At 39.6% G+C, this 288,358-nt stretch overlaps 2 long non-coding RNA genes across 2 annotated transcripts; one reads left to right on the top strand and one right to left on the bottom strand.

Moving 5' to 3' along the window:
- Window positions 1-116,391: 116,391 nt before the first annotated feature.
- On the bottom strand, window positions 116,392-218,872 carry LOC141942151 (uncharacterized). Its single transcript, XR_012628541.1, has 4 exons — window positions 218,728-218,872; window positions 160,542-160,631; window positions 152,761-153,072; window positions 116,392-117,065 (listed from the first exon to the last, which is right to left on the bottom strand). It is a non-coding gene; the product is annotated as an uncharacterized LOC141942151 (long non-coding RNA).
- On the top strand, window positions 186,456-188,061 carry LOC141942152 (uncharacterized). Its single transcript, XR_012628542.1, has 3 exons — window positions 186,456-186,599; window positions 187,379-187,452; window positions 187,760-188,061. It is a non-coding gene; the product is annotated as an uncharacterized LOC141942152 (long non-coding RNA).
- Window positions 218,873-288,358: the final 69,486 nt, after the last annotated feature.

Below are 288,358 nucleotides of genomic sequence, written 5' to 3'. Positions count from 1 at the left end.
CTCGGTATCCTTTTGGGTCTTTGAAATACCCCCTCTTGAGGTAGTCAATGCCCAAGATACAAGGGGCTTCTGGGCCAGTTACAATGGGATGTTTTTCCCACTTATCCCCGGTCAAGCTAACCTCGGCCTCCAGTACTGACAGTTCTTGACATCCGCCTGTCACTCCTGAGATCCAGATAGGTTCTGCCCCTCTATAACTTGATGGCATTAATGTACACTGTGCCCCGGTATCGATTAAAGCCTGGTACTTCTGTGGATTTGATGTGCCAGGCCATCGAATCCACACTGTCCAATACACCCGATCATCCCTTTCCTCCTCCTGGCTGGAGGCAGGGGCCCTCTATTCCTGTTCTTGGTCAGAGTATTCACTGTCTGACCCTTGCTGTGCCAGGCCGGAAACTCCTTCATCAGGGCCAAGGGAGGTGATCTCAGTCTTCCTGTATCTGGGAGATCGCTGATTACTTTCTTGCGGTTTCACGCCAGCTACATTAACAACCTTCTTGGATGTCTTCTTCTTGGCAGGTGTCTTTCCTCGCAATTCATGTACACGAGCTTCCAATTTGAAGGTGGGTTGACCATCCCACTTCCTCATGTCCTCCCCCTGGTCACGCAGGAAGAACCAAAGTTCGCCACGTGTCATGCGCCTAGGTTTCCCTTTCCCTCTGACTGGGGTGGAAGAGAACCAATTTCTTGGGGTGCTCCTGACATCTAAGGCACTCGCCCATAAAGATGAGGAGGTACCAAGACTCTCTTCAAAGTTCTGAAGCCAGGAAGAGACTGCCTCCACAGTTGGCGTACATCTTAGTCCTTCTCCCATATCCATTTCTGGATAGTACATCGCAGCCAAGCCCGCAGAATACGAGGATGGTGCACCTTTAATCACCTTCCTCCACATGGCCCGTGTGCACAGGACATCCTCTGGATTTTTAGGGGCTTCATCATTATCTGGATCACTATAGATGACTTCCAGCACTGCTAGTTCTCTCAGGTACTGGACACCTTCATCCGCAGTAGCCCACTTCCTTGGGGAGTTGTCCGTAAGATCTTCCTTGAAAGGATATCTTGCTTTAACACTTGAAAGGAGCCGTTTCCACAGACTGCAAATTCCTGTTTCTTTTCCAATTCCCCTTTCAATTCCTCGATCTCTAGCAAGGGAACCCAGCTGTTGGGCTTCCTTACCTTCCAGCTGCTGAGCATCAGCCCCATTATCCCAGCATTGAAGCAGCCAGGCAGCAACCCGCTCACCCGGCTGGCGACTATAGTCTTTCCGCAGATCTCGCAGTTCTGATGATGTCAGGGACCGGGTAGTTTCTGCCTCCGGTTTGAGTTCTGTTATTCCCTCTTCTGACCCCTTTGCTGAAGGACCCGCTTCTTCCTCCTCTTTTTCGTCCCTTATTAATCGAGGGTATGGACCTGTTGTTCTCCTTGTCCACTGTTTCTTTTTTACTACTGGGGCAATCTCTGCTGTTATTGTTTTTGTTTGAGTTCCCGTTTCCACCACAGTCCTTTGAGAGCACTGAACTGCAGCTCGATAAGCATAGGCCAGGCCCCAGTACAGCGCTAGGAGTTGCTGATTTTCATCGGGATGGACAAGGCACCCTTCTATCAGGTGTTGTGTCAGTTTTGCGGGGTTGCTTGCCTGTTCAGGGGTAAGATCCCAGGCTACAGGAGGTGATAACCGTCCTAGGAATCTGCCCAAATCCTTCCACTCCCCCTGCCACCCAGGGACAGGCCGCCTCAGGGCACATTTTGGTATTCTCTCACCCAAAATTTGCTTGCTCTTACACCAAAAACCTAACGAGCTCCACACAGCCCACAATAGGCGAATAGCATTAATGAACAGTATCAAAGAGCTAACATAAGGATTAATAAGTACTTCGGGAGCTTGCAGAATAAAACCACTCATGATGTTCCCAATTTCTTCCAGCATGTTCCCGAGCTTAGCAAAATAAAGATAAGCAGAGCAATAAACAAACCCGTGACCAGCACAAGAGCTTGTCGCTTACTAACTGCTATATAGCTATAGCACAATTAATATAAAACTGCCGTTGTCCCGCCCCACGTTGGGCGCCAAAATAGGCTGTGGTGGTTTGACCTTGGCTAAATGCCAGGTACCCACCAAGTCGCTCTATCACTTCCCCCCCTTTCCCCTTTTTTTCTCAATAGGGCAAAGAAGGGAAAGAAAATAAGATAGGAAAACAAAACAACCCTTGTGGGTAAAACAACAGCAGTTTTAATATAAGCAAAGCGAAGCAAAGGTCCGTGCGCGGAAGCAAAAAAAAAGAAAACAGATTTATTCTCTACTTCCCATTAACAGGCGATGTCGGGCCTTCTCAGGAAGCAGGGCTCCAATACGCGTAGTGGTTGCCTCAGAGGACCAAGGGTGACCCCACCCCCTTCCTCCTTTCTCCCAGCTTTATACTGAGCAGATGTCATATGGTATGGAATATCCCTTTGGTCAGTTCGGGTCAGCTGTCCTGGTTGTGTCCCCTCCCAAGATCTTGCCCACCCCGTCCCACTGTGGGGGGGGAAATGTCAGAAAGAGCCTTGGTGCTGTGTAAGCACTACTCAGCAGTAGCCACAACACCAGTGTGCTATCAACACCCTGCCAGCTCCCAGCATAAAACACAGCACCATGAGGGCTGCTACAGGGGAAAACAAATTCTGGCTCAGCCAGACCCGATACACTAGTACATGCGATGATTCTATGGTCATAGTTGTATCCACCCATATATCTTTTCAATTCCTTTAAAAATACCCAGTGGTCACAGTTACAAATTCAAAAGATTCATTTTCTGGAGGGGCACAACCAAGTCAGACCATTTCTGAGAGGCTTCCCCTCTGACAAGGGAAAACACTGCCCTTCAAGCAGCTTTTGTGCAGCAATGGTCCTGTAGATCTGGGGCAGTGACAGGAGCTGTGGGTTATCAGGGGCTCAGAAGTCTGAAGCCCAACACTGTGCACCCCCATGGATGTAGCCAAAACAATAACCAGTTGGGAGGTCTGGAGGGCTGCCTGGTTCCCCAGGAGCCTGGACAGGCTGTGCAGAGCACTTTCCTGCTCTCAGCTGTCTGTTCTCCATTGCCCCATGCAAGGTCCCCATGCACTGGACCAACAGTGCATTGCCTTCACATGGCGGCAACAGTCAGGAGTGAAGCTGTTTGTGCTGGATTTCTCTCTTTACTTGTAAAAAAAAATAAATAAAATACACCCATTGTACAAGCTCTTACAGTTTGAGCCAGAGTAAAATAGCAAAAAAAGTTGAGGGAGAGGGGAGTGAGTTAGACTAGACATCCTGACCTTGCAACAGCCACAGCACTTTGGTTGAGCTTTGATACTGTTTTCCAAGGGCTTTCTTCTGAACCTTCAATTGTTAAAAATTGGCCAGTCCACAGAAGAAAGGATTACAGCTCAGTTTTTGTTCCAACTTTCTGCTCTTAGTGACAAAAGAGCTGGGGGGGTTGTTTTAAAGGTAATCCCTGAGTACTTATCTTTGGCCTTCAGATAGCACAGGCTGTTGCTGAGCAAGCAACCAGCTACAATGGGTAAAACATATTCATTAGGAGTACTTGACAGGCTGCAGTTTAGCTCTGACCTCGTGATTAAAAGTAGAAAGGAAAGGATTTGTGTGGGGGGTGAAGTTTTAATCTCCACCCAGGAGTTGCATGACTAAATCCTGTTAGAAAGAAAAGGATCTGAGCACATGGGTTTCATACATCATTTTGACCATGTCCCCATTAAGCAATTCGTGTGAATGATGTCAAACCACAATGCTGGTAAATTTAAAACAAAATAATGTGCTCCACACTACATTTCACACAAATTTGTGTTCAGAGGTTTTATTTTTGGTTTGAAATGGCTTAGATATAATTTTAGAAGGATCTAGGTTTATTGAGGATTAATAATTCAAATTCTTCTCTCCTATATTTAACCTTCTTTATCATTGAATTTTAAAATATTGTAGTGAAATGCCATGTCACCAGTTGTGAGGGCAAAAGCAGATGCTACAGGTGCTGTATATTTAGCCCCTAATAAAAGGGGATTTTTTTCTTCAGTTTTTTGGTGGGGTTTTTTTGTTTGTTTGGGTTTTGGTTTTTTTGTGGGTTTTTTTTGGTTGGTTTTTTTTTGTTTTTTTTTTTTTTTTTGGTAAGAGAGAAGTCAAGACAATGCAGGAAATTCTGCTACTGAAAAGTCAATAAACAATCTGAGCCATGCAGGATGCTGATGCCTTTGTCCCAAGACATGACTTTCGTCTTGTTCAAGAGTGTTTTAATTCTATAGCTAAAATGAAAACCTGAGTCCTCTTCTTATAGCTACATCTTTTCCAGATTTTTCTATTAGTAATAGTAGCAGTGTAATGCTAGGAAATCTGCTACATAGTTACCTTATGACCTTAATTGTGAACAGTTAATGATGGAATTTTGGGGTTTCCCCATTTCGCTTTGGGTTTTTTTTTTTTTTTTTTTTTTTTTCCCCCTTTATGTAGCAAAGTGTTGTTATAATGAGTTTAATTAAGTGAAAATGGATGTTGGCTTACAATGTTACCAAAGGTTGCTATGCACCAATAAATCATAATTAAATGCATTTAGTGTAATAGTAGGAGTCATTCACAGTCAAGTTGCTTGTAACAAATGCTAATTGTTTCCTTAAATGACAAGCTCTACCAGTTATAAAGAAAACAAACCAAAAGCCCAGTTTTGCTAACCAACAGGATGTTTACATTACAAAGAATATCAGTGTTTTATTCATGAGCAGTTATTCAATATGGTAAAGAGGTACTATCTGGGGTGCCTAGAGGGGTTTGAATGTCCCTTATTTTGTTGAAAAATGGTTGCTGGTTGTTTTGGCTAAGGCAGTGATGTCTGGTGAAATGTAGAGGAAGAAGCCCCAGGGAAAGATTCATGTCTTAAATGTGTAAGACAAAGCACTTTGAATATGGACTGCATGAACTCTGCTCATTATGAGGTAAGAACTAAAACTTTCACGGCTCAGATGTGTAATTTAGAAGCATGCACTGAGCACATGCATGTAAAACAATGGGATTATTCAGATGAGTAAGTACGACATTGTTGCAACTTCCATGAACCATAATTTAAAAAGCAACCAACATTTTGCTGTGTGCTGTTTGTGCAACAGTCTGTGCTTACACACATGCTTTTAAATAATGCTTTTGTACACATCAAAATGTTTATACAGAAGAACTGCCTGTCCATTCTGTCTGTAAATGTGAAGAAGCCTTTTGGGGGAGAATATACTTGTGTGTTTGGAGATCATGTACCATATACTGGGGCATTGCAGTAGTTAGTGCAATGAAGGACAATAACCCCTGCATGCCCAGTTGTTTTGTTTTGGTTTGGTTTTTTTCTGTGGAAGATGCTATGCCATAAGTCCTTCCCCCTCACCACCACCCCTATGCACACATGGTTTTCTGAAGCCTGAAGGACTGACTGATCATTAGAGCCAAAATGAAAGATGCAATTCTGCTTTCACAGCAGTCGGTCAGAACAGCATCAGCATCTCCGATGGCATTGATTTAAACTTAGACTTCAGGGACCTACGTTAACAGAGGAGAAATGCTGCATGTGCAAGTGTTGCAGGGAAAAGAAATAAATAAATGAGAATTCAATATTGTAACGTTTGGGTTCTTTTGAGTCCTATTTACACACAAGGTGAAAGAAAGACTTCAGTGTGGAACTGTGGATGTCATTATTAAACCAAACATGTAAAATTAGAAATATTTTATTTATTTCTCCATTTGTTGGTCTCAATTCTTCCAGTCTTCACAATAAACAATTCTGGGAGAGAGGGATTAGAAGCAGCTGCAGGCCTCCATGTGATCTGAAGGGCACAGTAGGAGTATAAGGAATTTAAATACCATTCATTTTCTTTTCCTTTGCTCCTCTTCCCCCCGCCTTCCCCATGCCATTCCGCATGGGAAACAATCAGTCATTCAGAGACATGGACAATGACCCCCTACCTTTCGAAGTCCGTATCCAAAAATCCTTTGGCAAAGCAGACCTGGACTCCAGCTAGCTCAGCGCTGCTGGAAGTCACATTCTGCACTGTTAGATGCTGGGATTCATGAATCGCAGGCTTGCACTGTACACCAAGTGCCTTCAATCAGTTGTCAGAAACACTGGCTGACCACTGCCTGAGCACTCTACATACTTCCACTTTTGTTTTAACGCCTTTTCAGTTTTCACAGTGAGGCTGTGGAACCTCACTGGAATCCAGTTCCTTTCTGATTAAAATATCTTTTCTTTAAACACAGCTTTGCACCAGGGATGTCAGCCTGGGGGGCGCAGCATGGCCAGGATACACTTCTGGTGATCGATACAACTTCACTTCCTTGATGATTATCCCAAATAAATCTCACTGGTATTTTCAGCTATGATGTAGATGCCCTTTACATCCATATAAATCTTCAGAGCAAGGAGAAAATTAGCCAACTCCAGACATTGATCTTGTGAGGTAAACTGTACCTAGGTAGCAGGGGCTCCATTGATAAACAATGAAGCAATGCAGATAACTTACCAGCTTACTTTTAATCAATGCAGCTTCTCACAATGTATTATTCCAGCAATGGGTCTAAATCACTGTGCACTATAAGAGTTGTTTTCAAAACCTTTTAATCTAATTGGAAAATCTTCCTTTCTACTGGTAATAAACACTCACTAAACTGTCTGCACCTAATTGAGCTGTAGTAATTTATGTGAGCTCCCCACTGCTTTTTCTCTCTTTAATCAGACAGACTGCTTTATGTCTTTAACTAATGAAACCTAAGACTTCGCCAAGTAGATTTGATCAAATGTCACTACTGAATAAATCTTCATTAACACTGACATGTCCCACATCCTCCCCATGTCTCACTTCATCATTAACTCAGAGCAACATCATCATAGAAAGGTGATAGCCGCTACTTTATTTACATATATAATCAAGCAGTAGTCATCAATGTCATACCGAATAAGAACATGAAAAGACAATTTATTGGAACTTTTTGTCAGGGCTTAATAATAGTAACTGCAGTGATGCCTTTTTCCTAGAAAGGACATCTCAGTACCCTAGACATGCTAGAAATGCCACCAGCTGCCATGTATGTTCATAGAAAGTTTTCCCTGTTGTAATAGCTATTTAGACCGATCCTTCCCCTGTATAAATAAATATTCCTCCTCACCTAGCAGTGCCTTTCAGAGGTACTCAAGCTAGCCTAGGTAGCAGGAACTGTACAACTGCTTACAACAGGGAGTATCAATGATCCAGATGTATGTTACTTAACACAAAGTCTTTGATGGTATTGTTGGATACTAACTTGAGCAGTTACTGTTGTTACTTGAGTAAAAGTTGGTACTCCCATGTCTGCTCAGGGAGACAATGAGAGAATTCTCCAGATTAGGCCAATATTGACCAGAATTAAAATTATGGGGGCAAGAGAAGCAAATCAGCCCTCTGTGATGCAAAACAAAAACTTGATGGTGCAAGAAATATTTATTTGAACCAATGAAAAGTAAATGTTAAATGTTGCAACAGAAATAGTGGCAAACAAAGGTAATGGGGCATCTAAAATGACAAAAAGAAGAAAACTTATGTTTTGATTTTTTCTTATTGACATACATGACTTTTTTACACATAAAAAATCAGAGGTGCCAAAGGAAATGCTCAGAATACCAGTTGTAGGTATTTCAATGTTCTCTCAGCATTAATTTCCCTTAAAGTTGATTATGTACTGCCTTTCACTGGAAAGTCAGTGGGAATGAACCCTTTAGAAAGTCTTTGTGTTGCTCATCAAACATTTAGTAAGTGATAAAAGACAAAAATTAGGAGTGTAAATACTGGTATTTTTGTGGGTATTGGCATGAGTGCTGAAAGATGAGTTGGGAAATGCATATTTAAATGGATTGTGGGGCAGGGGCTGTGACGACAAAGACTTTAAGGTGGTAAACTGGACAAGAAGCAGCCAAGGAACGGTTCATGGTAGCCAGTGATAACGTCAGATAAGTTGAAAAAGGAGGTCATTTTGGCAGTGGAGTTTGTTTGGTGTCTGGCAGGAAAAAGATATTGACAGACATGCATGTACCCACCTGCACATGCTTAGTTTTGCAGAAAAAAATAAAATGTGCTGTGATTTTGAAGACTGAATAGAGCCATATCTGACCTGGCTTGGCATTTTTCTTGAAAACCTTCCTGAGCATTGGTTTTGCAGAGTGCATGCATTGATTGAATTGTACCTGCTAAAGTCTCCAATATTTTCTGTCTGCAGCAGCTACTGGTAATAACTATCTTAACTTTATATATATGAGCATGTGTGAGCACGTAGCGTGTCTTTCATAAACACCATGTGTGAGTGCCCTTCTAAGAAGTCCTGTGGTTCCTTCTACGATCAACATTTTTTACCTGAATGGAGTGACAAAAACTGAGTCAAGGTGAGGAAAGAGGAGGCAGGACTAGGATGGATAAACCAATACTTTTATACCATGAGATGGAGAGTAAAGGAAAACTTGAGATTTAAGAGAGGGAGAGAGTGGATTTAGATTTTCTTTAGGCCTTTGTCCACTATTTGCAACTTTTATAACTATTCATCAAAGGATAACTTTTCATAAGGTTAATATTAGCTTCTGAAATATATTTAACAATCATTGGTTGGCCTCCCATCCTAGACAAATACATAAAATAAATGTAAGTATAGATGAAATTGGAGAATAGCTGGAGCCTGGCCAGAATTTTGTTTGCCAAGGGAAGATTTTAGCTAGAGATTGTTCTGTTCACTTGCATTCCTGAGGGTTTTTTATTGGGTAGTTCTAATACTGGAAGATAAAAGGAAAATTCATAGGAGATGATTCGTATTATGAGGATTATTTAGGTTCTGTGTTTCTTTAATCATGAGAAATAATATCAATTCTGTTGTACAAAACCACTCTGACTGTGGAAGGAGCATAGTCTAAAAAGTGAAGATGAAAGTACATTTGCTGAGTACACTTGGAAAGGCAGGAATAGGTAGAGATTTTAAAGAGAGATACCTGCTAGCCTGTGGTTAATAATATTAATTTGTTAGACTGGATGTAACACCTACATCTATCAAGCATATTCCAAAAGTGCATTATTTTAACATTATTTTTGCCTTGATGAAGATAGAGTGACTTGGGTTATTGAAAGCACTGTTGACCACTGTTAGATTTTTAGTCTTGTATGCTGCATGTCTCAATAGCTAATGTTTCATGTTGGCAAGAAAAGATATTGGTGGATCCTCTAATCAGTGCTGAGTAAAAATAGCTATGCAGTCTGTCAAAGAAAAATAAAAAGAACTGCTGAGCTATTTTATAGCAACTGTAGAAGTTCTAAAGCTTTGGAAGGCTCCATGACTGGAAAATACATGGTATAGATATACACATGCTTATGTGTGCATGTATATATGAGAGAAGATACATAACTGTGTAATGATTCATGTTATAGCCCTGTTTTACACTTATTCCACTATAAGAAAGGAAATTATCTTGCCTTCAGATACCTGGTATACACATACATGCCAGTTAAAAAAAAAAAAGCATATATGTAGTTTCTGAGAAACAGACATCACAGAATTCCATTCATGCATAATTCATCTTTCTGGGCTATTATCTCATTTTTAAAGAGGGCATCCAGCATATTCATTAAAAATTGCATATGATCCATTTGGGCCAATCGCCTGCCAGTTACTGCTTTTCCTTGTTTTCCTTTCTTCTGGTTTAGCCTACTGAATGTGAAAAACATGCTCTGATCAACTTGAGTGTGCATGCAAACAGAATCAGAGAGTAGAACATGTTTTACAGCTTACACTGTGCTACTGGAAACCTGGAACCTGTAGGTCAATGGCACTGTTTTATTTCTTTTTCAATGATAGAAGAGAGAAAAGGATGAACTACAAGATGATCACAAAGCATTTTTCCACTGCTGTGCCTTGATATACTATTCTCTGTAATATAAATGCTATAATAAATCATACTTTCTGTTTGTGTTATGTCTTGGGGTCAGTGTTCAGCACACTCTGTGGAACAGGCTTTTTTTATTTTGTTTCAATGAAAGCCTGTGAATATGCTCCAGCCAGATTATCTGATTGTTTGTTCTGCTCAGCTAAGCAAACCATGCAAGTGTGCCCTAACTAAATTATCTGCTGCAAGTCTATACTGGTGTCATTCCAGTAGAGTCTCTCCCATCTGTTTCATTTTATTCCCTTTCTTGTATCTTTTTCCCACTCATTGGCCGTTAAAAGTGGTTGAAGACAAAAATAATCATAAAAAGAAGCTTTATACGGTTTCTCCCAGCAAGCATCTCTGATATAAATGCCAAAACACTTTAAATTCAAAGAATAGAGTTTCCTGAGCTAAAGTGAATTTATTAAAACAGGCAGCATTCTTGGCCTTCAAGTAGTCTCAATTCAAATTAATAGAAGGAAAAGATTACTAATTTTAGACACACACGTCTGTCAGCTATATTCCCTAATTTTAAAGAACTGGCCATGAGATATTACCAAAGCTCTGGTTTTGATCAAGAATAATTTTAACAAGTAGTTCACTTCCTTAATTGGACTTATTTAAATCTCAGCCACTAGGAATAAACTGTGGGCAGATTTCTTGGAAAGAGGTGAATGGTGAGACTGTGAAGACTGGAAAGAAGCATAAACCAATTTTAAAAAGAATTTTACAGCTATAAGAACTTATTTAACATATTCTATTTTTCTTGAGTTTCTGAACTACTCTGAGAATCCTATGATAAATCTTTTTGGGGACTAAGTAAGAGAAGGGATTCCCAACTGGCCTGTGAGACTGATGGCTTGAAAAGCTACAACTGAGCAGTCGTCAGACAGTCATCTCAAAGAGCAGAGCTTAGCAAGAAGTATTCTGACAAGTATGAAAGAACACTTCTCTTTGATAAGGCATATCATCAACCCAACAAGATACAGATAGGTAGCTGAAAATTTGCAGGACTTTTTTGCATCACATTCCAGAGTTTTATTTTTCCCATTGTCATGTCATGCATTCAGCTCAACACTTTGTATTTTGTTTTCCATGATGGTGTGAAAAAAAGCAAACTCAGTTTCAAAGGATTCAAGATTATGAGATGCTTGTTTTCCCAGTCGAAACAGTCTCATTGGCTAAGAGTCTTCCTTGCCAATGAATCTTTAAAACAAGTCTTGCTGAATCAGGGAACACCGTTATTTAAAACCTTCCCTCAATTGCAAAACCACTGAGGAAATCAGTGGATAAGAGGATACCTGCCTGGAGTTATAGATGTGTCTGTCTGATTAAGAAGAAATACCAATCCCGTTTCAAGGACTTTAAAAAAAATATTGAATTAAAAGTTTTAACACATAGAATCATTACTGCTTTAGGTGGAGGTTTGTATTGTTTTCTGATGCTGTGTTCTATACTTGCTCTCTTAGCCCTAGATATTAAACTTCTGCAAGGAAGACACTTGCCATAGCCTGTTTTATATTTGTTATTACTATGGGAAGAGTGTATCTCTTTTCACTTTGCTTTCCCCAGTAAAGTGTATATTATGCCCAACACAATGCCGTTAAACTCTAAGCAGAAAATATGACTGTTTATGTTTCACACTAATGTAATTACAGAGGGTGATAGGACATCTCCCTGCAAAATCTAGCTTTTGAAAATCTAGCTTTTTTTTTTTCCTAGATCAATAAGCTGGAAAAAATATTTACTGTACCAATTTAAACTTAAAGTTATAAATACTATTTGACATCTAAAATGAATTCTTGTTACAATTTCAAAGCTAATTAATTTGCTTACAATGTCATTTTTTCCCTATTGCCTCATACTCCTACACTTTTGTTGCAGAAGGTGAGCAAGCCCTCCTGTAATTAATAAGCATTAGCAATATCTTACAGTGGGAGAAAGAAGACCAGCTGCCAAATTTTCAGTGGGATAACTACACTTCAGAGCACTTCAGCCCATAGTTGATGTGTGTTTTCTAAGGAAACTTCATCTGTGTAGGTAAATATGAAATCAACATTTAAATTGAGTGAAAGATTGAGTAGAAATGATGACATGATTGACAGATGTAAAAGAATTTTCATTGTGAATATTATTGGTGTTAAAGGGATCTTCCATTTGCCAGAGAAAAGTCATAATAAGCTGAAAATGACAGGCGAGGTAGTCTGAAAGGTAGCACCTATCTGTCACAGTGAGAGTGGCACAAAATACTAAAGGGGTAGTCTACTGACTGCATAAATGAGGTATTCTCTGTCCCTGGTCTTTCAGGTGAAAGCTCCAGGTGCAATATGTCTCACATGTGTCTAAATTTGGCTGAGATGAATCTTGTCCAAATGCCTTCTGTGAAATATGGTTCAGTCATGCTCGGGCAACTGGAGTTAGAACTGAGCTGGTGGACAAATTCTGAAGCCCAACTGAGACTCCAAGGCTACTACTGAAGGAAGACCATCAGGTCTGCATGACCTTAAACTCTGTGAAGTGCCAGAGTGTGAGATCACACACCCTAAAGTGCTCCCTTTGCTTTTTATAAAGTGTTTAAGAAAATCACTGTCTTTTGTATCTACAAATCAATCGAGACCTGTCCAGATTTACCATACTCATAGATGTTGATGTCCTCTGTATATAAGTATAGTTAAGAAGGAAGAAACTTAGTACCAAAGTAAATTATATATATCATAAAAATTATAGAAGGGAACATAAATATAAAATTGAGAAAATTTACTAGGTAAGTGGAAGGCTTCAATTTTTATGATCCAACATTATATATCATTATAATTCTATCCAGCTGTTCATTCCTTCAAACTTGGTTAAAGTCCTATATTTAAAGATTTATGGACTAGTTTCGTTACAAATATAGTATATAATTATCTGTGACTTACAGGCAGACTATGACAAAACTGAATCACTGTCATTTGTGCCTTGGAAATAAAAGGTCATGCTATATTTATATTTGCTTGAGTTTATGGTATCCTGAGCACATGAATTTGATAAAGCATGGTGCAGTAATTTTTTTTGCGAAAATCACAGAATACCCTGAAACCAAATGTCAGTGATCAGCTGTTCTTTGGGAATTGCAAGAATTTGCAATCAGCTATTTTTTTTTTTTTTCTCTGAGTCTCTGTGTGTCAACTTTGTGTCAGTTCCTGGGGATACCTAGGTGTCATAAAAGGATAGATCTGTATTATTATTTACAGACTTCACAAATAAACTAAAAATATAGACGTCATTGGGGTTTTTTCCTACATAAAATGTAGCTGAGTTGTAAAACATGTGAAGTGAGGAAGATGTTTTTGTTCCATATAAATTCCCACAACAAAAAACATAATGGATCCTGCTCCACAGCTCAGATTAAGAAGTTGACAGCACGGGAAATGTAAGGGCTGATCCTCTCATATGTTGAGTTGCTGCCTTCTGACTTTCTTTTCTTTTTCCTTAGGGTTTTATATTTTGTCACACCGGTAGTTTTCTCTTGAGTTACTCTTGCAACTCACACATGCTCTCTTACCTACACATTAGTGCAATATCAACAGCTCAACAGCTTTTTACAGTAAAGGTGGGTTACACTGCAGATGTTAGAAAACTGGGCCCTGGGTACCCAGTAGCTGAACAGCACAAGACTCAATGAACCCCAGTGTGGGAGTGTCAGCTCTGCGCAGCTGTGGGAGATTCAATATGTTAAGAGTCAAATCATGTGTTACTGGTAAATGATTAAGAGGCAGGTCGGCATTGGCCTGTCAGCCCTGCACAGCTGTGGGAGATTCAATACTTAAGAGCCAAATTGACATCAGCTGGGCAGCTTGGTGGGAGAGTGCAGTGAGAGAGGTCGGTTTTTAGGGAGCTTGGTGAGAGAGCTTAGCGAGAGAGGTCAGCTTTGGGGAGCTTGGTGAGTCAGAGAGTGCAGCTCAGTTAGACAGCTCAGCCAGAGAGCACAGCTCAGTGAGAGAGCTCAGCGAGAGAGCTCCATGAAGGTGGATCTGCGTAGACCTGGAGAGGCAGCAAGGCTTGGAGGAGAAGCAGGCCTTGGAAGAGAGATACCAGGTTGTGCTAGTGTGAAGAAGATGGCAGCACCAGGACTGCCTGTGTGGTATGGAACTGTTTGTGGGATAAGAGTATTGATGACTGTCTAGCTGCTGATTTGCTTATTATGAAGTAAGAGCTTGGATGAGAGCAAAAGTATGTATTATTGTATAAGTATGTATTAATGTAAGAAGAGAGAAAAAGAGATATTAAAGAAAATAAATAGCCCCTGCCCTGCAGAAAGAAAGAAGAACATTGTGATGTGTGAATTATTTTGGCCGCTATAACTTAATACAACTTAGTACAATTTTAAGCAAGTTATTAAAATTCAATACACTCCAGGGTACAGCCAGCGCTGAAGAAGATGATGAAAATAACTAGTCTGTCACATAAGGAAGCCTGCTTTGGGGGCTCTCAATATTTTTAATTTGGTAGAGGGGTCTTTTCTGGTCAGAGTGCCAAAGAGGAAACCAGGTCATGCCAGTCATGCTTTTGCACTGTACCTTGAGCCTTTTGAAATGTTGAAAAGTTTTCAGCTGGTCAGTTTTTATCTTGAATTGAATTCATGCCATGGAGTACATCCAGGCAGTTCTCATTCTCTTGCTCCTTTCTTTCCCCACCTCCAGTCTCAAGATATCCTCAATCACTCACTGACTCTCAGCTTATGCATTAGGGCCTGAAATACTGAACTGTAACTGGAGAGATAAAAAAAGCAAACCCCTGTCATTTACCAGCTTGGCAGGCCTCCCGGCCAGCCTTGCACAGACTGCTCTTCCTGCCTGTGCTTTGAGTGTGCCTCATGCAGTAATGGCATCAGGGCACCCTTGGCATGGCTTTGCTTGGCTACTGCAAAGAAATGCTTTTACTGACACTCTGTGATGTGAATCAGAATGACACTGTCCTACTTAAGGACTGGCATGGTTGGCCACTGTTTCACTGAGCCTCTAATCATTCCTCCACATCCTTTCTTTTCACTCTACCATGGTTTCTTGTCCCTTAGCACCAGAGGTTGGGCCAGCCACCCCCAGTTGTAGGTTTACTCTCTTTCCAGGAATATGTAGGCACATAAATATGGCAGTTTCTGGCATACACATGTTTATCATCTTCCTTACCAAACAGATTTATTAGTGGCCACTGTCATTGCCACCTTGAAATTTGCCCTCTCTTGGCATTTCCCCCCCTACTTCTTCATAATTTCCTGCTGCCAGTCATTACTGCTGTCACAGACATAGCAGCTGAAAAAAGCATGAGCCTAAATCTTGACATCTTTGTTAGTAGAGAGGATAACTAGCAATAGCACCAGCTGCAGAAAGCTATAGCTCCTTCACTGCTTTTTGGAGACATATCCCACTGTTCTGGAAACAACAGGAATCAAGTTTTCCACTTCAGGAACCATATGCAGCTGCATTCTTGCTTGTGGGACCACTGCCAGGCTCCAGCCTATGCTGCCTCTCAGCACAGCTTGCTTACAAAAGTCATTCAGGAGGTTGGTACCCACACACACATAGACCGAAGACAGACAACCCTTGCAGTACCAATACATAAATACCATTCCAATGGTGTTGTAGGGATTTTTTTTCTGAAGTTTCTTCCAAGGCTGTCACTGACCATAGAAGGCTGGTCCATGGACCCTGCTGCTGAGGAGCTGCCCACAAAGAGCCCCTCAGTGCACCAAGGGCAACATCACACATTGTGCTGGCTAAGTGGATGGCAAGATGCAGTGCAGTACAGCATGTGACATAAACAGCATGTCCCATGTGATTATGTGATCTTGCCAGATCTGAGTGTCATTTGTAACCAAAAAGTAACCCAGCATTACTCATGACCTGCATTAATGATAAAGGACTGACATTAAAATTGTATAATACTTGCTTCTTTTCCTTTTTCTACCAAACTTGTTTAATACCTCTTATCTCACAAAATCAATGAATTTTACAGGATTAATGGGTGGAACCCTTAGGTAGTGTAAATTACGATCCTTCAGCTGAAGCAAAAAAGCTACTTTGCTTTTCTGCATGTGATCTAATCCATTTTAAGGCATTGCATTTACTTCAGATGAAAGCACATAGCACTCACCAGACTTAGGACTGATCTCTTCATGTAAGGCCACTTTAAAAGGCCCTTATAAAAAAACAAAGTGGTGTTCTTGTTCCTTGTAATTATTGTGTTTTAAGTGTAAGATCTCACAAGCTGTGAAATTTTGCTATCACAGATATGTACGTGAAAGCGTGATTACTTAATGCGTACTGCCACGGAGGGATTCCTCCCATTATTGCAGAATATGATGGTGTGAGTGAAATGAGAGGATGACTCTGATGTAGAAGAGGAATGGGCATAGCTTGGGCAGTAAACCTTGGTTCTTGAAAATAATTGTCAACTGGGTTGATTTTTGTCTTTGGTGAGTAATGGCTTCAGTGCCTTGGCTGGTTTCCTAAAACCATTCAGCAGGCATCCTGGGAAGTGTCTCTTTAATCCAAGTCTTTTCATCTGCAGACTGCCTCGGGATAAGTCAGTTGGTTGCTGGTTTGGGGCCCTCCATAAAAGTGTTCGGTGTAGGGAGGCTTTGTGCAAGACAGATGGCTCTTATTACAGATCTTTGTATTACAAATCGAGGGTAACTGATCACATGACAGGGGGGGTCTTGCTCTCCCTTTCTCCTTCCAGGCAGGTATCTTTCATATGGGGTGAGCTCTCAGGCTCTTTCTGCAGCCAAAAGCATGGAAAAGTTACAGGAAATGTGCTGCCCCTTTGGGGTATCCGTGATACAGTCTGACCCAGTATTTTGGTCAGGAGCACAGGATAGTAGCTTTTCTCCATATCATTGCATTTCTTTTTTTTACTACTGGATGTTCAATTAAAGTTAGAGAGACAAGTTGCAGGTTTGATGCCAATGTGCCGTGGTTCAGCTCATGACTGTGGCTCTGCAGCATGAAATATTGCTGATAGTCTCAGAATCAATACATCCCTTGGATAACATGGCTTTCCAGATTTTAATCGAGTTGGACAGTCTCAGTGTCTCTCTGTCTCTCCTTTCTGGTACCGATCGTGGCACATTTAGCCCCAGCAGATGGGAAATATGCTCACCACTTGTGGCTGATGCATGGTTATAAAACATTATGGAAAAGGGCTAGGAGGCATAATGATAAAGATCAAATTGTGATTTTGTCCTGTTTGCCATCTTCTGCATGGACAAAGCATGTAGAATAATTTATGAAGCAGAGAGTAAAGGCTGTTGCCAGGTGTGTTCTCATAGTTCAGGTGATACACTGGGAGCTAACATATAGCATTACTATATACTCAATATATGCAAATACATTAGTCTTTTTGTGTTTGTTGTGAACGGTTTTTGCCACTCCTTTGTATGCAAGTTCAGACTAGGACACCAACTCTGTCCCTTACAAGTTTCAAGAATTTCAGAGCTGAGCTGAAATGTACAGCTTGGTCCTGTCTGTAGCTGGTAATCTTGCCTACAGCAGAGGGTATCAAGTTTTCTCTTTTATGATATTCTTTTCCTTAAACCCTAGGCAATATATGCAACAATGTAAGCTTTAGAAAGTCATTCTCCTGTTTTGCCTGATCCCTAATTACTTCAACTTACAGTAAAATGTCAGTCTATCTAATTATCTGGTTACTCCTCTCCTGGGTCCAATATAGCCTGCAGGTGTGCACAGTAATGTGGTTTGCAGGTCTCTCTGACCTAGTGCACCTTCCATTTAATAGACTGGCCTTTTGCAAAGTTGGTCAAACCTCTTATGTCTTCAAGACACTGTTATTAATTTGAACTCCATCAGACAAGGCTAGATCTGAAACTTTAGCAGACTACAGGGAATCGTGAGAGTAAGGCTAGAGAATCTTATTTAGACCTAGAAAGAGTGTGTCCAAGTAACTACGTAAATCTTAGGCTTTTGGGCTTTTTTTTCAAAATATCTGGGCAATCTTATTCTGAATTCTCTGTTTTAATTGATTCTGTGGAATTAATGTGCCAAAGAGAACCTACTGCTTTTTTACTCCTGTTGTAGCAATCTTGTATACCTGTAAGGGGTTTTTTGATACATTTGGCTTTTATTCTCTTGTTCTTTTAGAGTCTTCTTTTTTTCAAAAAAACCTTGCTCCTAAACCAACAGCTCTACACTTGTCCTTGTTGTAATACCTCTCAGTAATAAATGCAGTAACTGCATTTAAACCAGCTAAAAATTCATCAGGCCCTAGCAAGTTCCTAAGCCTGTTCAGCTTAAGCTTAAGGTGCAGCTCTTTATAATGAATCAAATGAATCAAATGTCTCCCCAATTTTATATTTGCACAGTGAATTCCTTGGAAGGCTATTATTATGTGCAGGAAGAGGTATCCTGTGAAGATCCAATAGTTGATATATACTCATGTACTAACAACAATTAGTTTGCACAAGCATGCTGAAGAGCCAGGACCTATGGTGAATGAACACAGCTCAAGCATGTTGAAATGTCTGAGGATTCAAAAGTGCTGTGTTAAACTTGAAAGGACAGGAAAATATCTGTGCACTTCCTAATTTTGACCAGAAGAGGAAGTGGAAGTACCGTCATGAGAAATACTGTTCCTACAATAGTTTTTCAGCTGGCTGAGAGTACAGCACAGCTTGTTGTGCATTTCTATACCCCCAAAATTTAGTGAGGCATTATGTACCAAGCTTTTCTAAGCCTCCAAAGCATGGATAATTTCTTATATACCATTCCTAATAATATAGAGAACCAATCTGAAAGAGGAAAGAAGACCACAAAAGCTAATAAGTGAAGGAGATCATAAAAGCTAATGAATTTTTGTCCTCTTCAAAATCTTTTGTTGTAGGAGACAAAACATTTACCTGATCAATTCAAGTGAGTATGCTTAACATTTAATAATCCAATTTAAACAATCAGGGAATTGGTTGCCCAGTTCTCAGTAAATGTCTGTATGATTTTTGGTCCCTATAGGGACTTCTGAAATTCTCAATCCTAATCAGATAATTAATATCTAACATATTACTCTTCTAGACTGTGTCAGAAAATATTTTGTTCCTGTACAAAATACTACACACCCTAGATTTTTAAACAAAACATTTTTTTTAATCAGAATTTCATCATAAACTCCAGATTTCTTTTAATTGGAAAAACTGAAAAAAATAATATCCTAAAGCATTTTTATAGACAGCATTTCATCAAGCTGAGATTTAATTTTTTTTCCTGCATATATTATTGTAGTCTCCAGTCCAACTTTATGATCAGCCCTACTCCTTTTGGAAAGCCAAAGAATGTGGGAAAACTACAAGCATAAAATCAGAGGCTGTCTGAATATTAGTATTTCTTGTCTAATACTGATAGTGCATCATGCAGCAGTGTAATGCTAGGAATTATATAATAGGTTTGAAAGTCAGGGCAGAGATGTTTTATAAGAGGTGAATCCCATATGACAAGGGTAACCATTTCACTTTAAGCATTTTTGCTGCATTTGAAATGAATAGCTACTTACTTAGCGAAAGGAATAATACATTATTTATTCTCTAACATGATGCCACTGCCTGTGCAATGAAAACCTCCAACCAAATTGACAAGAGGAGCTGGAACAGTGGGGTGGGCACAGGCTAAGAGTGTCATATTCATTACAGATTTAGACGGTAAGATAACACCTTCCCAATGAGAAAAGCTGCTGAGAAACCCTGGCCTTTATTAATGGGCCTCATGAGTCAATCTGCAGCAGTGATGTATCATGCTCATTTAGGGAAATGATGTGATGTGAAAATGCATTATTTTAAAGAGCAAGAGAGTGGATTGAAACAAGTATACACCATAAGGAAGCTCAAATCTCTCATGATGTATGCTGATTTTCGGGTGGTCCCCATTTGCACGGCTGTTTAAGCAAGCACTCTAAATGGAAATGCACTTGACATTTTTGTGACTAGCTGTAATCAAACAGCATTAGAATTCAGCTGATCTCACAGAAGATGATTAAACAAATTTCTTGTTCATTCCCAGTTCCTTTTAATGGGAAAATGGAGGGAGAAGACATGTTGATGAAAATTATCCCAGATGGAAAACCATGTCTTAAAATGAGCCTGGAGAAGAATGCCAATTTACACCCCACCCCCCACCCCCCCTTTCCTAATGCAAGAATCTCATCACTGTATTAAGTTAATAACCACAGGAGCCAACATTCACCTATGATTCTTACAGAATAAGTATTCAGTGAAAAGCCTTGGGATTTAGCCTTACATTGACAGTGTGCTGGGTGCTAGAGGAGGGGAAAGTGACCACTGGTTTTCAGAGTGGCTGTATTCACACTTTTCATATAATAGACGTAAACTCTGAAACTTGGTGGCACAGTTACTTGCTCTGTCAGTCCATAACATTTAAAACACTGTGTGCCTTTCATCTTCCACAAAACTTGTTATTGCAGTATATGAATAACTTCTATATGGAGTCCAGTATCTGCTATAAAACACTAACTGGACTTCACAAAACCTCCAGACTTTCTAAAGGTTAAAAGTCCTGGCCTTGGGCTACAGCAATGTTTGGGTCTCTTGTACAGTACTTTGGGAGATCTGTTTCTTTTTCTGGGCATTCATTTACCTCAGTGAATGTTTTTTGCTGTTGTTAATACCACTGGGATCCGAGAGGGTGAATGTCATCCTCGTTATGCTAGGAAGGCAGTATGACAGAAGGAGGTTTTGCAGGATTTTCTGAAGGCAGAGTCAGTGTGCAACAAGTCTCCTCTGGGGCTGTGGCTGTATCATCCCTGCAGCTGGCAATACCTGGCTCCCCACTCTGCTGCTACGGGAGCACTGTCCCAGAGGGCGGCAGCTGCTTTGGCAGCTCACAGGGCAAAATTCAGACTGCAGCGTAGCGAGGCTGATCTGGTCATTGTCATGATGTCTAGGACCAAGACTTATTTCTAGATTGGTTGATGGCTGGGAGTTGTGTGCACATGTGTGTGTTTTGGGGGGTTGGAGCAAGGATTTGACATGCTCACAGGTGTTGAAAACCAGAGAAGCCACACAAGGGCAATGGAAACTGTTAGCGAATTAGCTCTGGATGGGAACACATAAGGGCACAGTAACAAGAACAGATGCACATTTATTTAAGAGAAATAACCCCCACCCTTTGGATACCAGCAAAGGCCTTTGGAGCAAGGACTGAAAAAGGAGACTGGGATTTGAGCTGGGATTTGTAGGACCGACGAGAAGCTGGACAAGTCAGAGGGCCAGAGGATAGCTGGTGGTGGGGGCTGTAGTCCTATCAAAGCACCAGGAGAGTGGGGCTGAGCGCAGCCCTGAGGGGTTATAAATAGGTGTGCTACAGGCCCACCCAGGGCTTGCACCCTGGTGAGAGCTATCACAGCTTCATTTGCAGGGGGTCTTGGTGCTTGGGGTCCCTGCAGGGCAGCTGGGAGGGCAGAAGCAGTTGCCTCAGGAACAGTGGGGCTGGGAGGAAGGTGGGATGGGACAGGACGCCCCTTAGGGGATGGCAGGCACTTGCCAGGCCGAATCTATGAACACCCCCATCCAAAACCAGATGAGGTGGTGAGGTGTGAGGTGCCCCACACCCCTGCAGGCACCACAGAGGGGAGTATGGCCTCACTTCTGCCCGGGTGATAGTGGGGCAGCAGTCCCGCTCACATGAGCCTCTGGCTGCATCCCTGTTGCTCTATTGCTGCTAGAAATGTCTGAAATAACACTTTTCTCTGGCTGAACACAGAGGTCAGTTGTTCATAAAGATGATCTGAGCGGGAGAAATAGGTCTTTCACCTGTAGCCTCCACAGCACAGTTTTCACAGGCCTTCAGGAGATCTCTGAGGTAACCAAATATTTGTCCCCACTCCCCCAAAGGCTCCCACAGAAAGAAAATTACTTTGAAATCTGCTCTGTGAGCAGGTGAATGGGCAGTTGGCACAGCTAGTTTCAGTGCTTGCGGTGAGGAGGAAAGTGTTTTGGGAGGATAGCTCTTTGTGTAGCTACGGCCAGAAAAGACTCTTTCTCACAAAAATAAGAAAACAACTTGTTAGTTGGTCAGAGATCTCCCAGGCCTGGTGTTTGTAAAGTTTAATTCTACCCAGTGCTAGACAAGACCAGTTTCCTGTCACAAAACCAAATACCTTGCCTTGGTGAGAGACCCGGAGTCATCTTCCCACAGACTCACAAAAAAAAAGCCCTTGCTTATGTACATGACATGCTGGGCTATCCCAGCTCAGGGACAGAAGATCATGCCTTCCTCGAAGGCAAGTCACCATCAGTCAGGTTCCCTGTGGTGTTTTGCTGAGATTACTACTAGTGCCGGACCACCTCGTGGTTCCCCAAAGGACTGAGTGAAAGCTATTTATTTATGCAACAGATGCAGCTATACCTGCCTGGACAATATTGATATAATGATCTTAAATTATTTTTTTAAATGCTAGTCCTGCCTACTACCCTATTACCAGCACTGGTTACTTCATCAAATCCTGCTGTTTCTTTGCCACCTCCGATTGCTGGCTGATTTGGTTGGAGCTGTTCTGGCTTCCAACAGTTTTCTTCAGTTCATGGGAAAATATGGTGTACTTTTAAAAAATCTTTCTTTTAGCATTTCATTTTATTGTTGCTGTTCTTTAAAGATAAATTAGTATTTTATGGTAAATTATGAAATGTCTATTATTCACCTCAGCTCCCAGAGCAGCTCCAGAAATGTCACTGTATTCTCTCAGGATGGATGTGCTGTAGCAGTAATCGTTTGCATTTATATAGCACTTGTCATCTCGGAAACTCTAAGCACTTAGCAAACTTTCACTAATTTTATATATATTCATTGCAGCTATAGAATTTATGCTGGAAGATCCTCATCAAAAGTTCCACTGAAATCAGCTGACTGTCTCATGGTCACAAGAGTCAGCTCTGATTACAGTTTTGGGGACCCTGATATCCAAACATGTACAGCTCCTCTGTGAAGCAAGTACTGAATATGTCATCACTCTTCATGTTGCTTTTGGGAAAACCAAGTTGCACCATGTTCATGGAGCAAATCTCAATTTACAGTATCACAGAATCACAGAATCATTTAGGTTGGAAAGGACCTTGAAGATCATCTAGTTCAACCGTTAACCTAGCACTGACAGATCCCAACTACACCATATCCCTCAGCGCTATGTCGACCCTACTCTTAAGTTCCAGGGACGGGGACTCAACCACTGCCCTGGGCAGCCCATTCCAACGCCTAACAACCCGTTCTGTAAAGAAATGTTTCCTAATATCTAGTCTAAACCTTCCCTGGCGCAACTTGAGGCCATTACCTCTTGTCCTGTCACTTGTTACTTGGTTAAAGAGACTCATCCCCAGCTCTCTGCAACCTCATTTCAGGTAGTTGTAGAGGGCGATGAGGTCTCCCCTCAGCCTCCTCCTCTCCAGACTAAACAACCCCAGTTCCCTCAGCCGCTCCTCGTAAGACATGTGCTCCAGACCCTTCACCAGCTTCGTTGCCCTTCTCTGGACACGCTCGAGTAATTCAATGTCCTTTTTGTAGTGAGGGGCCCAAAACTGAACACAGTCATCGAGGTGCGGCCTCACCAGTGCCGAGTACAGGGGCAAGATCACTTCCCTGTCCCTGCTGGCCATGCTATTTCTGATACAAGCCAGGATGCCATTGGCCTTCTTGGCCACCTGGGCACACTGCTGGCTCATGTTCACATTTTTATTCACAAATTTACACAGTGCCTATGTCAGAACAGGGACCAGAATTTTTCATCTTTACTCTTCAGACTGTTTCTCCAGCTGCTCAAATTCTTTGTGCTTTATTTGGATAAGGCATTTAGAAAAACATGCATTTACTTAATCTGATTTCTGTATTTTTCTCATGTTTGGAGGATCACATCCTAGTGTTCTTCTCTACTCTCCTGATGAGTCTGCACATGTCTCCTCAACTTTGTTAGGACTAAATGAATGTCAGTGAAAGCAGACAGTGGTCCTTTGTGATTATTAGTAGACACATTACCTTCCCAAATGATTAGAATGAGTCCATCAGGCAGTTACATGGCTGGGCAAGTTTGTGTTATATACGCAGCAGAAAACAATCCTTCCATTGGAGCTGTTCTGGTCTAGACTGCTTAGACAGTGTGGGGTCTGTAATGATTAAATGGTTCCAATGAAAAAGCTTGCAGTGTATGCAATACTAGTTTTGACTAGTCTGACTTCATTTTGGGTAGGAAACAACTGCTAAATAAGGTTAACATGGAAGAAGATGAGTAAGTGTATGTTTTATATCAAACCTTTTAGCAGAGGCAGAGACCTTTTCTGTGGTTTTAGAACCTAGACAATTGTCTGTATATTGAATGTCAGTGTTTTGAAGTTGATATATATTTAAAAAAATATATTCAAGCTGATATTTGAAAAAATGAAATGTTATGTCAATGTTGACTGATCCTTTTCTCCCTGGTCAGTGTAGTCCTGTTACCACCCTGAGAAGAGCTGAGGAAGTTTGGTTTTTTATCTTCTATATCTTTTATACCTGCTGTGTTTAAGAGTATTATCTACCCTTATCTGCTTTCCACTTCTCTCTTTTTTGTTACAAAGCTATTTTTCTAAAGATTTTTTTCTGAAAAACAACTTTCTTGTCCAAGAAGTGCCACTTGATATAAAATCTAAGATACAACAGAACAACTTCCTCAGTAACAGCCCTTTTTTGTTTATGACAGAGGAGCATAACTATGCTGTGTCCTGTAGCATACAATGTCACTCTCTACCTTTAAGTATCTACTCTTTGTAATCTCTGTGAAGAAACCTAATAGTGTGCATACCTTCTTTATCAATGTGACTTCATTTGAATCTTAGGCCTCTCCTGGTTTATTCTTTTTCTTTCATTTGCTATGATTTTACACAGAGAAGTCCAGTAAGTCTTACTAATGAACCTATTGTTCCAAGATAGGTGGTTGTCTCTCTCAAAGTACTGCTGTTACTACAGCACTGTATATTTCCTTCACTTTTGAGGTTCAGTGTATGCATTAGTATTAGAAGACCTGAATTGCTTTGGCAAATAGTCTCAGAGCCTAGAGATTTTGAGAGAAAAGTGTTACCATGCTTTGCAGAAACTGTACTTGTGTTTGTATTGTTTAGCGTACCATGGAAGATTTGAGTTCCCTTAATGAGAAAGGGCTAAGTTCCCTTTAACATGAGGCAAAGGGGCAATAGCATGCATTTGGGAAGTTACCACAAAGCAACTGAGGTAAAGCAATTTATTTCCATGTGGTATTATTTTGCATAACAAAGCCTTCAAAAAGTACTGCAAAAAGGCAAAGAAAAGGCATAGGTGATTATGATAGCTGTTATAGCAGTGTCTCCTCTGAAATGGTTTTAGAAATGCAGATAGATTAAAACTTCTCTTCAAAATTCATTGTTTATTTCTTCTTCAAAGAGATTGACCACTTTTCCTAATTAAAAACTGGTTCTTCTATGTAGATATGCAAATTTTCCCCTCTCTTTTGGGCTAGAAACTTCAAGGAAATATAGCTTTAAGTGTGGGACAAAACTCCAGTTTGCACGCTTCAGTGCAGAATGTCTCTTTCACGGACTTTGCATTCTGTATCAATCTGCATATTTGAAAACATACATGACAAATTTCTCCATACCTCCTTTATGTTGCTTTTTACTGAGTCTCAACTGAGACCAGATACAACAGTAATGAACTCATTTCGGGTGAGTTTTTCCAGTAATGAACTCATTTGGGGTGAGTTTTCCCTGGCTGCTTTTCTCAAAGCATACTACAGCACTCTCCCTTTCAGTAGCCCTGTAGACTTGTCCCTGGTACTTCACTGAAGATGCAACTGTAATTCTTTTTCAGCGAGGGTTCTTGAACTTCATGACACCAAGCAGAGTTTTGAGAAATGTCAATTTAATGATGATAACAGTGAATGAAAAAATATGCAGCTCTTGAGGGTCTTTTCAGGAGAGAAGGATGTACTTGGCTACCTACTGGGGAGACTTGGGGGGAAAAAGAAGCAAATAAAATGGTTTTCAAAATCCATGTTGTACACTTGCACACACATGGAAAGCCTGAGGTCATTGGTAGTCCTCATGGATGAGTTGTGCTACACTATGCCCTTTCATATAGTACATTGGGAAAGACATGAGGATCATTTCCCTATGGAAATTCCCTGACCATGCAAAGTCATTGTGAAAGATAAAATGCACATATCCAGAGAGGACTGGAAAACTCATGAATCTGTCCAGTTGTATAAATCACCAATGCTCTAAAGAAACCAGTGGCATTGCAGTAGTTGCCACAAGGTGGAAGAACGACTATGAAATCTTTCTCCTTGATATTTCCTCTTGAAACCTGGCGTGATTCTGTACTGAATGGAAGCTGCTGTTATTTAATGGTTTAGATGCAAGGGGCAGGTGAAAAACTGTGCCCCTCAGGTTTGTTCCTCTAGTGGCTGAGGATTTTGGTGAGGCACAATAGGGAAGGGTGTTCTGCTGCTGACTGTGTGACATCTATTATTCAGGAAAGGGAGGGTGTTGGCATCTAGGTTTTTTTCTGAACCTCTTCTGTATAGTATAGTCTCTTCCATAAAATAGGTGTTGCATGGAGTATCAAGATGAATGTCAATTACCTCCCCTGTGAAGGGTATCAGTGCGAGGAGCAGCAGGTTGCATTAGCAAGGCCATAAGTCTCCTGTGAAGCAACTTTGCTGGCGTCATCACACTCCATTGAGGGAAACGAAATAGGGACTGTTTGCAGAAGTGTTGAACTTGCAAAAAAGTTTCCCAGATTGTTAGTGTTTGCCAACAAATCTGTCTTGTTTTTGTAATTTAGTAACAGCTGCTGTCTTCATTATCACTTCTCTTATTGAAGGCCTTTATCTGAGTGATACTGCATAACAATTTGCTATACAGCTCTAAAAAATATCTGTGCAAAGCAGAGCTCTGGATGGTAGTGGTTCATGTCAATTTTGAAACAGAAATAGCACTTTTAATTAAAGCAGACTTATGAAGATTGCAGTACATACTAAATATCTACTAAAGACATATTTTCTATTCAGGATAAATCACTGTTCTGTTGCCAGTGTTTGAAATATCCTGATAGAGGGTGCTGGTGCTTTATTTTAACATCTAAAAATGGGTCAGCTTCACTTTCCTTTGTTTTTAAATCTCACTGGATTTTTTGTGTTCATAATAAACCTTTAGGAAAAGGTTGGATTTTGCCCTTGTTTTGTAATGAAATGTGTTAGGATCAAGTCCTGCAACACTGTCTTAAAAAAAAAAAAAAGATCATGTTTGATGGGCTACTCTTTTTAGGGAGCTGTTACAACTCAGTGTTTCTGTTAGGAAATTAAATGTCCTGTAAATGTCATAGTCTGTGACTGGAGGGATCAGCACGTGAAGGAAGAAACAGAGAGACGTAGAACATGAAGACATGCTGGTCTTAATATCCTTGGCCTCTAGTTTGAGAAGACAAAAAGGAAGAACAGAATAGCCCTGTGGAAACGCCTAGCCGGTTTTCTTTTTTCATTGCAGGGAAAAATGGAAGTGAAAATTACTACCGACTGCCTAAAAAAAAAAAAAAAAAGGTAGTGCCTGTTGGTTTCTTGCACTGGTTTGGAGGACAACTAACAGTGCTGTCTCTGAGGGGCTTCCAGGTAGAATTGGATTTGTGTACTTGGCCCCATCTGGAGCAATCATGAATGCAAGGGAGCCACTGAGGTGGCCCAGTTCATTAGGGAGGGTACGACCAGTTTGTTTTTGCTGAATGTAGCCAAATGCTGAAGTTAGTAGGAAGATCGTGATCCTTTCTCATTCCAGTTCTCCCCTGCCAGTTTCCCCTCCATATTTACCTATGGTAACATAACAAGAAAAGTAAGGATTTGATGATAGACCTGTAGGTGGCTACTGTGGCCAGTCACTTCAGCAAGACAAGCTATATAAAGAAGACTTTCTTGAGCATGGTTTAGGACGGTGAATTGAACTCCCCCACGAACTAGTACCAGTACAAACCAAAGCACCTTCTGTGCTAAGTGAAAAGTGCACATTTGACCTTGTCTTTCCTAACATATAGTGGTCTGTGTATGTGTCTAATAAAAAAAAGCAAAACAAAACACTCCACTGCACATACTTCCACCCCTGGAGAGGGGCATGAGGACATGAACACATGACAGGCATTAGTCATGTCGCTTCATGAACTGCTGGAAAACACTCAGGTGCTCCAGTGGTGAGTACAAACATAAGACCTTAACAGAAGAGAATGGAATAAGAAAATTGTCAGTTGTTTTCCATTCTCATTTTTCCTGGGCCTAAAATATAGATAATCCATGAAAGTTTGTTCCTGAGGAAACATACAAACCATTTACAAACATGATAAAAGGTTTTTCTATCCCTAGAACTGAACATTTGCTTGTCACTGTCCCTGCTGCAATGAGTTGTGGCATAGATGTGCCACAATGCTTGAGAAGTGTGATTATGAGGGTAACAGGTCTCCTACCATCTTGCATGATCTTGCTGATGTACCCCACCAGGACTCATGTGAAGCTAGTTCATTTTCACACCTGAATCTCCTGAGGTCATCACAGCCTGCATTTTGACTGCAATGTGAGGAGGGGTATTAAGATTTGGAACTTTGAGTGCAGGAGTGTAAAAGTCTTCTGCTGCTCTGAAAATGCCTCTGCTACTAGAGAGGATTTTTCATTAGCTGTCAGCAGCATGGCCTTTTGTCTTTGTGGTAAAAGATTGAGGAGAAAGGGACCAATTTAATATATAAGCAGTTGTGATGCCCTCTGGCACAGGTGATCAGCATTATTATGAAAGCTGTAGTATTATCTTGGAGCTAGTGACAAGTGAATACTGTATCTTGTTTGGTTGCAGAGTCACTGTAAAAAAGTAAAACACAATATTTTTCTCAAAGTGAAAACTTTGAAAATGTAGTTTCAGCATGATCTGAAGTTATTTGTTTGTTCCTGAATCAATAGCTGGTTCCTATTCAGCTTAACAGGAAACCACAGAACATTTTGCTCTGTAGGTGAGCTTTTTCTCCTCTACAATCAGAAGATCAGTTACTTCTCCAGTATCTGTAATGTCAAAGATCTGGAATGGATACTTTGGTTTATCACTGGTGATTAGGCAGTTCTGAACGGAACTCAATTTCCTCTGCCAAATGAAGTGGTGCAAAGTAATAATGGGCTTTGGATGCAAAGGCTAGTTCTGTGATAATTCATAATTTATATGAAGTGTTACAAATACTCCTGAACTGAAAAATCTAAGTGCAAGCTCCTTGTCTGTTTTGATAGGGTATTTGCTCATGTTTGATACTCTTGTGGAAATGTTTTGGATATGTATGCCACCCTTAATTGTTTGGCTTCACTACTTTGCACTACTGTTATCACATTTCAGTGACATTATCTCTCATGCACCTTTAGCTCCTATGCTGTTTAATGCAACATTCTGCCTGTATTTTTACTAGATATTTTTAAAAGCAAGAGATTATACTAGGCTCCACCCTGTTCCAAAACCCCTTTCTTGTAAATGAATATCTCTTGCAGCTGCTGATTAAAGACAGCTACAGTATCAACTGAAAAAAGCCCCTGAATTTAGTAAGATAAATCCCAGCCTTAGAGAGACTTAACTAGTACAGCAAGCTCTAGAAACCATAAGCATAAGCTTAACAAAGGAAATCACTAATAGTGGTCTTTGCTATATCTTAACAGAACATGGAACTCCTGGAAATGTAAGACATACAGTCCTGTAGAATTCAGATGTTGTCCCAAAAGCTGAATAAATCACTTGAGTAGGAACCATTTTTAGATCAACAAAAGTAACAGGTTGGTGTTTGGGTTTTTTTTTTTTTTTGTGGTGTGGTTTGGTTTCATTTATTTATTTATTTATTTATTTTAAAAGCACCAAAGACTTTTGGCAGCAACACTCCCTGGTTTGGGAAACGGAAATTATTCATGGACTTGGAACCATTATCATCTCTTCAGATGCTTAGTGTCCCAAAAAGGTCATTTCAGCATTTGCAAATAGTGACTAGTGAGGATTAGGGAGAGTATTCTATCTGAATCCTTTTATAAATCACCAAGATGTTCTCTTGTATAGACAAGGAAGGAGAGGTGGTGGGGTGGTGCTGTATGTCAGGGACTGTTACGATTGCTTTAAGTACAAGTGTAGTGAAGACAGGGTGGAGTGTCTTTGCGTTAGAATCAGGGGGAAGGCCAACAGTGCAGATGTTGTAGTAAGAGTCTACTATAGGCCACCCACCCAGGACAGAGAGGTGGATGAAATATTCTATAGGCATTGAGGTGAAGTCTCATGATCGCTTGCCCTTGTTCTTGTGGGAGACTTTAACTTCCCAGACATCTGCTGGGAATACAACACAGCAGAGTGGGAGCAGTCCCGGAGATTCCTGGAATGTGTGACAGATAACTTCCTGACACAGCTGGTGAGTGAACTGAACAGAGAAGGTGCCCTGCTGGATCTCCTCTTTGTGAACAGAGAAGGATTGGTGGATGATGTGGCAGTTGGAGGCCAACTAGGGCACAGCGATCATGAAATAATAGAGTTCTCTATTCTTAGGGAGGCCAGGAGAGGGGGAAGCAGAATGGCCATCCTGGACTTCCAAAGGGCTGACTTTGTCTTGTTTGGGCACCTGCTTGACAGGATCTCCTGAAGGGTATAGGGGTCCAGGAAGGCTGGGCACTCTTTAAGAAGAAAGTCTTAATGGCTCAGGAGCAGGCGGTCCCCAGGTGCTGTAAGAGAAGCTGGCGACAGAGAAGACCACCCTGGCTAAACATGGAGCTTTGGCTGCAACTCAGGGAGAAAAGGAGAGTTTATGGCCTTTGGAAGAAGGGGCTAGCCACTCACAGTGATTACAAAGATGCTGTGAGGCTATGCAGGGTGGACATCAGGAGGTCTAAAGCCCAGCTGGAAATTACTCTGGCTTCAGCAATCAAGGACAACAAGAAATGTTTCTATAAGTATGTGAGCAGCAAAAGAAAGACCAGGGAGAGCCTTCATCCCCTGCTAGACGCAGGAAGAAACATGGTAACAAGTGAGGAGGAAAAGGCTGAGGTGCTTAATGCCTTCTTTGCCTCAGTCTTCAATAGCAAGACTAGTTCTACTGAGGGAATCCAGCCTCCTCAGCCAGAAGACAGAGACTGGGAGAACGACCCCCCCACAATCCAGGAGGAGATAGTCAGTGACCTACTGCATCACATAGACATACACAAGTCTATGGGACTGGATGGGATACACCCGAGGGTGCTGAAGAAGCTGGCTGGGGTGCTCACCAAGCCACTTTCCATCATTTACCAGCAGTCCTGGCTGACTGGGGAGGTCCTGACAGATTGGAAATTGGGCAATGTGACACCCATATATAAGAAGGGTCGGAAGGATGATCCAGGAAATTACAGAACTGTCAGCTTGACTTCGGTGACCGGGAAGCTGATGGAGCAGCTCATCCTGTGTACCATCATACAACACATGCGGGACAACCAGATGATCAAGCCCAGTCAGCATGGGTTTATGAAAGGCAGGTCCTGCTTGTCAAACCTGATCTCCTTCTATGACAGGGCGACCTGCTTGTTGGATGAAGGAAAGGCTGTGGATGTTGTCTACCTTGACTTTAGTAAGGCCTTTGACACCGTTTCCCACCACATTCTCCTGGTGAAACTGGCTGCTCGTGGCTTGGATGGGCACACGCTTCACTGGGTAAAAAACTGTCTGGATGGCCGGGCCCAAAGAGTTGTGGTGAACGGAGTCAAATCTGGTTAGCGGCCGGTCACGAGTGGTGTCCCCCAGGGCTCGGTTTTGGGGCCGCTCCTGTTTAACATCTTTATTGATGATCTAGACGAGGGGATCGAGTGCACCCTCAGTAAGTTTGCAGATGACACCAAGTTGGGTGGGAGTGTTGATCTGCTCGAGGGTAGGGAGGCTCTGCAGAGGGATCTGGATGGGCTAAGGTCAACTGTAGGAGTTTCAATAAGGCCAAATGCCGGGTGCTGCACTCCGGCCACAACAACCCCCAGCAGCGCTACAGGCTTGGGGAGGAGTGGCTGGAGAGTTGCCAGTCAGAGAGGGACCTGGGGGTGTTGATTGACAGCCGGCTGAACATGAGCCAGCAGTGTGCCCAGGTGGCCAAGAAGGCCAATGGCATCCTGGCTTGTATCAGAAATAGCGTGGCCAGCAGAGACAGGGAAGTGATCTTACCCCTGTACTCGGCACTGGTGAGGCCGCACCTCGATTACTGTGTTCAGTTTTGGGCCCCTCACTACAAAAAGGACATTGAATTACTCGAGCGTGTCCAAAGAAGGGCAACGAAGCTGGTGAAGGGCCCGGAGCACATGTCTTACGAGGAGCGGCTGAGGGAACTGGGGTTGTTTAGTCTAGAGAGGAGGAGGCTGAGGGGAGACCTCATCGCCCTCTACAACTACCTGAAAGGAGGTTGCAGAGAGCTGGGGATGAGTCTCTTTAACCAAGTAACAAGTGACAGGACAAGAGGTAATGGCCTCAAGTTGCGCCAGGGAAGGTTTAGACTGGATATTAGGAAGCATTTCTTTACAGAACGGGTTGTTAGGTGTTGGAATGGGCTGCCCAGGGAGGTGGTGGAGTCCCCATCCCTGGAGGTGTTTAAGAGTCGGGTCGACTTAGCACTGAGGGATATGGTGTAGTTGGGAACTGTTAATGTTGGGTTGATGGTTGGACTGGATGATCTTCAAGGTCTTTTCCAACCTAGACAATTCTGTGATTCTGTGATTATAATGTGAAAGTTGCTCCTCCAAAATTACGATGGGGACATGAAGTGGGAATTATGATGGGAGCATGGCTTCTGTGTGAAGCCAGCAGAAATGCACTGTGCAAACTTGGAAACTCCAGGAAAAAATCCTACATGGGCACAGGCTATCTAACAAATGATGGTGAGGTTCTTCATATGCCAGGTGTTCTTGCCAATGCATGAAGAAGGGATAGAGGTTAGTTCCTGGTTTTGATATAGGTTTCAGATACAGGGAAGGATGTGGATTAATATCTTGAAAAGACATATTATCATACAAAATAGATGAAAATGAAATCACAAAAATGTTTGTTCCTTTCTGCTAGTGGCTCCTGTCTTGGATTTAGGCAACTGGACAAGGAAGAAGGAAAGAGGAAGTAGACCACACATCCTGAAGTTCCTCCAGCACTTAGGTACCGGTCAACAAAGCCTCCAAATATAGTATTGTGGGCATTTTTTATACAAATCCTTGTATGATTATCTCAAACGTGGTTTTAGGTGACTTCACGGGAACCTTGTATTAAGGCACTCTGGTGCTTAGTTGGATAGGGCTAGGATACATTGAAATATCACCACCCAGTCAGTGCAGTCCAAAGACGTTGGCTTCAGTAGAGCCAACAGAAGGGATCACATTCCCTTAGGTATTCAGTATATCTCAGCTGGCTCAACAGTATTTGTTTGTGGCTGGAGCAAGGGCATTCACTGTCCTTGGATTGGAGTCTTTGTTGTGGAGAGCCCTGCCAGATACACTAAGCACTTTAAATATCTGAGCAGATGCCTCCTGGAAGCTCTGCCACCAGTGTCAGTTGGGAATCTTATTCCTTACCTTATGAAATCTTGACTTAGTTTATTTACTGTCTCTGAGAAATTTTGTATCTCCCTGACATTCAGCTGCTGAGTTGCTGCATTTCATAAAGATTTGCTTTTTCCTTCACCAGTTTAACTTCATGATAATGCCATTTCACAGAATATTGATACAGCTCTGCCTTCACTTTCCTCCTGCTCTTTTTCTGTCAAACACCCCCATTCTCTCCTTTAAGTCTCTCTTCAGGTACCAGTTTTTCCACATTCCTGCTTTGCCCTGTCTCATTAGGTATCTCTCACACTTTGCACTTTTCAGGCCATCATTACTCACTTCAAAGACATTACCAAGTCCTGAGAAATGTATAATAGAGGGAAATTTATAGAGAAGGAGAGGGAAATAGGACCTTTGGCTGGCTCTCTGCTTTTTTATTAACAAATACCCTTTGGTAATGAAGACTTCAAGGGGGCTTCATTAGGGTTTAAGAAGAGAACAGCATGAAAGTTAATTACCTGGAGCCAAGAATCTGTATTTTCCCTTCAGCAGTCCAGTACTATGCTTTAAAGGCAATCAATGGAAAGTTGTCTGGCAAACATTCAATCTTTCCTTGAAATGTTCAGTGTAATTAGAGCCTCTCCTGTCTGTCATAAGAAGACAAATTGTTTGTGGACCGTTAGCAGTTGAGTACTGTGGTATGCCTTCAACCTTTATCATAATTATATTACCAATATTCATGGAAATTTCCCAAACTGAGAAATGGGAACTTATTACTAAGCTAATTGCTTGGTAATGAATTGCCACTGTTCATGGAGAAATACACTATTTATTTTTTTCCCTTTCATTTTCTTTAGGCCCCTTAGTATTCACAATGCAATTACAAACCAACTTAGAAGCTTTCTGTAAGAAGTCATCTATCCCAGGGTTGTGGCTAATGTTTGTTTCTAACTGGGGATATGAACCACTGTGGAGAAAGGAAAAAAAAAAAAAAAAAAGGACAATCCAACTTGTCCAAAATTAACTAGTTGGAGAGACACAAAGATGTCATTAGTTTCACGGAAGCTACTGTCAGCTGCTTATGGGAAAAACGATTTTGGAGTTTTTCTTTGCTGATACTCAATGCTTTAAAGCCATAATGACTTTGCATGTTTCTCTTGCCTGATAAACGTAAGTCATAATGTGAATGATAGAATGCAAAGACATACTCTAGCCTCAGTCCAGCAAGAATGCTAGCAGATATGCATATGTGTGTGGGATGGAGATGTGGTGGAAGAGTTGATTTGGGTTTAGGGAGCAGTAATAAATGCTTAATCATTTTTGGAGTGTCTCAGTAGTAATAATCCTTGTCACTGCAAGCCTTTGAAAAAAGATAAAGAAGTTTGACTCAGTTAATCGTATTGAATAGGAAAATAAGTGGATGGATGAGTCAATTCTGTTTGCTTTGTCACTTTCAAAGCGGCCGCTGTTTTATAACATTCAGTCATAACATAGGGTGTTTTCGTGGAGTTACAAGAACAATTTTTAATACAGAAGGCTGACCATGTTCAGAGTGAGCTGAGATGAAGTAAATTGTCTGTAAAGCATTTAGCATGCTAAGGGAAAATGAAAGGCCGAGCTGACCAGGAAGTTTTGGATGAGGTGCCAAACATGCAACCTGCAATTCAGCTGCCTCCTTTCAAGGGGGGGGGGGGGGGGGGCGGGCACTGAATGCTATTTAAAAAGCGCAGGTTTCAAGAGGCTGCAGCTCTTTATGCCAGCTGAGGATCTAACCTAAAATATCCAGCTGCACTGTGATATTTTATTCTATAAAGCATTAAACAGGGAGTAATATGAATGCCTTCCTATTTAGTACATTAGATCAAGTAGACTGGGACATAGGATTTGGTATGTTTGGTTTTGATTACCTTCTGTAGTGTTGTCTTGTATGCTAAATTTCGTACTGATGGTGTGCAATACCTTATAGAATGGAACAGGGCATGCCTGTTGCCTACCTTAAAGAAAAAGGTGTGTGTTTCTGTGCATTACTGCTAAGTAACTGATCTGCATCACATGTTTCTTATCACAACATACCTACTTATTATTAGTCTCTTGTTCCTGTTTGGAGCACATCTCTGATACAGTGGTTCTTCTCAGTTTGGAATAAGGACCATTTCACTGTTCTACTCTCTGGGCTGATTTACATCCAGTATTTTATTTTGTGTGCCAGGTACTGTTCAGAGCAAACATGTTTAAGTTCTGTTGTACTGAAATGCAGCTTTTCGATCGGTTTCCCAGTCATGGCAACTTCTCTCTTCATAAAGCTTTCCACATAAATGTGCTTTGCTCCTTCTCTTACCCTGTTCTGTGTCCTGTTGCAGTATGCTGTCCCTGGCTTCTCTCTCATTGTTTCCCTCAGTGGGCAGTGTTCCTTGATGAAAACATCTTTTTTTTTCTTCCCTGCTGCTTTTTGACCACTTCTTTTCCATTATATTCTCCACGGTTTTGCTTGCTTTTTTTCATTTTCTGTCTGGCTAACCTATATTGACCTTCTTGGACATTAAAGATGCTTAAAAGCAGTTTGAGAAACATATTCAGAGCTCTTAATTTTCTAAATGATGTTGTCAGCTTTCTTTTCTGCATTCAGACAATTCCTATCCCCTGTGGAGGCTGAAAGCATGGAACTGCCTTGGTTTTCTTTTTTTAAGTTTTTTTTTTGAATGTGACTTGCAAACTGATTAGATAGTATTGCAGAGAAATCCATGCATGAGTATAAGGTAAAGCCATGACAGATCCCTGTGCAAGGGGTACACAAAATGATTGCCACTGCTCAGGGCCACTTCACACAGGCCGTGGTAGGAAACTGAATACCTCCCAGACTTTGGTCAGGGTCTTCAGCCAACTTTCATGTCATAACCTGACTTGGGGTAGGATTTCTGTTGCTGGGATGTGGTGCTGAGATGTGTGTTGGCTTTCTGGGCTTTCTCAGTGAACCTGATCCAGAACACCCAAAGCAGAAATAGTTTGTTGATCATGGGGAGAGAAATAGTGTTAGAACTGGCAGTAGAGCACAGTAATCCTTTGCCTGCAGCTCTGTGGCTAGCCTTCCAACACTGCTGCTTCCCATGTCACTGACTTGTCCTTTGCTGTGCCTTGGTGCTGTGGTGGCTGTTGTAACTCAAGGCAGCCTATTGGTATTTGGAGTGTGAATTGAGGGATTCACAGACCCACGCTGTCTACATCCTAACCAGGAAGGACTAGGAATACTTTTGCATTTTAAGGAAAAAGCTAGGGCATTAAGATTATATCCTTCATAAGAAAGCAGTCTAAGAAATTATCCTTTACAGAGAAGAGCAGGCATGATTTACCTTGGTATAAAACAAATCCCCTGCACCAGGGGGTGGGTTTGGATTTGTGCAATGTACGAAGGCTGTGTAGTGGAGGAACATGATAGAGTCTTGCTGCCAGGAGACATAGATGTCTTGCCTAGATCGCTGGAGAATATCAGACAAACTACCTACTCAGTAACAAAAACACAGGTGCTGTGTGTGGCAGCTTTCTTCCCATTCTGGCTACGGCAGTAACTAGTGTGGGCAAACCAACCAACTCTAGGTCATACAAGTCAAATCAGCGTGTAAGTATGTGTTTACAAAAGGAACAACACTAGCAAGCTGCACATAAGCAGCTCAGGTGCTTCAAACTGATTTTGTGAAGTAATCTGGATGACAGATTTTTAGATACTGGTACAATGAAAGAGTGTAGACATTGTCCCTGTTTGCATTTAAAAGTTTGGTCTTTTTATGAATAATATATAGTTACCTTCTTCATATTCTGCTTTTTCTGTGTACTCAGATTATCTGGGATGTTTCCTCAGTCTTTGCTTTTAAAAAATATTGTGACATTGAACAAAGCCTGATCTGTGCAGGACTGCAGCCATAGCTTGTGCCTAGAGTCTGTTTCGCATGTATCTGTAGTTATAATTGTGTGCTCCTTGTTGCTTACTAGACTGGTTTTTTGGACAATCGCTGCCCATTGATACTAAATAGGAATGCTCAGACTGACCTGCCTTGTTACTAAGTGCCAAGGAAAGGGGTATGTGTAAAAGGACTTCTGTAGCTCCAAGCAGGAGCTAACACTTGCATCAGTAACACATCACTGCACATTTTTTTTCTTGAGGGCCAGCTTGATGGATGTCTTCCAACAGCACCAGTTTTATAAGACCTGACTGTGGCTTAGAAAGAACAAGGCTGGAGCCCTTAACATTTTGCTCAATAGCAAACATTTGAGGACTTTATAAAATGACGTGGATAACTCTGGTCAGAAGAAATATGTGAAATATCAGTATCACAAATCGTTGCTTTGAGAGACAGTGATTATGACAAAAACTCATTTGTACTTGAAATACTGTAGCAAGATCAGCTGACATTTGATGACCATGGCATACGAACAAATGTATGTCTAGGGACTAATGTATAGTATAAGTTCTTCCCATTACATGTTTGATCTCATCTAAATCTATTTGTAAAGATCTTTTAGGAAATATTTCCTTTACTAAAATCTGCTATGCTCTTCTGCTAGGAGTCAATGAAAAGGTAATTGATGTCCTGTGCAGAGTGATGATCACAGAGCACAGCTGAATGCCATGTGATGTCATTTGTCTTGCAGTCTGAAACAGCTGACACAGAGCACAGAAGAGGTGAGCTACATGGAAGGCATTGGGCCTGAGTGAAGCTAGTGGCTGGTTCTGAAGTGGATCCCTTGTTCGTTTTCTCACTCATGGGAAGACTTAGATTGAGATTTTTAGAAGTGTCCAGGTAATCCTGTCACTGCATTTATGTTAACTATGATGGATGTCTGTGTCCAAGACATAATGGTTGCACAGATCCTTTGTACCTCTCTAACCCTAACTCTCAAATAAAAATCGTGGGTTTGGGAAGTTTCATTTCATAAACACTGCCAGGGTGGCAGAGAGCAACTAAAGTCCCTGTAGTAGTTCTGCTGCTGATCATTGTGCTGTATCTGCCTCATTCTGAGTGTATCCAACTTGTTTATCTGTTTTCCATCTCGCACCCAGATATCTGGTGCAGTTTTGAAGTATGAAAAGCATCTGTGATTTTTGAACTTGTGGGATGGTTTGAATATTTGAGTGTTCTTTCTATAGTTTTCAGTGCCATTAAAACATTTATGGACTTTAACAGGACAAATTTACCTGCATTAATAATCTGTAGGTATTGGCAGCAAAGACAAGTTAACTGGTTTATCCCAAATTAGCCAGATTTTGTTTTGACATGACATGTTAGAGGCAGCATATCAATACCAAGTCTTGACATCTGTCACGACCCAGACTGGAAGCCCAGAGAATCGCAACGGTTCTGTGATCCCCTCGGGTTAAATTAAGGTGAAACAACACCAAAGACCGGTTAAAATGTTTTACTTGTGGTAGAGAACAATTTAAACTTGGAAAAGGATAGTAAGTAATGTTTCTTATAAATCTATAGGAAAGGAGAGGAGAGGAGAAAGAGTCAAAGAAATCCAGATCACCACCCCTAGATCCAGCATTGTCTCAGGTCTGATAATTCTGGGTGGTGGGTGCACCCACAGCAAAATTTCTGTTGCCCTTTTAAATTCATCTTATTAGCTGATTAGCATACTAGACGAGGAGGGGCAGGTATTCCACAAATTCATTTCCATGAGAGACAAGGAAAAAGGTGGAACATGGGTTCTAGTTGACTGTGTGGTCCTTGCCCAGCTTTGTTTTTTTCACCTGTTGCTAGAGATCTTATCAGTCATCCCAGAAATGATCACCAGAATAATCAGTTCTTGTTACCACTTAAATGGCGAAGGCCATTAGTCATTAGCAAGGCAAGCATGGTGTCTGGCTTGCACATAGGGTTTTGCTCAGTCTGTGTCTCCCCCTTTGAGGCTTATCTAAGAAGTTTGACAATGCAACTACAAAGGAGTGGGGGGTGCATCCTTCAATACACTCCCGCTTCCTTGGGTGACATTCCTTAGACTAATCCAAAATCCACAGCTTGTCCCTGAGGTTTTCTGTGTCGGTGAATGCTTGAGGCATTTCTTCCTTCAGTTCCTTACAACATCCTAAGGTATACTTTTAAAAATGTTTTGACATGTGACTGAATTTGGTCCATCAGCGGTAACTCATGATTCATATTGTCCTTTTGATCATGTTATTCAGAGGCTTGCTGTATGATTATTGTATCAGCAATAGCGTGGCCAGCAGGGACAGGGAAGTGATCTTGCCCCTGTACTCGGCACTGGTGAGGCCGCACCTCGATTACTGTGTTCAGTTTTGGGCCCCTCACTACAAAAAGGACATTGAATTACTTGAGTGTGTCCAGAGAAGGGCAACGAAGCTGGTGAAGGGTCTGGAGCACATGTCGTACGAGGAGCGGCTGAGGGAACTGGGGTTGTTTAGTCTGGAGAAGAGGAGGCTGAGGGGAGACCTCATCGCCCTCTACAACTACCTGAAAGGAGGTTGCAGAGAGCTGGGGATGAGTCTCTTTAACCAAGTAACAAGTGACAGGACAAGAGGGAATGGCCTCAAGTTGCACCAGGGAAGGTTTAGACTGGGTATTAGGAAGCATTTCTTTACAGAACGGGTTGTTAGGCGTTGGAATGGGCTGCCCAGGGAGGTGGTGGAGTCCCCATCCCTGGAGGTGTTTAAGAGTCGGGTCGACTTAGCACTGAGGGATATGGTGTAGTTGGGAACTGTTAATGTTGGGTTGATGGTTGGACTGGATGATCTTCAAGGTCTTTTCCAACCTAGACAATTCTGTGATTATATCTTAAAACCTGTCCTGTTTTCTGTTAAACAGGACTTGCAAGATGTTATTGGCATTAGCATTAGTTTTGGAGTTTTCCTTGAAAACGTCACATCTGGTGAGAAGTGCCTTGCTGTTGAAACACCAAGATCAATAAATAGCCTATTGATTATCAGGCAATCAATGATATGCAGACACTTACAATTTTTTTGTGGGCTGATAAGAGTTAAAGGCTTAACTTTTTATTCCCTTTAAAACAGCCTATTCAAAAGTAAGGCATGCTGACCATTTAAACTTTGTCATAGTAGTGCCACATCCACCACCAGCCCTGAGGGGTAAGTTAATAGCTTTTATTTATAATACATAGCTGCTCATCAGCAACCAAACTTGAAATTTCATGTGGGAAAGCATACACATTCTAGGTAACAGTTAGTCTTTAAAACTATATTTGTAGGGGTAGATATTTTTTTTAATGCAAAATTAGGTAAAATAGTTGAATATCTAGTAGTGGTTCAACCACTAAAATGCAACAAGTAGACTTACACCCTGTATGAAGGTTGATTGATGGATCTTTCCTCCCTGTCTACACATGATTTGCAGATAAGATGTTTCTTCTCTATGACCTCCCATGTTTCTTGCTAGGCTGAAAATTCTTTGGGAAAGATCTTTATCTTGTCTGTCTAGCCTCAGTTAATGATTATTCTCATTTCTAAAGGTGGTGCTTTGTTTTTAATACTGTGTTCTGAGAGCCTGAAGAGACATACCTAAGAGACATAATTAAAATGTTTAGCTACAGTATGTTTTGGTTTAGATTAACTAGCCTTTTGCATGTAATACACTACAAATGAAGAATAGTACTTTTTGGATCCTCTGTTTTCCCTCTCTCTCTCCTTCCTCCCCTCATCAGCAAGGAAAAGTTTCCAGCCTGTGTATCTTGAACTATCCCTTGTGGTGCCTTTGTAAGCAGCATCTTAAAGGTTACTCCTAGAGCCTAGCTAAATGTTACCAGCTCTTTAGGGAGAGTGACACTAATGTGGAGCGGAAATCTTTTAAATCTTTTAAGTCTGGTAAACCTTCTGATAATAAATAAGAAATACTTTGCCTCTAATATTTCATTTTATTATTTAAAGTGCACCTGCTCACCTGTGCTTTACAAGCAAAACTAAACTTTAACAGCATCTCATTACTATTATAAGCCTTTTGGGAACATCAAGTTTCAGGCAAAATTATTTACATCAGTCTATGGATGAGATTTCAAAATCACAGAGGGTGAATGGCTCAGGAGAATGGTATAAGAGGGTCCACCTCTGGTTTGTTGGTTTGAATCAGGAGCAGGTGAAAGTTTGTAATCTTGAATGGATACCTAAATTTACAAATTGTAATTTAGAAACTTGGAGTTGTAGAAGCAAGCCTGTGATGACAGGCAGTATTGCTAACCTTGATTGGTGGGGTGGTGATCTGCATCACCTGGGCAGGTATTTTCCTAAGGACACCTGGGCAGATGAAGGAATTGAGGCCATCTGAGCTGAACATCCCTAGAAGGCAGGATTTCACACCTGAAGGGGCTGGCTTGGTGAGTACCACAGGGTGAGCAGTTGTCCTGCTTGGGTAGCGTACGTAATGCAGGATGGTGTGTATTGCGCACCCTCTGAGGAGGCTGCAAGCGTTGCACAAAGAATCCTGCAGCTAGTGAAATTTCTCTTGCAATGTTTCAAATTTATGTAGGATTTTCAAGGAATATAAGCATGTGTTGTGCTCTTGCAAGTCCTTTCAGATTGGAATTGCTCTAAGTAGTTACCTCATAAAATGCTCTTTTTCTCTAATGGCTTTTGTTTCTGGCTAATTGGGTGAACTTCATTTACAACACATGTAGCTGTAAATAGTACAAATTTTCAATGAATGTAGCCATGATTTTTTGAGGGTGTGAGTGTTAGCATTATCTTTCTGGCTATGAAATTCTGCTGCTCCCTAAGCATTTAGGCACGTAAATACTATCAGATGTATTTTATTTCAACAAGATTACAAAGTTGCATCACTAACAAGAGAAACAATATTTAAAGAGCAAATGCAAACATATCACAAATGCTAAATCAGTGTAACTTTAACGTCTGTTTGTTAGATTGCTTATCATAAAGTTGACTTTTCAATATGTTTGTGGCTAATCCTTGTAATTTTATTGCTGCAACTGGGAAAATCATCCCATGACTTCCCACCTGTGTAAGTAGAAGCTTCTGGATTTCTGAACCTAGGTGTTGAGTCGCTTGTGTCCTGAAATATTCCAGTTTACTAGGGTTAAATAACTAGTGTTTGGTTAGAGATTTTGGCAACTCAGATTGTTGTGTTTGTGTGTATGTATACCTCTGTATGTATGTGTATGAGTGTATGCTCTGAATTTTTGTTAGTCTGGATAATAATTTAGATTATCTGAGATGCTTGAAGAGCCTCACTGGGTGATTTCCCTTCAGAGCTAAACACTGTTTATTTCCTACCTTTTATCATTGGTGAGATGTATAATCTGGGAGGCAATAATGGAATTTGGGAATATCAATGCATGGCTCTAGACAGTGAGAAAAGACTGCACTGTGAATGGAACATTTATGGTGTAACTAGATGGGCCTCAGGAGAACTGGAGCATGCAGCTCTCATTGCCGTGCTCTTGTAGGCCCTTTTGATAGTCCTGACCATAACTGCTGCTCATGCGCAGAACTCAATGGTGGCTACCTCTGACATCATCTCTCACTAATGGGATGTAACTAGTGACCTTGACAGGAGGCTTGCAATATCAGCTTTTTCTTTCCTAGGTAAAAATTTTAGGAGCACTGAGCTGCCCCTCTGAGCTTTCTTTGATTAGATAACCAGTGTCAGTTTGCTCTCTGAAGGTCAACAGAGCATTGCCCTCTTACCTCCATCTCTCCTTTCCCAGTTATTGAGGACCTGGTGCATACCACAGCAGAAAAAACTTGCCGTGCTTCTAAAAGGATATTTCTAGGAGAGGGATTTGTACATCACCAATAGGACTATGATGATAAAATCTGGTAAAATATGCAAGGAGTTCTCTATACATCCTGTCATCCTCTTTCTCCCATCAACTCTGATTTTGGCAAATTCCCATTTCCTTCTATTTCAGAAAAACTTCCATCCTCATATGGAAAAATTGTTGTGTGAGGAAAAATAACCACTGAGTGTAGCAGATATAAACTAATAACTGCTCTCTGAGAATGATTTTTGGATCTTCTGTGACACTACTGCATTATATTGAATAGGTACTGTAAGTGATTAGTGACACCACTGGGTAGGTGTGCCCCTCAGGAAGCAGGAGAATATTCCTTGCTTAAATATCACAATTATTGTCCCTTTGTATACTGACTAGTTTTTAGAGAACCTAGCAGAGTTTGCTGTGGCCTTGTTGAAACTAGCACGGGTTTTTCAGCCGGCTGTCTCCACTTGTATACATACAATACCTTTGGAGCATGTCTGGCATGCACAAATCTATTTTCCAATGTGAAAAGCATATTTTACTAGTACTCCACATGAAGGAGAGTGTTATATGTGAGCCCATGGGTTTGAAAATAAAGGACATGGACAGAAAAAAAAAGTTAGTGCCATTTGAATTTGTATGCTCTCTTCAGTGTCAGTTCTGGATTTTTCACCACATGGAAGATCTTGCCTAGAGTTCAAACTGAATTGCACCAAAATGCAGTAAAAATGTAAGTGAAAACTTTACAGCCATGGGAATCACAAAGTGAACGCTGCTACTAAGCAAACTGAATTTCTAAAGCTGAGTGCCAAATTAATCTCTGACTAAAGACTTCTGAATCTACCTAAGACAACTCATATATGTTACACTAGTAAAGCAAATTATTTTAAATAAATCTGAACTGTCAGACTCGTGGGTTTCTAACATGAGAGAATAAAAAAAGAAAGAGGTTATTTTTCCCCATCTTTATGAAAGCGTTTTTTCTTTCTTTTTTTTTTTTTTTAAATGGCATCTCTGTATTTGTCTTATTCACTTTTCCCCTGCTAATACTTTAGAGACAGTTGAATGCTCAAGAGGGAAATTATTTGTTGTAGGCTTTGAAATACTGTACATTCATTCACTGCAAATATATTATCATTAAGTCTACAATGGCTATTTTTTATCTAGGAATTGTCTGTATCGATTTTCAAAGAGCCTATTGTATGTAAAAAAAGTTTTTATATTCTGTTTTTTTCTTCAGCTATACACTCAATCAAATGCTGTACAGAACTCTACATTAAAAGTTTTGGGTGGAATGTTTTAATCATGTGAAAAGCTACAGCAGAGTTGGTCCAATCGAGGGTAGCAATCTTGTTTCTAACTGACTTTTGAGATATTTTCTTTTATTACTAAAAAAATAGGAAATGTCTTAGAAGTGTCTTAGAAATTTCTTAGAAAAATTCCTGGTGTTTTGAAGACAAAGAATGGCTATGGGACATGGCTGAAACTCTTAGGAGTTCTACCTCCCTCTGATTAACTAGTCAGTCAAGAGATTTATTTTTTTTATTCATATTGATTTGATATCTATTTTTTCCTGATGCTTGCCTTGCAGTGACAATGCAACAGAATCTTGACCAAATCAGCATGATGTTTTAAAAGATCATTAGGGAAAAAAAGCTGGAATAAAAGTATGATAAAGATTTTTTTTTTTAGTCAAAGCAAATGTTCTTTTGTTTACGTTCCCCTATCTCTGGCTTAGTCTGATGGTTTGTACTGAAATGAAGAAATTAACTCAACAGTCAGAATCCAATATAACTGTTAAGCAGATATTCTTTATTAGCAGCGCTGGGGTCGTCCTGGGGATTCTCCACCAGAAGGGCTCCCCTGAACTAGCAAGGGACATCAGTTTACATACACACAAATAATGCATATTCATTAGACTTCCTGGAAAGGGGTGTCTTATGATAATGAGTTCCCGGAATTCATTTACATAGTCCGAGCATGCGTAGTGAAAATAGGATGAGGGTCTTTGGTGGTCGAGGGAAGAAGCACGTGATTCTCTTCATGGTATCCGCTCTTTCCAGAGCATGTGTTGTAAAGTAAAGTCCAGGTGTCTTCTTCCTAAATCAGCGAGATCATCCTCCCTAGATTGTATCTCTGTGTCCTTTTGTTCGAGTTCCCCTTATCTTAGTTTGCCCAAGTGCCCACTGAAGGCTTGGAGTCTGCTATCAGTGAGTTACATAGGGAGCGTTTTACTTTTGTCTGGACAGACAAAGAGGCCTAGGGAAAACAGCTGAGGAGTCCTTGGGAAACAAACACATGCAAAACTTTCATGCATCACAGTTTAGACTTAATCAGAAATTCATCTGTGTGAGCCCTTTCAGTACCAAAACATAGCTGTGGTCATGTCTTCCAATCCTATATGCTGCATTACCATTTAGGAGTGGAGTGATTTCTCTGATCATCGTAGTGAGCTGGCAACACTTCAATCTGAGGCAGAAAGCTTTTGCAATCTCAACTGCAGACCAAGTCTTCTTTTGCTAGATCCTTATGGAAAATTTCTGTGGACTTCCATTGTAGGAATTTGAGTGCCTGTTACTTCAAAGATGTTTGCAGCATCTGAGCATTGTCTCCCAATCAAGAGAATGATTTTTCTTTTTTTCCTGCAGAATTTTATACTTTAAGTTCAGTGGAATTCTTTGCGCTTCTGTTTTATGGCTGCTGGATGTTTCCATAATGGTGATAGTGGGCACTAGAGAATAGAACTCTGATGCACCATTGTTTTGAAAGCATGCTGGCTGCATAGCATCTGTTCTAATTTGCTGGTAGTCCCGAGCCTGTCCAGAGACACTAATCCTTTACCAATTAGGTTTCATGGGGATGAGATGAGAGTTTGTGGTCAGATATATAAATTAAAATTATGATGTCTGGTAAAGGTCAGTGCCACAAAAACCCCAAGGGAGTGTTGTTTATGGCTCCAAAGCAGTTTAAATACTGTAACTTAACTGGTATGATTCACAGAGGGTCCTCAGAAGGAAAGAAAAAAAAGCAAGAGGTGCTAAATTAAATGAGGTGTGACCATCTGTTTTTATACTGGTACAGAAAGTGGGATTAAGTTATGTTATACATTTGTGTGACTGGTAAGGAACAGCATTTCAAATCTGGTATTGGAAATTATGTTGGAGCTGCTGTGAAAAGATGAAAAAATTGTGATTTGAGATAAAGAGGCTACTCTCACAATCAGTCTAATCACACATCCTGGTTCTTGAAGCCTTACTCATTGCCTTTTGAGAGTCACTGTTAATAGCTGCACTCAGAATGGGGAGAAAAAAGTCCATGTTTTGGGCCTACCACTGCATTTCATCTTTTTAAACAGTTTGGTGAACCTGGTGTGGAAGGTTGTGCAGTGGTTTGTCTTGTACAGCATCCAGCAGTGTCCCTTCTTAGCAATACACATGGCAAAGAAAATAATACTTTGTAGCATACCACACATCACCTTATGAAAAAAAATGTAGCAAGATGTGCCTTATTTCTTTAGCTATATTTTGAGAATTAATGCAAATAGAGTAACTGCATACTTGACCAATTTCTTTGCAAAAATGAGCTACTTGGCATGAATATTATTATGAGTGTACTTTTTTTTAAGTGAATGAAAATGATCAAAAATGATGTTTAGATGTCTGGTACATTTGCTGATTAACACTCTGACAAAAGTGCCATCCTGGGAAGATGCACCATGTTAATGATGATTTATACAAGAGGAGTAAGATTATTTAATACTGTTCCATTTAAAAAAACAAAACAAAACCAAAACAACCCCACCCACAAAAAAACCCTAAAAAAAATATCATGCTCTAAAATTTCTAATTGCTCTTGAAATTGATGACTAAGAAGGTCTGTGAAACAATAAATAGATATTAACATCATCTGTTTTAATATCAGACATATAACACTGAAAGTAAGTAGTATGTCACAATAGATACGAGGTTTTCTACATGATCATATAGTATGCTAGCTATTGTGTGGAGATACAGTGAAGAAGGCAAGCTTATCTAGCTTGATGTCGAGAGCTGAGGCAGGCTTGTTTTTTCCACATCCCACTGTCCAATATTCTGCAGTTGTTCTGAATTTGGAATTTCCTTTGAGGTTCCTAAATAAGATTGCTAGATAAACCCAAAGGAAACCATTAATCTTTGAAAGAGGCTTTTTTTGTCTTTTCTTGGAATAAATTGTGTAGTCACATATGTCTCTGTCAGATATGGATCAAGTCAAAATTTGCTGAATCTGTTAATGACAATTCCGAGATTTTTCCATTTTTTAAAAATCTGGCTTGAGTGAGAAGTGCAATATAATTATATTTAACATAATTATTGTTATGATAAGGGCTCATTCTTTAAGAATCTTGAACTATTCCCTTATCTATACTATCAAAGGAACGACATTCTCTAAAAATGTGCATACATTGGCTGAATAGGATGAGGGACAACACACACTGCTTTGAAAGAGAGATTAAACTTAACAAAGGATTATTTCATAGAGAGCAGACATGAAAGAAGCAGTGGGGATTTTGATACCTTTTACATTTGTGGTTGGTAAGAATGTTTACACAATGACATCAGCTGAAAAATGCATCTCTCCAGCAGAAATTATTTGCCTCATGCAAACACTAAAAGTATTTGGGGGAAATTCTACTGTAGCCCTCCACTCTGAGTTGGCTGGATGTTATCTTTTCCTGTGCTTCTGCTTGTGGTCTTTAATGTGCCTCTCCAGTGCACTCTGCAAAGAGGTAAAATCTGCCTAAGCAGAAGAGACCAGCAACTCCACTGCAGTCCATCAGTCTTTAGAGGAAACATAAGTTTTCTGTGAATGTCTCTCAGAGCTCTGTTAAGAGTCTCTGAATCATAGGGGTTGTGACATGATGGTGATATACTCCCATTGATCGCTTGACTGTGGCTCAAGGGGAAGGCAATCCTTCTTACTTCGACCTTTGCCCATGCTCTCTGAAAGGGGGACAGCATGGAGGGAGAGTGCATTTGAGATTCCCTACTCTTTCCCTCCTGCTGACAGCATGAGTGGGGATCAGGCTTGAATTAAGTTCCATGGGTCTCCACAAATGTACAACTGTTTCTTGAATGCAACCCTAATTGCAAACGCGACAGTCTGTCATGACTGTGTCCAGTGCTTTCCCCTTTTGTCAGTGTTGTGACATTGGGTTGGGTTTGCTATCTGCTTCCTGCAGTCAGAACTGCTGCAGCTGACAAATGGGAAGGCTTGGGACAGTTTCACCCTTGTATTCATCTACCCAGAGGTATAAGGAAATCCGAGGAGAACGTGCTGTGTTGGTGCCCTATAGTAGTGAGACAACTGCCTGAAAGAAATGTACCAATAAATTTAGTGTTGTCTGGTCTAAACCTTTCTCCTCTGTAGAGAAAGAGGAGGAAAAACCAAAAGACTGCGATCTTAATAAATGACCTTTACTCTAGGCAGGTGGCTTGGTGGTTAGAGTGGTCCTGGTAACAGTAGGCACAAAAAGCAGTGTTAGAAGATGAGAACAGTGAAGTGTTTATTCTCTTTCCTTGGTCAAAGCAGGTTATGCCACACAAAACAGCCAGTTGTCCTTCAGCTTAGACCTAGGGTAGTACAGAAAATTAAGCCCAAACTTCACAGCAGTGTAAGGAGATGTTCAGGTCCTGAGAGGGAAGAAGTGAGAGATTAAATTTAGGGGTACTGCTATCTTGTGTAAGCCTAATAATGAATTTATGGGGGAGGCATAAACTGGTAGTGTCTGGGATTTATGCCATATTTTCAGTTAGTGTTTCAGAGGCTCAGAGCTCTTTCAAACTTTATTTTGGGGGACAGAAACAGCACATATTGCCCCATCTTCCACTTCTGGCTATGGAAGAAGGAAAAAAGAGTTTTATTTGGTCATGCTTACACCTCTCTATCAGGTCATCCTCTGCAAATATAGTTCTTCTCTAATTCATAATGTGACCTGCCTGGAGCTGAGTGATCTGAGAAGTGGGAGAAGCACTCAAATATTCTGAGACTACCTTTATTCTGCTTTTCTTTTCGGACTTATACCAAGCACTCTGAGCACTGTGCTTTGAGGCTAAGTTGTCTCTTCCAGCTCCGATTACTCTCATTTTTATTATATGCAAACATATCTTCTTTCAGTTGCCAGGTGAATTCCCCACTATAAATCAAAATTCCTTGGTGGCAGGGCTTTCCAATCCATCTGTGGCAATACTGGGGGTTTGGGGTTTATTTGTTTGTTTATAAGTTTTTCTTTCTGAGGAGCGAACTGATATTCCTTGAGGTACAGAGGACAGGCAGCAAATAATGGCTTTGTTTGGAAGCTGCAACATGTTCCTGGTTGCAGCTGTGTTGCATTTTAGAAAGGAAATGGTAATCTGTAGGTAATAGTGCTGTCTGCTCTTCTCCCTTGGCAAAGCCAGGTAAGGGCACTGGAGGTGTTAGAGGACACATGGTTAATGAAAAAGCCTTGTGTTTGAAATTTATTAACTGTCTACACTTTTTTTATAAAATCAATAGTTACGTTTTTTTTTTTTTTCATTTGTTGCAAACTCTGAAACAAGGAACCACAGTATGTGTGGGGAAATGCAGTTAAAAACAAATTATTTGCATGTGGAAGAAGCCAGATTCTTACTTTTCATTGATGACTTCTTTGTTTTTATTTAAAATTTTCTAGTACAAGCTCTTATATAGAATTTCCCATGTGACTTCATAAACTAGTAACTTTTTAATATATATTTAATTTGGTACTTATAAAACTAACTTCATGTTAGTCCCTACTTTCCTGTTACAGAACTCAAACACTGAATGCAGACAAACTTCCAATTTCCCTTCTAGTTGCCTTTGGAAGATTAAATCCCTTGTAATATCATGAGGAAAGGAGGGGTTAGCACTGGAACAAAGTGGCAAAAAAAAAATCCTCAGAAAGCGATGTAGTAACATAAAAAAAATGTTTCAGTGATGTAGTTGCATGTAATCTGGATGATGCTGTTACAGCCTTGGGTATGTACATTTCAGTCTGTCAAAGTTTCCTGGGAACCAGCAAAGATCCCTGTGCTAGAAATGCAGCACAGTCAGAACAACTCTAGGTATGTCTTCTACTTCTCAATTTTATCCACTTCTTGATTACCTCTTCCCAGCAGACATAGAATTGTCTGAATTAATGATGCCTTGGACTTCTAAGCTAATTTCCTTGTATCTTTTGCCTGGTACCATGTATGCCATACAAAATCAGATTTGCAAGACTTATTTCCTTCTCTTTACAAGGAGATGAGGTCCTGGTTTTAAGGAATGGGCCAGAGACTGATACGTTCATAAGCAACCCTCCTACTTTTCCTCAGCAGGTGAGGTGTACTGTGAGGATGGAAAGAAAGGTAGGAGCCATCTCTGAAGACAGGACAGCTGGGCAGTATTTTTGGCAGGAGGTAGGTAAGGCAGATAAGTTGATTAAAAATCCTGTTTTCTTACTGTGTTTAAGGGCCCTTCTACGGGTCCTGGCTTACAGGAGCTTGTAACACCTGTCTGGTCAGGCTTGCAAAGGTGCTAAAGTATTGCTACAATATTTGCCTGTATAGGATGTAACACAGCAGTCCTGGTATGAAATGTACATTTTGTATGTTATTGCTTACGCTGAGCATCTGAAACAAGGATAGGGTAGCTAGAAAAGATGCAGACAGAGTCATTCTTCCTTTCATTCTTCCTGTCTGTTCTTCCTGATCCTTTTAGATAACCAGTGCAGATTAACGACAGATCATAATAGGGTGCTTAATCAGCTTTTATTGTTTTCACTTGCTTTTCACTTAAATTTGGTCCATCCCAGCCATTAAAATAATGATTTGTCTGGTTTAAAAATAGTAACTTCTAAAACATCTTGACTTTTTAACTGCTTCTTGTTATTATGGTTGTTCAATCTTTCCTGTGGACAGGGAAAACTATGAGCTAGTGGAAAATGCTGTGGTTCCCTGCCATGTGATTCCAGGGTTTTATATTCTATATTGTTTTGCATATTATTTTAATGTATATACACACACATATATAAAAATACATGAAAGTTGCAGGACTTGGCCTAATGGTGAATTGGTTCTCTAATTAGGAAATAAGACCAACTGAGGATGGGTGAATCCATGTCTAAAGGGACATACTGGACTTTGGTGTGATCTCTTTTCTTTTTAGCAAGTTCAATAAGTATACACACAGACATATATATATATATATATATATAAAGCACCTTTTATAATCACAGAAAGCTGGTTAAACTTTTTCTCTACATTTTTCCTCTCTGTAAGAATAACATGCAGTAACTGCTTGGCATCATATTTCTCAGGTGATTTCTACCTCCAGAAAATGATTTATTAACTAGAGTTCAGCTTCTTTTTGCTTTTGTTGCTGTTGACAAAAGGCATGTTTAAGCATGTTAAATTGGCTTAATGCAGTGGACAAAAATGATGGCTAAGAGTAGCAGAACTTGCTGCCAACACATATTTCTTCTTTGTACCATTTATAAGGAATAGTTAATCTGACCTCAAAGAAAAGAAACATATGCTCCACCAGATAAGGTGCTAGAGATGGATGAATCTGTCTGCTATGGAGCATTTGTTGGAATAAGAGAGAGAACATAAAAAAAAAAATGGAGCATGAGGGAAGGAAGATTTAGGCAGCCAAGTTCCAGAAGGAAAAATGTGAAGTAAATCTGGGAAGTGACAAAAATAGTGGAATGAAAGAGGAGCGGGTGGATTAATAGGAGGGAAGGTAAAGAGGCAGGTCTGTTGGCAGTCAGCACTCCCTCTAGGGCTTCACTTCTTTTGCCCTTGATAGTAGTTCTGGATTGTGGCTTGAGCAGCATGAGTCTTCTCAAGAATCAGGCTAAAACCCAGTAGTGCTACTTGAGGGGAACAGTTTTGTAATTGCAAACACTAATAGACCACTCCATCAATAGGATCTCCTGACCTCAATAGTACATACAGGTACAAACACATTTTTCGACCGAGTTATTAATTTTCATTTCAGTCCAGTGCTAAACACACAGAAAGAGAGAAAAATTATCTGTCTGACTAGAAGCTTTGAGATAAAGTGTAGATTTTTACAAAGGAGGAAATTAAAAATGAGGCATAAACAGAAAAGAAAGAGGACAAAATCAATCTGAAACACAAATCTGGGTGTCTGTATAGAGGCAGCATTTCATATCCAGGCTGCTGGCTTCAGTTTCCTTAAAAAGCAGTGGTAAAGATAAAGGAGCAAGATGATAGTGATGGACCTGATGTCAGCATTGGAACCTGATCTGAATTTCAGTTTTTTTCAAGCAAACTGCCTCTAATCTCTGTCATGTATTTTTGGTATTTCTCATGTGTCCTACAATGGACCAGGGGGAGTGGTGATATTTGGATTTCATATACATGAGCAAGGTTTTTCCTTTTGTCTCTGCATTTTAACTATTTTCCCTGCTTTTACTATGAGAGAATCACTGTGAACATTTGATATTTTCAATTCATTCTATTCTGACTGGGTAAGGTTTTTCTCCAAATGGTAAATTTTGGTTAGCAATAGCTTGTGAATATGATTTTTTTAAATTATTTTAAAATGTTAAAACTGAGTTTTGGTGATTGATCTTGTTAATAAATTTATTTGCAAAAATCGTTGCCAAAAAATAACTTAAAATGAATGTAGGGCTGAAGCCGAATGTACAAACTTGCATTTGTACTTATTTGAAAATTCAGATTAATATCTGTAGCTTCATCGTGTTGTTCAGCTTCTGAGTGAAAGATGTGGCCACACATGATCACTCAGTCATCTGTATAAGAGATATGAACGTAACAGTGCATGTAAGTGACTTTTGCTCCATATCACAGCATATGACACTCACTAACAGTGGTGGTGGGCATCTCCCCAGAGTGCTGAGGGCTGGACAGCCACCCTGTTCTCCATGGCAGGACTGCATTGGGAAGGGACCACATGGGAACATGCAAACATCTCTTGGCTGTTCACATCTCTTCTAATGGTTGTGGCTTTAATTCTGAAGGCCCTTAATGCAGTCTGTAAGGTACTGGCCTGTTTCAAATTTGCACTGGTCTTTTGTTTTCCTGCCTTCTTTTCCCAGTAATTCTGCTAAATATGTAGTATCTTTTGGGAGCTAACATTTCACCCCTTCCACAAATACCAAAGGTAAGAAATCAGCAAATTGAGTGTAATCACAAATTTACTTTTGAAGTAGTGTGCAAGTAGTACTGAAGTCAGCAGTGCTGTTCAGATGGTTAAACTTTTAAGTACTTCACCAGTGGTAGTAAGTAAAGCCAATAAAATGGGCTTTTTTGTCTACCTAGAAAGAGAGCTGGGTAACTTCCACGAAATGGAATCAAGACCTTGTTTTTGAAGTGGGCTAGTGAATGTCTTCTGGACAGGAATGTGTTAGTGAAGAGGAGGGAGCTGAAATGGTCAGATCTCTAGCCTACCCTGGCTGACTGTGGGTCATCTGCAAATTATGGTCAGTCTGATATTAACAACAAAATCAATTAAAGCAAAAGAGCAACAAGGCCATAAAAAGAATTTGTTGATATCAGCAATGAGCTTGGGTCAATTCCTGAGGCTAAGCCAGAATTAAATGTTTTCATGTTTAATAGATTTTCTCTTTTCTTGTTTTCTATTGGAAATGCTACCATGGCACATAGTTGGCAGCTGTGATGAGACTATGGTTAAACAAACTGACATTTAAGGAGAAGAAAAATTGCCCTGGAAGAAAGATACAAACAGTCAGACTCACTGATGGGCAGGTGTCACTATAAGACCTCTTACTCAATGATTGACATCAGCAGCTGAACTGCCCAAAGCCAATTGATAAGTGAGAAGGACTAGATAGCAGTGCCTGCCTGCCAGTACTGGGCTGCCCAGTCAGGACAATTCAGGCTGACTGCATGTTTCAGCACTGTCTAGGGAGGAAAAGGGAGAGACATGATTTTTGCTGACACTAAAATTTAACTTTCATCTATTTTGGTATTACCTGAAAAAAATAAGTTGGTAATTAAGGCATTAGAAAAATCAGGAAACTCTCATTGTTAAGACTGGTACTTGATATAATAGGAATTTGTAGAATAGGTAATGGCACTCAAACAGTATTTCTTGCAAATTCAAATTTGCATTTAGCTATGAAAATAGCAACAAAAGCTACAACATGTAATGTGCCAGAATTTCAGGCTGATCTTACTTAGCTAAAACTTTTTCTTTTGGTGGTTATTGGCAGGCACAATGCTTGTTAAATTGCAAATGTATGTCCTGCATTATGTCTGCAGACAATTACTCTGGCATCCCAGTGACAGTATTTCCCGTGTCAGAAAGATGCTTGTTTAAAACCAGGGACTGAATTTAGTAAAATCTGTGTCAATATGTAAAATGTAGCTTAGCTCGAGTGGAAACCGATGTGAATATTCCACTATTTTATTTTTCAATTGTAACACCACACAACCACACAACTTTTTATATACAGAATCACAGAACCACAGAATCATTCAGGTTGGAAAAGACCCTTGAGATCATCGAGTCCAACCCTCAGCCCTACTCTACAAAGTTCTCCCCTACACCATATCCCCCAACATCTCATCTAAACAACCCTTAAACACATCCAGGGATGGTGACTCCACCACCTCCCTGGGCAGCCTATTCCACTGTCTGACCACTCTTTCTGTGAAAAATTTTTTCCTAATGTCCAGTCTGAACCTCCCCTGTTGGAGTTTAAAGCCATTCCCTCTTGTTCTGTCACTAATTACCTGTGAGAAGAGACCAGCACCAACCTCTCTACAATGTCCTTTCAGGTAGTTGTAGAGAGTGATGAGGTGTGATGAGGTCTCCCCTCAGCCTTCTCTTCCTCAAACTGGACAGTCCCAGCTCCTTCAATCGCTCCTCATAGGATTTGTTCTCCAGGTCCTTCACCAGCTTCGTTGCCCTCCTCTGCACTCGCTCCAGCACCTTGATATCTCTCTCGTATTGAGGTGCCCAAAACTGGACACAATACTCAAGGTGTGGCCTCACTAGTGCAGAGTACAGGGGGACTATCACCTCCCTACTTTTGCTCGTCACACTATTTTTAATACAAGCCAGGATGCCGTTGGCTTTCTTGGCCACCTGGGCACACTACTAGCTCATGTTCAGCTGCTGGTCAGTTAGAACCCCCAGATCCTTCTCTTCCACACAGCTCTCCAGCCACACCTCCCCAAGCCTGTAGCGATGCATGGGGTGGTTGTGGCCCAAGTGCAGGACCTGGCACTTGGCCTTGTTGAAGCTCACCCCGTTAACGTTGGCCCATCGATCCAATCTATCCAAGTCTCTCCGTAGAGCCTCCTTATCTTCATGAAGATTGACATTCCTGATTAACTTGGTGTCATCTGCGAACTTACTGATGATACACTCTATGTCCTTATCAAGATCATCAATAAAGATGTTGAACAGAAATGGTCCCAACACCGAGCCCTGAGGAACACCACTTGTGACCGGCGACCAGCTGGATTTAGCTCCACTGACCACCACTCTCTGGGACCGTCCATCCAGCCAGTGCTAGATCCAGCAGACCATACGCTCATCCAGGCAATGAGCAGCCAGTTTTTCTATGAGAATTCTATGGGGAACTGTGTCAAATTCTTTTCGAAAATCCAGGTAGACAATATCCACAGCTTTTCCCTTGTCCAATAGTCGGGTCATCTTGTCATAGGAGATCAGGTTTTGCTGTTTGGGTTATGGAATAGATGGAAAAATGAAGAAGAAAATAAAAGCAGTAAGGTGTTCTAAATTGACTTGGCATCGGTAACTCAAAGTGGTTGTGCCTTTTCTTTGCTAGATTTATCTATATAGTCATTTTAGATTTGTTAAATCATGACTGAGAAAAATCATGCCCTAGTGGCAGAAGTGTCATTGGCTGAGATACTATTAACTGAAGCTCCTGTGACTCGTAAGATCTTTAGTCACAGCGTCTGACTGTAGGAAGAGACTTTTTACGAGGTAAATCGTCTTGCTTTGTATAGCTTCTTCACCAGCTTTGCAGTGAAGAAGCAATGGGGTTGGTTGTCTCCAATAGTGAGAGAGCTGCATCCCAAATGTCTCTCTACTCCCCCAGCCAATATTAATGTATGTATTGCAGATATGTATGGGTGTATACTTATTTTCATAATTATGCATAGTCTTGAATTAAAATTATTTTATTATTTTCAATGGAAAGATAAACAAATTACTTTTTCTCTGCTTTCTGATTTCAGAAAATGAGAACACATCTGATGCACATGTCTTAGACCAGTCCTTAGGGACGTGAATCTTCCCTTTGAGGAAGGGCTCAGTTTGCTTGCACAGTTTTTCAGCAGGAGTAGAAGAGAAAGGTGGATTTCTAAAGCAGCACAGAGACCTGTCCGCCTTGCTTTGTCACTCCCTTCACTATGGAAGGTCTACCTAAACCTCTGGTAGACCTTCAGTAGATTACTTGGTTACTAATTTGTCCCCAGTCTGTGTTTTTTTTTCTGCTCTGCATCTTTGTTTTAGATTTTTGCAGGCAATACAACCTTTCTTAAACCCCACCCCCACAAACATGGCAATTCTGATGAGGACTACCTTTTCTGAAGCCTGTCTTTTTTCCTTCTTTTCTCTTTTTGTGCCGCCCCCCCCCCCATTTGTTTTTTTTTTTTTTTTTTTTTCTCCCCTCCCTGCTCCCTCAGTTTCCCAGCTGGCAGACCTGGCATGGTGACATGGTGTGTCAGATTGCATCAGTCACATTGTCCTCCATGACATCCTGGCTCAGAAGGAGATGTGACTGATGAGAGGTGATGGTGTTACATCACAACTGAGGCCTCAGCTGGAGAAGTCTGAGCAATTCTCTCAACCATCATTAAAAGGGACACAGGATAGAGAAGCAGAGTGCTGCCTTACATCCCTCCCTTGCTCCCCAGTCCCTTTCACACTGCCTGTTTTGCTAGCTGTGTCACCCAAGTTGGTCTGGATCAAGAGTTGTAGCTGAAGAATTTTTGAAGGCATGTAGGAAGGAGCTCTGTGACATCTGTATTGGTGACATAAATTTATCTGTGGGCAACTGTAGTTGCTCTGAATCTGATGAACCTTGTCACCATGCTCTTAACATTGTCCTAGCTAATTACAGCCATCATGTTGCGAGCTATTCCTTACAATCAGGGAAATGAATTAAAAAGCTCACCAGCTTCCCTCAGGTGCTGTCAGAGGTCCGCAGCTTGCTAATGTCACTAAATAGCAACAGGCAGCTCCGGCTTGTTCCTGCGTAAAAGAAGCAGAAGTATGTGTTGCAGAACTAGAAAAATGAAGGTCTGAAACAATGATAGCCCTTGTTAACCTTCTAATTGTAGCTAAAATACATAGCTGAGATTTCCTTGCTGTCTGCAATATATCTGTCTGCTCACCTGCAGCAGCTGTAGGAAGTACTCTCCCTACTGTATATCACAGATACATTTTCTATAAAAGGGTGCCAGGATTGCTCTGAGCAGTGTCAGGCAGGATGGGTTTTACCACTTGGATGAGTTTCACCTTTTCAGAAGAGTGGTTGCTTTCCAAACTATGTTTTTCAGCTGCTTTTCTGACTGACAGCAATGCAGTGCTCATTGGTGAGCTGCCCAGGTTGAAATAAACGTTATTCTGCAGATCATCTAATAAAGCTGTGGATTTTTTTTCTAGTATATCACTGGTAAATAAGATAATTTTGAGCATGGAAAGGCAACATAGTACTTGTTAGGAGAAACTGGATGAATCGTTATTTTTCTATTCCTGAATCATCACTCCCCACCTTCAACTCCAAACACAGCATTTAACTTGGGTTTTCCTTTAGCTTGACATCTCTTTTTCCTTCTCCTCTTTTCAGCTCTATTATTTATGCCTGTAAAATAAAATACTTCCCATTTTTCTGCTTCTTCCTTTGTTCTGATGCTTTTCTGGGCCACGTTTTTTTTGTTTTCGTGCTCACGTTTTTTCAGTCTAAAATGTCTTAGTTTTTTTTTTCCTCTTTTCTCTCACACTTTTTTTTTTAACCTTCTTGTAATTAGCTCACACTTTTTTTTTAACCTTCTTGTAATTAGTTCTTCCTTTCTTATGACCATTTCATTCTTCCTTGACTTCAGTGCCGTCTTTTTCTGTCTATAACTCTGCTCCTTCCCCCTCCCCCACCTTTCCTGCCCAGTATTTATATAGAAATTTGGAATAATTTAGTTAGGAAGGGCCCTCTGTAGGTTGTCTGGTGCTGTCCCCCAGAGTGAAAGGCACTGTAGAGTTCTGTGAAGTATCATTTTATTCCTTTGTTTCTGCTTTTGTACATGTGTATTTACAAGCCCGTGGTATATCCAGGAGCAGTCTGCAGTCTTGAGAGTTTGCCTGTCTTCAGTCTCCTTCCATCCCTGTCCTGGTGCCTTTTCAGACCCTCCTAGCCATCCTCTTTATGTTGTCCCAAAAACATTTCTCCCAGTCTTGCAGCAGCTTTCCCAGGTCCTTGGTCCTTTTCCCTGTGCACATTAATTGTTGAGCTGGTGAGAAACTTGAAATAGCCTGAATCCCAGAGCTTTCTGCCAAACCCTTTCCCCCACCCCCCAACCTTCTTCAGCCTTCTCTAGTTACGGTTTTTCTCTGTATTCTGGAAGGAGTTGAGCTGTCTACTTTTCCCCATATTTCCCAAATACCTCCCCATTTATGAAAAGAAAGTCAGTCTTTGCTTCTGCCTCTCTGCCTTAGCTCTTGGTGACACCCACTAGGCTGACTAAACTACTGTGAGGATAGATTTATTGAATTTATTGAATTACATTGTCAAATTACTACAGCAGGCACAGCTGATAAAGACTTCATAGCTCAGAAGCTCTTGTAAACAGTACTTGCTGTGATGAGCGTTGCTGGTTTTGACAGTTTTTCTTAGACCAACCCTGGGATGCACTTGAGCATTAGCAGGTTTCACGTAGGAATCTGCCTGGTATGACTGGGTTTGTTGTGCCTGCACGGTCAAGCAAGCTAAAGCAACGCTTTAACGCTCTTAAAAGGCTTTTAAGAAACCAAAGGGGCAAGTTCCATATGCTGTCTGATGTTGCTCTTTCCTCATCTCTTCCCCAGGTGCCATTTCTCATTTTTCCAGAACTCTGACAATTTCTTTTCCCAGGAAAACATGCCTTGGAGCTTACTGGCCACTGCAGAGTCTCAGGCTTAACAGAGCAGAGCAGTGGCAGACCAGTGTACTCCAGCACTAATTTTTTCTTTTGTCCTGCTTTTCCATATCCACACATATTTATGAGCCCGTGTTACAGATACTGGCAGGCTCCACTGTTGAGAGCCGTACTGTCTATGTTCTCTTCTCTGTGAAGTACTCTGGGGAGATGGATGAGAATGGGGCACGGGGCGGTGCTGGGGCTTGCTGGGGAGGAAATCTGGTAGGGCTGTGCAGTGGGCAAGCAGGCCGGAGAGCAAGGGTCCATACACGGGGGTATCAGTCTCTCTCTCCAGTCTGCAGTTTCTGTTTTCTGCTTGACTGCACTCACCGTCTTCCTACTGCCCCTCGGGGAATTGCCCTCTTATTACCACAATTACAATCTGTACACATTTCATTAAACTAATATCGCTTCGCACAGGCTTTCTCAACCGAAGTGCACAGCTGGAGGCCCATTTCTTTTCCTCAGCTTAAACACTTTGACAGGTTAAGAAAGCTATTATGGCTGAATAACAGGTGTTGCAAAACAATGTGCATTTGATGTTTAAATGAGAGAGCTTCTTTATTGACTGCCTTTATTGCAGCGAAGACTCTCCTTTTTCAAGATGACTGGATTTTTATTGGTTTTACTGCTTTTTAAAGTGTATTCTGTTGTTTCAGAATAGGTCCGGAGTGACTGTCTGCAGTTATTTGTTATTCTGATGTCTTTTTGTATTTGCACTTTTTTGCCTTCTTATCCAGGTGAAGGATAACAGTGCTAAACAGAAAATTTTTACTTTGTCTCTGCCTCACGCCAGTTCTAAATGTTTCTTGTTTCTGGGCAGCTCCCGGTGGAGCTATAAACCATTCTGCTCCATTACTTTGTCTTTGTTTATTATTTCTAACCAGACTTGATTCACTTCCCACCTATCTGTATAGCAGCCTATATATACACAAAATATATATAGTAGTTTATGTATTTAAGTTATAGCTGGACTTTAGAATGGTTTGCAGAGATTTTCAGAACATTGTAGGAGACTTGGGCATACACTGTTTGTTGGCTTCCAGTGGCACAAGTCAATCACATTTCTTTGGGAATCTCAGCGTTTGTGTTTAGTCTGTGATGTTATGCAATATGATTAATATAGTGTATTCACAGATGATCTAACAAGTAGCATGGCCCTGTAAAAGGAGTCTGTGAGAATCAAGAATTCAATGCAATGTGACATTTAATTAAACACAACCAATATATTAAAACTGAAAGAAATATTAAAAAGATAAAATGAGGAAAAGTTAGATTTCTTGACTTTAAAAATCAAAGCTCTCTCTAAGAAAAATAAATTAATTCCTGAGTAATCTCCCCATTATCATCATCCCTCCCTTCACCCCCCAACTGGCACTCAGGCTGAATTTTAGTAAAGCTTTCCGCAGGCAGGAGGGCACTTTCTCTCCCACTCCCACAAGTAGATTTTGCCTAATACAAGCAGTTTTAAGAAAGACCAGAACAGAAGAAAATATGACTGTGTGTACTAGTAGAGTAAGGACATTGTGGTTATGGCCTCGTATTTCTTTTCTGTCCTACTACCTGTTTTGTCTTCCAAAATTGCAAAAGAGGAAATTAATAATGTGACATTTTAGCAGCCAGAAGTTCAGAGGGGCTAAAACCTTATGTTGGGAAGGAGAAGAAAAATCTGTTCAAGCCAGCTTCATTCATATGAAATCTTCTCCCTGTCTGTAATTCCTACCACAAATTAGGTGCTGTTGCAAGGTCTGGCACACTGAGAAGGGAGGGAAAGCAGCTGTCTGTTTTGGGGGAACTGGGTGCAGTACTGGGGAAATCTCAGAGGAGGTCTAGCTAGCTGGCCTTATTACACCATTTTTTCTTGCATGACTGATGTGAATGGCGTATGAATTATGTGCAACACCAAACTGCAAGTAGAAGGAAAATTGTGTGTAGATGAAGAAGAAGGTGGGAAAGCAACTAGCTGTCACCACCACTATATATTTTTCACAGTAGGCAATAAATTACTTCTGTGATCCTCTGGAAAATTACCTGTAATAGAGGAATTAGCTGTTTCTCATTATTATGTAGATATTGGGTATATTTAAATTTCTGACAATGCTGAAGAAAAGCGAAATGCTAATTAGTACATAATTTTTCTATAAATGACTCTGTCCACAATGGAAGAAGTCTGTCAGGATGTTGTCAAGAGAGAATCGTGCTGTTTCTTTTGTTGCCTCTTTTTTCTCCCACGTTTCACAAGTCAGCTCCTGAATGTTAACGGTTCCAGCTGTTGCTAGCCTGTATGTTCAAAAACTTGTATCTCAATGCATGTGTAGTTGTCTTCAGTGCACCTAACCCAGTCCTTACAGTGTACATTAAAAAAAAGGAGAATTTTTGGACACATAATGGAATCATGCTCCATTTGGAGTAACTTCTTTGAACACACTAGAGCTTATCTAGATTCATAATGATGTGAGTGAGGCTAGGTTATGTTTCTTCTTCTCCCCTACTTCTAAATAAAATCAAAACAATCTTTTCTTCTGATCTGAAGTCATATTTACTATTTAGCTGTTCTTGCTTTCTGAAAATACAAAATTCCTCTCAGTTACTATTGGTGGATGAACCACCATGGTGATCTGCAGTTACTGGCTCCTCCTTCCATTTATTCTATATTTGAAAGAGCAGGAGCTAGGATCAAGAGACAGGCAGGAGGCTAATGAGTTTCCAGATACTCCTTCCTCTCTCAAACTGTCTTGTCTGTGCAATGTAACTTCAAGACAAGCAGAGGAGATGCTCAGGCCAGGAGCCCAGAGCAGAGGAGTGGCTTGCTTTGTGGACATGGCTCTTCAAGGGAAGGATGTCTGAATTCATATGGGAAGGAGAGTTGGATGAAGATGAGACAGTGAGGGTGGAGATGATGGCTATATGGTGGTCGAGGGGCAGCAATATATGGGAAGGACAGAAGGTAGCATATGTATGTGTGTGTGTGTTGGTATTGCAAACTTGTCGTGGTGTGAGCCCAGAGGCAAACTGAGCATCAAACAGCCCCTTCCCCCTCAGGAATGCGAAGGAGAAAATGAAGCAAAAGGCTCAGGATAAGGACAGGGAGGGATGACTCACCCATTATAGTCACAGGCAAAAGACTTCTTAGGGGAAGAAAAAAAAGAACATAAATTTAATTCAGACACTAACAGCAACAACACTTAACAGACAGAACAGTGAGAAGCATGACCACAACTTAAAGACACCTTCCCCCCACCCCTCCCTTCTTCCTGGGCTCAGTTTTGCTCCCAATTTCTCTACCTCCTCCCCATCAGATGCACAGGGGGCAGGGATGGAGGTTATGGTCAGTCTACCACTCCTTCCTCCTCAGGGGGAGGACTCCTTGCACTCTTCCTCTGTTCCAGTGTGGTGTCCCTCTCACAGGAGACAGTCCTTCACAAACTTTCTCCAACGTGAATCCTTCCCACAGGCCGCAGCCCTTCCAGAGCTACTCTGGCATGGATCTATCCCATGTGTTGCAATCCTTCCAGCGCTGAACTACCACAGCAGGGGCTTCTTCCCTCAGAGTCTCAGCCTTTGGGTGCAGCCACCTGCTCCATTGTGGGGTTTTCCACAGACTGCAGGTGGACATCTGCTCCACTGGTGACCTCCATGGGTGGCAAGGCGGGCGGCCCTGCCCTCTCACCACAGGCTTCAGGGGGGTTTCTGCTCTGGCACACCTTCCCCTCTTCCTCCTTCTTTCTTCCACTGACCTTGGTGCTCACACAGATTTTCTTGAAACTCCTCCTCACAACTCCCACTCTTCCTCCCAGATTCCCCTTCTTAAATATTTTATCACAGAGGCACAGCCACCATCACTAACTGGCTCAGCCTTGGCCAGAGACAAGTCCGACTTGGAGCCGGAGTAGCTTCAAGAAGCTTCTCACAAGGGCCACTGCTGTAGCTCCTTCCCATGCTACCAAAAACCCTAGCCACACACTCAAGCCCAGCATAAAACTGCAAAGAGAAAGAAGGGTAGAGTGACCAAAAATTAGGAGGCTGACTCTGGCTGTCCAAAAAGGCAAAGAAATAGATATTAGAATTAAAGTAGCAGCTAATTAAAAAAAAGAATAGGGGGAGGGGAAGGATATGTTGTTCCATATAGGAAATGAATGACATACAAAGGGAGATGACTAGAGCAAATTGAATGAAGGCAATAAATTAGGAAAGGTATGTTGTTATTTGGCTTTCATTTGTATTTATTTCTCATGGCTGACTGGAAAGAGCAAATTATAGTAGAAAACATGAGTGGAATGCTAGAAACAAAATGTTGATAAGAAAATCTAAATACTGTAAATATAGGTACTTGTAAATAAAATAGAAAAGATCAAAGTATCTCAGTAGGAGCTTGGGAAAGAGTTAACAGTAGGAAGGAAAAGAAATGGTAATTCCAAAGTCAGCGTTTTAAAATGTCTTTTTTTGATTTTGTTTTTTTGGTTTTTTTTTTTTTTTTAATACTTATGCATCTATTTTTCTTCAACATTCCCCACATTCCCCATCACCATTTTTGATTCTGCCACAGGTCTCACAGATCTCTTGACCACTAGAGTTTCTTTTCCCCCTTCAAAACACTTTCCAAATTGGATTACAGCCACCTGCACTTTCACTTATCTCCAGCATCTTCTGGGAGGTCCGGAAATCATAGAATTATAAAATCATAGAAGGGTTTGGGTTGGAAGGGATCTGAAAGGTCATCTAGTTCCCTGCTGAAGTGCTTCTCAGTGTAAAGGAACCTTCTCTGTGGTTTACATTTCATATACTTATTCCCTTTGTTAACCTTATTTTCTTTGATCCTGTCACTCCCATATGTTACAACAGGTGCCTTTTTGGCTTTTGCTGTTTTCTATGAGAAAGTGAATTGCAGTCAGGTGGTGCAGGTGGTGCATACCATCTTTGCCTCTTTAAAGAGCTTGTTCCACAAGTTGGCTGTGCCTTCAGTGATCCACACGTACTTGCCCTGTTTTTTGGTTTGGATTGTTTCTGTCGGGAGAGAGAAACCTCTGTGACTTGTGAAGGTCTGGAAGCAGGTTGCTCATCTTGTGGCTGGCACGATAACAGGACTGTGAGGGCAAGTGGGCTTCAGGCTACTTGCAGTTGACATAGGCAGGGGGTGGATGCAATGAAGCAGAAAACATTTCTGTGCCAGGGGACAGAGTGTCAGAATTTCTCCTACAAACAATACAAGGCTATTTGCAGGTACAGCCATATTTAAACTTCAGGTAACACACAAAGGGACAGAGGTTATGTTTTTGACCTGACTCAGTTAATTTCACAGCAAATATGGTGTCTTCTGTTCAGGCTGATACATAAATTGTAAAAAAGTAGAAACTGTCACTTGAGGATGGCGTAACTCTGTATCCTGGTGTAAATAAGGTGCACAGCTGATGTATAGGAAAAAAGAATCAGGCTTTAAGCTCACAGAGCTGAGAAGAGGAAATCCATGGATTCAGCAGTGGGATTTTATGTGTCCGCACCCAGTGATAGGTCCCCCCAGAAGTATGGGTTTTTATCATTAGAATGCTGTCCAAAACAAGGGTTTGCTCACAGCCTCAGCGTCTACCACACAGGAACTAAATGTCTTGGGATCCTTCATATACATTCCAGTCAAGGCTTGGAAAAAAAAAGTGTTGCTCATAAAAAGAATCTCCTACGGGCCTTCAACCTTATTAAGCTTGTGTATGGAATTATAAATTTATAAGCATCATAAAATTATAATGGAAAATCAGTAAAAATACTACTTAAAACTGTTTTTCACCTTGCTTGCAAAATTCTTTCCATAAAAGACAGAAAACATGGTTCTGTGGGGCTTTGCTAGGGATGTAGATCCTTCATGTAGCTGTAGACTGAGATCAGGATAATTGGAGTAGAGAAGTGAATACTGACTGAGAAGTCTGGTAAAGGGTTTATGTATTCTTTACCCTCTAATTTCAAATAAAATTCAACAGCAATCGAAAGCTGGTAATGTTTGATACCTGATGTGAAATGAAGTAGTGGATTCAGTTCAGTATCTGGTTGTACAATATAAATACAAAATGCAGATGGACTGAGGGGATCCAAAGCCTTGTAGACGTCTGCTCTGGATCTCAGGTGGCTGTCAATTTATACATTTGACCTGGTCAAATGTGAGAGTGCTCCTCCAAAAGGGAAACTGAAGGTGTTTAAATGTGTTTTATTCAGATGTATGTAACTTTTTGTGGTGGTTTAGGTCTTGCCGGGGTCTGAGACCACGCGGCCGCTGCCCCTCCCCCACAAAGGGAGTGAAATACAAAGCCCCGAGACTGAGATAAGGAGAGGTTTAATACAAGAGAGCAACAGCAACACAACAAACAACAGCAATAACAATAACAGTAACAGTAATAACAATGAACAGAGCAAGCTATCTACCGATACGGCAGTGAGAGCAGAGAGATGGCATAACACACGCACTCACTGATTCTCCTGCGCTCCCGCACTTGGGCACCAGTATGTGATGTCAGCATGGTATGGAATAACCCAGCTAGAGCTTCCCCCCAATGCTGGGGGAACTTAACCCTATCCTAGCTAAACCAGGACACTTTTATATGTTTCCTGGGAACAGAAGAATACTTAAGGTTTAGTAGTTTATGTAACAGGAATATATATGTTGCATACAGCCATGGACACTAGTTTAGAATAGCTTCTTAAACAGTAGAAGGCAGAGAGCTGTGGAGGAAAAGTGTTTCACAAATCAGGCTCTAAAATCTTTAATGATGAATGAAATGTACGAATATCATCATCTGACATCTTTTGATTACATTCCTTAGAGCATACTTATAATGCAGATGTTTCTTGCTGTTAATATAAAGATATGTGCAGGTAAGTGTCAGTATATTTCTGTGTGGACAAGCAAAATCCAAGTTTGGTTTTTTTGGAGCTGATCTCAGGCATATTGCCTTTTTGTTTTAGATGAGATTTACTGCTCAGAAGCTGTAAGGGAAGATCCTCTTGGAGCACAGATAGTTTGTGTAAGTTTGGAAATTTCCTGCTAAAGACCCTTTAAATTAAACTTAACCATGCTGGGAGAAGAACAATACCAGAACTGTAGTCACTGACTCTCATCTTCTTCCTTTGTGAATCAGCATCCCAGCAGTGCATAGTGATTCTTTTGGATTCGTTATTGTCTTTTGCCTCAGTCTAGTTTCAAAATGTGCATTGTCCCGCATGCTAAGCATCCTTCTCAGTTAAAAGAGAAGCAGAAATGCTGCCTGCTGTTAGAACTCAAGAAAAAAATATTTCAGGCTTCAGGTAACAGTTCTGAAGAAATTCTGAAGAATGGAAATTCTTTAAATTGTCTAAAATATTCACTGGGATAGAATTTAGGATTTTGGCTGTAGATGATTGTCAGGAGGAAATAAAAGTACTGTGAAAGTCACCTGCTTTTTCTAACACTACTTGACATTTATGAAAAGACAAATGAGCTTTGTCGTGAAAATACTGAACTGTACTTTGGTTATCGACTTTTTGGCTCTCCCACAAACTTCCAGTGGAACTTTATAAATGGCTTTAATTTTTTTTATTTTTTTATTTTTTTTTTGTGCTTTATTAATCTCTGCTGGCTTCTGTTCACACTGTAAAATGGGGGAAATGTTACTTCTATCACACTTGCATATCTCTTGAGCTACAAGCTTTTAAAACAGGCAATTTTCTTTCAATTTGTTTCTGCAGCAGATTGGGGACTACATATAAGTTGGATTTTTGGCACTGAAACAATGATTAAATATTTTCTTATATTTCTATAGTTAAACAGACCAATAACATCTTCTGAACATGACCAAATGCAAAGATATGTACATGTCAGGAAAGGAATAAGTTAGAGGAATCTGCAGTTTTAATACAAGCTTAAATAAAAATAAAAGACTATACATTAAATGGTATGGAAAATGTCAAGCTCACTGCCTTTCATTATTGTGAGACTAAACACCCCGATGGTAAATTACACATGATAAATTTGTCAGGAAATTAAAACACTGAATAGTGGACATCAAAGTGCTATCAGAAGATTCTTCTGTCCAGTGGGAACATTGGCACTAACAAAAGGATACCTGTGATAATATATAATTTTAATTGGACTGTGTCATGACAGGCTGACCAGATGCTAATAAAAAAGCCTAGGAAAAAAATAATATGAAAGGAAGGCAAGGTAATGACTATATCTATATATCTTCCCATTTCCTTTAAACTATCTGACAGTTTTTAATCTCTTTAAAATGTTTTCTGTTCTAGATTTTCTATTTTTTTTAGGATGCAACATTGCAGTATCTTCTATGATCAGTACAGGGTCCTCTGATAGGAACCGGGTAAAGATGGAGAAAGAGAATAGTGCTCCAATTGAAGAGGAGGTGGAAAGGGACTGCCATAGGATTTCTCCTTGAGGAATCTCCTGTTAAACCTTCAGTGTCATAGGCAACTGTGCAAAAGGGTGCACAAAAGGTCAATGCAAAGGCATGAGTTAAAATCTCTATGTGGAAGTCACAGACAGTCTTAAACAAACAAGCAAACAAAACCAACCCCCCTGTATAACCACTTCTGGGCTCTGATGGCCTTTACATCATAGACAAGGGACCTGAGGTGTAAGCACCAGCCTCAGCTGTTAGTTCAAACCTGCATGCAGAATTCCCTGGGGCTGAGTCCCACACCTCAAGGACTGGGAAGCCTAATCTTGTAGGAAGGTTTGGTGAGAAATCTTTTCAGAGCTCCTACTCTTGTTGCCATTCCCATCCAGCAACCACAAGCCCCTTCCACCTTGTTTCTCTTTTGTAGACTGTTCAGCCTACTCACAGATGAGACCTAAAGTCTATCTGATCCTCTCCTTGAGTCAAACCTGAATTCAGAACAGATTTTCTTCTGTTCTGCCTTTTGTGAACATCCATCGCTCTTGATGCGCATCACTCGGTCAGAAACTGTACAAGAACAAAAAACCCAATTCTGTCTTTTTCTGCTTTCATACAGTGTAAACTAATAACTTCAGCAAAAACCTGTGTCTGTGGAGAACTGTTTGGACTATAATCACTTTACTGTACACTCTGTCCTGCAAGATGCTGCAATTCATATCCTGTTCACCAAAACGCATGTGCCTGTTGATTCAAAAGCTTGTGCCTCATTGTTTGTTACATTGGACCTGGTTCAAGTTTTGTGTCTATAAGTTGAGCATAACTACTTAAAAAGGAGCCCTGCTTTATCAGTCCTTGTGTGAGTGATGTCTGTTGGTTCTGGTGAGGGTACCTGGTTTGCTTCCAGATTAGGGAAATGAACATGTACATTACTGTATTGAGATCTTGTTGAACTGAAATAATTAAAAAAAAAAAAAAATCAGATGTTCTGGAGCCCCAGGAAATGGATTAGAGGCTGTAATAAGGTACAAAGAAATTTTCTAGTATTTGGGTTTTTTTTCCAGAACAAAATATGTGTAATTTTGGTGGTTGCAATATTTTTAATTGATGTGTTTATTTTGTTTTGAGGCTCGACATTAGGCAAACATAACTTGAGGCACTTAAAACATCATACCGCAGTGTGGAGTAATTGAAACAAGGAAAGCCAAACAACAGCAATAATAATAAAACTTAAATTATTGATGGAAAGTCATTAAAAAAATCTTCAGATACACTTCTGTGTTGATTAACATGAGACCCTTTCTGAAGCAATATCAGAAGTAACTTTGAGAATTTGACCCTAGGGCTTGAAAATATGTTTGTTACAAGGTCAGCTTCTTCTTTCAAAAGTGCGTGCATTATTGTGTAGTATTTAGAAAAAATCAGTGCTAAAACCAAGGGAAAACAAAAGCATAGTTTCAGACTCTAGCACCACAGAGAAGGGACGCAGGAGGTGTGGGAGTCTTCTGCCTTGTACTCTGGTAAAATGGACCCTATTCTGTGAGAGAATATCTTATCTTTCTCATCAAGCTCCCAGCTGCCTGGGACCATCTTCTCTTGGCTCCTTGTAAGCTTCCTCCAGTGAGGATGACATCACCTCTCGGAGGACTCATGTCTCACAGTCAAACTCTGTATATGTGTATATATGCGTAAACATATATATACTTTTAATTCTTCAAAGCTGCAAAAGAAGCTCTTCCCCCTTCCCCGCTCCTTGCCAGCCTCTAACATTAATCTTTGAGATTTCTGATAACCTTATCAATACTGTGCTGTTAGCTACTGTTGTTTCTAGCTTTTAACACTGGTCTGTCATGCAGGAGTAACCTATTGAACACAGTTGCTGTTGGCTTTTCTGTTGCAGGGGCAAGGACATCTGGTTTATTGAGTGATCTGATCTTTTCAGAGATTCAAGGGAAAAAAAAAACAAATAGGGCACTCAGCCCAGTGGAATTCTAGAGAAGCTTATGGTGTGCCTACGGTCACCTATAGCCACTTCAGGTTTGTCTGTGGGTTGCAGGTTGGATGTGAGTGTTATGCTGTGAACAAATGCTGAGGACGTGGCCCTGGGTTTCTATGCTTCCACTTAATTCAAATAATTATTAATTACTTGGGCTTTATCTCAAAACAAAAAAGGAGTCTTTTCACCAAATATAAAACACTGCAAAAAGCATCCTTAGAATTGTTCAATGTAATGAAAAAAGCAAACCGGAGTGGCACAGCAGTGTTTGCTCTTGGTGAAGTTGGTGGGAGAGGTATGGAGTGAGAGGGCTGCGCATGACCAACTGTGGTGTTTCTGCCTTCCCCTCAATCAGCACGTGGCAGGTTACCCTAAGCAGCCGTGAGCCCTCTGTCACAGCAATTATTTTAAAATGACTGTTTCACTTGGACCAGACACTGCAGCACGAGTGCAGGTCCCTTGTTGGTGCCGCATTCAATTAAAAGGACATAAATGAGGCACTCGGGGGGGCTTGCGGTGCCCTGTCCTATCTCATCACTCAACAGAGAAACCTTGGGGGTTGATGCACCGCTCAGCCCCACTGACAGGCAGCCCGAATACATTGCCCATCCCGGGGTGGCTCAGCACCCCATCCCCATGCCAGGGCGCCGTATGGCAGCGCTGCGAGGGGCGGCTGCAGCGGGGCTGGCAGCTGGCCGGAGCGCAGGGGGGCAGGCGGCGCCGGCCCGGCCACAGTTGGGGTAGCAGTGAGGTATGACTGCCGTGATGGGCTTGCAGATGTCATTTTCCACACTACCAGTTACAGCGTGTGACAGACACCTAGCGCTGTTGCACAGCCGGGCACGGCTTTAGGATCTGACGCAACAGCCCAATGACTTGTCTAAAATTGGTTCTTCTGCAGAAAACCATGTGTTGAGGATGGTGCATGTATGTGCATGTGGGGAATGAGCCTTCCAACATTTCTGCTTATCCTTTCTCATTTCTTGTCTTTTCTTTTTTTCCCTGCCAATTACATCCCACTTATTCAAAACTCATCTCAGAAAGTAGCGGTGTGAGCCAAGATGCCTCCTGCTGATACACACAGTGGGCTAATGCTGATGAGCTGAGCTCTCTCCTGTGCTTGTTGTTTCAGATTGGTGTAGAAAATTTAGAAGTGACTGGTTAACATCGTGTCAAGTTAGGGGGAATTATGATGACTTAGATGGGGTGAACGTGACAGTTATTTTAGAATCTATGTTCTTTGTCAGCAAACTGAAATTCAGACCAGAAATATACATGAGTAACTCTTTAAAAGTTTGTGATAAGGAGTGAAAGGAGAGGGAAAAAACTAATAGTGAACATTTATGAGAACAAGTTTCTTAGCCTTCTAAACTTTGAAGAGTTTAAAATTGGGTTAAGATGTGAATTTTTGACTCTACTTCAAGTCATTGTGTTGACTGGTATGATTGCGATGACATCCATTATTGTTATATGGGAGATTAATCAGATTGAATTCTGGAAAATCTTGCTTGGAAAGGTTTTCTTTTTTTCTTTCAAAACTACAAAAGAACCCCAACCAACCAACCTGTAAAAACAAAACGAAAAGCACTGCTTCCTGATTTTAACAGAAAGAACAGAGATATTTCAAGAGATGTGCTGTTCTTTTTTTTTTTTTTTTTTTTTTTTTTTTTGTATTTGGTGAATTAGAATGATAACTATGGTCACTTTTAGGAAGGTAAAATGGACATATTGTCATTTATTACTAGAACTGTCAACTGAGATTTAGACTGTATTTCAGGATTTCGAACCTCTGCCAGTAACTTGCCAATATTAACTCTACTGGTAGCACTGTGCATTGTAGTATCTTCCTACCAGATGTGCATATTTTGTTGTCTTTACCTTATTTTGGAACACTCTTAGCTTTAATTAACTTACTATAAAGTTATTTGAGATCCACAAATGAAAACATTTTGGAAGCATTTTAAAAGGCTGTACAGTACCTGGTCGATCACATAAAAAATGACCATGAAGAGACAATTCTTCAATACTCAGCCAGTGTTCAGCAGAATTTACTGTGTTGATCTTAAATGATTTTTAATTAAATGAGTTTGCAAGTTCCACTGTACATATAGTGCACAATAAAAGCAGTGATGCTTTTTTTAAAAGAAAATCTTATTGGGAAAATATGTAAGATAAAGTATGATGAGCATCTGAAAATCTGTTCTGGTAAGCTATTCTTCAAGAGAAAAATTCAGAAAACTTAGCTTGCTTGGGAATTCATTTTTTGGAAAAGAAAAGTATTTTTTCATGTTTTATAACATGAAAATACAAACCAGTTATTAGTGTGGGGGGGGTGGATTTAGTGGTTTGGAGTTTTTTTTAAATGGACCAGGTTTTTTTACTCCCAGTGGTACTAGAACATGGAAAGCACCTTTGGCCACAGTGATTAAAGCCAAGGAATTCCAGGTTAGAATAAAAATGAATGTATGTTTGGATCACTTTGTTTCCTAAAACTTTCTTGCTCTCTCTGTAGATATCTATCTTTTTGCTGTCTCCTACCACCTACTGCATTGCAAATTGCTCTCAGCCTAAAAATGAACTGTCTTGGAAGCAAGAATATGGGACTCAATTCTTCTGTGGGCAAAACTGTAAACCCAGTTATAGCTTGCTGAAGTCCTGTTTGGTTAACTTAGCGAGAGAATAGGCTTTGACTAGGTCATTTGCACAGACAAAGATTTTTCACTGTAAAATATTTGAAAGCACCTTAGCAGAAGAGATCTCAATGGGTTTCTCAGGCTCTTTTTTATTTTTCTTCCTCTCCCTGAGAGGAAGATAAGGGTTGCTGATGTGGACATGACTGATGACACTAAAATTAGAAGTTGGCTCTGCTTTGCAGTTTTGTAACAGTTCTCATTATTCTTTTTAGGTGGGTTTTTGGTGGGGCAAGAACAGGGCGAGAACATTGACATCTAACAAACCAAGAGTTTTTTACTTTGGATGTACTCTGTGTGTCTGCTTCGGATGGGAACTGACACTAGCTCTACCACTTTTATCTCTTACTGTGCAGACTATAGCAGAAAGCTGCTGGCGCATCATCCATGTTGTAGGCAGACTGACAAAACTACTGCCTTCAGCCCATGAGTTAATGAGAGAGAGCAGACTGGAAGGTTAAGTCCACTGTCTTCTCAGTCTGGTGGCTTATGCACTGAATGTCTCTCCTCTCAGGAAGAGTTTTTAGCTTTTCTTTACTATGAGATAAGGATTTCCTTAGAAGAAAAGCCCTGATTTCTTGCTGGAGAAACATTTAGTATCTATAGTGAAGGAAAACCACCATGAAGCATTTGAAGTTTAGGACAGGAGCATACTCATTTCAAGTAAGTGGTGATGATACAGTACAGCACTGAGTCTAAATGAGAGCTCTGTTTTGTTGCCTTTATGGTATTCTTTAAAAAAGGAAATCCTTAATAGTGTTACATTACTCACATTGCATCCTTCCAAATTATCCAATTCAAAAGACATTTAGCACTACATCATTTGATAGTGATGATGCAGAACATTCCTGATGTAAAATTGACAGTGTAATACACTTGAAGGGCATATATTGGTATTACATTATGAAAACCCTGAATTTCACAATGTGGTGTTATCACTGCTGTGGAAACCACTGGCTGCTGTGCCCGCTTCTCTGAGGAGCAGAGAAACCTTGCCCTTGGGTAAAGCAAATGCAAATGTGGAAAGAAGAAGGAAAAAAATTTCCAAACAAAACATCCCCAAAGCCCAACATATTTGTTCAGTTATTCTATTTTGGGCATGGGCATACTTCATATATTTTAACTGTTTGTGATTATTTCTGTAATTGGCTGCCTATAATGGCTGCTTCACCAGTATCTGCTGAAATGATGCACGAGTGCAAAACCAAATTCTGGAGTGAACTGTCCTTGACTTGCAGACTGTTGACCCTGAAGCTTCCTGGCTTACTTTTCTTCCTGTTGATATAATCATGTCATCTGGGAGAAAAGTAGGGGTGGCCAAAATGCATCCTAGGGATAAAAAGCCTAAGCTTGAGTGATACTGAACCCTTGCAACTTCCTGCAAAACCTGCAGCACCTTCCCCAATGACTCATCATTTTGCAACATCAGACATCAAATGTGGGTATGTTCGCTGCCCTCTACAGAGAGAACTCAATAACCTTATAACGTGATAGGCACGAGGCTGCAGACTCCATTGTCTGTCTGCCCTCTAAAGAAATCCCCTGTATTGGTCAGCAGTCAAACCAAGAACAAACGGGAGGCTTTCAGAAGTAGTGAAGTAATAAGAGACCCTAAATAATAGGAGTAGTGCAATACAGACAGCTTTTTTATCTCTCTGGTAAATGTTGAAATGCCAGCTTCACTCTTTCAGTGTTTGTATGAAACATTGAAGACAATTTCAACATCAATTTTGTCTCTATTCTTTACAAACACAAGTGCTTCTCTTCTCTCCACCTCTCTACTCATCATCCATCCATCCATTCATCCACAGATACACAGTCTCCCTGCACCCACCTTTCCCATTTACACACCCTTCTGTTCATTCAATGCTCTGTTTTAACCCATCACACAATCAATAAGTATAACAAATGATATGTAGAGCAGAGGCATTTTGGATATCCCACAGTACTTCAGAGTACATGCACTAGATGAATTTTTCATGTATTTTCAAAGTTTTTTTCTCAGCTGTCAGGATGAGATGTATGGGTTCGTGGTATTCCCTGTTGCCCTGATGTGAATGCTGTAGCTGGGGAGTGGTAGGTGAGGAGCTCTGGTTAATAATCTGGGTTGTTGTCTTTGAAGAAAACTTAAATTCAAAAGAGAGCTGGGTACTCTTAGACAGAGTTGAACATAACACAGTGAAATACATGGTCTGTATTACAACAATACCATACTCCAGCCCTAAAATACCAAGGAGGTTCTTCACACCAGTTTTACAGCTGGGAGAATTGAGGAATGTAAAGTTACAGTGGCATTTCCTCCCTTTTGAGGAGATGAAGGTCAAATAATAGCTCGCCCACAAAGTAAGAACATAAGTATGTCATGTGAAAATACTGTGTAGAAGTCAGATGGGGTGCACTATGGAGAATTTTGGCTTTTTTTTTTTTTCTGGAGAAAATGATTCTTTAAAAAGTGTGACTATGGTAAAAACTCAATGTATAGGTTGGTAAAATTTTATACCTCACAGAATGGGAAGCTGTGCAGAGTACATTACCTACTGCAATATATATTACTGCTACATACTACAATAGATTGAAAAATGGAAAATTGATATTCTGACATAGTTTCATGTCAAGGAATTAGAAATGGAGATTTTGTCCCCTTGCTATCTTGTCATAGGGAACGAGACATTCTAGGCACAAAACTTAGTGTGTGATAGATGTAGTCATTCTGCCTCTGTAGGCAAACACAGTGATATGTATCTCTGCAGCAATGTAGTTGTGCATACCTCTGAGCAAAACACAGTGGGAAGTGAACTGAGTACAAAGTACCAAAGGCAGATTACCATGAGCTCAGCAAATACAGTATGTATCTAGTCAAGAAATAAATATTCAAGAAGTGGCAGAGATGATCAATATGGATGACCAGGGAAATACAGGAGGAAATCAAGGCCAGGAGAAATGCAGCCAAGACATCTATAATTTATTTTTTTTTTAAATGTTTTGCCAAGAAAATCCCACTGAGAGCTAACATCTCATTTCCAAGAAATCCCTTAGGATAAATCAGAAGTGTTAGCTCTGAAAGAGAAGGTATAGGAGGCAAAATAAAAAAGGTAAGGAAATGATCAAGAAAGCTGAGATCGAAAATGAAAGGAAAATTACACAGGATGTGAATATGAATAATAAATGGTTATACAAATGTAAAGTATAAGGAGCAAGAGGTTGATGAGAGAGACTGCAGGCCCTGTGGGGGAATACTGAAAGGAAACATGACAGAAGATGTAGATATTTCTATGAAACAGAATGACTTCTTAAAATCAATGTTCACTAGGCAGATTGGCAGGGAGGGTTGGAGGAGTGAATCAGAAACATGATTTTAAGTGGCTTACTGGGTAGTTAGGAAGATAACTTCTTCCACAGAACTTCAAACTTTCAAGTAGTAGCAAGTGATGACAACAGAGGAAGTTGTAAAACTTACTGAAAGATTTTGGCTTTATCTTGCTTCTAAGTAGAAACAGTAATGAACAAAACTCCAGTTCTGGGAAACCTCTTTACATCAGGAAGACCTAAAAGCCTGGTGAAGAGCAGGGTAGGGGTATTATAATCGGATTCCAATGTACCATTTAGGACAAGCTGATTTATTTTTTAAATATATTTCATTTTAAAAACAGTTTTGGAGCTGGGCTGAAAGAATACTGGATCTGTGGAATACTGGCATTGGGGATAGAGAGATTTGATCTGAGCCTTAGAGCAAAACTGTCAGTATTTGCAATGTTTCTCCTACAACCAGAGTAGCCCAGAATTCTAGATGTTTTCTTATTGATCCTATAGTATCGATAAGACCTCAATAAATCTTGTGCAAATGTCAGCTGGGTCTCAAGTTATTAAAGAACAGTAGAAAACAGATGAAATTGTGGAATTTAGAGGGTATTTAAGACTTTAGAAGGTTTTTGAGTGTGATGCAAGCCTTGCATTCAGGAAGCTGAAGTTAGGCACTTAAAATTAAACATCTAAGTTGGTTATTTCAGCACTGACGTTGGCTAAATTTCAGATTTATGTTCCACAAATACAAGATCCAGTAGCTAATTAGACTTGCTGGTTGTACAGCATTAAAGTAAATGAAGACACGTTATTTAAGTGCCTTAATATAGAAGCAGAAGTCAAATTCTAGGCAGACTGTAAAAACCAGACTGGTCCAGATACTTACAGTACAAGACAAAATAGCTGGTGTTGGTGGACTTTGTCCGTTATTAAGTTTTCCAGTTGCTAATAGTTTCTAAGGTTGATTAGAACACAGATGGTTAATTTTCTGAAGGGTTTTGAAAGATAAAATCTTAGTCTTGTTCTACATAAAAAAATTTCTGCACACAGAAAACTGGAGCAGTGGATGTGGTCAAGTGTATATTTACAGTTTATTTAAAATGTTCAATTGCAGGCAGAACAGTTTCAATTTTGACTTTCTTTTCCATTACATGTACATGTATACAGAAACTTAAGTGAAAATTCATTTTAAAAAAATTGGTCTTTTTCTTGTAAATTAGTAATTTTACAGTACTCTGTGGTTACACATATCCTGTTTTCCGTCCTGTTCCATTCCTGTTTTTCCCATAAATTTTTGACTGTTGTCTTGATTTTTATGAAGCATTTTAACATTGATGTAATAACAGACTTCTGTAGAGTGTGGTTTAGTCAAAATATATCCACTTGGTTCTCACAGATTTCTCTTTAATCCCTAAAGCCTTGACCCTCTCATGTGACAGACTACTGATTTGCTATAGAATTTGAACTCTTGAAAACCTTCAATTCTTGGGAGAGATATTGGCCAAGCAGGTAATTTAACTGCCAACATTGTGATCATAATGGTGACCCACTGAGACTAATAGATTGATTATCTGCTAATTCAAGATAAATAAGATTTCTTTTAGCTCTAATGGTGATATCAGAGCTTAAAGAAAAAGTGACTTTTTTTTTTCTATTTTCTTTGGAGAGTATGTGTGTCTATGTGTAGGAGTAGGAAAAAGAGAGATTCCTCTAGTCCCAATCAGTTATCAGTTGAATGTGAATTCACTGTGATGTAATGCTTATAGCTAGCAAAGAATTAAAGGATAAATGGGAAAATGGCATATGTGCACATGTAACCTTGAATTAGAAAAGATTCAAGCCACTAATTAAAATAAAGTTAGGGAGAAGCTGGACAGATACAGACTGGTCAGGGTGTCAGTGCAGGTTAATGAAAGGGAGGTTGTGCTTCACATATCCAATTAACTTCTCAGAGAAGGAGAGATGGTCAATGAGACTTGACAGGGGTAAAGAAAAAGATATAATGTATTATGACTTCAGGAAGGCTTTGTGACACGGTACCACCCAAAAGGCAAGTACATTTCATTAACCAGTATGGGATTGATGGTGGAATTAGTCACTCGATACAAAAGGGCTTGGGAGCTTGGATTGCAGTGAGTAACAAACTGCTATTCACTGGTTAACAAGAAGTGATGAATGAACAACTGCAGAATTGGTGTCCAGACTGGGTCAGCTTTCAGTACAAGAGAGAGAACTATAAGCAGAGTAGACAATGAAGCATTAACACTTGTAGTAAACAATAATCTCAGTTTAGATAATTCTCATCAGAGCCAAAGGGCCCAGGCTAAATTAGAGACTAATTAAGAAGTAGATTATTTCGCTAACATATTGAATTATAAACTAATGGAACTTGTGTGTTTAAAAAAAAAAAAAAGATAAATAAAAGAGACATTTTCTGTAAATGAACTCAAACTACAAGTCATGCTGGATCTGAAAGTTGTGTTAAAAGACGATAACATCTTAGCTGGAATATTAGAGGTGTTCAGCCCCAATACACATACGTCTTAATGATTATGTACCTTGAAATAGTGAGAGCAGATTTAAAAGGTTGCACAGCATTTGGATTCCTGTGCTCCAGGAAATACTGAATAACATGAAGTGTGAAACTAGGTCATTGCTTTTTTTTTTTTTTGACATTAGCTTAGGGTATAAGGAGGCACAAAAATTATGCTTGTCATTGGACACTGATATGCAGCTATTGGGAAGGTGTAAGGTGGTTGTGTCTGCATGGGTGAGTGCAGAACCCCTTGTCTGAGAAAAAGAGAGGGTGTTGAAAAATATCATGCAGATTGGTATTACTCTAAAAAATTACATGGATTATCAGTCAAAATGCATTGGAAAATACGTGTGAACTAAGGCTTATCTCCCTTCTCTGCAGATTGGATGCTTATGTTCATCTGATGGCTTTCTTTACCAGTGCAGCAGCTTTGTGCAGAAGCTGTATCCTGGACAGAGAGCAGGCCCAAGATTTTTGTCTCTTTGCCCTGTTGTGATATTGAGATTATGCTACCAAGAATTTAAGGGTGAGAATTTTTCCATTCACAATTGATTTATCTGTGCTCCTTACTGGAAGACAGTGATAAAATTCCCTTTGACTTCAATGGGAGAAAAGGAGTCAGTACTGTATACTTCTGAAAATCCCACACTAGTGCCTTTCCCCTTGCCTTTAGCCATATATATATGCAAAATCTGTTGACTGATTTCAGTGAGAGTTATGCATAAGTAATAAAGGGCAAAACTGGCTACAAACCATATAGATGTGAGGCAGACCCCGGGGGGGGGGGGGGGGGGGAAACCACACCTCAGTATGATGTTCCTCTGTGAGTCTTTTGTTAAAAACACCAATACGTCCAGCTTCCAAAGAGGTTAATAACTATAGATAATGAGATGTATACAAGGTAGTATTTCTGCACTATGTCTATACTGCTGTGAAAGCTGCACCCCTAAATGAAACCCTTCAGCTTAACAAAGTTTTCCTTTCATTTTTGCACGGTAAAAACATATTCCAGTGAATCATGCTTAGCTTGGCTGGAGGGTGGGCACATTAGTATTGATCTTTAGATAGCCAGAGAAGCCTGTTTTGAGGTTTTGCAAAGTACTTAAGATGATTATCTGTTCTACTGCAGAGTAAGTTGCCCTACAGTGTGACCTCTCAGTTTGAGAAGCTTGCTATTGTGTCTTAATTGACTTGTGCTCTGGAGATTTGAGAAAATGAAATAAAAGAAAGTATTCTCCTCAGAAAAAGTATCATTTATTGCATGGCTTGGATGCAGAATTTCCAGATGTAGCAAAGTCCAGCAAGAGCCTGCTACCAGCAGGTGTCTCACAGTGCCTAAAAGCAAAGCTTGAAGCATTTTAATTGAGTCCTACAGAGACTGGTAGGCTTCTGTTTCTCAGTTCAGTGAAGACATCTTGTTTCTTAAGTGATATTTTTCCTTTCTGTAGTCAAGTAATTATTAGGCTTGTTGCTCTCTCTCTCTTTGTCATTTTCTCTCCTGTTCCTGAGTGCTCCTAGTTTCTCATTCAGATCAATGCTGGTGGACTGCTGCTGCATACCAGGCTTGAATAGCTGCAGGAACTAGAGTCCCTATTTCCTACTGTGCTGGCTATTTCTCCCATCTGTGCCTTGTGCTCACAGCTAGCTCTCTAGCAAGACCTAAAACATGTCCCAAGCCCTGAATATTCAACTCTGCCTCCGTTTTTGGAAGCAAGTGTTTTGTGCTTAAAACATTCAGGAGAACACAAATTAATACCTGGGGCAAAATTATAGGCATGATTCATCTGTTGAATGGACTCTCAGAGACAGATGCTTTTGTTCAAAATCTGAAGCATGTCGAGAATGTCTGGAAACATTACCTGAGAGCTTGGTTAATAGAATGCAAGACCAAATGGTGTTAGAACTTTTAGGTACTTAGGTATCATTACTAATATATTCAAGCCCCCAAACCTGTTGATTACCCTTCAGAAATTGGTTTGCTGCAAGACTGGAATCATTGGCTTTTTGTTCTTGTGGTGGTTTGACCTTGGCTAAATGCCAGGTACCCACCAAGTTGCTCTATCACTTCCCCCCCCTTCCCCTTTTTTTCTCAACAGGGCAAAGAGGGGAAAGAAAATAAGATAGAAAAAAAACCCCAATCCTTTTGGGTAAAACAAAAGCAGTTTTAATATAAGCAAAGCGAAGCAAAGGTCCGTGCGCGGAAGCAAAAAAAAAGAAAACAGATTTATTCTCTACTTCCAAATAACAGGCGATGTCAGGCCTTCTCAGGAAGCAGGGCTCTGATACGCGTAGTGGTTGCCTCGGAGGACCAAGGGTGACCCCACCCCCTTCCTCCTTTTTCCCAGCTTTATACTGAGCAGACGTCATATGGTATGGAATATCCCTTTGGTCAGTTCAGGTCAGCTGTCCTGGTTGTGTCCCCTCCCAAGATCTTGCCCACCCCGTCCCACTGTGGGGGGGGGGGGGAGGGAAATGTTGGAAAGAGCCTTGGTGCTGTGTAAGCACTACTCAGCAGTGGCCGCAACACCAGTGTGCTATCAACACCCTGCCAGCTCCCAACATAAAACACAGCACCATGAGGGTAGCTACAGGGGAAAACCAATTCCGGCTCAGCCAGACGCAGTACAGTTCTGTAAAATAGCATATCACCAGTTGTACCACAAAATTTTGCAGCGTTGGGGTTGTTTTAGCAGAAGTGATATATTGTCCAAAGAAATAGATTTATAATAAATACTGTTTTGTCTATAGTATTATCGGGGTGGAAAAACATTTACATTGTTTATTTCAGAATCAGATTCTTATCCTCAGTCGCAGTACCATATGTCAAAAATAGCTTCTGCCTTCTGTGGTGCTGATGTGGTCATAAACGGCTGTAAACTGGAATATCTTTGCTTTAGGTACAGTGTGTTAAGTGATTAAAACTAAACATAACTTTACAAATATTAACATTAGAAAAATCTTAAATAGAGTTTTTTCCCCCCCTTGCAATGATAACTAATGAAATTTATATCAGAATTGATATATATCGATATATTGATCATATCAATGATATCAATAACTAATGATTTTAAAATTAATTAGGGAAGAAGCATATTACCCCAAATAAATGCTTCTACTTCTGGTTAGATTAATACAGTGTGAGATCTGAAAAAACTCAGAACGCTCTATCTATCAAGAACACAATTTTTTAATTTAAAGTAAATATGAAGGCATTTAAACTACTTATGGAGGAATCATGGTTTTCTTACCTGGCCCAAATCTTCTGTGCTGATGCTTTTTTTTTTTTTTTTTTGTCTTTTAGAGCCTTCTGGAAATTTCCAATGGCTGGCACATAGTCTTAGAGAAGACTAGAACTTGGATGAGGCATGAAAGTACAAATAATAATGCACATGCTACTTTTTATTTTAAGTAATCTGCTAGAGCTAAGAAAGCTGATAAATTAATTAGCACTCCTGATTTTTGCTGACTATACTATTTATCAGGAATATTGCTGGAGTTACAGCTGAAAATTGCTAATTATAGCTTCTATTTGCTTTTGTAATTTATGTTTTGCTATAGACATACCCTTTTTCTTTCTTTCTTCCTTTTTCCCCTCTCCCAAAATATTCAGTCTGTTCTTGATTTTTATCAGTGTTTATGATATAAAGATTTAATTTGGGTTATAAAGTAATTGTATCCTCTGAGTTTTTCAAAATCTGCTTTTACCAATACTAAGGTCATTGCTTAGGTAAGAGAAGGTTCCTACAAGTGTATTTGGGTTTTGTGGAAAAGAAAATGATGCATACAGTCTTTCTTCAACATGTTTTGGTGTTTGGAGGCATTTCCAAAATTGAACTACAAATAAGATTCTTGAGCAAGTGATTATTAACTTTTTCAGTCTTCACACTTGATCACTATTTAAATCTGGTTGGCTAAAGGTTTAACTGATTAAGGGTCCTTTTCATATTTTATTTTTTTTCCCCATATTCAATAAAACTCCAGGTACATGAAATCTCCTGAGGAAGTTTGTTCTCAAGGCAGCAGTCTCTTGGGACCAAGAGATTAAGGAAGTTTCAGGTGTTTGGATGTTTACATGGATAACAAGAATAATGAGAACTACACTTCAGACTAATCGAAATGCTTGATGTGATGTTGAACATCATGTCTAATGCTTAAAATGAGATAAGGATGCACAAGATACGTTGGCTTGTGCAAGCCATCTACTGAGATATCTGACCTTGTATGGCGCGCCTTTGCTTTGAATGCTGTCTGTGCCAAAGCCAGATGGACTGGGCTGTAGGTCTTTGTCTACAGCACTGCACCTTAGCATCTGCCCATTTGCTAGGACAAATCCGTGTTTCATGGTTTAGATCAGCTTGACTTTCCAGGGTGAAAGATGCCTCCAGAAGTGGTATGCTAATAATAAATGTGATTAATACTGTCAAGAATGCAAACAAACCTAGAAAAATGGCATCCTGTACTGTGCAGAAAACCCTTTCCATCATCACTAAGTCAGATGTTCTGAAGCCTTCTGAACTGGACACTGGTCAAGTTATGTATTTTCTTCTACTGATTAGAGAACAAAGGCAATGTAGCTACAACTTGCAGTCTTCTCAGTGGTAATGGTGTCACAGGAGTCATGATGGGGGTTAGAGTGGTCAGAGTGTGTTGGAAAAGATCAGAGCTTGTCAAGAAAAGCTCATTAACATAGTAGAAATCTATTTTAGGTTCCTTTTTAACACAACTGAATTGTGGCTTCAGTGTCTGTGTCCTAGGACCCTTCTGCAAATAGTTCAGCCCTAATTCTTCCACATGGCACTCCCTCAGATTGTTATCCTTGGCCTGATTATAGAGAGGAAGAAATCACATTTGCATCTAAAGAGTGCTATCATCTCGTTTTTTTCACCTCTCTTATATTCTTTTCATAAACATCCTTCTGAGCAGTTGGTTATCAGTAAGAAAACCCATCTTGTTTTTTCTGAATCTCTGTGCATATCCCAGCCTGTGTTTGTGTTCTCATTTTTTTCTATTCAGAAACAGTCTCTGCTTACTGTACATCTGTTGCAAAACAAAAGATGACAAAGTGGGTTATATATCAGTTTGATTTATAGATAAAGACTTAAACGATAACATGGTAAAGCAGAAAAAACCTGCAAAAAAACCTGGCAGATGAGATGCATTAAATGAAAGAGTGGCTATAAACAGCTCAGATGACATGTGTGTGTACCAGCGTTGTCATCAGCATGCATGAATTTCAGTGGAGAGGATGCTATAATAAGATGTGTGCAAGCTGATGACTTAAAGAATTTTTCTTTCTTTTTTTTTCCTCCAACTAAGGAGACATTTGCCAGGAGTCTATGAAGTAAAATCTGTAGTAAATCATAAGAATTTTTTTCTTTTCATGTCTGTATGATACAAGCAGGAACATGACAAGATGCCTCCCCCCCTGCTGCTGTCGGTAAAAGAGTCTTTGTTTGGTGCTCACATTATGGGTATGAGACTGAAGTTTGGAGGGGCCCTGTTCATCTTTTCTCTTCCACTTCTCTTTGACATTGTGAAGCTGCTGATCAAGACAAGCACTTCCACCTCTCCCCATCACACCTGAAGACATGATGTCTTTTCTTATTAAGCGGTGGGAGAGGCTCATGTGGATCAGTGTCTCACTACTCCTCTGTGAAATGTTGCCTCTGGATATTAGATGAGCAGTGAGTCTTAACTGATGGGGTTAGAAACGAGGTTAGTGAAAGCTGTTGTAGTGCAATTCAGGTATTGGAAGGCTGCCATAATATCCCACCAAAGCCTTCTCTTCTCCAGCCTGGACAAGTCTGCTTTCACCAGCATTTCCTCACGGTGCAAGTGCTTCAACCCCTGGAACCATCTTGCTGCTCTTCTGCCGAACGTGTTCCAGTTGTATGTAAGTTCATTATCTTCTGGGAACCTGGTGAAGATCTCCACAACAGTGTTCTCAAGCGTGCAGTTAGGTGGGCTGACTGCACAAATCTGAGCTGAGATGGTCACCATCTGAGTAAAGCCACACCAGTTCTTCACAGTTACTTAATTTTTGCACAGGCATTGTTGGCACGACTTTGGATCAGACTTAACGCTGGTGTGTATTTTGGGAAAAAGCAAGTGGTCCATTTTCAGCAAAAGCTTTGCAAGTACTGAGTATTGATTTTCCTGCACCTCTGTTAAACAAGTGCTACCTTTCCTTTGCAGATGAAGAAACGTAGACAGCTGCAGGGGCAGTGCGAATCAGAGCTGGAGTAACAGCTTGGCTGTTCAGTAACCCTACTCCTGTGATCATACTTGTAAACTTCTCTCTCTTCAAAGTCAATTTGCTACACATTCACAGCATTCTTAATTGCCGAAGCCTAACTATGCAGTAGACTTTCATGTCTAAAGAAAGCAGTGAGGTGCCTTGTATCTGTAATTCAGATATTTTGAACTTTTGGCCTTACTTCATTGCCAGCAAATCCTGAAGGCATGTAATTTCCTAGCCATTTTCTCAGCATATTGAGGACAACCCCTGTTCTCATGGTGGCAGGCAGCTCTGTGCTTACATCTGAAGGGTGTAAAAAAACAGTTTTTCTTTTTACTGCATCACCTATGGTGTAGTCCAGAAGATATTCTCTGGCTCTGCCTGTCAGGAGGCATACTTGCATATTGAGGAGCATGCACTGTGTAACCACTGGGATACCTGCTGTATTCTGCTGGAGCATGGCTGGAGCACTCATTTAGGATGTGACAGACTGTCTAAAAGCCTTGAACACCCAGTCCTGGAGCAGTGATTTGAACCCAGGTCTCTCAGCAGTAAGAAAATCTTAGCTCCTAAAAAGACAAAGACATTTTCAGGAAGGCTTTTCTTAATTTCTTCTGGAGAAGCTCTTTCACTGTGTATGATATCTAACATAGGCAGATCTCCAACATCTGGAAAAATGGAGGGCAAAAATAATCTAGAGAATCATAGGTAATTCAGGCACCAGTGAGTGTACTGGTGCTTTATTCCTCCAAGCTGACTCTGCAATGGATGGCACAGGCCCAGCAAGACTTTTTAGCTTCATCTGAAGAGCAGACAACCCAGATCTGGGCTTGCTCTATGTAAAATCTCTCTGTTTCCTCCTGCGTGTGACAGCGATCTAGTTTCTGGAAGGCAGTGCATGTGCACAGGAGCTGCCTCTGCCGTGCCTTGAGTTAGGTCCAGAGTTCTACACTGACTTGGGTCAATGCCAGCAAGCAGTTTAGCTATGCTCACTCAGTGCCTGGGCTGGCTGTAGTGGAGCTGGGCCTGCCCTCTCTGCATTCATGATGTTCTTAGTAACCAGGAGGGAGAGTGCTTGGGTAAAGGTGAGTTGCCTGGGTATTAATTAGGCCAGGGGGAAAGGGAGGGAATGATCCTGTAGTACTGCTGTTTAGAGCACTCATCTGGAAGAAAACTGGATGTCTCCCTTCCAATGAATGTGGAAGTACTTCCTACAAGGATGGGTAGGAAGAGCCACTAACACTTTTTGGCTGCAGGAACTCACTTTTGATGCAAAGGGCTGAACTCTGCGAGCAACCATATAGCTGGGAATTTCTTTTGGAAGTAAAATCAGAATCTGAGTTAGGCATCATCCCTCTCCTCAGCATTTCCTAATGTTAGTTCAAAGCAATCTACCATCTTTCCCGCTACCTGAATCCCGCTCTCAGGTATTTCTCCCTTTTCCATTCCTTCTCCCACGTGTTGTAATAAGTAGCCTCAGGACATAGCATCCAAAGTCATCAAAACCTTTGCCATCACATTGCTGAGTCTGTTTCCTATGTAGTTTGTATAGCTTCACTGATGCGAAGTTTGGTTACAGTACCTGTGAGACCTTATCAAACTTGGGCATTTCTTCTGTAAGGTCCTAAGCAGAATGTCTAAAAATAACAACGTGCTGGTGATCCTCTGTTTATGCAGTCTAATCAGCCAAGGGGGAAATGGCTTATGATCTGATAGAAATTTCTGTGTTTACCATTGCAAAACCACCTGTATGGTGAGAAAGAAAGCTTCCTTTTCATCTGCCTAGATTTCCTCTATAGCTATGAATGTATAGCTGATTGTTTTTTTTTTTTTTTTGGTGTGTGTCTAGCTGTGGCAGGTATATGTCCCAGATGGGATTCAAGTCCTATTATGCTGTGCTGTATGTAACTACATAGTATAAGAAAGTCCCTGATCTAAACAGCTTAGTTTAAGAGATAAGGAAAAGGCATGGATGGTGAAAGGAAATAGGAACAGAAGCAAATTATTTATTGAGAAATACAGGCTTTAGTTGGTTCCCCTGCCTTCTTCACTTACAGACACACTACTTATAGAAAGATGGAGGGAATTTGAAGTGAATCCTCTCATTGGGAGTTTTGGGCCTGTCATATCAGCAAAAGCTGAGATATTGTCTCCCTTCATCCCTGAAATAATCATGCTAGAAATGGAAGCAGTGGTACTGATGGCAACACTTGTACTGGAGTTTGAAGGGAGAATATTTGAAATGACTAGAATATTTTATTTTTAAAGGGAAGAGTAAACATGAAAATTCTTTCTTTTTATGTTCTATGAGTTTTAGCAGAGAGAGGGAATTTAATTGCATCTCCTGTACTCTATTCTTTGGTAGTTCTCCATTAATGACACTTCATTGTCTTTGTGTTTCTCAGAATTACCACAAAAAAAAACTTCTATTATTTGAAAATATCTTTTTATTATCTGTTATTTCATATAGAATGTTATTTAAAAGTAGTTAGAAAATATGACTCTGGAATATATTAAGAAAAAAGAACAGGAAAAGTAGAAGTGTCATTCAGCATTTTTAAGGAAATAATATACTATTCATTTTTCCTTCTATTTTACTCTCTGAAGCACACTAATCATCCTAAACAGTGAAGAAATGTCTTCTAGTTTTCCTACAGATCCTTTTGAATAGGTTTTTGGGTTTTGATTTGGTGGGGGTTTTTTTAGTTACTTGTCACTGATTCTGCAGAGCACTTACAAGTATTGTTTCTCAAATATAGGTGCTCAGGACTGCTGGCTCAAAAATTAACAGTAATTCTCATACAAACATGTGCAAAACCCACCTCCAACAGCAACCACCAGCAAAAATAGAAGATTCGGGCAAATCACAACAGTTCTGTCCAGTGTTAGAAAATGTAAAATAACTGGCTTAAAGATTCTTTAATCTTTGTCTTCCCTCTGCAGACTTCTGTGGCTGTTCTCTGGCCACAGGGATCAGAGGGTAACTCAAGTTGGAAAGGACCTCAGGAGATCTGCAGTCTAACCTCCTGCTTAAAGCAGGGTTATCTGTAGGGTCAGGCCAGGCGGCTCAGAGATTTATCCTCTTGGGTTTTGAAAACCTGCAAAGTTGGGGATGGCGCAGCCTGCCTTGGCAACTTGTGCCACTGCTTGAATGTCCTCAGGAAGAAAATTTATTTCTTTCTAACCAGTCCAACCTTCTCTATGCTCAGTTTAAATTCTGTTGTCCAATATGACGCACCTTGGTGTGACAAGAATCATAGTTTTGGTGGCAGAAGGGCTGGGAATTAATTAACTTACCGTGTGCTTTTTTTTTTCTTTCATTTGCTTCCCTGTGCAACACTTTCTTCATCTATAAAATGGGAGTAATGAACCCACCTGTCTTAGCAAAAAACAAACAAAAAAAAATGCAGATGGGTGTCAGGAAAAACACCAGCTTTAGCCTAAGGTTGATTCTCTGCTTATGGCTACACTGAATGAACTGTGATTACTCACCGAGATAATTCTGCAGCCCTAGGGAAAGGAAGAGGAGGAGGACAGGAAAGAGGGAAAAGTATAGTGCTCTCTTGCTTTATTTGCAAAACAAAGTCAACAGAGCACTAATTAGTGTTGAGGGTTATTTTATATTGCATGTCAGAGATACCTTCACTGTACTTCGCATATACTTTCAGTAATTAAATCCTGCAGAGAAAGATATTGCCTAAATGTCCCTTCTCTTGCAGGGTGATCATGATGAACTTTAGCAGCTATCAGGTAAAGTCGTATACAGCAATGACAACCTCATTTTAAGGGAAACTCTGCAGATTTCCACGTGTCTCTTGTTAAGGAAGCGATTGGAGTTGTATGTCTCAAGGATGAAGAATTTTAAGAGTGCAAAGATTTGCCACCAGCCCAGTGTAATTACACAACATAGGCAGGACTAGAATGAAACAGTAAATTAAGGAAATTAAGAAAAAAATATCTGTTTCTTTCAGCTGGTTTTGGAGAAAATGATGTGAAGTATTGTAATATTTTTGTGTTTCAAGTCTGCATGGCTTTTGAATCTGTGTCAGAAGGTTGGGTTTTTTTACAGCCCACTGCTGCTTCTCCTTCTCTAAATGTTTGAAAATGACCTAATATAAGGGAAAAAGGTGACACAAATAGCATAACTGCTCTGTCATACTACAGACAGATATGTTTATTTGCATTTGTATTTTACAAATATGTGTTTAATAGAATACTGTGAGGTATTTATTATGAACTCTGCAGTGTTACCAATAGCTAAGAAACATGCTTATGACTTTCTTTAATTTCCTATTCTGTGACTTGTCCCAGAAAAATCAGCAAATCTAATCCTAGCAGGTAGAATTAGGCACATGCATGGGCCTTTTCAGAATCAGGTCCTGTAAGGGGAAAGTGCAGCACGACTGGCTCCAGAGTTGAGAGTACTGGAGTCTCCTATGGGGTCTTTGTGCTGAATCTCAGCTTCCTAATACAGCTAGTTGAGCCTTTTTTTCCTTTTTGGTCTAGCCACCCCACCCTTGCCACTCCCCACCCCAGCTAGCCTGTCCAGCTGTCCCTATGTCTGTCAGCACAAGCTGCTGGAGCTGTCTCTGCCTGCTCCCAGAGCTGGCTGGCTGTGGAGTCAGGCAACCTTGAAAGGCAATTCCTAGGGAAAGGAAGAGGAGGAGAGTGACTGCTTGAGGATAAGCCAGGAAAATACCCCTTGAAGAAAAAAGAATATATGTATATGCACAGTTAGCTTTTGTTTCAACTGAAGAAACTTTTTTTTTCCAAAATGTGAAATATTTTGTGGGAAGGAAATTAACTTTTCTGAGTTAGCTGTGTGTTAGTTACCCAAAGTAAAAATTAATAAATACTAATTACATCCACTTTCTGCAAAGTCTTTGGTGAATCTTGGAGACTTTCAAGTGTTGACCAGCAAGTTTTGCTGTAGAAAAAGCATGGCCATGTCTTGCACAGGATATACAATGATTAGTTTGAAAGATGGTATGGTCCATGGAAAGGGGAGAGATGTATACCACAGCACTGATCTGTGTCTGAAGGGCACTGAATCTTCCTGTCTCACCTTGATAAGTACTCTGTGTCTCACTTGACTATAAAATGGAAATAGTAGTCACTTAATGTCCCTGTTCACACAGGACATGTGTGAAGTAACATTCATTATACCACATGAAGTTCCATCAGTTATTAGAACTTGGCATTCGGCTGAAGTAGGGGGAAAAAAAACAACCCAAAGGCTCTTTCAGTGTGTGTTCTCCACATAGGAGGCATTTCAGTGGAGAGTAAAAGAGATGAAGGATGCCTAGGGCTTGTGATCTGTGAACTGATATGAATGGTCTGTTAGTTCAGAAGAATTTGAAGGGACCTGGTGGCTCTTTGGGAAGCTGCCTTTCATTACAGAAGCCACATTTATTGTTAGATTTCTTTAGTTATGTACTCAGCATGTGCACAATGAAACAAACATTCTTGACCAGCTAGAGTTAATTTTGTGTAAATTTTAGGTGGACTTATATTCCTGCCAGTTTCCAAGCCCTCTGGTTAGAAAAATGTAGTGGTCCTTGTCTAAATCCTTTCAACTGTAAACAAATGGGATACAATCTTCTTAGCTCAAGCTTTGAGCCAAAGGGTATGAAATAAGGGGGAAGGGACTTCAGCTGTCTTAACATGGACTGGAACATGATAAAGAATTCAAGACTTAATACATGATTAAGAGAAGTTAAATTAATTTTCCACAGGAATGTGTATACTTCTTCACATGATAAAGAAAATGTAAAGAAATGTAACCATGCTTATATCTAACAGTCTCCAATCACTAAAACTCTGCCAAGCTTCCAGTATGAGTTAATATATGTAAATTTTAGTCCAGCGTGGTATTTTTGAGTTTGAATGCTTGAGAATTTATTGGGCAAGAGGAACTCATTGGACCTTATAACAAGTGTATCCTGTTGTACTTCAGATCAAGAAGATTTAGAGACAGAGGCATCGTTATTAGGTAAAAATAAAAATAAATGGACAATTGAGCTCATGGACAAATTGTTTCTAGAGCACTCATCACAAAAAAAGAATGTGTCTTTTGTTCCCAAAAAGTTACTGCACTTTATGGTCTATTTCATTACATCATAAATGTTATAATGACCAGCTGTGTCAAGACAGTAAAGGTATGTGACTTGTAGCTACGGTACTTATTTCAGATGGAACAGGAGGAAGGAGGGGTTTGTCTCCAGCCTTAGATAGCATTGGCTTCATACAAGCCAAATATTTGATGTCTTAGAATTTTTTTGCCAACTAATTCCTCTTTTCCAATTGATTCATAGTTTATTCATAGAAATAGAGTCAGTAAACAGGTAGCCTTGTTTATAATAGAGACAATTTTTTGCACATTGCTAATATTTCTGCATTTAAAGTAATGTGTACTGTATTTATTGCTAATGCTTCCATAGAGAAACAGTGCTGCTTTATGGCTGCCTGTTCATTTAAAGCATGCTTTAATACAATACATAGAACAAAATTATATCCCTGTGTCCTGGTTTCAGCTGGGATAGAGTTAATTTCCTTCCTAGTAGCTGGTACAGTGTTGTGTTTTGGATTTAGTGTGAGAATAACGTTAAGAACACACTGATGTTTTAGTTGTTGCTTAGTCCTTATCCTAAATTAAGGATTTTTCAGTTTGCCATGCTCTGCCAGTGAGCAGGTGCACATGAAGCTGGGAGGGAGCCTGGCCAGGACAGCTGAACCAAACTAGCCAAAGGGATATTCCATACCATAGAACGTCATGCTCCGTATATAAACTGGGGGGAGTTGGCTGGGGGCGCTGATCGCTGCTCAGGGACTGGCTGGGCATCAGTCAGTGGGTGGTAAGCAATTGTATTGCATATCACTTGTTTTTTCTTGGGTTCTTTTTGCTATATTCATTTCATTACTACTATTATTGTTATATTTTATTTTAGTCATTAAACAGTTCTTATCTCAACCCACAAATTTCACTTTATTTTTCTGATTCCCTCCCATCCCACTGGGGAGGGTGGAGGGGTGAGCGAGTGGCTGCATGGTGCTTAGTTGCCAGCTGGGGTTAAACCAGGACACCTTGGTTGTTGAGCTTTTCTCTTAGTTTTTCCATGTGGAGGATTGTGTCCATTGTCATAGTGTTTTGGGGATCTACAGACGGAAGTTCTGTACGCATGTGAAAAATGTAAATTATGATTTCCTAACTCCGACTTTTCATTGACATTTTTGTTCCAGGTTGCAGTATGCAAGATACAATTGCATCTTTTTGCCTGTTTAAGGTGATTCAATCTTGTTGCACTTTGCTGGCTTTGACTACATATTACATAAGCATCTAACAGGGCAGCTTACTTCTGATGCCAAAATCCCACCAGTGAAGAGATAAGATAAAGTACAGAAGCACGAGTTAGAACGCTTCAGTCTGTTTCTCTGTCTGCATGACACTGGATAAAGTCTCTGAAAGGATAAAATCACTTCAGATATTAGCTCTACAGTAAAGAGGAAAAAATAAAAGGCAAAATATCTTTGAGGGAGTAGAAATCCTGACCCAGCCTCATTTTGGATTCCTGTGCTGGGAGTAGAAGACATGATGAGGAGACAAAAGTGAACTTATGAAGGTGACGACAAAAGTTGGTCAATTAACTGCAATTTTTACATAGAGAAGATGTTACAAAATTAACCTGAAAAACAGCTGTAGGGTGAAGAAAAATTCTTTGCAAGTGAGGGCATGGGGAAAGGCAAAGATGTGGAGAACACAGGGAAAGACATCTATGGAAGCAATACTCTCCTTTATCAGCTTTTCTTCACTTCTGAAGAGTGGAGATTAGTTAGCATCCTTGTTTTGTATAGCTGAGGACACCTTGGGCAGGGCCTTTTATTACTGTTGTGGTTTGACCTTGGCTAAATGCCAGGTACCCACCAAGTCGCTCTATCACTTCCCCCCCCTTCCCCTTTATTTTCTCAACAGGGCAAAGAGGGGAAAGAAAATAAGATAGAAAAAACCCCTAACCCTTGTGGGTAAAACAAAAGCAGTTTTAATATAAGCAAAGTGAAGCAAAGGTCCGCGCGCAGAAGCAAAAAAAAAGAAATCAGATTTATTCTCTACTTCCCATGAACAGGCGATGTCGGGCCTTCTCAGGAAGCAGGGCTCTGATACGCGTAGTGGTTGCCTCAGAGGACCAAGGGTGACCCCACCCCCTTCCTCCTTTCTCCCAGCTTTATACTGAGCAGACATCATATGGTATGGAATATCCCTTTGGTCAGTTCAGGTCAGCTGTCCTGGTTGTGTCCCCTCCCAAGATCTTGCCCACCCCGTCCCACTGTGGGGGGGGGAAATGTTGGAAAGAGCCTTGGTGCTGTGTAAGCACTACTCAGCAGTAGCCACAACACCAGTGTGCTATCAACACCCTGCCAGCTCCCAGCATAAAACACAGCACCATGAGGGCTGCTACAGGGGAAAACCAATTCCGGCTCAGCCAGACCCAGTACAATTACCTTCAAGTTCAGTTACTGTTCATGGTAAATGATGGCCTTATTTGTTCTCTAGTTAATATGTAGTGCCAAGATATTTTCCATCATGAAGGCATATTCTGGATGAATCATTGTGTGGTTATTTTTGTAAAGAGTTTAGTTTTTAGTGGGATTCATACCTGTAAGTTTATCTCACTTGGAATTCCCTTAACAGGAAGATGCTCAACTGCTTTGTAGGTGCTTTTTTGCCACTGTTCAGCCTTTCTTAATTGTCCTTCTAAGATGTACTTATTCTGTTTTCTTTTTTACATAATTTGAAACATTTAAAAACTTTTGGTAACTTCTGAAATGCAGGATTGGGATTGTCTTGTTTCATCTCAGTAAAATAATATTTAATACTTGGAATTGAAAAAGATGTGAATATAATATCTGTGACATGGAAACAGCAAAATCTGAATCTAAAGCTGTGACAGTGTTATTAATGAGCTATGTTATATTTTCTCTTACATCTAGGGCATGAAATAGATATGATATTCTTCTCCCATTTGTTATTACTCTTCAACAAACTAGCTATTCCCTCTGTTTCAGCTTGGCACAGAGATTAAAAAGGTATGATGCAATCCATGTTTCAGTTGTTCATTAGCTGAAAAAAACATGAATATTCATGGTTTCCTCTTTTCTATAACAAAATAGATATGGAAGTAGTTGCTGTACCAGGGTTTATGTTTAATAAAAATGAAGTCAATGAGGGAATAGCATTAGCCAAAAATATATTGAAAATATAACTGTTAGGTCTATTTTACCTTAAAAGCTTGATAACAAGAGTGAGCTGATGAGGCATCTCTGGCAGTTATTCAAGGTTGTCTGTAGAAATAGTTCGGTTCCTTCTGAAGAACAAGAAGTGAAATGTACTGGAAAGTAATGACATTGTTTATTTTCCTGTGATACTCATGACAAAGCAAACATTTCTTTTGAAGTGATAAATGGTAAAATTAACTTTTCATCAGAAAAGAGAAAGCTGAGTTCTATTTGCATTTTTGGTACTGGAAACCCAATTACTTTGTGTTAAAAGCAAAAAAAGTCTAAAAAAAGTTGAAATGTTGCCTCTCATTTTTCTAATGAGCAAAATGAAAAAGCAAAGCAGACCTTTACTGAGAACATTTGGTTTATCAATCTCATGAAAAGAGAAGTGTTTCAGAAGAAAATTATCAAGCAGTTCAAATAAGAAGTTTGGATAATGATGTGTGAAGCGGTTGAAAGAAACTGGAAGCCTTAAGGACAGACAGGCTGTTCCTGAATCTCCGCTGAAAACTTAGACTCAAACTTTTTGTAGCTGTTGTTATACTTGTGGTTTCTACTGGGATTTGATTAAGAGGTGTTGATAATACAGTAACATATGCTGCTTTTCCTTACAATTCCCATCCAGTTTTGCAGATCTAAGGAGTGTTAGTTTGTCTGCAGAAAACTAATGTTTGATGAGACCACCGATGGGGGTGTGGGAGGAAGAGAAGAACATTTTCAACTGAAAGAAGAGAAAGCAAATATTTTGGAATGTTCTGTCCAATAAATAGTACTTTTGCTTCCACCTGCTCTTATTGACTTGACTTAAGAATCTGGCATGGCTCTAAGACAGGACCCAGGGCCAAGTTCCTATGCCACTAATGAGGGGTGTAACCTAAAGTATACCCTCTGAACTGGTGAAGGTGATATGAATTTCTACTATCAGAGGAAGGAACTTGTTCTAGAATGATCTGTTTTGACATGTAAAGCCACTGTTTTAAATATATATTGTTTATATCCTTGAAGTTCTTTAATAAAAGAAGTGGGTGTTTATTTAAATTTCAGTAGGTCTGAACCCTGAATCATTCGCACTGTAAGATACACAACCTGTTACCTGCATGGTCTGATTTTTACCGGACTTTTAGTTCTTGCTTCCTTCTGTATATTCTTCTTGGTTAATATGGTTTTGCTGAGAAAGAAAATCAATTTATTATTATTTTAGTGTTTTCCATGGAGGATTTATGCAGTATTGTATACAGCACACAATACAGTCTATGGAAAAAGAATCAAATTACAGTAGTTCTTGTTTCCTAGGCACTGTTACATCTCCCAAATAAATGAATAACATGGCAGAGCAGAGTCTTGCTAATCTGTACTCAGGGGAGAAACTGCAGATTTGATTAGTGAGATTTGAAGATTGCCTACCTGTGGATAGTGTTGTGTTGGGTGGCAGCAAAGAATTTTTCAACTCAGAAGCTTTTTCTGATGTGAAATGACCTTTTCTCAACATTACTGGGCAGAAACCTTTCTCTATCTGCTCTTGGACTGCTCACCTGGGAGCCTGTTAGTGCTTTCACACTAATTATGAAACTGCCAGGGTCTCCTGCCTGCTACTCCGGCATCATCATTGGCCCCCCAAAGAAAAAACACCTGCCTTCCCAAAACCATACCAGTGGCCGTATGAGGATGAGGGAGTGTTGTGAAATATTGTGTTCCCTCTTGAAGTGGGAAGCAGCCTCCCTGGAAATGTGGTAGTACAGCTGGGAAACTGCTGTGTGACCAAATGCCTGTGTTTGGGGCAGGTTTGAAGAAGCTCAGTTTGTGCACACTGGGGGCTTCTGTCTTCATGTGTGGCATCCCCTGTTCTTCTGTATCAGTGTGTGGTAACTGCTTGAGTAATGCAACATCACTGAAGCAAAAGCAGTAATCTTACCTGATGGTAGTGCCTGCAGCCATCAAACCTTGTATTTGTGCCTCAAGAACGAAGCACAGTTGGACTTAGTCACAATTAATTAGAATTACAGCAAGGGTTCTTCACCTGTGATAGTAGTACTTGACTACATTGAGTTCAACTGGGAGGTGAAGTATTGAGCATTGTTATCAAGCTTGATTTTAATGCACATTCCAAACTGTCAGCCTTTAGGAAGGTGATAGATGGAGAAAAATGATAGGTGTTGGTAAGGGCTACTCAGATTATCTGTAAAAGAAATGAAATTACGATTGCATATGAAACCATTGCCAAAAACATCACTATCCTTTTCACTCATCCAGTGAAAGTGAACTTTGTCTTTTTAGAAACAGGAAACATGAATCTTCCATCCCATGGGAAAAAAAAAAGATCCCGCCGGCAGCTAGACCAGCTGCATACTGCTAATTTTGGGTTTTGTTAATGATTATGAAATGTAACAAAGACAACAAAGAGAAAATAGCTTTTTCATTTATAAAAGGATGGGTTTTTTCTTACCATGTACTTATATACTGATATACTTGCAGCTGTGATATGTTTGCAAAATTGCCAGTTTGCAAGAAACAAAGCAGAATGAATAGCATGCTTAGATACTGCAATGCTGAGAATCAACAACTTGCTTATAAAAGATGTACCTAGGAAAGGATTTCATTTTTACTAGCAGCAGCATTTGAAGAGCTGTCTACATTTAATAAAAATTGCAATTTAGTTAAACTAAGGTTAGGTAGCTGGTATGCTGTGGCCTCTGTCTGTTGCTATGAGCTGTTTCCCCATGCCCTCTTACCCGTTATACTCTGTGAGTCTCTTCTTACACTTGTGTCAAACTGCTTGGGACAAGCAGCACAGTTTCTGTGTGTCTGTAATATAGCTTGCAGGGGGTGCTGGTCCAGCACTATAGTTTCTTGGTTATAAACTGTAATTTGAGTGGTATTATCACTGTTGAATTATGACAGTTGTAAACTTGTGTAACATGCTTCCCTCCTGCCTGTAGTAAAGACTAGGCTAAAATGACTTAAATAAACTTAACAGATGTTTTCAAGTTAGGCTGCTAGTCAGTAATAGTCTTACAGTGTACTGCATATATCTATAGAAGGATATATGATAGTTCATCCTAAATCGCATGCATCACAAACCAGCAAATTTCAAATGATTAATGGGATCTGCACCCAATAACATTGCAGCAGTCATCATAGGAAAAAATTTGGTGTACTTTGGGGAAAGAGTGGGCAGAGATCTTAATTTATCCCAGAGAAAATCAACAGGGTCCTTTTGGTTTTAGGAGAAATATTCATTAGGATAAAATAGCAGAAATAAATTCTAGAAGATATTACGCTTCCAGTAGCTCTTTTTAAATTCTTTGTTAATAAAAATAGGGAATTCCCATTTTTTTATTAACAATGTCTTGAAAGAGATGCACCCATGTAACAGCACAGGAGCTGTGGGGAGGCTGAATCACATACTCCGGTTTTATGGTTTGGGGGTTTTTTTGAGCACAATGTAGGGGTTTGTAATTCTGCTATTAACCCAGCCTAAATGGTACCCTGTACTGAAACTTTTACATTTTTATTAGAAATTGTCATGACCCAGAATGTTACCTAGTACACTAAAACCACCTCAGATGTACAATGAGATTTTTAGGAGTTTGATCTCTATTTCTTGGCATGTTTACATTTTCCTACATTTCTCAGGTACAAAGACATCTGTGTAACCAGCCATGCATACTTCTAATTTTTTTAATGTATACAAAAAGTAGAATTGTTCCCAGTCCTATTGGTTTTGAAGAGATAGAGGTTAACATGACTCAGGCACACATAGAATTTACAATTGCAAAATAAAGAAGAAAATGTGTTCTCTTCCAGTGTTTTGTGGACATGGGTAAAAGCTGAGTAGAAACCTTATTTAAATTGAGCTATAATATTTTATTGCTCTAGAAATTTCTACTCTTTAATCCAGTCTTAGATGCCATTTTTTGAAATAAAGGCTTTTACGGTCAAATTTGTGGTTTGTGTACATCAATCTGGCTTAATCATTTGAAAAACAATCCTTTAAAATAACCATGTAATTAGACTTTTACAACTATGGGTGTTAGTGATTATCAGCAAATTGCATTGACTTCAGTAGGCCATCAGTTCAAATAATTGTTTTCAAAGGAAATTAAGTGTTTAAACTCTCTAAAAGGATTTTTTTTTTCTTTAAAAGTTATTCTCAAGCTTGTTATAGTTAACCCAGGTGAAAAGCAAACTAGTTTAATCACAAAAATTAGATCAGCCCAAAGTTGTGCAGCCAGTCTGAAGTATCCCCTTTGGTGCTACATTGGTCCGGTTACTTGGGCCATCTTAACCTTCTTTGTTTTGCAAGAAGTTGTATATTTTTAAGAAGTTGTCTGTCCTGAATATTCAGTAGAAATATGGGAAGCCACTGGAAGCCCACCCCCACTATGAATACCTTGTAAAATGAGTAGGTTATCAGTTGAATGAATGCATACCCCAAGCCCTGTCCTATGCACCCAGCTGAACCAGACAGTTTGAGTTCAGGTTACCGTTAAGCTCAGCAGATGTTTCTACATAATGAGGAGGTGGTTGAAGGGAGTAGGATATTTATAGCTGCATGAGAGTCTGGATTGACTCTCTAATGGAGGCAAAACTTGCAGGGGTCTGTTTGTAAACTACTGGTTTTACCTTGACTGGAAGGCGGACACATTGCCCAGCTGCCAAGTAACATCACTATATTTGACAAAGATGATCCCATACAGAAAATGCAGAGGCACAGCTGTGCTTGGGATGATAATGAGAGCTGAGCAATGACAATGATTTCTAACCTGGGTGGTGTTTGTTTAAAGCAGCAGCCTGACAAGGAAAGGCTGAGCTCCAGTATGAGCATTTCAACAGACAGCTTGCTCTGCCCTTACTTCTTTATCTTCTCTCTTGAGAGTTTAAACTTGCAGGGACTTTGTACTTGAATTCATTTCTCCTTTTGGAACTTTGGTGTTTTCTGCCACAGTTGCTGGGAGCTCCTTGAGATTTCCTGGCCCCTTTTGTCACAACTCTGCATGCAGGCTGGCACTTGCCTGCTCTACATGGTATTCTTCGGCAGAATTACAAAAACTTGGAGCATAAGTCTCAGAGCTCAGTGGTATAGATAGTGTAGAAATTAATTTTTTAAGCAGCCATCAGTCGTTTAGACAAATATAAAGACTGAACCAGCATATGTCCCTAAAGGCTGAATATTTCTTGACTAATCTGGCTAAGAAAATACTTACAAAAATTGTAGACATAATGCAGAGGACATACAGATAGTTATAATCTGTGTGGGTCTGGAAAATACATTTAATGCAGTGTCATGTTCTGGACAGGATTATTCATAAAGCATGTATGAAATTTGTGTTTCTTAAGGATCAAAATCTCACTGGGTGATTGATATCACAGCTCAGTGCTGAAAGATTAGGATTATCCCTAGCAAAGGTAGTATCAAAGTCTTGGAGACTAGCGCTGCTCATGTTCATGTCATCCACAAATATCTTGGAGAAAGACTTACTGGTGTTGTGCTGAATTTTGACATGGAGTGTGCTTTCAATCCCACTCTGGCATAGACCTTCAGGAAGGTTGGTCTGTGAATTCTGCTGGCATTTTAGGTGAAACTACAGGAATCTGTGACGTTTTGATGTATAGCTCTGAGGTCAGCTGGCAAGCCAACACTGACAATGAGAAAGTCCTAGAAGGATCAGCATGAAAGCTGTTGGGGTGTCAGGAGAAGATGTGTTACCTGCTGAAGACTGCATTCTGTCACCTGGGGAAACACTGCAGACCAAAAAGTGGTCCAAGGAGAAAGTGGCCAAGTAATGTCACAGAATGATATGATGGGTACCTGATGAGCCTGTGTGCACTGAAGAGTGGTCTGATGGATAAAAACCAGCATGTGATTGCTCTTGTGTGTCAAGAGGAGGAGATCCTGACTGTCGGGCCACTTAGGAGACTTGCTGGAAGTCATGCCCCGGTCCTGAGCACACCAGAGAGGTCATGAGGAGAGAGGTGTCCTACCCCCGCTACTGGAAACAATCCTAGGATGTCCCAGGTGGGAGCCTAGCACCTGAAAAAATCTATCTGCTCATTTTGCTGGGTAATTATGTATATGGACTGATAACTCTGTGCATGCACTGAACTATAGAAGAGCACAGGAATGTTTTATGTTCTTTAATCTGTCCTGATAAAAGCTATTTTAAACCCTAATTTAGCCCATGATAGCTAACTTTACAGGCTCTATGTCAACAGAAGATGTCAAAGTGCTGGATTTGAATGAATAGGTTAATGGCATAAACAGATAAACTTGTCTTTAGTTTTAAATCAGTCAGGTATAAGGTCATATGGCATCAGTCTAAGAACAGACATCACTACATGTATGCACATGCACATAACGAGGAGATGTTCCAGGTATCACCACCATATGAAGAGGACAATTTCAAGGTGTGAAGCAGAGTTGATGTTGTGGTGAGGCCAAAACTGAAAGACAACCGGGGGCATTAATATGTACAAAGCTCAACAGAAATATGTATCCTCTTTTACAAAGGCCTGCACTTGTCCATCTTTCCATTCTGATTTCTGTTTGTTACTCCTCAAATTTGAGGCAACAGAAGTAATATACTGAACAGACACTTTCTCTCACTCTTTTTAAATTTCCTGCCACTTAGTTAGGTTTCTGAGACTCAGGCTTTACTTCCCGTAATTTGGGATAATTTAAGCTGAACTTCCAGGCTGAAACCCCTTTACCTGTGGTAAGAGTGGGGATCCCCTCTTTTTTCAATGGGAAAAACAAATACTTTGATTGCCTTGCAAATACAACAAAGGTAGCAGCGGGCATAATTTACCATCATCTGAACTCTACCAAATTTCATATATCCATATCAGAAATAGTCAGATGATACTACTGCGAGTTTGTGTTGCTCTTCCTCATCACTTGGTGAACCCGAAACTGTCTTGTAGTGGACGAGCAAGTACTCTTGCCTTCTGATGTTAGCTGTCATTTGTTATCCATTTATCTTATCTTTCTGGAGTTTCCCTGTTGTTTGCAGCTTTTATTTTCTTCTGACATCTTTTCCCACAGAACTGTTTCTGTAACATGCTCTTGCTGCATCTTGTGCCTGTCATAAATGTGAACATGAATGCTCAGGCTCTTAATGATGGCTTTGGGCTGTAACTATTTAATAATAAAAAGCTTTATGTGTTATTAGCGCTCTTATAGTGTGGTGCTGGGAATGGCATAGATTAAATGAGAACATTTTCCATTGAAGTTGTATTCCCAGAACAGGTGTCTTGTAACAACCAGTTGTGTCCTGTGACTCTTCATGACTTTGTTCCAGCCTAAGGACTTGGCAGTCACATAACAAAAGTGAGATGGGCCTTTTGGAAGCTTTAGCTACAATATTAGGAGAAATAGGTAAGATTTCCATTGCACTTCTTAAAATGTTTTTTAAATAAGCAAATGATGCAAAAAAATTTAGGATGAATTATTTATTCTAAAGCTGGCAGTTGATATTTTGTTAAGCATAAGTTTCTGTTCTATACCGTACCTGGAAGGAAGCTACTGTCTTTTTTCCTGCAAATCTGCAGTGTGAGATTTAGGTAAGATTACCTTGTAAAGATCTGCTTCTGCAATGGTTTATGAAACAATGATTCAAGCTTTTATATCTCTGGATTAATTTCTTATTGTCTTCTACAGAGGAGGAAAAATCCCTTCTTTTTATAGCTCATTCATTTTTACATTTCCTTCTGTGTCATACCCTTCTCTATTAACACAAAGACTCTTTTTATTTTACATGCCTGTAAAAAGCAGCAGGCCTCTCTCTTAATCAGTGTTGTCTAGGTTCATTGCTGGAGGGCCTAGGTCATTAGTAATAAAGGTCGTTACTTGATGTTTCCAACACACAGAGACTCTCAGATGATCCCTCCCTCCCTCATTTAATCTCCCAGTGACTAGAAACAGTCTTGGCCTCATGGTATTAAAGTTATTTTATTTTCTTAAGGAATAAACTGGTGAACTCCTGGAAACAAAAGCTCTGTAATTGTGGTGGTGTGTGCACAATAGATGTGAGGGTATGACAAGCACACAAGACCTGAAAGCTGAGACATGGGGGGAGAGAAACAAGCACCTGCGATCATATTCACTGCAGGTTCCTCCAAGGGGCTGAATCAAATGCTGAAGGAAAATTCCACGGAGCCCTAAGGTTGCCATGTTATGCCTGCCCTCATTACCTTACATCTTAGCCTCCTCTGATTCCTAGCATCCTAATTGAAAAGACACTTTGTAGTAAAAAGCTGTGTTTGAATCACTTTGAAAGCCAAGCTCCTCTGGTATTTTTCCCGGCAAATGTTTTCCTCGGATCTTTGAGCTTATTAAACAAAACGATCTTCTGAAGCTTCTTGGAGTGCGGGCATAACTCTGCTGCCCCTGAATAAGGGCAAAAATAGCAAATTCTAAATTCAGTGTTTTGTCCAGGGTTTTAATCAGCCTGGCTTCTGAATGTTAACTCATCTCTCATGTTTTCCGTCCCCTTCTTATTTCAGCTTCTATTATCATCCCCTCTGTCTCCAGAATTAAACAAATGACATGTAATTAGTGGAGGAGTTGGTCTGGGTTTTGGTTGCTTGTTTGTTTTGTGGTTGTTTATTTTTTTTTTTTACACTAAGAACAATGTATTAAAAAAAAAAAAAAAAGAAAAAACAACTTGGTGCTTTTTTTGTACAGAGATGGGAATTTTGGAAAACAAAATTCAGCTTTCAGATGCCCCCTCTGGAGGGAAAAAGGTATTTAAAGTAGATCTGGATGAAGCCCCATTCTTCCAATTTCCATTCAGTAAGAGCAAGATGAGAGAAGAGAATACAAATCTAATTCTGTTTTTTTTATCCTCATCCCCCTGCTGCTTCTGTTTTGCAGTGCACAGACAAGTGTGTGTCCGTAGTTCACTGGTAAATTGCAGATTCTCTCCTGAAGTGTGTGCCATCTGAGTTCTTCCTGAGAGTTATTAAAATACTTTTGAGGAGGGATTTTGGGAGGTGACAAGTTAGATGTGTTTAACTTGAGCCAAGGGTCAGATTTAAAGGGCAAAGGGTGATTTAAGGCAAGCTCTAATAACTCCTAAAGTCTACATTCATTAAACTTTTGGACAAATTTTAAACTTATTTGGCCACCTGTGTCACTGCTGGGTATTGTCCTGCTTTTCAAATTACTTCCTTTCCTGAGAGGAACACAGTTAAAGAGGAGTCTTGCATAAGCTGGTCCCACTCCCTTTTATTCCAGCCACCACTTTCCTCAGTGCTGGACCATTGCTGCCAGCCTATAACACTTTTCTCCTTCTGGGCCATCAGGGCAGGCCCCATCCTGCAATTCCACATCTGCTCTTATAATCCAGTCTTAGAAAATCTGTAACTGAACAATGCTCCTTAGAAAAGTAACAAAAGGAATTGTCAGTTAAGCATGTGAAAGGAAGATAAACGTCAACTCTAATGACTTCCAAGAAAATAAATGTTTTGTCAATTTAAAGCCCCCTTGCTTCTCCCATGGCTAGCTTTTAAAGTATTGCTTCATAAACTGAATTCTTGGGCGACACAAGCAGTTTCTAAAGACGAGTGATAAATCATAAACAGTTACACTTTGGTGAAAGCTTTCTTTCTTTATTAAGAAACATAGTGGTATTAACAATTGCTTCGTTATTGCTTAGTACATTCAGAGACTGGCATTTAATAAGACTTTGTAGTGATGTTTTCCACATGTATACTTAGGGACCTTGAAAAAGCTTATAAATGGAAAGCCTTGCTGTGCTGCACTGAGGTAGTTTGGTGTCCTCATTGTGCAGATGGGTCAGCTGTGGCAGAGAGATAATAAATGACCTTTTCTGTTTCATATGACAATTCTGTTTGTCAATTTACAGGTCTTTGCTCTCCCAGATTTCAGTATTTCATTTAATCTTTAATATGCCATTTTTATAGACGGGCAAAGTTAAGTGCTCAGTGGAACATGAGTCTTGGAAAACTCTGTATCAGTGCAGCAGAAAGCACGTTATTTTAAAATGATCTGATCCACACAATGTGAGACTACTCTGCAGTGACTTGAAGCTAGAGGAACAAAGCAAAGTGAATTAAGTTAAGTGCTTCTTATGGGGATCATTTTTTTTGCATGCCTGAACTTGATATGGGAGATTAACCATTCTCACTGGGAATTGCAGAGGATATGAATTTTAAGAAGTAGATTTCTGAAGACTCTTCAAAACAAAGCAAGAAGTCAGTTTCTTTGTCCCAAAACACAGAGATGCTCATTCATTGCAATGTTACTCTGTTCTGTGGCATGTAATTTCATTTGAATGGAAGCACGTAGTGTAGAATAGCCCTGTGGTATTCACTTTTTAAAATATAATCATTTGAAGAATTAGTATCATTTGAATGATTTCTTATTGGCTTATGTTACCACTTCCTTTTCTGTGCAATTAGATTTTGTCTTGTCTTATGGAATGCTTTATTTGCTTCATATACTTGGGTTCGTTAATATGTCATAAATTTAAAGTGTAAAACTATATGGATATTAAAAACAGAATATATTTTTATCAGCTGCAGGCATCCAACTGCCACCAAGCCAGGAAAACGAATAGAATATCAATACTGAAAACATATTTCATAAACAAGAATCCAACATTTATTTGTAAAATTATTTATAGCAGAATAATCCTAATTTTATTTTAAAATTATGAATTAATGTGCATGAATAAGAGAATAATAAAAAAACTTATATATATTGAAAATAGAGATATTTCTAATTATACATGGTTTTAATGATTCAGTAGATGCACTTTTTTAAAAAAATAATACTTGGAGGTTTTTAGTCACAATTAAAACCAAACTGGCTTTAACAATCCCATGAAAATCTAGATCTATTAGAAGAAAAATAAATTACTTAAGCAGAGTGTGAGCTGCTGCCCTTAGGTGAATCTGTAGGTGTAATAAAGTGAAGTTCAGAGGAGGAAGCTGAAGAGGATAGAATAATGTGGGTTATTAGAGAAAAGTTTCCTTTGACAGGAGCAGCCTCTATGCACAGGGGTCAACGAGAAGCCCACCAGCCTGTGTGCTGGATTCAGTAAAGCTGTAGTAAGAGAAAAATCCTGCACTAGCAGGATGATCTAACTCTAATGTCTTTTTTTCAACACTGCATGATGCTCACAGAAAGGTAATTAACTCAAAAACAACAGGGAACTTGTAGTAAGTGATACCTGGAAAGATTAGTATTTAGAGTGACGCAGGAAGTGTTTGCTGTGGGTGTAAAATTGGCTGCTCAGGCAAAGCTTTTAACAAGCATTAGTGCCTGTTAAATCATATAATCATTTACCTCTGGTGGCTTAGGAAAAAGTTGTATCCTTACACAAAAAGGTAAAAGTCAATTGATGCAAATTAGACTGTAGCACTGGTGAGAACGGGGTGTGGGTGTGTTGTTTTTCAGAAAGCCATGGGATCTTTTGCCTTTGAAATGCAACTGGTTTGTGTTGCAATACCTCATTAAAGCTGGCTGCTGCAGGAGAGTTCCCTGCCTTTACTTAGAGGGTCGTAGGGTTTCTTCTGATACCCCTTCTGGTTTTTGTGGCTGAAAAGGTCAACAAATGTGCCCAAATCACACTTACATTGCCTAACCCAGTGAGTTGAAAGATATCACTAACGTGCTGCTGTTGAGTTCATGAGGCTGGTTGGGTGCAAAGTTTTCTGTGTTGCAGGAAAGATGGAGATTCTTGACCTAAGAGATATTTAAGGATTTAACTCTGCCCCATTTTCCTGGCTGATAACTGCTTGTTGCATGCCTATCAGATCAGAAAAAATATACAAGTGTACATTGTTGTGGACCATTATCATCATAACCATAGTATTACCATGCAGCTTATCAGGCACTGTGATGCAGGCTCTCAGATCATTTTGGGCATCGAAGTTCCACCGAAACAAAATAAGACCATTCATCCAAGTTCCTCAGCAAGGCTGATTCTTTGTGAAAACAGTTGGTAGTAAACTAGGGTTTTGTAGTATACAACCCTTCATGACTGATCATGGCCTTAAAACAGATTTTCACTGGAACTTGCATTTATCCAAACTTAGAAACTACCAGTATTGCTGCCAGCTGCTGAGTAAGGTTAAAATGAACATCAGGACTTAGAACGGAAATAACCATGTAATCCAACTGGATTTTTGGGTAGGCTTTAGGAGCTGATCCAGAACTCCCTGTTCACATTGGTAGACTTCGATTCACATCTGTTACCAGGGGAGGAACAAATGTAGAATGTGAAATATTTTTCTCCTCCTTCCTCTGCTTTCCCCCTGCACTTACAGTTTTGCCCTTATTAGGTTATTGATCTACCATATGACTGCTCTACCATTAGCAAGCACTGGCTCTCTTCAGAGCTAATGAGTAGGGAGGACTTAGAAAGAGAAGTGAAGCAATGAAGATCACGTTAACGAAATCCGCCTTCAGAGCTGTTACAGACTTCAACCAGAATGTCAATAAAATGGGGTTCAGGACTCTGGAGTGTAAGAAGCTGTAAAAATGCGATATTTCTATTTTCTTTGGGAGGTACCGTTACATTCTTAATTGCTCTGTCTGAATACACAGTTTAGGAAATATTCCATTGTGATGACAATAGGGAATAGCCTATGTAATTTCTCACAACCTTTTATTGTGACTGGCTTGTTTTGCTTTTTTCCTTCTAAACCATGTGTCCTTTTTCTAGAATTTCAGCAAATGTTGGGAAATACTAAATTTCACTCCATCTCGAACATGTAGGTAGAGACTTTTCTTTGTTTTCTTTTTAAATTTCTCCAAATTGAAACAGAGGAGAATATGGCGTTATGAAATAGACCTAAGATGCAGCTTACATTAATGTAGGTTAATCAAGAGGGGCAGAAGAACAGCACATTTTATAAATAGGTATTTATTTATATTAAATTTGATTAAATTAATTTTTTATTTAAATCATTACTATCTGTAAGTTGCACCATTTCTACGTGTAGATGACTATGATATCCTACAGAATACATCATCTAGTGAAATATCTTGATAAATTACTAGTGTCTGCCAACTGAGGATGGATGGCATGATTAAAGCCAGCATTTAATTGGGAAAACTCAATGTCTGCAAACAAACCAAACTTAACATAAGCCCTAGGTCATCAAAATTTTGGTCCCTTATCCTTGGACTTATTTCTGTTTTGTTATTACAAAAGCCAGATAACCAAAATTTTAAAAACTCTATGAAGAAAAGACCAAAACTTTTAAGTCTACTTTTAAGTCTCTTTGAATCTGTTGAAGCTGTGTGGGGCATAGAGGGGAGCAAGATTGTTGGCGTATTGGTGGGGACATCTCATGGGCTCAAGTGTCACTCTCAGCAGGTGACAACTGAGCAGGGTTTGGTGGATCACAGTTCTAGACGTGAGTGCTTACAGGAATATTTGGGCTGAATGGATCAAACTGTCATTGTTGTACCTATTACTGTTGCACACCTCAGTAGTCTGGTAACACAGTTGAGTTGTCCTCAATAGGGTATTTGCAAATATTTGACTTCAGCAACTTAGAATTTTGTAATTTATTGCAGCTTTGTTGTTTGTATGTTGATGTATGAAGCCATCATTGGTGGCCAAGCTAGTAGTATTCTAACAGCTTTCTCTTAGGATCAGGGTTTATCTGGCCAGTTAGGACTGAAAATAACAGAGGTGATCGAAATTTAAGTAAAGCTTCAGAATCTTGGTGCTCCAGTAAAATGTCATTCTCTCTCCCACATGCCACCTCTCAATTTAAAATAAATAAATATATAAAATCCACTAGCTGGCAGGAGGTGGAAGCCAGCTCTGTGTTAGATATATAAATTGGAAAATAGAAACACATGTTTCTTGAAAATTCAACAAGTAGCAGATGTGTTCAGCACCAGTAGGTTTTCTGGCTGGTTTTCATCTCTCCCTTTTTTTTTTGTACAGGATTTAGGACTAGGTATAGTGAAAGGCATTTTCCTGGTAGATTTGAGACTATACTGTGGTTGCTCGCTATCTCAGTTACTGGCAACCCAAGGTTTGTGCTCTGATTAGGTGAGATATGAACTCTCTTTTTGCTCTATTTATTATTTCCAAGTTATCTCTCCTATACTATTAAAGGTTTGCTTTCAGTACATCTAACTAAAAGGGCAGTAGTATAGGGTTTAACAACAGAATTTTCCTAAAAGATTTTGGAGCAGGTACAGAAAGGCAACTCACACAGTCATCAGATTCAAGAACTGTATTTGAAACCAATGAAGAATATAACTTAAACCAAGGTTTTATCCACTTTGAATTTCTGGAGGAATCATAAATCACATTGCTTGTATCCAGACTACAATAAGAATCTGGTACTAATGTTCAGCCCAGGTTCCAGTAGGGCAAGAGTTTAGCACAAACCATAGCATAATAAATGGTATTTATTTAAAAGAACATTCAGATTTTCTGAAACAGGCCCTGGACTTGGTAAAATTCAAATGGTTATGTCAGAATGAAATCAATTAGAAATGCAGGCATGAGCCATACTCTGTCTTTTTTTATTTTTGGCAGAGAGGGAAGCAGAGGGAAGAAAGGAGCTGTTTGTTAGTTTATTCAATCAAGCAGTTTGAGTGGTTTCAGGAGAGTTTTGAATGGCAGCCAGCACTTTGCAAATTATTATTATTATTATTCTGATGTTAGTTACTTCTGAAGTGAATGCTATCAGGCTTCTATTATACAATATGTACACTGTTTTATTTCAGATCACAGCAGTGCGCTACTTGAGAATGTAATCTTTTGGGAGATGCTTTTGCTTTGAGAGTAAAGCTGCATATGGCTACAACATTTATTTCATACAGTAAGTGTTTGTGTGTCTGTATGCTGTGCAAAATGGCTTTCCATATTAAAATGACAGATTTGACCCTCTGTGTTTATGCCATAAACAAAGCAAGTCTGATACAGAAAACACTATTTGTCTAGTCAAACTCAAGTGTAGTTTAACATTGTGGGAGTAGCTCTGCATATTCTGTAACAAGAATTATTTCTGATTTCGGTGGTATAAAAAGAAAGGACGGAGGAACAGGAAGCCATTCTAAGATGTTGAGACAGACCAAGATAGGCTCCCTGAATGTAGCCAGCTTGGCTTTGGCTACCTGTAGAAGTGGATGGCTCTTCCCCGGGTTCACATGTCAGTCCTGTCAAGCCATGTTGGCATGGGGACTGTAAGTGTTATGAAGGAGAGAGCTGGAAATGGTAGGAAGAAACCTGAAAACAATAGAGGGAAAGACAGGAAACCAAATTTAAAAAATAATAAAAAAAAACAGCTGAGGAGAAGCGTTATTTGGAATATCTACTGATTTTACATAATGTCTAGTAGGGACTTCCCATGGAAAATGTGCAAAACTGTGGTATTCAATGAATCCAATGATGGGCAAAATAAAGTGGCAGATATATAGAGATCCACTCCTAAATGTTGTAGTAACTTGTGTTAGACAAATACCTAGATAAATAGGCAAGAAATAGAGATGATATGGGAATCTGAAGGAAAAAAGTAAGATTCAATGCCAGAATGAAGTGTACTTTGTGTTAAATGCCTGTAAAGGATATGACATTCAGGACAGTTGGCAGCTGAATAATCTAACAGAGCAGGGAGTACTGAGAGCACACATTTCAGTCATAGATATGACTGAGATATGCTTAAAGTACCTTTTATAACATTTGTCTGCTTTTTCTTTTTTCTTGACAAAACATTTTTCCTTTTGAAGAGGTGGAAATGTTCATGAAAAAGTTTCATTTCCCTCAAGAATATAACTTTAGAAGTACACAAAAACTCTCTTGTTTCTAGGAGTTTTTTCCCTCTCCTATTTGAATATCAAACTGAACGGGAGTAGGGAAAAAAGAAAAAAACAAACCCAAAAGCAATGGAAATGTTTTGTTTACTCAAAATCCTCCACAGAAAAATACGAGTGAAAATAAGTTTTGGTTTAGTTAAAAATTTTTGGTTTGGTTTCAAATTTGTACTAGTTTTTTCAGTCTTCCTTTGAGTAAATCTTTTCAGCTTACTTCTCTAGGAAAAAAAAAATCATAGCGAGTTTTTCTTTTACTGGATATAGTATGCCTGTCACAAAACATGTAGTAGTGTTCTTGAAGGAAAAAACAGGAGTAAGGAACAATTAAATTAATAATTACCCATGTAGGCAGTAACCAAAAGGATCTCTGAAGTCAGGATGACCAAGAGATATATAGATTATATATATAGATATGTATATATACTTGCATTTGGTAATAAGAAGTAACAGATTTTAGATGTTAAGCATTAGGCTGTGCTTCTGCATTCAGTTATGTTTTCCAGCTGCTTAAAGGAATCATAACTTATTTACGCAGTGGTAGTGCACGGGAGCATGAGTCATGGACCATGGTCAGACTGTGCTGGGTTAAATATAGGTAGAAAAAAAAGATGACTCAACCACTTTTCTTAGACAGATTTTTTAATTATTTATACACATTGGTGGTTTTCTTAGAGAGTCAGAACTGTAATGTGGTAATTTCTGGGATCAGTTGACTGGAAACAAAGCCACATGGGCAGATTGCTGTGTCTTTGTAGCCTTTGACTGAATTGGACTGAACTCTGCACAGGTGTAAGCAATTGCAGGATCTGGCTTTTGCAGTTAGAACTAAAAATACCTAGTCTGAATGATACAGAGATTATTGTTAATCTATTTATGAATGAATATTTAGAGATACCTACAGCAATAGAAAGGGGGAATTGTTTCATGGGACAGTAAAACTGAAGACTTTCCAAATGTGGATAGACTAGCACTCTGAATTTAGATTAGGATGCAAATCTATTTTTAAACATTCAGAGCTGTGAGCATGCAGTAAGAGACTATAACACTAAGTATGCAGAGATGCTGTAATGCAGGAGGGGCTGAAGTGACTGCACAGTCTCTAAACAGCAAATGTATGGTTTAATTTTTCAGTGCCCTCAGTGCTCCACTTTCAGTCAGCATCACGAAGAGTTTCTCCCAATGCAAACACTGGTTCCAGAGTTAAAAAGCAAGGGGGTCAACAGACAACCTCACTGTTTTCCTAAATGACAAAATAAAATAGTGCAGTAACAACAATCATTGGAAAAGCAGAAAAGTTTTGGCAGTTCTGGCTGATCTGTAAACTGTTTAGAGAGGTTGGTGAAAATGGAATAAGATGTAAAAAGGGCTTAAGTATTTATAATGACAACAGCTTTTACTAAGTGAGAATGCAGCATGAAGACAGCCTTTCCTTCTAGATGATAAGTAATGGGGAATGAGGGTTAGCAGTGGCACAGAGGCAGTCACTGACCGAAACAGGGTTTGCACTCATGGAGACAGTGTTCTCCCAACATAACCTGTGGGAGAACAAGCTTCTCCATCTGGCTTGTCCACCTGGAACTATGTGGCAGCTCAGAGGGAATAGCAGTTGCTATTGCTGCAACTGTGATGGCACCCAAAGTCGTTGTCTTGTCACTGCTACCTGTACTCACATTGTTCTTGTGTAAGGCTGACAAAGTCTTCATCTGTCTTTCAAGTTAGTATTTTTACTAATAGTGCTGAATAATTATAGCCATCTCTAAATGACTGATTTGCTAGGAGATATCTGTAAAAATGGGTTTTCCATTGTCTACCTGGGCTCTTTAGGGTGCCTGATCCACTCAAACCTGACCTCCTGTTTGAAGAGCTGGTTTGAAACAGGCTCTCTGCCAGAAGCTCTGTCACATGGGTTGCCTCAGTTTGCAGAACTGTCCCCATTTCACCTGTGGGAAATCTTCTCTGTACCCACAAGTTTATTGCAGACCTATGAACCCCAATTCAGCATCTGTTTCCTCTAATCTTCAGAAGATTTCCAGTCCTTCTCCCTCACTATTTCTTGAAAGCCTAAAGGAAGAGAAGAGTCTTGGCGTTTGGTAATAGAGCACATGTTAGATGCTTCTCTTTATTCCTTTCAGAAGGAGTTCAAGGACCAAGGGTTGCAAAGACTGATAGGTATGGTATAAACACAGATGACAGGCAAGGAGAAAGCATCAGTTACAAAGGGCTGTGGGGTTTTTCATATTGTCACTGAATGTAAGAAACTTCATATTATTTATTAGCTTCCCTCCTCCCTTTTTGTCTTCTCTTTCTGAGGGAAAATACTATGATCTGATAATTTTAAGAAGCTGTTGCTTTTGGAAAGGATGCTAAGAAAACTCCCATGGGCTATATTCTCATAGCAAGGGAGTAGCATGTGCTAGGTGAAAGTCTGACCCTAAAATAAAGGGCAATTTCATTTTCTTAAGTTTAAAAAGTATTTTTCCAGTGAAAGTCTACAGATTCAAAATGAAATAAATGTTACCTCTGGCAGTCTTGCAGTTCACCTTGGATACATATGTGCACTCAGTCTTGCTTATCATTTTCTCTCCTGCCCTCCCTCTCTCCCTCCCTCCCTTTCTCCCTCCCTCTCTCCCTCCTCTCCAGCCTTCCTTTGTTGTTGACTTCAGGCCTTGCAGTTCACCAGCCGTGTTCCCTTTCAAGGACACTGCAACACAATAAAGATATTGAGCAATGTTTCTATAGGGCATATATTTTTATGGAAGAGCAAAGCTCATAAGAAATGCATAGAAACAATTGTTAAGTTCAGAGAAAGCTGATCTGACTAATTTACAGGGCCTGAAATGTTTGAATATTGGAGGGGAATCAATCAAACAGGATTTTCTGCCAGCAGCACACTGCTTTGCCAACTCTGGTACCCAGGTGCAGGTGCCTCTTTCCAAGCTCCTGACCATTAGAGGCTGAATTACCAGAGTGGTGAGAGATATAATCTGCAGACAGTGGAGTTACAGCTGTAACACTGACAAAACTATCCTGCCAGCTAATGCAGGAAACTGTCTGGACATTTTCATAACAAGAAACTTTTTTCAGCTATCTCCTTAAAAGGTGGATTGAAGGAACTAAATCGGTAGTTAGAAGAAATTAAAAAGTAAGGGAAGGTTACTGAAATAAAGAAAAAAAGACATGTTCCTCCAGGTATGTTCTAGTTCTGCAAAAGCTGAGATATTCTCCATCAATTTTTTTCTCAGGTACAGAGGCAGTATGGAAGGTATGCTAATGAGCCTCTGTGTGTGTGAGAAACCCCACAAAGAGAAAGAGCCTTTTGTTTTAACTAATTTTCATTACTTTAGTTAATTTTTGAAAAAATTTCGTTTAAGACTCCCAAATGAGGATCCTTGAGGAAAAAAGGGCACACCACCATGCTCGTGTCTTCTGGCTTGCCTATACCTCTTGGCTTTCAAATTTTGTTTCTTTAAGAAAATGGACTTGTTAAAAAAATATAAATCAAATTACCTTTAGCAATTAAGTTCCTTATCATAGACATCATGGACTTCATGTTTTGATGGTGATGCTTGTGATGGAGGAAGATGTGGATGGCACTGGATTCTGTGGCAGAAGGGAAGAGTGCAGGAGATTACTCCCCAGTTCAGTTGATTTTTACCTGATGATTTACAAGGTATGTAAATGAGGAGACAACCACAGAAGGTACATTTAATGGCATCTTAATGCATCATGGAATTTACGACAGGGCATGAATAGCTTGTGCACTCAACTGTTGGAAGCAGATGCTGCTATAATTCTACTTAATACTTAGAAGCTAAGTAAAGCATATTGTTTTTTGTACAAATGTTTATGAAACATTAATAACATGCACCATTCAATGCTGAACATATAATGTGAGATCCTCTGTTATAAATATTTATGAGGGTGACATTTTGGTTCATTATATAAATTGATTTCAAGTAACACTTCTGAGATTCTCCATTGTTTTTTCCCATCTTAGTCATACTGGTATCCTAAAAAGAAAGGTAGACTGGAAAGGAGTCAGTCATATCAATATCTAATATAAAAGCTGATTTCAGTTAGGAAAAGATTTACACTTGCTTGTGCAGGAGAACAGGATATTTAGTAGTTTGAAACCAAGACTTTTCACTCATAATGCAAGTTTGTTGCTACTGTTATGAGAGGAATTAGTGAGCTTCAGTAAATCTGATGGCATGTATATATCGATTCTAGGTTATCTTGTTATGGTCCTTGGCTTCCATAAAATGAACTCTGTCAAAATATGCAGTTTTCTACAGATAATTAAAATGTTTGAATTAGTTGTTGACCATTATAGGTTCTGGGGTTTTTTTCAAAAGGTGCAGTATATCTGCAACAAAAGCCTTTGTCCTCTTTTCTGTAAAAAATTTGATTTACTGATTGCAAAAATTATAGTCTTTCTTTATCTTTTAACTAAAATGACAAGGCTTTCAATCATGTTATTTTCACTAGGGTGACAGCCTTTCAATCCACACCTCTCTGACATTTTTGACAATGATACTTAGCAGCCAACAAAATGTTATGGTAATTTTTCCAGTGTAAATGAGAGATTCAAGCTGTGCAAACTATTTTTTTTTTATTCTTTTGTTTTCCCCAGTTCTAAATCTTTCTTAATTGCTAAATATCCCTTACTATTTAGGGTCTGGTATTTCATAATAGCTTGAAATGGACAGAAATTGTAGCCACATTTTTATTTTATACAAAGAATTTACTCAAAAAATTTTTACACTAAATCTTAAACGTCTTTAAGAACATCAGAAGTGATTCAATGAAGTTTGATGTAGCAGAACGTACGCTATTTATCAGCTTCAAATGAACCACAACAAAAAATCTGAGGTTTGAATGAGCATCTTAGTACAAAGCCTTTGGAAGACATCTCCAGAGATCCCTAAAACACTCAGTCAAGGTGAAAAGTCTAGTGGAGCTTGTTGCACAGAGATCTGTCAGGATCCATTCTAAACATTGTAAATCTTAATGATTTAAACTGTTTGAAAATTGGACTTTTCTCTCCTTGCAAAAGTCTGAACTTCTTGTGAAAAATCAAACTCCATTTTTTGGTATTAATCGTTAGTATTTGTATTCAGGACTGCTGTCACAATATCTCAGAGGATTCTTATTTTAGTGTCTCATGCCTCCATTTATCTATATTGTTTATGCCCCCCCAGCCAATTTACATGTTCCAGAAGGCATCACAGTCTTTTCTTAAAGCATCTAGCACCTACTGAAGACTGAAGGTATGGGGTAATTTATCTCTAACTGCTGTGACATGTGACATGTCTGAATCAAAATATTTTAATTTCCCAGATATTGTTTTGACAGAAAAATGTGCAAAGCAGACACTTAAATTTAGTGGAACTGACAATTTCCTTTCAAACAGTTTGTTTTTGTGGAAAAGCACATAGGTGCTGCTGCTTGCAACATCCCTGCTAAGCTCCTGGTTGGAAAGGGGGAGTCTCAGACTGCGTTTCTAGTGGTAGTAAATGATAATTTTCCATGAAGAATTAACTCACAAAGGAAACGAAGCCTGGCTCATCTTCCTGTGAGGGTAGAGGTGAAGCTACTAACATACAGAGTTTTTCTTGTCTGCTTAGTTCAATGGAAATACCACTAAAATTGAGAGTCATAACTCAGCACTATGTTATGTAAGTTCTCTGCCTTCATTAGGGAATCTATACAGTGTTGGTGAAAGTGAATACGGACTTAGCAATACTATATAATGAAATTGTATTTCAGAAATGACTGACTTTTGCACTTTTAATTCAGTGTTCCTGAAAGAGAATGAAATTTCTAAGTGTGTTGCAGAATTTCCAAAAGACAAAATTAGGCACATTTCAAATACAGAGGAGGGAAACTTTAAAACAAAGCAGCTGAGTCATGTTTTATACATTTGCCCAACAAGTATTTAAATGGCAGTTTCTTTACTCTTTCTTATGATTTAATATTAAATTATTTGTTTTCCAATAGGAGTGTGAAAGTGCCATAAACACAAATAATTCCATATTAGTTATATATAACAGAAGTTATGATATAGCACTCACAAAGGATTTGAGAGGTTAGGGAAATTGACCTAATATATTTTCCTTCTTTGATTGTAAAGATCTCATTCTCTAATGTCATGAAGCTCAGCTCTGATATGAGGTGCTTTTGAACCACTTTTTGAATCAGTCTACCTCTGTTGAAATCTGACTGAATTTTTTTTCTTTTTACTTTTTTCCCCCTTGTTCTTTATTCTCCTCTTCTTCCTCTTTCTCTTCTTGCTTCCTGGTGGGGGTTGGGAAGAGGGACAAGACAATGTAGTTAGTTAGTTTACTGTAGCCATAATAATGTGAGAGCTCAATTAAATTTAATTAAACAGGTTTAATGACCAAAATGTTAATGCTGTACCAGTTTATTATTAAGTTCAAGCCTTAATGTGATTACTTTTACTAATTAATTCAAGGCTGCTACAAGCCTTCAGTCTGCTTGAATATGCAGTCGATGGGGCAAATTATCTTGATTATAAGTCTCCTTGAAAATAAAAAATATCTACTAATATTTGTGGACCTGGCACTGAGTTTCAATAGTGTACTTGAATCAGGATATGACTCATTCCCACAAAAAGAGTTTGAATGATCCAGCAAGGAGGAGGAAAGCATTGTGTAAGTCCTGGCTGCATGGCATGCTCTTTATGGTGTGTGTATGTGTAATGAGAGAAATTCAATTATTCGGCGATGTAGTCAGTTTACCATTCTACAGAGTCCAAAACAAAGAACTCAAAATTATAAGAAAGGAGTAATAAATCCCAAAGCAACATTCACTCTCAAATAATTATTGTTCTCATTAACTCTTATTGAGTTCTGCAAATGGTATTAACATGCTGATATGCTAATGCTGTGAATATATTCCATTAGCAGGATATACCTGCTAAGAAAATTAACACATTCTTGCTTCTAGGTAGACCATTGTAATTTCTGTTACTTTCCTGTTAAATTCTTTAAAAAAAAAAAAAAAAGGAAAAAGAAAAAGAAAACAAAAAAGAAAAGAAAAAGGTGCAATTAAATATTTATTAATTATTTAATATATAAATGATTTGTAAGGAATTATTTGAAAAGGCCCACACTTTTTTATAACACTGTGGGTGTCTTGTTTCTATTTTACTTGCCTGGTTCAAGTAAAAGTCAGGCTGCATTTCTTGGTTTTGGAGACATTTGGAAATCAGAGTTCTGTATTTGCTGAGAGAGTCCCAAGAGCTGTAGAGGTAACGCGTGAGAGACATGTTCAGGGTGCTCTATCACACTCCTTGCAGCATTTTCACATGGGATGTCCAAGGACCAGAGGAGAAGGGCTGATCCAGGAAGATACAGGCCAGGAGAGGTATCGCAGCATTTGCAGTCCTAAAGGATAGATCACCTTATAATCAGAAACAGACAAAAAGCTCCCTTTGATGGCTATAGATTGGGTTTGATTCTGGTTGTCCAGCTTCTATGTGGTTCTGGCTCATCAATGACAGTTAAGTAAACTCACACTTCTAACAGTGTTATTTATGTTCTAGCACCATGATTTTTCTTTTACTACTACATCTGTTAAGTTTTTTATTATAGGTGCACATCATAGAGGGTAGGTAGCAACTAATTCGAACCACTTTTCTATGCGTTGTGTATATGCTGGTTCTCTACTGATTTATTTGAAAACTCAGAATTAAAGCACAGACTTGTAGTCTGCAGTTAAACATAATTTTTTAATATTTGTATTAGTTTAGACTGCATTAATGTCTGATGCTATCAAAAGCCTAAATCCTTCACAAGAAGAAAACAATTAGATAGTAATGGCTATTATGCCAGTTTGTTTTTAGCTAAGCACTTAAGTGTTCGGAATATTATCTAATATTAAACTAGATTTAGGAGCCTTTTCTTGATCACCAAATATGCCTTTGAAATACTCTTAAAAGCTAGAAAATATATACTTTAGTGTTACCAAGACATCCCTCTCCACCCCCAGTCATTTGAGGTCTTAAATGGACTACAGGTTTCCTCTTGTCTGCTGTGCAGAGTTGAGTATAATCTTCTGATGTAGTAGACCTACAAAATTGAGTTAGAAATCTTCCAAGAACAGGCTGGAAGCTTTTTATATATCTGAAGGTTTTCTGTTTCTGATCAGATAAAGAAAGTTAATGCGGCAACAACCCCTGAGGTAAAATAATACAGCTTTGACTTCCAAAGCTATACTTTAAACTGTAGCATTTAGATTTAAAAGATTCTGGTCTTATGGTGTTTCTGTAGTCCTAACCCAAACCAGAAAGTCATGCATTTGCTCTTACATGTAAACTAACAAATTGCTTGAGACAGGAAAATTATTCAACCCATATTATACATGCAGAAAAATTTATAATTCAAGTAGATCTTGTTCTGGGCAAGATTTCAACCAGTTATTTACCAGATTACATTTGACTTGTTCACAATATAAGTGGACTGAAAAAAAGGTATGTCCACATTCCTGACATATTTTCTTGGGCTTGCGGGATCTGTCAGAGAGCACTTTTTGCTGCTGATTTTTCTGGCAGGCAGAATTTAACTGTTATTAACCTTGGGTAACAGAACTTTGGATCACCTTGGTCTCTTGTTTGAAATGATATATCTTACTTTTTTCTCTGTCTTGGTATTGCTATGTCAGAATTGCTTTACTGAGAGCACTACATTATTTGTAAATAACCCAGCAAATATGATTTGGCATGCTGAAGTTTCTACTGGTTTCCTCTCTCTTCCCTGTTTTCTGTAACTGATAGACAAAATGAATCAACTAGTTACTACGTGGATTTTTTTCTAAATTCTCTGAAGATTTATGCATAACTTGAGTAGAGTTTGCCAACATTTTTCAAGTTTCAGTTATCTACAATAATATTCAAGATGTACATTGTACTGTGAGGTTAGAGAACACTTTCAGAAAGATAGGAAAAAGAGGAAAAGGTGCTTTTTCTCTTGAATTTTTATTTGCAGCACCAAAGCGAGTGCCAACACATCCTCTTTCAGCTATTCCAATTCAGATCCAAATGCTTAGGACAGCGAGTGAATCCAAACTCTTCCAAGGGCTATGAATTTTAGTGCAAATGTGAATTATATGTAATGGAGTTGGCTCCAAGGGAGCTGTAAAAAATCTCTCTTATGAGACAATGCCAGTGCTGATCTGTCTTTGACTATAACTTCAATAACAGACTACAGTCTACTAGCTTCAATCAAATAGTGATCTTATATCTCGGAAAGCAAGAGCATATTGTCAGCTTGAGGCAAGAGGTTTTAGCTGTTCACTTGCCATTAGGAGGAGATATATAACTAAACCAAAAGCACCTCGAGTTTGAATATACTTCTGAAAATAATCTCAGAATATTGAAAATATGTCACTTTTTTCAGATGCCTTTCTCTGATCAGTTGATATTTCCATTTGTAATGTCACACATGGAAGGGAGAAGTTGACTGTGCCATTTGTAAAGAAACAGATAGATTACAAATGTTCAGCTTTCATATTTCTTTAGATAAATGCACAGAATATAAAAATGTCTTTGGCAGATAAAAGTAAGAGCTGGTGCATGAAATTTTAAACCAAATGTGACCTATGAGATCATCTGGTTTGATTATCTGCTTGATACCGTCCAGAAAAACTCATGCAGTAATTTGGACTTTTGAAATAGTTTTGCAATAAAGATAGAAAGTGGTCTTACAAACAATGGATTTGACGGCATCTAGCTAACTGCACATGCCACATGCTAAAGTTCATAGAGTTTAAGAGCAAAAGGGACCCGTGAGGCTGTGTGGGTCAATTTGAGTTTGTTCAGGTAGCCAGTTATGTTTTTCATGCAGCTACCTTGAGTGTCTAAAATGTATTGGTATTTTGCTAAAGATTGTCTTCCAGAAAGGTATCAGATCTTGATCTGAATTTGTCATTTTTGTCATCGCTTCCTCTGGTAATTTGTTTCAGTGATTGATCCTCTCTCAATAAAAGCCTGTGCATAATTTCCAGTAGGGTACTGGGATGCAGGTAGGAATGGGAATGACTCAGACTTTTGGTTTGAAGCTTCTCCCTTCTGTTGAATGTAATTCAAGGTTCATTAGGCCAAAGAAGAGCAATGTCTACAATCTGCTGGGTAACCATGGTCTGTAACCGTTGAGGCTTGGGATAAAAGGACTTCTATTCCTGTTCTAACATCTGAGTGATTTTTTGGTTTTGTCCCATGCTGTGTAATAATAGGTAGCAAGTGTTAGAGGATGAACTGGAATTGAGGAGTCTCCACATTAAAGTTTAATTTAGTCTGCATAGTCCTATTCAGTCTTGCTCTCACTCAAGTCTCCTAACTTGATTATATTTTTTTATATATATGTATAAAATATACGTATAATAGATACACACAAATGCATGTGCACACATATATATTTATATATGTTTTTAAGAAAGGGTTGAGAGGTTTCAGGAAGAGGAGGTGACTGCATCTTGTCCAGCCTCCTGAGAAATGTATTCATTGAGAAATATTCATTGGGGAAGCCACAATTCCTCTAGCACCTGAAAAATTTTAACATCAAAACCAAAGATGTCTAGGGATTTTACAGGCTTAGATGATCAGTGATAGGGGAATCTGAGAAACAGTTTTAGAATTAGGGCACCACAGTGGGCATTAGGTTGGATTTATGCAACTGTCTCCTTAATGTAGCTGTAGGCTCTTTCTGAATAAAGTTATATAGCTATGGGTGGGGAATTTAAGTGCAAAATTCTTGTGATTGTTAGTAATAAAAAAGAGGAAGGAATAAGGCATGTTTCAGGGCATACCTATGAGCTAAGAGGCTTTGAAAGAACTCTGAGACCTATTTAGAATTATCTACTGTCACAATTTATATCTGCAGACTGGATTATTACATGTATATATGTAGTGAGATTTCTTTATATGCATTTGTGTGTAGTTGTCTGATATGAACACACAAATTTTTGCTGGATGCATGAGCAGGTACAGAAACAATTCCAAGCCAGTACCAGGAAATTGTTTTTCTTAAAAATTGACCCCCACATATTTCAATTTTAATGCAGTGAGGACCTAATTCAAACTTATGTCTGTCAATGGGAAGATTCTCACTGGCTTAAATGGGCTTTTAATGAGACTCCCAAATGCCTGGGGAAAAAGTGCTTTAATTTGGTAAAGAAATTTCATCATCAAGGACTCACTTAACCACAGGAATTTTATCTTCACTCAGACTCATTACATTGTTCTGTCATTAATAATCACAGTGCAAAGTAATTGAATTTGTGATGGTATTACATGGGTCTGTGTTAGTGCAAAACGTTGAGTGTAAGACTTTTTCTCTTGGTTTGATCTGGAACCCATCACAAGACACAGTGAGCAGTTTTATTGTGCTATTTGTCAGAGAGTGATGAATTGCTCTTAACAGGTGAACTGTGCCATACTGAAAATGAATGTGGGGAGGAGCAAGTGCACATCTCAGATTACATGCTCTGTTATGTAAATTACAGGTGGTAGGTGGCAAGAGTCCTACAAAATGGATGGGTTGGCTAAAATCATGCTAGTACTTTTTAATGCATACCAGAAAGAATCATGTGTAAAACTGGAAGCTCTATGTTTCCAGGTATGCTTGTGATATGTGCTTTCTCTTAAAGAAATAAATCTGATTGAAAATATCTGAATTTAAAGGATTACCTCCTACCTTCAGTTTGGTGGAGAGGAGGAGGAAATATATTGTTTTCTTGCCTAGTTTTTTATTCTCATTAGCAAACTGGAAAGTTTTCTTCCCTGTATAAGCAATCTGAATCAATTTCACACTAAACAGGCTTTACAGATCCAAGCAATGTTCTAAAACTGTGTATATTAAATACCTATATATATGTGTGTGTGTACCTGAATGTATTTATTATTGAATTGGTGACCTTTTAAAAAGCAGAATCTTTCAAAACGTTCTGAAGATGTTCTGAAAAGACTATGCAAGGTTTTATGTAGGTAGAATAATAGTAGTCTCTTTAAGAGCCATCTACTTTGTCTCTTTTACTATTATTTCTTCTACCACTACTGTATTTACTTTTATTTACTTAAAAGCTGACTTACTGGATAGCTTCATGTGATGTGCATCTCACTATTTTGTGGGCCTCAGGAGGGTTTGGCAGCTCAGAGGTCTTATTTCAACTTGTTTCAGTTGAGCACTTGTAATACGAGACATTCAATCTTAAATAGTAGATAGCAACAGTGAGTAGCTGCCGACTCAATTAAAGAAATAATGAAAGCTCTGGGAAATAAGAGATCAAAAGTTTCTTAAAATGAAAAAAGGTTAGTACATGGTTAGTGAAACTAGCAGCTTATTCTAGCTGCTTGGATATATAAACCCCCTGAGTTTTATAATTTGTATTTATATTTTTCCAGACGAGTAATTAAATTTCTGAGGCTTTATGCATAAAGCTAATAAAATTATCACACAGCATATTTGAAGGCCTTTCAAGCTATCCATTATTATGCTGAGTAAGATTATGCCACAGTAAACAGCCACTGCTGACGACCTCTGGTTGTCCAGCAGCTATGAATATGACTGTATTCAGATTGGAGGCAGACCTGAGGAAGTGGCAGCATCTGCACGTGAAAGACATTGCCTTTACATTCTGTGCAAAGTGTAACTCATATAACTTTCATTAGGAACACGCTTCACCATCAAGCTTGCAATATTGTTCAAATGCAGTAGTAAACCCGTGCAGCGATTAGTTAGCTAAATTCTGCTGTTGTTTTACTGTTGTAAATTGAAATAATTTCAGCATAAAACATGTGAGTATTCTTGATTTATGATGAATGAAGTATATAATGGAGGAAAATGATATTTCCCTTAGATAAATTCAGTAAGCAAATATAATGGTAAAAGTAATTCAGCTATTTCGGTACTGATTAATCCACACATACAGGAAAATAAGCATTATAGCTTGCAGATTGTTCTCTGGCTTCATTCAGAGAGTCAAGCAGTCAATAAACAGAGTTGTCTAATTTGGATTCTGTACAAAGTATCAGAGGCAACACCAAATGATTTGTTCAGTTGGAGCAGAGAACATTGGATGCAAATGTTGGTCTTTTCCTACTTTTCTGTCTTTCCGTTATGTTGCTATATGTCTCACTGTAAATGAAACAAATATTACTGAAAACATTTGGTGACTTCTTCCTTCAGAATCTTCTACAAAAGTGAAATTGAGTGCCAGAAGAAAAGGTGGGCAATGTTATTTTCCTCCTGAAATTATTTTTATCTGGGGAATATCGGTGAAGAAACTTTTATGTGTCTCCATGCAGAATTTAATCATTTTGACTGAAAAAATGTAATAGTAAATATGAAGTGGTAGAATATGTCATTTCTTTCAAGCAATTATGATACAGCCCACAAAGTAATAACAGTATTTTGAACTTTTGCAAAACTTACTTTCCTGGGTTCTCAGTCAGGGAAATGTACACAATGAAAATGGATCTCTATAGGTCTCAGTGCCAGAACAGGAGGGGGCCGTCTAGATTATGCCTTGAGAACGATGGACGCTGACTCAGTTCAATTTAATTTTATAATGGAAGAAACCTAACCAGAGTAGAAAAGCAGGCATCTAGCTGGGAAGCTGAGAGTTGAAGTTTTACATGGGGAGAGGATAGCTCAAAATAATGACCTTTCTGCTTGTAGGTCATGGTGCAGTTCTTGATCACTGGGTGGCTTGCTGCTTTTTGACAGTCTGTCATTAGGGGTTCTTGCAGTCCTGGTTGAAATAGCTCTATTATAGATGATCTTTGGCCTGTCAATGACTTCTGTTTTATGATAAAGTAGGCTAATGAAAATTTTTTTTTAAAAAAGAGAAAATAAATAAGAACTTCTGTGATAGCTGAGATACTCTTGTATATAACTGGGAGGGAGTAAAATTCAGCTTTTACTGAAAACAATGGTGGCATTAATGTAAAATCTTATTGATAAATTTAAAGATCCAGAAATCTTGATAGGGTTTCATATTCTAACTTGAAAATACACAGCATAGCAACACCTGTTACAAATGGTGAAGAAATAATATTCAGGAGTTCTTCCGCCCAAGAAGCATGTCCTAATTCAAGATCTTGGTGTGCAGTTATTAGTAAACTTCATCCTTATATTTGAATGAAAAAATGTGTATGTTAACCTTGGTTCAGAATTTAAAAAATGAGTGCTGAGAAGAAAAGAGGAAAGAAACTGTTGGTCTGTGGATAGCAAGTAGTGCTGGCATATTGTGGAGGTGATAATATTCTTAGCAGACTGTACTTACCTTTGGTTTTCTCAGTAAACTCTGATACCTTTGTATTACCAGGTAAATCCCGCTTAGGATTGCAGCTGCTTTAAAAAAATACCCTTTTTCAGTAATCGCCTGCCAGCTGGGATGGAATTTGATCCTTTTCTTATATCTGGAGACCTTACTTTCTGTTTGTTTTTTTAGAACTCAGTTGTAGTTCTTGTGAGTTTATGTAGATAAGGCATGAGTTTGTCACACAAGCGTGAATGAAGGAATCTTCATGGACTCCACCATTTTGTCTCCTCTTACTGGGCATCAGCACCGTTGACAGAGACCCCTCATCTTTTCCCTCCACTCAGAAATGTTCCCTGTTTGTATCACCTCAACAAGAGGGGGCCGAGAGCACTTGGGATGCTTGGGCAGAGTTGTAGCTGCTTTGAAGTGCACCTTTGACTGAGGTAACTTCTCAAGCATCTTTAAAAAATGTGACAAAGTAGCCTGAGGAAATGGTAGTACTTAGGGCAGCAAATTTCTGCTTTTGTTAATAGAGAAAGAAAATACTACTGGTTTTACTTGGTTTTACAGATATTTCTTTTTTTTTTTTTTTTTTTTTTTTTTTTGAGGATCCTACTTTAATGCCTCAGAAAGGGCAGAAACAGTTTTTTGGGCTCAAACCACAGCCCATGGTGATTCTCCTTCTGCTTCTCAGGAACAAACAGAGAGAAAGGTGGAAGAAACTGCTTTTGCCCACAGTCAGTTCCCTGTCAGCAGTGTGCAGGGGATCCTGCAGGCAGGGGAACACCTTTGACTCCCCGTGAAGACAATGGCAACAACATTTGCACTGTGTCTCTGTGAAATCAGGAAGGGTAAGAGTTAGAGATGCAGCACTAATATAAGGAATTGTAGGGTAGGTAAGTTAAGCTTGTCTGGAGGGAAAGAAATTAGCATAAAAAAAGAAGCTATATACTTCAGCTGTTTTGGGGGTACATTTTGTCAGTGCTCAACCAAAAAATTTGAGTGAAGGTCAGGTTTAAGCAGTAGAGACATCTGAAAGAAGCAGCAGAATTTGAGATGCTAAAAAACAATGAGGAGGAAAAAAGCTAGTCCAGCCATTGCAAGATTGTGTTGCATTATTAATGTAGAGACTCCATGTTGCCTACTCTGAGTATCATGTGCCAAATTGAAACAGTTGTGTAAGTATAGCCAGCTGCTGTGCTGGCCAGCAGTTTGTTGGATGACTCTGCTTAAGTTTCATTAGCTTATACTAAGGAGGAAAAAGGGAGGGATTTATATGATATGTATGCTAGTGTGTCTTAATGTGCAAAGATTAATCCAGTTGGCAGGGCCATGATGGTACAGTGGAACAGTTGTTTTCTTCTATTTTAAATGTTTTTAGAAGTGCACAGGTGGGTTTATCTAAGGAAAATAAATCTCTATGTTTTCTTTGATTTTGTTTGGATGGCTATGAGATTGAGACTTTGATGACAAACTCCTAGTTTTAGCTTTTGCTCTCTGTCCAAATTGTTCAAATGTGGGGTCTTTTTTTTTTTTTTCTTCTTTTATCCCAGGTTTTCCAAATGTTAAAAAAAAAAAAAAAAGTGTTTCTGTTAGAAAAACCCTTTGAAAGGGTGACCACTTCTCTTAGAATTGGCTAATCTTTTCCATAGTGCTTCAGCAAACACATGATGAGAGATTGTGTCTTTTGTTTCAAAAGTGCCTCATTCACTATGACAGAAGATAAACAACTAAAACTTGCAGAAGAAGGAGTACAGCATTATTGCTGATTCACAACAGCTAGGGCAGCAGTGAGAGCCAAGGAATTTTTGCTAAAGCCAGTAAAGAAACAATTTGCCAAGTGATGTTGGCTCATTTTGTGTTCAGGCTGCTGAGCACAGGTGCCTCTGGAAAGGTGCACGGTGCCCTTTATTTGACCTTCTCTTGATGTTAGAGAAATCTGCTTGGTTTTCCTTTATCTTTAAACTGCTGCTTGCAGTGAAAAATCTAGAACAAAAATTTAGGAAGTGAATTAAAAAAAAACAAAAAACAAAGAAAAGCTGAACGGAACCTAATTTCATTTCTTCATCTCTTTGGTTTATTTTGAGCTCCTAAAAAAACCTCCTTCCTTTCAGGATGAGTCTATGCAATATTATTATTTTCCTGTTGGTAGTGTAGGGGGAAGTGTCCTTTTTAATAGGACAATCTGTCCTTGCTGGAAAGGAAGATAATAAGCAGAACTGTATATGAATGACTGAAGAGGGGAAAAAAAATATGAAAGTAAAATGGCAGATTTTCTTATGATTTTTATTTTTTTACCCCTGAAACTGTTTGTTTATTTCAGCTTTAAAGAGCACAGCATTTTGACAGCCAGGAGCTAATTTGCAACTTTTCCCCTGAATTCTAGTTTCAAATGAATTTCCTCTGCCCCACCCCTTCCAATGAAATGAAATAAATCTCAAGCTGACAAGTTTTACTATGTGCAGCCACTACAGCTCCTCTCTGATTTCATGGATTTTGGACAAAAAGACAAAAAAATGGCATAAAGTAGAAATACTGGTATATACCAGAATGCTCCATGTCAGGGACTTTCAGGAAAGTTTTGCTGGGTTTCTGCCCCAGGATCTGTCCTAGTCAGAGTCATGGATTTGTTGTACAGTCACAACAGTTAAATATTTTTCAAATAAAACTTTCAATAGAGAAAAGTATAAACAGACTAGGCTGTAGCCTAAACAAACCTTTATTTTCTTTAGACTGAAGTTGAAGTTAAGGATACATAGGCAAAAATAAGCTAGGCTTGGATTACACAATTTTTCTTCCAAAAGAAAACATTAAGTAGAAAAGACCATTGTTCTTCCTATCCATTGGGTAAAATTACACGAAAGTTTTGTTATAATTTGTTCCCTTTAGTACCCTTTAGCATGTTCTATTAGTTAAAACTGCACTGTTATTAACATTATTTTGCTCATTTCTTTTACTATGAGTTACTTATGAAAGTAAACATTTTACAAAGTCTAATTTTTTGCTTAGAAACAAATGTTAAGTAATGATAAATCAAACTTTACATATCCCTGCATGAAAACAGTTTCAGTTTGTTTGGCTTTGCACTTTACAGGTGCTTTGTCATGGAAATATGGACAATATCTCAGCTAGATTTTGTTGTCACATTTTTTGCTTTGTGTGGGTTTTGGGATGAACATCACTGGTTAATGACTAAAGCAACATAGTGTTAATTAAGAAATCCATTCTTTCTCCTGGCTGCACAGCTGACTTTCCTAGAGATATCTGGAGAATTGTTTAGTCTCTGTTTGCTTTAGTTTCCTCTTTGTTGGTTTCTGGCCATTCCCTAGATACATGACAAAAAGTGGGAGAGGGAAGCCCTGAACCAAAGGACTATGACATCCAATAGAAACAGAGAGGAGATATCATGGTTCTGCTTTCTAATATCGTAAAGGTTTAGTTTTCATTCCAATGTGGGACCAATAAAAAAAAAAAATCAGAAACAGTTTAATAAAAAAAAAAAGTGGGAGAGGAAAGCTATGGTTGCCCAAACAATTCTAAAGTGTTATTTCACATAGTCAGTAAAAGATTTTATGTAAAGATATCTAAAATCAAAATATTATAATACTTGAATGGAAAACACCATACTAATGATTGTCAGAAAATAAGAAGTATTTCTGTTACCTCTGTTGCTGCTATATCTTGCCTTACCCAGTCAGCCTTTGGAAGCAGCGATACCTTTGTGAAGCAAACTGAAAATACAGGATTGACATTCCAGATGAGTATTTTCTCAGATTTTTTAGAGGGCAGCCTTCCGTAATGGGTATCATTAGCAGAGAACCTCTTCCTGTCACACTTTTATTTCTAATCTCAGAGAGTTCAGGGCTGGTTTATAAACTGAAACATGAAATCTTACAAGATAGCTTGCATAATTGTGAAAGGTCTTCATGCTAGTCATATATGAAGTGAATTCTCTCTTGAATAAATAGACACCGCTCTTACAACTGATTTGAATTTTATAAGTATTTTTAAAAGAAAAAATAAGCTGCTTCTTGCAGAAAATTGAGTGCTAAATTTGAAATGTCATTTAAAATTTCAGACCACTGTGATCTGACTGATAACATTTCCTGAGTTATTTTGTTTTGTATTATTTTGTATATCTTGCTCAGGAAATACATATATGTGCCATCTGCCATATTCTATATACACAAATCAATTTCTGGATGACTGTATACACAAATGGGCATTTTCTCACCTTGTAAGTATCTGGGTAACAAAATGATGTGGTGTCCATGTGAGTGGACTGTAGGTATCAGCACTCAGTTTAAATTGTACCTGCCTACGTCAGACTAGCACAAGAGCTAGGGCGACAGGACACAGTAGTGTTGCATCTGTCTTGACCTGTCCTTTTGCACAAGAATTAGTTTCAGTTCACTTATTCTTACACTTTGATCTGAGCTGTTTGAACACTTGACAACTGATGAGTTTGGGGGCAATGTCTGGAGGGGTTGTGGACCTCTGCAGTATCATTGTTCCTTACTTTTGCTCACCAGAAATACAAATTTCCCCAGGATGTTTGTTAGTTTTTATGTAAAGTGATAGATTGTAAGGTTGTTTCATTTTGTAGTGTTTTATACATGGTTTTATGTATGTCATTGAAAGGCAAGGAGTAAGGATATTCAGAACCAGATGAAGAGTGTTCCTGCCTGGTAGACCACCAGTTCAACAGCACAAAACACAGGTGCCCAGTGTTTTCTGCAAGTTCTTTCGGTACAGTTAGACCTTATTATCAGTCTGGGGACTCGAACTGCTGTACTTAAGATTTTACTGCTTTGAGCAGAAAATTTTCTTTAAGCCTCACACTAACAGTTTTCATTATGGTGGTGGGATTTGTAGGATATTGCTGTCAGCAGGGAGCATGTATTCAGTTAGCTTTCAGTTGGACTTCTCCATGTCTAACGATTCATTAAAGCTTATCCCCCTTGGATATCGTTCTCCAGCAGTTTAGCGCTACCCAGAATGGCTTTCATCTCCTGTGCCATGCTTCCTGGGATTGCTGCTTGCTGCTTCAGTTCTTTTATAGGCTCTTTGCAGTATGCCCCAGTTCTGGTTGCATGGGTTTCCATCTCATCGACCTTCCTTAATAGCTGCTCATATTTGTTACCCAGTCCAGCTGCAGTGAATGTCGGATGGGTTTTCATTGCTTTTTCCAACAAGGCAGTGCTTGTTGAGATTGTGGGCTAAGGGATCTGCTGAAACACACCACTTTTGGTTACAGATGACCACTCAGCAGGCCAGGTGCTGGGCGTGCACCACTTGGTATGTAGGGAAAGAAACCCTGCTACCATTTTGTTTCGATGTTTTTCAAGTCTCTAGTGTACGTGTCACTCACTGGCAAGTTTGCTTTGTGTTGCCTTTGTGCTATTAAAACAGCAGCAATAGCCACTTGGAGTTCCACTGAAGTGCAACCACTTCTGCCGACAATCCCCTGCAATTCCCCTTTAAATTACCGTCCTCCTGCTGTGATTTACTTGCTGCCATCAGACTTTTATACAAAGACTGGTACAATATAAGATTTTTTTAATGTCACCCTGTGGAATTATTCTGGAGGAAAACCAGTGTTTGTGAGACTTTAATCACTGAATTGTGAGACACCTTTTAAGCAGGTATGGTCCAGTGGTCCCAGTTGTCAGCTTTTTGGTGTTAATGTTAAACTGAAACAACTTTATTGAAATTAATTGAGTGATTTTGGATTTCCAAGAGTGTCATTGGGACCAAGTTATTCTTCACTAGATTCAGCACTATTATTCATGAATATTTGTTTTAATACGAGATCTAAGTCAGTCCTTCATAAAAAGTTTGAGGAATTTATGGACAGGTATAATCTGTGCCCTTCAGTTAGGCTCTGATGAAAGAGAAAAGAATTCATCTTAGACCAGTTCTTCTGGATCTGTTCCAAAAATGTGAAACTTTTTTCCTTTAGACTGTGATCTTGCAGTTGGTGGGATTCTGCTCTAGTTGGTAGTAGCTCTGTCATTTCTCTTACTATAAAAATAGACAAAACCAAAACCCAAGACCTGTAGTTTATTTTAATAAGAGGTGTAATTATAAAAAAAATAATTAACATGTACCTAAGAGCTTTCCCATGCTGTACAGCTCAAGGGCTGTTTATTATATTATTCCTAAATGATTATTTTGCCTTACAGTGCCTAACAGAAGTGAATTTTATTCTTGGAAAATACCAAAATTTCTCAAGAGTAGGCTTCTGTTTTGAAAAATGAAATTACAGAATATAGCTGCTTTTGGTCTTTATTATCGGTAACTCAAAAGAAGAAGGTGAGGAAAATTATAAAATAACTCCTCTTCATTTTCACCAGGCTGTATTTGGATCTTGCCAAGTTAGACATGAATGTTTATCGGTATCATTTGGTACTTGCTCTGGATCCAATAAAAGGAGACTTTTTTTTGACCTCTTTTTATGGCATTTCATTCTGTCATGACCTCTGTTCTCTGTTGGGATCTCACATTCCCAATACACCGAGTTTTGCTCCCTGAGAACTGGCTCCCCTGAGTACTCCCATGTCACTGCCATGTCCCACTTTGGTTCAGAAGGGGGATCTCCCTGCCACCTCCTCTGTGGTGAGCTCTGTCAGGAGGGAAAACGAGGGCCAGCAAACCCCCAGATCCAAGTTTTCTATTTGAAATAGATGCAAACATGGAAATAGTGGGGTCAGTATATTCATCTACTGGACACAGCCATTAATAATGAGAAAATGTGTAAATTATTATCTGCCTCAATTTCAGTATCTGGATAAAAAATGCAGTATTTTAAGAGAATTTGTTTTGTCAAGAGATGGTACTACAAAATAAAAGCACATTTCAGCATTGTCAATGCAACTAATGTACCTTTCACATACTTTAGGACTGAAACTGTCAAGTATGATGCTAGAAGCTTATTACAACAATTTTCCCTTGTGTGCGTTGTAGCTTGAACAATTATTTGTATAAAATGCTTCTTAAAACACTTAGAATGTTGTGTATATGATTATCACCTGCAAAGGTTTGGTGTCTTCTTTTAAAAGAATATGTGTTTTAATGACCACAAGATACATTACTGTTTGTGAAACCTAGACTAAAAGAGGAAAGGTGCAGAAATTATTTATGGAGGAAAAAAAAGATTGTTTACTTCCACCTGATAGAGTTATTGTTTTATAACCAGTTTCTAATAACATATTCAGGTAATTTTTTTCCTGAATTTTGACAGTACAAGTTTGAGAAAGCAGATATCTCAGGTTTGTTCAAATATTATGGTTTTGTTGCTTTTGGGAGTTATTCTAGTAAGATTATGGAGTTAGTTGTATTTGTTTTCAAATCCAAGTTTTCCTCCTAGTTTTTCAATAATATTTGAAATACCTTATTGTTAGAATTGAAGAAAAGCTTAAAAAATTATTTGCAACCAGTCAGGCACAGTTTTATATACCAAGATTTAGGATTCCAGGGGAATAGAATTTGGGGGGGGAATTTAACCTAGATTTGCAAATGAGTTCTGCAGAAAACACAGATTTAGAAAAGGCAAAGTGCATAATTTTGGCCATTTTGGAATGATATGTCTAAGATGTTTCAAAATCACTTTTTAATTGCCAAAATGTAACTTCAGTAGTGTTAAAAGCCTGAATATGAAACCGAATATTTGGGTTCAGACTGAACAAAGTATTTAAATGAAATCCATATTAAAAAAAATTGCATTTTTGGCCACTGGTTCAACAGTTCTGTTTGCAACTCCTTTTTATTCCTTTATGCCAATATTCATAGCTATTTGTTTTCATTCTTATTAATTCTTTTAAAAAATACTTTGAGCAAATGGTAGAAGCAGGCAGGTGTCATCCACTAGATGCATAGATGACTGTTTAATTCTCCATCTTGGAAAGCTTGTTAAGCTTAAAAAATAAATAAATTAAAAAGTAGTTTGAAATGTTAAGAAACTAAATTAAATTATTCAGCTGAAATCAGTTAGGAGGGAAAAGAGCTGTGTATATCACCATTATCATTAAAACCAAACCCAAGCCCCTTCATTATATCAGTCATGTATCTTTTTGAGAACTTAAAGAATCACTGAGAACATCCCCTAGGACATAATCTGGTCAGCAATGGGGAAAGGGATAAGACATGTATGCTGTGAAGCCTGCTGCTTCAGTTCAGTTTGCAGCTTGGCATTCCTTTGTTTGTCTCCTAATAAATCTAAGAGAAGGTAATAATGTCCAATGCTATAGCTGCACATCAGTAAATTGTAATTGTTTTAGTTTTTACGAGTTGTCTGTCAGAAAATATTGCAGGGAAGTCTGAATGATCTCTAATTTATAAGTAAACTTCTATTAAGTAAAGAGTTTATGGATATGCAACAGATGATTACAGCAGTGGAGAATCAGTATCTTACTGCTTCTAATGCTGAAGGAGCTATTAGCCATGATAGTCTGAGTGTGTGTCTCTGTGTGTTTTGGAAGTTGTGGAACATGCACATCTATGGCAGCAGCTCCCTCTGTCACAGCTTCCTTGCAGGCGATAGATGCCATATACTTATTTCCTGCTGCTAAAATGAGGACAGGTCATCTGCCTTTCTGTCGGTTTATTTAGTGTAAAGGATGTTTCCTGGTGCACTGAATTTAGGAGCAGTAAGATCTTGCTAACACTGCTCATGGTAAAACTTGCACTTATTTCAATAAGTGGGATAAGACTGTTGAAATATAACCTGTGATAAAACTTAGTATTAGCATCCCAGCACTTAAATGACAAAAGTCTTATATAAATATCACAACAGATTTTTATTTTTTAAAAAGAAAAGCATATAGCTTCAATTTCTACAATTTGTTCAATTACTACAATAAAACTGAGTGATAGAAGCAACTCCTTTTCCTCCAGGAGTATAAAAAAGGAGTGAGCAGAGTAGGTTTCTTCAAGGATTAGGTTAATACCTTTAGGAATTGATTCCCAGATTGGCATCCTAAAGGGAATGAAGGCATTTCTCTAACATCCTTAAAGCAGGTACCTAAGCTCTGGAGAGGTGAAATTTCTTGAGTACCTGTATGGTTAGTATTTCCTAGTAGCTAGTTCTAGGTAACTGCCTGTCTTCTATGCACATATTTTGGGTGATCTTTCATGCACTGTAACAGATTCTTAACCCTAGAAATCAGGGTTTTTTTCAGTCTTGAGCTTCTCTGTTGTGCCATCTCACTAGAAACCTCCCAAATCCTTCACTGGCACCAGTCCATATGCAGAGGAAAATATCTCTCTCCCCATCATCTGTACAATGCATGCATAGTTTCTCTGTCTGTCTCTTACAAGCTCATATACAAATTAAATTTTAATTATGAGTCTGTATCAGGCATCAAATCAAAATGCTAGCTACTAAACCACAGACAACAGCAATAATCCCCCCTGCTCGACAATCCCTAGTCCCTTGCGAACAATTTGGCCATTTATTACTCTACTAGTCTAAACAATTGTACTGTAATAGCTGAAGCGAAACATTGCCACATAACTCAAGATGCTTGCTTTCTCTAGTGTCTTCAAGGCATTCAGCTCAAGGTGATGTAAAAAAATTCTAGCTGGACTACAGAAATATGAAAAATGTAAGAGCACTTGCTGCGTGCTCTGTGAGGTGCTGATCATAAATTAGACTTCACAGTATTATGTTGTATAAAGTAGCCATTAACACAGAAAGCAGTTATTGTCCCGAAAGCTAGGCCAAATTGGTTTATTATTATTTTTTAATACACACTTGGTATAGAATTTTTTTGGGGGTATGAAATTTCATCCTGATCCTTAAAAATTCGTTTTTCCTCCCCACACCTCTCACCACTATGTTTTCCTCCTGAAACTCTGGGGATAAATCCAGAGGAGTTGTGGTAAGGAGAGACTGTCTGAAAATTACCAATGCTGAGATGTGGTTGAACTGGAGAAACACAGGTTTGCTGGACCAGGATCTGATCTTTGTTAGGATGACAGGAAAAAGGAGTAGCTGCTGATTTTGGTGGAGCTATTCTGCTTTCACTGATGTACAGAGGAAGAAGAATAAAGATTAGTCACACCCCTAGGATCTTCGTTCCTATGGTACTACTTGTTGTATTTCCAGATTTTCCTCTGGATAAATATACAATGACTGGTGGAGATAAAGTGGTTCAGAGCCACTTGAGGACTGATGTGCTGAATGTATCTCACCGATGGAGAAAAAACCCTCAAAGAAAGTTTAGAGAAGCAGGATCCAGTAAAAACTGGGCAGGGGAAGGAACTAGCAAAACCCTTTCATCCTTCATTTCTTCACCTTCTTTCTTCACCGTCCTGCCAAGCCAGGGATCTTCATAGTCTGTCCCTTTTGTTTTCAGGAAACACACCCTTGTACCAGTGCAAATGTTACTGCTGAGTCTGTAAAGGCAGGTTTAAAGCCTTGTGCAACAATGCTGCCCTGAAGTTGAGGGCTGTTCAAACAAATGGAGGAGAGAAAAACACTGCAAAAGGCAGACTTGCCCATAGATTCAAATGCAACAGCACTTTCTGGGTGCTTACTCAGTTAATACTGCTCTGGTCACAGTCAGCCCTCCAACAGCCTCAGCAAAAGAGAGTCATCCGCTACTCCAAATCTACCCATAAGCACGTACAGTGCATTCTCTCCTTTTCCACTCCTACCCTCAGCTATTTTGTGTCTCAAGGACCAGGCAAGTCAGGAGCCATGGTATTTTGGTCTAGACCTACCCATAAAAGCATCAAATGAGTTAGGTTTTAATCTGCTGCTGCTGACTCTCAGCCCTGTCATATTGCTTTTATTCATGGTGTGTTTCCCAAACAATAACAAAGTACTCCTTGGAGAGTAGGTTCAAGAAGTAACTAATGCTCAGATTCATTAGAAAGTGTGTTTGTGAAACCTTTGTAGGAGCAAGCTTCAGTTTTTTCCATAACTCTTGACTAGCATTTTTTGTCTCAATTTTATTTTTCACAAAAGCATCCTGTGGGTAAAATTTATGACTTAATTTGAAATTCTATTGTGCTCTGTCATTATCAGTCCATTCCCCCACTTTTCCAGTTTCTGTGTTTCTGATAGATTTATGGGAAAAAAAGGCTTTTGCAATGAGGATTTCACTCCTCTCTGTTTATTCTCCACTAATGCAAAAAATACGAACATAATAACCACTCCATTCTTCTATAAGATGTCTGGTTTATTTAATGGATTTTGTCATCGATATAATTTCATAACTTCTTGTAATTCCCCAGATGTATTTCCAGCATGTAGTTAATGTCAGACTGGGAAATATTCCCTTAACAGTTTCCATGATTGAAAAGTTGATTTATTTATCACAACACTCAAGTTCTACAGAAATTAACATTTCTCTCTTTTTTACTTTTTGCTACTGAAATCACAGAAACATACTTAATTTTTAAAAAAGAGGAAAAAGAAACAAGCAGAGCACCAGCCAGGGCCCCATGAGGAAGAACAGGGCTCCATGATGAACTAGGCCACTTAGAATAGGCTTTTTCAAGAGACTTGTGAAAAAATGTTGTAATAGGAGCCTTGAATTGACCTTATTTTCCTGTTGGTTACTGTGCTTTCCAGATTAAAAGCTGTTTTCTTTTATTGAAATCGAAGTGCCAAACATTGAACTTGCTTTGTAAGACATACATCAAGAGAGAAAATATTTCAGTGCAATGACATGACCTGACATTTTAAAGCAGATAATAAATGACACCCTGTCAATGCCACCAATTTATTATTCCCTCTCTTGTACCTCTGTGTCGCAGTGGGATACCACATTCTTTTTAATCATGGGCCTGCATTAAACAAATTTTTACCAGAAAAGAATATAAAATGCCCCTAGTTGTTTCCCACACACTGACCTCCCAGCCATCCCACTGTAAGGTATAAAGACAAAGGCTGTGTTAAATTTTTCAGTATTTTATTCAATTTCTGATCCAATTACATGAGCTCTTCCATCACTAACATGAATGTATATGCTATAATGTCAGCTGCTGCGCATTAATCAGGCTTTTTTTTATTCAGTGGACACTGGTGCTAAATCATCTCACTGAAAAAAAGTGGGACAAGAAAGAGATGCAAATGAATAAGGAGGAAACTCCTTTTTGTGCAATTACAGCAGGAAATCATTAAAGGTGGGTGGCCTTCCAATCAAGCCCCCAAAGACCTGGAAATGTACCAAGTTGTTTTACATCTTTCATTTTCATGTAATTAAAAAAGGAGAGATACTTCTTCCCATGGCTTCACTTTTCACTACTTCTTATAAGCCTGCATCAACCACTTTAACTGTGGTCAGGGTGCTGGTCTTATATAATTCTTGTAATGAATATGCCAGTAAGCTGAAAATGTTTGGGGTTATTAAGGTTGGTTCTGGAATGGTGACAGAAAGAAGGTTTCTACTGGGATATATGTCTCTCATTGGAGTTTGGAGTGTCATCTTGGTTACTGTGAAATTGTATGGGTGAATGAGAGTTAGTCTTTCAGATGGGAAACACACAATAGCTTCTAAATTTGATATTTCAATTATTTCATTGAACAGGGAGACTAAGAACCCCCATGTGATTTCTGCCCCTTAAGGGCCCTGGTCTCCAATTCGGGTCAGAGTTTAAGATTATGCTCATGATTAGCACTGATAGGCAGAAGCACCCTAGAAACTAGAGGACTGGAGGATTTTCCCGAGTCTTCAGAGTCAGGACTAGGGGTGTCTTATACGGAGGAAACCAAAAGGTTCAAGAGCACAAAGTCATATTGAGTTGTGCAGACCCTTGAACTTGCAGCCTGGTATCACAAGAGGTGAATGTGTTTTCTCAGGTTTTGGTATGGTTCTCAGGTATCTGGAAGGCCAGGGTTAGCTTGAACAACTCCTAGCTTCAGGAAAATAAATGTTGTTAGATTTTGCATGACTTGGTGGCTGTCTTGTCTTTCCCCTTTGACGGTCCATGGATTGAAATTAACTAATTTTAGAGTTACATTTGTGGTGGTTAGGAAATCTTCTGTATAGAGCATCTTCTCAAGAAATCTTTTAACACAAAAAGTTATACCAAATTTCAGGACTAGTAAGTTTTCTTGTCATTTTGCTTTTGGTTTGGTTTGGTTAGGTTTGGTTTGATTTCCCCCCGCCCCCCCTGATATTTATTTAGCATTAGGTCTGTGATAGGAAGGAATCCACTTTGCATTGCATAATGTATGAATCTTATAACTGTCGGATGCATATTTGAAATCTTTTCCATAATAATTGGAAAAAATTATATGGATGTGACATACAGCAGAAAATAAGTGGGGGGACTTGACCTGTTTTTCAGCCTTTGAAGTGCTTGTGTTTATATTTTTTATTTTTTGAAATACTCAAGGAAGTCTGTAGTTATTAAAGCCAATAGACACCTGACTTCACTGAAACCAATACTAGGTTTTTAAGAAACAAGACCATTTGCACTTTTATGTTTAAATAGTGGAGTCTTATTCTTTTATGGATCAGACACTTTCCATGGTTAAAAGTATCATGGCTTTTAAAATGCAGTTTATGATTTCTGTTATTTCTTCTGCATGATGCAAACACCTTAACTGTCACAATAAATACAGACACTTTAAATTTATGGTGTATTCGATTTCAATCAGCTGTGTCAAACAACAGCTCTGTATTACATTGCAGCATAAATAAGTATATATGCAATATGGTAGTTTATACTTAGACTACAAATTATAGGCATACATTTAAAATAAAATAAAATCTAAAATCAAGCAATAGGAATGATAGGCAGAGTTATGAATTTATTTTTTTATTTTTTTTTTTTTTTAGCTAAAGGTGAAATCCAGGGTTATTAACTCCAGGGTGGCTTTTACCTCAGAGATAGCATGGCCCATTTTCACCAGAATTTCAAAGACCTTCATACAGTCTTTCATTGTTATCTTGTCTTGATGACATGCAGTGGCAGCATCTCATGAGAGAGGTAACTGCAAACCTCCTGCAAACTTGTTGCAACACTCAAGTTACAACATGTAAAAGCTTCTTGCAGCATGTAAGAAGCTGCCAGGACATAACTATATATTTTTAAGTAGTGGTCAAAGTTATTGCAAAGTTCTCATGCTGTCAGGCAGCTGTGCCAGAGCGCTCAGTGCGGGGTTTGCTGGCTATCCCCAGGCTCGCAGAGACAGGAATGGGGCAGTTGAGTGCAAGCAGCAGCTCGAAGCAGGGATTTACAATGACCTTCTCAAAGCAATGATAGTTTTTTCTATTGTTCAGTGTATAACAACTGTATATTATTGTCTTTTAATATCTTAGTAATATAAAAACAAGCATACATGTTCCTTAATACCCTTCCCTTAAACCCCTCTTTTGTCTTATATGAGTAGACAGGTACACCTGTATGCATGTACAAACATGCACCTACTACAAAAATTTCTTGTTGAGATCCCCACCAGCTTAACAGTATTGGAGCCACCATGTTGTCAATGTATTAGAAATATCTTGGAATGTATTAACTAAGACAACTGTGATTACAGCTTGGTTGTTTTTTTATTCAGAGGAAAAAACTGAATTTTTCTTCAGTGGTACCTCCAGGCATGGTTCCTAGCACATTCTGTGAATTAAGCATCATTGCAAGAGGGCATTTTTTTCCCGGCTTCTTCTGAAATGGATGGTATTTCTGAAGGAGCAAAAAAAGTGTGTGACTCAGATTTCACACTATTTTTGTATATCGTCTCCCCATCAATGCTGTAGTCTGCTGTCAATGGATATATCACTTGGAGTTCTTGTCCTGCATTGTAACATCTTCTGGGAGAGCAGAGGGGATATTAGTTTCCAATTCTTTAAAATTAAGGCTATTTTGCTCAGGTTCTGGTCAAATATCTCCTGATATATTTTGTTCTAATTGCACCCTATTTTAATAGGCAGTTTCAGTTAGTTCCCAAAACCTCCTGTCAGGAACTGCTGACAATATTACTTTACGCTACTAAATGACTTGAGTGTTCTGGTTGATCTGATGTAGTGTTTGTACTTAGCTTGTAAAATGCTATAGATCACTTGGATGAAAGGCACTATCTCATCCAAAACAGGTATTATTACAATATCATTACTTGCTCCAGAGTGCTTTTTTCCTCTCATTCATGGCAAAATTTGGCTGAGGTGTGTCCCACAGATCCCAGCACTGGTACTTGATGGGGTAGTCAGTCAGCATTGTTTCCTGCTTTCTTAACACTGGCTCTGAAAAATGGGACAAATATACCTTGATCACCTTCAAGCTGGCATGTTTGTGTGGCAACAACCAAGCGGGAGGTTGCAAGGATGGAGTGCAGCATCAGATAGATGTAATCTGTTGGAAGTGACCATGGGTGACTTGCTGGTTTAGACTGCTTAAAGAGAATGAGTATTTAACAGTTGAATTATCTGTGTCACTCATTCCTTCAGCTTCGTTGGTTTAGAAGAAATACTAGCAGATGATGGCAGTGTGGTGTATTAATGAGAGGTATACTGAGTGAAAGGGTTAAAAGACTCTACAGTTATGTTGCAAAAATAACACAAAGATAGATATAAAAAAGAATGAGTTGTCTTATAAAGAAATAACGTTTCTCTAACTCTGTCATCCTTAGTGTATTAGGGAGTAATATCTATGATACAGATGTAATACGGTATATGAGTTTCCACATTTGGCTAAGCCTTCTACACAAGTAAATGTCCCTAGTGCAGCTTAGCCTGGCCTGCTAAGGATAAGAATGAGTGACTGAAATAAATCACTTTTTCTTCTCTCTGAGTAACAGCTTTTTGGCAGCCTCAGTAAGAGTCCAGTCAGAAATGTATGCGGTTTGGACCTTCTCAACACAAAACTGAAATTAACAGATTAGATGAGATTTAGGACAGGACAGTTAAAATGCAGATAAACTAATGTGCAATTATGTCTGGAATAACAAACAGATGTGGTTACAGTTCACTGTGGTGAGGGTAAAAGAAGAGGGCTGGGAAAAACAGTGAAAACTTACATAATATATGTAGTATTTTGTGGTAATAAAATTTTTCTGCGCTTTTTCAGAGAGAGCTTTTCTGTCTTCTGTAGGCTTTGACTCAAGCATTATTTAATCACAAGGGGGCAAGAACCATACCCCTATAACATAATTATCTTTACTAAAAAGCGTAAGGAGGACTTGGTTAATAATGGTGGCAGAATTAGGAGTAGAAGCTTCAAGAACAATAAAGGAAAGGGAAAGATTGTGGGTGGTTCTTTTTTTTTTTTTTAATAATTGGTGAAACTGAATGGCAACTCAAAATAGAAATTGTTACAAACAGAAGAAAATTTCCTGAAGACAGTGATTTCAGGCAAGATACTGTGATCTGGTTGGCACTGGTGTCAATCTAGGATCATTTTGTTGAAGCCCGGAGTTACCCTGACTGGTAATGGGAAGCAAAATCTGTCCTCAGGAGACTTATTCTGCAGAATAGCCAGGACAGTAAAACCAGCTGCATAGTGAGAACTCAGCATTTTTGTTACGGGAAACTTCTAAAACAGCTGAGGTAAAATCCCATTGATCTTAGCACTAAGTCAAAAGTCTGAACTCACTTCAGGACCATGATTTTGATGTCCTATCAAACCTCACCTTTTTAGTGAACTTTGCATATGTTCTGTTTAACAATCCCGTTTTGTGCTTTTTTGTCTTTGCATTTAGTCCTTATCAGCTTCCAACACTACTTCACATGCAGGTTTATCAAGTTTCCCAAAGCTTTGTCATTGGAAATCGTTGCAGACCTACAGCTTCCAATTTGTCTGCATTCATGTTTTGGTATCCTATTAAAACAAACCTAGTTTCTGCCGCAGCAGAAACCTCATAAAAGCAGTCAAAACTTCCAGAAGATAGGCTGAAATCAATGATTACAACAGAAGAAAGTCAGTAGTGTTTATATGATTAATAGCACCACATTAAATACGGTAACCTAGATAGGGAAATGAGAAGGCCAGATAATTTGAGTATTACAAGCAGCACATCAAGTCCTTGAAGTCCAGAGAGGGTACATTCAGGGACCCATTTTATCCTGTCAGGCCTGTAGACATCGGAAATCTTTTTTGTCAACTTTGGTGGCATTCATACTGGTTTAAAATTGTGTAAGGGAAAAATTCAGGGTCTGGTTTCTAGAGATTAAAGGGAAAATATTACAGTAGTCTCCTGTGCCATTTCTGAATGCAGGTCTACCATGTACACTGCTCCAGATATCTGCAACTGAGCTCACACACATACAACTTGGGAGGGTGGGAGGTCACCCTTTCTGCAAAGCCTCTTACTGAGGGGATCTCGTTAATCCATATAGGCTGGTTCAAACTAATTAGGATGGATATGGACACTGTAAAGAGAAGAATAGACTGCCTGTCCTTGAGAAATCTCCAGGGACATGGGAGTGGAGAGATAGCTGCACAATTGCTGACTCTGAGGAAGGATCTGAAACAGACTGCACAGAGTGTTGTTTCCAGCACCTTCTGGCATACCTGATGAAAAGCAATGGCTCTCAACTTTTAAAGGTGAACTGCAAGAGCAAAGCAAAAATTGAACCTAATTAAGCACCAGTTTCTGTGCTGAGCTCTTCCTTTGAAAAAGCACTGTGGGACAGTCAGAAGAGAAAAATACGATAAGACCCTTATTTGAAAATTTATTTTTATATCCATGGACCTTTCTTGGGCTCTGTCTGCTTCCCTAACGGGTCATCATTCAACAATATAAATAGTCTTCTTGGGTTGTTTTGTTTTGTTTTTTTTTTTTTTTTTTTTTTTTTAATTGCAGTGAGTATGAACTGTAATCTTTTTATTTTTTTCACTTAGGAAGAGAAAAGGAGGCTCAGCAGTTTATCTAACCAAGTTTATCTTGCTCTGCATTCTTCTGAGCAAGGCAGAGTTTGACACAAGATTTTCAAAAAGAAAGGATAATTTCATGAACCTTGCATAATTCTCTGAGAGGAGAGATGTTTTCTATAGTTCCTGAGTTCTCATTAGCCACTTCTTGATGATGTGGTCTCAGAAAGAAAACTAAAAAACCCCTAATACCCCAAAGCCACAACTCACCCCCAATATAAAAGAAAATATAGGGAAAATGCACTCTGTAGATCCCTCTTTTTCTGTTGTTGTTGGTTTTTTTGGTTTTGTTTTTCCTTTTTTTTTTCCTCCAGGAATAACTGAATGGTTGAGGCTAGAGGGGACCTCTGGAGGTCATCTGGTCTTACCCTCCTGCTAAAGAAGGGCCACCTAGAGCCACCTGGAGCTGGCTGCTCAGGACTAGCCATTGTCCAGATGGCTTTTGAATATCTCCAAAGATGGAGACTCCACAACTTCCATGGGCAACCTGTGCCAGGTCACCCTCACAGTGAAAAAGTGTTTCCTGATCTTCAGAGAGAACCTCTGAGAGGTGGAGGATACCCCATCCCTGGAAACATTCAAACATCCCGTGTTTAATTTTGTGCCCAATTGCCTCTTGTTCTGTCAATTCAAGAGAATGTAATAGTCTACAGTGAACCAAGCAGATGGAAGCCAGTTTTTGTATTTTGTTCTAGTGACAAACAGAATTGTGTAGCACAAGACCGTCCCTGGCAATATCTTTGGTTCATTTAAGGGAAAGACAGATGTGAGTCTGGCAGTCCATGATGAAGCATCCTCAGCACTATCAGCCACTTGTGGATGCAGTTTGTCACTGAACATGTCTTTCATTCCAAAGATGTGAAATATTACCTTCAGTCAACTCAAAAAGCATTTTTCTTCTGGAATTTAGCCTTCAAACCCACAAATCTCAGCAGCAAGCACCACACAAATCTTTAAAATTGGGCAGTGGGTAGGACCTGTTGCTTTTAATTCCCTTCTAACCATTGCTGAGCTGCTGTTCTTTAAATTGCTGCTCTAGCACTTAACTTCCCAGCTCAGCATTACCCCTTGTTGGGTGTTATTTTCCCTTTTTAAATTTTTTTATTTCTTCTGTTTTTCCTTCTTCTTTTTTGTTTCTTCTCACTTGAGTAGTAGAAGATGGTAGATGTGTCACACTGATGCAGCACTGACAGCCCTGGTGATATCATGGCCTTGTTACAGAGGGCTGCCACCAGTTTCTGGCCCTAGCCCTAGTGATCTTGTGGCTGTCTCACAGCGGGCAGAACATGGTGGTTGTGTCACAGGGGCTGGTGACATAGCTGGCCCAGAACAGATATGTCCTGACTGTCAGGGAGATGTGGGATGGACAGTCTTGGCCTAAGGGTGGGAGAGTCCTGTGCAGGAAAGCAGGGGCTGCTCACGGCGATGGAGGGTTTTGACAGCCTCAGCTCTGGACAGGAACGCGACCAGACCATGGCATGCTCCTGTCCTCACTCTCCTCCATCGCTCAGCCAGAAAGTGTTGCAGCTTTGTACAAGGACGTTGACCTAAGTATAGGAAAACACACATAGTCCCAGTCTGTAACATGTCATAGTCCTACAGGCAGCTGGAATGTCCCCACAACTGTGAACAAAGGAAGTTCCATACTACCCACCTTCTCTGTAGCCTGTCATGGTCTCATAAAACAAACAAATAAAAACTCTCAACGGGAAAAAGAAGAGTGTATAACTCAAATAAAATTTTTATTTTTAAGTTTTTCACCTTTATGTAAAGAGTAGCCTGGCTTTCTAAGATTGTACAGTAGTATATTAAATATTCTGGGTGGTTCAGCACTTTTCTGAAGATCAGGGCCTTCTGCTGTGTTGCCAGTGAGAAACATAAATTGACTGGTCACCTTTGGACATCTTAGTTGAAGCCTGAAGGACTTTTAAAAATGGTTATAATTCAAAATTAATTTTCTTCTTTTATAGTTTTGTTCTTACTTACTTCAGCATTTCCCTTAAGAAGGACTTCAAAGAACATCAGCAAAGCTGCATGAGGGATCATGCAGATCACCACTGGAGGTTACAGGTATAAATTTCCTCTGAACCACCTTCACATCCACTGTACTTTGTGCATCTCCACTGCTCTAATCTCAGTATTCTTGGTGAAAACCAGAAGTTGCTATCCTGACCCCCAGCTGATATAATGTTCACAGCTCGATTAAACTCACTGTCACTATATCAGCCTATGTTGTTTGGGCTGTAAGGACTTGCGAGTGAGTTATCCAGTGATACTCTCAACAGTCAGCAAGCAGAATCTGTAGGATCTAATTATCACATGAGTACAGATAATTTGATCAATGCTGTACCACCATGTAGTAGTAGTCAATGAAGCCAGTGTACCATGGATCAGCACAAACCAAAAGAACTGAAAGAACTGAAGAAGGCTAGTTTTGCAGAAATAACACTTTTCATGTGCAAAGCAGCACATGTTGTCTAACAAAAACTCAGTGACAAGGAGTGGAAGAACATTAGACATACACATTTTAAATCTAGATAAGAATAAGAATGTAGAAAATATGACTTGATATGAGATTTTTCTTCAAAATCTGATAAGTAATTCAGTGTTTTACATAAGCAAATTCTTAAATATTATGCAAAATGCCACTGCTCTTCACAGCTAAAGTGTTGATGAAAAGCAAACACAACAGTGTGATTTGAAGTCTGAAGTGCAAACAGATGTTGCTTTTGAATGAACTTCCATTGCTTAACCACTGGCTCTAGTTATTGCCGTCTAAAGAGGAAGATGAAGCAACTTTGCATGCTGTGGATGCCGGCTGTCGATTTGCAGCATGCAAATGAAATTGTAGCTAATCCTTAAAAGGCAGTGCCTCTAAACGCAGTGGGTGGGCTCAATTTTTAAATGCAGTTTGGCTGCAATTTGGAACCACCTTTTTTTTTTCCTTAGCTAGGAGACTATGCCAACTCCCCATGTTAAAAACAGAAAACATAAGGTGGATAGATACTTTAACACAGCTCGCTGTTGTACTGTGATTTCCTGATCAAAATGTCCCAGAAACACATTTCTTGCCCCATACTTGTTTCCTTATTATCAAGCAGAACCCTGTGCTTGCAGAGCTCTCGTACATGCCTGCAGCTGGGCAGGGCAGTGTGGCAGTGGGACAAGCCCTGATTCAGAGAGTGTAGAAATACATGGTGAGAAGATGGAGTGGCTTGGGTGCTGCTGAAATGCCCAAATCTTTGTTTAGAATAGTTGCTTCCTGAAGATTATTACAGGTGTATCTAAAACTCTAAACTATGCCAAGATGTGCAAGCTTTCAAAGATGGCTTTAAGCTGACTTTGCCCTTATTTTACTGCCTGTTTGCTGTGTCAGCAGATCTTGGATGCAACCAGTCATCTGGCCTAAAGTACTTATTTGTAATTAGGTGTCAAAAAATAAAGTGATAACAGGAATCTAACAATTCCAGTGGGTCTGTCTACCTGAAATGCAAATCTCTCTCCATTTGAGTAATTAAGCTATGAAATTTAGAGTGCTCAAAGCCTTTTATGTTTTGAAGTAATTAGCAATATGGGGAAAGATACTGCTTTCTGCAAGTACCAACAGCTGATTTGTAATAAAACCAATGTGTTTGGTTTTCTGTTATTAACTAAGTTGTATTATTCATTGTTTACCAGTATTTTGCCAGCTGCCAGCATTTGTAAAAATGTTTGTACAGCCCAAATGCACTGCAAAGATGAGCACAAACTGTTTGAGTAATTAATTACTGTTTACATGACTGTAGTATGTAGGAGTTGATCCTCATCATACAACAGAGCCCTATCATGCAAGGAGCTCTACAAACCAAACCAAAATTGTTTCAAATTTGATAGCAGGCAATACTGAATAACGAACAAAACAAATATTCAGTAAAAAATTTTAAACATCAAAGCCTCTGTTTGTATTTATATGGGATCATGGTAAAATGCTGCCTGTTCAGAATCGCATGAAGACATGCATACCCTTTGTTAGGTAGCTTGCAACTGTTGTATATTATATTCCCGGACATGTGCACAGAGCACTTGGAGAAAACCGGCTGGTTTCCTTCCTTGGACACCGAAGTGGTAGACAGGGTCTGCTGGATACTGAGCACAGAGAAAGGGAGCAGAGGTGATGGGTCAGGAGAGGGAATGTGTCCGGTTTTGGGGGAGTCATGGTGGGTAGCAAACAAGGTACAGAAGAGGATTAACCCAACTGCAGAATTGCATTTGTTGTTCGGAGATTTACATTTAAATGCCTCACATTAGAAAATGTGCATTTGTCCAGCCCAGGTGGTTTCTTCATTGAGTTTTTTTCAGGTGCCTCTGGCAAGGTGAGCATGTGCGAGCAGCCACTGCATTGGGAAATATTTAGCACTCTTTCTTTCTCCAGCTTTCTAAAATGTGAACTCCTACCCCTACAAATCTGATGTATATTCCAGCATTGGCCGTTGAAAGATATTTGTTCATATTAGCTGGACTGGTGTGCTTAATGCTCCTAGTTCTCATATAGGGGTATGGGAACTGCTGGTTTAACCTCAGTTTAATCTCACAGTTTCATCTGGAGAGCTTCTACAAGCTCATCTGGAATGCTAACTGGCCTGGGAGCATACATTTCTTACTTTCATTTTCCTCTGTTTAAAGTATTTGCTGCTTGTGGAAGTAGGAATCGTTTATTTGATTGGTTGTGTCTTTTTATTCTTCTGACTATTTTATAAACAGCTTCTAATGATCACAGGACATTAGCAGGGTAAGGGGGAGCGGAGCTAACAGCGGAGCAGCAATACTGAGTTCAGCTGTTCAGCTTTTGCAAAGGCAGCATGTTAGCCATCCCTGCCTGGTCGCTGTCTAACCTGTTCTTAAAATCCTGCAAAAATGGACCTTCCACATCTTCTCTGGGGGACCTGTCTGGTATTTAGCTACCATTTCATGATATAAACTGGGACTAGTAGGCTCATGTAATACACAGGATAATAATTGCTAAACTTCCAACTGAAGAACAAACAAGCTATTATAAAATATTTGGCAAGGTTACTGAAGAGTAAAAAGCCTTATTATTTTATTGGTACTGAAATTATAAACCAATTTGCAAAGAGGTTTAAAAGTATTCTGAGCTGTTTACCAGGTGTTTTGCCAACTAATTTGGCTGTTGATGTTGCTATCTAACACTGAAATGAGCATGTTTGGATAGGGATTGGAGCCAGTGAAACATGTTTCTGATCAATCACAGCAAAGCTTAAACTTGTTTGTGAAAAATATGAATTGAGGCTGTTTATAAACCTATTCATAAACTCTGGGTATGGATCAGATTTAAGTCACTTTTACAACAACTTATGTGCTTTATTCATTTCTCACTTTTTTGCATTATTTTCAAAACAAAATCAGAAAATGTTGGTTTTGCAGTGTTTCACTAATGGAATTGATATTTTAATTAGCAGTCTAGTGAACTGATTCTGGGAATAGCATCTGCCCTTTTAGTGTAGATAGGCAGGGGTGAGGGATAAGGGAATATCGTTTACACCACAGATCTTTCAAGGATTTACATATGGTGCTGAGTGTGAGCATAAAAGATTGATGATGGTCGTGTCTGTATGCCTAAGTCAAGCAGGTGCACAAATCCTTCAGCATCTGTAAATCCAATGGATCAAAATATTATCTTACTATTAAAGTATTACAATCCTGAAATATCTGCAGAATATCCTGGTACATTTTTTACTTCATACATCATGAGCATACAACACCACTTAGAGGTACAAATGGTGTCCATAATGCACTGTTACTGTAATAGTTACCTGGTGTGATTGTTAGCAACATGGATAAGAACAGAATAATATGCTTGGAGATGCTTCACAGGATGACAGATAATGAGGAAAGTTTAGAGGGAGGTTTCCAGATGACAACTAAATCACAATTTAACTATCTCCCCTTCTTCGCAGTACCCCACCGACAAGCTCTTCATAGATTTTAGAAGGTTTTTTTAAAATTTAAAATGACACATTCATACAAAGGCAAAGGTATTACACACCTGAAACAGTGCTTCTGCAGGTGCAACATTAGTGCATAAAGATGGCTATTTGCATACCCAGCTCCAGAGATACAGATGCAAATCAAGATCAGTTATTTGCACATATTTCATAATCTTCCTTATTTAGTTCATGGACCAGGCTCTGTAAACACTATGACATCTACAGTACTTATTCCTCTGATAGTTTTCTTCCAAGCTGAATCTCTGTCTCCCTGGTACATGAGCTTGGAGCACACTGTGAGTCTTAAAGAATCAAACCAGTTTGAGAATCACTGATGAAGTACTGTAGGTAAATAATGACCTTTCATATTATATTTTGCTGTCTTTCAGGTGAGATTTAGTTACTTTACTTTTGCAACAAACAAACTTGAGATTTTTCTGTTCTATCCAAAACCAATGCTGCTAGCTATGCTATGGGCAAAGCTCTCACATGTAGTCTGAGTTTATTTTCAGAGATGTAAATCTATTGTTTAGGTTGGGGATGTGTTAAAAGATACAGGTGGCCTGTGAATCCTCAAAGTAAGGAGGTGGCACTTGAGAGGTTTTAAACTCCTGAATGATAAAGAAGAGGTATAAATAGTGGCTTGTACCGGTATTAAAAAGCTTCACCTACATAGAAACCAGGGCAATATTTACTGCAAGTAGTAAATATTTGTAATTGTTATGTGGTGCTTTTCAAATGATATTTCATGTCTAGTTTTATTTTGAGTTATTTTTTAAAACTTCAGTTTCTCATGAAAACAAGTTGTATAGCTTATGGTATTACTCCAGCAAAATGATTTCCATAAATAAAGCAAGAGGCAGTAGAAGGGAACATATATAAAGATTAATGCATCAGACTTTTAGGCTTACACCGACTAACAATAATTTCTGACACTTAAGTTATTGGGAAGGAAATCTCTCATATGGAAACAGGCAACAAATCCAAAACTACCTGAGCAGCATGGGCAATTTACTTCCCTTCCACTTAAAGAATTGTATTTTTATAGCCATTTTCCCTGAGCTTATTGATTTCGTATGCAATTTTCTCCAAAGACAGAAAACAGCCAGATTTAGCACACAAATGGATGTAGACAGCAATTAATGCTTGCGCTGTTTGTCAGCCTACTGCAGCCGGTGAGAACTGCTGTGGGCTTCCTTGCGCAAGACGGGAAGGGGAGCATTCCCTTCCCACGAAGCTGCGTGCGGAGGTGACCAGGCAGCTGTGGAGAAAGGCAATGGCAGATCTGGTCCTTCTGATTTGGTCAAGATAAGAGATGCATGTATAGAGACAGGCAGTTAATATTTCCTTCTTTAAAAAGAGTCACAATCAGATGCAACCGGAAAATGACACCTTATCTTCTATCACTTGCAAAGTAATTTCCATTTAATTAAGTGTGAAACAAACAGGTGAAGAAAATGTCAGTGAATGTAAAGTCAATTTACTAATTAAAGGCAGTTAACAGTCTTGCCATAAAGTCCTAGATGCTGGGGAAAAAAATCCCCAAAACCCAACAAACAAACAAAAAACCCAACATAGGCTGGATCCCAATTAACATCTGTAGCATGCAGAAACCAAATAACATCAGTTGCTTTTAGAAATTTCAGTTTCATTTCTAATACAGTGAAAATAACAACATAGTTCTTTAGGAATCAGATTAGACTCACTGTAGATAAAAATACATGGAAAATAGAGGCCCAAATTATTAATATATTATTATATCATCCTTAAATAATGTAAAGATCACAGAATAATAGATAATATCAGAAAAACAAAATTAGAAAATTCATTATGTTCTGTCATTAAAAAAAAGAAAAATACCAATTCAGATCTGGGGCAAAAATTTAGCTCAATTTTTATTTCACTCTAGCTTATAACTCTCTGTTACAAAGGACCAACCAACCTGTAGAACAAGATTCAAGTGTTTGGAAGGTACTGCCAGTTAAAGAACTGATGCTATTTTGCAGTGTAGCATGATGCAGTTGTATTATCTAAGGTGCATGTTACCAGTAGAGTGGAGCTAGAAAAGGCTTTGCTACAAACTCATTACATATTATACAAACCACACATTGCTGAGATTCTCTTACTGTACCTAGAGTAACAGAGATGTCAATGCTGCACTCTGCAGACTGGAAAATGCTAATAATTTAATGACATCCAGCACCAGGGAAAGAGCCACTAATGATCACTCGCTTTTGTTTTCCATTTAAAAAACATATTTGGTATAGTTGGAAATCATCAAAACAAGCCAGAATCAAAACTGACATCTCACACTTCCAATTATGAACAAGCTACACACATTTTAAAACAACAGTCTGGAAATACTGGAGAGCAGGTGCAACCTTTCACCCTTCAGATCTACCTACTTTAAATCCTTTCTTGATTTCTGCTGCCTTGCCATTTTCTCTGTCACTGCATGGTGATCCCTTTTAATGGGTAATAATCCAGTGTATTGTATTTTACAGGATAAAGAAGCATAGTAGATTGGATAGGTACAGTTCCCACACGACATACCTTATTAACTTCAAACAAAACCGACAGCGTAAATTGATGATCAGAAATCCTTACAAGAATGCATGGTTAGAAATAAATCATGAAGGAGAATCAGGAAATTCAGCTATTCACAGTGAATTTCAACACTGTAAAATACACAAATTCACCACCGATGGGGAAGATGTCTTGACATTCTCAGGAACCTGATTTTTCATTTTCACTCTCCTTGTTTCTGCCAGAGCTGTTTTGCATCTTGTGTTATTTTTGGAACAAGTGGGGTTTTTTCCAAGGACTTCAGGAAGCCTTCATCCATGGCTCACAAATCGTACAAGCTCTGTTTACAGTTTGCAGGTGAAAAAATTGCCAATTTGCAGCACAGAACTTTGGTTCATATTTGATTACAACAAACACACTTTGTACAGAGCATAATGACACTAACATCTTTGACTAGCGCATAGCATCACAGAGCGTCGTTCTGCAGGCGGCTGAGCACCCGCTCTGAGGCACCGAGACCCTGAGCACGCTGCCGAATTCAGCCTCTAATGAGGCATGCCTTTTGCATGCTTTTTCAAAGTAAACCACTGTTTGCCTGAGAAGTGTAAGAAAAGCAGGCAGGAGCCAGACACGGTGCAATTAGGGAACAGTTTTGAAACGTGTGTCTTGTGTTGTGGGCAGTGACATTGTAAGACTTTGCACTCCAGATAGTATGACATTCTGAGTTCTGACTTTTACGGGGTACCAGTGCAAGGGGCAGAGTGTAGGTAGCTCCTGGTGCTTGAACTGCCTCTAGGAGCCCTAAGGCTTTTCTAATTTATTCAAGAGTTTGTGCAGCCAGCTTTGCCTTCTTGCACCCCTTCTATATGCTTGGGAACCCACAGTTCCTGAAATGATTAAAATCTTTGTATGTAGAAGGTGACTCTTTGGCCTTGCACATGCACACAATTGCCAAAGCAGCACTGGTAAGCAGCACTACAGAGTGTGGTGGGACAGAGTGTGTGCCAGCAGCAATCACAGCAATGAGGGAATGCAACAGCTCTGAAGTAAGACACGGGAAAGTTTTAGTTTGCAGAGGAGCCTGGTGGAGAACACCATCCTTCTGGTGTAGACTATAGAGACAATTCCTTTTACGGCCTGGTGGATACACTTGACAGAAAATGCATTATTTAGCAAGACAACCATATATAGTATTTCCTGCAGAAACTAAGGGTTCTATGAAAAATCATTCTTGGATTTGGGACTTCATAGTATAGAAATATCAAAATTAGTCTGAGTGAAGGATTTGTGTCCTCACCTGGATGTGGCATATGAAAAGGGAGAGTGTCTTTAATTTGTACTCACATCCAGTACTGCTGTTCCAATATTTTATATTTGTGTATATCCAGCTTTCTTCTAATGAAGGAAACCAAATGCATATTGACTCTTTAGAATGCATAGCATCCTAATATGAAGTCTCTTCATGCTAAAAGATGCTTGAAATACCTCCCATATGATATCTATCAGAATAATGAATTCTGAGGTTTTGATACCCATAATCCTTTCTAAAAGAAATCAGAGAGCTTTTGCAATTTTTCTATAATAAAGCTCATCAATCACACTGGTCTCAACTGCATAATCTCTCATTGTTGCATTGTGAATTTATTTCCTATAGCTCCATTGCTTCTTAGTGTTTTGCACATGCCCTTGCTGTCCCTAGGAGATTTATGCACCTTGGTCTTGACCTTCACAATAGTTTAACAGGTATTTAAATAAAATTATTTTACGTAAATATCGGAAGTCACTGTGTGCCCTTTATCGATTGGGAGTCAGATAAAACAGGAATTCAGAGGGTTGTAAATTGTGTTTAAGCCTGCAATAAAGTAACAGATCATATCCTACATGAGTGGTTCATCTAGTGAATATCAGACAAGTGCCCTGACCAGACAGGAGAAGAGCGTGCCTGTCCTATGTGTTACAGTTCAAGGGGTGTGTTTAACCAAAGCAAAAACTAGGCTTCTCCAGAAATCATTGTTTCTTTCAGGAAATAAGTTTCAACTCAGTTTACAGTTACATTTCTTGGGAGGCAAAAGGGAGATATGACTAGTTTGACTGTAATCTCTTTACCCAAAATCCCAGTCAGAACTGCTTTCCCAACTGTGTAACTGTCTTAAGGTTTATTGAGAAACTTAACAGTCCTAGTGCACTTGGAGCTGCTGGTAGCATCAGCTGGATTTCTAGGCGCTAACTTAAGCCTTATTCTTTCTTCGATACAGTGATTTTGATATGCATGTATGGTGAGTTAACCTTGGCCAGCAGCCAGACACCCACCCAGCTGTTCTGTTACTCCCCCTCCTCAAAATATGATGAAAAAGACAGTTATCAGTTACCATCATGGGCAAAACAGACTTGACTTACAGAAAATGAATTTAATTTATTGCTAATTGAAATAGACTTGCATAGTGAGAAATAAAGATAAAATTAAAATAACACCTTATCCCCTTACCGCTTTTTCCCAGGCTCAACTTCACTCCTTCATCCCCACTCTTCCACCACCCCCTGCCCAACAGTGCAGGGGGGATGGGGAATGGGCAGTTGCAGACAGTCCATGTTAGCTCCTCTTTGCTGCTCCTTTCTCCTCACACTGCTCCCCTGCTCTGGTGTGGGTCCTCCATGGGCAGCAGTCCTTCAGGATAAACCTGCTCCAGTGTGGGCTCTTTATTCAGGGAATATCCACCTGCTGCAGCATGGGTCCTCCTTGGGCAGCAGCGTGGCTATCTGCTCCAGTGTGGTCTCTGAAGGGGCTGCAGGGGAGTCTCTGCAACAGAGATTTATGTTGTTGGGAGTTGCACTTCTAAACAGGCTTTCACACAAGCCATTTGGAAGGAGTCACTGTACCTGTGCAGGGGTTGGCACAGCAGAGCAGCGGGAGCTCAGATGCAGAAAGAACAGATGTATTTCAGGGTCACTCAGAGACAAGGTGTATCATTAAAGCACTGGCTCCCTTTAGGCAGGAATAGGATATTTTAAGCATTTTATTCCTGCCACAGTACAGGTTGATGTTTCTCTGCCTACAGCACATTCTTTGCAGTTTCTTATTGCAGTTAATTTTTCTAACATTGTTGAGCTGTTTTCAGATCAGCTTGTGGGGTTATGTTGAACACCCTAACATTAACAGTCTTGCCCTAAAGCCCACTGCAAGCATTACCTGTCTGTCTAAAAATGTGTTCAGCTGGGATGCACAAACCCAGTGCACTGCTCAGGAGGCTGCTTTTGGAGTTAGCATCTGCTTTTTTTCCACTTCCTTTTTTTGTGTCACTTTACCTCTTGAGTCACTTTACCCCAAAGCACTGCTCCATCCTCTGTTATGCCACCTTTAATTACAACCATTATTGATGTATTTTTTCAACTCTGTAGTTCAGATGATTAAGCAGCACACACTTAAACTCATGTTTCCCTGCCTTACAAGGCAGTGGGTTTTATACTCGATCATGGACCAAGGCCAGATACAGAAACCCTCTGTCTGAAACCATATGTCTTTATTTGTGGACAATTTGTAAGATTAAATTACATATCAATATTTGCTTACTCTGCCACTTGATTAATGCACCGCAAGCAGATTTAGAATCATGTTTTGTATATGTTTTTCAAGAGCTGGTTAATCTGTTTACTTCTGAAAGTACTTGCCCATTAGATTGAATGTACACAAAATAAATCATCCAAACAGTGATTAAAAAGAAAGCATATTTGACTATCATATCATACAATTAAGACCAAATGTTTCTGTAGAACTGCTGGACTATGGCAGATCAAAAGAGCAATTCCTACCCTAACAGCTCACAAAAGTGCAATCACTGTAGTGAAAGATCAGCTGGATATCACATAGGTAATATGCCTTGTCAGTAGCTGTGGTATACTGTGTAATGGAGGTGGTTTCAATAGGTTCTTTATCTTGTTATGCTGCTACTAGTGCACTGAAGTGATCCTTTCTCAGAAGTGATGAAGAGGCACCTAAAGCCAGCCTGCTGCTGGGAAGCTCTTTATGGTTCCCAAGGACACTACATATAGTGGGACACATACCAAGAACTTACTAGGTTTACATGCAGGATTCAGTGAGGATAAATGCTCCCTGATGAAAATACCCTGAATGTGTCTGCCTTGTAGATCAGTAGTCTCTGAGAAATGATAATTTGCTCCCTGGTGCTATAGTGATAGAGTCCCAAAGGAAGAGCTGGTCAATACCTACTGTGGCTTCACTTGCTTGCTTTTGCTTTTTCTTTCTTTTCTCCCAAAAGCTGTAAACCTGTAATGTCCTCTTTTACAGAATCCAATTTGTGACCTACTGTAAGGGGCACTATCTCATTAATCAGTAAAAGCAGAAACAACACATCAAGCTCATAAAAAAATTATGCATTTGACTTGCTAACAACTGGAGCTCTCTTGACAAATAAGACGTACAGTTGTTTCTCAAGGCCTTTGAGAAAAAGCCACCAAATGTAATTAAGGATCTGGCATGGCTGCCTTTATACTGTGTGTGGTACAGTGCTGGCTGCACAAAGAAGACTTTCTCTGTATTATCAACTCAAGTTATGTCAATAACTGTTACTGTACACAGAGTGGCTCTTGAAAGGCTTCTTAGCTCCAGTGAGTGTTGAGGATGCTGAGGACTTCAGAGGTCAATAGGAAACAAAAGATTAATTTGATTTAGATATTGCTTTATTTAGAAATAAGGACATCATAGAATAAACCATACCAGAGTCAAGAGGCAAACATACAAAGATGGAAGAACTGAGCTGAAGCATATAGTGTTATGTATTGTTTTAGGTCCTTGGCCTTCTCTCTTATCTATTCTTGAACACTCCATATTGTACACATACCAGTGTCTTTCTAAGACCCTTTCCGTCACACCCATTTTTATGCTGCTTTATTGTTACACTTCAGCGTCACACACTGACTGTTATCCCAACTGCACTGATTCATAAGAAGTGGATAAGTCCCCAAAACTGTTCAAAGGCTGTGAAGATAAAAATATTGAAGTAAAATGAGTGAAATTTTCCTACCAAATTTTGGGCAGCTTTTGGGCAGCTATAAAAATAGCCAAAGTTCTTCAGCCACCTTTAGAGGTCGTAAATGGAGATGGGAGTTTTCAGACAAAATTTGGTTGCTATAGCTCTCCTAATTGTAGGTTTTCTTCTTCTTTTTTTTTTTTCTCAATTCATTATGTCATTCAAGTCTGCACAGCTATTAGGTAATGCCACAGTTGCAGATATTATTGACTGCCACCATTATTCAATTTATATTATATGTTCAATTTTGCAATTTTTGTTCCATTTTCTTCTTTCCCTTACCGCAGGTATAACATGGCTCTCAATCTGATTTTTCATATCATATTCTCAGTTGCTCACAATCTTTTGAAGGTGTTTTGTATCTATAAGTCACTAGGAAACGGTCAAGCTATACAGCTTTTGAACATATTTCTGTAAAGATAGAATTTAATCTCATTTTTTGTGTGAACAGAACTAGGTTGTGAAACTTAACTGGTATTTCTGTCAACGTATAGGTCTACATCATACCTCAGTCACTGCAGGGGACTTTTTGTCTCCTAAGTCATACTGAGGTAGTGAAGAAAAGGGGCTACATCTTATTTGATTGAAGGGATAAATCTCAATTATTCTAGTTCTTTCTGCCCTAATAAATGATAGTAAATCTCCCAGAACTGTATCATTTGACACTGACAGTCATATTCTCCCACCTAGGTCCTATGTGATATCTCCCTTGTTTTGTACAACAGTTAGACATACATTGGCCCACTTTGGACAGCTGAAGAATTGGCATTATCTTTTACCCAAATAAATCACAGGTAATAAGTAATAACATTTCTCTTTATCCTTTTTACCTTATCCACTATTTCTGTGGCATGGCCTGAAAGCTTTTCTGTGGGAATGAGGAACTATGCATAGCTTTTGCTTCTTCTCTTCAAATGAGTCATTGTTAATTACTGGATCAGTTTTGCTGGTCTAGAGCAAGATGGCAGCAATGGGCCAAGTGTAGTACAAGGACATTGGGCAAGAAAACTTCAGTTCAGATGGGATAAATAGGACAATTTATTGATGTGATGGATGGTCAGTGGTCTGCAAAAAAGAGCCTTAGGGTGGCATTCACAAGTAGTTCACCTCCTTTTTACTCCATTCATTGTGCTTCACCTTTTCAGTTCTCTCCCTGGAATTAATATATTCATTGCCCAAATTTACAGTTTTGAAAAGTATGGATAGTCCTGCATAGCATCTGGCACTACCTTATGTATACACCTGAAATAGTAGGGTTCTATAAATAATAACCTATGCTGCTACCTCAGCATGTCAGTTCATTTAATGAGACACATGTGACAGTCCCACATGCTTTACAGAGCGTGTCTAGAAGGAACATCTTCTTGTCAGCACAGCAAAAATATCTGCGTCTTCCAGCAATGTGAGTCTGCTCCAGCCTGGCACTATTTCAAAGGCTGGGACCCAGGAAAAGATTGTGTTTCTAAACAAAACACACCTGAAACAGTCACTTCCTTTGAGGTTCTGTTGAGCTGTGTTGTGCTGTCACATCAAGCTGCTGACAAAACTTGTTACATCAGATAATGTCTGATATGACCGAAAAACCACCTTACACAACATGCTAACAGGACTGGATTATGTGCCTTTTTTCTTTTTTTTTTTTTTTCCCAAAAAGAGAATGTTCTATCTTTAAGACGGATGTGTGCTCACTTATCTAACATTCATTTATCTATAAAACACTGACTCAGTAGTCACATATTCTCAAGGATGCTGGGCTTTGGTTTTGTTTATTTATCCTTTCATTCTGAGCATTTAGTTTTGTTTCATTTTCTTTCTTCTTTTTAAAGCCTTTATTAAGTAGCAGTATCAAAAATCTGTGGCTGAAAGATGACAAATCCTCTGAGAATGTACCAGATGGGTATTGTGGGGTATTTGCAGCATCAGGCTGACAGAGTATCTCTTCCTGGATGCACTGCAAGTGGGACTCGAGGCTGGCACTCATATTCTGTGGGGTTTTTTTAAAGTTGAGGAAGAACCATGACAGGTACTTAATTCCACTTTTTGCACAACACAGACCAAAGCACCTTTAATATTTGCATGTCCAAAAGTTTGAGTTAACTTTTCCAGATATTAATGCATGTTAAAGTCTCCAAAATATAGGGCAACCCATCCATACAATCTGTGTATCTCCCATGTTCACTTAAAACTGTTAGGCATTTCATTCCCAGCTTAATTTCCCCATTGCCAACGTCACACATAAAAAAGGTGTGGGCATCTTTTCGTTCTTCTTCTGGTACTTAAGACTTCAGTGTTTATAGTTTAAATGTGCTTTGTGTGCAGCCGTTGAGGCATAGAAATCAATTTTATTTTTTTTTTAGTGGAAACAGAGATGCTAGGAATGAAGTAATTACAGCAGTTGGAGGCTTTATGAAAAATCCCTAAATCATGAGACTTGCATTAAAGGTGAAAAAAAATAATGTCAATTAAAATCACTGAAATTTATGTAGCTTCTGTTCCCATCCACTGGCAATATCTTTGCAATATATTCTTTTATTAGCTTTAAGAAGTGTCTGGTGTCCTATTTTTTTCCCTCATAAGTATTTGTAAAGCTGACTAGATCAATCTGTAATATTCTCATGGACAAACTAATTAAATCAAGGATCTCTGATTTCTAGACTTGTCACTTAACTGATGTTAAGCAATAGCTTCATTCAGAATCACTGCAAATCTCTTGCGTGTGTGCAATTGCCTCAGTGGTCCCAGGAAGAACAAGAACTAATGCAATCACAACCAAACTGCATAGGCACAGCAAGTCTAACACATCCTGGCTGCCCTCACCTGGCTCAGGTCACTTGGGCAGGTAGATTTTAGAGAAACTCTTCACGTGATCTGGCAACATCAAGTACAGCCCAACAAGTATCCCATTTTGTGATTCATCTGTTATGGTGTTCACCACAAGCAGCCTAGCTTCTCTCTTTCTGAGTGAGCCGTCACTTACTATAAAGCAAGCACACTTTTAATGAAACTCAGCACAGTACATTCAGTAGTTTCATCAGTCTTTCATGTAATGCATTAGTCTTTCATGTAATCCATTAGGTTCAGTTGAGCTTATCATACCAGGTGTCTCTCCTAACATGTTATTTTTAATTTTTCTTCTTATTGCATAGGATTCTAGTATCAGTGTAAAAGCAGTCCTTCAGTGTGGGGTAAAATTTCTCTGCACTTCAAAATTCTGTTGCAACAGTGAGTAAATCATGCAATCATTTTGTGCCTCAGGTATTCATCTGTTAGATGGTAATACTTTTGCTGCTACGGGATGGGAGGGAGCATTGTGAGCATAAACCCATAAGTACTTGGAACGTAATGGGATATTGCAGTTAGAGATGCTAGGAAAGATCTTAGTAATAACAAATGGAGAATCCTTGCTGGAGATACAAAAGTTCTGAGGTATGAATTCAGATTTTAACAGGCCAATGCAAAACAGCTTTGAAAAGTAGCTTGTTTTTTGTTTCTTTGTGCTCTGCAAAACTGCACACAGAACAAGGAATAAAATGAATGGGTCATAGCGATATTGTGCACTTCATGTCTCTTTAGACACTGAGCTTGGGTGAAGTTGTTTAAGAGGGCAAGCTCAGCTCTACTCTCCTCAGCCTGTGTTAAAACTTTGAGGAAAGCACAGCTTTGTTGAAATTTTCAATGAATGTAAAGTTTCCTTACAAATTTTTTTCATGAGTTCAATCAATGGGTCAAACCACAAGATGGAGTTTGTGCAGTTTTTCAGTGAGACTTGTGCTTTGGTTGGATGCCAGCATTGTCAAATTCATTTAATGTTCTGTTATAAGAAGGATATTAACGTTCACACTTCCAATTCTAGGTTAACAATGGCAGACATTAAGAGAAATTAAAGTAAAATATACTGTGCTAGGAAAAATGAAATGAAAAGTTCTGGTTCAGAAGTTAGCCAGGATGGAATGCACCATGTTTGCAGGGAAGTGATATACGAGGTGGAGCCGAAATGTCCCAAATTTATTTTATTACTCCTTGGAACTGTCTTTGTTTAAAGTTTCTAATTTGTGCATAAATGTTTGTTTCAGAGAGAAAGAGAGAAGAGGGGAAATGATGTGATGGGTTTAATTATATTTAAGAGAATACAGAGATCAAAGCCAAAGAGATAAAAGCTGCAACTACTGTATGGGCTGGAAATCTCTTCTTAGACACTCTTACGTATAGTGCTTCAGAGGCAGCCGCCCTGAATTCAGGACAGAGTCGCAGCTGAAATGGAAATCCTCTATTACAGTGTTTTATGACCTGCATTGGCTGCTGTTGGCGAGCCCTGTACTTACGCAGGCACCAAAATGTCTGGGAGCATTCACGAGAAAACAGTAAACCAAACAGTGCCGCCTAGGTCAGCGGCTCTGAAATAGCCCCCCACGGGCTGTATTGCTGTGAACTGTTTGCAGAGATGGCAGTTGAGTGTGGGCCAAGAAAAATCAATCTTGTATCAACAGATGTAATCAGAACCCCTGTGGTGCTAATGACTCTGTCACAGTTTTCATTAGCTGGGAATGCTTTAGCTTTGGGAGGAATGGGTTTCCCCCCCACTACTTCCTTTTATTGGTGCTGTATGATCTATTACCAAACCAAAGTTATCAAACTGCTGCATCTCCTTTCTGAAAGCCAATACTTAATAAAGGGAGTGAAGCCAAAGCAAGACGCTGCCAATATTTTAAGCAAAGGTCCATCTCTACAAGTTTTGCTTCTGTTGGTTTGCCCTAAACCCACTGATTCTATGCTCTTCTTTCCTCAAAGCATTGCTGCTGTTTTTGCCTTCTTCAGAGAAAAAAAACCAGAAGCCCTACACTGCTCCCTGGGAAGCCACTCACCCCTCTGTCCCTGCCACCTCTGGCACCCTGATCCTCTAGACCCCGTGTTCCTCCACCTCAAGTTTGTAATGGAAGTTTCTTCTCTTCTTGAAGAAGTTGCACGGTAAGATGTCTGTTGCCTCTGCTACTAAGACCTATGGTAAAAAGAAAAAAGGCATTAGGTTGCCTTGGGTTTGGGGGCACTTGGTTGAATGGAAAGAGCAAGTATTTTTCTTGGGGGGTAGTAGTCAGGTACTCAGTGTGATCCTTTTGCTTTTTCAGGGAGTGGTATCTGTTGTTGGTGCATGTAAATAAGTAAAACTGCTGTGAGAAACAAGGCAGTGTTCAATGTTGCTGAAGGACTGTTGGAAGTAACTCACCTCTGAGCACCTCTCCAGGCTCGCTCTTTTCTCCTCCGCCATCTTTCAGACACAGGGATGTTCAACTGGGGTAGCCACTTATCTGCACATCTGAAAAGACCCATCAAGAGAATGAAACAGAAATGCTCATAATTCTCTTAGTTCAGTCACAAACTTGTAGAAGTCTTCACAAGGGGTGCATGTATTTTTTCCTGGTGTTTTTTATATATACGTATATTGTAAATATGCATACCTGGTAAATGCTATCACATCCATACCATTCATGCAGTCACTTGAAATCTATACACCAAGACTGAATGTCTTTTTCACACAGCAGGTTATACTCAACAGGAGTAATGGTATTACTGCAGAAGTTATTCTTCATAGCTTACTAGGCACTGGGGGCTTGTAACTAGCCTTTTTAAAAGTCCTGGATGCTTCTGGGAATTATTTGCATGTGTGGGCAGTGAGAAGAGGGTGTCAGAGCCACACGGAGTGCACAGGTACAGCAGCTCATGTAAACTGCCACATCAAGGCTACTGCACATAGGCCTATTGATCTGTTATTACAGATTAGACCAGCTCATCTGAAGCATAATGAAACTGCATTATATTGAAGGGTAATCTTGCAAACACATCCGTAGCAGTGCCAGTGGAGTCTGTGTCAGAATCCACTGCTTGCCTGCTCATGTAGCGATAAACCGAGTTTGTTGCAAATCGGCCAGGGAAAACTCTGGGTAGACTAGATGACCATAGATGTTCTGATCTTGCACTCTTTTCACATAGGAGAGAGTGATTTAATGGGTAGAAATTTGGGTCAAAGTTTGCCCAACTCTCCCCCAAATTTGGTGCTCATCCAGAACATTCTACGTTGCTTCTCAAAGGCATTTTTCCCCTATTTGTGTTTATGCCCAGGGGAACTATCTAATCATTTGAGCATAGATAACTGGGCAGGAAAAAAGGGATCAATCTTTGTGATATTTTTAGTAGTACTTATTTACTGCAGTCATCCTAAAGGTAGGCTGTTATATGGCATATCAATACCACTGGTTGTGAAGAATGTGAAGGTGCGTGAAAATGAAAGCTCTAGGAGTTTTATGAAGTAGAACTGATAGGGATCACTTCCAGTATCAGACAAGAACATTTTTTACACATGATATTGGAAAACATTGAATAGAACTTCAGAAACTTGAGGTACTTTTAATGTAACTTTTCCAGACACTATTAGATAAAAAGCTGTGTGTGCACACTCTGAGTGGCAAAATATATACTGCAAACATATTGTAGATAAAAAGTGTGTGTGTGAACAAAAGCAGTATATCATACCACTTTGTTTTCACAAGGAGACTGTCCACATTTTTATAAGACGGTTTGGGTTTTTTTGATTACTTGTATCTAATCAAATGAAAAAAGCAGGTAGTCTTTTGAATAGCGTAGGGCACACTTTATACACACAGAATATACTTTCCTATGTACACAAAGTTCATACACATTGGATAACTTCTGCAGCTCCGACTTTACATAGCAATGTTACTAAAGCCGTTAGACACGGCTTAAAACTTCAAACCAACATTTTAGCATCTCTGAAGCCCACACAATATTTCTTAAAGCTGTGTGAAAAAACACATTTTCACAGTCCCTTTGGGGTTAACCTTCTGTAATCAATACAAGCTTTTTCCCTGCCTCTCCACTCACTGACAGCATCAAGAAGGCTAAGGCTTTGGCTTTGTGTCAAATTTAGGAAAGAAATCCTTTTTTTCAGAAGGTGTCAGGAGGTAAAATGATATTTCCAAGTTCTTTCCAATGCCAAAAATTCCGTTTCTCATGTACCTTACTGGCCATAGCGTGGGTGATAAGAGAAAGCCTGGAGTGTGGGGCTTCAGAGCAAGTGCCAGCAGAAGGCTCCATGGGACTGCCTGGGCTCAGCATTTGTCATTCCCAAGTCCACCGGGGCATATAGTCCAGTATTAAATCTAAAGCCCTTAAACCTCCTTAAGACTGCCCAGCTGTTTTGCAGGCACAGTCTCAAAGACTTAAAAGTCATGGTGTACAATTGGGATTTTATAGCAAAAACGAGATCCAAGCCAAGCCTTCGGTGGCTTGAATGCACGGATATGCTACAGGAGATTTCTAAGAAGCAACAAATGCTGCAGAAAATTCTCCTGAATACAAGTAGATAGGAATTAGATCTGTGCATCATTGCATACCTTTTCACCTCTATTATAAGAAATCCATTAATCATATTTCCTAAAAACAAAGAGAGCACATAGATTTATATTTCCTCATAAAGGCAAGAACTTCTGAAATAAGGTATCACTGCCACAATCCATCTACTGACAGTGGGAAAATTTCTAGTAAACATTTTTATTTTATTGTATCCTTACAATCTACATAATGGCGCCCTACTCCTAAATGTTTAAAATACATACTCCAAAAGAGCTGAACAAATGAATGTCTGGAAATATTGCAAATACTTTTTTTTTTTTTTCCTAAAACAATGGTGTAAAAAATGGTATTATCTATTTAAGAAAATGGCTTTAGTCCAATGGCATTTCTCACAGAAATTGTTCCAACAAAAAGTTTCCAGCCACTGCAAAGGAATAGGTGAATGCTTAAAGAAAAGAAAGGGCAAGTCCTCCAATTAACCAGTGGAATTACAGCTAAAGCAAGAAAACCTTTGTTTAAATAGATGCTGTCACAGCAAAAGATCATTAACTATAAACCACAGGAACTTTTTGTTTGCAGCTTTCTGTTAGATTATACATATGTGGTTGTGCATACAGCTATATTCTCTGATTTCATGCCAGAGGCAATAATGTATGTTCAGGGTTGGCCAGAACTGGTGCTAGTGAAGGGGATAGTGCGGGGGGGCGGGGAAGGCAATGCCAGCTTTAGGACTAAATCAAAAAAAGTACTGTTTTCAAGTATGAAAAAAATGATGCATGATTTTCACAAGAGAATTAAATGCTAATACAACATCAGATCATCATCTTTATGCAGATTGGGAGGTGCAGATGGCTTTTCACCCATCTTTACAGCATTCTGGTTCAATTGTAGCAATATTTTGCATTCTTGGCTAGACAGGGTAACATAATGGCATGCAGAAATACTTCAGATTTCATTATTATTAAGAATAGTTTATTAACTTATATTATGAGTGAACTAACTCATACACTTCAAACAGTATACAAGTTCTTACTGCAATGGGGTAGCTTCACCGTGTCTCTGTTTTAACATGTCTATCCTTCACTGTGCTGTGCAGGGATACCCATTGCATAGACAAAAGTACAATTCCCTGGTGATCAATGAGGGTGTAAAGGTTGATGTAGTCTCTTCTAAGCAAAAGCCCCAGTACAACATCATGGATCATGTATCTTAAATTTTGTTATTGGGAATAATCACTTCTGGTTCTGGTAGTGTGCAAGCAGGGCTGCTGCTTTATGTTGATAGCTCTGCTGCCTGCTCTACTTGATCCTGGACTATGAAGTTTTGAGATAGTAACCACACACAAGTTCTCCCAGGGATAACACCCATGTGCTAATAAACAGTGTAAATAATAACTGTGCTACTTGGTGACTTTCTAGTAATGAAATTAATGCCACTTTAACAAAGAAAAAGACAAAATCAGCATGCAGTGCAAAGATTTCCCAGGGGAATGAGCTTTATGCTGCGTGTTCTGCTGGATCTTTGAGAAACTATGCAAAGCGCCCCTGGTAAATCCTGACAAGCTTATATAGGTTTTCAGGTGGTCTCTTTCTCTGATAAGGAAGCCAATAGTTATCACAGTCCTGACAGGGGTATAACACAGAAGAAAAAGATTCTTTGCTGTACCTAAAGACCTTCAGATACGAAACGTTTTCAGAATTAACTGAAAAATGAAGTCTGGCAGCAAGCACATTATTTGCGGCTTTTTCAGTCATTGGGACCTCTTGAGTAGATGCTTAGAGCATCTGAGCAGCTTTAGGAATATGTATTACTTAAGATAGAGGGTAGCCACCACAGGTTACTGAATAGTCATATAGAATCATAGAATGGTTTGAGTTAGAAGGGACCTTAAAGATCATCTAGCTCCAACTCCCCTGCCATGGGCAGGGACACCTTCCACAATAATACTGTTTTGTTTTAAAATACAGGTGTTTTTATAATGTGAACCTGTTCTTTGGTCATACATTTAGAACTGCTGTTGGACTAGGAATGCCACATTGACTACAAAGGGATTCACTTTTGCTGCAGGAGAAGACTTTACTGGTGTAGCCATTCCCAATGTTTTCCAGTCTCTGTTACAGAGCGGTGTAAGGTGAATCATGACCGTAAGGACAGTATGTGTTCAGGGCATTGCAACACTGTGCTGCATCCTGAGTGCACTGTAGGTAAGTTGAACATCTGTCTTAAGTCACTAGCAAATTATCTGAGTCTCCATGATCAGGCTGTCATGGGTTTAATGAAATCCCTAAATTTTCTCTGTATGATCGTGGGAAAGCATTACCATTACAAACATACAGAACAGATTCACAGATTTATTTGTGAGTGTCAGAATTTTCTTTTTTCTTTAGAGAGCCAATCTTTGGCAGTCTTAACATTCTCCACGGTTTAATTTTTAAAGCAAATCTTTCTATAGTTCTCCTGCTGTAGCTGTAACAATTCAAAGTAGTGATTAAATAGATATCTCCTGCTGGCTAAGACTCCTCTGTAATACGTTCTGGGACTGAATGCCATTCTATTTTTAAATATTAGGCAATTACATGGCAATAAGTTAAAGCTGATGTTTCCTTGAAAAATGTTTTATTTCTTTAGTCATATTTAAAGCAATAATGTTGAAAGACTGAATCACTACTTGCTCAAAAATTTCTGTAGGAATACTTGCAATTGTTGGTACACCCAGTTATCTCATTAGCAGTCAGATAACAGTTGCAGATGAAGAGGAGGCACCAGAGCTGCAGTTGTAAGAAAAAATATTAGTTATAAGAACATGTCATAAAGTAATCCTTAAAAGTGCTGAAAATTCAGGAAATGTCTAGTCATACATGACCTAGAAGTATCAGCCATGTTATAAATGTATATAACTTTGGATAATAGGAAGGGAGATGAGTATTGAGTTAGCACTAACATTCAGGGGTCCCTTCACTTCTCCTAGTGCTGTTGATGTGGCATCTTGGCAGGTTAGCACTGATGAGAAGTAGTAGGCTTCTTATTTCATGTCCCAGCTTTGCTATAATAAGAAAATGTATCTGTGTGCATGGTTTTGTACATAAAAATATATAAATATAAATATATATAAAACAATTAACCCCCTGGAAGAGATGATGATTGAATTAGAGTGTTTTTCTCTCACAGTGTTACCCAAGTTGGTTTGGTAGCAATGCTGAAATTTCTTTGAGCTCATCATTAGCCCTCCTCATCTGACATTCCCTGCAATTAACCCCTGTGCCCTGAGACAGAGCCTCACAGTGGGTGACACAGAGACATCACCACCAGCCCTAAAGCTACTTCTGCCAAGGACTTTGGAGGTGGTGCCTGAGTCTGGACATCGTGGTGGTCAGGGCTCAGGATGCTGGCTCTGTTGTTAACCTGCAGCACAACCTTTCAGCCAGGCAGTTCAGCTCCCGGAACTGCCCCTGCTTTTCACACCTGCATCTGCCTTTCCCATTTAGACAGTGGGTTTGCTCATGTTGCTGTACTGGCAGGTATGCCACTGTACTATACTACTGTACTTGCTTCCTTCCTTGTCAGGACCTGCAGCTGGTAATGTAATATGAAGGGAGAACTCATGACTCCCTTTTCTGAACTATGCTTTAATCTCCTGAATTATTTACATTTAGTTATACATCCGTAAATATGGGAACATCTTACAATACAATGCAATCAAGAAAGAAGCGTGAATTGTTCACTGACACCTGAAGCTCAGTTAATCTTTGCTCCATCAGACTGGGCTTCCAGCTAGTGCTGGTGAAGTTGGGCAGTTACCCATGCAGTTAGATAAGGAGAGGTATATTGTTCAATAATTCATTAAAAGCCTTTGCTTGTTAGTTTTACAACTTGGGAAGCAGGCATTTAAGGGAACTGCAACTAAATGTTTGTGAAGGACAACAAGTACTCTCCTCAAGTTTAGTTTGAATGTGGTGACAAGGTCTAGGGACAGTAAGGAGAGGGTTCTTTGTTGTCACAACAGCAACTTGAGCACTGTCAGAGAGAGCAGCAGATGTTCAGACGCCTCTGTTTACTGATGTGCATGGCAAAGCCTCATCCAGTCCTTTAAAATGGCTGCTGCAATGCTTCCAAATAAAGCACTGTCTAGGAAAACTATTCCTAATGTTTTGCCTTCCCAAGAACCTTACTTTGATTTATTATATTATATTTTGATTAATTTTATAAAAATTCACTGGCTTAAAGGCTGCTAAATAAGAGGATAATGGATAATGGGAAAATAATTGTTTACTTCACCTGATTGCCATGAAGGGAAATGAACTGAACACACAGACTATGAAGCACCTGAAATACAGATTCTGAGTTTTCAGCTTATGCCCATTAATGCCAATAGCAAGTGAAGGCTCAAAACCAGCTCTGGGGCAGCAGTGCTGATATAAATTACCTCATTTTAGTAAAGAGCACAAGTAATAAAAGTTATTCACAGTTACTGTGTTGTTTCGTTAGTGAGCCTTCTATCCAGCTAACAATTCTTCATTTATTTTCTGCTTTCAATTATCTTGTTAACATGCGGTTTTCTTTTTTTCGTAGATATTCCTGTCTTCCTTAGCCAGGCTATTTGTACTTTTTTAAGGTCTCCCACTGCTCAATGCTTATATTATTCCTCATAAACCTCTTAAAACAGAGTGCCCTTTTCTGTTTGGATTTAACAGGGTTGAATGTCAATTACACTTTTTCCTCTGTTTCATAAATACATCTCATTTTATTGAAGGTTCCTGGCAACACAGAGAAACCCAAGACAAAGTCCTTGATCAATGTTGCATTCTTCAGATGCAGATTTTGCTTGCTTGGTTAACTGTGATGAGTTTGCCCTTCTAAACCATCACTGTCTACCTTAATGCACAAATAGGAAAGATTAAAACAAAGTAAAGTAACATAAGATGAAGCAAAAATGCTTTCCTGACCATATGAAAACTAGCAACATTTCCAGATTTTAGCACTGATGACCACAAGTATTTGGGTTTGTGCAGTTTTACTGCACTGTGGGAAAAACTGCCTACTCAAACCCTGTGCACTTAAATGATCCATGATTAAGCCTACCTTAAACATTTGCATCATGATTAAGGTATTAAAGGTATGAACAGCCACAAAGATATGGCTGCTCTTACGTTTTTTATGTTTTTACTGACTTTGAATTTGATTGTCTTTTAGGGCATCGGAAACCCTTAATGGGCATGTTTTTGCCACCATGTATGTTCTCAGCAAAATCACATAAATGCATAAGTAGGCCCAGATGGGTACGTAATCATCCATGATCATCCAGAACATCTTCCTGATACTCAAACCCATTGCAAATAATAGAAGGCAGAGCAGTGGTTCATAACAGTAGCAAACTACAACCTGGCACCAAAGAAGTACGGGGTGCTTTGCTTAAAAGAGAAACAGAACACGCCCTTTTGTCCAGTTTGTCCTCTGAACTCGTCATGTGCAATTTCTCCCTGGAGGTGAGGGAACAAAATGTTTGTTCTTTGACAGAATTTGTTTGCCTTTTGCTGAGTGGTTTGAGGATAGCTAATAGTTTGCAAATGTCTGGGATCTAGGTTTTATGAGTGACAACTAATTTTCTGGAGCAGCCTTCTAGTAAAGAGAGAAGAAATCTAAGACATCTAACCAATGTTAAAATGATTCTTGATGCATTTATGCATGCTACATATATTTAATTGTGCAGTAGGGACCTGGATTCAACCAGCAAATCACTGAGTTCTGTATTGGAATGGTTTCATTTCCCTTAAATTTTGTATATTTTCATTGTTTTCTGTGCGTTGCTTTTTGACAGGAAGTAGAAGGAGAAACATAAGGAGCTACAGGCTAAGTCATTATCAATTACATCTTCAAATTAAACTTGGGATACCTGAAAGTTTGGGGACATTTACTGATACAGGAATATAGCTAAATCTCAGCACCTAAAGCTCCCAGGAAAAAGCTATTCTCAGAACCTTACCGTAAGCCATATCCTTGAGATTTGCATCTCTTTCAAAGAAGATTCATATGACATTTGGAATACCTTTTACGCTTTTGGAGTATTATCTGACATGAGTGTTGGAATGAGCTGAAAAATAGGAGTCACAAATCTTCTCCCAGCCCTTGCACTGGCTTGCTGTGTGACCTTGAGCAAGTGGCTCGGGCAAACACTTTAGGAGCTCTCTCTGATCTTGTGTTCTTTGACTGTTGTTTGTTTGCTTGTTTATCTAGACAATCTTCTTTTCAGGTATATGTTAGGAAAGGAAGGGAAAAGGAAACCATTGGTGTTTAACACCATTAGCAGCCCAACTGCATGGGACCCCCACTAGCATTATTTAAAAATGCTGCATTAAACCCTGTGCCTCAGTAATGCCATCTGTAAAAGGGGGAAAATAATGTGGATAATAAACTGGTCATGGTTTGCAAATAAAAAAATATCACTGCACAAAAGCAAAATATTATTTTATTTTAGGGTTTCTGACTGCTGTGCATAACTCAGGGAATCTTCACATTTTCATGAATGACAAATCTATCTTCTGCTTTGCCTCCTACAGAAGGGAAAACTTTGGCATGCTCAAATATGCCTTAAAGGCAATGCTGCCTTTGGGATCTCACATTAACATAATGATAAATGTGCTGTGTATTGCTTGAAAATGCTATGCGCCAACGTGTCAGAATATGTTTCCCCTGCACACCTCTTGATTAGCATCTTATTTACATATTGGCAGGAAAAGGATTCTGAGAAAGACCTACAAAATAATGTTTTAATATGGTCTCCTCTAAGGCCAAAGTACTAGTTCCAAAGCAGTTATCTGCTGGCATGTCTTTTAGAGGTAGTGGGGATGAGATACATGTTTTGAAGTACTGAATCCATGTGTGTTTCAGCAAATAGTAGTAGTGGTGATACATTTTCCCACCTTATACTAGTGTTGAATTTACTGTATAATTCAGACTCAATGCATACCTTGGACAAAACCACTTCCTCCCATTCCCTTATCTGTCACAGGACAAAGTATCTAAATTTAGTGGAATTTATCATTGGTTTCATCCTTTTTGGCTGCCAAGCACTATGAAAATGTGGAATAAAATAGTGGAAGTTTCTCACATCACTAGCAATTTGGTTTTGCTTAAGTCATAGTATATTGATTATTCTTTGTTTTGTTTTTGTTTTTTTTTAAAAAAAATTAATTTCTACAGTTTATTTCATTATCCTGCATTTCCAGCATCTTACACTATTCAGAAGCTCCATGTTCTAGATATCTATTTTAGCAGTGGCAAGCATGAGAATATATATGCAGTAAAAAAACCCACTGAAATTATAGTTGCTATTCCTTCCATATAAATTAAAGATACTGTTGACATTGTAATTTATACTTGTGCAGTGCTTATAAATCCTTGTTATTAGAAACCCTTCAGGCTAGGCACTGTATGAGTGCATCACAAAAACACTCTATCCTATTGAATTGAGTCAAAATAAATTTCAAGATACAACATACAGATAATATAAACAGGTAGGAACCTGCAAAGAATGCATGGCCAAAATGATGACAAGAATCATGCCACAGACTACACAATTTTGTAGCATCATGGAAAAATAAGTGTATATTTTCACATCTGAGGTTAGATGTAAAAGAAGTTAATGAGTAGCCTTAGGTAAGAGAGATGTTATTTTTATTTTCAGGAAGATGCTGCCCAAGTAAGACATTCTTTATCAAAACCTGTGAAAAGAATGCTATAGCACTTGAGATGTGAAGTGATCAGAGCAGATGATTCCATTAGACATTTAGAGAAGCAAAAAAGATTGTATCTTTGAGGTGCTATCATGGTTTAGGGACAAAAAAATCCTAAACCCTTCTCTGAAGCAGACATAGCCTGGATGCTGTGCATGGAGATGCCAGAGTGGAAGAGAGCATGGGAGGCAGGAGGGAGGTATCAGTCACCATCTTCTGGAAAGGGCATAGCAGAGCTTGAAGAAAAAGATTAGATATTCCAGTTTGTTCTTTCTGAGTTTAAGATGAAAACTAGAAAAAAGTGGGGTCAGAGGGACAAACTAAAATTGCAGTTTAGAGGAAAGACATCTCAAGAACAGAGGTACAGGTCTCTAAACCATTAGAATAGAGTTGCTAGATTAATTCGCATTTTCATTGACTTTTACAAATGGCTCTGAGCAAAGAGTTGGTTCAGGCTATGATAAATATTATTATTTTGAATGTTACAATATAATGCACAGTAAACTAATATCCCCTCAAGCAATGAATGTAAATACAGTTGTTGATATTATATTTCTGGAGGTTATGTTATTTTAATCAGCTCTGGAGAGGACTATCTCTGGGAAATGCCTCTCTGATGTTGAATGTTACTGGCTCCTACTGGCGACCGTGATGTCTGAAACAAGAATAGTTCAGTTCAGAAAATCTGGAAAGCTGCCAGATCCAGCTGAACTCAGTGGATCAAATTCTGCTGTTTTTACACATGAGCAGCTGTGTTGACTTCATTAGGGTCTCATGTGTATAACAGAATACTTTCTTCTAATATGATTATATCGGGAAACTGGGATTCAGCTGTATCTAATTTATTATTGCATTAGGTATCAGTGTGCCCCCATCATACCTGTCAATAACATCTTAAAATAAAAAAAAAAGTAATAACGCCTGGAAAGAAAATAATTTTAGTAGACAGCTGATGGCTTTGGAAAATGAAATAGATTAAACTCACAAAAGAAGTGAAAAACTGATAAAAATGTCAAAGCAAAGAGCCAGGACCAGACAGTGAGGCTTAACATCTCTACTGCCCTCTCACTGATGGCCTGACTTAACAGCACGCTGAAGAATTTAAAATGCAGTAATAGCTGAAACAGGGTCATTACAGACTGCAGGTAGGACTTTTTAAGCACAAGTTGAGCACTGTCCTCAGTCCTTGATGTCTTAGCTTTGACTTTTAGTAGGTGCACAGGTGGGCCAACCCTGGTATTTCTGAAACGACTCTCAGAAGCTGAAGCTGGGGTGTATGTTTCCAGTCACGGACATGTGTTTTCTACCTCGTGTTGTGCTTCTGTAATTTTCATGCAAGCTTACTCTAGACAGCCAGTCTACATAGATGGACTCTCATCTTGTATCATTAACAGGGCTGAGAACTCAACTTCAAGGAGTTCTTGCAAGAGCTGTTTTAAATTGGTTATTGTGCTGTTCAGAGGCTCTAGTTACACAGCACTCATTAGTGACAACTGAGGCACTGAATAAAGCAGACCTGTCAGACATTCTGCCTTTGAAAAGACAGATAAATTAGTCTGGGCAGAGTGCCACGCTAGTCTGGTTATATTACTTGCAGTACTTGAACTAGCTCAGAGAGAGCTAGCATGGGTATCCCTTCACAAGAGGATAGTGTGCTGTCCAGATGTCCCCCATGCAGACAAACAGTTAATAACGTTTTGAATTGACTTTGCTTGCTCTGCTTCAGTTAAATCATTCTGGTAACTCCAAATAATAGGCTAAAAGTGGCAGTGTTTGTTTTTTTTTTTTTTATGGTGGCTGTGTTCTGAGGGAGGCCAGTGATGCTAACCTACTGCAGTGCAAATGGTGGGTGGCCTTTAACCTTTCCATCTGGCACTGCTATTACTCAGTCAGGTTCCTCCTGAGGTGCTGTCTGTTGTTTGTCTTCTGGCCCTGCGGGCTAGCGCAAGTGCAGTGCTGTCTCAAGGGAGAGCGGGCTGGGGGCTGTGGACCCAACCTGTGTCAGCTAATGCAGAGTGTGACATTGAGGGAAGAGAAGAAAGGGCAGAGTTGTCTTGCTGCTCTCACTGTGCCAGACTCCAGCTGGATTCCAGAAAGGGGCCATACAGTTGGGTTGATGTAAAAGTCATTAGATGTATTTACTCATCTTTCCAATGATACTGTATCTCCAGAAATGTTATAAAATGTTAGCAACAGGTTAGTCACAGATTTATAATTTGACCAGAAAGTGTATATATTCATTCACCCAGACAACTCTAAGATAACCCAGTGAAGTACGTACTGGAAATACAGTTTCTCAGAAATCATTTCCCCTTCCCACCTATACTTTATTATATATTTTTCTCTGCTTCTACACCAAGATACAATAAAAACATTTCACAGTAATATCTTTCTCTTCCCACTCTGCCGCCCCCGCCCCCCCCCCCCCCCAAATGTAAGTGAAAGAAGAATCGGAGAGAAGGACAGACTGGCTAGCAACTAGTAACTTCAGTATGGGCCAGTGGTTTGGATCAGCACATTTGCACCAAGGCAGATAAATAAAAGCTATTTTATACAGGGCAGAACATCCCCATAAGTAGAAACCTGTCCCCTTCACAGAGAGCATTCAGACAGGAGGATGGCCTTGAAAGCTTAAGCTCAATCAAGTAGTAAGATAATTTAAAATTGGTTTCCCATTTCCCAAGGAAATACTTGTCCTGTGCACCTGTTTGGGTTGGATGAGGTCAAATTTGGGGCACACTGATCAGTTGTCATTTTCTGACAATAATTAGCATGTTAGGAAGTACCTCAGTGAAGCTATAAGAAACATGATAGAATATCATCCAGCAACCTTTTGCTCTTGATATACATGTATAAGATTCATGGTACTGGAGAAATAAATGAAGTATAGGTAAAATTGACATTAGCCCTCCGTAGCTTCCTGGATCTCTGGTCAACCTGGCCCTTATCAAACTATGTTTAAGGCATAAATTTGATTTTGCTGATAATCAGTGAAGTAAGTCTAGGGGCTTCTGGTAAACACTGATGTAACAGAATAAAAACAAGTTCTGTCATATTTAAGCATTCTGGTTGTTTAGTTTGGAGCTACAGCTGGGGGGGAATTTTAGGAACCTGGGAAATTTTCCTCAGAAGTCCTTGACCAAGTGCTCATGTGGCTGCTCTGTGTGGATAGGGAGGAAGGGTGTTAGAGAATACCTGCGGGGTTACTGCCACCTCTCACAACAATATTCACCCAGGAAGGAGCCAGAATTTAACTCTCAGCTAAAGCGGACTTTTTGTACCACGCCTAATGGCTCAGTGGGGACTTGCAAGACTCTTACCAAATGCTGCTAAGTAAAATTTTCCACTTCAGCAACTTATTCAACCAGAGGGAATTCTGTCTGCAGTACAATTGAAAGTATTCTTGCTCAGAAAATAGAAATCATTGATTACCCTGCATTTGTGAAGGCATTGTTCTTCATCCTGCCCAATGGTCTGTGCTCTGAATATTCCTTCATGATTACTACTGAATAAGTCAGTGTTGCAAAAGCATCAAGCAGGGAATGCATTATTATTATAACCATTCTGTCAGATGTAGTTGTTGGCACAAAGGCTGGGTAAAAACAACTAAGACTCCCCATTAAAATGATACCATGTGCATCGATCTAGAATTTGGGGGGTTCACTAGTTAGCTTTTAAAGTACTCTTTAATAATCAATACTCTCCTGTTTATGAGTAATGTGTATAAAGAAAAAAACCTTAGTGGAGGGGAAAAAAAATCACCAGGGCAGCTTGGTAAAAACACTTGACAATACATCTCTGAAAGGAAAAAAAGCAACCCTTTGTTTCAGAACAAACTAATGAGATACATTTGTTCATCACACTCCAGTGCAAGCATTCAATAATCAAATATTCCCTCACCACTGTGCTGATCCTTCCTCCCTTTCAGAAAATCCTGCCATGTTTTAGTTTCAGTGGACAGCATGATCCCAAAATGCAGGAGTCCCTCCAGCGCTTGGTCCTACTCTGTTCCCTCATCCTGCTATAGGTATGTCAGGTAGTTGAGTCCCATTATACTTTACTCTGCTTAACTTCCACGCTGTGAAGTTATCTGCAACAGCTCTTTCTGGGAAATTATCAGTCAATATCACCTCACACAATGAAGTTCAGCATAGTATTCCTGTTATTTGTATTGCCATAGTTCTTTCAAGACCCAGAAAGGATCCAACATCATGTTGCATTTGGTACTCCACGAATATCCCTTGAGCATTTCCACCACTACAGAATGAGCACCTGTCTATCATTTGGTTAGTGACAGAGAAGATTTTAAGTTCACATATGTTAAAATGGCTCCTAAAGCATCATTGAGAATTTCTGAGTAGAAAGCTTTGGTCAACAAAGAAGTTTTTCCTATCACTAAAATCCCCATGGCCACCAAAAGCTGAGTAGCTCTTCATCTCTATTTATCTGACACTGTGCATAAATAGTTCATGCAGCTAAAGCAGCTGTGACCATTTCTTGCTCTCTTCACCTTAGAAAGGAGCAAACAACTTCTTACCTTCTCAGATGCCTATGTTATTATTTATATTGCATTACAGCCACACCTAGACCTTCAGATCAGTAAGGCACTGTTGGCCAAAGATCTATGCAAACACTGGCAAAAATCCAATGCCCACCCTGAAAAGCCTATATCCTAGGACATGTGACATGCAGAAGGAGGGCAGAGAAGGCTGAAGTCAAATTTATTATACATCTTATACTCACAACTTTTCTGCTCATTATAAATCCACAGAAAAAGTGTTGAAACTCCCCATCTGTGCCTTAAGATATTAGACAGGGCCTGAGGATGCATCCGGAAGATGAGATTGCAGTGAGAACTGCAGAGACATTGCAGGCTGGAGGAGCTGTGAGAGGCATGAATGGTCAGGAGCTGTGTGTATGAGATGCTTGGAGGAGGGAGCTTGTGTCAAGTGGAAGCCAAAGGGCCCTCCTGCAGCATAGGGCTTGATGGGGAGCCAGCACTGCTTGCAGCCTTGGGCACTGCAGGGTGGTGGGGGCCAAGCCACAGGCCCCTCTCCAGTTGCTGCAGGCCTGCTAGCTCTTGGCATCATGTCCAAAACAGTACCATCTTAAAGGCTGTGCTGGAGGGTTTTAGTCAAGACCAATGTCTCCAGCAGCTATGAAGTGTGGCTGGTGATTGCAGTTGTCCTCTGCATTCAGAATATTCCTGGCAGACTTTATAGACAATATGGAGGCAGATGTGGCCTGGAAAATGTCCTGGTTTAACCAGGATAGGGTTAAGTTTCCCCAGCAGAGGGGGGGAGCTCTAGCCGGGTTATTCAGATACCATGCGGACATCACATCCTAGAGGTCACATTTTTCGCGGTGCACTCGTGGTTTTGTACATTGTGCTTCTCACTGCTGTATTTGGTAGCTATTTTGCTCTGTTCATTGCTATCACTATTACTGTTATTGTTATTGTTGTTGTTTGTTGTGTTGCTATTGCACTGTTGTATTAAACCTTTCCTTATTTCAGTCTTGGGGCTTTGTATTTCACTCCCTTTGTGGGGGAGGGGCAGCGGCCGCGTGGTCTCAGACCCCGGCAGGGGCTAAACCACCACAAAAGGCTCAGCCTTCCTCAAAATATTCAGATAAGAATTCAGATTTGAAGAATTTATCCAAAAGGAAGCCTCAGAGCTCCTGTGGCTAGCCTCTGCCCAATAATATATTTTTTCCAGTTTGTCTTCAGATAACGTGTTGTTCTTACAGAAAGGATTTCAGCACAAAGACAAAAGTGATCCACATATCACAGTCTGATACTCTCCCTTCTGAAAGGGAGGAGGATATCTAAGGTACATAGCAAAAATAATGCTAGCACTGCAATTCAGTCTAAGATGTGGTCACACATTTAACAATAGATAGTTTAGCAAGTGCATGAAATTACAGATGTACCTGTTAAGTTTGTACAGTAATTGGCAGAATCACAGATTCACAGAATCACAGAATCATCAAGGTTGGAAAAGACCTTGAAGATCATCCAGTCCAACCATTGACCTAACACTGACAGTTCCCAACTACACCATATCCCTCAGCGCTATGTCGACTCTACTCTTAAACACCTCCAGGGATGGGGACTCCACCACCTCCCTGGGCAGCCCATTCCAACGCCTAACAACCCGTTCTGTAAAGAAATACTTCCTAATATCCAGTCTAAACCTTCCCTGGCGCAACTTGAGGCCATTACCTCTTGTCCTATCGCTTGTTACTTGGTTAAAGAGACTCATCCCCAGCACTCTGCAACCTCCTCTCAGGTAGTTGTAGAGGGCGATGAGGTCTCCCCTCAGCCTCCTCTTCTCCAGACTAAACAACCCCAGTTCCCTCAGCCGCTCCTCGTACGACATGTGCTCCAGACCCTTCACCAGCTTCGTTGCCCTTCTCTGGACACGCTCGAGTAATTCAATGTCCTTTTTGTAGTGAGGGGCCTAAAACTGAACACAGTCATCGAGGTGCGGCCTCACCAGTGCCGAGTACAGGGGTAAGATCACTTCCCTGTCCCTGCTGGCCACACTACTGCTGACAAAAGCCAGGATGCCATTGGCCTTCTTGGCCACCTGGGCACACTGCTGGCTCATGTTCAGCCGGCTGTCAATCAACACCCCCAGGTCCCTCTCTGACTGGCAGCTCTCCAGCCACTCCTCCCCAAGCCTGTAAGAAGCTGCACTGAATGAGATAGAACAAAACACAGGCTAAGAGTTTTAAAAGTCTTAATGTACAAGGATCCCATTTCATGCCATTTTTATGCTGGTGTTACATATTATGCTGGATGGTGTTGTATGTTATGCTGGATTCCATGCAGTGTGTCTAAATGTTATCTACCCTATAACTTAATAGTTTCAAAAATGTTAGGCTAGACAAGGGCCTTTTAGTTTTCAATCTGTGTTCTCCCAATAATTCTCATTTTAACTCTTAGTAGCAAATACTTTCTGCCTCAGAGGAGCTGCAGCTATCTCTAAGTGGCAAAAATTGTAAGCTTTGTTGTAAATGAAGCGTGGGATACACTGTCAATACAAGCTGTCCAAAACATAATGAGAGCATTTAAATATTTTATGATTTTTTCCAGTGTTCTATCAGAGATTGAACACTGGAATGAGTCTTAAGTGAGACTAACTTACCAGATGAAGAGCATAATGAACGTCTTTCATAAAAATGAATATTTAAATAGTGTAGTTAGTTGTATTATAATTGTTCAACCTCAATATAGTCATGATGTTTCACTATTCTTTTCTCCAGTATAATTCTAATCTAAATATTATACATATAAACTGTAATGAATAGGAATCCATCAGGCATGGAATAATGTCTTAGAACTGCAACTGTTTGGTTGGCTAGGATGGTTAATCCAGCCTCATTCTGTGGCTACTGAATGTATATATATAATGTGTTTTACTATAATTTAATATAATACAATAACATATATGTCTTTTAATCCAAAATCCAGAGAAATCAGTAGTAGAACTCCTACTGCCTCCAGTGGAGATTAGCTCTTATGTCCTCACGTCATTTTAAAAGAATGCTGACTCTTTTGAGAGTTTAATATTGTTCTTAGCTTACCTTGGTTGAATATTTTAACATAGACAAGATTTTGCACGCTAAATCAACAGAGCAGCTTAAACCACTCTCAAAACTGTTGACCCAAACTTACCAAGAGGAAAATATTAGTAGGCTGCTCCAGCTTGGACCTGCACCTACATGTTCCTTCAGGCACCTGCACCATTTCACTAAAGAAAAAAAACGTTTAATGGACATTCACTGAAGGTGGCCATGCAGGTCCATACACTCACACTTTTAACAAAAAACCTGTTGCAAACAACAGAAATACTGCTATAAATTTCAGTGAGGCTCAACTGGAGAACTAAATCAGTATGTAAGGTCATCTGGGAACATCTAGAAGCAAATTTAATTACCAAATATTTATTTTTAAGTATCAGCTACATGCCCATTCAGCACAAATTTTGCAGTCTTCTGAAGTATCTTTGAGGACCATCTTGTTTCAACATTTTTTGCAGTTGTAGGTCAAACTTGGTGCTAAAATGAGAAGACAGCTCTGAAATCTGTGTCTGTGCACGTTAGGTGTGAACCTTCCCTGCATGTACAAAGGATACCAATACAGGATATCTTTCTGTTCGGTGTGGATGGCCAAATGAGTGGGAATAGAGGGACTATGCTAAGAAACTCTTTTTCTGACCACCAGAAAAAATACAATGGCACAGCACCTTTGGGCTCCTCCAACTCCTATCTCCTCAGATGGGAACAACGAGCACCATTAATACTGTTGAATGTATCATGAGATTTAACATTCTGAGCACAGAAATACACTGGACACTATATTTGTCCACTGTTAGTCAGCGAGATTATTGAGGGAGAGAGGGATGAAGAAAGCAGAATGGGGTTATTTTTTGATGAAGGTGGTGTTTCAGCTTCTTTTCATTCATGTGGAATAACCTAAGCAAGTTTTTGGAAGGAAGGCAGAGCAGGATTTTGCTGGTTTGGAGCTAGCTGATTTTTAACCAATTCTACTGCACTTGATGCACATTCACTAGAAGTATGCTGCATATCTTTGAAACCTCTCTTATATTTGCCTCTACATTTTCAAGATTTCTATGTAATTTAAAGGATTACAATCTTGTTCTGGGTTAGCACATGAATTTCTTGCATGGTGAACATAGTAGTAGATGGGGAGAGGAACACACCAGTGGAACATTTAAATTAACTGAAACACATGTGAAAATATGTAAGCCAGTTAGTTAAGACAAAAAAAAAAATCCCCTAAATCTATCAGTTTAGGCTTTTCTTAGAAATTTTTTTTTGCAATGAAATCTCTGCAAGCACTAATCCCTAGTACATAGCATTTTATTTCATTTAATTGATTTTTGTTTACTGTAGTCAAGTTGATAAAAGATTGAAAATCATCTATTTTACATGTGTAAATACCTGAAGAATCCTCTTTAATATGCACACCAATTAGCTTATTAACAAATTCAGACTACAAAATCACACTTTGAGATGTGATTCCAGCTATTTGCATAACAACTAATCACCTCAATTCATGTACCAAAAGAAGGGGCAAGATTATTAGCACATCTGTCTACATTTATAGCACTCCTACTGCCATGTTTATGTGTTGTTTGGTTTGGTTATTCATGACTGAAGAATAGAGCAGTGCCATTGCTGTAGCATGGCATCAGAGAAATCAGCAAAATCTAGGTCTCACTAGAATGTTTTCTATTTTTATCTCTTAATTAATGCTTTGCCGAGGCTCTTCCTATGTTGGCAATGGTGTTGCATTGAACGAGGCAGCACCATAAAACCTGCAGACCCCTACAAGGCAAGAGTAATGTTTCATAAAGTCATCCTTATGAAATATTCTTTGGCTTCTCCATAAATTTTATGATGTGCTCCTGCAAAGCGTTCAGAGCCTTTTAGCTCCCCGTGGCTCCAGCAAAGGGTGAGAATTTCTCAGCTCTTGGAAGGATTATGGTCATGTGGACCCTGCAGCCAGGAAACTCCTCTGCTTCACTAGTGCCTTTAATTGTCCCCAGACATAGTTTTTACCCTCTGCCATGAATACAGTCCCTTAAATGCACTTGACAGTGGGCAGTGTGAAAAGCTTTTTTTCCTCCCATGCATTAAAAGTGACTGAGTAACATAAGTGGAAGAAAGAAGCATTACCATGTGTTAACACTGAGGAGATACATAGCAAAAAGCAAAAGTGAATTTTGGGGCAGATTAAAAGAGATCTGTGATGAAGATAAGTGATGCCAAGAGAGAAGAGAGAGGTGGAAAGTTAAAGGACATAATAGAATTTCCTTAAAAACAGTCAAAGGAAACTGAAGTACATGACCAAAGGAGCTAACAGATGAGAAAAAAATTACCATCTACAAGCAGCCAGGGGACATTAAACAGGCACCCACAGAACTCTCTATAGGTAGGATGAAACCTAGCATGAATGAAGGATAGCTGTAGCAATTATAAAATGAATTTATGATTGATTTATAAAGCTATATATATTCTTCCACTAGTAAAGCATTTGATTAGATCCTTACCTTGTGAAGGCAAATATACTCAATTTTAGCCAAGGACCGTCTTGCTCTACTTTCTCTTATTTTATCTATGGCAGATGTTGTTTCACATCTAGCTAACACTTCTGACAGCCTGAAAGCATGCTAAATAAATAAAATGGTTATTTATTTTTAGATATGATAATTACTTAGCTACTTGAGCAGATCACGTTAGAAGTCACTGGATAGTAGAAACAAGTCCTTATTGGATTCAGATTTAACACTGCAAATCTGATTCTTTCACCTGAATTCTTACAGGATGTAATTTTAGACTTGAAATAACTGCTTTTACTTCCCCAAGTCCTTCAGCTCATGTTTTACTGAATTGTTCTTACTGTCTGATCATATTAACAATAAGTTTAATAACCACCCTTTTCATCTATAGTAATAAAGTTGTATTTTCACATCAAATTATTTTATTCCATGGAATAATGAGGATTTTAAATTCATTATGTAACTGGGTCTTCATTTTTATTTACTGTTTCTACATGTTTTATTTTTATAGATATTTGGACTTCTTATATTGAATCAAATCCTCAACAAATGTAAACTGCTATGGGTCCAAGGAAGCTATGGGTCTGGTGCATCTACTTATTTCTGTGTTTCACCATAACTGACTTCACAAGTGTACATCAGCTGACACACAAACACAAAAACAAATGCTTCCTATGCTTTTACAGTGTAAGGCTGATGTGCTTTTACAGAATCATTCTCAAGAATTACACACATGTAGCTGTGGCTGTTCCTTTTTTTTCCTTTGGATTTTGAATTTACGCAGAATCCAACCCTGTCTCTGCTCCCATTTGAAATCTCAGGATTTTCTATCTTCGGTATAATCTACAGGACTAGCAACAACAAAGCATGAGGAAGAGCTTAACAAACAAACAGATAATAATTAAAAAATACACCAAGAACCAGCAAGTGCACAAATCCCAAAACAATAGTTAATTGAAAGGGACTCTGTGTTTATTTTGACAGCCATATCCATTACCATTTGGGAATGAGGAGTTTAACTTTCAACAGATGCCCTGAAAAGCAGGGAGACTAAGGGATTATTTGAATTTGAAGTACAGCAACAGGCCAGTGTTGTACTAAATGGCCATTGGAGTGATTTATTACAAACTGAGCTGCAAGGTACAAATAACCTTAGAGTGTTACAAGAGAGAGAGATACTAGAGAAACACTTATCTTGGTGTCAGGGATACCTTGCTAGACCACCCTCAACAGCTTTTCAAGCACACTCCCAGACTTACAATGGGGCAGTGTTGGGCAGCGACATTCCCCTTTGTCTGGGTGTGAAGTCGTGCATAGTCTGTATTCATATTGCAGTTAATACCCTTTGCACACACACACACAGATGCATCATTTGTCCCCTGAGTTATGTGGTACACCTGGGCTAGCTAACATCAGAAAAGGTCTTCAAGTGCAACCCTACAATACAGGTAGTATCACTCCTTTAATTTCAAAAGCAGTTCAAAGGATTAAAGGCAAAGGATTGCCTTCCTGGGGCCTGAGAGGCAGGACCCATTAATTTTGCTTTTGATGCTTGAAACCAGAAGTGATGCGAGGCATCTGACACAAGGCATATATTGTATTACGACTATGTCATGTTGCCCTGAGTGACAAGATAATATCCACACATGGGTGGGGTTTCTGGACAATATACCTACAGCATGATCTGGCCATTAAACTGAGTTTTTGCACTTTTGGTCATATGATGAATCTCACCGTGATTCTTTATGGCCCCATCAAACAGAGAAAGCAGGATCATGTTTGTATTGCATCTGTATAACTCATTTTATACCAGCTTTATTAAGACTGCAGTACCATAACTTCTCAATTTTTTGCCTGCTGTCACCTAATAATACCAGTTTCCATCGCTCATAAATTCAGAACAACAAACTACTTTTAAACTTTTAGAAGATAAAAGTAGAGAAACAAGCACAAAGCTTGGCACTTATTTTTTCCTAATATTTGTTGCCTAGGTTTTCAGAAAACCCAGATAAAAGGGTTTCCTTAAAAATGCACTTCAATTTACAATTCAGGACCATGGAGTCAGTCATGCAAGTTTAAAAACGTAGCCTACTATATTACTCTGTGTACGAATTAGTGTAGGCTGCAGTCCCTTGGCAGGTTTCCAGCGTAGCCCGTGATGCCAGCTTTTGGAAACCCTCTGTAAGTGCATGTTTCAGAGTCTAGGAGCCAGCTGTGGACATGGGTCCACTCCCACCTACAGAGTCACCTGCTTGGCTTTCTCTCTTGTTACTCCCCAAAATAAAACAAATGTCCTGCAGCATCCTACAAAGGAGCATCATCGCTAACGTGTAGACAGCACTTGCCTAATTACCTGTCACCACTTCTACATGTTTTATTTTTTCTGCCCATATGGGAGAAATACTTGTGGGTGTTTTGGTGGTACAGGACCAGGCACTGGAGTGAGACCCTTTCTCCAGAGTCATTCATGCTGGTTACTGAATTGACTCTGAAGGCAACATCATTTAGCTATTTCTGACCTCCAATAGATTGCTACTTGCAAACCTTTTTATGCCATTATCCATCTCCTGAGCCATCTGGCCCCTGTTGCAGGATACCTGCAGATGTATTAATAAACCAATCTAATAGAGCTGTACATATTAAATATACAGCAGAAGCAGCTGGTTGGTGTTTGTTGTGAGCTCTCTATTTTTCCCTAATGTTTCAGCCACTGTAATTTAAAGTCCTAAGATGGCTCCTTCAAGGAGAACAGCTTTTTTTCCTCGACTACCCACAAAACAAAATAAATTCATCTTTCATAAAAGATGGCTGTCATTGAAAAGGAAGTTATAATCAGCATAAATGTCATTTTCCTCCTTGGAGTGAAAACTTTAGGTTTAGCCCTTGAACAGCACTGTCAGTTCATCTTATTATAATATACCCCCCTGACAGCTCTCATATTAATTGCACCAGATTGCCTGCAGTGTGCTCATTTGTTTGTTTGTTTTCTCTTAACTAAGAAAGATTTGAATGACTTTCAGAAAACTTTCCTTCCTTTCAGATACAAGTGGGGTCAGAGGGAAACAAAATGTATCTTAAAAGATTTTAAATTGTAGGCTATTAATTTTAATGATCATACTAGTGCTCTTTGGGATAGTGCTCATGAATTTCTCAAAGTGGCTCTACAGATGTAAAGCCATGTAAACCAACAGATAGGAAAATCTGGCTGTACACAAATAAATAGAATAAACAATTTTTTTCTATAGATCTACCAAAATCTATTCCGATTTTGGAATTTTCAGCTGTTTAGATGGGTGTTTTTAATTTATGTATAAGAATTAAGGAAAACTGATAGTTTCAAATAGGTGACAACACATTTTAAACTGGGGTTAACAAAAGGCACTTAAGGGATTCTTTTAAGTCAATTAAATTATTTTTTAAGTACCTGACTGTATCAGGCTCTTCTGAAATTTGAGTCTTTATATGCTTTGGTGAATTAGTTGTCTCAAAATTCTGCTCTAAGTAAGGTTACTATCTTATGTTAAAAAAATTAATTTAAAGTTAATTCATGTATTTTTTTTTTCTGTTTATCTTACTTGATAGTTACTGTCTTGAAGGTTAATGTCTAATAACTTGTTCTCACATATATTTTATAACTCAAAAAAACCACAATTTGTGGACTAATAGCTGTCACAGTGCTTCAAAAAGAAGGCTTTTTTTTTGTTTTTTCTTTTCCATCAGTGATATCCCCAGTCCTTGTTCCCCATCTGTTTCCAAAGCGCCTTCTCATCACCAACGGCAAGCTGCTAGTAAGGGCATATAACTGTGCCTATAGATCTGCATCATCCTTCACAGCTGTCTGGGTTGGCCAGTCCAAGAATTCAACCACATCCTCACACGAGAGACCTTTGCCAGACTGCCAGCTCCGCAGCTGCATGAGAAGGCTCAGGAGCTACCATTAAAAAGCAAAACACTATCCTTAGGGTACATCTGAAAAATATCTGGAAGGAAAAGAAAAAAAAAAAAAAAAGAAAAAACCCAACACACACACATAACCCTCCAAGCTAGTTTTTTTTCAGCTTGACTGAATGGTTGTTTCAACTTATCTCACCTGGTATCTATTGATCTAATTATGCCCCGATTCAAAACACAATTTAAAAATTAAGAGAAAAGCACAGATATGGGATCCAAAACAAAGTGAATTGCTAACACCAGCAATTAAAGTCTGAAAACTGAGTAAGTCAGTTGAGGTAGTTTTGAGCTGGGGGTGGGGGGTGGGGGGTGGGGGGAGGGGTGTAGGAAATAAAAAAGCTTTCTGTGGCAAATAAAAAAAAAAAAAAAGCAGAAAAACTAAACAAAACCTAAAATGCTATCTGGGGCAGGTAGCAGGTATTTGAAGGTATTTAAAACAAACAAAATTAACCCCCCTCCCCTCCCTTTATAAGCTCAGCTGCACTTCTTAAAGCTCACAGAACATGATCTTGCAGTTTTAAAGATGACTTGCAGAAGTCTCTCTACTGGACCTAAATAAATATACTAGGAAAAAAAAAATTAACTACACAGATTGGACTGCTTTACTTTTGACTAAAACCCATGAAACATCATAAGGAACTGGTAGATGAGTTGTGGAGTAAATAGCAATAATTCTACATATCCAAGGATAACCCTTTATCAAAGCCATTAGTGTTCAGACTTTGAACATTCCCCAGAAATTTTCAGGGAGAAAAACAGCAGCTGCCCCAAGAGCCCCAAATATATCAAAGATGTCTTTTTTTGCTCCCTACACTCAGTATCTCAGTTCTGAAATCCTTTTTCTCTTTTTAAAGTACCTTTAAGTTTTATTAATCAGAATTCTGCACTGTCATCATCAGAAGTGACACACAGCAAGGCACATAGGCTCAGTACAATCCCTTTTGATTTTGGATGTTGTAATGCAGGACAGGAAGCCCTGTTACCTACCCATCACTTCATGTTCCTCTGAAAACATGTGCCAGCCTTATTTGTGAGTTTTCTGAAGACCTTTTTACTCCTTCCTCTTTCCTGTGCACATACTGGTGTTCCCCAGAAAAATGTGGTCAACATGGTTCCCATTACTTTTGTATATTTTGTCTTCTATGTCTAGTGAGCTGAAACTGCTACAAGCCATCCTATAACTGTTCAGATTTATGTCCACCCAAACCTCATCTCCATCTGTTTCAGTGATTGCACTTAAGAGGGTCAAGTTGGATGTAAGCCATAATCTCAGAGGTGGAAAACCAATGCTTTACACACTAAATCTGTTGTCATCTTTGTCCCAGTGTAGTGGACAAAAGGATACAAACCAGAATCGCTTCTGAGTCAGACAACTGTAAAAAGTCTTCACTAGATATATGCAGAAGCCTATTTGGTGGGTGAATTGCACTTTTGACACCTGTCAATAATGTACAGGGCCTTCTAGTGAAATGACCTTACATTTTTCTCAAAGAAGAAAAGTACTTCCAACTCACTGCTGAAGTACAAGGATGAAATGAAAAAGAAAAACCTACAGTATAATTTGTATGCATGTTAAAGAGACATGAATGACATAAAGGAGTGCCTCTCTTCTCCGAGGGAGATACAGGATGTACATTTAACTGAATAATACAGTTACTGCAAACTTTATTTTTCTCAGTCTAAACCATTATCAAATAGTCTGCACAGTGCTGGGAAAAAAATGAGGCAGCCTCCTTTCTTCTAACACTTCTCTATAAACACATTAGGTTTAGCCTCTATTTCATCCAGACATTTCATATGTATTTTCTTCTGTACCATGAGGAGCAGCCACGGATGGATGTTGAGGGGAGAATACACTCCATTGTATACAGATGGTCTTTGCTTATTGCATGAAGCAAGCCATTAAGTGCTCCTTGCTAATGATTTGTTGTCTACCAGTCAGTGTAGAAAAGTATTATTGCCTCTAATTTGCAGGGAGAAATTGTGGGGCTCCAAGAGGTGACATGATTTGTCCAGAGTCATCAACTAACCAGGTGCTGAGCCTCAGAGAGAAGGATGGTGCTCTTTCACCCCTGGGCTATCTCACACAGGCCTCTCCATCACCGCTGCCCCAGTCAAGAAGTGTTATCGAGAAAGGCAAAGGTAAGAGGCCAGAAGGTCACTGAATAGGACAAAGAAATCAATCCCTCCTCAGGTCTCACAAATAGAGAACTATTGCATTTTTTTTTTTCCATGCAAGTATGACTTACATGCACTGGAACTCATTAAAGGTAATTGAGTTAAGTCAATTTGTTATCTAAATAATACTTAAGTAACAATGTCCTAAAAATGAAAATGCATGCTGTCACTCAAGTGCAACTTTGGAAACCAGCCTGAAGTGATCTATTCCTCCCCAGTTGTGCCGCTAGAGGTGGCCACAAACACTTTGCACAGCAACGTACAATTACCTTTGTGTTCTTAACGATGTAGGGGATGTGAGCTGACAGACCATTTGTGGTGCTCGCAAGGTCATGCCAGTTAATCAGGAGCAGCCTGTGCTGGGATGGGGCACACTGAGCAAGTGGCTCCTTAATGTGACATGTTTCAGTAGTATTTAATAGTTGATTAAACTGGATATCATTAGTATTCCCTGGATCAATCTTCCTTTCTAGTGGACACTGCGTTTTATACGTACAGTACTGTGAAATGTTTCAAGGAAGATAAGCCGTGTAATTAGGCATCATATTACAAGTGAATATAATTTGCATTTCTCTTAAGATACATAGTGCTATCAATTTAGTCACCGATTCAAATTTTCTAAAAATTGTAAATGTTTATCAAAATAATAAGTTCCCTATGATATAACTACTTTTGCTCAACTACCTCAAAGCACTTTAGCATGGAAGGCAATGATCTCTCTCTCTCTCTCTCTCACTCGGCAGGAAATCCCTGAGAAACTTAAAGATAGCAACTTCCCCATGATCACACTCTTCCAAGCTGAAGGAAATCTTTGAATGTAAGGAAGTGGCTTAGTTTGAAGATTATAAACTAATTAAATTATTTTTTTTTCCTTTTTGGGATGCTGACACGTGTTAGAAAGTCCTTCAAAGCCCTTGAAAGTCATGTCCAAAACCAGTATTACAAGTAATTTGGAGACACTAGAGTGCAGTTTTTGTACTTCTTGCCAGAAGGAAATATCAATTTTGAAATGTGGATTGTTATTAAGGGACTGTCTCCCACAGAACCATATGTTACACAGTACTTGTTTTTCTGCTGATAAGGAACACTTAAGGTTTTTTTCCCCACCTTTTTCTCCATTTCAGTATGAAAAGTTGAGCACCACAGGACAGAAGCACAGATGCAACCCCTTGCACATGCTCACAGGGCTTTCTAAATCAGGTCTGTGGCAAGAGGAGCCTGGCTTTGAGTCACAGTCTGAAGTATGACAAAACTCTTTGGAGAAACATGACCCTGAAACCTAACCTTCACAGGACTCATGCCACATGAAGTCCAAGAACAACAATAAACAGCATAACATATTCTGAATAATCTTTAACCTTAACTGCTTGCCTGTCTTAGTTTTCATTGTTCTCCTTCACAGGATTTCAATGTAAACAGCCAGTGCAATCTCACCCTGCCGTTAGATGTGCTGAATTTCTGTCCTACAAGTAAAATTTTTAAAAACAGCATTTGGTTGGTTTGTTTTTGGTTTTTTTTTTTTTTTGAAATAGGCATAAGTAGCACCACTGTAGAACAGTCCACTCTAATTGACATGATGATAGAAAAATCAAGTTACTTAACCTCACTCCTGTGTTTAGTCATAATCCTGATAATATTGATCAGAAAAAAATCTAGTAACATTTAAAATTGATTTTAAGGGACACTTCCAGGTTAAAACACCTCTGAAACTCTGTGAAAACACTGAGCTGCATTGGATCTAGGCATTCTACCTCGTGCACAGCACTAAGGATAACATTCACCACCAGCAGCACCACACAGCTCAAAAACCTAAACAGAGATGCTATTAGGCCATTTACACAATGGTTTTCTTTGTTAACACTTTCAGATGTATGGTTGAAAAGTACATTAACTATGAGCAGTATATTTTCTTTATCATTGAGCAAATACAGACCAATACACGTGTCTTTGCTCACTTGTGTTCAAAGTGTTGCATAGCTCTGTTACGCCATAATCCATCAGACTTACCTGCCTCTGAAGCAGCAATTACCAATTCAAGTTCCAAAATGTTCTTGCACTGAAAGTCACTCACAGTTAGCATTGTAGCTAAAGTACCTGGATATTTCTTTGTTACTGTGTTTCAGGACATGAAAGACCACCTATTACAGAAAAATTTAATTCCTGAAATGTATACAGTTATTTTATTTTTGTTTTGTTTCTATACAAACATCTGATACATTAGCAGTGAACATCTGGGAAGAGGTTTCTTTCCCTCGTCAGTCTTGTTGGAAATGGAATACAGTGAGAAGAACAGATGATCATGTGTGTGTGTCTGTCTGCATGTATGTTAGAGGAGAGCTGGGGGGGTAATGGGTAGCAAAGGGGTGGAAAGGGAAAGGTCATGGCTTGTCTCCCATTCTTTGATTCGAGCCTTGTTCATCCAATGGATCAGTGGTCCACAGCAAGCAGCCGCAGACGGCACTGCTTGGCAGCATGCACTCTGCAGGCGCAGGCTCAGCAGGGCTTCTGAACTGCTTGCCTTTGTCTAGTCACTCACTCTACGGGCTTAACACCTACTGTCACTCATTCCCCTTTCTCTTATTTAAATAAGTGTTTTTATTACAGACATGAGCATAATTATAAATATATATTCTCTCACACATGAACATTCACACAGGGAAGGAAACCAGCAGGACTGAACTCGTCCTCGATGGAAGTCTGCTTATTTCAAAGCATAGACACACACAAGTAAAAGAGGATCAGGCCTATCCATCTTTGGCAGATTAATTCAGGTGAATAGCAAAATCCCATAGTCTAAAATCGAGATCTTCCTTAACTCTCCTGCAAGTTATCATTGTCTGATTGGCAGCAGTGGCAAAAAGAGAGAAAAAACCAGTCTTCGGTACGGTCTGGAGAATAAAACTCCACAATGTTTTCACTTTGAAAGGCAATTGCTAAACTAACCAGAAGCAGCTTATTTTCAATGCCACTTACACTTTAGATTCAGTAAAGTCACAGAAAGTATAAATGCAAAGCACAACTTGTCCCTGAGATGCTATGAGTGCTTGGTTACAGCAAGACAGCAAGTGAGATGTAGGCTTGCAACAACCCCCCACCCCTATGCCTCTTCTTACTCTTGGTCAACAGAAGGTAAAGTACAAGAGAACAGGAGAAACTATACTTGGGGAAAGAGTAAAAGAAATTATGCTTGCTTATTTAAAAGTCTCTTACACCCACATAATAAACAAAAAGGTTAGCATTCACAGTTACTGCACAGCAGTAAGTGACTGCAAAAGATACACAGCAATGGAGAATCAGACCCAGCAGCACTGGATGGTTGAACTGGTGTAGGAACCAGTACAACAGATTGAGGGGAGCAGGCCACATCCCTGGGCTTACACCTGTTCATGCCATCCCCAGCACAAGGCTGGCAGCCGAAGATGCAGATCTGGTTCAGTAGACTAGCACTAGACTGCTGCAAAGACATGCAACTACAGAGGTGCAGGTCAGACTTACTTACAATGCTTGGATCTTTTTTTCCTCATTGGCATTCAGGTAACCAAATTAAAACCACAGAATGAGCTAAACTTGACCCTGGTTTATCGTGACAAGCTTCTGTAAAGCACCAAGCGATCTCACCAGTCCAACCTTTTTTAGTCTACACAGATAAGCATGCTTGTTAGAAGAGGAAAATTCTAAAATATGCCTGTTCTATCCTTTTCTTTTCCTGGATATTTTGAGTTGTGCCCACTCCACTTCCCTCAACCTTTGGCCCTTCCACTCCAGGAGCTCCTCTGCAAATACTTTTTTGCCCTTGGCACACAACATCCCTGCAGCTAATAGCACATCCCTCTGCTTATCCTAAGTCCCCAGATAATATTATAGAAGAAAGTAAGAAATAATCTATTAAACCTGAAAGCAGAACATGTCATTTTGTTAAGAAATAGTAATATGTAGTAGTGTGGCAGTAGCTTGCTTCCTTAGCCATTGGTGACACACAGGACTCGGTCACATGGGTAACCACAGTCCTTCCGCCCTCCTCGCTACCTGAGGCATCCAAGCTGGGAGAGACAGAGAGTAAGACAGAGAGACCTTTGTGGCAATTTGCCTTACCCAAGCTCTCAGTTACTTTGTGGAGGCAACTACCTTACCCCTCTCTCCTAACTATGAAGGGATCAGAGGGCATCAAGGCCTTAGGCAACCGGTTTGGTGTCTAATGGCAAGAAGGATGAAAGTCAGCCATATTAAACCTTCTAAAGTTCAAATTAGTTTTTCATTTGACAGGTTTAATCTTAGCTTTTGCTGTAGACCTCAAGTTTCTATTATTTTTCACTACAAAGCTTCAACTTCATAATCATCACAACTGAGCTGAAAGGTGGGCAATGGACAGCAGATAAAATTGACCCCAGATAAGAGAAAAATCTTATTGCTGGGCATAAGAAAATATTTCAAAGAATTTGGATTTAAGGTGTCTCTTCATAGACAGTGAATACCAACCGCTTATTAATTCAGTTTATGCCTATTTAGATTCGTGAATCTAAATTCTCACATGGCAACCTTTGTGAATTATGATTTCTATCTCCAGTTGGCAAGGGACTCCTATCTGATGAATAATAACATGGCTTCAGTTATTCATTCCTTGATCATCACTCAGTTGGACTACAACCATACAATATATCCTTAGCAACACAAACTACTTCAAGCACATCAAGCTTGTCTTCTGCTTATGACAGGCTATAAAACTGTGAATCATTATATCTTGATCTTTATCTACAATCAATATATAATAACATTGCATACATATATCCCCCACAAAGTATTAAAAGTCCTTAAACCTTCCTGTAAGACACTCCACTGCCCACACTCTTCCTCCGAGAAGAGACAAAACATCCTATAACAAGGTGTTTAGCCATGTTTCTTTATACTGTGCTCTTCCAATCAAGCATTAAGTACATAATTTAAAAAAAGAAATCTATATTTCCTCTCTGCATTCTACAGCACCAGACTGATGGAGGCTCAGGGGATTAAAAACATACAGCTCTTAAAGGCTTGTACCTACAGCCTGTAGGCTGAGGTAGAAACCAAATAGGCCCTTTTTTTAAATATTAAACATACAAGGCCTGGGTCCTTCATTCCCTCAGATAATATATGCTGATGGATTTACTCATGCAAATGTCTCTGCTTTGCAGAGGTGAGAAGGCAAGGAGAAGTGGGAGCTCAATGGAGGCTTTTCTTTTGTTCAGAAAGAGGCAGTACTACTGTTACTGTGCAGCTATTGCAAATACATCACTTGTGAAGAGCCAAGGGAACAATTTTCATGGTTTTGCACCAAGAAGATCTCAGCATGGCATTGAATTTAGAATATATTCATGACTCGTCAAAAAAGTCCATCAGCAATCACTGACAATGATTTCTGAATAAGACATTTTCAATAATCTGCTAAAAAAGCTAAGGATAATTCACTCTGGCTGCACAGACCTGTACAGTCAGCCATCAGCCCTCCTCCTCCTCTCCCAGGAACCAACAATTCTCTTACTTTCTTCCTTTGCAAAGGATGTGAAGAAACAGCAGATGTGTTAACCTTCTAAATTCACACATAATAGTATTAAAAGTACATCAACATATTGCAATTTCTGGACTCCTTGGAATAGCTGCATGGATGTACAGAATTCAGGGCTGTGCTGCTGTGCCAGAGCCACAGATCTCAGTTGCATGCTGGGAGCTCACATATTACATGTCAGTAGTGATGGCTGCAAAGGCGTTGCCTGCATGTAGCACAGTAAGCTTTCCTTCCTGGTGTTGCAACAGCAAGCATGAGGGCCAATGCAACAACAAAAGATGAGTGCAGGTAGCTGGAGATAAAACCAGTCAACATGCTGCTCTGAAAATTCTTACCCAAAAATCACTATTGCCAAGGGTCTGAATGGCTCAGGTGAGAGGTCATAGGATACAGTTACTATTTTCTCCCCCACTAAAAGTCTATTTGAAGGTCTGTAACCAAAGTTTTAAAAAGCCAAACCCCTTTTGTCTTCAAGAGGACCACTTGCCATATTTGAGAATATGCTATTGTGAAGCAAACCAAATCAAACGAAAGGGAAAAAGGTGAAATTAAAAGGTTAAAATATCTTCCTACTCAAATGTTAGTCCATTATGCCTCCCAGACAGGTTGTTTTTTCCTTTTTTTAAAAAACTTGTATCTTTTGAAAACAATGCACAGTTTGACTGGATCACTTATCAGTACTGAAAACCATGAGTTTCTTTTGATTATTTTGTGAGAAATGAGTTGAAATTCATTGGAGGAAATAATATGGCATGTTGTAGAATAGGTTTACAGATTAAATCCATTTGGGTCCTTACAGACCTTTGAGTTATAAAATATATTGGATGAACCACAGCCTGTGATCTGAGGAGAGTTGCTTACCACTGGTAAAGTATTGCAGAAGTAAATCAATCGTGGGCTGACTTATTTTCTTTTTTTCTCATATAACTTTCATAACTATTAGGAAAGCATACAAACTGACCTTTAAAGCAATTCATTTTTTCTCCAAAACTTCAAAAGTAATTTTAGTTAGGAAAACGAGTTTTAAAATCTCAAAGTCTGTTGTGAAAAGGGACTGCTGTCCTCCAGCCAGCTCTATTATGCATTAGACAAAGGAATACAGCTTGCTCTGCCATCCTTATATTGATTCTGAAGCTAGAAAAATATAAAAACATGCTTCAAGTAGATAAACTCTATGTAGAAAAAAAAGGATTAAATAAAACCACAACATCTAGTATTCTGACTGGTGTACTTTAAATTAAAAGTCACCAACAAGAATTTACAAGTTTAAAAAATGCTAAGAAATTAAGAACTTACTAACAGTGAAATCTCTGCTGTACTGGATACTGAGGGCCTGCTAGAGAACTCACCACTTAGTGATGTTATTTTGCTAGTAATTAGTGCAATATTTGATATACAGGACCCTCGAGTCCCTTGTTCCCTTTCCCCTTCCATTTGTTTTTCCTCCTTACTGCAATGATACACAAACAGGCAATCATCCAAATGGCATTGGTTATAAAATGTAAATACATACATATATATAACTGTTAATTAGTTCTATAACTAGAACCCATCTGTAATGCTTGCATAGCTACCTGGGGCATGATGATTCCCCAACAGCTACGCAGGAAGAAGGAGATATTGAGGCATTGAGGAGATATTGGGGAATTCTCCAATTGGTTTATGTTGTGACATATTGTGTATAGTAGTATACAACTGGGGATCTGCTTCTGAGGAGGCAGAGTCATCTCATTGGGAAGGCAGAGGAGCAGATCAAAAGTAGAGCAGGGATATCCAGCACTTCGGAGTTCTGAGGAACCCAGGGTAAAAATTATCCAGCCTGTGATTTATCTGCCTTTTTAAAAGGCATTTTCCTTGAATTGAATATTCCACAAAAAACCCTGCTGGCCATGAAGTCAGATGCCAATAAAGAAAGGAGCAGTCCCTACAGCGAAGAGCCTTGCTCCTGCTGGGAGTCTCATGCAGCCCAAGGGACAGGACATGGACGCTCTCTGGAAGCACCAGCACATGTCCAGGGCAGAATAATCCTAAATCCAGTCCTTACAAAGGGGCTGTAGAAGAATCTCTTCTATATGCTAGAAACCTCATCAGTCAGACGAAAGAAGCGTCCAATAGGTAGTTTGTTCTTTGACTTTTAAAGAAATGTTTACAAGATCATAAAACATATTATGGATTATAAGCAATATACAGATTACAACATTTTATACATTTTATAACAGATACTAAGTAATAATTATTGATGTTAGCACAGTCTTATTTATCTAAACTTCAGATACCCCATCTCACATTTTAGAAAAACATCTACTTTTAAACAAGTTCTTGCAGTGTTTGAGCAAAACAAGCAGTGCTTGCTGTAGGTATCTTTTTTTTTTTAAATGCATCTCTGTGCCTGAGAATTAACTATTCCTAAACTATCAAGTCAAGGCAATGCCTTTTTGTATCTACATATACACATATAAACTTGTATATAAAGGAAAGCGAGTAAGATTGTCAGATAGGAATAGTGAAAATCAATATAAATGATACAAGTATAATACTGCACACATAATAGTTCATAGTGCATAATCCAAAGGCTGATAGCTCTTGTAATATGCAGAGTGCTGGTGAAACAGCTCCCCAGAGTAGTCTAACCTCTGTCAAGTACGTGCCACACAAACCACTGATGGGAAAGGGTTTTTAATCTCATATTTAAAGTAAAATAACAAAATTACTTTTGTATTGGAAAATGCATTAATATCTTAAATTGGATGCTGGATGTAATCAAACCCTCCTCCTCTCCCCTCCCAGGTGCTGTTCAATGTCTCAGCCACCCCACAAGTGATACTCCCCGTAGGAACACAGGGGACACAGTGTCATCAAAGGCCACACTCATATTGACGTCATGGAGACTGTGCCACCACGCTGCAGATGAAAACCTGGCATAGACCCTTCCCCTCAAGCTCCACAAACAAAAGCTCTCTCCTGCTTTAATTCCTCCTCATGACTTCCACCAAACACACTGCTAGTCCCCATCAGAAGAGGAACATGGTTTCACAAATGTAGTTTTTAAGTGTCACAGATGTTAAAAACCCAACCTAGGGCTTGACCTGCATCTTGTGTGTCCACTGTGTGGCAGGAGTGGAGGAAGGGTATAATCTCCCAGTCGTAAAAAAACTTTTCCTTGCTTGAACCAGCTAAAAAAATGATGTCTGCTGGTATCACAGGTTTTTAGCCAGTCTCATATATATCTGACTAAACTCAGTGGAGTGCCAGTTTAAAGACCATGGATGAGATTTCAATTTTATCACAAACTCCTTCACTGCCCATCATTTTAGTTTAGCATTCAGAGGATAGTGAGATGACTTCTGGAAAATGGCAACCGTGCATTAGTAAAGAAAAAGAACAAAGGGGAGTCAAAGAAATAATGTATGGGAAACAATTTAAAAAAAAAATAAATCTAGTTTTCTTAGAAAAATACAGAACATTACATCAGGAGAATAAAGGTATGATAAATGTTGAGCCAATGCATAAAGTGTGAACACTCCCTGTGTACGTTTTCAAGACTTACTAATAAACACAACAGTGTAGTCTAAATTATAGGACACAAGTCCAAATTTTGGATATTAAAGTTTTCAGAGAAATGAAACTTAGACTGCCTCTATATCCATAGTGCCAATATCAGCTGTTGAGTTTTCACAGAATATGTAAGCCAGGGAATGCGTGTGGTACATGTAATGTACCTGCAGTTTTTATGGGCCATTATTTCCTTTTCCTTGCATTCTACCTCTCTGCAAACAAACAGGGACTGGCCACTGATTTACCTGATTTTTAATTTTTTTTTTAAAACAAAGTCCATGCTGAATAAGCGAAAAGTAATCGGGTGCCCTATGAGCACAGCACAGTTAACCTTGGAAAAAAATTTAGCCTACAGCCACCCATAGCTGCTATACTCTTCAGACTCAGATTACAGTTTTGCTAAAATAATTCTATTGTAAATAGCCAAATAATGTGCGCAAGTGCCAAGAGTGAGACTGCTGATGTATTACAGTAACAGACTGCTGCCACTGTCAGCCAGTCAATCTGGATTCCTATCCATTAAAAAGTTTCCATGGAAATAAAAGGTAACGATGCCACTACTGCATTAGAGATTTTTAATTATTTCCAATACTTAGCCATCTTTAGCAATGCTCAAATTATGTTTGAATATGTGAATCTACTGCATTTGTGAATGTCAAGCAAGTCTTTTGGGACTCAATCTCGTAGGAGGCTAGGGAGGATGAAGAACTCTTCACTCTCAAGTCTATGAGAAGCTTATGTGGAAAAATAAGACTGTGTGCTGGTGGTGCTTTCAATTTAGGTTTATCAACCTGTTATAGCCCAGACAGGTTGGATCAAAGGTTACAGAAGACTGATGGCAGAATGATCAATAAGACTAAGGTGACACTAACAAGAATATCTTCTGCAAGTATGCAGTAGTTCTTTTAGTCCCGTGGGTCTCCGAATATGAAGAAGAGGTAATTAATCTCTATATTAACTAGCAATTGTTTACCACACACAGAGAAGCAAAGGGTCATCTTGTCAGCAGGAAAACATTGGCTGAGAATAATGGACTGTAATGCTAGAGATCTGGTCAGGATTGCTTGGCTACTCTGCCCAGACCACACAGGGAGGCTTTTTAAAGTTTTGATCTCATCAGAGCACTATTTTTTTCTCCAGTGTTGTGATGAAAAGCCTCCTTTGGCTGTACCGGCTGTGAAGCTTGATTTGAAGTCTGACATGGATCTGAAGTCACACAAAGGAAGCAGGACCAAGCTTTCAGCTCTTATGGTCAGTGGGAGGGAATCAAATACCCTGGTTTTGCAGCAAAAGAGAGCTGTCAGGTTGCAGGTTGAAAGCTATAGGTTGAAGGTTTTAAACTCTTGTTCTCACTAATGTGCTCCTGTCTTGCCAGAAAAGACATTGTTGAATTTGTAGTGTCTGTGGATGCTTCAGGAATAAAAAGCACAACAGTTTGTTTTAGAAATGTAGAAGAGATTTCAGAAGACTAGGAAGAAAAAGTGTTTCTCTCTTCATGCAAACAAGACACATTAAAAACTGTCTTTTGAACATCTACAACTCTATATTATGCATTATCAAATCTAAATTATTGGAAGACAATTCTGAACTCATATTCGATTCCTAAGTATGAGACCAGACTTTAAAGATATTTAGCCATTTTATTCGTGTATCTGACTTTAAAAAATTGTGCAGAAGTTCCAGATGGCAGTAGCTTGCACAAGGAAAAGTAGTTCTCACATTCAAATAATGCACACATGGTTTTCTGATTTTAAATATTGCTTTATCCAATAGTGCAATTCATCACTAAAACTTTACCGAAATGAATTCACAGATGATTTCTTGTCAGACACTAAAAAGTCTGTACTGCATTCGTTTAAGGCTTTTTAAGCAGAGGCCGATGGGGGGAAAAAAAAAGTTTTTTTCTTTTGTCCTTTTCAGTCCACTTTCCATAAGGTTGTGTATGTTTTTGAGCAACAATTTAGAAAGATATACATGCACACAGGCTCAACCAAGAATCCAGTCAAGGTATATGAAGGATGAAGGATAGACAACCTTTTACAAAACGTGCCTTCCATTTTGGTGCTTAATACACGTGCAAGGGAGAGTAGGAAGCATTATATCCCTGGCCCTAAAGATAGAATAGCTGTACTGTAAAAGGACTTATGTGACTTTCAAGAAACTTTAGAGACACCTAAAATTAGCTCCTTCTCTGTGACTCACAAATTCTAAAAAGCTCTCAGGAAGAACCTAAGTTTCCAGCAGCAGCTTTATCATCTTTTAGTTTCCATCACAATGTTTTCCCTTTCCACACACCCCGTCAGTCCTGGCTTTATGTTTGGCAGGAATCAGACACTCAAGGACATTTGACTTCTATATATTTAGGTGTATGTAATAAGATGCTGTTTACAGAGCACATGCACCAGGTTTGTTTCTTTGAAGGAAGATGCCCAAATACCAGAGTCCATCACCCAGAGCATGTGTTTAGTCTCAGACTCCCCATGATATGTAGTTTCTTACAAATAATCTCAATCTCATTTACATGTCTGAGTATCACTTCATTTACATCGTGAGTATCTTCTCAGTGGAACTGCATTAGCAGGTCTCAAATCATAGCCCAGCCTTCTACTAGCAAGTTGGTTTCAGGTCCCTTCAACTGCAGCTAAAGCCACTTTGTTTTACCTAAGCTGCACATCTGGCCTGAGCTTTAAAGAGTCCTCAACCTGCAGCAGTCCAACAGCACTGAGCGGTGACTTGGCTTGTCTGGAATTGCAACAGTTCCTAAAAAATTGCATAATCTTGAGTGACATCCTACTCTCACAATCATGTCAGTGCTACAACAGTCAACAGTATAAAAGCCATATGGAAAACGTTGTGGACAAACCTCCTTAAATTGGGGTGTCTCCTCTCTATAAAAAGTAGCAAATTTAAATTACAATTCTTAAAATGAGATTCCTTTGAAATGTTTCAAGTGTTCAGGACACCAAGACCACCTACCATACAAAATTTGAAGCATATATATTTTTATACTGCCTTTGGCAAGGAGCAGTTTAAGATGACAGTAACAGTAAATACCTTGAGAGAGCGTGTGTGTGTGTGTATGTGTGACCAAGACAACACAAACTGATGAATAAAATGAATGTGAAATTTTCAAATTGATTGATTGGTTAGAAATGTCTGCCTGGAATTCCTCCTGACAGCTCCTGCATCATACAACAGCAACAACCCAGCAGTGCCTATTAAGAGGCAAATATCTGGGTCTGTGAAGCACTCATAGGACAAAGAGGGCAATTTTACATGCCACTGCCACTCATCACAAACACACTGCTTTCATCAGAAGCTGGGTACCTGAGAAGACCTCATTGGCTCTTATAAAGGTTGAAGTGCAAATGCTGAACACCACAAGGCAAATACCAGCCACGGAATGGGAGACAACCTTGCTACCTGTTGCGATGAGAAGGATGAAGAGCAGCACATCAGGCCACCTCAGTAGCAGCACCATGAGGAATATGCAGCTATTTGTAAGCATCACGGTCTAATGGATGTCAAGAAATAAAACAGAAAAAAAACAGCTTGAAACACATGTATAAGCAAAATTGAGTATCAGATCCTAACACATGACGTATTTTGCGTAACAGGGAAATGACAATTTTGACAACTACATGCTTCAGTTTTGTGGAGAAATGAGAAGCAAGTTCTTGGGTAAGATGCAGAACAGACAGGACAGATGGAGCAGTGAGGTTATTTGGACACCTATCCTTGCCCTTCATAAATCAGGTGTCTGAAGCAGTGCATGATAATGAAAGCAGCTTGCATCGACAGAGTCCACTAACTGATCCTGAAGACTAAGGTTATGCACCCTCTGAGCAGCCTCCCCGATTGAGAAATCACTTCTGGAAATCTGAACCCAAGTGCACATTTTGTGAGTCAGGTAGCATGTAAGCTGTTTATTGCTCCTGGCAAAATAATCTTGTTCACCCTCAAATGATATATAGTGCGGCACTTAAGACACTGATCTTCTTCCATTTGGAAAAGAAAGAGATTACATTACAAATGACCATCCCTGTTAAATTTTTTTCCTCAACACCCTTCTCCCCACATTCAGAGTCCATCAGCAATAATTATTAATTATTCCTACTTTGTCTTCCTCTTCATCACACTAATACATGTCATCTCATCACCAGAAAGCATGAATCTAGAAAGTCTAAAGGAGCATTAAAATTGCAGCTTTAAAACATATACAACATTGATTCATATTAAGAGGGCTTCCAGCATACTGAAGAGCTACTTGTGGACTTTGGGCACTTTAAATCATAAATGAGCAGGAAAGTTATATAAAAACAGTTAATATTAGATTAAGTGTTAGCAAGATTGGGAAACTTTATCTGGAAAAGCTTTGAAACTCATTTTAATCAAAGTTATTACTTATTAGAAAGGAAAGGCAGATTTGGGAAATTATGGTTCTCGCCAAAAAATGCATAAAGGAAGGATCAAGTGATCAGCTACATGCAGCTGTATTTCAAAATGGGTCATTATGCACTTACTGAATTTTTTAAAAAAAGTAACATTTTCACAGAATGTTACACGCTGTATAGCTGAAGCTCCTGCAGCTTCTCTGAATTACATATGCAGTTTCATGCTTCCTATTTTGTCAAAAGAAATAGAAAGAAACTAAAGTTTCCAAAAGTGACCAAACTTGTAAAGTGTTTATTTACAGCTTGTGATGAAGTGAGAAGGAGTAACAGAATTTAGACTTCGACAATTTTGAAAACCGGTAGTGTGAAAAAAAAAAAAAAAAGAAAGTTCAGAGTCTTCAGCTTTTCTCTCAGAGAACTGCAAAGAGCCTGTAGCTGATCAGAGATAGGATATTAAATCAGCATCTAGGGCCTCCACTGTAAGAAACACATAGACCTTCTTGAGTCCAGAAGAGAGCCATGAAGATGATCAGGGGGCTGGAGCACCTCCCCTGTGAGGACAGGCTGAGAGAGTTGGGGTTGTTCAGCCTGGAGAAGAGAAGGCTCCGGGGAGACCTTATAGTGGCCTTCAAGGGGGCCTGTAGGAAAGATGGGGAGGGACTCTTCATCAGGGAGTGTAGGGATAGGACGAGGGGTAAGAGTTTTAAACCGAAAGAGGGTAGATTTAGATTAGATATACAGAAGAAATTCTTTACTGTGAGGGTGGTGAGGCACTGGAACAGGTTGCCCAGAGAAGCTGTGTCTGTCCCCTCCCTGGAAGTGTTCAAGGCCAGGTTGGATGGGGCTTTGAGCAACCTGGTCTAGTGGAAGGTGTCCCTGCCCATGGCAGAGGGGTTGGAACTAGATCATCTTTCAGGTGCCTTCCAACCCAAACCATTCTGTGATTCTATGATCTCACATGTAAAATAAGAATAGCAACTCCAGGTTACCTATAGGGTGTCGAGATTAATTAGTGAATGTTTGCACTCTGCATTGAAGATGTAAGACACTGTATAAATGCTAAGTATTACTACAAAGAGGAATTTTCAAACCTTGGTAAGTTCAGTTTACATAGTTGAAATGACTTTACATTTTTGCTAAATAATTCTCCAGTACTTTTACTAGTGTTTGCCACCATCTAACTGCAACAAATGAAACCTTAGATATCTTAAAGGCAAAAAGATAATGATATTTTGCAAACTACTGATAATAACATAGTGCAAGGCAGAATAGCCCAGGAAAAAATTAGTATCTATTAATCAGGATGAAGGCCCCTAGTGTGTTACATTCTCTTAAAAATAATTCATGCTTGTTTAAGTCTTTTTAGCCATGGGAAAGAGAAAAAAGAAGAAAGAGGAGAAAGAATTAAAATTTACATTCATTTCTATCTTTTTAAAAATCAAATAAAGGAAGTGCTGGAAAAACCTAAGCCTGATGTGTCCAGCCCTAACCCCATTTAAGTCAGTAACAAAACTCTACTGACAGCAGAGCAGAAGGGTTTCACCCAGTGCATCAAATTCTTTTTTAGCATAACTCTACTGAAGAAAAGCAAGTTATGCTGGATAACTCATAGGCGATTTGGAAAACAGCATGAACACTGAGGTGACAAAGGCAGCTGATGATACTCGTTTGCCCAAGGTAGTAAAAAAGGAAAGCAGCTGTGTAAAGGTGCAGAAAGACCTCTGGCACTGACTGGCAGATGAAAAGGCTGGAGACATTTAATGTAGATAAAGGTATAGTACTGTACATGAGAAAAAACAATTTTAACTCTATATACACAAAAATGGGGTCGGACCTGACAGTTAACTGTCTAGTAAAGAGATCTTGTCATTCGATAGTTCTAGGATATACCACTTGGGGAAAAAAATAAAGTTATGAGCTGTTACAACAGGAAAAAGAATCAGAGAGCACTGCATGCTTGGATACCAGCTCATAGCTCACCCGACTTGGATTACTTTGCTACTGCTGCAATCTACCCTCTCCACTAAAACATATAGAGGAAATAAACCAAACCAAAGGAACAATAAGGATGGTAAGAGACCTGTATAAGGATCTAACAGAACCCCTCAGCCTAGAAAAGTTCGACTCTGAATCTTGTGATAAAGGTGTAAAATACACTGAGAATCATGACATGTATACACGGGGATCAGAAATTCATGAATAAATTTAATACAACAACTGGTGGCACCAAGATGAATTTAGCAGGTAAGCAGACAGCGGCAGATGCTGCTTCGCATGCCATATAACCAAGCAGTGGCATGTATTTCCATGGAGTGTCACAGGAACAAAAAGCAACATATTCACATTTGTTTAAAGAGCTGTTTTAATAATAATAAAAAAATCAATTGAAAGATATGACAGAAAGATACTAACTTCTTGCTCAGGGAATCCCCAAGTTACCCATTTGCCCTCTTTTATACTCCTCTCTGACCTGTTGTTATTGGCCACTACCTGCATGACTCTCACTGCGTAGACTCCTTTCACAGCTCCTAGACTAAGCCACTGCTTATGTGTCTTGCTGAGTTGCTTATGCATGTTTAACAGGGGGACGGAGGTTTATGGTGCAGCAGCACCTGCGTGCCCTGGTCCGGCCCGACCCAGACACCAGAGTGACACCAGGGTGGTGTGGGCAGCACTGCCTCACTTTGCGGAAAAGTGGGGAAATACTACAGAGAGTTGCCTGGCGGGAATGGGGATGGTTGAAGTAGCAGGGGAATATAGGTATACAGGTCAGGAATATCAGAGGATCCTCTAGTGGGAGGACAAAGGACCCAAACCATCCACCATTGGCATTGGGAGCATTCCTTGCTGGCAAAGGACACCAGCGCTGCCATCAGCACTTGCAGGGGCATCTCAGGGCCCCCCAAGGCAGGAGCTGCCCTGCTCGGGCTGCCACAAGCGGGGCTGGTAGGGGCAAGCTGCTAGAAATGGAAGGTTGGGAATGCACCTGGGCCCCTCTCCCCGCTGACCTGCCTCAGCAGGGTGGAGAGGGGCTGCAGCAAAGAGCTGCAGGGGCACTCTGCTTTGCACCTTCTGCCTCTACTCTGCTGTGCAGCGGCTGCTCCATCAGGTCAGGGTGGGTGACACCGGGTCACAGTGGTGCTGGGTGCTGCCACGACCCACAGGGTACCTTGGGGAGGGGGCCACGGCTGGGAGGAGCTGATGAAGCAGGGGGACTCCCTCCTGCCCAGCTGTGCCCCCTCCAAGTCTGCAAAGAAAGCTGTTACTGCTGGGTATCTTCCCCAAAAGCCACCTGGCTGGACCGGCCTGGATTGCTGGTGCTCACAGCTCCTCATCTGGGCAGGTAACTCCTGTAAGCCCCAAGGCAACTTGCAGCATGCTTCCTATTCTGCCTAGCCCTGCTGAATAAATCACAGGCAGGAATCACTTGGATGTGAATGTGGTTCCCAATACAGTACTAAGCGCAGACAGCATACTTGGGCAAGTGGCAGAAACATGACCAGTCACTCTGGTTCAGACCCTGAAGCCTACTGAAAGTGGATCATTAACTACAGCACCTCAAGGCTTTTTCACAAGCTAACACATACGAAAATTAGGAACACCTATATTTGACATTATAACAAACATATTTTGTTCCAAAATCCTAATTTTTTTTCCTTTTACTGAGCACCTGAGAAACTTCAGTGAAAAGCTGAATAAAGATGTGCCTAAAAACACCAGACTTGGGGGCTTCCTCATTATTGCAAAGAGGAGAGGGGAAGGATTGTTCCTGAGCTCCTTCTGTGGTCCTACAGGGCAGGGTTCTGTGACCTCAGGTATTATGCCAAAATAAAATCTCTCTTTTTTTGCACATGAAGACTTTTTATTCTTCTTTCTTTTTTTTCTATTTTTTTTTTTCTTTTCCAGGACCTAACAGATATGATACACTTTTCAGATTCAGGTATTGTTTTGACTTACTTCTTTACAAATACAGCTTTAGTGCTTCTACTCTGAACATGGCAATCACAGTACTTGCAAGAAAAGCCTTGGTTTACATTTAGAAATCCATAAATATCCACATATACCCTGCTAGTTAACTTATTGCTTGCTTTTTTTCTGGACCAGTAATCTAAAAAAAATTAATGAAAAATTGGTCTGAATATACATTGTGCTGCAATATGACCACATTATTTTCAAACAGACCTTTTGTTTGGTTTGGCTTTTCCTGCTGACAGGGTGCCCCATTTTCAGGAAGACAATCTGCTTTTTGACTGCTGCTCTCCTCAGAGAAGGTATGGCAAGGCAGCTAGGAGGTAACGTCCTTGTGTGTGTGCAGCTGTCCATGGGAATCACCAGCGTATGGTGAAGCACAAAATGGAGAGGGAGAATTGCATGTGAATTTCTGGCTTCCTTCTGTCTAATTGTATTTTAATGATTTGACTACTAGTTATCTTGCCCATCAACTGCCCTCCATGGCAAAACAGGCCATGTGAATCAGGCACATCATCTCAGCAGGACATGGTTGTTCATAAAACTGAAATACATAATTTAATAATACTTCAGGCCAGATCTTCAGCTGATGTAAACACACATAGTCTCACTGAAGTCAGTCAATCTATTCTGATTAGCTTTAGGTGAGGAACTGGCTATCTGTTCATAAACATTGTAGAAAAGAGCCTTTATTTATGCACTATTGCAAGGGCAGGAAAATCCCACACTCCCACTGGGTTGTCTCGCTGCATGCCAGAGTTTCTCAGAGCTCTGAGCTAATTTGAGAAAACATGATTAGAGAGAGTGTCATAGCTGCAAAAGGATCTGTAATTCATCACCTGCAAAACAAGGGTAGTCAACACTGAAAAATGCATGCGCTCTTCTGAGTTTTTTGAGCCACTGGAGCAGTGGATCACAGCAGCGCATATCCCAGATCTCCTCCCTCCCTCCCAGGATAGTGGCAGGAGGCTGTGAGCAGAGCTCTTTCTCTGCAGAGATTCTGCATCCTTTCTGCATCCTTTACACAACAGCATAGTTTATCCATCAGTCTTACTGACACCCATTTAGAGCATTTTAATGTCAAGGTCAGTATCCTGGCAGGTGACACATATGGGTGTCTAAAATCCTTGTGTAGGGAACATGTTGGACCAGGATCTCCATCTTCCTGATTTGGTGATCCCTAGCTGCAGTCTCATTTCAGAAGCCTCTGAGGGCTACTAACCCAACTAAACCAATCCAGGAGGTGCACTTGGGCCCTACCTACTGGAATGAGCTCCGCAGGAACATAGGTAAAGCCCAGTGTCTAGAAACCAACTCGCTTGCACACACAACTTGGTGCTGGGAGTCAGAGCCTGGTCGGGACTGCTGAGATGTAAAGTGCAGAAGTGAGCCCCTCCTTAGACCCCCAAACATTCCAGATATCAACTGAGCAAAGAAACCTCAGGATAGCAATTGAGATGTTGGTCTCAAAATTCATTTTTTAATTGTTTTACTGTCATTTTTGACAATGGAAATTATTAGTAGTTTAGGCCTGAATCATTACGTATTTTTAAATGCCCAGCTCTGGACATTTTTCTGATTTGAGCCACATCTTGTGTTATGTTCCACAAAAGATTTTTAGGCATTTTTAAACTGGTCTTTGTTGCTAAGCTAACAGAATGGCAGGAAGGCTATATGAGAATGGGTTTTGAGCAGGTACTTCAAAATGAGATAATGCCACATCAGCTGCAATTGCTATAAGAAAGAGACCTTGGAAAGAAGTTATTAAATGAGAAGAAGCACAGCTGTGACATCAGGTTTTTGTGTTGTTTTTTTTTTTTTCTTTAAAAATTAATCTTTCATCCTTGAAAACAAAAAGCTTATGCTGTCATCATTTCAGGTATGTATTTAAAACAGGAATTACACTTTTAAGCACAAGAATGAGTGCAAATCAAGGAGAAAGTGGGCTGCAGAAAATCCTATGTACTCTAATGCCGTCTACCTGGACTAACCAAAGTACAACAGGCTGCACTGTCAATCAATGGGATCAACATGATGGTATGCTCCGGGCATGAAAGGATGCCTGGCAGATGTTCTGAGGACAATCTGATTCTCCTCAGCAATGTGTAACACTCAACAGATCTGTTTATGAAAGCTCAAGGCTCAGTCTACTAGAATATTAAACCCAAAACCATGTTTTTACACATGGCATGCACAAAAGCACTGTGAGACAAAGCTTAGGAAACAATCAATGAGAAAAGAGCTCAAGGCAAAAAAACCCACAATTCAACAACAGTCTGTCTGTCCCACCTAAGATCCCCCAAGCCCTGGCAATGTAGAGACAAGAATTTGAAGAGAAAATTGGAAGACTGTGATCATCATTCCTTGATGACCATAGAAGTGATGACTTTCTCAGATTGGATATACATGATGATGTGGTGATGAGAAAAATTAATTCTGTTTTAAGAAAGGTGGTTGGTATAGCTTGTGAACACATGTGGCAATTGTAAGCACTGAGCTTGTTAGTGGGTAATAAGTCTAATCTTTTTTCTTCTGGAGTAAGTTTTGAAGACCTTTTCAGAGAAAGCTCTAACTGACATATCGATGTTTTCACCATTAGAATCAATTGACCTGACTCTGCTCTAGGTAGTAGCTGTGAGAGTCAGAAGAAATCCCTCCTGGATCAATGTAGTAGGAAAGTTGAACCTGGTAGTCAATGTGAGTGGTTAAATGAAACCACATGCACTCAGAAATACTGTTTATGGTTCTGATAGTATCTCTTTTGAACCACAGCTCAGCTCAAACACTGAAGTAAAACTAATGACAACTTTCTGATATAAGGAAGTATCTGTGTCAATGATGCTGCATCTATTTCTGTCAAAATTAATAGTGAGTTTCACACCTTGGAAAGATGATTGATTTAACACAGATTTTTCTTTTTAGTGTCCAGGAAGGTGTTAAAACAGACTTAAGTACTCTCATTTTTAAAGTAGCTATTTTGTGGTAAGCAGTCCCCTTCAAATGAAAGTCATAAATTGTGCATGTGCTCCTGCTGGCCATTAGCTTCTAGTTAGTAGATTCTGAATTACCTTCCTAGAGTGAAATGCTTATGAGAGTCACAGTTCATAATATTGCTTATTCAGCTACATCTCTGTAATTTGAACTAATTGAGTTAAGTAATAGTGTCACAGGACTTTCATGCAGGCAGTTTCTGCTCTAGCTCCTTGTCATCAGTTATCAACTCACACTAATCACTATTACTGTCAAAACTGACATCAGTGTATGGCAGTATTTATCTTACTCCTGGTTCTTATTTCAAAAGGATCATTTACATATGGTATCTATTTTCTGCATTCATACCTTATTCCCATTATTCAAAGTGTTCCCACCCCCCCATTCTATCATTTCCTCTTTCCTGTATTAGCCATAGCCCTCTTTCATTATTATTTTTTAATTTATAGTATCAATCCCATTATTTTCAGCACTGAAGCACAAATGTGGGTCCCCTAGTTGTCTGGTTTCCCCTCCTCCTCCTCCTAATCAGTCACTACTATAACAGGCTTTGTCATTCTGATTGCCTGCTCTGCACGTTTGTCCAATGAAGGCGCTGAAGAGGCTCAAAAGCCTCTCAGCAGAGGAGCACTGAACTGCCAAAGTCCAACGGATCCGCATCATTGGAAATGAGAGAAAGCAATGGCTGATTGTGGCTTTACCTTGCACTACTCTGCTGAAGCTTTCAAATTTACATGTAGTTGTTGCTGATACAGTATTGGAGAAGATTTTACAGCAGCAGTATATTGATGTTGTAAATAAAATAAAACACTATTCCTGTTAATGATGAGGCTTAATAAATAGGAAGACATAAAAAATCTTTCAAACCCCCATAGTGTTTCTGTGTTTTCTTTATTCTCATACTTCCTACAGCTCTCTTCGATCTTTCATTTCTCTTATGATTCTTTGTTATCACTTTGATACACATAGATATCTGGCTTTCTTCTAGGCCTTATTTTGTATTAGACTTGTTTACAGAATCACAGAATCATCTAGGTTGGAAAAGACCTTGGAAGATCATCTAGTCCAACCATTAACCTAACACTGACAGTTCCCAACTACACCATATCCCTCAGCGCTATGTCGACCTGGGATGGGGGGATAAACACCTCCAGGCATGGGGACTCCACCACTGCCCTGGGCAGCCCATTCCAACGCCTAACAACCCGTTCTGTAAAGAAATACTTCCTAATATCCAGTCTAAACCTTCCGTGGCGCAACTTGAGGCCATTCCCTCTTGTCCTATCGCTTATTACTTGGTTAAAGAGACTCATCCCCAACTCTCTGCAACCTCCTTTCAGGTAGCTGTAGAGGGCAATGAGGTCTCCCCTCAGCCTCCTCTTCTCCAGACTAAACACCCCCAGTTCCCTCAGCTGCTCCTCGTACGACATGTGCTCTAGACCCTTCACCAGCTTCGTTGCCCTTCTCTGGACACGCTCGAGTAATTCAATGTCCTTTTTGTAGTGAGGGGCCCAAAACTGAACACAGTCATCGAGGTGCGGCCTCACCAGTGCCGAGTACAGGGGTAAGATCACTTCCCTGTCCCTGCTGGCCACGCTATTTCTGATACAAGCCAGGATGCCATTGGCCTTCTTGGCCACCTAGGCACACTGCTGGCTCATGTTCAGCTGGCTGTCAATCAACACCCCCAGGTCCCTCTCTGACTGGCAGCTCTCCAGCCACTCCTCCCCAAGCCTGTAGCGCTGCTGGGGGTTGTTGTGGCCCAAGTGCAGCACCTGGCATTTGGCCTTATTGAAACTCCTACAGTTGGCCTTAGCCCATCGCTCCAGCCTGTCCAGGTCTCTCTGCAGAGCCTCCCTACCCTCAAGCAGATCAACACTCCCACCCAACTTGGTGTCATCTGCAAACTCACTGAGGGTGCACTCGATCCCCTCGTCCAGATCATCAATAAAGATGTTAAACAGAAGCGGCCCCAAAACCGAGCCCTGGGGGACACCACTCATGACCAGCTGCCAACTGGATTTAACTCCGTTCACCACAACTCTTTGGGCCTGGCCATTGAGCCAGTTTTTTACCCAGCAAAGCGTGCGATCATCCAAGCCTCAAGCACCCAGTTTTGCCAGGAGAATGCTGTGGGAAACGGTGTCAAAGGCCTTACTAAAGTCAAGATAGACAACATCCACAGCCTTTCCCTCATCCAATAAGCAGGTCACCCTGTTGTAGAAGGAGATCAGGTTTGACAAGCAGGACCTGCCTTTCATAAATCCATGCTGACTGGGCCTGATCATCTGTTTGTCCCGCATGTGTTGTATGATGGTCCTCAGGATGAGCTGCTCCATCAGCTTTCCGGGCACCGAAGTCAAGCTGACAGGCCTGTAATTTCCTGGATCATCCTTCCGACCCTTCTTATAGATGGGCGTCACATTGGACAGTTTCCAATCTGTCAGGACTTTATTTTATCTCCTTCCTACATTTTATCTCCTTCCTATGCCATACTAGCATTATCAGTTTTTCTTGTACCTTTCCTGTTCTTTATTCTTTCAACATCCCTGTTTTTCTGCTTCCACCTTGCCGTATGTCTCTCTAAAGTTGTATGACACTTGCCACCTTCTAGTGTCTCCTTTATCTGTTTTGTCTTCCTTTTTATTTCTATTCCCAGTCTCCATTCTCCTTCTTGCTCTCTTTGCCCCAAAGGACTTTTCCTTATTGATTTGTTCAACATCTGATCATTTTCTAACTCATTACCTATTGTAACTCATTATTATTATTATTATTAATAATAATAATAATCATTGTTAGACCTTCCTACCAAGCAGAATAATTTACATTGACATTTTAATAGAATACAGATTGAGATCCAGGTGCAAAGCCAAATACATTTCTACAAGATTAACAGGTTACACTGCATTTGGCATTGCTGGGGCTGCTTCACATAATAGCCAGTACAAGCATGTAATATCACTCTGTTGCTGAAGGCTGACTGAGATTTCATAGTAAATCAATGCAAATTTTTTTTGCTTATTTGATCACAAAGTGGGCTTCCTTGCGAAAGTTTCAGGAGAACTTTATCGAGTTTAACCTTCCTGCCAAATGCCACTGCAGATATGTGGACAGCTAGATTTATTTGGAAAATATGCTATCACTTCAGGAAGTGTTGTAAGACCAATATTCATCGATGCTTAATTATTTCCATAATGCAAAAGACAGGAAGCAGCAACAAGTCCCAGAGTTTTCACTTTAGAGGTAAAACTTCCTGGTTATGTCAAACAGAAGGGGACAGAGACAAAAAGATGGCATATTGAAGGAAAAAATCTCCCTGACAGGGAAAGGCAAATGTAAAATGTTACTTCAGAGCTGATGGCTGACTCCACATATTTGAATCCTTCCTATATAAGGTTTTCCTGTACTTAATTTAGATTATTTATTTCAGAATACAGTCCCTTAAACACATGCATAACAACCATAACCTAAAGTCCCCCAGCATCAGGATTTAATATCAAGTGAGAACTTTTTTTGCTGAATTTAGAGAATACAATTAGTTGGCCCTATTATGCAAAAATAAAATACAATCTGAAGGCTATTTGAAAAAACTTAGGAATGATGTGAAGATGAAGATGGTCAGGTATGTCACCTGGACTTCCATTTTTTTCCATCAGAGATGCAATGCACGGTATCACAGCTCTCACTAAAGGGACAAGTGCTCTGAATCTCTTGAACATCTCATTTCCATTTTGCTGAAGGGTATGCCCTAAAATACTGTATTTTGTATTTTCAAATCTGGCTTGCAGCTTACACTCTGGTACACCTTCGCAGAAGACAGCAACTTTCACTCAAGTCTTCCCCATGGGTTTGGGAGGCACTCCTTCCAGCTGAGCCATTTGCAATGCACAAGGAGAGTCTGCTGCAGATAGGATTTTACCAGTATGTGCAGAAATTTCAAGGCCTGACCCTGGCACTGGCACCTGGCTGAACTCACCCCTCCTCAGAGCCTCTGCCTGCAGGGCAGGGCAGTGCTGGAGAGCTTTTTCTCCTCAGTGCAGCAGCTGCGAAGCAACAGAACTCACAAAGCACTGCAACCCTCCTTTCTGCCTGGCCTTTTCAGAAAGCAGTGATAGCTGAGGTGTACACAAAGAAGTATTTCACTGTGTGCTGTGAAGTTGGAAAAATAAGCCTGCAGTCAATCATGTCCGGCCTTGTACTGAAAGCAACTGCCTGGGACTCTCTCTGGCCTTCTGGCAGCATTCCTAATTTCCCTCCATACCTCAGTAACTCATCAGCACCCTGAAACCCATGTTGCTTCCACAAAGAGCCCCCTTGCCCTTACACAGCTTCTGCCAGACAGCCTGACAGGGTAAGTCTGAGCTTTTCTCTACAACAGATAAAATGCTGTCAATTCTAATATAAATTGTGTCCTATTCAAGTACTGTATCAAACACTTGACCGTGTGGGTTCCTCCCCAGTGCTACTCCCGCCTATCCCCTCACAGGGAATTGCTACTAATAGCATTTTTCTAGTTTCTTACCTACTTTTTAGTCTTTGAATGTCTATTGTGGTGCTTTTGCAAATAGTCAGTTTGTAAGAAGAACCACTGACAGGCCCTGCATCAGTTCTCTCTGATATAGAAAACCGAGACAGAGCTGAAGGAGCCAACAATAAACCATATGGTCCTGGAAACCCAGCAGGGTCAGCTGTGGACTTCACTACTAATCAGTGCTGGAAGGGGTAAAAGACTTACTTTTATATACAAAAATGCAAGAATTTTGTGCCAGTCTTCCCCAAATAAAACAACTACATTATACATACTGATAATTTTTGCTTCCAAAATGACCCTTATATATCCAGCATAGCTGGAGGGAAAAAGAGAGAAAATAACCTGCAACATAGATTGAACCAAGGCTCTGGAGATTTAGTGTACAGCTTCTAGTGTAAAGTGTCCTTTAGCAGGAAAGCTGGCTTAAAAAATTCTTGGTTTTATCACCTTTGTAGCTTGTTCCTGCATCTACATTGCATCTAGACTGCATCCTCCTCACAGAACTAATGCAACTTGTAGGGCCATGACCTGAAATCATCCAGGTTACAAAAACCCTCAGGAGGAAAAAAGAAGGCCACAGGAAAACTGGTGCAAAAATTTAATTTAATGACTTTGTTCATCTAGCACCCACTTTTTTTTGAGAGGTTATGACATGCAACTCTTCTGGAAAATTCTCTGTGATCTCCTGATAGCTATTGTGTAATTATTCTGTTAGTTAAAGATTATCCTTGAAACCTGCATTCTGTGCAGACGGGCTTTTTTTAAATGACTTGAGAGTAGCATGACTTCTGTAAATAAGTATTAGTTTCCCCATCTGCACACAGGATAAAAGAGGAAATTAACCAAGTCGTTGAAGGCCACAGCGGGAAGTGGTGTCAGGTTTAAGTTTTGAACTCCAGAACACTCTGAATAACACATTTGTCTTCAGACCAAAAGCCTGCATTTCTGTCAATTTATTTGGAAGTTCTGGAATTTCTATCAGTCACTCAGCTCACTCGTTCATTTACCTTCTCTTTAAACAGCTTTCGATTATATACTTTGTGCCTGCCTGCCTGTTTTCCTTCCCTGTAATGAGATGTAGAGACACTACTGAAACTCGCAAGCTCCTTCTCAGAAGGAAAACAGCTTGCAGAAGTTTGAAACATGAGTGAAATGTTTAGCAAGCCCCAAATCATTATCTCTGCAACCAGAGGTCTAAAGGGCAAGGTTATTATCTGTATATTGCAAAATGTTTTCATATATATTTAATAGATTTTGTCAATTTGACCAAGTAAGTGTCAGATAATTAGGGCCAGTCGTACAAAAATGTTGCAGCCATAGTGTAACTTCAGTGACTTTTTAGCAAGTTGAATGTGGAAGAAGATTAGGCAATGCAGAACATTTTTTTTCCGCTGTAATTACCCTTTCCTTCACTACAACTTTACCACAACTTCCTATGGTGTGGAAGGATGCTTTATTATTTCATCTGTTTCCTGTCACATACCAAACCTTGGCTTACTTAAAATGTTTCCCTTCTGGAAGCGGGGAGGAGAAAAGGGCCTGCTGGAGGTTTTATAAAGATCCAGGCTGACAGGCTAGACACAGGAAAAATAGCACCTGACTGCTAAGATTTAAACTGCAGCAGTCTAGAGGGAGGCCATCTCGGCGAGAAAAAAAGTGAGACACAGCATAAACACGAAACCTGTGCAATGCAGTGAGTGACAGATAGCAGTGTCAGCCTCGTCCCATATCACAGGAACAAATGCTGCCACGAGGACTTTCCATGGATTTGTAGCAGCCACATCCGTGTCTGTGTCTGATGGAAAGAAAGTCTTTGCTTGTCAAGACTGCTATCCATTTTGTTTTTCCAGGGTGACCTCCACAACACTGACGGTTCCTGGGCTTGAAACAGTACTTGATACAAAGGCCTGTATAGTTAAATGACATACCATAATAAAAGAATGTAATTTATAAGTGTATAATACAAGAGAGGATTATGGATCACTATACTTCAACAGGAAATTCATGGATATACTTTCCTGACATATCAATTTGGAGCCCATGCCTCGGGATGACTTTTCCCCTCCCTGTTTTTCCTCCAAGCCTGGATGTCCTTTAAAGGAAGCCATGATAAAACTAATTTCTATCATCACCAAGGGCACTGCAGATGAAAAATGAGAATACAAGCTGAAATGAACATAAATATTAGATGCTAAAATATATCACTGTTCAGAATGCAGTAGGGACTGAGCATTGTGCAGTCCTGCATATATTCTGCAGCTTGTGACAAAATCATTTCTGTTTCTTTCAGGAAGATAAATAGGTCATAGAGTTCAACTATATAATCAGTTCACATGTATAGGGTACAAATCTCAATAAGAAAGTAGCATTTTCTCTTGCTAGATCAATCTTTATGGAAACAAATAATCCATAAGAACTTCCAAACTATGAAATGCAAAATAAGCTGCATCTAACCTCAGAATTAGAATTTAGAAACAAAAATCACAAAATCCTATAACTAAAAAACAAGGAAAGTAAATGAAAGATGAAATTTAAGAGCTTGATTTTCGCAATGATTCAGTATCTATAACATGAAGTGGACCTCTATCAAGTTGTTGTTTAGTACCTCTGAGACTTGAGAGTCTTACAGTTGCACTCAATGTGAAATGATGGCTATCAGGATTTTGTTGTTTTGGATCTAAAAATAAGGCCCTCTCTTCATACTAATTTTAATTAACATTTAAGTCTGGCTATGGCACGTGTATGGGATTGGGTTCCAAGAAAAAAAAAAAAAATTGAGCTGTGATGTACATGTTTTGCCAAGGAAGATGTATATAAATCATCTATGAGGAAAAAATGTTCCTTTAGTCTATCTTACTCAACTCTCTGCTACAAATATTCTATGTCTTTTCATAACATGATTCAGAAAAAACTCTAAAGAACTTAAATGAACATCTGAAAACACTATTTGACCCATAAATGGACCATATTAGTTTTTTTATTATATAAATTTACTTAAATGTTTTCTGTGGTATAGCAACATACATAACAGATTAGAAGAAAGAAAGTTTGGAATGAGGACACGAATAGCAAAAGTTCCCCATTTAAAAACTCACTATAGTATGAAGAATATTTACACACTTCTGTTTTAATTTGTTTAAGTATAGTTACTCTGGGAGATCTTATCATGTAGGAGAAAATGCAATGATAAGTGTGTTTAAGAAGAAGAAGAGAAAATTTGCGTTATTATTTTCCTTGTGATTTATTTCACTGGTTTCATTATCACTGAAAAGTTTTAGAAAAGGAAGGGGAACTGAAGATCTGTGCCAGCAACCTCAGATTATCCTAAGAAAATGATGTAGGGGGTAACATGCTTAGATGAGTAGCCATGAAGTTCAGCATGACTAGTGATGAGTCTAGGAAGGGCCTTAGTGCAGTATTTTGGATGTATCTGGACTCAGAAATATGGTGAGTGTCCAAGTGCTTAGGTCTAAGCTGTTTCTGTCTGAATAATTTGGTACACAAATACATCTAAGAAATCTGGTCTTTTGCATGAGGCAACTAAGTTCTGCCACTGTTTCCCATGCTGGGCAGCACTTCATATATATTGGAAGTAGAAAGGATTTACCAGAGTAAAGACTATAACTTTGGAAGAACAGTTGTGGTAATGTGAAAAAAGGTGCAGATTCTGGCCCATATTTATAGTTTTTAATGGGACTGCGTGACACATTCAGATGAAATAGGAGCTGACAAACCTTCACCCGAAATTTGCTCTGCTGTCGTGTGCAGTCTTGCTTGTGTAGATGATGACTGCAGCCTCAGACACATCAGTATAGCACATTCTGCCAGCTCTGAAATTCTTTAAAAAGTAGAAGTCTACTTGAGCAGAAATTGAGCAAAATGTTTTTAACCTCTCTAGACTGTATAAAAATAATCTCACCCAGACCCTTATCAACTACCTTTTCCCTCTGGGTGTCATGCTACCTGAAGAGTAGGGTTAGATGATTTGGTTCAGAAAATCTTTTGCAAAGTAACACACAGTGTTAAAAGTAGGGATAATAAATTAGGCTAAAAGCAAAATGTGGTAATGGAGAATGATAAATTATGTGACAAAATATGACTATTAATGTGCATAAATTTAGGCATATAAAATAAACCAACCTTAAACTGACATCTAGCTCAAAATTTCATTGAATTAATTCACAGATATTATGTGGACCTGTTCTTTTAGTTTTTAAACCTGTTCCTAGCTGTAAAAAGAATGGAGGGGCTTTTTTTGTAGATTATTACATTACAAGAGTTAAATGGAAAAATTACTCCTAAACTGGTATCCTGTAAGGGAATTTAAATGCAGTGTGGTATGGAAGGTAAATTCTATGCTGTTGTTTGACTTCTTATAACAAGAAGAATTCAATGAAGTTAAAAAGTACCCTCAAATCACATTTGAATGGAGGAAATACATTTTGCCATAACAAGTTGTGTTCACAACATGTATAGCTAGAAGTTCTTGGAAACATATGCCACAGCAATGGCAGATGCCAAAAAAACCCTTCATTATTACTATTCATCTATAAACAAAAATCAGTCAGCCTCCTTGAAATAAAGGAGTATTTAGAAATCATCATTCATCACTAACCCTCATCAACCCAGGTGACTGATAAGTGAGGTTACCTCGGTGTACAAGGTGTAATTACTTGTAGGGTCTTGAGCTGTGATAGTATCTTGCTCTTTAAATAATCTAATAAAATGGCAATTTAAACTGGGCTTGGGTGTGGAAAGAGCTCCAGGCACAGCGATGGTGACCTCTTTGTGGGCACTGGTAGGGAACAAATGAGTGAGCTCATACTTCTGAATACAAAGTCTCAGCAGCAGTCGCTGTGCATCTACCAGAGGGGGCTGCAGGAGTATGTAGGGAAGTTCTTGAGGAGTTCTGGTGCCTGTTTCCTGAGGGCCCTCACTGAACCGTGGTCCAGCAGTGGCATTTCTCAAGAGGCTGTAGACGCAAACTCACACTGACACTGGGATAACCCAGCAGCTGGTTCCTGACAGGAACATAACAAGCACAGAAAACCACTATTTTTACACCTTGGTTCAATAATAAAGATGCTACCTTCATCCCTCGCCGTTATTGCAGTAACGTGAAGAATCTAGCATTCCCTCTCTATATCTGTGGATGTTTTTCAGCTTGCATTGCCAAAGCAGGGACTCAACAACAAGGAAGGCTGTTTGCACAAATAATACTAATAAAAAACTCTTAGATCAAGCTGTACTGCTTATTTAGATGTTGTAGGTCACTCTCACTCAACGTCTGTCAGGCGTCTGGACATGTGACTAAGAATGATAAAGACAATGCAAGAGGAAGATCCCTAGCTACTGCCATATCTCCCTAAAAGACCCCACCAAGAGCCTGAAACTGATGTGTGTCAGAGTAGACGTCATTAGGGTTGTAACTGAATTAAAGTTGTGGGTAAGAGAAGGGAGATAGGTCCTCAGGATATAGGTAGTTTGCATACAACATGAATACTGAAACACAATGTTTTCCTGCTGATTACTCTCCACACTGTTTTCCCTCCAAGCACCTGAACATTATCAAGTAAAAATTTATCAGTATTGACCGATAAGTGGCTGTAGGTAATAAGCACCTGTATTTTTGAAGACCAGACCTTGGACATTTTCAGATAATTCAATCTCCATGTAACATCAATGAAATCCATAGAATACACAGGGTACCTGTGCAGTCCAAGGTATGAAAAAACCCACAGCAAGCTGGCATCGGGGAAGAATTGTCTTTCAGTAACCCACACAGGGGACACACAGGAAATACACAGATATTCACAGGACTTTCAGAGTTCTCATTCGTAACTTTGGCTATCAAGAACTCTCATTTTTGAAGAGTTAAGATTTTTACCAAAATTTTAAGAAAGATTGAAAAAGAACTATTCATATTCTGTTGTGTGTATAGATATATCCATATTACCTACACAAATGCCTGCAGCTTCGTATGCAAGTAATATGCAAATTAATTTAGCATTGCTGGGATTTGCAATAATTTGTGTGCACTCCTAATTGGAGTGAGGAACAGAAGAATATATCATAACACATTCCTCATGCCTGCAACAAAATGTCAATGTGACAATGTCACTCACACATTAATTGGTTTGCATATTCCTAAATTAAGTACTGACTTTCTGGAGTTGAAAATTCATATATATCTAAAATTTTAATTTGTATACATGTTTCTTATTTTTATCATATTTATATTTAGGACACCCACCCACCATATGTTACAGAGTTTTATTATGTTCATATAAAAATATTTTTATCTATATATTTTCAATCTGCCACTAAAAGAATCACAGTTCTACTTATATGACTCAGAGGGCTGCAATGGAACACACAGCAGAAGGGAAATCAATTATATTCAGGACTTCACACAAAGAGAAATTCTTTAGGAGAAGATAATTTGGTTGACTTTTTAAAGCTCCACTTACTGCTTTTTTACAGTAGCATCCTGAAAAATGTATAGGTTCATTGCATTTCAGAAACCAATTAGTTTTCTAACGAACCACTTCAGACAAGGTAAACACATACATACATTAGTATTTACAATCCAGTATTCCTGAAAACATCAATCTTGATGAGTCCTTCACTCTGCATCTGGGTAGTAACAGTTCATCAACAGAAGACTGACTAATATAAATAAACAAGACAGAAAAAATTGTGCCTAGAAAGTTTCTGTCCTCTTCATCTTGAATCTATGAGAACTGAGTGATAAAGAGCTGGACACAATAAAAGATTTAGCATTGCAAGGAGGGGTTACAGAAAGCATTTGCCTCTCAGTCCAAAACTGCAATTCAAAACCAGACACCAGCTACCAGTCCAACCCGAAGAGACCTATGCTTTCCTTAACCTTGAGTTCCCTGAGCACTGAGGGTCGCATGTGCATACATCTGCTTCTGCCGCTCTCCTCAAACAGAGCAGTGAATCCTGCTCAGTACCTCATTACCAAAAGAAGAAGAAGGAAAAAAGAAAGGGTTTGGTGATTTCCTTCAGGTTGTGGGCCTCAGATGGACAAAGGCGCCTCTCTGCAATCCCAGGTAAAGCTACGAACTGACAGAAGGAGTACTTACTTACCCACCATTGAAGTGGTTTTTCTTCATTCTCTCCCTAGCAGCTCTCCCTGTTTGCAGTTCAGCTGGTTTGGATCCAACCCCAAGCTGACCCACTCCTCCCACACTTTCTTCGGGGAGTCGAGGCACTCAGCATATGACTCTCTCTTGGGAGCCAGGATCTGAAAATTTAAATGTTGAAAATTTGACAGTCAAGTCAAGTTTTTTTTTAATTCTTAAAACAAACCCCCCTGATTGATGCAATCTCCTAATTCCTAATATGATCTTTCATGAATATCTTCTTCCTAATATGACCTTCTTTTATCTCAGGTCATTTCGAGCCTTTTCACTGAAAACTTTTGGAGTGATTAGTTTTTAGGAAGAGAGACACTTAAAATATTTTTTTAATAGCAACATTATTTTTCAAGTCTTTTCTGCTCACCTCCCTCCAGCTCCATGTGTCGTTCTGAGCAAAAAATAGAAGGACAAAGATGGAATCCATTCTTAATTTAATTTAGGTAATAAATCATTTTATCACAGTTAAACAGTGAGAACATGCAGGGGGAGAAAAGCAGCACAGTCCTATTTTAATCAAATAATAGCTCCCTGCCAGGGCTCAGAAACAAGGTGCACATCAGATTTTTGCTCCCAGCTCTTACACATTACTGGTAGTCTCATATTTCAGAGTTTGTGCATGGTTACAGTACATGGAGAAAAAATTTGCTCTGGTAGCATCTGCTCTAAACATGGCAGTTGCAGTAGTGAGAGTGTCATTGACAGGATAGGGGATACACATGGCCAAGGACTGGACTGAAGCTGAAAAGCAAACTTGTGTCCTTGGCAGTGCGAGGAGTGATTTCCCAGAGGACAGGTACTGCAGCATGATAAAAATAACAGTTTCATGAGGGATCCTTAAAAAAAATATTGGCAAGATGAAGATGAAAAAAAAAAAAAAAGAGGGGGAACTTTTCTGGGTAGAAAACAAGATTGAAATTATACCTGTGGTAGGAGGACTAATTTTGAATTTGGTACGTGACAGTGGATGGCTCCCTGTTGCCTGGCCATTTTTGAGGCAGATACAGCACATTTTACCTGCTGCTCTATGCTTGCTCCGAGGACATCTACACCCACTTGCAGGAGTCACATGACTCTTCTTGTCCTTCAAGCATAAAATGGTATGCATGCTATTCAGAGATCAGATGTTGCTGAAATCTGATGAATTAACAGTTTAATTCTGCCAAACTACCCTTGAAGAGACTTTCATTTCATGGAGGTATTTAAAAGGGGTTTTCTGCTTTTGAAATATTTTGTTTGATTAAGAAAAAAGCACTTGCTTTTAAACATCCTTTGCTGTACCAGGACACTTAGCAGCTTCTCCAGCGGGTCCTTACCCTCTGCCCAGAAATCATGTGGCTATCAAACTTTAATGCTATGTTTTGTTTGTATTGAATTTTTAGGTTTCTCTAAGCACTGCTTTATGGTGAAACAACAGTCATTTTGATCTAAGTATTACTGCAGTTTATTACGGATATGCACACTGTGTTCTCTCTTGTTTTCCTTAAAGCAAACCAAAATACTTAAAATTAATTGAAATTGAAATATGTATTTGCTTTTCATTCTTCAAGGAAAAAAGCCCTCTAAGATGGTCTTCCATTAAAAATAAATTGATTTGTTTTGGGGTGCAATATGTTTCTGAACCATGGTTGATTTTCCATGCAAAGAAGACTCATTAAAATGTCTAGGCAGATTTAACTTGAAAAGTAGTACTCCAAAACTTTCTGAAAAAGTACTTAATTTATGTCATTGCTCTTTTGCTCCCCAGAGAAGTAGATAAGCTGCCTTGGTTTAACCCCAGCCGGCAACTAAGCACCACAGAGCCACTCATTCACTCCCTCTCAGTGGGGTGGGGGACAGAATCAGAAGAGTAAAAGTGAGAAAACTCATGGGTTGAGATAAAGACAGTTTAATAGGTAAAGCAAAAGCCGCGCACACAAGCAAAGTAAAATAAGGGATTCATTCACCACTTCCCATTGGCAGGCAGATGTTCAGCTGTCTCCAGGAAAGCAGGGCTCTGTCATGTGTAATGGTGACTTGGAGAGACAAACACCATCGCTCCGAACATCCCCCCTTCCTTCTTCTTCCCCCAACTTTATACACTGAGCATGACATCATATGGTCTGGGACATCCCTTTGTCAGCTGGGGTCAGCTGTCCCAGCTGTGTCCCCTCACAACTTCTTGTGCACCCCCAGCCTACTTGCTGATGGGGTGGTGTGAGGAGCAGAAAAGGCCTTGACTCTGTGTGAGCACTGCTCAGCAGGAACTAAAACATCCTGAATTATCAACACTGTTTCCAGCACAAATCCAAACATAGCCTGGTTACTAGCTACTATGAAGAAAATTAACTCTATCTCAGCCAAAACGAGCACATGAGCACATAAAGAGAGAAACTGTTAAAAAAAACCAAACCAAAACATGGTCTAGAGCATGCATTTCTAGAATACAGGCAACAGAATAGTTGCAGCCTGTAAAGCCATATAGGCAGCCTGCAAAATTACTTTTCAGAGGTTCTTGTGCTCCTATTGCAATAGGTGTAAAGCACAGCTCAGTGTCCACCTCAGAAGCAGCCTTTGCTCAACAAACTTTGAGCATAGTGACTGAGGAGAACTAAGAGCTATTCTCGAAAACCAAAGTTACTTTTTATAATATTAGGCATGGGGAGAGAGTTTGCCAGGCCAAAGCATCAGTTCAATTCTGAGCAAAAGAGCCTGTCAGACTTAACAGATCTCTGAGGCATACAATAACTATCTTTTAGACAAATATGGGACATCTATGGAATTTGCATATATGTGCTGCAATCTTACTTCTCACCTGTCAAGATTAATTCAAACTAAACAAGTCCTAACCAACTCAGACACATTGCAGCAATAGCTCATAATGGTACATCAAAATAGAATATGGGGGCATGATTTTCCTAGCTTTTGGACAGTTATTAATGCCCTTTTATACTTATATAGTATTTAATATAAGCCCACTATGATCCTAGAGTCAAGCATGATTGATCATTATGAATTATGTATTAATAATGATTAATTGCAATGATTAACTGCTTCTGCTCAAGTCAGTGACAACTATAGTTGTCATTGTTATGTTAATTTGCAACACTGTAAAAATGTTGATGAACTAAATTGACTTCATTTACTTTAACATAACCTATACTATGTTTTAATTATTGTAAAGTCTGTTCAAACAATTCTATAAATACATTTCTGGAAATCATGTCAACCCCCATTCTCCCCGTTCCTATATTATTAGTTAAACTTGTTTAAATCAAGGTCAAAACATATGTCTTTCTAAGATAATTTATACATAACAATATATTACCCTTCTTTTCCATTATTTAGGAGTTGAAAAGGGAACACAGCTCAACCCAAAATGCCTGAATAGACCCAGCACCAGGAATTACTTATATTACCTGCCTGGATGAGAACTACTCTTGCATTCAACCCAGAGGGAATGCAATAACTCCTTTAAAAGTCAGATGCTATAGTAAATGAGCCCGTTAACAAAAACTTGAAGTTCTCACTCTGGTAGAAGGTAGCCATTTGAGCAAACAAAAATCGTGCATCTGCCCTGTGTCTGCTGAAGGATCCAGAAGGCTGTGGGTCATTAAGGAAAGAGGACATGCACACAGAAATAGGGTGCTCAGGGACAAGGAGGACTGGTGGCAGAAGGTTAGAGTGATGATCTGCAGCAATGCCACCAAACATGGGACAAATGACACAGAATGATGACTTTGGGGATCAGACCACTGTTGACAGTATAAAGTAGTTCAGTAACACCTGAGCAGTGGCTATCACATCAAGCATTTGGTGTCTTCTGTGAGGCTGAGCAGTTGTCCTGAAACTACTTTGACATACACTGAGCAATTCCAGTGACAAGAATAACAGGATGAGAAGAAGATGAGATCCTGAAGTGAAGAGCTCATCAGGACTGGTGTGAACAACAGAAAACATGAAATTTTGCTGGGACATCTTGCATAAGTGGCTTACTCATGCGAATAAGGGCTTGTACAGCTTGTATAGCTCAGAATAAAACAGGCATATTTGAAATGGACAAAAGATTTAAAGTGTTCAACCTGATGTAGCATTCCTGTGTGTTGGCTTTCTGCCAAGTCCTGTGTTACCTTTCTTCCTTTCTTGCTGGTTTTCCTTTGGAGACTACCAACAATGAATGAAAGGGAATTAAAAAAACAACCTCTTTTTTCCTATTTTCTCCCTCAACCTGTTTTTCCACAGAATCCCCAGGATTAGCACAAGTAACACACAAGAAAGGCCAGGAACCCCTCACAGCAGTGGAAAACTGTCCAGGGAAGTCCAACCAGTGGCCAAAGCACAAGCAAACCTGCTATAGTGAAATGGAGTTAGCTGCAAAGCTGCCTGGGTTCCATATTTTCCTTGTACCCTTTAAAACATACATAGAAAGAAAGTATTACAGTATGTAAACAGATGTCTATTTTAATCTCCGAATGACAGCTTTTTGCTAGAGGCATACTCAGATTGCCGTCACAATGGATGCCTTGCATCTGTGAGAGGATGCAGCGTTTGTTAAGCACAAGTGGAAAGCATGGTCCATAAGATCCCATCTTCATTAAATGACTGGAAAAGGAAAGTTATTCCCAGTACAGCATTGTGAGTACAGAAGATGTATGGCTCAATGGCCAGGATAGCAGCCTTAAGCAGGTGTCACCTTATGTTTCTGTCAGCCTTCCCCTGCAGTGTGGGCAAGATACTTAGTTTATTTGCCAGGTGGGCATTTCCTGGGAGCAGGAGGAGTGGAACACTGATAAAGGCATCATCCCTGTTCTCCTCCAAATCACCTGCCTCTTGTGGTCCCATACCCTATTCTCCAGTCACAGAGGTGGCACTAGAGATGATGCTGGCTGCAGTGATGTATTGCATCTTCCTCCTAGCACCTGCCAAGCCAGCACTCCATCCCACCTTGTCCTGGGATCACTGCAGCTCTAGCACATGGCCAGCCTCATCTCATGGGAAAAGGGGCTGCTCCCACCATGTAACCCAGGATGGGTGCTCAACCTGAAACACAGAGTCACTCTGATCCTTTCCCGTCCTTAGCTCCTAACCTGAAATATTAGGTGGACCTGTTTCCCTGGCTTCCAGGACAGCGAGGGGAAATACTGTACAGATGCTGAGCGGCCAGTCAGAGGGGCTGTGTGACTGCTTGGCTCCTGCCAGCTCTGACAGCTGGCCACTTCTGGTCAGCCTTTTTGTAATAGCTGAGCTATTTCACCTTTTTTTGCCCCTCCAAATCATACCAATTGCTCTGGTGGAAATGAGAGCTGAGGTCTCTCACAAACCCAGCACAGAGTACAGAGCGCAGCAATGAAATTTTGGAGATATAGAGCAATAATTTTTAAAAATCTGCTCGGTAGTTAGGAAATCTAAACTTTTTTTTTCTAAATAACATTTAGCAAGAAAACAAGAATGGGTATATTTCCTTCTTTTAGCCTTTGTTTATAATGAGCCTAGAGTTTGGACTGCAGCAACATATCTCATTAGCTAAATTCAAAATAATTAAGGACCATCTGAAGATTCATTTCCCAATATCTACAAACTGAAAAATAAAATATAATCATACAGCTATAAATTAAAAATATAGGCCTATTAACCATATGTTTCAAAACTATTAAGTGTCTGCCCTTCTCATTTGTACGTAGGAGATCTATGTTCTGATTTAAATACCCCTAGCTATACTGACTGCAAAATGCCAGCTTTAATATTCCATGTACAACTAATCAGAGGTAAAATAAAATAAAAATATTAAGTTAATCATATGCCTTGAAAACCAGCATTCAACATTTGGCTGGCTGCAAAATGTTGCCTCTATGGATTTCACAGTATTCCCAATTTACAATCAGTTCAGTGAAGGTCACCAGCAAAATTTGAGACTATTGCAATTCTAGTTTCCAAAGACTTTTTTTAATTTTGGTTGTATATGTCACAAATATTTATCGATAAATTTTAGTGGAGGTTTTGTTACATGCATGTAACACAACTGATCATTATTTTTTAGCAGTAATGGGTAGATTCATAGCCTTTTCCACATTAAGAAAGGTCATGTGTGGTCATATGAAAAAGTGTCAGATGCTTTGTGCAGTCAGGGCTATTAGATCACACAGTGACCCTTTCAAAAATGGAATATAGGAAATGCAGAAACTTCTGTTTGCTCAGGAACAGCCCAAAGCAATGAGGTCAGGTGGTTGCCCCAATGTCAAGCCTATAGCTTACTTCTCATGTTTCTTCATGCCCCAAATCTGGATCTTGCTTTGTGAAGGAATAAATTCTTTCCTATTATGCCTTCAGCCTAGCACTTTTGTTTTCTTTAGTCTCCTGCTTTTACAGTATCTTTTTGCAGGTTGATTTTTTTTTTCATTTGTGACATCCTGATGGTGCTATTTTTATACAATTATCTGAACCAAGATAGCTTAGCTCTACAGATTATTAACGTTCAGAGCATCTTTTCTAAAGTGCACTAAGAGCTGTTGGCATGCTAAAGGACTGACTACACGCACACACACACGCATGTACGCAAAAATGTAATTTGAAATCACTGCAGATCCCAAGACTCTCATTACAAAGGACTCTCATTTACTCTCATTTTCTGCAGTTATAACTTTTCCTCTCAGCCCTTATTAATCAACACTCCCATGGGAACCAAATATCAAAGCCTGACTGCCCTGTCTAAGGCAAACTATCATGTAAATCAGTGGCATTTGAAGAATGAAACAGGAGAGGTTTATGTCAGCCAGATGCCTCAAGATTAGGCTTACTAAATTCAGTAGTGCCAGAAGGACAAAGGTCGACAAGGGGTTTTACATCTTCTTAAGTTTTACAAAAAATGACATGTTTTATTGTGCTTGGAATGTAGTGTTTTTACTGAGGCTTCCAACATCAGCAGGCATCAATATTTTGGGAGATGCGAGTACTGCTATATTTATTATTTATTTCTATTTCTGTCACTGTGGCTTGTGAGAGCTCAAGTGCTGAATCACGACTGCGCTGCACTAAGAACTGTTCAAAGGAAAAAACAGACCTGCTGGACACAAGAAAGCAGCATGGTTAACAAACCACATGCTTTTCTGATTTGTCACAATTAGGAAGACATTTCATAGATAGGATGGTTCCTATCTTCCACAGACTTTGTAACATGTAACATTGCTTTCCAGTCAACCCTAATGATTACAACTATTTCCTTCACCCAGCCAGGCCTTTGTGTAACTTCAGGATGTGACACTGTATGAACAAATAGGGCAGAACAGGACACAAGAAGGCTCTGGTATGGAGGAACAACACAACTGACATTGCTGCTCTCACCTAATGCAACAAATAAAACTGGCTAGCATTGCTAGCACCTGCAGCTATCAAGCCTCCTCTCCTGTAGTGTAAAATGGTGGGCATACTTAGACTACAGGACTGTTGACTTCAGCTCATCCCCACCTACAGCCACTGGGGTTGGCGTGCCATGAAGCAGGCAGTGCCACGTACCTGGGTGAGGCTCATCTCGACTGTGACACCTGGTCTGAGCTCTGTCCCTCGGTGCTTGCACTGGGGTGTCCAGCTTGCTGCTCCCAGCACAGCACCCACATTGCACAGGGGGATAGTGCAAAAGCCAGTTTGTACTAATGACACCACTGATGATCCCGAGGATACAAAATATCATTAGCACTGTTTTGGTTTCTGAAATGCAGACTGCATGAAGCGTTTCTAGCAGTTCGGAGACTATGAGCAGTTAAAGAATGTCATTGTTTTGCTACTCTGACATTTTTGCCCTCTTAATGATCCCTCTCTTCTACGAGTTCCTTGAATTTATATTTTCAAAACAGGAGATAACAGAGAAGTAATAAAATACATTGTCCAGGGCATTTTTAATGGCCAGAGATACCATTATCCTGATTTCCTAAAGAATGTTCAGACATATGTGATAAATCCATTGAATTATACATATTAGAACAATTAATAATGAGCATTAGAGAGTCAAGACATTTCAGAAAGTAGACGCCTTATCCAGTAAGCTTGTTAATGCTTGCATTAGGATGAAATGAATAGCAAACTGTCTGAAGTCTCCTGTGAGCTCTGAGATACAGTATTTAAATGTAATCTCTTTCCTTGGTAGTTATTTAAAATACCATAAGACTTTTCAGAATCTAGTTTGCAATAGTTAATTAAAACACTTTTTAAATTACTGAAAATGAAAGGAGAGCCACTAACATTTTTATAGTTCTTTGCCATGTTAAACAGTCATCTGTTTCCTGTCTTTAACATATACAAATGTGCACTGTGACTGAAGGAGAACAGATTCTCCTCTTATGTGTGCATACACATACTCAGGAAGTGCTATACAGGTAACCTTCCTTCTGTTGTGTAATGTAAATCACATATTTATCCCTAAGCTTCAAGCTTTACTTAGTCATTATTCTCTTGTTCCAAGATTTTTCAAGGTGAAAGTGACTCTTGACATTTGATGACCATTAACACAGTGGTGGCAGTGCTGAAAGGAAACTACAGGTCTGAAGTGAGGTTTGCAGTGGTCTTGGATCATTCTAGTCAGCTAAAAGAAGTAAAAAGGCAGATTTACCCTTGAGTTAGACTGGAAGAAAACAAAATTTTTTAAAAATAAATTATTTCCTTTCAAAATCATTTGGGCTATCACTACCACCAGCCAAACTCTGTTCAGACTGTGTTTTGGCAGAATGGAAATTAGTGAAGGCTTTGGACCCCAGTTTTCATGGGGTCCTTTCTCCATTTACCCTAGCCAGAGGACACTATCAGGACTTGCTTCCAGACACTAAAGAAGGCACTTTCACAGAAGCCGGAGCATGGTGCAGTGCAAAAACACAGCCTCCCATGGGAAGAAACCTCTCTTCGGACATTTGTGTGTGGATTGAGAGTGTGTCTTCTGGGAGGATTACATCTTTAATGACTACTCTCCTCCATCACTAACCTGACCTTACTTTGTTCATCAGAGCAGAGATGGAGCAAGGACACGGCGATTTCAGTCTAGATCATTTTCTGAAAGGAATGAAGAATGAATCATCCCATGAACCTATCCCATCCATACAGGAAAGCAGATGGTTTGCTTTAATATCCCATTGTGAAAAGCCAGCTGCAGTCTAAACAAACACTTGTATAATGAACAAACTCTCTTTGGTTTCACTCACTTGTAAACCAGAGCATCTTCTCCTTCAGATCAGTTTCCTTAGCCTCCATGATTCCCTTCATGCTTCCTTGTAGGCAGGTATCAATATTGCTGATGCAATGCATTACAATTAACTGTTGGTAAAGAAAATGAAAGAAGCTGAGCCAATGCTGTCCAGTAATTGAGTTATTTTAGTGGCAGTTAGTCACTTATTTTGCCCATATTAGTTTCTGAGAGTAGGTGAATTAACTCTTTCACTCAAAGATGTTTTCCTTAATAGAAGACCAAGATAAAGGATTATCAAATCTAAATGAAAATCAGAGCATGTTCAATTCCACAAGCTCACTTTTAAAAAATTTTAGGTTATACTCTATTGAGTTTCACCTGTATATCATTACTGGGCTTCAGAATTTCACAGTAAAGGACTGTGAATTTCCAGCAAGGTGTAAAGGATGTCTTTATTACCCTTAGTGAGATGCCAGCAGTCAGCCCTAAAGAATAACACACCCATGTAAGTTGTTGCATTTCTGAGGGTGCACCAACCTTCCTTCACCTTCTGTGCTCTTCACCTCAACATCACAGACTGGTACTGCCGATTTTCACTTCTCAGAAAGCCAGCAGTTAGGTATTGCATATCCCCAAGTCCTGCCAATAGTTCATTAGCTTCTAAAGCACAGTAGTTGAATACAAGAAAGAAAAAACGTAAAGAAAATTACCTGATTTGCACTCAGTTTGGCAAATTCAAATGCAAAGAAACTTCCCAGGAAGAAATAAAAAAGAAAAAAGGGCATACCTTGTGTTATTCAAAGGAAGAAATGGCTGCTTAGCATTGGGCCTAATAACCCATCCTGATGATTGGTAAGGAATATTATATGTTTATATTTGTTTAAATTCCGAGAGAAGCAGAAGCACACCTAAATGATCTAGCCACTGGTATCCAGTTCTGACATCTGAAGAGAGCTGGATCAATTAAATCAATGGTAAAGATTACCTCTGTAAAGCACTGTATTTCCAGAGTGTAACTAATGGGAAAGGAAATCACTGGCTTTGAATGAAGAGATATATACGGTTCCTCTTAATTACACTTCATTACCCAGGAACAGTCCTTGTGAGTGATACAGAGCAAAACAGTATGCAATCAGTTTAATGTTTTATAAGTAAAAAAAATCCCCATGGGATATGATGCATGCTAAGAGAACATAGCCTTACAGTTATCTTCTCATTTATATGTAATGACTACTGGCCCTTTAAATGATGGGATTTCCTTTCCTCTGTGAATGGATGTCCTTTGATAAGGGGCTACTTAATTAGTGACCAGCAACAGAAAGCATTTTTAGCATTTTGGATGCTTCAGTCTTAATCCCAGCCCTTCACAGCTAAAGACAAAAGGCATACTTGACCAGTTGATAATTTTTCTTTATTAGCCAAAAGATCTGGTATAAAGGAAAATTTGGACTGACCAAAAATACCATCTAGAGTCAAAACAAAAAAAAAGTGTTAAAGATTTATTTTCTAATAAGCATACTTCCGTCAACTAAAAATGAAGTAGTTTTTTAATGATTTTTAACAGTGTAAAAAACAAATTGATGAAGATGTAGCAAGACAATTTTGAAAAAGAAAACCAAAACCATGGGGTTTTTAATTTGCCATGCCTTTGTAGGTTTTCCCCATTTTTGCCTGGTATAATTTTAGAAATTAAACAAGGGCTTCACAAATCCTTTTGGTTGACTCTGTGACATTTTTGGTGAATTAAGTCTCAACAGAAAAAATTCTTCCAGTGGTAGAACAAATAATGGGAATTTTGCCATCAGACTAATGAGACAGAGGCTGGGCCCGGTATCTGCTTTGTATCCGTTTTTTGGGAGAAGGCCAGAATTTGGCCTCAGGTAATTTATTCATTTGTGGACAATAAGACCTTTCATGGTTCTACTAGAAGAGCAACAAAACCTGGGAGGAAATAAGCATGTATACTTCAAGCAAAGAGCTCTTTCTATCTGACAGAAGGCCAGGAAGAAAATTACTCTATGGTTGCACTCTTCTAGTACATGATTTCCTATAATGTCTTGTCATGCATGTGGCCATTTTCCGAGACTGAGTGGGCCTGATCTGATTTGGCAACTTTGATATTCTTATACCCCTAAATGCTTATTTTTAGTCATAAATCACCCATGGATTTAGTGCAATCTGAAAGTGACACATTATTACTTAAAAGTTCTTTTGCATCCTGGAAACATCTTGAGAAAAGAGTTTATAACCTTGTCACTCATGAACCCAGGTTGCAAAACCAAAAATGAGCACAAGAACCTGATTAAAAAAATTCCATTGATTTCAGTGAATATTGAACCAAGTTCCCAAAGAAGCCTGCACATCTAATTTCATTACCTGAATTCGTTCCTACTACTTTTGATAGATGCGTTTGTGGAGGAAGAAAAGTCCTCTAATGAGACCACAGATGTGGTGACTCTCACCTTGGGGTACTACAAATCTAATTTTAGAAAAACCTGTCTACCAGTTCTCAAGAACCAGAACACCAAAGAAGTGATGACATTTTTTCTTGAGCAAATAGTTGGTTCTGAGATCTTCGACAGTGTGTGTTCCATTTACCATTTTGACATTTACCAGACCTTAGTATTTACCTTGATTGTTTTCTTTTTGTGGTATTCCTATATGGAAAACAGGAAATACTCTGATAAATTTAACAAATGTTTGGTGAATGTCAACATTTTAATGATACCTTCTGTTTTCTGAAGTGGAAGGGATGGAGCTGTCACTTGTGAGGGTAGGCAGGTCTGTTATCTGAGAAAGAAACAGCCATTCTGAAGATATTTTTCACTTGAAACAGTGCTAAACTAACAGCAAGGGACTGTTGGAAGTGTCAGTCCATTCTTAACTCACTCTGTAGTGCCTAGATACTGTCAGAGCACAGTGTAGGATATATGACACAGAAGTCTTCACATAACATGCTGATGGCCTCAGTGTAAGAAACGAGTGAGACAGATACATATGTTATAATGCAACACCTCAGTGCAACAGAGCTTAGGCTGGTGTATTTGTCACAGTCAGTATAACGAATCTTCCTACTGTCCTAAGCAGTTTTCTTTCTCTTTGGTTAACTCAAACTATTAATTTGTGCTCTGCTTAAACATTCACAGAAATATACATACATATATATATATATATAAAACCCACATGTTTTCTTTAAGAGCATCCCCCTGAGACAATGGAAGACACCCAAGCTCATGTGCCAAGAGACCTCACTGCAATAGCCCATATCATGTCATTAGCTCCTGTCTAAAAACTGTAGCCTGGGCGTGCATGGTGTACTGAGTACAAGCAAAGTGCTTCCTCATGCAGGTGTCAGGGATGTTAGCTGGAAATCAGGTCTCCTCACTCAAAGGAGGAAGGTCCCACTCCTACATACCTGTGCATGTTGCACACATGTGTGTGCACACCCCAGGAAGAGAGGAAAGAGTCCAGGGTCAGTGAAGTGCCTGTTAGAGACATAAGCCACAAAAAATCACATTCATGGTTGGCACCTGCAGCATTTTGCTCCTTTTGGATTTTTCTCCTAGGCAGTGCAGCTCAGTGGCAGATTTAATTTTTCTGAGCACCAAAAGCTGACAGCTCCATGACTAGACTCTTAGGAGTTGCAGTGGATCGGAAGATCAGAGACATGCCATGCCCTCTGAACATCCTCTTCATGCTTCTCCTTTACAGGAGCTATAAAGCTTCCTCCTCATCTTGTGTTTCAGTATCTGCTCTCACTGGTAAGATGGCAAAAGGCAGCAAGGCAATCCGTTTAGGATAAATCCCCCAACGCTCTTAAGGGTGGAGTCCCCGAACAGTGGAATTTTAAATTTCTTAGGGACCACAGTGGAATTATGCTCTTCATCCTAATGGTCACTGTCCCCTTTGTAGCTGACAGAGCAGGTCCAGGATCCCTGAGGAAGTAATCAGGCCCCAGGTAATCATGCCGTCTTATCTTTCATTGCCAGTGCCTTTTCCAAGCACTCTTGAGAGCAGAGTTAGAGACAACAGCAAGGGTTTAGCAGCTGTGGAGCCATTCTCTTTCTGTTTTCTTTCATGGACATATGTATAAATCAGGGAGGACTCAATTGAAAAGGCAGTGCATTTACTTAGGCATAAAAGCAATGAGAATCTGGCTTCATATGTTCTATTTATTCAGAAAAGTAGTAAACTCTCCCCAGGCATGGAGCTGGGCCAAGCTATGTGGTCCTGGCAAGGCACCGCTGTAGAATAAGGAGGGCTAAAATTTGGCTCTAAAAATTTAATCCCAAGGAGTAATTTGATTACTTTTAAATGCGGCTTCGTTTTCAATTATTTTTCTCAGCATGCTCTTCCATCGCCTCCATCCGGAACATGAGCTGTGCCATTATGTGCCTGCGCCTGGCCGGAGAAACACACAGACTGCTGCTAGGCGGGGGGTAGCAAACCCCTGTCTCCCTGCTCGTATGGCACCTGATAAAGGTACCCTCATACTGCCCGGGGCCTCAAGGGGCCACGGTTTAGCAGAGATACAGAATAATGCACGAGCAGTCAAGGAATAATCTGCAAATGCTGTCTGTGGCTTTGACTGCACGGCACAGTGCAGTGATGGTTAGAGACCCACAGTTGGCTTCTCACAGCACAGCACAAGCGGAGCGATGGAGAGCTGCTGGCTCAGGTCCTAGAAACAGTATAACTGCTTCAGTCACACAGCAGCCGGGGCACTGCCTCCTTCTCTGCAGCTTGCTCACTCAGTGCAGTCATTACCTTACTATGCTGTATTTTGTGTGACAAGCATTTATATACGATAGAATAAAAATGGGACGCTGCCGATGCTCTTCTTACTGTCCTTATCAGCGCCTTAAGATGACAGCATGCACTTCTGCAGGCACTTGCAAGCACTCAGAAGAAACTGAAAATGCTCAGCACTTTCCCAAAACTCAGAACTTAATGTAAAAGTCAAATATAAATGTAATTGTCTACATTTTGACGCTCAAAGTAGTAAATATTTGTTAACTTAGTGGCCCTTAACTCCTCAAACATCAGTGAAAAATGGGTCAGTCTGCAAAGTGGGAATATTAGAGATTCTTCCCTTTTCAGAGTTCTGTTAGATCAGTAATAACTGTGTGTATGGTGATATTTTATACATATAATAAAAAATCAGGACACATAGACCGATCCAGTATAATTAAATATTTGAATTTTCAAGTTCTAAAAAGAGATCCAGGAAAACAATACAATATTTCTTCAGAAAACTACATAAATATTAGTGAGATTTTGATGACCATTTAAAAATACATTTGCTACTTGAGGATAACACCTGAAGTTCTAGCAGATAAAAAGGTACAAGAAATACATAAGGCAAATTCATACCCCGACTCAGAACTGTGTTGCCAATGTAAGCAAATTGATTAAAAAAACCCCAACCTCCCCCAAAAAACCCCTCTGCAGGATGTTCTAGAAAGGCAATATAAATATTGTTATCTATCATAATTTTACAGCTATTGAGTTGCAAACACTTACCTGCATTAATTCACTCAAATCTCACATTGATCTTCACAGAAACTAGTCAAAGATGAACTACGTAACACTGGACCGGAACACTAAAATGCAGTTATTGAACCCTACCCGAACAGACAGTAATTCTCATGTACAGTATGATTTTTGCTTTTGACTACAAAGTCCTTAGCACCACTTCACTCAGTCGCACAGCAATGTAATATGAAGACTGGCATCTACCCTCTCAGTAAGCCACAAACAAGATACAGCATCTAGTCAGGATGACTTGATGGCTTGTGTGGGATTTTGATCAAGAATTTAGCGCAATGGATAAACAACACAGCACATTTTTAATGGATTCAAATCAAAGAATCATCAATGGCTGAGTTTTTATCAGAGCCCCAAAGTGATCAGGTTTTGGCCCTTATGTGTTCAGCAGTTTTATCAATGATCTGGAACACCAGAGAAAATCATAATTTTTGCTACTGATGATGCCTAAGAATGGAGAAGGGCTAAACCAGAAAAATAGCTAATAAAGAAAAAGTCACCTGCTAGTTAGACAAATGAGCAAACACTAAGTGCTATAACACAGCTACATGTAAAGGAATACATCCAGGAACACGATGTGTAAGACACACTTATAGGACAGAGGTAGTTTACTTCAGAGACTCGAAAAAGCATACTGGATAATCAACAGTTCATGAGTGCCTAGTGTGATGCTGCATCCAAAAGAGACAATACAGTCCCTGGAAGAATAAACAGGAGAAATTCTCTAGGCAACCGGTCTGTAGACAAGCAGAAGAAAATTATATTAAGTCTGGATTTGCTACTGGCACTTCATGTTTGGAAGTTTATGCTGATATATGGTGTCCATGATTCATCAGGGATATTGATAAATTGAAGAGTCCAGAGAAAATCAGTGAGAATCATTACAGGATTGGAAAGCAAGCCTTTAAACTCCAGGACAGCCAGGTAGTTAGTTCATGAAAAAGGTTAAGGGATAACTTGATCAGAGTCTTTAAGTGATAGGAAAGAAAACTTTGATAATAACATAAATATTCGAAGTAAAAGTCAGAAACACTCAGAGTAGAAATGAAGTCGACATTTCTGCTAATCATTGAAACAATTTAAAAAGATCTGTGCTAGACTCAAATTTGGAAATGCTAACAGGCTTGGAGGTTACTCTAAAATTAGAGTTTCTTTAGTTAACTAAGACAAGAATTAACTCAGGAAAGGTCTGTATTGCATACGACATTAAGCTATTTGATTAAAATTAGTCTTTTCAATTCTCACAGTCTAAAAATAAGTTATGAGTAAGAAGTTGAGGCCAAGGGAGACCATGTATTCAAAAAGTCAGCATAGTCTAGAATTTGGAACATACCTGCTTCTTAACTAAAGATTTGAGACTTTAAAGGACAACCATGCTCCTTGCTATCCTCTTTCTCTGCACAGTTGACTCACAACTCCTACTGACCTGCACATTTCTTCAACACCGAGAGATAAAACATTAAAAACAGCTAGCCTCACAGAAAGCACAAACTTTCCGTGAAGCTAGCAGTATTGCCCTGGTGACACATTCAGTGTATAATCCCCAGAATGCAAGACACAAAATCCAGGTCATACTACTGCCATGCAACTGTTAGTCCCCAGTTCCCATTTGTGTACAGGATTCTCGGTCCTAAATATAGCACTTTGCACTGGTCTTTTTTGAATGTCATGTTATTGATTTCCAAATCTCCATTGTGTAAGAATTCCTCCCTATGAGAACTTGCCAAACAATTTTCTGGGTTTACTGAAGTTCACTGCTATTATCATGATGCATGTAAATCCTCAGACCATCACTGCATCCAGTCTTCTGTAGGACACAAGTTATTGATCTGTCACAACAAGCCACCGCTGGCACATGGCATCCTATGCCTCTCCCAGAAATTCCCTTCCTGGATGCAGTTCTCTACTAATGCACTAGTTCCCCCCTTCCACCTCTTTCCTTCCTGTGCCTTACTGTGATTCCCCACAGGTATCATCTGGATGGTCTGGACATCTACCACTTCAGCTAAATGAGGGACTATTTGTATTAACTCCCGGCAATAGCAATTCATTAAATTCTGGAAGATCAGCCACTAGAGGGAATCTAACACATCCTGCAAGCATGTTATGCTCTCTCCCTTTGATCCCTTTCCTCTTACATGGTGGCATTTAGAATGGCTTTATGCATAGTGAAAATCTACTTTTACAACCTTTGATAGACAACAACTTTATTTGAAATGTCTGTTCTCTGCAATAAAAATATCTTTGCTGCACTGCAGCTGCTGTGGGTTATCTCTGAGAGTCTATTTCAGTCCTAAAATGAACACATATTGACTCCCTCTTGCTGTCTCTAGATGCAGTACTGTGCTTCCCAGGGCTCAGTTGTCCAGGCATCCTTGATGAAGTGACTTTTGGAGAAGCAAAAATAACAAAGTAGGTCCCAGAATAGCAATTTTGGTTGGTGTGTTTGCATCCTGTTGAGTTTACATCCCCTTCTATATAATGGAGAACACAGTAACAATTGCTAAAGAAGGGGGAGTGTCTGAAGCTGGAAAGAGTGAAAAAACCTCAATGATTTCTTCAAAAACATCCTCCTCCTGCTGAACACATTGACATTGTGGGGCGGAGGGGGGATAACAACACACGATGGGGATGGGACACAGACAGACAACTTTGAAAGCTGAGTGATTTGAACATTTTTTTGTCTTGAAAGTGGAAAAAAAGAAGAGTGCCCCTTTAAGCCCTACTGACATACTGGGGCTGGTAACTAACTGCACCCTGTGGTTTGCATTACTTTTTTCTGTGTTACTGTTTTTATGGAGTGCTAAATGGCTTAATTACATTTTACTGGTTTATTCTGCTCACTTGCTCATAACCTCATTAATCTGGCACACACCATTTTCTTCCCAAAATGGAGAATACACAATCATTTTCATGCAATAGTATCTCTAGGTATGTGCAACTGTCTGACAGGTATAATGTGGTTTAATTCACTATTTATTAGGAAATTATCAATTCTGCATAAAGGTGCAAGTTATGAATAAAAAGCATAAACTGGGCAGACTAAGCTCTTTAGCAGCACATCAGGATCCCAACTGATTTAAGTACTTGGTGGTGCTGGTGGAGTGGAAAGCATTCACTGTTCAGCCTATTTAATTATCTTTATCTTACTTTTACAGGAGTAGATTGCTAGTGTTTACCCAGATAATTTTACAGGCCCTAGCTGCATACCTTGCAAGCTTGATCCCCCTACTATTTGACCCAAAGCAGACATTGTGGGGTGTGTGGCTCTTTGCTAAATAAAAAGCAGAAGAGCAGGGACTGCAGAGCCACCTCATCATACTCTTCGCTGTGAGGTAGGTTTTATAAAGCAGAAGAATATTTTCTGACATATCCAGGCTGATGCACCTTTAGGTTTTAGTGTTGCAAGTAAAGGAAAGCTGACTTGGTTTAACTTATTTTGGCTTATTTTGAGTGAGAGATGGCACAGTGAAGCAGACTGAAAGGTCCAACCTCACAGAGGTCAAATACAAGACCAGGAGATTTGAGGATGAAATTGGATAGTGTCCCCCCAGTGCCTCCATTGCTTTTCCCTGTCCCTAAACAGCATTCGCTCATTATTTTGGCTATTTAAACCAAGTGGAAATAGGATCTCAGTGACTGTGAGCCAGATGAAACAAATGACTTCTGAAAATCTGTATTTCAAATAAGTGGTCTTGAGTAGAGACAAAAGGACTTCTTTAAATTCAAATACTGAAGAGAAGGGATGTCATGTCATGTCTCTGATTCCACCTTTGTGAAATTTTCTTACAGAAAAGATGATGTAAAAACCTACTGGCCATTTCAGCCAATAGAAAAATTGAGTGAGACTTCTCTGGAAGAAAAACGGTACCCAGCAAGGGCTTTGGACTTCACTGGAGGTACTCTGTTAAAGTGTTGGTTGTCTTACCTATATCACTCTATTTTGCAGCAAGATGGTCTGCAGTTTACGAGCATGTACAACACATGAACAGGGCTTCCACACAGAGTTGTGTGATCAAATGCAGCAATTTAAAGAAATTGCTGATGACTTAACATCTCCTAAAAATGTTCTATGTACTACTGTTACAAATAACCCTCAAGGCAACTACAAGTAAAAGTAATGGGAAAATTCCTTTCAAACAGTCTTGCCCTTTTCCTTATCCTTTTTTTGCCCTGTTTTTTTGTCTGCAGCGAGCCAGCAGTACACTGGAAGGAGGTGCTTACCTGAAATAAATTCCACAGAGACTTGAAATTGAAACTGGAGATGATCCAAGAAGAGGCGGGGGTGACGGCAGAGAGGAGCAGGATGGGCAGCAGCTTTTCAAACACAAATGAGAGCAAAAGGACTAGCCATTACACTAAAGAAGCAGGCCTTCTGTTCCAGGGATCTGTCAAAAACTCAACTTTTTTGTATGAGTCACTGCAAAAAGCCCACAAAGCTGAGAGTGTCCTTTTAAACAAGTCATTGAATCTCGGTTTGCAGGTTTGCATTGCATGATTCAAGAGGCAGAGACTACGATAATGGAAAAAATTACCCACTACAGATTGGAAAGACGTGCATCGCTCTTTTTAAACTAACTTTAAAATAAAAACCATCTCCTTGCTAAATTGTGGGGTTTTTTTCTGATTGCTAAATTGATTTCTTCGGCTTTTTTTTTTCTTCAGTTATATTGTTCCCTTATCTTTTCCTTCTTTTCCCTTTTTATTTTAAAACCTTTGAAGCCATAAAAACTCAGTTTCACATATTTCTTCAATCTTATTATGTCAGAATGAAGCCTGATTTCTTTTTTCTTAACTCCGGCACTGCTTGTTAGCTAAGGTCCCAATCCTGAAAACTCGTTTGCAAAATATAGCTCCAACTTCCTGACCTATCAGTGAGCTAAACATCCCATGTAAAAAAGACTGAAAAGACTTGCTTCTGCTCAGTTCATCCATCCATCCATCTTGTGGATCCTTCTATATCCTTTTTACTAAGATGGCTCTAAAATAGTTGCCATGCATATAGGGTTGATTATCTTCTACAGCATTTATCTAAAGCAATAACGATCATACATGGTTGTTCTCATTGGCTTGAGAAAAGGTGCCTTTAGCTTTTACACAGAGTAACTTCGAGTGATAAATTATTTAGAGATAAAAGGAAAAAGAAATAGGGAAAACAATGCAATTAAATGTCTTTATGGCCTTAGCTCTTCTTTTTTAAAAACTAGAACTCCTCCAATTTGAATTCATCATGTGGTCAAATAGAAAAGTAACTTTTTCCTCTTATTTTTTGTTTATCAAAAGATTTAGTATAAATCAAAGGAACTGCAATAATTCATAATTTAAAACTAAAGATCACCACATTTGTATTGCTGCAGGAGCTAGCCCTCCTACAAGAGCACTCTCGCACAAGCAAAACTTCCCAACTCCAGTCATAGAGTATTCTAACACAAAACACGAGAAAGGGATAAAAATAAAAAGGTTCAACACAAGAACAATTGTTGGGTCAGATAAAAAGTTTATCTAGTGCAGGATCCCATCTCAGATAGCGGCCATCAGTAAGAGCCTGAAGAATAGTATAAGGACAGAGAAGCATGAAATGATACTATCATAGGCTACTCTCTCTGTGGTTCAGAGCCTTTGTATTTAATAGTCCTAGCCAAATCTCTCTCCAATGAACTTGCACAGTTGCCCTTTGGACAAATGTAAAATTTTGTTTTGAATCTGCCATCTGATCAGGCAGGTTGATTCAACTCACCGAGCAGGTGAGTTCAACTCAGTGAACAGCTGATCCCTATTTATCCTCTATATGCCCCATATGACTTAATAGACCTCTGAGATACCTTTCCTCAGTCATCCTTCTTCCAAGACAGTGAAGACAGCACAAAAGAGAAAAGGAAGAAGAAATGGAATGTTATTTCCCTGTGGAAGTGGCTACAAATTACTGCCATTCCAGCTGGTGATCCCACTACTGTCAGTGTTGAGAATCCTGTTACTATGCTTTATTTAACCCTGGGAATGAACCTGAGACTACAGAGGCATCAAAGTGTTAGTAAAAATTAAAAGCAGCACCTTTATACAGCCTTGCTGGTTATACAGACAAATCTGAGAATGTGTTAGGTGTGTCCTATCACATTTTATACTTGTTTTGCCAACTCAAGGAGTACTAAGAATCTCATTTTATTTAACCTGGCCTGACAGTTTGAAAGACCTGAACACAAAGATCAACCACTTGCATGCAGACACCATCACAGCAAAACACGTTCGTGTGCAGGAGGTCAGTTCAGTAGTCCTCTCTGATCATACAACAGGTTGGGGAAAAGTCAATGGTGGGGCATATCCTCCTGGTTTACCTCCTGAAAGCGCCTTTGGAGCAACCACACCAGGAGATCATCACATGTCTTCAGAAATGCTGAGCCATTAAAGCTGTCCCACTCATCTCTGAACCTCTCCTGTGACCAGGAGTTATGGCCCTTCCAACATTTACCATTGATAGGAAACTTAAAAAAAATTGTTGATGTCACAGCTGAGTTCAGCCCACAGATTTTTGTGATATATGCCTTCCCTGAAACCAGAACTCTGTCTTTTTCTGTTGGCCAAACTCATCCTGTCTATAACTCCAGTTTTGCCAGTAGAAATATATCCCAGGATGAACTGAGCAACTTTCGATCAGCAGTTTTACAGTCTTTGGAGAGGCAGATGTATTATTTTTAGGCACAAACAAAACAAAAACAAATCATTTGCTCAGTTTGTGCTTTGTGAGTAATAATTATTATTTCACATGTGCCCTGATACTTTAGGATTATCACTTAATTAGCTAAATCTAAATAGAGTAAACAATTGGGGCAAGTCCCACTGGAGACTGCCCTTGGCTCTGTGATGGATCCCCAAAAGAAAGCCTGGCAACAGGAAAAAGACAGCTCTAACAGCCACCTGCTTTGGATCTGGCATGAGTAGATGGACAGAGGCTTTTAGTCTCTTTCAGGATGCTACCCTGCACAGTGGGGTATTAAAAACAGCAGCTGTGGTGTCAACATGGTTCTTTGGAGTGCTTTCAAGCCTTGTTTCTTCTCCTCAGAATGGGTACATTTCAAGAGCTATAGATTAATTTCAAGAATGTGCACTGTGCAAAAGGCTTCCTTTATGCTATATACACTTACAGTAGAATATTATTTTCACATACGTTATGACAGAGTGCAAGCTGCAGGTAGGCTGTGCTCTTTTCAAAACAAAACAGGCTCCCATGTGTGCAACACTGTCAACACGGGTGCATCCAAAGCCCTCAGCGCAGCCATACCATGGCCCTTTTTCTGGGGTCTAGTAATATGTTCCCTTGCAAACCGTCATTTGCACAGTTATAGAGAACTGGATTTTAAACAACATGTAACTAATGCCATTTTCCATACAGGCCTGTGGTAAATGTCTCTACAAGACTAGTGGCTGGTATATTTAAGGGCACTTCTCTGTGCTTTCCCAGTCTGTGGCAGCCTTAGGGAGTTGGGTCCTCTAACTGCCATTACCCTCCGAGCAAGCTTGAGCAGCTGAGAGGTCCTCAGCCCTCTGCCTGAGCAGATACCTGCTTTTGCTATTCATCAACCACTGAACTGTGGCCCAGGGCAGGCAGGAAAAAAGATACCCTCTCATTTCTAGCTCTGTAGGCATCCCAGTCCCTGAGAAATACAAGTAAACCAGGATGCAAAATGGAGTGCAGTTGAATGGGGTGAGGTTGGACCCTTCTGTTTTGCACTGTAGTGTAAAGACAGGTGAAATTCAGTAGTGCCAAATGAGATTTGTGATTCTTTCTACCTTGTCACACCACCCAAGGTTGAAGGAATATAAGACCTGTGGGTCAAAACACGTGAGAATACTTCAACGAGACCCTGGGAAATCAGCCAGACATGTTTCTCACCATTTTACAGGACAGAAAGATGAAGGTGTATGGGCACGTAGTCATAGTAATCCCAGCAATTTTCTTAAATCCATCTGCTTACACTAAATGGTATTTTCTATTTGAAAACTTCTTAACACCAAATAAGAAATGAGGGTTACTGAGAGCACTGTGTAGAAGTCAGGGCCTTGTAGTGTGACCCTGAATATGCACGCACTTGCAGACTTTCCATGTGGGTGTCTGTGCGTGTGCCTGCAAAAGAGATGTGTACACGTTAGTGGCAGAACAGGCATCTGCCTGGCTGCGAATCATGTGAATCTTTGGTCTTTTGAACCTACATAATGTCAGCACATAATTTCCCTCATGCAAATGCTTGCAATTTAATTGCAAAAGTCTGGCCCTTGGTATTTTGGGAGTGAAGGATATGACATTCACAGATGTACCAATAATGTTGAAGAAGGCAGGAAAAAATGGAGACAGGGAAAGCACATAGGGGAACTTTTAAGTTTTTGGCTTTAAGAGACCTTCTACAATATCTTTCTATTCCTGTATGAAGAAGCTGGCAACCATAATAGAAATGGATTTTAATTGCTCTGTTCACTGCTCTTTAGTAGGATAGCAATTTACTTTGTGTGCTGACTAAATGCAGTCTGAATTGATAGGTGCCCTGACAGAAACTGCCAAGATACTAGATCATTCTGTGCAAATATAGGTATTCAAAATTAGATCACGACATTTTTGTCACTTGCTTTATCTCAAGTTGTTAGGGCAGTGCTAATAAAGAGTTTTGAAATCCTCTCTGCTGCACACCATCTAAATCACAGAACAGTATTCTATTTTCCCTAAATGAGCAACTAATATTAGACAGCAAGGAGAGCAACATGGCATAGGTCTTGAAACTCTCCTTCCTCTCCCATACTTCTCCACTTTATGCACAAAATGCATGCTATTGTACCAACGCAGCTATGGAGGAGACCCACGTGCACTGCTACAAACACGCCGCGCACCATTTCCCTCCTGTTGGTACATCCTTTGCCACACAAATGTGAGAAGCGGGTACAGCATCAAGGTCTGCGCTGCCAGTTTCCCTCCTCTGCCAGCTGGGAAGAGCGAGGGCAGGGGCGGAGGGGACGGAGAGGCTGGTGCTCATCTCCCCAGCAACAAACCCGCCACTTGGCTGATGTTCCACTTGAGTGGCCCGCCGGGATGGAGAGGAGCCTGTCCGCTCTCCGTGGGGGCCTGCTGGTCACCGCTGCTCCACTGAGCTAGCAGCATGCTTTGCTGGTGCAAAACTGAAAATTAAAACCATGACAAACTCTCTTCTAAGTAAACTGAATTAAGTAGCGTGCGGGAGCGCCTCGGAGCAGCTTCCTGTGATCAGAGCACTTAGCCGGCATCACTGCCGATAAGGAAGCGCAGGCAGCACTGCTTTTTATTCTCCCTTTGTGGGCTTGATCATATTACAGAAAACAAATTTACCAAGCATGAATTATCGCTAAAATTCTTAACGCTTTGGTGGAGAAGAAAGTCAGATGCAGACGCTAGTAAATACGTGTGGCTGTGGGTGAGGATGCCTTTCCTCGGCACACTGCACTCTCCCAACTTTCAGCTATGAGCTGCTGTGAGAATTATTTCAAAAGACTGGCTGCAGAAAAAGGATCAATTAATCTGCCGAGCAAGTTTTCGAATCCATTCTCAATGCTGCTGATAGCCGGAGACCCCCTCCCTGTGCTTGGTAATTACCCCAATATTTCCTGCATGCTTGTTTAAACGGCTTACACTTGGGCTGCCTGTGAAGAAGAGCTCTCCCTCCACCGATCTGAGGCAGGGGAGAAAGGCAGCTCGCCTTATCGCTACGCTTCACTCCATCTGCAGCCAGCGGGGGTGCTGCCTAATCGTTGTCCCTGGGACAGGGGACGAGCAGGCTGGGGGATGCAGATAGATGTGACACCAAAGGAGACTGGGACTTTCCTACTGCGCTGGTGCCGCAGAAAACTCATCATGCTCTCGCTGTTTCAAAGGCAAACGAGGAGCCCTTTTAAACCGGAGGCCTGTCCCTTAATTATACAAATGCAGCGATCAAAGTTATTATCTGTCCTTACAAAGGCCAGAGCTTTAATTGAATGGTGTTTTGCTACCTTTGAGAGAAAGTGTTCAATCCTCCTGGAGAGCAAAGTGGCAGGAGGGGGGAAAATGGGAAAAAAGAGAGTGAGCAAGAGGAAAAGAGCAAGAGGAAGAGAGATGGTATTTAACAAGCAGACTGCTTTATATGGAAATGTAATGAATACAGTTGATAAAAAAAGAGAGAGACAAAAGTTGTGAAGTTTCAAGCTGTGAAAGAACTTCAAAGCGTATTCAAATGTCACATTGATTTTTCTTCAAATCTCTAAGTAGTAAGTTTTTCAAAAGAGGAATATGATCCCCTATTTTATCCATTAATGTTTTATCTACAAAAAGGGGAGAAAAGGCACAGTGTTTTCCTTTCACATGATATAATCCCTATATTGGAAGTCTTTATCTTTTTTTCCTAACCAAAGATTTCTTCTGTGTCTTTGAAAATGGTGATGTCTTCACCATATTTGTGTATTTTATGTTAAACTCTGAAAAATTTCCGGTCCGAGACCCTGCTCTACATTGAGATAAGTGGGGGCAAGCCATACCACGGTGGGACGTCATTACCACAGTACTCCAGGTCAACAATAGTAAGACAATACTTCCTTCCCTGGAAGGAAACAATGGGGCAACTCTGGGAGCAATCTTCAAAGAGACATGAACCAACAAGGCTTTGTATCATGGTGGTAATATGTCAGCAAAGTAGCACATTAAAATTATGCTAATTATTAAGGCAGCGACACAATCCAATATGAACAATTTAGTTCTAAATCACAATTGACAGCATGACTATGTAACATCTTCAACAGCCTACCACGGATCTAGTCACCAGGAAGAACCCACTTTATGCCCCAAAAAACTGATTACCAGCTTTACGTGTCCACTGCTTTCCATGACAGCCTGGTAGAAATTCCAGATAGCAACTCTGAGAAGCAGAGCGTAATTAATGCAGAAAATCATTAGAGGGAACAAAAGCCATTTTATGGTAAATTCTGAGTATCTACAGCTCTTCTTACAGCCTGACCTCCTACAGCAATGCAAAGGAGATGCTTATGCAGCATTCACAGTACAGGGATTGCTCTGTAAACATGCAAACCTTGAAGGGAGAGGTTTGAAAAGAAAAATAAATGTACTGTATTTCAAGAAATCATGATTTCTAAATGGATCTCAAAGTTTTTGAGTGGTTTCATAGACTTCCAAAGATAGCTTTCAACCAGAGAGGCTACTTCAAACTTTGATGCTATTCTGGGAGTCCACTCCATATGAAACAAAATCTGCTGAAGCCCATATAATTGTAATACCAGAAGGAAAAGTTGAGAGAAAAATAAGGATCAAACTGGATCGCAATGGTTGCATCTTTGTTCTGTGGTGCACTCTGCAGTCCTGGCAATAGGTGCAAACCTTGGCTGCCTCCTGGCCTTGCAGGGGCTGCATCTCCCTGCAGACTGGAGAGAAACCTGGGTGCAAACAGCATAAGGAGCACTCCAGTGTATCTCTCAGGATAATCAAGGCATTAGGACTGCACAAAGATCACAGAGCATACCTGCTTCAGGTGACTTACATGAATTGTTACATTTGGCAAAAGAAATTGAAGTCGTTGCTTGGGGAGTTTCTTTTTGTTGTTGTTGTTTTGTTTTTAAGATTTATCCCCCCTATTGCGAAATCACAGAAATGGAACACATTCTTTTCTTTACCACGTCCAGTTCCCTCACACATGGATTTCAGTGGTAATGCTATTAAATACAGGCAGAATACGCTCAGATTTGTGTGAACAGTGGCCCAGAATTTGGATTTCTTACTTAAAAAGATTTGCATTTGGGCATCAGCTGGTAGTGGGAAGGGTGCCTCAGTCAGCTGCCTAAGATTGCTCCTTTGTGGAGGAATCGTAAACCAAGGTTATACAGGGACAGGGTCTCAACTATACCTCTGCCTGAGACTCTCTAGCTGTTGCACTTTATGGAAGGGCAGGCAGGTGTAAAATATAGCAGTGCTATGCCAAGGCACTTGTCAAATAAGGGTTTCTTCAGCCAGAAGAAACCTGTAAGAGTCTGTCTTTCAATGAGTATTTTGAAGAGGAAAAAATACTGTTGTAGAATACAGAGTTTGTAGCGAGAAAAACCTGTGGATATATTTCTAGTTAAGCAGATATGAATTTTTTTTCAAAGACTTCAGTAGCAATCCTTACGCGCCCAGGTGGAGTTCTCCACTCCTTATGCCAACAGCTTTGAAGTCAAAATAACCACAGTTAAAGTTCCTGCTGTAGGAATGGTGCTGCTGCTGGCTCTGGGGCAGCCTTCCAGGACCGCTTGAGGAAAACTTTGGTGTGATCAGTATTTGCAAGAGTCCCTTCTTCCCCAAGTCCTTGCACAGGAATAAAGTAGGCCTTCAGCTATATCCTCCTGGGTCATCTGTAGAAAACAGATCCAATCCTTCCACGCAGGGATTCCAGTGTACATTCTATGGGGGCTCAGACCCTATCTAATGCAAATGCAGATGGGATATGTAAGCAGCCTGAGCCAGGGCTGAACGTGTGATGCCTACAAAAGACAAAATGAATGTTAGGAGTGAGGTTTTGCAGATACCCTTGATGGCTGGTCCTCCTGACAAGAATCTAGCAGGACAGGGTGGATGGAGCCACCGTGAATGAGACCTAAAGAGAGGAAATCCAAATGGACCAAGTAGGCACCACAATGACACAGCAGAAAAGAAACAAATCATTTATTTTTCCCTGTCCAAAGCACTCAGATGAATTAATAATTCTTTTAAAGCTGTCAGTCCTCTTTGGCTTTTTATAAAACTCCCAGCAGCTTTTGCTGAGTGTGTGTTCCTCTTTCTGTGACTGCTTTCACTATCTGCTCACAATTCTGTTCCTGTAACTTGCTCATGCAACACTAATCTGTGAGATTTTCTCAACAGGTGGTTCAAGCCCCAGGAATACCTGCTAAATTTCTCACACAATTGGAGATAAGATCTGAATAATAATAAATGTAATTCTTCATCTCTATACGGAAATACCAATTTGTCTTGCTCCTGCTTTGTAATGCAAATACCTGCTTCTTAAGAAAACAGAAATATGCCCTTCTTGTGTCACTTTTTCAGTTACCTACGAGATAATTCACACAGACTTCACAGGGAGAGGTTTGTTTGTTATTTAAATTCCACTGATGGAAATTTTATCCAAACTAGAGCAGGATGCACTGAATTTCCTATGGTTACTGGCTCTGATAAAGGATTCTTTTGGAGGCTGTGGAGAAGAAAGGGTTGACACCAGACCTAGGGACCATTACAAGACTTAACTTGCTCATGCTCCATTTGCAATGTTTATTTCCTTCACCTTGCCTATTGTAATGTAAGCACATTGCATATTAAAGCAAAATAAAAATCTTATCATGACAGACGTTACTACTGCAAGGTTTGGACATCTGGTGTAGTAAACTCCTTCCCTGTTGTCTCCCCAGACGTTAGCTCCTGTTAGCATTGGGAGCCTTCATTTACACTATTCAGCTTAGTAATAGCAAACTCCCCCTCCAAAGAATGCCTCTTCTGGAAATGCCTTTCTAGAAGCTTTTTAAAAAATCCAGGAAAGCTAGTGTCATCAGTTATAAATTTTTCTAGACTGGAATTTCCTACACAATTGCGCCTGTCTTTCTTCCAAAGATTTCTCTCACACTAGAGAGCCGTTATTTACCCCTGTGGGAGATGCCATGGTTTGGTCTAAAATTATAATGATCTAATACTTGGACTATAGTCAGACTATTAGTAGATTTCCTTGAAGCTGAGATTAAGTTTATCAGGCTGCAATTTTTGAAACTGATCTTTTATTCAGTTAAAAAAGAATAATACTTTTATTCTAAGTACAGGCATCAGTCTGGATTTTAAAATCCCTTTTAAAGGGAACAGCTGCTATTTTTAATGATTTATTGCCAGTATCTTCCCTGTTTCGCACTTTATTTCTTTCAGAACCCCCCGATGAATACCATCTGGTTCAAGTGATTTACTATGCTTGCATTTCATGAGCTGCTCCGCGACATCCCAAATTAAGACAAGGAAAATATAGTCTGAGTTTCAGGAAAATCTTTCTGACAGATCTATTAGACTACGGAGTAATCTTTCAGTGGGAGTCTCATTGTCTGAGACATTTATAGCAAGACTGGACAAAGCATTGGTAAAATATACTGCAGGGGACAATTCTGCATTAGCAGTAGGATAGTCTAGATATATGGCTCTGAAATTCAGCCGGTCTCAAAAAATTTTAAGGGAACCATTTTCTGTCAGAAAATATGGTTCTGACAAAACTAAAAATACTTTGCTAAACTGTGTTGATTTTGCTGAATATTATTTCAAAGAGAAAAAAAAAGGGTGGAATTTTAATGTCAAAGTGTCATATTGCAGTCTTTTCTGAATAAAGAATTTCACTTTTTCCTTGAAATATTTATTTGTCCCATTTCTGTACTATATTTTGAAACAGAAATCAAAATAATTGTAAAATATTTTCAATAACCCAAATTTACTATTCTTCCCTCCAGAATTGTACTTCCTAGAGAAATACTGAAAAGCTTAGTTTTGTTCCAGTCAAAAATGAAAGCAAATAAGAAATATCATATAGCTTCACTACTGAAAATTGCCTCCCAACACACTTCTGAAACTTTTCCACAGCAAATGTCATCTCTTCATGTTCCACGTTTATGACACGTTTCTGTGCATTTGCCCCTTCCCTATGTCATTTCAATGCCTAGTGCCTCAGTTCCTTCCAGATTATAACAAGAATAGGAATGTGCATTTTGCTCTGAGAAGCAGAATTGAAAGGCACTTCATAACAGCTTATATTTTTACTAGTGAATATCTTTCTCATTCCCTGTGGCTTGGCTTCTTTATTGTCCCCAGGTTGCTTTGCAGTTTAGTTCTGCTTTCATTGTTGTGCTTTATCCTTCCAGCTATAATATAACTGGAAATCTTAATCACGGTTTAAATCACTCTAAAGACAGACATGGAGAAGCAGTCCAACTCTGAGGTGGATTGGATATTTTTTCTAAAGCTTGGCTGGTCACAAAAGTTGCTGAAAACCTTTCAGTCTTCTTCAAGAGTAGGAGACAAAATACAGGTTCCTTTTATAAACAAACCTTGTTTCAAAAGTGTCAAAGCCCCATATTTACTTTTGAATTCCTGGGATCTGTCCAGTTCTTCATGGCTTTGAAAATTACTCTCCCTAGAAGCAGAGTCTCTGTATTTGAAGACTGACAGTTGCTTCTTCTTTCTACAGGAAGCAGCTTTCTGCAAGTGTTCTGTTACTTCTTGATCTATGGACCCTACTGGGTCTTCCCATCCTTTAATCACTATTTGAAACTTAATATTCTCCACAAACTAAACCAAGAATCTGCAAAAAGCAAACACGTCTGGGCTCCCACTTACATTCCTCCCACAGTGAGTTGCTTTTCCTTTTCTCACAAAAACTCTCTCGTCTGCCACCAAGAAAATTATCTCCTGCTACCGGTGGCAAACTACCTTGCTGTCTTTAATGAGCCCTGGATGCTTCCCACACACATCTTGCCTCCTTGGAGAGGATCTGAAAGACAGGAGGGTTTCCTTCCTGCTTTGTAGAATCCATCTGTGTTCCACAGAGGACGACTGGAAGAGTGAAGTATTCCTGTACCCATCTGCAGAACCAAGCTTCTAGGCAACTATGGCCATTCAGCAATACCTTAGCAACTATATGATCAAACCTTGTACGGGTAAGGTCGCTAAGGTCCTCTAGATACCATGGGTAGTTTTAAGGATCTTTATCCATTCCTAAGCTTTAACATAGTAGAAGGTGGACACAAACTGGGCATCTTCTGGCACTGACTCCTATGTGTATAATAAGCCTCTTCTGATTCACATCAAGCACAAACAACAGGCTTTCAGACAGGCTTTTAACAGGGTATGGAGAAAGAAAGTGCTCAGTGGCCCTATTTGACTGCTTTTTAGCAAAGAGAAAACAGAGATATAGCTACCTACTAGCTCCCAGAGCCTTGAAAGAGAAACTCTCCTGAACACAAGCTGCAGCACAGAAGGGGAAAGGAGATCTCTGGGTTCTTTTACAGGCAGTAACTTTGAGTAATAACATCCCATGATTCATTGGGTGGGAAGGAAGAGAAAAAGGAAAGTCTCAGATAGGCGAAAAGAGGTAGGAAACATGATTGAAATTTTCTGAAATATTTCTTGCCATAATGCAAATAGGCACACCAGTCTCCAGGGAAACGTTTGTTTCAGCTCCTTCTGTAACATCTGCTGTAGGACTCAAGTCAGAAGGACTTAACTGTACTTAATGTAATGTAAATGCACTGCTCTCACACATTCTCAACATACCCCTGGATTGTTTTAGGCAATATTTTAATTTACCACATAGCTTTTTTTTCTATGTATTTTGCACATAGGGGAAACACATTGTTGATAGGTGAATAAAAATACATTGTGCTTGTATATACTCATGTAAACCTTTTGCATAAATACAGCTGAGATGATTGATTTTGGCCCCTGCTGGGAAAGGAGTGATCCCTTCTGATGGCTCTCTGCCTCCAGAAGGGAGCTGTGTCCTCCCAGCTGCCAGCCAACCCATATGTAACCTGTGGGTATCAAGTGACCTGCAATGTGTTTACTTTCTGGAGCAGTGTTCATTCTGGCTGTTGGGGATTTTTCTTGCTGTGTTAAAACCTGACATTCAGTGACCACACTGGAAGGGACTTTGTCAGTCAGGGATACAGGACAGCCTAGGTCTCCCCTGCAGAGGCTGGGCTGAGGCAGTCCAAGGGACTACTGCCATTTCGAGGGTGTGCTGTGCAGAGAAGACTTTAACTCACATTTCCACATCACATTCAGCCCTGTGATGGTGGAGCAGTGAACTTGATGCAGGGAGGTATGCTGGATATTACCTTATGCTTTCAGTTTTAACATCAGAATTAAGCAAATAATAACAAAAAAAAAATTCAAATAGTGCAGTCTGCCCATCACGAAATATCTGTGCATATCTGTGATAAAAATAGTCATTCATCTGCTCGTTCCAATCCCTTCACTCAGATCCGGTATTTGACAATTAGCTTTAACTACTTCTAAGTTGTCACTCTTGCTCATGTCCATCCACACACTGAAATGTACTTGCATTTAGTAGCAAACACAAAAGAGATTGATCTTCTCAGGACAGGACTGAACTCATCTGCTGGACAAGCGCTTCCATTGCTCTATGGGAAGTAAAATATTTCAGATTCCAGTAGCCTTGCACAATATTTCAATCCTCATTTAATATCAAGGATTCTTTTTTAATGGACATTAAACACATATATTCAAATTTGTTGTCCAGACTATGCCAGAAAAAGGACTTGAACACTTCCAGATTAAATATCATATACTGAAATAGTAATGATTAGCAAAGCAAGCAGGCATACAAGTAGCACTCGGGTAAGAGAAGAATAGTTGAAAGTATGTCCTAGAAGTTTAGTCAATGGATCAGAGAGCATACTCTTATTTTATCTTGGATTTAAAACATATAAATGAAATCACTTACCACTCTACTTATGCAAAAGCAAAATTAAGGCCAACATTATCAATATCATTGAATCTGCATTAGGAAGGCCAAGTCTCCTGTGAAAACAGTGCTTAAGTATAATTGACTGTGCTACCTTCTGGCTTAAAAGGCTAAGTTATTGCCAGATCAAAGAGGTCAAGTTTTAAATAACAGTGGTTATTTCAGATCCAGGGAATCCTATTAAAGTTAAAAGCAGTTGTAATGCAACTTAATGCCTTTGCCTGTTTTATTTACATTTTATTCCTAGCATGTGACACCTTCCAAAAAGGTTACAGAAAAATAGCCACCTGAAGGCAAAAAGGAATTTCATGATGATCTCACTTTTAATTATTTAGTGTTAGATGACTAGATTGACATTTTTATTCACATTATTGTTTTAGTCCATAAATACTTTAACTAATTTCGACTGTAGTATGTCTTTGCCTCCATAAAATCAAGAGGATGGGAATCTGACTTTTAAATTCTGCAGGAAAAAAATCACTGCAGCTTATTCTGGATCAGATCTACTGATTGATGTTTTGCTATCCCACAGGGAACAAGAGAAAATATTTCTAATTCTTCCTTTGGTGAGCAGATGGGTCTTAAGATACATAGCTAACTCGGTAAGTGGACACACTGCCCGTAAAGCATTATCTTTGGACATATACCACTTACCATAAAAGGAACATTTTATTAGCAAGCTAAAATAATCATACTTCATTGCCACTATACAGGAGAGGTGAAAATCAAAGGAGAACATTGCAACCTACCTGCAATTAGCCACTGTATTCACTGATTGTTTATAACAGAAACAGAAAATCCAGTGCTCAACAAGTAGCATGCATAATTCTGCCCACTTCCTATTCCTGTAATTCCAAGAAATTCTGTGAAGTTGCTGCTACTCTACATAAAGGAAACCCAAAATCAAAACAATTCCATTATGTACTTCTGCTAAAGTCAATTAATTTAGAGTGGCAGCATACAAGTAACCTTATTTGTTTTATTTATGAGCTACTTGTCTCAGGTCTTACCTTCTAATATGAACTTAGGCCAGTGCCTCTAAATACATGGCTTCTTAAAAGGGAATGTCAGTGTTCCTGAGAGATACTGCAATGTGATTTCTGACTCCAGGTCATGGGATTATCAAGTGAGTTTCTATCTTCTCAGTTTTCTGGGCAAGCAGGTCAGGGGGTCTACTGTGAGACTGATTAAACTAGACAAAAGTGGATCATGCTCTGGTCTGGATAAAAACTTGTGCTCGACAATCATAGTGTTAAAAGCTAACACTAGTCCAAACAGTCTTGTGAGGGGTGGGAGAGCTGGAATGTTACCTGCTTACAAGAACATTTTCATTACTATAAATCTGTAGTTTCATCTACGCAGAAATACTATAAAATGCCTATTAGAATATTTTCATGAATCAGATTCATTAGCCTGTTTTAAAATGCAACATTAAAACCAGTGCATTAGCTGAGGTCATTACAGTACTGCTATCTGATAATTTCAGTGCTTGCACTAATTAAAATGATGGTACTATAAAGAAGAAACCCATCTCATGAGGCTCAAAGGCTCAGAACCAAAGTGGGCATTCTGAGTTGCTTGTGGAGACCTTTTGGGGAGCAGGAATTACACATCCATGGCCACACGCTCCTGCCATCACCCCTGAACTGGGCTGCCCTGTGCAGCCAGTGCAAGCCCAGGGGCACAGCTACTTTTCACCACCAGGAGAGTCATCCAGGTGCAAACATAAAGATATTTGCAGAATATGGTGTCCCAAGCAAGAGAGAAAGGTTGGCAACTAAATATTCACTGGTTTACCTTTTCAGGGGAAGGACAGTCTTTAGAGAAGCCACCTGTTTCTTGATTTCTGCATTCTCTATCATGGTAGACACTGGTAAAATTCTGTAGACCAGATCAGCTAGCTTCCCTGTGACTAGTCTGGATCTTGAATAACTCTTTCAAACATTTTCAGACACTGTGTGAATTGATTTACCACCAGATACAGAGAAATTTTTTTTCCTATTTTTTAAAAAAAACTCAGCTATTTTTTCACTAGCATTGGGGTAAAATGGGGAAAAAAATGCTAAAAAGCTTTAAAATCCCATTAGAAGATTCTCCTAGGTGCCACTGTTCCCTATTGCTACTGGAAGGCAATAAAACAGTTCACATACTAAACCCCATGCTAAATTTGATTTTTTGAAAAATCCCAAATTGAGCCTTTTTAGAATGCAAAATTACTTTTGTTCCTTGAAACGTGGTTGACAGTAAAAAACCAAGTCTGATACAGCTTTAACATTTGTAAAAATAGCTATTTTCCAAATACTTTTGACATACTGATTTTTCAAAATCTACTAAAGGTTATTATGAAATGAGATTTATATATTACATGATCTGATTGGCTGTTATGATTTAATAGCTAGCTATTTATAATAACATCATCATGTAGGTAAGATATGATTAGCCTCAACTTCTTAGCTCTACACAGAAAATAATTTCATTATGGAATTCATTTTTTAAAGCTTCACAGACAGAAAAAACAAATATAAAAAGGAAAAAGACTCATCAGTTTTTAAATGTGTTTTCTTCACAAGAAGTTACTGAAGTAGAACATGAACCAGCCTGCCACTAGTTTCATGAAAGAAATAATGAAAATGTAGTTCAGACCTTAACTTTTCAAAGAGATCATGTTCTATCTTCTACTCCTTCTTTAATAAATTGTATCAAGAACATAAAAATGATACTGGTCATGATTATAAGAGATTATATTATTTTATAGCTTCAGACACAGAAAAGTGCTATGGTGTTTCAGAGCAGATTAGAGACTATGCCTGTAAATGATGCAATTTCAGAAATGAACAGTAGAATTGATTTTCATTGAATTGAATAAAATTTTAATGGTTGAGATCAGAAATGTAATTTAGTATGTATTAGAACTTCATAATTTGGGTTATAAGTAAAGCCACACCTTCCTTAGGGGACAGATCTAGATGAGTTTCTGATAACTACTTACGTAAACTTGAGTTAGGCAGCAAGCAGATTTAACTGAATTAAGAGAGAACCACATACTCTAACATGATGTCTAACTCTGATGTCACTGTATATTAAACTAGTGCATAGTGTGGGGAATTTTTCTGGGTGGTTTAATTTGCTTGTTTTTCAACAACACATCTAATCTGATATAAATATTGCTGTGGATGACTTAGAGCTTGTATACATGGAAATATTTTCCCACCAGCTTTAGAGCAAGCACAGTTTATTCCCTTAAACCTATGTCTGTAGGATTCCTCCAGAGGAAGTCCAGCCCTGTGTAACAAGGAGTGGGTCTGAAGCAATGACTTTGATTAAAAAGCTCTCTTTTGTAACCAACTCTTAAATCACCCACACTCCAGAATTAGATATTTTTATTTTAGAAGGTGTTAGCAGTCATGGGTCAGAGAAAAGGATGGGATCCAAAAAGAGTCAGGAGTCAATTAGACATAAAGATGCTGTTGCAGATGGTGGACTCACATAAATCTTCTGTGCAATAACATATCAAGGAAAATCATGGGAAAATGCCATTATGGTGGATAAGGTTATGGGATACAGGAAAGACTAGAAAAAGAGGTAAATATAATTTAAGACTAAAAATTAGTAAGCTATCATTTCGATAGGCAGAAAAGAGTAACTCAAGAACAGTGGGTGGATTGATGTGTCCCATTGACATAAGAACATTGTGGCACTGAATGGAAATTTTAATCCTTCAGCTGCAGGAGAGATGAAAGATGACTAGAATAGAGGAAGAGGTACCAGCACGGGCTCCATGGAAGCAGAGTAGTAGAGCACATCACTTGTATCAGTTTCTTCTGATTGGATATTGGGGTACCTCTAGGCTATCAGACCACAAAAGCTCAAAGCTCCTGGTTTGGGGACACACCTCAGCTGTGTCTGGACTCTGCACTGGATCAAGACCCAGGCACAGATCCGACTGCCCTACCACTGAGGCAAGGTGGCAAAGCTATTGAAAGGATACCTGGGTACACATCCCAAAGTCAGCCTTGGGGCATATTATTAGGCATCTTATTTTGATGGGGACCAGGACCCTGTGGCAGGCTGTGCTCCTTGCCAGTCACTAGGTCTGTTCCCAGCAAAAGACAGTAGGAAGTTAAAAAAGAAACTGCTTGAGAAAGCAGCTCAACTTCTGATCTTTAGTTTACCTTGGCTTGCATCCAAGATTCTCAAAGGAAAAATATCTTAAAACTTTAATTCAAAGGCTGCACAGTATTCTCAAATATATTCAGTAAAGGGGATAATGTCACTATTAACAACATTTAGAAACACTATGAGTAGAAATTTGTATGCTCCTTTGAAATAAGTATAGTATCTAAAAGAAAGTGTTTCTCTTGCCAATTTCTAACTGAAACATGCCCTAAGAGTGTGAATTTTAGGCACTTCTGAAATGGGGTGACAAAGATAATTTTTATACAAGTTTCCATTACGTGATATCATTCCATTTATGGAAATGACAGAGGAGTCTACTTTGTTTGTTTGCAAACTGCCTTTGGTATTATCTGTCAAACCTCAATTAAACGTACTTTGGTATCATACAAAAAGTGTGCATATCCAACAACTAAGCAGAAGAGTTAATTAGCTGAAATATGCCAGCTCCATACCAAGGGAACTATGAATATTCATCAGCTCCATTACACAACAGGTAATCAACTATTCCGTTTATGAATTATGTCAATAGTGCCATCAGTTACTGTGTATTTTCTCAGAAAGGGATTTTAGAAAAACATTCTAAGCTCATAGTTCAGGTCTTTTGAGAAGCACACACACACATACATAACATATATATGCATTTAGAAGTATATGTAAACATATCTGAAAATATTCTGGAGCTTCTGAACACCAGTACACATTTAAAAATGTGAAAGTGCATGTGCTTCTCAAACCATCGTCATACCCTACATGGGGTTCAGCACATAGAAACTTGACTTGGCAGCTCACACTGAGTGCTGTTCATATGCTCAGGACTCAAAGCTCTGAGTATGCAGCACCACGCAGCACCACATTTTGTGCAAGCCCATGCAACACTTATGCAGCCAGACTCAAGGCATGCAGAGTCAGTATTTGTGAGAAAAGACACTCCTTCAGGCTAAAAGGGGAGTAGGAAAGCAGAGCATGGCAGAGGAAAAAACAATTCTAATGCAGAAATGAAGAGCTATTGCTTTGCTTGTAGTCAGTCTATACGGATAAAAGTCAGGCCCTTTTCCACCCTTTATTTCATGGAGTTATGATCTACAAGCAGCTGTATTATCCTACAGCTCTGCTGAAACTTGGCATCATTTACTCCTGTATGCCACTGCTTAGGGTTGCTGTGTTGGGTGTAAAAATGACCACAGAAGATGACAGAAAATGAGTCCCTATATCTCCCTAGAGCTCATTGTATTTCTTTGGCATTTTCCCATGATAACCTTTAGTTTCTCCCTACTAGCGATTAAGAATTAAATTGCTTGTAAGGACGTGACTTGCATCATTGAAGTGTTCTTACAGACAATTACTGGAAGGCCTCTGAAAATTCCCAGTGGTGGCCAGGGTGTTTCTCCTCATGTGGGCACCTGCAACAGAGATTCAGGACCATGGGAAAAGGGAACATAGAGGAAAGCAGAAGATGTGCCAGAACCAGAACAAGTTACAAGCAAAGGCTGGTGGCTGTGGGCAAAAATGACCAGGCAAAACCAAACCCTGGTCTGTATGTCAATACAACCCCTGTTTGCATTGTTAGCTCTCACATAGATCTGTAAATATTTATTGCTGTTTCTTCTACAGATTAAGGTCACTTGTCTCTATAAATTCTGAACAGGTATGCAATCAAATTGTGAATGTTCATTTTCATACTTACCATTATGCCAAAAACGCAGTGTTATTAGCATCTGTTTTATATGGTCTTTATTGCGAACTGCAGAGAGAAATGTTAGCAGGTCTCTCTAAGCTGCAAAAATAACAGTTCTCGGGAAAGATGCAAATCAGGGTAACTAGTATGTTTCCTAAATCTATAATATAAATATTGCATGATTTTTAGGAGTCTTTCCAGTTTGTTTGAAGATTACTGAAACTCAGACTATGCACAGTATTTCCTTTAGCGGCAGGAGTTTTCTTCCATTATGGCAATCAGGCTCTGTTAAACCAGTCATGATTTCCCAAGTCTTAAGGAACAGTAAACAAATAGTATGTAATTATGTAACTGAAAATATTATAGTATATATAGGAATGGAAATAATGGCACAGAAGGAAGTTTCAACTCTAGCACTTCTTTAATTTTGAGAGATTGCTGTGTATGGGCAGTTCAGAGAAAGAGAGGAGTGTATGGCATTTCACAGGACTCAGAAAAACTAAGCCATTCCCCTGGACCTGCTCCTTCACAACACCTGACACTGGGCTGTGACTTCACAGGATCACAGACTGGCTGAAGTTGAAGGGACCTCTGGAGGTCATCTGGTCCAAATCCCCTGCTCAAGCAGGGCCACCTAGAGATGGCTGCCCAGGACCATGTACAGATGGCTTTTGAATATCTCTAAGGATGTAAACTTGCCACATGTGTGCTTACTGTTTTGGCTAATGGCTACTGTGTAGCACAGTTGTAATCTTGTATGTGGATCAACACTGTTAGGAAATGAGAACCATAAATATTTCACAATAACAAACAAATGGAGAGAAACAGGAACTGGTTCTACTGCTGCTGCTCAGTACAGGGGGGTCTAGTGAGTACAGGCACTTCTGCTCATTTCCCCAGGCTTTGATCTGTCTCTCTTAGGCTTACATAATTTATCCCTTGCAAATCCGCAGTCTATACCCAGCCTTTCACAGTCCCTTAGATCCTTGCATCCAGCTACATTTTCTCTTTTCTCTCAATTTGCTGCTTCCTTCCCCTTAGTAAGCTCTGACTTCCTTTACAGCCAGACACAAATTAGTCACACAGATGTTGTCATGCATACTTACCATTGGCTTCTGGCTTTCTTTTTTCTTAGTTGTCCAGTCTTCTTTTCTTTCTGGGTGCTATTTTTGTCTTGCTGTTTCCCCAGTCTCAGTGTTTCCTTGATACCCTGTATGATTCCTGTTCTTCTTATATCATTACTCTCATGTGCATTTTCCCCACTCATCTAATTCCTGTCTTGACTAAATTTTGCGTGTCCTACGCAAATACCCACACTCAACAGAAACTCAGACCCCAGTCCACTGTAGTTTCTCTTCATACCTCCTCTTCCTTGAATCCAATAGAATCACAGAATCATCTAGGTTGGAAAAGACCTTGAAGATCACCTAGTCCAACCATTAACCTAACATTGACAGTTCCCAACTACACCATATCCCTCAGCGCTATGTCGACCCGACTCTTAAACACCTCCAGGGATGGGGACTCCACCACTGCCCTGGGCAGTCCATTCCAACGCCTAACAACCCGTTCTGTAAAGAAATACTTCCTAATATCCAGTCTAAACCTTCCCTGGCGCAACTTGAGGCCATTCCCTCTTGTCTTATCACTCATTACTTGGTTAAAGAGACTCATCCCCAGCTCTCTGCAACCTCCTTTCAGGTAGCTGTAGAGGGCAATGAGGTCTCCCCTCAGCCTCCTCTTCTCCAGACTAAACACCCCCAGTTCCCTCAGCTGCTCCTCATATGACATGTGCTCCAGACCCTTCACCAGCTTCGCTGCCCTTCTTCGGACACGCTCGAGTAATTCAATGTCCTTTTTGTAGTGAGGGGCCCAAAACTGAACACAGTCATCGAGGTGCGGCCTCACCAGTGCTGAGTACAGGGGTAAGATCACTTCCCTGTCCCTGCTGGCCATGCTATTGCTGACAAAAGCCAGGATGTCATTGGCCTTCTTGGCCACCTGGGCACACTGCTGGCTCATGTTCAGCCGGCTGTCAATCAACACCCCCAGGTCCCTCTCTGACTGGCAGCTCTCCAGCCACTCCTCCCCAAGCCTGTAGCCCTGCTGGGGGTTGTTGTGGCCCAAGTGCAGCACCCGGCATTTGGCCTTATTGAAGCTCATACAGTTGGCCTTAGTCCATCGCTCCAGCCTGTCCAGATCTCTCTGCAGAGCCTCCCTACCCTCGAGCAGATCAACACTCCTGCCCAGCTTGGTGTCGTCTACAAACTTAGTGACAGTGCACTCTATCCCCTCAATAGCTGATCCCTTTTTTCGAAAATCTTCTGGGATACCTTGCTCTTAAAAAGATCTCTATCCTGAAGTTGTCACAGATGCAGCATTTTCAAGAACAAATTTCTTATGTGCATTTTTTCAAAAGCTTATAACCTTGGACAGTTTGTCCTGTACCACAGTTCTCCATGCCCTCAGTTGTGCTGACACAACTCTTTACTAAGCTACACGTTAAACCAGATCACTGAAGCCTCCAAAACAGAAGTGTTTGGCTGATTTGACATTTTCCCCAAGATATTTGGAGACAAATAGGATCAACATCATAGAAATTTTCAATCTCCACGTTAAAGAAATTAAAGCTTAAAAGCAGTTCCAAATGTTATCTTACAGTGCACGATGTTGGACAGCCTTAAATAAAAATCCCCACAAAATACCTAGTAAGACAAGGCACATTTTATAAAGTCTTCTCTTTTATGTTCATTCAACAGCCCTGACTTTGCTGAGGAGCAAATCTATAGTTTAATGGTACAACCTGTAATGTTAGTAATCTTCTGAAATAACTGAGATTAGTGAACCAAGGAACATCTATAGAGTGCATGGTCTGTTGCCACTCAAGGAGTAGCAGGAGACCTGTTCCTTTCACAAATATGTGTTTTCTGGAGTATGTGCTTGATCTCAAATGACAAGGAAGAGACTGTATGCATTTTCTGCTTTCCTGTTTGCACTGAGGAAAATATCATCAAAGTAGAATACAAGCTCTAAGAATTTGTGCTGGGAGGTATTCTGTTTGCCTACCTAATGAAAATGACTTGTGCACAATGACCCTGATGGTGTTCGGACTAGACAAAACCCCTTAATATTAAGAGTTTACTGAGAAAAATAGAACGGACTTCCAAGACAGGAACATATCACTGCTGTTTGATCTTACCAAACAGATGTAAGCAATGATTAAAATGCAACTTTTCAAAAAGAAAAGATGCAACAGTAATTGCTTTTTTTTTTGCCAAGTCAGGAAAAGCCCTTAAAGACATGCGATAATTCACTGATATGGATGAGAATGCAAAGTAATTGTTTCTTACAGGCATTGGTTGATCATGGCAGATGAGAAGACCTACCAGTGTATATATCTACCTGTTCTCAAATGTGGATGAATGGTAACTTTATTCTCAGTTATATTTATATCTCTTTATATCTAAAAACTCAGCACAATCATTTATTAGATGCAATGATATTCTTGTGATGGTTGTGTTCTCATCAAAACTTCTAAAAAATTTCTCAACAGATAAGCAAAACCAAAAGAGGAAAACATACTGCCAATTTAATAGAAGGAGGTACTGGCCAGCCTATGAATATAAAGAAATATGAATTCTCTAATATCAATTTATACAGGACAGATAAATTATAGTGGAAATTTTTTTAAGCATAAAAAGGAACAAACACAAGAAAACCTACTGGCCAAAATACTCTGTAAATAACTAACTCCCTTCCCCTCCAACCCCAAATTCCCACACTCATGCTGGTATTTTCCAATTCATTGTAACCAGGTGTTCTAATTTAAACAGGAACAGTAATTTTCACTGTATATACCTTTGCAATGAACATCCTACTCATCTTCTGTGTAAGTTACAGAGCAGAAGTCATTCACTGTGTGGTAGAGTCCTGTTTTCCAAGCTTTGTCCCAGTTTTTTTGTAAACTAGTATGGTACTTCATACCTATATTTAAACCAAAGCTGGATTATGATGAAATTTGATACATAACAGCACAGATGTTTTGCATACTTCCTCTTTCATGTATTTTCTAGTATTGGGCTCTCCATACTCATGTACATGTTCAGCCTATTTCAACTGCTTCTCCTCACTTCTTTTTTATCAAGACTTCTTCCATAGCTGTTCATCAAATTTCCCACTCCTTACTCAAATTGATGTCCATTATTTACCTCTCTTGTTGACATTTATGTATTCTCCTTATTAGAAAAAAGGCCTTCCTTTATTTTGGGTTTGGGTGTGTGCAGCAGGTGTGTGGTGGTGTGTGTGTATGCACACATGCACACACACTTGTCTGACTCACCTAGCTCTTTCAGAAATACAAGCAGGATCTTGAGAATAAGTTAGTGGCATATAATAAAAGCATTTTCTTTAAAATATTTCAATCTGTTGTCAATCTTATCCAGATGATCTTGCTTTGTCAAGCAGCATATAGACAGCCCTGTGCTGAAAATATATGCACATGGAGAGAGATACTGTAATCTGAAAATCAGTTGTAAGAAAGACAACTGGATCAAAGCAGGATTAAAATTTCTAACAGACAGATAAGGCTAGCATAATAAGATCACCAAAGAGTTTCCCATCCTTTTTTTGCAGAGTGCAGCATGTTACTCTTTTTTTTTTTTTTTTTTTTCCCAGAGACTCTTTTGTTATTACACAGTATTTAACAAATACTTCTTTGGTGCCTTCTTGGAATTCAGTGAAAAAGGAGATAAGTAGATAAAGGTCCAAGAATAGACATAAGCAATCCGTTCCATACTTTGGGAACTGTAGTTCAATGAATGTATTTAGACAAGCATTTTTATAATAAAAAGCTGTCTTACCAGTGTAGTACTGGCATCACTGTATGAACATGAGGTAAAAGAATTTAAATTCAAGAGGAAATATTGTTAATGAGCAAGGACATGCTTTCTCACTGAGTTCCGAGTTGACTCTCCCATTTACAGAGTATCACAAATGTGCCGGAATGAATCCCAAGTAATGCATCTCTGTAATTATTACAGTCATTTAATTCACCCTTTCTGTCAGGTCTTTTCCTCCTATTAGGAATTATTAATAACGCACATGTAATTTCATACTGCTTACCTTTTCTACAAGGTTGGCTGATCTGCATATCAGCTTCTAAGGAAAATCCTTACACTGTTGAAGGGAAAGAAAAAGAAATTTCCTTCAATCACACAGTGACTTGTTTATGGACTAAATATCACAGAATCACAGAATCATCTAGGTTGGAAAGGACCTTGAAGATCATCTAGTCCAACCCTTAACCTAACATTGACCGTTCCCAACTACACCATATCCCTCAGCGCTATGTCGACCCTACTCTTAAACACCTCCAGGGATGGGGACTCCACCACTGCCCTGGGCAGTCCATTCCAATGCCTAACAACCTGTTCTGTAAAGAAATACTTCCTAATATCCAGTGTAAACCTCCCCTGGTGCAACGTGAGGCCATTCCCTCTTGTCTTATCACTCATTACTTGGTTAAAGAGACTCATCCCCAGCTCTCTGCAACCTCCTTTCAGGTAGTTGTAGAGGGCAATGAGGTCTCCCCTCAGCCTCCTCTTCTCCAGACTAAACAACCCCAGTTCCCTCAGCCGCTCCTCATACAACATGTGCTCCAGACCCTTCACCAGCTTCGCTGCCCTTCTTCGGACACGCTCGAGTAATTCAATGTCCTTTTTGTAGTGAGGGGCCCAAAACTGAACACAGTCATCGAGGTGTGGCCTCACCAGTGCCAAGTACAGGGGTAAGATCACTTCCCTGTCCCTGCTGGCCATGCTATTGCTGACAAAAGCCAGGATGTCATTGGCCTTCTTGGCCACCTGGGCACACTGCTGGCTCATGTTCAGCTGGCTGTCAATCAACACCCCCAGGTCCCTCTCTGACTGGCAGCTCTCCAGCCACTCCTCCCCAAGCCTGTAGCCCTGCTGGGGGCTGTTGTGGCCAAAGTGCAGCACCTGGCATTTGGCCTTATAGAAGCTCATACAGTTGGCCTTAGTCCATCGCTCCAGCCTGTCCAGATCTCTCTGCAGAGCCTCCCTACCCTCAAGCAGATCAACGCTCCCACCCAGCTTGGTGTCATCTGCAAACTTACTGAGGGTGCACTCGATCCCCTCATCCAGATCATCAATAAAGATGTTAAACAGGAGTGGCCCCAAAACCAAGCCCTGGGGGACACCACTCGTGACCGGCTGCCAACTGGATTTAACTCCATTCACCACAACTCTTTGGGCCCGGCCATCCAGCCAGTTTTTTACCCAGTGAAGCATGTGCCCATCCAAGCCACGAGCAGCCAGTTTTGCTAGGAGAATGCTGTGGGAAACGGTGTCAAAGGCCTTACTGAAGTAGAGGTAAACAACATCCACAGCCTTTCCCTCATCCAATAAGCAGGTCGCCCTGTCGTAGAAGGAGATCAGGTTTGACAAGCAGGACCTGCCTTTCATAAACCCATGCTGACTGGTACTGTTCATCTGGTTGTCCCGCATGTGCTGTGTGATGGTACTCTGGATGAGCTGCTCCATCAGCTTCCCGGGCACCGATGTCAAGCTGACAGGCCTGTAATTTCCTGGATCATCCTTCTGACCCTTCTTATAGATGGGCGTCACATTGGCCAGTTTCCAATCTGTTGGGACCTCCCCAGTCAGCCAGGACTGCTGGTAAATGATGGAAAGCGGCTTGGCGAGCACCCCAGCCAGCTCCTTCAGCACCCTTGGGTGTATCCCATCAGGTCCCATAGACTTGTGTGTGTCTACGTGATGCAGTAGGTCACTGACTGTCTCCTGGATTGCGGGGGGGTCGTTCTCCCAGTCTCTGTCTTCTGGCTGAGGAGGCTGGATTCCCTCAGTACAACTAGTCTTGTTATTAAAGACTGAGGCAAAGAAGGCATTAAGCACCTCAGCCTTTTCCTCATCACTCATTGCCATGTTTCCTCCGGTGTCTAGCAGGGGATGTAGCCTCTCCGTGGTCTTTCTTTTGCTGTTGACATACTTATAGAAACATTCCTTCTTATCCTTGATTGCTGAAGCCAGATTAATTTCTAGCTGGGCTTTAGACCTCCTGATTTCTGCCCTGCATAGCCTCATAGTGTCTTTGTAATCACTGTGAGTGGCTAGCCCCTTCTTCCAAAGGCTGTAAAGTCTCCTCTTCTCCCTGAGTTGCAGCCAAAGCACCCTGTTTAGCCAGGGTGGTCTTCTCTGTCACTGGCTTCTCTTACAGCACCTGGGGACTGCCTGCTCCTGAGCCATTAACACTTCCTTCTTAAAGAGTGTCCAGCCTTCCTGGACCCCTATACCCTTCAGGATCATCTCCCAAGGGATCCTTTCAAGCAGGTGCCTAAACAAGACAAAGTCAGCCCTTTTGAAGTCCAGGATGTCAGTTTTGCTTAGCCCTCTCCTGGCCTCCCTAAGAATAGAGAACTCTATTATTTCATGATCTCTATGCCCTAGTCGTCCTCTGACCGCCACATCATCCACCAGTCCTCTGTTCACAAAGAGGAGATCCAGCAGGGCACCTTCTCTGGTCGGTTCACTCACCAGCTGTCTCAGGAAGTTATCTGCCACACATTCCAGGAATCTCCAGGACTGGTCTCGCTCTGCTGTGTTGTATTTCCAGCAGATGTCTGGGAAGTTAAAGTCTCCCACAAGAACAAGGGCAAGCGATCGTGAGATTTCACCTAAATACCTATAGAATATTTCATCCACCTCTCTGTCCTGGGTGGGTGGCCTATAGTAGACTCCCACTACAACATCTGCCCTGTTGGCCTTCCCCCTGATTCTAACACAAAGACACTCTACCCTGTCTTCGCTACACTTGTGCTCAAGGCAATCATAACAGTCCCTAACATACAGCGTCACCCCACCACCTCTCCTTCCTTGTCTGTCCATTCTAAAGAGCTTGTAGCCCTCAACAGACTGCACTCCAGTCATGGGAGACATCCCACCATGTTTCTGTAATAGCCACAACATCATAATTTTCCTAATTAGATCCCTACAGCGAAAAATATATTTTAATATCAAAAGGTATGAACTAAGCTTGAAGTTGAACCATGTAAGTACACTTGGAATATAATACAGGATCTGGAATGGAATATATGGAACATAATGTAGTCCTGTAGTGGGCTGAGTCAAAAAGAGCCTCAGGCATCAGTGCACTTAGAGCTAAATGTAGGGATATGGTTAAAGAGGGAGAAAGCTGGATATAAGTCCAATTTTTTGTTTTTATTTTAATATACTTTCTAGTTAAAAGCTTTAAGGATCATTTTTGGAAAGCTTGCCTCTAAATTATACTATCTCAAAATTATAAATGGTATCAAAGGAGGAGAAATTGTTGTTTGCAGTCAGAATTGCCAATGAAGTACACTCAGCTTTAGAATATGCCTTTAATGGCATGCAGAAATAACCCAACTGTAAGAAGGATTTCAGAATATCTTTCCTGACCAAAACCTTTTTCATATTGGACTAATTCCATCAAACGCTTGACTCAAAAAATCTGAATGTGGAAAAAAATTAGGTTGGGTCCAGGTGCTGATCCTTAACATTTAGAAATGCTGGAATGGCAGATTTTGTTTCTCTAGTACGGACACTAAGCTGAGACGTAGGGCTGAGGGGCTGGCACTGCTGGTCTACAGCTGGCCTGTTGTGTAGCTTTTCCCCACCGTGGGACAGCAGTACTAGCATTCTGACCTATTGGTTCACATTGACTGTACTTTACTGTTCAGATACAAAGTAGATGGACACAAAGAGACAGGAAAAGTATAGTTGGTAACATTTACACTAACCAGTGTATATGTCTACTGAGCCTGAAATGTGGATGAGCTCTAACGTCAACAGGTGACCCTGCAGCTATTTCGCTGCGTTGTTTCTGTCAATATTAACAGGAAACTATTATCTAAGGTAAGATTTACAGAGATAAAGAAAAGGCATTTAATACATAGAGGAAAATATACTCAAAACTTGTAGAAAATAAAGAATATCTCCTAAACAGCTACTTCATAAAATGTTCTATTTCCACTTAGTAGAACACAAATTCATATAAATGTTCTGGTAAAAAGTCAAAATGAATACAGAGTCTGTATATGGACAAATGTACTTCCAGTAGCAGTAGCACCTTAATTGATTCTGATCCACTTGGAAAATTCACCTTTGTATGAAATTATTTTTATTGATCATGAAAGGCACTCCCAAGCTGCCTTTCTGCTCTCATTTATGTCAATGCAATGCCATTCAATTCAGACAGGTTGAACAGAGAACAGAATTGGGCCCCCAATGCCCAATCCAGGAAGGGAAACTTACAACTCATCTGTCAATATGACATTTCCTATCCTTAGGCATAGGAATATGGTTCTGACTGTAACTCTAGGAAAAAAAAAAAGAACTTGAAGAGAATATTTTTAAGTTTATGTTTGTCTGATGCCTGAGACAACTTTGCAAAAAAGTGATATATTTACCACTAGACATAAATTCAGGCTGAATCATGAATCAGTTTTACCAGACTCTAGATACAGGATTTTGGTACACAATCTTCCTTCAGTTTTCATCTATGAAGTTCATTGAAAAAAAAAAATTAATTCTGCATTATTTTGTTGGTCTGATATGAAACCCCTGCTTCAGGGTATTTCTTTTTCAAAAGTGAACATTTTCCCAAGTAAGTAAGCTGATGCAATGCGGTGATGTTTTTTTTTATCTAGATATAAAATATACTGTAGTATCTGTGAAGCCATCCTTATGTGATAGCAATTTTTAACATATTTTTATAGCAGTAATGTTAAGGATGTAGCTTGCTTCAGGCATGTGTACAGGTTGTTCAGCATTAGCACGCTAAGGCAGCATGATCTGCCGTTGATGCTGAAAGGCAGCATCCTGTTCTCACCTTGCCCTGGGCCGATTACTCCTCTGCCTCCCTGTTTCTTGTGTCATGCAAAGAACCAGAGTGAGAAACTGGCTTGGGTTAAAACTAACTCTGAAAAGGATGAAAAGCCTCATCTTAATTCACAACGAAGGCTCAGGAGTATTTGTCTGGCAGAGGAAGCATGGAGCGACACTAGCCACAGGTTCAGTGGCAGTGCTGGTATGTGGTGGCCCAAAGTGTGTGTGCATCACTCGCCCTAGTGTCAGCAGAAGGCATGTCCCCCTTTCTATTTCCATTCCTTGTGACTGCATCAAAACCTTCCAAATGGGAACCAAGTAATTCAAAGCATGTAACAGCACTTCCAAGACTGCAATCCAGAAAATGGCAAAGAAATATGAACTGTTTCTAGTCACTGTAGTGATGCACTGCTTGAAACACAATAATAATGATAATAGTTTATATGGCCTGTTTCAGAAATAACTTGCAGAGAGTCAGGTAACTGAACACACATACAAACAATACATGCAATGTAACCACAGTCTTGATTTTCCTGCTAATTCACAACATAGCAATAACTCTAAACATTTCTTATTACCATACCTGTTCTATGCCAATGCATTTTCAAAACCAACCTCCTCCTCCTGGTCTCTAGACACATCCATGCCTCCTGAAGCTTGTTTACTGCACAGGGATCTCCTTTCTGAGTCCTCCCAGGCCATTGTGAGTTTCCATTCTCACAATGTCCCACTTAACTTCAGTTTGTCTCCTTTTATCATTCTCTTCTTAGCAACTAAAGTTAATCAGGGTCTTCCCCTACAGTTTTCTCAAATCCTTGTGTGTCTCGATCTCCTGAGCTCCTCTTCCATCCCATCCCAGTGAGCTGCTCAGCTGCCCCAAGGTGGTGATGGAGAGTGCCCAGGGGTGCCTGGGCAACTTCACAGATTGCCTCTGCTCACTCAGTTTCCTTTCCTCCTTCCACAGTTAAGACTGTAAAGTAGAAAAGTGCAGAGAGAAGGTGGGAGGAGGACATAACTACCTTACAGAGCTCAGCCTGGGACATGTCCTCACATCCTGTAATATAATCATGCCAATAGAGAATAGCTATGCTCTACACAAAATATTTCTGTAAACCGCCTATTTTTTATCAGCGGAAGAATGTCAGGGAAGATCAAAAAGAGCCAAAACACTAACCCTGTTGTGAAGACTCAGCACACACACCACAAGAAAAAATGTCCTGCAGTTTGTCTCTTTGCAGAATGCTTTGACAAACACTGCTTTTTATAAACCTTTTCAAACACATATTTCATATAATTCTTTTGAAAATTACTCATTTGGCCTTTACATTAAAAAAAAGACCAACAAAACAAAACCAACTGCAAAGGCTATATTTTAGCAGTGACTATTGCAATATAGTTTTTATTCTTGTAGTATAAACTGTAGAGCTAAAGCTGTATGTATCCCTCAATATCCCAGACAACCGTTGATATTCTTTTTCTTTCTACAAAAATCATTGCTTTTTCTTGCATAATTATTTTTTTAAAAAGGTTTTCTTGTTACACGGAAAACATAATAGTTTCAATTTAAGTCACAGAACAATTTGGATCTCTGCCAGCTCATGTAACCCATTCCTTTGCATCAGGTAAGCACAATGACCTATGAGTTTCTGATAGTTGGCTCTAACTTGCTTATTTCCACTGAAATAATTTCCCAAACTCCTGTGATAATGTGCCTCATCCCTCTACTTGGTAAAGTTTGTTCTTCTTGGTTTTTTTCTTCAAAGGTTAAGAAGAAGAGTTTTTCCTCTCTTCATTGTCCTTTACTTAACTAGAGGATTTTTTTGCATGCCAGCATTTCAGTTTTCTTTCCTTCTTTTCTTCTCTTATCATATGTTACTTTTCTCTAAACTGTATCTCAACAAAAAGAGATGCTCAAAGAAAGATAGTAAGGATATTGAAAAAAATAACAAAACAATAACTGAAATTAATTACTGTTACCAATGCTTTGGATTAGGCATGACTGTAGGAAAGAAAGTATAGTTTCATCTGATTCGTTTCTCTCAGCCAGATTCTGTCATGCTTATTTGCGTTGAGGATTACTTTCCTATTCATGCAATCTCATTGAAATTAGCAGGATTATCACTGCAGCAAATATTTCTCTTTCTGAAAAAGGTGTCAGAATCTAGTCTTGAATGATTTTCATAAATCATAACCCACAGTGGTTCAGTAGATTATTTACCCCTAAACTGAAATATTTGTATTAGACAGGTATTTGCTTCCCAAATTGTGGACCACCTTCAAGCAATTGCCTAACTTTTCTTAGCACCCTACACCAAAAAATATCACTTTTGCACTCTAGCTTATGACTCTGATATGCAGAGACACTTTAATTGCTCTGCATTCCTGAGTAATTATTTTATGATGGGTTTATTGCCACCTCTCCCTTATCAGGGCATGGCACTGTTACAGACCCTAGTGATAAATTACCCTTTAGAGAGGGAGAAGACAGTGCCACTTTAACAAGTGCAATAAAGCACTTTTTATACCAGGAAAGTTCAGTGCATTTCCCATTCATCATACACCCTCAGTGATTTTACACAGATTTTACACTGTTGATTAGCTCATTAGTGGGGTTAATTGGATACATTAACTGGCAGAATTACAGCTTGACTATGAACCAGAGGCTGCAGCATTATAAATGACAGACAAACTACAGACATGCATGGCCAGCCTGAAGGAAGTTCTTCTCTTTGATTAACTTTCATTAGGTTTTAATTCTTCCCCTTCTACTTCTATAATTGACTCTCCCTGAATATTTACTATAGCACAAAATGAATAAGGGGATAGATTACACGAAGCTGCATTTTCCATGGCTGTCTGTCCTGGTGTCACAAATATTCAGGAAATGACAACAAGAAAATGAGCAGTAAGAAGACTGAATAGTTAGGCCTTACAATTAAAGTGTATAAGCAGTCAAATCCTAGGTGCCATCACATACCCTGCTAGAAAATAGTGTCCACAGTTGCACATTCAAGGCCGAGCCCTGTTCCCTGCACATAGCCAGGATTTTACAGATGGATTAGTGTGACATAAAGAGATAGGAAACATTTGTTGTCTGTGGGAAGCAGAATGCAACTACTGAGCAGCTATCTGCTTAGCCTAAATTTTGCACTAGCTTCTGCAGCTGCTGGGATGATGTTGTTGAAGGAGTCTGAGTTGTCACATCTCACAGATGCCCAAAGGATTCCCCAATCATTTTGTATGCAGATTATTTTTCTGTCAGGGTAATATGGTTTTGAATCATATTGGCTAATAATTATAGAAGTTTAAAATCTAGTGATTTATTGTAAGCAAATGATTTGATAGCTATATCAGTGTTTTTATACTGGTTTTCTCATAGCTAGTTCTGGCCACATGAACCAAGGTTTTTCCACTTCAGGTACTTCATTTTGTCTACTAAGCACTCCAACTTCTTTCAGTTTGAATACCTCAGGAGGCCAAAAGGGAAGAAACTGTGTCTGCTTCATCCCCTGTCCCTCTTCCATCCCGATCAAAACCCATTGCTTCCTCCTCCTAATAACACTGTATGCCAGTGGGCAGCAGCTTGGCAACATACAGAGCCCTTTGACCATCCCATTTCTCTCCCGCTAGAAGCTCTCCCTGCACTTGCACACTCTTCCCAGTTTTACAGATAATGTCTCCAAATGCTGTTAATCGAAACATTTAATTTCACAAGTTCTGGACACCTCCTTGTGCATTTGCTATGGGCGTCATTTTGTTTCACACACCTTATTTCTTAGGGGTAACAGATACAGATACGAACAAGTAGATGTCCATATGCCAAGAAAGTAATGCCTAAATCTGTTGAGCACACAGCTGAAAATGTGGAGCAGAACCTCAGGCAAACTCATTTGACTACACAAGCAGAGATTACTTTTTAATAGCTCTCTGTGCCTTTGTAGGCCAAAGCTCTTACTGGGATTTTGTTGCAGGGTTTTTGTTTTTTCATGTATGCCTGCAATTGTCAGCCTAAGATTATTGGTTGTTCTACTAGGATGGGAGAAAGAGTATTGTAGTTACTGAGTTTGAGCTAATTAGTATGCACAGTTCAGTTTGTGACCTTCATTTTCACTTTGGCTTGCCCATCTGGAAGGGAATATGTTCCTTGGTCTTTTTTATTGAATGCGCCTGATTTCCATCACTGTACATTATCTTAACTTTTCTCATTTCAGTAAGATAGGCTTTGGGAAGATAGCCATTTATTTTGCTTAGCTTCTATTTCAGGCCTCTTTCATTTGCCTTTTAATTCCTCTGTTAAATAATGCTAGCTTTGGATTGCTACCAGTCTCTGAGTTTTTTGTGTCTCTTCTGGATAGACAGCACTTAGTCGTGAGTGGTAACAACATCAAAGCACTCCAGTATATTCCCTCTTAACTACCTATAAACCATTACTTTCCAAATTATGTTATTATCTACAACAAAGTAACTACAAGCAATTTGAAAACTGAGGATGAAATCTGTGGGTTTTAAAAGCCATGCCTACATCAGCGTGAAGAAAAGTAGCTTTGTTGTTGATTTTGTTCCAGTAGCTCCAGTTTTTGAAGGTGAATCACCATCTTATACTCAGAGACAACTACACTTTTTTCTAAAATAAGGTCCTTAATAAAGAGGATTCTAGACTTCCCTGGTAAACAATTTATTAATTCATCCCTGAAAGCACGGCAGGATAAAAGCAAATCAACAGCAAGATGGACATTTTTCTTCTTAATAGGTGGTTTGTTATCTTAAAACTGAAGGAGCAGTTCTCAGAAACATCTGAGATGAGTATTTCTTCATATAGCTCTAAGAAAAATATCCTCCTTGTTTTTCCTGTCAATAATTCGGTTCGCTTTGGTCTTGTGGTTTATCCCTTTGGGAACAAGATTATTGTCCCATAAACCAGGAAGCAGTTACTATTATCCCTTAATTACTAGTAATGGTGTGAAGATGAAAAGTAATATTGCGTGGCTTGTAATATGAGTGTTATTATGCACTGCACTTACTGACAGGGAGATTGATGCTAGATCTGTTTTAGCACTGCCAGAACCAAATGGCTCAGACTGAGATTTGTACTGTCACACAGCCATCACTACCCAGACTCTGATGTTTTTACTCATGTCAAGGAGCACTGCTTTGCAAATGGCCCCACTGAAGTGAAAGGAAATGCCAACAGAGTGAGGTAATGATACTCAGCATAAATAAACATATTTGATCTTGGTTTGCAACCAGTGTTTGCAAACTATTCCTCTGGAAATCACAGTAGGCATCAAAGACAGAAGTAACATGGTGTGACTGCAGAAGTAGGCTTCTGGCTCCCTTCAGCCACAGGCACAAGAACATGCCTCATTGTAAATGCATGAGAAGTGTCCTTCGAGTCAACAAGATTGTTCATGCACCTAATACTAGACCCTTGTGCAAGCACCTGGATTGTTTGCATAGGCATTATGCATGCAGCTGTAGTTTCAGAGAGTTCCCAGGTTCTTTTAGCACAAAAAAATTATCATCATATTGTTGAGGCTACTGCAAGTGTGCTGATGAACATTGCTCCCAGCCACCACCTGAACCGAGCACATTAGAGCACTAGCAGATCTAAGCTCTGCCCTGCTCCTACAGCATTTTCACACTCACAGCTGCTGCGTTTACTTAACAATCTGGAACTTCCTAAACAAACCAAAGGGAAAGCACAAACAGAAGAGCTGTTTGCCCTGGTTTCTGGTCAATTAAACGCTCCTTTTCCTAAGACAGGTTTTTTTCCCCTGTTAATTAAGGTTCTTATGCTAGCAAATTTCAACATCACCATGCAGGCAAGAGGCTGGGCACCAGACCTGAAACCTCTGTGGCTACAGCTGCTCAGCCAGGTAATTTGGTTCCCCAGTTTGCTCCTCAGTCCCCTGGCTGGTCATGCTACAGCTATGTTAGTTTTCTTCCCAGCTCTCTTTTGAAATGAACTGACTAGTTAGTTATCTTTGAGGCAAATGCAGATGCAGTTCTGCATGTGATGCAATAACAGAAAGGCATCACTCTGGTGGAACACAGGACAAAACTTGAATCATTTTAGATACTCTGAATTTAAAAACTATTTGACAGAATTGTCTTAAGGTGACAAGGGGTCCAGGGAAGACCTGAGAAAGACATTCAGTTTGGACAACAATTACATTTATATTACTAACATTATTATTAATATATTACTTATATTATTATTATTATATTACTAACATCACAGTGTGGGTTCATGCAAACTGCCTGTTGAGGATAGTCCAAACTCATGCTGGAGATGGCTCTGACAACATAAGTGTCCAGAAAATCCAGGTCCAGCACTTAAGAACTTGATCTGGCCCTACATAATTCACTGCTATGGATAGACAGTGCTAGATGTATAGGTCTGAAACTCTGCTTTGGCACAAGGACACTCACCAGGGCAGATGCCTTTAGTAACCACCTGGCTTCCTGTGACTCCTTTAAAAGAAGTTTGCCTGAGTCTCTGCTGTAACTACTGGCAGATGGTCTTTGAGAGTCATTTTTGGGTTTAAATGTTTATCAGCTAGCTATATGAATAATAATTTGTGTTCAGGTTAAGAAACCTGTGAATAAAAAGCCTGGAATAAAAAGGTAAGTCCCAGGGCTTGGATAAAAAAATTAATAAAAAACTGTATTTATTGACTTCACTCTGATTTACATTTTGAAAGTTCCAGCAAAAAATTTTCAATTCCTTTTGCCAATGGTCTTGGAAAAAGAAAATAATTTGATAATATTAAACCTTAATTCTTCTACAGCTGTTGGTCTGGAAGAACTATTTTGTGATTTTACCATGAAAATGAACAGTGTGAAAGGTATAAAACTGGCTAGAATCTGTTGCTAAAAGAAAGAAAAGAACTTGCAGGGAAAAGCTCCACACATAACTGGATGAATAATTACATCAAATAAGACACCGGGAGTCAGCAGAGAATCTACATATGAGAATGGAAAAAAATAACTGATTGACAAAAACAAGCTATGTCTTTAGGGACAAAATGCTGAAGGTTTTAGTGAGAATTATGAAAAAGCAAGCTGAACTAGAGCAATCAAGCAGATTAAAAGTACCCCCAAAATGTCCTTCAGACACATGCTAAAAGTTAGGGAGGAAAAGCGGTATTTTATGTAATGAGAAATAGGGTAGAAATTAAAGATAGTGCAGGCATGAATAAAAAAACCCAGATTTAAACATCTCACCTCAGTTTTCTAAAATGGCAGTGACATGGGCTACTGGAGACAATTCAGGGTGGCTCTGAACAGGGAAGCCCTGCCAAAACAGGGATAATACTTCATTGCTTAGATAACAAGAGAAGAATCATTAATTTAAGAAAAGAAAGAGAATAACCAGGTAACTGTTGGCCAGAGGTAGATTCTTTATTCTTCAATTTTGCAAAGCTGGAGAACAACTTCTGAGGGGAAAACTAAAAAAGGTGTAAATAGAATATGTATTTACTAAAGGTAGTCTCATACTAAACTGACACCTTTGCCATGATAGATGATCTAGGAAAGGGAAGCACAGTACAAGTTAGCATCAGTGTATGCAGTCAAGGCTGATGATAAAGTCAAAGTCATATTTAAGAATCACTGACTTCTTAAATGCCATAGTTTTTACACAGTTATTATTCTGTTCTGGAAGAGCTGAATTATATTTTGTTGGTAGAAGAATTGTAGGAATAGATAACTGTTCAATAGCAGAACTTTGTAAGGTGTCTAGTCTTTTGTTGTTGTTGCTGGTTTCTTACATATTTTGCTCTCTAGCTACTCTATGATTCATATTCCATAATGCAATTTTGGCTACTTTCCTTCCCTCTGAATTGATGTTTCTTTCTATTGCTGTTAGCTAACATGTTATTCAAATTCAAAACATTATTATATTTCTCCTCTCTTTTGCTTGCTCTTTCTTTTTTTTTAAAGATCAAACCTTATTAACATCCTGGCTCCAATTCCTCCTATTTTTCTGTATGCTTACAGTATGACTTTAAGCTTTCCAATGGAAAAAAAAGTCTGCCCCCCCAATTTAATTTATTGGGGAAATTTAGTTTCCAATCTTCCTGCCTTCCTCTCTCCAATATCCCAGTTTTTACACCTCATTAATATGATGCAAACACACACACACTAATATTCTATTACTTTGTTTCTAGACATTTTTAGATACTCTTCCTCCATCACACAATTGCGCTCTCTGTTTTTTTACTACTGTAGAAGTCCCTTGATATTTTGATCATTATAAGGTATTTTCAAATTGTTCCATAGCCAGCTTTTAAAAGCTATTTTAATAAATTAGTATAGTGCAAGTGGCTGGAAATGCAAGCCAGGATCATAAATCAGATGAAAAAGTATGTTTTTGTGTTAAAAAGGATGGCTTTTATAAGCCTTGGTCCTCACAAAAATATAGGTTCCTCTTTAGGTCACTTTGAGAAAATATCCACAGTCTGATTTTAAAATACTGACCTTCCTACTACATGAAGGGGTTTTGTTTGTTTGTTTTTAAGAACTGGGGCTGTTGTACTTTATTATAAGCCTCAATTAACCATCAAAGGGGATTCTTTAAAAGGAAGGAGTAACAAGGTATACTCCCCATTAGCTTCACATGTCAAGGTTAAGTAGTTTGGATGGATGGTTAAGAGACTGTGCAGAAATTCGTAAACAGCCATGTAGCCATTATTTATGATTTGTGGAAGAGTGCTCTCAGCAGCAAGCACATATTTGGAACCAGGCTTCACAAGCACAGTTGTACAAAGCAGTCCAGTCCCACTGAGCCCAGCTGGGTGATGCCACACCACACCACCTTTCAGTTTGCTGCTTTCTCTGACATTTGGAGGGATGGACGGCGTGGTACTGCCCAGCAAACCCTCAGTTTCTTCTCCCTGTGCTGGCCTGTGACCTCAACAGGAATGTCTGGAGGCCACTTCCTTTTTCAAATAGCATGCCACTGGCCATAGCTTAGCTTTTATTATTTCTGTTGTGAGATCTGTCATGCCTATCCCTTTGTTGTTCAACCTATTTGGATTTCAGTAAAGCCCTCCTTAAACTACGATTACAGAGAATAGAAAAAAGGTAAGTACAAAGTGTACCAATATGATTGCAACAACTATATTTAAATGTTGTGTACAGATTTCTTAGAAGTCTTCGCTACCACCATGATATCTGTCAGGCGCCCTCAGTCAAATCCCAACCCCTTCAGAATCAAGTGAAAACTAGAGGAATACCTGAATTGTGCAATGACTCCCAAAGTCATCATCTCTGAGACACAGCGTGGCAAAGCAGCGAGCCCCCCTTTTGGAAATGTGGGAGCTGTCACTGACAAGCCTTACTCCATCACCAAGCCATGGAGGTGATTCTACCCGGGACAGTATTCCAGTGGACAGAGGCAATCTGTCAAACGGACAGAAATGTCACTGATGAAAACACGCTTCCCTGCTTCTGAGACCTCAGCGCAAGAGGGGAGGTGTGACCAGTGGTGTGAAAGCCCAGACAGGAGAGCCATGAAAAGTGACTGAAAGAAGGCAGAGCTGTATGGTTGTTTTTCCTCATTACAAGCTAGAGCTTGTTTTGCTGGAACATTTCCTGCTCAAGCCTAGTCAACAAAGCAGAGTTGGTCAGAGGTGAATGACAAAACCATTTAATAGGGATCAGTCTTTCCTGGAGGAGACCAATGTGCAGAGGAAGCCAAAGAACAGGACAACCTGTTCTCTCTGTGTTGTGACTTGTAGGCTTGGTTTTCTGCACGTTACCAGAGATATGCTGAAGGAAGAACCTCTGTGAGACCTGAATGCCAGGAGTTTTGAATGACGGGCACTTGTATGCTCACCCCAAAGCACTGTCATACCTAAATACTAAGCAGGTCCTTCTCTCTCTCTCTCAAGTCATTATTATCAGATCATGGTCCTTTGGCTGAAGTCCAGGCTGTGTGTCCCTAGCAGTCACTGTTCCCCCAACTTTACAAAGCATCTTCTGGATAGCTTTTACCAGTGGTTTTACCCTGAGTTGTAAATGGAATAACATGTTCCCCAAACAGACTCCTAAGAGACCCAACAGCAGTTACTCCATGTGACTTCTCCTTAAGGACTGTTCTCAATATTTCTCATTCTCTCATGCTTAAACAAGTGCACATGCATACAAATATATGCACAGAGGATGCCTGCCTGAACCCATAAATCTGACTCACCACATGTTAATACAGAAAATAACAAGTTGTGGAGGTTTGAACTCAGCCAGCAGCCAGACTCCACGTGGCCGGCCATTCACCTCCCCCTCCCCCCTCTGGTGAAATAGGGGAGGAACAAAAAGAAGAGAATTCGTAGGTTGAATAAAAAGAAAGAATTTACTAAATATAACAAGAGAACAACAGTAACAATAGTGAGTCCAAAAAGAAAACGGGTAAAATGCAGCAGTGGTTTACCAAGCGCAGCGACCACCCCCCCCCAGCAACAACAAGACCCTACAAGCAGATGGCGCACGTGCAAGCCCCAAGTGAAGAGCCGCAGGAGAAAAAGAGAGAGAGAGAGCCCGCCCACCTAAATCCCTGGGCATGACATCACATGGTATGAAATACTCCAATGAAAATTAACTCCATCCTGGTCGAAACCAGGACACAAGTTCTTAACAGGAATATATCAGATAGCATTTTTCCTTCCCAAATGTGTGTTTCAGAAAACAGATTCAAATTCAGTTTCACAAAGATATCTAATCAGTCACACTTAAAAATCAAGAATTTTCCTGCAGCCAACACAGCTGTGTTACCAAAACTGAATACTAGTAAAATACAGGGGCACAACTTACCCTCCTTCAGAAGTCTGCAGAGAACACGAAAGAAACTGCTCTTCACAGGAGCAAGATACCAGGTAGGGGAAAGCAGTTGTCTTCCCTTCTGCTAATCTGCCATTTACCATTCAAAATTCTTACACTTGTAACTTCACACAAAGTGCTCAGCAATGAGTGCTTACTCATCACTATGCAGATTTTGCTAGATCCTCACTTACGCCGACAATTATCTGGCTCCACCTACTTGCGTCCCTGATGTCAATGGAACCACTGATGGCACACCCTGGCCCTGTGCCTTCTGTTATTAATACTTGCACTATGATTTTTACACTGCTGATAGACAAAGTTATTTAAATTATTCTGGGGCATGCTTTCTCTACTTTGTATTTTGCACACAGGGCTTTACACCGACGATCTAGGCAAAGTGTATCTTTTTGTATTTAAAAAAAAAGCAATTCCCTTGAAGATCTTACAGTGTTTGCATATGACAAGGGAGATTTACAGACAAATTATATTTTAGTACATTCTCACTAGAACTGTAGCTGTTAAGAAATTCAGAAACACTGGGAATTATAAATCCAGAAATTTCAAGCAATATGTGGAATGTTGCCAGATTTAGAAACAATCCAGTAATGTCATATTTTGGAGGTAAGATATCTTCAGTCTAGCAGCATCTTAAAGCTCATAGATCACATTACTAAGTTCATATTTCATGGAAGTTACACATACATAGATTTCATTTTTGCTACAAAGGTGATGAATTGCACAAGGAGCTGTCACACTAAAACATAAACACAAGCAGAGCAATGTGTTGCAAAGTTTTACTGTTTCTGTAGAATTCCCAGCATCATCTGTAATGCAAAATTATAGTGCCTTAGGCAGTGTTCTTGATATCTGACATCTGCTTATACTGCTTCAAATTTGGGATATTCACTCCCTCAGTAACCTGAAGACAGTCCACTTGCCTTCTGAATCTGTGTATAAGCCTATGATTTAGTTGGTATTCAGACTATATGCACTAAATCAAGTAAAAACTACATGGTAAGTTATATGAATGGTAACAACGTAAGATTTGTTAGGTGCTCACTAGAGCGTGATGTGACACACAAGGCCATGTAACTGGACAATCTTAGAAATTACATAGTTTTTTTGCCTTAGGTAGAAATACAACGTCAAAAGAAACCTACCTAGCTCCTTTTCTCTTTTAATGAGATTTTTACTCTTCTCGGGCAGTACAAATCATCCAGGAAAGTACTTTGGATGTAGGACATCCTCTGATGTTGGCCATTTTTATGCCATTTATCCTCTCCCCTCTCCAGTCAGCTCTAAAGATGTTCCACAAGAAAAATAAACATGAAGGAAAACCTAATTGGATCCTGCTATCTGACTAAAAGCTGCAGCAATAAAACAATGCCTTGAATACATGGCTTGCTGAAATAGGTGGGTGACCCACGGATTTTGAATTTATAGCTATGTGTATAGACTGACTTGTGGATAACGAAAACATATATGTAATCACTCCTTGGATGACAGAAAAGGGTCTGGGCAATGCAAGGTGAGAAAGAGGAAAAATGCAGGAGAATAGGAGAAAAGTACCTTCTTTTTACCTGGCTTTTGACAAAGAATAGTGAAGTATCTATTATTAATGGTCTTTGGCATGGGAAAGCACATTACAAGCTCCCTGCTAAAACCTGTATTTAAGCTGTAGAAATATATATTTAAAGTTAGAGCGAATTGTAGGAGGTATAATACTTTTTTCTACCAACTAGGATAACTTACTGTAACTGTGGATATGCTAAGCACTTTAATTATCTATGATTTTTTTTTGCTCGAAAATCAAATGCAGAAGTGTAGAACAACATAACTTCTCCACAGCACTTCATGCCTGTGTATAATGCTTCCCTGGAGGACCTGCTGCCTTTCATCAAAGAAGTCTAGTGTCAGATGTAAGCTGGTGCTGCTTCACTGAAAGCAGAGCTGTGGTGCTGATTTACACCAGCTAAGTACATATATTCAAACAGCATCAATTAAATGTCACAACTTTTGCAACCAGGGAAAGGGAACATTTTTGCTGAGGAGGCAAGCTTATGCTAATGTTGCCCTAGGCAGAGCAGAAAGGTTCTTGGTTTTGAAAGCCTGAAATATTTAAAAACAAAGCAAAACTGCAGCACCACTAATTCTGCTGACAACATTTTTTAATAAAAGAACTGAGTCTGTCTGTGAGATTGTTGCAAATACTCAAGTATCTAGGTAGAAAATATGATTCACCACTCATTAGTTTAAAGAGGTTTTCTTGGATGAAGCCTGTGAATGTGATATCCCACAACACAATGCTAACAATGAACCCAGACATTTCTCTGAGAAAAAAGAAGACCCAAAAATGCAGCAGTGTATGAGAGAGAATGGAGATTTAATATTGCTGGAGAGACTGTCTGAATGAACTTCTTATTATACAAGGAGATTGAATCTTTCCATTTAAAAAAAGTACAATTGCCACATCTTGATGAGCCTAGTTTATTATGGGATTCTCACATGGTAGAAGGGAGTGACAGTGTTATCTGCCTTCTTCAGGATTTTGGTAGGAGGAACATGTATCTTTTTCAGAGTCTCCTCAAAGATGCAACAACAGTGACTTTCCCTGTGACCCCTGCCTCCGCCACCTACCTTTTTCTGTTTTGCATCCAACGTACAGTGTTATAAGACAGCTAAGATGGGCACTTTTGCATCAGAAGCCCTACATTAAAATGAATTTGGCTCACAGTTTTAAAACTTACTCACTAAAAATGCCCTTTATTACTCATTAAGCCTTTTGCAATTCAAGTCTATGGCTTCCTGAAGCCATATTCTTCAATTCTAGAAATAAAAACGTGCATCCTGTATTTCATCCTGGAAGGTGGGCTGGATTCTCTTCTACCTTGGACATCAGGAATACAAGTCTTAACTAAGTGACTGGCTGTTGAAATGCTGCAGTGGTGAAGAGTCCTGCCCACTTAGTTTTCAAAGTAGTTAATGGTACAATTAAAAATGAAGCTAGGAATCCCTGTAGCTGGTGATGCTGTTCTTAAATTCTGTCTTTACCCACACTCCTTTTAGATTGATTTCTCGCATGCTCATGCATTCACAGACATAGGTACACAGAAGCACACAGTGAGACACAGCAGATCTGATTACACTAGTACATGGCATGGGGGCAGGATTTAAGGAACTGCTGCTGAGGGCCCACCAGCAAAAGTTATGTCTTGAGAGTGGACAGAGGTGGAAGGACATGTTTTCTGAATTGATGCCTATGGCTACTCCAGCCATTCTCCCCTCATGGGATTTGGGGTCTCAAGGGCTACAGGACTTCTTGTTACCCCACATCTAAACAGTCAGTTCTGCCACTGAATCAGGGTCTCTTAAGCAACAGGAGTTATTGCTGCCCCCAGACTATAGTAGAGGTCGCAGCCTCGACCTGCCAGTGCTGTGTTAAGTGTTGGAGAAAAGTCCTCCTTTCCCATATTGTACCTTCAGGGCTCAGCATGCCCAGCTGGAAAGTGCATGGGGTTGGCAACCTGGCCCTTTAAGTGAGCCTAGCGTTGATTATTCCTTCATATGGCAGGCACCACTTTCTCACATGTCAAATGTGTCTATGCTATTCTCACTGCTTTGAAAGACTGACTTCATAAAGAAAACAGAACAGTACCTGTTGTTCTATCAAAGAAAAGGGAAATCAGAATTCGACTGCAATATTAAGACACAATTTCTATCACACCTCCAGCTCATGATGAGTTCAATGGCACTACCTTTGATTTACAAAGACCTAATTTTTATTGCCTCTATTATACTCTCAGATTATTTTAATGGGGACAGAATATGGATGAGGAAAACCACATCCCCTACCATTTCATCAAATTTACAGATTCTGTCAAAACATCCATCATTTCACTGTGCAACTTTCTTCTGTAAGTGAAATGTCAACTATCCTCTTTCTATCATCGAAAAAAAAAATTATTACAAAATGTCTGCAAACCAGCTGCCCATCAAGTCAACTGGAATTTTGTCTGAGTTGTGAGTAAAGGATCAGACTCATTATTTGAAAAATTCCTGTTTCAGTGATATTTAATCACATACCTGTTATGCAACAGACACTGATTTATACAGTGCTCAGTTACAGAACGCAAGCCATACAAAATATAGGATGACTTTAATTTGGAAATATAATCTGGATATAGATATCTAATTAAGTAGAATACACATTAATTCATTATGATGACATGTCAGTAGACATTATCCTCCCATTTGGTTGTAATGGCTATTACCAGTATAATCAGCACATTATTGCTATAAAACAGAATTTAGCAGCAGGTTTGATCTCTTTCTTTAAAGACCATAAGATGTACCCAATGATGACCCTGCAAGTCCAAAAATACATGTCAGAATGTTAACATCAACAATATTATAAAAATGCATACAATAAATTAATTCTAAAGCTTCAGGAAAAAAGCTCTTTCTGTGTATGCAGATGATGACACTGTGGAGTTTTTAACACCTTGTACTGAAAAAATAAAACACAGAAAAGCATTAGTCCCATGGAGAATTGCCTTAATTGCTTTGACACCAAGGATTAGACATTAGGAACACCTTAAGAGCTATATATTCAGTACAAAAAATGGTGCCCTCAAGCAGAAAGCGGCCTTTTCACTCTATTGCTTTGATTTTGACCAATGCCTTCAGTGTAATCAACTATGGCAATGTTTAATCTTGCATTTTTACACCTAGATAATACAAATCAGAGGAGGATTTGCAATTAATAACATTCCTTTTACCAGATAGAGGCAAGAACAACTTTACACTGCACTCCATAGTTAGAAAAACATACTATAAGAATGTAATATCTCTTTAGATTATAAGAATTAAAAACAAAGTAATAAATGTGCTCAATAAATGTGAAGAGTAGTTCTAATCTTGATTTCAAAAATATGCAACACTAAGTTCATGTCACCGACAGAAGGTGAAAATGTGACAGAAGTTCACAATAATATAACCTTAGTGCACTGGATGTCTGTTTGTCCAGTAGGCTGGTTAATTTATTTTATTCTTGCATACCTGTTATGAGTCAGAGTATATAAAATGTGTATTTAACAAATTCATTCAATCTTCTCTGCCATGTCAGCCTCTTCCAACTTTCTTTTTCTACCAAATTTTTCATCTGTTTCAAAGATAGGCTCATTCCTGTCTCTCAGAGGTCATCTTAAAAGCCTCATGTATGTTATTTGGTTTTTCAACTTTGATATGTGCTCTTCTGTTTTATAAAGCTTTTGTTAACATGCTGTTTTCCTTTCGCATATCATTTCAGTCTACACTTACTAGGGATCAGAAGTCTCAGACTTGAGCGTTTCTGTATGTTTGTAGGTAGAATGCTTCTGATGCTATTTTGTTACAGAAAATAGCAAGCCCCTGAGTATTTTGAGTGATCAGGAGAAAAAAACGCTGTCATGAATCTTCATAATGTGAACACAGACTTGCAGTCCTGCTCTCCAAATTCCTTAGGCTTTTCATTATGTCATTATAAGTTAATAATAACCAAAACAGTGGTGTGAGCTCATCACAGAAATTATAAGTTTAAAACTGTTTTCATGTTTTCATATAAGCCAGCTGTGTGATTACATGGGCAATATTACATTGGGGAGATTTGCAACCAAGTTGTGACGAAGTGCTCAGTTTCCCAGAATGGAGGCTCTTTCTGTGCGGGTGACTGCAGTAAATGCACATGGGATGAATCCTGAACCCACACTCAGCCCTGCTTCTCTTTCTTGTCTGTGTAATGGATGAGGAGGAGAGAGAAAGAGACTATCATCCCAAATAAAATCTTAATCATCTTTGCAGAAAGTGGGGTATTCCCCTTCTTCTCTAGAAGGATTGCTTTTGGCTGATGGGTTCCCACTCTCTTTTGGTTGACAGACTAGCTACCTGATATGCAGATTATTTAAAGAGAAGACCACCCCCATTTTTGGCTTTGAGTGTGGGTGACTTGACAGTCAGTGGTGTCAGTGTATATTCGCCTACACTTGGGGAAGCACTGAACCCGTGGGATCATTCTCCACTTGGCATAATGTAGATCCCACATTTCTGTTTTGTACATTTTATGGTCAGTTGTGGTTACACAGTGTATCTATTTGGCAATTGCTGGCACCTAGGAGCATGGCATCTCAAATTCAGAAAGAATTTTGACACATATAAAATCAATTCAGGTATGCTATCACATGCTGTGAAGGTAAATAACTGTCTCTGGTGGCATACAAAATTTTTTTGTTCATGTAACTATATGGAGAATACGTGGCCCATCAGACATCACAGTAACATATCACAGTTTTCAGAAAGGCTCTTTTTTTATCTGAAAGTCTTCATATGCCTTACAGTGGAGGTTACTCCCATTTACAGATAAGAAAACAGAATCATGGGGAAGTAAATTAACTTTCTGAGGTCACTCATGCTGGGCCAGGAGCAGACTTAGGAAAGAAGGTCCTATCTCCTTGACATACTGATTTAAGGAAAATACAGCTGAAATTATTTGGATGAAAGAAATTATTCCAGAATGATGAAGAGGCAGGGCTAATCTGAATTACTTAAATGCTCTCCTCCAGTGTTCAATGGCCTAGTCCCACTACTACATGAAAGTTGCTCTGATCAGCTCACTTCTTCACTGCACGCATTTGCTTTTTGGCGAGGATCTTCTGTGACGTGGGAAAGCAAAGCTCGCTACAGTTGGCAAGAGACCAAAGTCAGGACATTCTGTTCAGCATTAAAAAAATGGTATCAAAGTGAAATGAGTCACCAGGATAATACAGACTGTACAAATTTAAGTGGCACTCACAGAATAGGAAAGCAATATGCTCGGTATTCATCATAGTTGTGTCAAATCTAATGTGCAACAAAATTATGATGAATCCTGGATGACAGATGACAAATCTTTGTGAGTGAATGTGTCCCTGAGGGCAATAGCAATGAACAGGGTGAAGAGGCCACAGAAAAGAAAATACATAAATGCATGCTTCTGAATGCTAGGATTTTATTCTAGAGAAAAGGAGGAAAAGGAGGCTGAGGGGAGACCTCATCGCCCTCTACAACTACCTGAGAGGAGGTTGCACAGAGCTGGGGATGAGTCTCTTTAACCAAGTAATAAGCGATAGGACAAGAGGTAATGGCCTCAAATTGCACCAGGGAAGGTTTAGACTAGATATTAGGAAGCATTTTTTCACAGAACGGGTTGTTAGGCGTTGGAATGGGCTGCCCAGGGAGGTGGTGGAGTCCCCATCCCTGGAGGTGTTTAAGAGTCAGGTTGACATAGCGCTGAGGGATATGGTGTAGTTGGGAACTATCAGTGTTAGGTTAACGGTTGGACTGGATGATCTTCAAGGTCTTTTCCAACCTAGACGATTCTGTGATTCTGATTCCGAATTAAGACTTTGCTGCCAGTAGGCCATGCACAAATATATCCAACTAGAGCTACCTTTGTGGTACAGGTTATGCTGATTTGAGCATAATCAGGCTATTTCTGTCTACAAAAGAAGGTGAGGAGGGAGGGAAAGAAATCAGGTGGAGACTTAGATACCTCTCACTACACAAAACAAAGTCACTAAGGGCTCAGTTTAGGTTCCCACATGTAGATATCAAAGTGCCACTTTTATATAATGTTGCTCTAAAATAGTTCACCTCGGTTCTGGTTGCCACTTCAGAAGACACAGGTCTCTTGCAGGTCCTATTTCTTTATCTGTCAGCTCTGTATGGATATTATTGATACACTAGGGAATATCAAAGAGCATTAGATGCCTTATGTGGAAAAGCGAATTCAGCCCTAAAAATATGAATAGGTCAGCAGCAGAGCTACTGCCAGAATGAACAGTAAGAAGAAGGGGATGAATGGGTCTCTGATCCATAATGTCGACCCTAGCATGACCTCTGGGCAGAGAAGAAATGGTCACCACATTTGCTTCATGCAGACACATAACTCTGCACTACCAGTCTTTAAAATCCCAAAGTGCAAGTAGCTACAGCAACTTGTGAGAGCTGCTAACTCCATTAATGCATTTTTTTTAACTTAGACTTATTATAAAATATCTTTTATCCTAAATGGAAAGAAAAGCTGAGGTAATCTCATTCCCACTGTGTGGTAAACATTAACAACTGCTGACTTTTTAATGGTGAGTACTTTAGGTCTGAGAGACTTAGATGGATAGAGTAGATTTCCTGTATATATTTGAATATATTTGTTCTCACTGAATGAATATACACACGCTCTTCACTCTCTATGAATATATTTTTAACGTACTTCTACATTTACTACAGTACACGGTATAACATTCAGTTTGACCTTTTAAGCTAATCTTTACTCATCAAAATAAAGATATTTTAGACATGGAAAATATCTAAACCTCAGCTGCCTTTTGGTTTCACTGTAGTGGCCTGATGCTGTCAAATATATTTTAGAAATGCATAACACATCATTCCAAAAGGAAGGCTCCTGTTACCCTGGATGGATACATTCTTGGCTAACATTTTTCATTTATGTATTCTAAACTGATCATTGTATCTTGTAGCTGAATTCAGCTTATCCTGAATTTTGGCAAGGAAAAAGTAAAATATTATTTAAAAAGAACACTTTGAAACTGGCTTGCATTACTGAAAGTTAGAAGCTTCACGCAGTGTTTAACATCAGTGAAAGGATGGGTAATACATATGAGGCTAAAGATAAAGGAGGACATGCTAACCACATAGTCTTGGGTCAGTACAATCCAGGCTTCTCCATTTGTCATGCATAAAGCTCCATGTATTTCTCTAATCAGGACTTCCTTTTTCAGCACTAGAAGACACCCTTCCTCTCCTGTATTCCCAATAAACAGAATCAGCAGCAAAGAAACCATGACGGTGGTAATGCAGGTGCAGGCTGGACTCCCCACGCTTTTCTCACCAGCAGTCAGCCCAGGCCTGCCCTGTGCAGGAATGGAGAAAAACCCCTCAGCTCCGTTAGCTCTGCTTTGAGACATATGGGACAACGCACATTCATCATAGCTTTTGCTTCTGTCTCTCTGAAAACTCAGACAGATTATTTCAGTACTAGCCACAGTTCAGAATTTTTTATTCCACCCATGAATATGAAATATTTACTCCTTAAAAAAAATCAACTAATATTGCATGACCATAGGCATTGGGGCCCTTCCCCAGGACTCCAGTCCCTCTGCCTTAACCATGCTCTGGAAAAATGGGAATTAGAGGGTAGGGGAGCAGCATATCCAGTCCTCTGCTGGGAAGCACCCAAAATCACCTGCATTTGCAGTCCAGGGACACTGAACACAGTGTCTGGTTTGCAGGAGACAATCAGCTCTCAGAAATGAGTTGTAAAAAAGGAAGACTGAAATTCTTCACCTTCATTTAATTCTTCAATTCAGTAGAGCTGAATCCAAAAGAAAGAGCATGGATGCAAATGCCCCAATATTACATGTGCTTTAAGGATTTCTCTCTCACTTGCAAGGTTTTAAAAAAGGATAATTTTAATGTCAGATAGCTACTCTCTGACACTAGTGTTTTTGGGTATCTCAAATAAGAAAATTTGGAGGATATCTAGAATATTCTCTCTCTCAAAGTATCTATTTCTAGAAAATATTAAAAGGAAAAAAGTCTAAGGATGCTGAATTAGGCAGCCTGAATGACTGGCAAATGTTCTGATGCTTTTTCATAACATTTTAGCTTTGTTGTTCATGGGCACCACAAAAAAAAATTGGTGACAACTGATACCAGATTCTTGTGTTTAATTTCCTCCACTTTTTCTCACTCTTCCAAAAATTGTTTTAATCTTTGAGATTTTTAAAATTATTCTCTGAAAAATATTTCAAATCAGATTAGTTCATGACCACTAGCATCAAGGAAACCATTCATTTTTAGCTCTAGTTAATTTTAGCTGCATGTGTCTGAGAATTTAATGGGCAACATCTCTAATAATTAAAACCTCTATTTTGCAAATGCATATGCATGCACCTAGTTTTAAGCATGTAAATAATGCCATTAAAATCTATAGGACATGCCACATGTATAATATTATATGTATACCCACACCTACAGAGAATGAAACTCAAGCTCATCTCCAGTGAAATATGTTGGGGCCAGGAAAGAGTTATTAATATCTAAAATATTATCCTAATGAATAAATGTATGAGTCTTCTGTTCCCTGTAGTATATTTTTAAGTAGCTCACCTTTTTTATCGTCATACAGTTCTGAAACTGCTATTTTGGTATCTTTAAGAAAACCCTCCCACACCCCATTGTTTGTTACATCCATAATCATCAGCACAACACATCTGTCTGTTGTTTGTAATGGATTTTGAATGTTGAATTTCTTTACTGGCAAAATATTCCCATTAAATGATATTTTCTGTCATGTCTTCAGACAATACATATTTCATAAAATTAAGCAAAGACAACTGGATAAGCGGTACGGTGTCTTTAAAACCTTGGAGGACTAAGAGTTCATGTTGTAGCATAATGGGGAAAAGAGGAAAGCTGCACCACTTCTCTATTTTTCTTGTTTGTAATTACATAGAAACTGAAGGTGAGGCAGGGTATCCTTCATAAAGTGGAAAACATTCTCTGTCACCAAAGAGTTTTAATAGGCAACTCATGTCTATTAATAGGGGCACATCTGTTCCAAAGGCTTGCATTATGCAGGTGTCTGTTCCTCTTGTGTTTTTTGATTATACAGTAGATAATTAGTTAGACGTGATTATTTGCAACCCCCATTTGGACCACTTACCACATTATCAAAGGCTTTAGTT

The sequence above is a fragment of the Strix uralensis genome, chromosome 4 (genome assembly GCF_047716275.1).
Source record: "Strix uralensis isolate ZFMK-TIS-50842 chromosome 4, bStrUra1, whole genome shotgun sequence".
Lineage (NCBI taxonomy): Eukaryota > Metazoa > Chordata > Aves > Strigiformes > Strigidae > Strix > Strix uralensis.
Note: the sequence above shows the minus strand (reverse complement) of the source record. Positions and strands in the feature narration are given on the sequence as shown.